The 288,358-nt window shown below is 33.9% G+C and overlaps 3 protein-coding genes and 1 long non-coding RNA gene across 9 annotated transcripts; 1 reads left to right on the top strand and 3 right to left on the bottom strand.

The window, feature by feature from the left end:
- Positions 1–31,510: 31,510 nt before the first annotated feature.
- GXIVsPLA2 (phospholipase A2 group XII) lies at positions 31,511–45,422 on the bottom strand. The gene is made up of 2 exons (XM_075303394.1): positions 45,031–45,422; positions 31,511–32,120 (listed from the first exon to the last, which is right to left on the bottom strand). The coding sequence occupies exons 1-2, from the start codon at positions 45,275–45,277 to the stop codon at positions 31,696–31,698; spliced, it is 672 nt and encodes a 223-aa protein (XP_075159509.1). The 5' UTR covers positions 45,278–45,422; the 3' UTR covers positions 31,511–31,695.
- Positions 40,775–41,286, bottom strand: LOC142232743 (uncharacterized). Its single transcript, XR_012721189.1, has 2 exons — positions 41,182–41,286; positions 40,775–41,120 (listed from the first exon to the last, which is right to left on the bottom strand). It is a non-coding gene; the product is annotated as an uncharacterized LOC142232743 (long non-coding RNA).
- Positions 45,423–64,752: 19,330 nt separating the features above from the next.
- Positions 64,753–236,929, top strand: Pka-C3 (Protein kinase, cAMP-dependent, catalytic subunit 3). 6 transcript variants are annotated; one of them, XM_075303388.1, is made up of 10 exons: positions 64,754–65,091; positions 70,338–70,434; positions 102,971–103,375; positions 103,607–103,870; positions 185,480–185,648; positions 188,133–188,242; positions 188,340–188,585; positions 188,918–189,099; positions 212,515–212,592; positions 236,626–236,929. In XM_075303388.1, exons 3-10 carry the CDS (start codon positions 103,030–103,032, stop codon positions 236,749–236,751), a joined length of 1,521 nt encoding a protein of 506 aa, XP_075159503.1. In that variant the 5' UTR covers positions 64,754–65,091; positions 70,338–70,434; positions 102,971–103,029; the 3' UTR covers positions 236,752–236,929. The 6 variants fall into 6 exon arrangements, with proteins under 6 accessions (XP_075159508.1, XP_075159507.1, XP_075159503.1 ...); XM_075303389.1 differs by having other exon boundaries at positions 64,754–65,142; XM_075303393.1 differs by lacking the exon at positions 70,338–70,434 and having other exon boundaries at positions 64,753–64,967; positions 102,982–103,375.
- LOC142235409 (uncharacterized) lies at positions 83,477–90,053 on the bottom strand. Its single transcript, XM_075306663.1, has 2 exons — positions 89,307–90,053; positions 83,477–83,539 (listed from the first exon to the last, which is right to left on the bottom strand). Exons 1-2 carry the CDS (start codon positions 90,051–90,053, stop codon positions 83,477–83,479), a joined length of 810 nt encoding a protein of 269 aa, XP_075162778.1.
- Positions 236,930–288,358: the final 51,429 nt, after the last annotated feature.

The raw sequence follows: 288,358 nt of genomic DNA, 5'->3' as shown, positions 1-288,358 counted from the left end.
GTATCACCCTTTATGGCTCCCATATCTTCCGTCCTATTTGCACTCATATGACCAGGGGGGCCAAAGTTATACTCCCATTTACGTAAAATTTCGCATAGATAGCAGAATTATTATTCTAACTATACATGTCAAATTTAGTCAAAATCGGTTCAGATTATATATAGCTCCCATATATATGTACACCAGAGTTGGGGAAATATGGTAGACTGTTACACATTTTAGACCCATTTTCAATGGAAGTTTCCTCCAATTAACTGGATAGCGTTAGCCGATTTTAATTCTAAAGATTTTGTAGAAGTAAAAAAATGTTCTCCTTTATACAGCTTCCAGCAAATGTGACGTAGTTGAGATGTAACACAAATTTTGGCCTACATAGGGGTGAAGGGTATAATATAGTCGGCCCAGCCCGACTTTAGACTTTACTTACTTGTTTTTTGTATGTATTGGTTTCTTTATTCTTCAATATTTCGCAATTACGTGGAATTACTTCATCAGGAGTAGATCTACAATAAAAATGGTTGATATTATTAATCATGGCATGTAAATTATTTATAAAAAAATTGTTTATCAAGAAATATCATATTTGCGAAAATATACGCCCCTAATTGAACAAGCACGATTTGGTTATATTTCATTGAAATATCTCTGGGATTTCTTTAGAAAACCAACGTATTTTGACATCTTGGAAGTGTTCAGAAACGAGCTGGAACATCGCAGAAAATACATTCAGGATGTTTTCTTATTTCAGTTCACATTTAAAATAATAAACCGAAACCCGGTTTTTATGATATTAAAAACACCGGTTCTACCTGTCCATCGAAAATGGGATTTTATACAAAACCGACAATCGGTGCAAAACGAAAAACCGGTCCACCGATTTTCACCGACCGGTTTTGATCACTCTAGTCAATGGTCAATAGCCCGAACTCCTGATATGACTTCTCGGGCTTCTAGAAACAGCGATTTTTATCCGATTTGTCTGAAATTAGAAATCTAGAGGTAGATTAGGAACACACATAAGTGTGCCGAAGATGGTGTATATTGGTCCATATTTAGGTACTTTCCTCATATAGACCGATCTCCCGATTTGACGTCTTGAGCGTCTAGCCGAATATGGACCTTTCGATCCACATTTTGATATACCCCCATATAGACCGATTTCTATATTTGACTTCTTGGGATACTACACAGACGAAAAGGACTGTTTTTCATATGTTTGGGTATAAAAATTATATGTTTGGAACTCACATTTTGTAACGCAGTATTTTTAAGTGCAAGCATATAATGTTCATAAACTAGCATAACATGTTTGGGACATATATGTTAATACGTTTCGTCATTCAACGGAACGGACGTGTTTTTTTTAATAGTGGACTAACTCATCGTAATAAGTACCTACTACGAATTTCAATTGTGGTGGGATATTAAGCCACCATGCAGCGAAATTCAAATTCATCCACTGGGTTGCTAATTTCAGGGCCCAGTAGACTGGTATCGACTGGAGTTATAAATTTGGGCAATGACCAAGAGTTAGGCTCAATTAGTCGACCTGTAGACGGGTCGACAGATGGCGACACTTTGACAAGTCGAACCTTTTCTAAGGTAACGACATCAAAAGGAGGTAATCCCTCACGAAAGAGATTCAAGGAACGCAGAAATGCTTTGTTTATCCTAAAGAAATTAGGATCAGTCGACCCAAGCACGTTGTCGGTTAAACAAAGCGATTCCTTAAAATGGGCTCAAGGAATTTTTGAAGCTGGAAAAAGGGCACGATCACCGGATGAGCTGCCATCCTCCAAAAGGGATCAAAGATCATTTGCCTCAGTTGCTAAAGACAGCATTGTGATGGCTATCGTTTATAAAGGAGCATTGGACGGTACGGTTCCAAAGCAAAGGGGGGAATTGAGAATGCTTTGTCTGGCGTCTACTCGCAGGTGCTGTAAAAGTTTCCCGGCCCAGATCCTCGACATCAGGAGGCTGGTCAGTAACAAGGACGATTTAAGCTAGTCGCATTTGAGGACCAGAGGTCTATAGAATGTTTTAAAGCTGCTTTGATACTAATTGGTGGAGTTTGGGAAGGAGCTGCTCTACAGTTAGTCGAGAAGAAAGACATACCGGCTACACATACCGTGGATACCTGCAAACCCTCCTGACACTGAATCTATTTTAAATAGACTGAAACAATGAAATCCAGATCTTCCAACAGGTGATTGGTAGGTTGGCCGTTTGGCTGAAGTGGATGGACCAAGACGGCATGCATTGTTTATATTGAACACTCAGTCTTTGCCACATCTAGCAAAGTCCCAGGGCCGTGTATGTTATGACTTTCATTATATCCAAATGAAGGTATATAAAAACGATCAGCTGAAGGATTCTAAAATGGACAAGCCTCTGTCTGAATCAGAAATAAGCGGATCCTCTTGCGAAGTCGAGGGAGATACCAAAGATGCAGACATGGATAGACACCGTATGCGAGAGGAGGTTTCTACAGCCTCAAAACTCACGAAAGTTGAACCTATGGTTATTGCGAGAGTCACCGAGATCTCTAAAGAGGACATTCTTGATGACTCGATTGAAACGGCTGATGTGTGGGTTGTTGAAAATCTCGAAGGTCCTACGGATCCTCCAGATAAATCTTCACCATTGTAAGGCTGCATGTGCTGCCTTAAAAATTCTCCTGATGAAAGGGGACATAGACATAGTTCTTATTCAAGAACCATATGTTTATAGAAACAAAATATGTGAATTAAGTACTCCGGAGTTCAAACTATTGCAGTATACTGGTAATGATGTAAATCGAGCCTGTTTAATTGCTAAAAACGAGTTCAACTTGTTTCTGCTTCCTGCAATACTGACACCTTAGTTGCCGTTAACACCTTAATTGACAGGAACAAATTCCCTTAACGTCATGCTGCATCTATCGCCTTTAGACATTTCGGCCAAACAGTCAGCTGCAACAACGGCTGTGCGGTTGCGCGCTGTGGTCGGAAAAAAGTTACGGTCACAGTTCGGTCCTCAAAATAATGTCAGATGTGCCTAACGTAGTAGATTATACTTTGGCGACACCACTTTTCGACAAAAAGTTTGAAACTCTAATTCCCAACAGTGAGATGTGGTGCACACAGGCCCCGGGGAATAAACGATATATGTATTTCTACACTGATGGCTTCAAATTGGATGGACAAGTGGGTTTCGGAATATATTCTAAAGATCTGGAACTTCGAATAGCGAAAAGATTACCTAATCACTGTAGTGTTTTTCAGGCTGAAATATTAGCAATAAGAGAGGTTAGCCTTGCCAACTCATATTCCAGAGGAACTAGAATCTGGTGGTATGCCCCTGGCTACCTGCAATCATACTGTGTGAGAGTGTTGTTATGATGGCAAACATTCGATGGGAGAATTGCAAGGGTTGTAACGACACAAAGCAAATATGGCCCCATTTAAACTTAAACCGCACATTAGATATGCTAGAGTTCTCGAGACGTCACACCCTCATAAAAATCGCTTCTGTAACATATACTCCCAAACATATTTTGCTTCAAGCATATACATTTTTGGGTATTGCCCAAACATTTATATGTTTGATCTCTTCCAATATATAATATGTTTGAAAGCATATTGGTCTAAACAATATATGTTTGGGTAGTTTAAGTTCCAAACATTTTGTATTTTTGCATCCAAATTCAATAATGTTGTCTTCCAAAAAACAATATGTTATTTTGTGAACATATAATATGTTTGGAAGCATTTTGCACCCAAAAATATTATATGCTTAAAAAAATTCTCCCAAACAATATTGTGCTCAAAATTTTATTTATTTATTTATATATTTACAATCATAATGAATTATGAAAATAAACAGGTAATATAGGTGCTAACAACATAGGTTTTCGACCTGAATGCCCAAAATTTTGTTTCTGCCTAATTGTATATTCCCCCACATCTTTCTCACTTCCAAGACATTTTTTAGTTCTTAGCACCTTTTTCTGTAATACAAACATTGTAGAAGAAATTATTCAATTTTTTTTATTTTAATTTTACCTTTTGCCGGACGGGGATTCGAACAGCGGACCACACAGTTTGTAAGGATCAAAGAAGTAGCTGATCAATTGCCCAAGGAAAAATAAAATGTAAATTTTGTAATAACAAGCAACAACCACCAACTTAATTCAATATCGCTCCCTGTTAAATAGCGCTCCAAGCTACTAAACACATATATGTTTATAGACTATTTCTAAATTAATATATGTTTGCATCCAAGCATATTATATACATTTTATGTCCCAAACATAATATGTTCTAACATATTAACATATATGTCCCAAACATGTTATGCTAGTTTATGAACATTATATGCTTCCACTCAAAAATATTGTGTTTAAAAATTTGTGTTCCAAACATATAATGTTTATAGCCAAACATATGAAAAACAGTCTTTTTCATCCGTGCAGATATCACTCCTGATATCTGCTATAATGGGTCGCTGCCTGATAGGCGATTTTGCAATAACTATTGGCGCGAAGTGTAATGACTATTGTATGAGCTGTCATTATGCGGAGGAAAAGGAATCAATTAAACACCTCTTGTGTGAGTGTCCTGCACGCTCACAAAAAATCGCTTCTGTAACATATACTCCCAAACATATTTTGCTTCAAGCATATACATTTTTGGGTATTGCCCAAACATTTATATGTTTGATCTCTTCCAATATATAATATGTTTGAAAGCATATTGGTCTAAACAATATATGTTTGGGTAGCCTAAGTTCCAAACATTTTGTATTTTTGCATCCAAATTCAATAATGTTGTCTTCCAAAACAACAATATGTTATTATATGAACATATAATATGTTTGGAAGCATTTTGCACCCAAAATTATTATATGCTTAAAAAATTCTCCCAAACAATATTGTGCTCAAAATTTTATTTATTTATATATTTACAATCATAATGAATTATGAAAATAAACAGGTAATATAGGTGCTAACAACATAGGTTTTCGACCTGAATGCTCAAAATTTTGTTTCTGCCTAATTGTATATTCCCCCACATCTTTCTCACTTCCAAGACATTTTTTAGTTCTTAGCACCTTTTTCTGTAATACAAACATTGTAGAAGAAATTATTCAATTTTTTTTTATTTTAATTTTACCTTTTGCCGGACGGGGATTCGAACAGCGGACCACACAGTTTGTAAGGATCAAAGAAGTAGCTGATCAATTGCCCAAGGAAAAATAAAATGTAAATTTTGTAATAACAAGCAACAACCACCAACTTAATTAAATAGCGCTCCAAGCTACTAAACACATATATGTTTATAGACTATTTCTAAATTAATATATGTTTGCATCCAAGCATATTATATTTACAAACATTTTATGTCCCAAACATATATGTCCCAAACATGTTATGCTAGTTTATGAACATTATATGCTTGCACTCAAAAATATTGTGTTTAAAAATTTGTGTTCCAAACATATAATGTTTATAGCCAAACATATGAAAAACAGTCTTTTTCATCCGTGCAGATATCACTCCTGATATCTGCTATAATGAGTCGCTGCCTGATAGGCGATTTTGCAATAACTATTGGCGCGAAGTGTAATGACTATTGTATGAGCTGTCATTATGCGGAGGAAAAGGAATCAATTAAACACCTCTTGTGTGAGTGTCCTGCATTTTGTGTAAGGCTATGGTCACACTAGGCAAATATTTGACCAAAATGAGTGTCAAACATTTTTCCAGGACCATTTTCCAAATACCTGGATACGGTTTTTTTTTTAAATAATCCTACAACGATATAATATATTCAATATGAGCAAAAAATGTTCGTTGGTTTGACTGTGGCGACGGATTCTTTTTTGATTTCTGTCAAATATTTGCCCAGTGTGACCATAGCATAAGGCGTAAGCAAATTTTAGGGGCATATAGCTTTAGATTACTGGTGGACCTGGAAAACGTTAACTTAAGCAGTCTGCTAATGTTTTTGGAACAATCTGGTTGGTTCAACAGAATAAATTAATTGAGAAGGTTCAGCGGTTAAAACTAGAAGCGCCCATATGTAATAGGTATTTTTAGTTAATGTGGTATCACAATGGACTGAATAGTCTAAGTTAGCCTGAATCTTAATCGGGCCGCCACTTTAACCTAACCTGATATGTTTGTGACATAAAATATTTGTAAATATAATATGCTCGGATGCAAACATATATTAATTTGGAAATAGCCTATAAACATATATGTGTTTAGAAAGAGAGACCTAGAGAGTATGTGCAAGTAAAATAATGGAAGTAACCAATTGGCGCCTTAAAAATATATCCACACAAAGAAAATTTCATTAAAATTTTTTACTAACAGTGTATGCCCTAAGATGAAATATAATATGTTTGAACTATACAAATAATATTTTGTTTGCACCAATCCTGAAAATATATATGTTTGAAGCAAAATGTGTTTGGGGTATATGTTACAGAAGCGATATTTTGAGGGTGTAGACACCGCAATTATATTTGAGTTTTTGGGCACCGCAATTAGAGGTAGTTTAGGTCCGTAAATAGTGTGGATCGGTCCATCTTTTGGTATAGCCCCCATGTTTTAAGGCTCCAGATTTCAATGTTTGTATATATGTTTTATCACAATGGACTGAATAGTCTAAGTGAGCCTGAATCTTAATCGGGCTGCCACTTTAACCTAACCTTGTATATATGTTTGCTTTACAGAGTTTCTCTCATAAAATCCACCTGAAATTCTATATATATTTGTAAGAAACCCGACGAAAAGTTTTCAAATGAAACAATTATTTGATTCATGTTAGTGGAAATTTAAGATTCGGCTCGGCCGAACTTAAGATCGTAGTTATTTCTTTTATTATATCCACAACCATAGAATGGCGATGGGGTATAATAAGTTCGTCATTCTGTATGTAACAGATCGCAATATCGATTTCTGACAATACAAAGTATATAAAGGGTGATACGGTCAAAATTTGGTCAATATAAACTTGACGTATTTCTTTCAATTTTGCATTTAAAAAACCTGAACACCCCTCACTTTGAAGGAGTGTGTGTGTAGAATGTTGCTTCTATTTTGATTTTGGAATTCACTCTTCAGTTGTCAAAATGCCGTCCAACAGCGTTGCCAGAATTGTTTCACCAAAAACCGCTAGATTTGCCCAAAAAAATAGCTAAAAAAGCTAAAAAAATGCTAAAAAATAGCTAGAAAAAAAGCTAAATTTTTTTGTATCAAAAGTCACATTTTTGATTGAAATTTAACAAACTTAAAGGCTTTATTTCACTTACAATGAATATTATTTTCATTTTAATTCCACTTCTGTGAGACTGTAACAATATCTAAGGCATATTAGCTCTGTTTGCGTATTCGATACATTTTGATTACTATCACAAATTTTTTACTGGAAGTCCTTCGTTTTGTGGGAGCTACCTTCCCAACACCTCTATTTTTTTTACTTGTTATTTTAAAATATTAAATGATCTAAGCATGCTTTGGATTTGTTAAAAAAATGATTTGTCATTTTTTTAAATAAAATTTTAGTTTGGATTTGAAATTGTGAAAAATTCGAAATACATTACTTTTATTGTAGATTGTAGAAAATACCTATAGTTTACATTTCCCAGTAAAAACATTTTCCTTTTCTTCATGAGCTATCAGAGTGCTTTAAAAACGTGCTAACGCCAACTTAAATTTCCAAATTCAGACTCCTATTCAAGTAGAAATTATTGTATATATACGTTTTTGAAATAAAGTGTTGAAAAACATCTTCTATTTTTGAACGCTATTTTGGTTTGTGGTTAAGATGCAAAAACTCCTCACATTTAAAGACTATTTCATTAATTCTTCCTTCTTTCATGAAAACATACCCATTTTTAAGTTGAATCACTTAATTATAAGGACAAAACGACTTTATCGTCTTTTGGACAAGGAAAACAGTTTATATAAAAGAAATTCACAAATGCTATTATAACCAAAATTCGCGTTCGTATTTTAAGGAGACGACAATATTTTTTCAGTGCACAAAGCTATTCACATCTACTATTTTAATTTAGTAATATCGTAATAACTTTAGAATATTATAATAACATAAAAAGGATAAACGAGTCAAATGATAATATTCCCAATAATTTACTGACAGTTTATCTAACAAATTTGTATGGTAATAGTAGATTTAAAGTTTACGATAACTTTTATGTATATAATGAAAAAACTTTACAACAAGGTGTATTTGCTACAAAAATGCCCGCATAATGGCTGGACTCATTATTAATGTTTCAACTGAGCTTTGAAATATGTGGAAACCCTTATACTTGCAGCAAGGCTTAGATAAAAACGCCGATTTATCCATTTTTCAATAGAAACATGTCGAAAATAAAAAAAGCCAAAAATAGCTAAAAGGGTCATGGAAAAAAGCCAGAAAAAAAGCTAAAAGCTAAATGCATTTTTTCCCGCTAAACGTCTTCAAAAAAAGCCAAATCTAGCGGGAAAAAAGCTAAATTGGCAACGCTGCCGTCCAAGCAAGAAGAACAGCGTATCAAAATTTTGCTCGCGCATCGCGAAAATCCGAGCTACTCGCACGCAAAGCTGGCAAAATCGCTAAAAGTTGCCAAATCAACCCTTACAAATGTAATTAAAGTGTTTGGGGAACGTTTGTCGACAGCCAGGAAGTCTGGATCGGGGGGAAATCGAAAACCGGAAGCCGCTGAGACGACAAAGAGAGTTGCCGGTAGTTTCAAGCGAAACCCTAACCTCTCTCTCCGAGATGCCGCAAATAAGCTGGGTGTATCGTCTACAACCGTGCATCGAGCCAAAAAACGAGCCGGACTATCGACTTACAAGAATGTAGTGACTCCAAATCGCGATGATAAACAAAATACGACGGCCAAAGCGCGATCCCGGAGGCTGTACATGACGATGCTGACGAAGTTTGACTGCGTGGTAATGGACGACGAAACCTACGTCAAAGCCGACTACAAGCAGCTTCCGGGACAGGAGTTTTATACGGCAAAAGGAAGGGGACAGGTAGCAGATATTTTCAAGCACATAAAACTGTCAAAGTTCGCAAAGAAATATCTGGTTTGACAAGCCATCTGTACCTGTGGCTTGAAAAGCAGCATTTTCATAGCTTCCGGGACTGTCAACCAAGAAATTTACGTGAAAGAGTGTTTGAATAAACGTCTGCTGCCTTTCCTGAAGAAACACGGTTGTTCCGTACTGTTTTGGCCGGATTTGGCATCTTGCCATTACGGTAAAAAGGCCATGGAGTGGTACGCCGCCAACAACGTGCAGGTGGTTCCCAAGGACAAGAACCCTCCCAAAACGCCAGAGCTCCGCCCAATTGAGAAATACTGGGCTATTGTCAAGCGGAACCTAAAGAAGACCACAAAAAAAACTGCTAAGGACGAGCAGCAGTTCAAGGCAAACTGGCTTTCTGCGGCGAAGAAGGTGGACAAGGTGGCTGTACAAAATCTGATGGCAGGTGTCAAGCGTGAGGCCCAGCAATTCGGATTTGGAAAAGCGAAAGCCTAACTGAATATTTTTCCTGAATTTTATACTAATTGAACTTGAAAAAGAAATTTAATTTGATTTTTTAAATAAACGATTTCACCGATTTACACGCGTTTTGCCTTGACCAAATTTTGACCGTATCACCCTTTATTCTTGATCAGGGAGAAATTCTAAGACGATATAACGATGTCTGTTTGTCTGTCTCCTTATCTGTCTATTTGCTGTAATCACACTGCAGCCTTCAGTAATGAACCTATCATGCAGAAATTTTGTACGGACTCGGATCTGTTTGCAGGCAGATCAAGTTAGAAGATGGGCTATATCGGTCCAGGTTTTGATATAGCACTCATAAAAACTAACCCTCCGATTTAGATCTTGAGCATCTTGACATAGCAAGTTTTATCCGATTTGCATGAAATTCGAAATCTAGCGTTATTATAGGTCCAGAAATAGGTTGTGTCAAATCGGTTTGACTAGCCTCCACATAGACCGATCTCCCAAATTGACTTCTTTTGCTTCTGGAAATCGCAAGTTTTATGTTATCCGATTTCCATGTAATTCAAAATCTAAAAGTATTTCAGGTTCAAAAGTAGGCATGTCAAATATGAAGTGCCCGTGTCCATAGTTTGGCATAGTACCTATATGTACCGATCTCACAATTTGACCTCTTGGGCTTCTATACATCAAGTTTTATCCGATTTCCATAAAATTCAAAATCTAAAGGTACAGATTTTCTTGTGCGCTGTTTAAGATCTCTAAAACTCAAATAAAAATGGAGGGCCCTTTTCATTGAGTTAAACTTGAAATCGGGCAGCACTCAGTGATAAGAGAGAAGTTCACCACTGTGGTATCGCAATGGAATGAATAGTCTGAGGCTGAAATATCGGGCTGCCACACCCATCCTAATCCTATACCCAACCCATTCTAATATTCGGTTCGCCCGTGCAAGAGGCGTAAGTAGTCAATTCTAGGGATCGCTTTATATGGAAGCTATACTCGTATAAATATATTTACACGATTATTAAGGAGCTTATACTGACATCAGGTACTAAATTTCCACCGGGGCGGATGAAATTCGAGGCTCCAGAATTCAAAAGAATTAAAATATCGCCGACGGACAGATTGCAAACAATACCATCCGACGCATAGATTGACTGTTTTCTTAATTAAAAAAAAATTATACTAAACAAGTATATACGGCCGCAAGTTCGGCCAGGCCGAATCTTATGTACCCACCACCATGGATTGCGTAGAAACTTCTACGAAAGACTATCATCCACAATCGAATTACTTGGGTTGTGGTATCTTAAAACTTCTTAACATCGTTTTCTAAATATTGATTTAGTCCATACATGGTATATGTTAGAAAAAAAATTATGGGCTTTTTGTACGTAGAGAGCCAAAATTGAAATATGGGGGTCGCTTATATCGGGGCTATATACAATTATGAACTTGATATGGACCATTTTTTGTGTGATTGGGGATCGATTTATCTGAGGGCCATATATAACTATAGACCGATGTGGACCTAGTTAGGCATGGTTGTTAACGACCACATACTAGCACAATGTGCCAAATTTCAACTCACTCGGATGAAATTTGCTCCTCCAAGAGGTTCCAAAACCAAATCTCGGGATCGGTTTATATGGGGCTATGTACGATTATGGACTGCTATGGACCACTTTTGGCATGGTTGTTAAATATCATATACTACCACCACGTACCAAATTTCAACCAGATCGGATGAATTTTGCTTCTCCAAAAGGCACCGGAGGTCAAATCTGGGGATCGGTTTATATGGGGCCTATATATAATTATGGACCGATATCGACCAATTTTTGCATGGGAGTTTGAGGCCATATATTAACACCACGTACCAAATTTCAACTGAATCAGATGAATGTTGGTCTTCCAAGAGGTTCCGGAGGTCAAATCTGGAGATCGGTTTATATGGGGGCTATATATAATTATGAACCGATGTGGACCAATTTTTGCATGGTTGTTAGAGACCATATACTAACATCATGTACCAAATTTCAGCCGGATCGGATGAAATTTGCTTCTCTTAGAGGCCTCGCAAGCCAAATCGGGGTATCGGTTTATATGGGGGCTATATATAATTATGGACCGATGTGGACCAATTATTGCATGGTTGTTAGAGACCATATACTAACATCATGTACCAAATTTCAGCCGGATCGGATGAAATTTGCTTCTCTTAGAGGCCTCGCAAGCCAAATCGGGGGATCGGTTTATGTGGGGGCTATATATAATTATGAACCGATATCGACCAATTTTTGCATGGTTGTTAAAGACCATATACTAACACCATGTACCAAATATCAGCCGGATCGGATGAAATTTGCTTCTCTTAGAGGCCTCGCAAGCCAAATCGGGGGATCGGTTTATATGGGGGCTATATATAATTATGGACCGATGTGGACCAATTTTTGCATGGTTGTTAGAGACCATATACCAACACCGTGTACCAAATTTCAGCCGGATCGGATGAAATTTGCTTCTCTTAGAGGCCTCGCAAGCCAAATTTTGGGGTCCGTTTATATGGGGGCTATACGTAAAAGTGGACCGATATGGCCCATTTGCAATACCATCCGACCTACATCAATAACAACTACTTGTGCCAAGTTTCAAGTCGATAGCTTGTTTCGTTCGGAAGTTAGCGTGATTTCAACAGACGGACGGACGGACGGACGGACGGACGGACGGACGGACGGACGGACGGACGGACATGCTCAGATCGACTCAGAATTTCACCACGACCCAGAATATATATACTTTATGGGGTCTTAGAGCAATATTTCGATGTGTTACAAACGGAATGACAAAGTTAATATACCCCCCATCCTATGGTGGTGGGTATAAAAAGAAAACAAGTAAGTAAAGTAGAAAGTCGGGCGGGGCCGACTATATAATCCCTAAACCACCCTTACTGAATTAGTAATCATAAGCATTTGTGGGGTAACATTGATATAGGTCTGGGAGATGAACCGCAGTTGCATATTTAAGAAAATTAAGGGGTACATGTTTATGGGTGCTTTGTCTCAATCTGACTATAGCTCATAGTCAATGTTGCCAGGGAAAATGTTCGGTTTACCCTACAAGAGCAAAACAAGTTCCCTACTTTCCCATACAATTTTCCCTACAATATTTTTCGTTAAATTCAAAAAAAAAAAAAAAATACAAAACAAAAATGGTTCTAAGTACTTTATTATCTTAAAACACGAAAATAAATTTGTATTACCACCATGGTTGAATTCTACCCAAAATAGTAATCTTTTTTGTTAAATCTCTATAAAAATAAAATTTTGAAAAAAGTTTCTATAAACAAATATTTGTGAGAAATATTTCTATAGAAACAAAATTATGACAATAAATTCTATAGAAATAAAATTTTGAGAAAAATTCCATAGAAATAAAATTTTGAGAAAAATTTTTGTAGAAATAATATTTTGAAAAAAATTGCTATAGAAATACAATTTAGACAAAATTTTCTATAGAAATAAAATGTTGACAAAATTTTCTACAGGAATAAAGTTTTGACAAAAATTTCTATAGAAATATTTGTTTGGTAGATTTGTGGTAATCTTCAAATTTTGTTAAATTTATTTGGCACGAGTGGTAAATGTTAAAGATCAAGCCTTGCCGACTTCTAATTTCCTCCTCTAGAGCCAACAAAATGTAAAAATTATTACAAATTGTGTTGCGTGAAAATGTCCCTACATTGTGGTCCAACGTGCCTACAAGACGCTAAATATTAGAAAAACCCTATATATAGGGAATTTCCCCTACTTCTAGCAATACTGGCTGTAGTTGATATTGCACCTACGGAGTTAGTATGCCACTAATATTGAGCCATTATTAAAAAAAAAATCGTTCAATTAGTGTGGGTAATAAATCCAAATTTGTAAAAATCGAGCAATATTTTTATGTAAGAGCTACAAGTACGTATAAAGACGATCGGCTAGTACATCAATAAATAAGAGTACTATGGCCAAATTTGGGAAAATCGAGCGACGCATATATATGGAATATGTAAATCTGAACCAATTTGCATAATATTTTGCGGCTTTGATTAATACCACAAAAGGTTACCTTGTGCAAAATTTGAGTAAGATGAGTTAAGAAATGAGGCCTTTATGGTAAAAAATAAGGTTATTAGGGGCGAATTTTTCAAAATCGGACGATACATATATGGGAGCTACATCTACATCTGAACCGATTTCGATGATTTTTTGCACATAAAATTAGTGCTATAGAAGATTACATTTAGCCAATTTTGAGTAAGATCGGTTGATAAATAAGGGTTTTATGGCCGAATTTAGAAAAATCGGGCGCTACTTATATATGGGAGCTATATCTAAATCTGAACCCATTTCGATGATTTTTTGCACATATAGTTAGTGCTATGGAAGATTACCTTTAGCCAACTTTGAGTAAGATCGGTTGCTAAATTAGGGTTTTGTGGCCAAATTTGGCAAAATCGGGCAATACATATATATGAGAGCTATATCTAAATCTCAACCTATATCTAAATCTGCAGACTTGAAGGGCGGTGAAAAAGATTACCTTTTGCCAAATTTGGTGACGATCCGTTTGAAAAAAAGCGCAACGTGACCCCATTTGTCGCAATCGGGCGATACATATATATGGGCGCTATATCTAAATTTGATCCGATTTCTTCCAAATTCAATAGCGTTCGTCCTTGTGCCCAAAAAACTCACTGTACCAAATTTCATCAAAATCGGTTAATAATTGCGACCGGAATCCTGTGAACAACAAATACATGGACAGACGGACGGACGGACACCAAGCGCTAGATCGATTCAGGAGGTGATTCTGAGTCGATCGGTATATATATTTTATGGGGTCTAAAATCAATATTTCTGGTAGGCACATTTTTTTGACAGTTCAAACTTATTATACCCTGACCACTATGTGGTTTAGGGTATAAATACCCAAAAATTGTAATACCCTATATGTTAAGCTTTTTATACCCTCCACCATAGGATGGGGGTATATTAACCTTGTCATTCCGTTTGTAACACATCGAAATATTGCTCCAAGACCCCATAAAGTATATATATTCTGTGTCGTGGTGAAATTCTGAGTCGATCTGAGCATGTCCGTCCGTCCGCCTGTTGAAATCACGCTAACTTCCGAACGAAACAAGCTATCGACTTGAAACTTGGCACAAGTAGTTGTTTTTGATGTAGGTCAGATGGTATTGCAAATGGGCCATATCGGTCCACTTTTACGTATAGCCCCCATATAAACGGACCCCCAAATTTGGCATGCGATTGCTCTAAGAGAACCAAATTCATCCGATCCGGCTGAAATTTGGTACATGGTGTTAGTATATGGTCTCTAACAACCATGCACAAATTGGTCCATGTCGGTCCATAATTACATATAGCCCCCATATAAACCGATCCCCCGATTTGGCTTGCGGAGCCTCTAAGAGAACCAAATTTCATCCGATCCGGCAGAAATTTGGTACATGGTGTTAGTATATGGTCTCTAACAACCATGCAAAAATTGGTCCACATCGGTCCATAATTATATATAGCCCCCATATAAACCGATCACCCGATTTGTGTTGTGGAGCCTCTAAGAGAAGCAAATTTCATCCGATTCGGCTGAAATTTGGTACATGGTATTGGTATATGTTCTCCAATGACCATGCAAAAAGTGGTCCACATCGGTCCATAATTATATGTAGCCCCCATATAAACCGATCGCACGATTTGGCTTGCGGAGCCTCTAAGAAACGAAAATTTCATCCGATCCGGCTGAAATTTGGTACATGGTGTTAGAATGTGGTCTCTAACAAACACGCAAAAATTGGTCAATATCGGTCCATAATTATATATAGCCCCCATATAAACCGTTCCCCAGATTTGATCTCCGGAGCCTCTTGGAGGAGCAAAATTCATCCGATTGAAATTTGCAACGTGGTGTTAGTATAAAGCCGCTAATGTCCATGCCAAAATTGGTCCATAACGGTCTATAGTTATATATAGCCGATCCCAAATCACACAAAAATTGGTCCATATCGGTTCATATTCATGGTTAGGTTAGGTTAAAGTGGCAGTCCGATTAAGATTCAGGCTCACTTAGACTATTCAGTCCATTGTGATACCACACTAACTAAAAGTACCTATTACATATGGGCACTTCTAGTTTTAACCGTTGAACCTTCTCGATTATTTTCTTCTGTTGAACCAACCAGATTGTTCCAAAAACAGTAGCAGACTGCTTAAGTTAACGTTTTCCAGGTACGCCAGTAATCTGAAGCTAAATTTGCTTACGCCTTACACAAAATGCAGGACACTCACACAAGAGGTGTTTTATTGATTCCTTTTCCTCCGCATCATGACAGCTCATACAATAGTCATTATACTTCGCACCAATAGTTTTTGCAAAATCGCCTATCAGGCAGCAATCCATTATAGCAGATATCAGGAGTGATATCTGACGTCTCGAGAACTCTAGCATATCTAGTGTGCGGTTTAAGTTTAAATGGGGCCATATTTGCTTGGTGTCGTTACAACCCTTACAATTCTCCCATCGAACATTTGCCATCATGACAGCCTTCTCACGCAGTAAGAGCTTGCAGGTAGCCAGAGGCATACCAACAGATTCTAGTTCCCCTGGAATATGTAAAGTAGTTCCTAGCCTTGACAACTCATCCGCTTCGCAGTTCCCCGGTATGTTCTTATGGCCAGGCACCCATATTAGGTGAATATTGTGCTGCTCAGCCATCTCATTGAGAGATTTGCGGCGGTCGATGGCCGTTTTCGAGTTGAGGAACACAGATTCCAAGGATTTTATTGCAGGTTGACTGTCTGAGTATATATTAATGCCAATATTGCTTGGAGCATTACTTCTCAGCCAATTCACCACTTCTCTTATTGCTAATATTTCAGCCTGAAAAACACTACAGTGATCAGGTAATCTTTTCGCTATTCGAAGTTCCAGATCTTTAGAATATACTCCGAAACCCACTTGGCCATCCAATTTGGAGCCATCAGTGTAGAAATCTATATATCCTTTATTCCCCGGGGTCCGTGTACACCACGCCTCACTGTTGGGAATTAGAGTCTCAAACTTTTTGTCGAAAAGTGGACTCGCTAAAGTGTAATCCACTACGTTAGGCACATCTGGCATTATTTTCAGGACCGAACTGTGACCGTAACTTTTTTCCGACCACAGCGATAGCTCACGCAACCGCACTGCCGTTGTTGCAGCTGACTGTTTGGCCAAAATGTCTAAAGGCAATAGATGCAGTATGACATTAAGGGAGTTTGTTCCTGTCTTGCTGAATGCACCTGAGATACACAAGCACGCCATACGCTGAACTTTGTCCAAACTTGTCGGCTGGTGAAGTGCCGGCCACCAGACTACAACACCATATAGCATTATAGGTCTAACCACTGCCGTGTATAGCCAATGTACAATTTTTGGTTTTAGTCCCCACTTTTTCCCTATTGCCTTTTTGCACGAGTATAAAGCTACCGTTGCATTCCTCGCCCTTTCTTCAATATTAAGCTTAACGTTCAGCTTCCTGTCCAAAATAACGCCAAGGTATTTTGCACACTCCCTAAAAGAAATTTCAATACCCCTAAGGAAATGGGTCTAACCGTGGGAGTTTTGCGATCTTTGCAGTACATGACTAGTTCTGTCTTTGCAGGATTTACCCCAAGACCATTATCTTTCGCCCATTTCTCAGTCATCCGGAAGGCTCTCTGTATAATATCTCTAACTGTTAATGGGAATTTTCCCCTGACTGCTAGCGCCACATCATCTGCGTATGCCACCACTTGTATCCTTTCTTTTTCTAGGGAAACCAGAAGGTCGTTTATAGCAACATTCCAAAGAAGAGGTGATAGAACTCCTCCTTGAGGAGTGCCTCTGTTCACATACCTTTGTATGTTTGCTTGTCCTAGTGTGGCTGAAATGCGTCTCTTCCTTAGAAGTTCGTCTAACAGCCTAAGTATACCTGGATCAACATTCAGAGTTGTCAGTCCATTTAATATCGAGCTCGGATGGACGTTGTTGAACGCCCCTTCGATGTCTAGAAACGCCACGATTGTGTATTCTTTGACAGATAGTGAGCTGTCAATAAAGCTGACTAGTTCATGTAATGCGGTCTCAGTAGACCTGCCCTTCGAGTATGCATGTTGTCGTTTCGAGAGCAAACTTGAATCGACGCTAGTTCTAAGATAAATATCTATCATCCTCCACTTTCGTGGAATATATTCTAAGTTGATACATCCTATATATATCGCCGACAACCAGGGGATAATTCTGTCAGCCACCGCTTGTAACTCCGCCGGAGTAATTCCATCAGGTCCGGGGGATTTGAATGATCCAAAGCTATTTAACGCCCATTTTATTCTAGCTTCTGATACAATTTCCTCGATAGGAAACGACCGCTGAGCCACTGTGGCACCGCCAGTGCATGGTTCAACCGTCTGATTTCCGGGAAAATGTGTGTCCAATAGTACCTCCAGCGTCTCCTCACTGGACGTTGTCCAATTGCCCTCCGATGTTTTAATGAAACCTGGAGCGGAGCTCGTGGATGCTAGCACCTTCCGTAGTCTGGAAGCCTCAGACGTATTCTCAATGCTGCTGCAGTAATCATTCCAAGAGTTATGCTGAGCCTTTCTCAGTTCTCGCTTGTATTCTCTCAGATTCTTCTTGTAAGCGTCCCAATCCACAGGAGCTCTGGTGGACTTTGCTTTGTTAAAGAGCTTCCTGCACGATTTCCTCATATTACCTAACTCCGTAGACCATCATGGTCGATTTTTCCCCCTTGGCTTCCCTTTAGGGCATGCAGCTTTCAGTGAAATGTTGAAGGCCTTAGTAATCCTCTCCACTGCGTGTTCGATAACTTGCACAGTGCTCATATTTGGCTCTGGTATTTCCGGTATCATCATATTGAACGATTCCCTATACCTATTCCAGTCAGCTTTCCTAACATTTGGCGGAAATATGGTCTTGGTGGTATGAACATCAAATTTGAAACTGATGTAGCGATGATCTGAGAAGCTGTGTTCACTTAAAACCTGCCACTCAGACATTTCATTCAGTTCTTGCGAGGCCAAGGTGATGTCCAAAACCTCTTGTCTGTATTTAGTGACAAAGGTTGGGGCATCTCCCTTGTTGCAAACTACCAGATTAGTACGCAAAATAAACTCTATTAGCGACTCTCCCCTTGCATTAGTATCACTACTTCCCCATATAATATGATGCGCATTCGCATCGCATCCCATAATGAGTTTCGTCTTTGTTTTCAGTGACTCCTCAACTAAGGTCTTAACGGCACATGGAGGCATCTCCCTGTCATGTCCCATATAGACCGAAGATACTCAATATTTGCATTTGGCCAATTCTAAAATGGCAACGACAGTGTCTGCATTGCACATTGAAGGAAGCAGAAACAAGTTAAGCTCGTTTTTAGCAATTATACAGGCTCGAATTACATCATTACCAGTATACTGCAATAGTTTGAACCCCGGAGTACTTAATTCACATATTTTGTTTCTATAAACATATGGTTCTTGAATAAGAACTATGTCTATGTCCCCCTTTCATCAGGAGAACTTCATGGTTGCCACTCGAGCGAAAAATAATCTACCAAAATTTTAGTTTAATGGAAAACATTGTCAAAATGTTATTTCTATAGAAAATTTTGTCAAAATTTTATTTCTATAGAAAATTTTGTAAAAATTTTATTTCTATAGAAAATTTCGTCAAAATTTTATTTCTATAGAAATTTTTTTCCAAATTTTATTTCTATAGAAATTTTTTTCCAAATTTTACTTCTATAGAAAATGTTGTCAAAATTTTATTTCTATAGAAAATTTTTTTCAAATTTTACTTCTATAGAAAATGTTGTCAAAATTTTATTTCTATAGAAACTTTAAACTTAATTATATACGTATTTAATCGACCTTTTTTAGTTTAATATATACTTCGTATGGACTACCTTGTAACTTAGAAGACGGTGTTAAGATACCTTACCATAGGTAAGTGTTACCGCAACCCAAGTAATTCGATTGTGGATGACAGTCTTCAGTAGAAGTTTCTAAGCAATCCATGGTGGAGGGTACATAAGCTTCGGCCTGGCAGAACTTACGGCCGTATATACTTGTTATCTTTAATCCATAGATTCGACATCTCAGTTAATTAAGAGTTTCATTGTTGAATAAAGTATGTTCTTTGCTGTAAGGAAATTTTTCAGTGCTTTAAAGACATACGGACTTAGCAAAGGAACGAACATTTTAAAGTTTAGTGGCATACATCTACTGAAAACAAATTTTGAACCGAAGATTGAAAACTTTATTAGAACCTCCATCATATTATGGGGATATATTTACTTTGTCATTCCGTTTGAAACATATCGAAATATTGGTGTCAGACCCCATTTAATATACACAAAAAAAATTTCACGAAAATTTTTCCAATTAAAATCTTAATTGAGTTTTAAAAAATGTTCAATTAAAAATTTAATTGATTCCACAAATTTTTTAATTGAAACAAAAATCAATCACACATCTTAATAGTATCAATTAATTGTTTAATTGGATCAGTTAATTTTTTAATTGACTGTCAATTAAATTTTTAATTGATACTATCATTTCTGTGATTGAAGACGTTTCAATTAAAAAATTAATTGGATCAATTAATTTCGTGATTGAATCGGATATTTTTTTGTGTATATATATTGTGCGTCGTGGTGAAGTTCTGAGTCGATTTAGCGATGCCTGTTTGTGGAATTTTGCGTTTTTTTAATAATTAATTTCAACCCTTACACCGCATGCTGAACACTCCGTTCAATCAATGCCTTTAGCCCATTTATAAACTCAAAAATCGGAATTGAATTGTTAATGTTGGGTTCCATAATCTTTGTTATTAAACCTATATCGTGTAAGTATATATTTAGCCTATTTTCACCAATAAATTTTTATATTTTCCATATCTTAGCCTGCACTGGCCATCGGGGAAAACATGATATTCTGTACTATTTTCTTTGCCTAACTTCCTGCCAAAGAAAAGTTTTAATTGCCTTCACTAGCGTCTAATCCAAATAATTTTTCGTCAGAAAAACTATTTAAAAAGAATTAAAAAGGTTTTACATACTTTTACAAAATAATCGAAAGTGATGACGGTTTATTTTTAAAACTTCCGTTTCATGAGTAGGTCAATACACTCCAAAAGGCCAGTACATGGCTATATCTTTTATTCGATCTATAATAGTTTCCCATGAACTTGCATTGGAGTTAATGTCACCACCACAATATACCATGAATGTGGCAATACAATGAGAATCAAAAGTTAAAATATGAAATTTACATTTGACGAAACAAAAATCTGTTTGGGTTTTATTAAATTTTTGTCACATTTTGATAGCGATTAGGGGTTTGAATTTTTAAAATTTGATCAAAATTGACGTGAGTTTTAAGAATACATACTCTACGGGAAATGGATCAACCCCAGGACCGGTACAGGGTTAGTTCCTGGTGTGTATGGACCAGTCACAGTTCTGGTCCAAGCGTATGGAATGGACCGGTCACTTTAACATGGGTCTGTCATTTACACTTTAGGACAACACTAGGACTCATCCCAAAGGACACGGAACAACTTAGTAGGACTACCCCTTAGACAACTGCTCGTGAAACAGTCTGGGACAAACTTTTAGGACCCTGTTTCCAACTGTATCGCACCAGGAAGGAATATGTTGAACAATAAATAATTCTGATAGTTTTATTGTAGTAAAAGTGTAGATTAAAAACCAATAAATTATATGACAAATAAAAATGTTGATAAACTGGTGCACTAGTACCAGTCCTGTAATGGGTCCATTAGTGGCAATTTGCACTAAATTCCCGTAGGGTATTTAAACCTTACTAGGGATACAAAATCGAACTTTCATCTAATGGAGATAGACACATGGTGTCTTTGGCAATAATGCTCAGGGTGGGTCCCTGAGTCGATATAACCATGTCCGTCTGTCCGTACGTCCGTCCGTCTGTCTGTGAACACATTTTTGTGATCAAAGTCTAGGTCGCAATTTGAGTCCAATCGCCTTCACATTTTCACATGTTCCTAATTTGGGTCAGAATAGAACCCTATTGATTTTGGAAGAAATCGGTTCAGATTTAGATATAACTCCCATATATATCTTTCGCCCGATATGGACCCAGCATCCAGAGTTTTATAAAGATTTGCTTGAAATTTTGTACAAACATAACACTTAGTCGTATAGTCAAGTGTGCAAAATTTGATTGAAATCGGTGCAGATTTAGATATAGCTCCCATATATATCTTTCGCCCTATATGGACTAATATGGTCCTAAAAGCCGGAGTTTTGGCCGAATTTGGTTGAAATTTTGCAAATTTGGTTGAAATCGATACAGATTTAGATATAGCGAAATATATATATGGGAGCTATATCTAAATCTGACCCGATTTCTTCCAAAATCAATAGGGATCTATTCTGAGCCAAAACACAAATTTGAAGTAGATTGGACTAAAACTGCGACCTAGACTTCGATTACAAAAATGTGTTCACGGGCAGACGGACATCGCTATATCGACTCAAGAGCCCACCCTGAGCATTTTTGCCAAAGACACCATGTGTCTATCTCGTCTCCTACTGGGTGTTGTAAACATATGCACTAATTTATAATACCCTGTTCCACAGTGTGGCGCAGGGTATAAAAAGTGGGTCCTAAAACCAAAACTTGTGCATTGGCTATACACGGCTGTGGTTAGACCTATAATGCTATATGGTGTTGAAGTCTGGTGGCCGGCACTTCACCAGCCGACAAATTTAGACAAGGTTCGGCGTATGGCGTGCTTGTGTATCTCAGGCGCATTCAGCAAGACGGGAACAAATTCCCTTAATGTCATGCTGCATCTATTGCCTGTAGACATTTTGGCCAAACAGTCAGCTGCAACAACGGCTGTGTGGTTGCGCGAGCTATCACTGTGGTCGGAAAAAAGTTAGTGTCACAGTTCGGTCCTCAAAATAATGCCAGATGTGCCTAACGTAGTGGATTATACATTGGCGACACCACTTTTCGACAAAAAGTTTGAAACTCTAATTCCCAACAGTGAGGCGTGGTGCACACAGGCCCCGGGGAATAAAAGATATATAGATTTCGGACTCTGCCCCAAGGAAATCAACAATAATTGATTGGTATGCAAAATTCAAGCGTGGTGAAATGAGCACGGTGGACGGTGAACGCAGTGGACGCCCGAAAGAGGTGGTTACCGACGAAAACATCAAAAAAATCCACAAAATGATTTTGAATGACCGAGATAGCAGAGGCCTTAAAGATACCAAAGGAACTTGTTGGTCATATCATTCATCAATATTTGGATATGCGGAAGCTCTGTGCAAAATGGGTGCCGCGCGAGCTCACATTTGACCAAAAACAACAACGTGTTGATGATTCTGAGCGGTGTTTGCAGCTGTTATTTCGTAAGTTTTTCCGTCGATATGTGACAATGGATGAAACATGGCTCCATCACTACACTCCTGAGTCCAATCGACAGTCGGCTGAGTGGACAGCGACCGGTGAACCGTCTCCGAAGCGTGGAAAGACTCAAAAGTCCGCTGGCAAAGTAATGGCGTCTGTTTTTTTGGGATGCGCATGGAATAATTTTTATCGATTATCTTGAGAAGGGAAAAACCACCAACAGTGACTATTATATGGCGTTATTGGAGCGTTTGAAGGTCGAAATAGGCAAAACGGCCCCATATGACGAAGAAAAAAGTGTTGTTCCACCAAGACAACGCACCGTGCCATAAGTCAGTGAGAACGATGGCAAAACTTCATGAATTGGGCTTCGAATTGCTTCCCCACCCACCGTATTCTCCAGATCTGGCCCCCAGCGACTTTTTCTTGTTCTCAGACCTCAAAAGGATGCTCGCAGGGAAAAAATTTGGCTGCAATGAAAAGGTGATCGCCGAAACTGAGGCCTATATTGAGGCAAAAACGAAGGAGTACTACCAAAATGGTATCAAAAAATTGGAAGGTCGTTATAATCGTTGTATCGCTCTTGAAGGGAACTATGTTGAATAATAAAAACGAATTTTGAAAAAAAATGTGTTTTTCTTTGTTAGACCGGGGACTTATAAGCCAACCTGTTATACTCAGACAGTCAACCGGCAATAAAATCCTTGGACTCTGTGTTCCTTAACTCGAAAACAGCCATCGACTGCCGCAAATCTCTCAATGAGATGGCTGAGCAGCACAATATTCACCTAATATGGGTGCCTGACCATAGGAACATACCGGGGAACTGCGAAGCGGATGAGTTGGCAAGGCTAGGGACTACCTTACATATTCCAGGGGAACTAGAATCTGTTGGTATGTCTCTGGCTACCTGCAAGCTCATACTGCATGAGAAGGCTGTTATGATGGCAAATGTTCGATGGGAGAATTGCAAGGATTGTAACGACACCAAGCAAATATGTCCCATTTAAACTTAAACCGCACACTGGATATGCAAGTGTTCTCGATACGTCGGATATCGCTCCTGATATCTGCTATAACGGGTCGCTGCCTGATAGGCGATTTTGCAAAAACTATTGACGCGAAGTATAATGACTATTGTATGAGCTGTCATGATGCGGAGGAAAAGGAATCAATTAAACACCCCCTGTGTGAGTGTCCTGCATTTTGTGTAAGGCGTAAGCAAATTTAAGGGGCATAGTGATTTAGATTACTGGCGGACCTGGAAAGCAGTCTGCTAATGTTTTTGGAATAATCTAGATGGTTCAACAGAAGAAAATAATCGAGAAGGTTCAGCTGTTAAAACTAGAAGTGCCCATATGTAATAGGTACTTTCAGTTAATGTGGTATCAGAATAGGCTGAATAGTCTAAGTGAGCCTGAATCTTAATCGGGCCGCCACTTTAACCTAACCTAATCTACTTTGTGGGCTATCCATGGTGGAGATGATTCGGCCGTATATACTTTTTACTTATATAAGAGGGTGTAATTTCGTAAATGGCAGATAAAAAGTATACTAGGAACGGTAGCCACTCGTGCCAAAAATAATCTACCAAAATTAAAAAAAAAAAAAATTACCAAAAATTAGTAGATTAGATTTAGATTTGTGGTTATATATAAAATTGTTGTTTTATTCGAAAGAAATGTTTTATATTGAATTTATGACATTTTTGTTAAAATTTTATTTCTATAGAAAATTTTGTCAAAATTTTATTTCTAAAGAAAATTTTGTCAAATTTTATTTCTATAGAAAATTTTGTCAGACTTTTATTTCTATAAAAAATTGTGTCAACATTTTTGTCAAAATTTTATATCTATAGAAAATGAAGTCAATTTCAATGGGAAATTTTGTAAAAAAATATTTCTATAGAAAATTTTGCCCAAGTTCTATTTCTACAGGAAATTCTGTCAAAATGTTATTTCTATAGAACATTTTTATCAATTTTTTTTTCTATGGAATACTTGGCTAAAATTTTATTTCTATAGAAATAAAATTTTGACAAAGTTTTCTATAGAAATAAAAGGTTGACAAATTTGTATACAAATAAAATGTTGATAAAATTTTTAATAGAAATAATATTATAACAATATTTTTAACAGAAGTAATATTTTAACAATATTTTCTATATAAAATCATTTTGACAAAATTTTGATAAAATTTCCTCCATAGAAATAAAATTTTGACAACATTTTGTATAGAATCAAATTTTGACAAAAATGTTGATATATATAAAATTTTAATAAAATTTCCTCCATAGAAATAAAATTTTGACAACATTTTCTATAGAAATTTAACAAAAATGTTTATATATATATAAACATTTTTGTCAAAATGTGATTTCTATAGAAAATGTTGTCAAAATTTTATTTCTATGGAGGAAATTTTATCAAAATTTTATTTCTATAGGAAATTTTGTTAAAATGTTATTACTATAGAAAATATTGTTAAAATATTATTACTATTAAAAATATTGTTATAATATTATTAAAAGTTTTATCAAAATTTTATTTGTATAAAAATTTTTCAACCTTTTATTTCTGTAGAAAACTTTGTGTAGAAACACACAAAAAAAATTTTTTCTGATTCAATCACCAAATTAATTGATCCAATTAATTTTTTAATTGAAATGTCATCAATCACGAAAATGATAGTATCAATCACAGTTTTAATTGGGCATAGAAAAAATTCTTGATTAAAAAATTAATTGATTTTTTCAGCAAATTTCAATTAATTTTTTAATTGATTCAATTAAAAATTTAATTGATGTTGATTGCAAAACTCAAATAATTTATCAATTAAAAAAGGTAACTATTTTTAATTACTTTCTGAATTGGCTTAAAGTTTTTATTTGGATTAACAAATGATTGGTTGAAATACATTTTTCATTAAAAATTAAAAAAAAAAATCAGCACTTTTTTTAACTGAATTGGTCTTCCGAATTTGATTAAAAAGTTAATTGTATCAATTAATTTTTTAATTAAAAATTTTAAAATGTTCAATCATTGACTTAATTAACTTAATTTTCTATCATGATTAAAAAGTTAATTGTATCAATTAATTTATTAATTGACAAAATTTTCAACTTCAATTAACTTTTTAATTGGAAATATTTTGGTGATATTTTTTTCTGTGAAATTATGTCAATTTCAATAGAAAATGTTATTCTAGGGGATATTTGATCAAAATCGTATTTCTATATTAACGTTTCTGTCAAAATTTTATTTCTATAGAACATTTTATTCCTATAGAAAATTGTACCTCTTTATTGGAGAGGAAATTTTGCAAAATCTACCAAAACATCAAGAATTCTACCAATTTACCACACATTAAAAAATCTACCATTTTTGTAGAATTCTACCAATTGTGGCAACTGTGATACCAGGTCACTACATTTCCCTTGTTTTAACCACGCATTATGAAAATCTCATGTTCAGTTAATTTTTCACATGGAAAAATGTAACCTTTCTCTGTATAGGTTTCGCTAAAAATTGGAATAATTTACGTTTCAAAATCTACTCAATATTCCATCAACAATTTTGTTTGTCACTGTTTTGTTTTTGGAAAAATTGTTATTTAAAAATTTCTAAGTTGAGATTTTTATCGATTCCTAATACACCAATCATCAGCAAAGAATTCATTGACCGTTGACATTGAACGGGGTTAAATGATCGTGACATCACCGTGGTAGAATATCAATCACACTGACATTTTGTATGGGTCCAATTTTTATATAAAAGCGAGCATGCGGTATCAGAAAATCAGTTCAGCTAAAGTTTGCCTTTTGCATCTAATAGAAAAGCACAGAAAATAAGCAACGCATCATGACAACTTCGAAATTAAATGTGTACGCAGTATGTGGTCTTTTAGTTTTACTTAACCGTCCTATAGCGGGTCAATATGGTGGTATTGGCATGGGTTATTATCCGTATCCCTATTATGGCGGTGGGGGAGGAGGTGGGGGATGTGGTGGCTACCAAATGCCTTGCTATTATCAACCCTATCCGGTATATGGCGGTGGTGGTTATCCTTGCTACACAAGTGTTTGCGGATGTGGAGGTTGTGGGGGCATGGGCGGCGGCATGGGTGGCGGTATGGGTGGTTATCCTATTTACGGAGGCGGATATCCTTACTACGGAAATACAATGAGTAAGTTCTATTGGGTAGCCATTTGCGATGTACGCTTTTTATGTTTTTTCTATCTAATTTAGTGTTTTGGACATGTTACTTTTTGTAGGTACTTCATATGGATACTCTATGTCTTCCGCATCCTCGGCCACTGGTGGCTACTTTGGCTAATGTTTTCTGCAAATTACTTGCCATAGTTTTCACATCATATTTAAATTTATTATGATTGTTCATTTGTTATTGTTTTCGAGTTAAAATCATGTTATTTATACAGCACAACACTTGGCTAATGTTTGCCCAACGCAAAACACATCCCATATACCGTATTAGTTATTCAACATCCAATCATCGATATTATTAGGATTATTTAGATTTAAGCTAAAAAATAATTTATTATTAATAAACTATCGACATATAGCATATAAAACAAAATTGATTTTTTTTTTCTTATTCCGTCCATCATATGATAGGGGTATATTAGTATTGTCATTCGGTTGGTTACACTGTTGTATTATAATGGATCTTATTGGATCAAATTTAGATATAGCCATTTAGATATAGCCTTTCACGACCAGATTCAATTAGGTCCATAATTATACATGGCCCCCATATAGACCGATCCACAGATTTGACTTCTGGAGCCTTTTGGAGGAGAAAATTTCATCCGATCTGGTTAAAATGTGATGCATGATGTCATTGCATATGTTCCTTCTAATAGTCGTCAATGAATTGGTCCATATCGGTTCATTACTATATATAGCCCCTATATAAACCGGTCCCCAGATTTTGATTCTCTTACGTCTTTATGCGGTTACTTAATCAAATTCATATGCATTATTAAATGTGACGTTAGTTATACTTGCTCTAAGACTGAATTGTGTTCCTTTATATATTCCTGGTTTAGCTCGGAAACTATTTCATTGCAATTTTTGGGAAACGTAGAGGATGATCATATGATAAAAATAGGGTACCTCATTTTTTATATCTGATCAGGGAGGGAGATCTTTCCCTTACCCGATTTAAGTTTTTCGACTTGAGAATTTTAATGAAAAAGATCCGCTACTTTATTTTTAGATATTTGCTCGACTTTCCAATTTAATTGAAATTTACAGAGGACTCGGTGGAAGATTATGAAATTAATATGGGGTACATGATTTTTCGACATCTGATGGGGGAGAGACACCTCCGCTTTGCCTGCTTTTTTGAAAATTGAAGGAAAGTTCTCCGATTTGCTTGGAATGCTGCAGATGGTGATTAAAAAACTAAACTTCACAGAGTTACTTTAAATTTACAGAGGATGGGGGAGGTTATGAAATTAATAATAGTGAGTATCTTCCTCGTGTCCCACATGTTTTTGAAGTACACAGAAAAAATAATTTTTCGATTCAATCACTATAAAAATCAATAAAAAATCCAATTAAAAAATTATTGATACTACTAATTTCTGCAATTGATTTTTGTTTGGCTTAAATTTTTTTTAAAACAATTAATTTTTAGTTGAATAGTTTTCTTTACTCCAAATACATAGTTTTTATATTCACTGTCCAAAGTTTTTTTTTTAAACGATTTTTGCATCTTTTTCGATGTATTTTTTTTTTTCGTTAAGTTTTTTTCTGTTTTGTCATTTCTTTGCAGTGAAGGTTGATAATAAATTCAGTAGTTCAGTTTATAATATATTATTTTTAATTAAAAGACATTCACATGGAACATAGGAGCTTGTCATACAGTTGAAATAAGTGATGGGATGGGGAAGAAAATATTTTATTTGTCCCAAAAAATTTTGAACTTATTTTATTGTGCCATGATCGGTATTTATTTCATGTGTTTAAAATCAATATATATGGTAGGCACATTTTCCTGAAAATCAATGTTATTATACCCTGACAACATGGTGGTGGTGTGCAATTAACATGGAAAACTTACTTAAAAATAAAGAAGTTTTAATTGACAGGTTGGCTGATAAGTCCCCGGCCTGACACATAGATGGCGTCGCTAGTATTAAATGCATATTATTTTTATATAGTACCAACCTTCAAATGATTCGTGTCAAAATTTGACGTCTGTAAGTCAATTAGTTTGGGAGATAGAGCGTCTTTTGTGAAGCAAATTTTGTTATTGTGAAAAAAATGGAAAAAAGGAATTTCGTGTTTTGATAAAATACTGTTTTCTGAAGGGGAAAAATACGGTGGAAGCAAAAACTTGGCTTGATAATGAGTTTCCGGACTCTGCCCCAGGGAAATCAACAATAATTGATTGGTATGAAAATTCAAGCGTGGTGAAATGAGCACGGTGGACGGTGAACGCAGTGGACGCCCGAAAGATCAAAAAATCCACAAAATGATTTTGAATGACCGTAAAATGAAGTTGATCGAGAGAGCGGAGGCCTTAAAGATATCAAAGGAACGTGTTGTCATATCATTCATCAATATTTGGATATGCGGAAGCTCTGTGCAAAATGGGTGCCGCGCGAGCTCACATTTGACCAAAAACAACAACGTGTTGATGATTCTGAGCGGTGTTTGCAGCTGTTAATTCGTAAGTTTTTCCGTCGATATGCACACAGAGAAAATTTCATTAAAATTGAGCCAACGAAAATTTTTCATTGATACAACGAAACATTTTCGTTAAGACAATGAAAATGTTCGTTACTACTACGAAAAGTTTCGTTGACTAACAGAAAATTCATTATAATAACGAAAAATTTCGTTGTATTAATGAATTTGTTTCATTGGCTCAATTTTAATGACACATTCATTAATATAACGAAACTTTTTCTACCAGTGTGTGACAATGGATGAAACATGGCTCCATCACTACACTCCTGAGTCCAATCGACAGTCGGCTGAGTGGACAGCGACCGGTGAACCGTCTCCGAAGCGTGGAAAGACTCAAAAGTCCGCTGGCTAAGTAATGGCCTTTGTTTTTTGGGATGCGCATGGAATAATTTTTATCGATTATCTTGAGAAGGGAAAAACCACCAACAGTGACTATTTTATGGCGTTATTGGAGCGTATGAAGGTCGAAATCGCGGCAAAACGGCCCCATATGAAGAAGAAAAAAGTGTTGTTCCACCAAGACAACGCACTGTGTCACAAGTCATTGAGAACGATGGCAAAAATTCATGAATTGGGCTTCGAATTGCTTCCCCACCCACCGTATTCTCCAGATCTGGCCCCCAGCGACTTTTCTTGTTCTCAGACCTCAAAAGGATGCTCACAGGGAAAAAATTTGGCTGCAATAAAGAGGTGATCGCCGAAACTGAGGCCTATTTTGAGGCAAAACCGAAGGAGTACAACCAAAATGGTATCCAAAAATTGGAAGGTCGTTATAATCGTTGTATCGCTCATGAAGGGAACTATGTTGAATAATAAAAACGAATTTTTACAAAAAAATTGTTTTTCTTTGTTAGACCGGGGGCTTATCAGCCAACCTGTTATATAAATGTTTATAATCTTCTTTTTTACTCACACAGAAAAAATATCACCACAATATGTTCAATTAGAAAGTTGATTGAAGCTGAAAACTTAAATTAATTGATACAATTAAGCTTTTAAACAAACCGGAAACATTATTGAAATTTTTAACTAAAAAAGTTTATTAAGAAAGTGGTTGAAAATAGTTACGGTTTTATAATTAAAAATTAGTTGAGTTTTGCAATAAATGAACATCAATGAAATTTTTAATCGAATAAATTAAAATAAGTATATATGGTAGTAAGTTTAGCCAATGCAAATCTTATCTACCATCCACCATGGATAGAGTAGAAAGTTCTACTAAAGGCTGTCACCCACAATCGTATTACTTTGACTCAAAATTTCACCACGACCCAGAATATGAGATCAATATTTCGATGTGTTACATACGGAATGACAAAGTTAATATACCCCCATCCTATAGTGGAGGGTATAAAAATATAAATGAAATTTGCTAATGAAATCAATTAATTGGGTCAATTAAAAATTAAATTCTCCTGATCGTCGCTGGGCACAAATATCAGATCATCAGCGCAACGGAAGGATATATTGCAGGTTTCGACAAAATGTATTTTTTTGTGGGCTGAAAAAAAGTTGATGTGTGCTGTTAAAAGGCAACTCTGCTGAAAAATAAATCGCCACTTCAATTTTTGTTTTTTTACAGACTTAGTATTTATCGTACCGCCGTCGTACTATATCCACCTAAATATACGGCTTACCTCATTATATATAGTTAGATTTATTAGACCTGATGAGAACTATGCTTGGCGATATCTAATAACATCAACTTTAACATACTGACCTCAATAGAAGCATATATTTTATAATTAAGATATTACATATCATATTAATAAACAAATATTTTTATTGGCGTACAACTATTGGCTGTATAATAATATCTAGGTTAAGATGCGTCATTTTGGATGTCGTAAACTAATAGTTATTATAAATTTATTTATATAAAAAAAAAAACAAGCAATAAATACTACAATACACAAAAATGAATTTTTCTCAGTTTTTGAGGTCACTAAATATCGTTGGGATCTTTCCAACCATACTTCTTGCCTTTGTTGTTATTGTCACCTCTGCTATTTTTGTAAAACGGTTTAGGTGGCGGGCAGTAACAACTTCGTTTTTGTGAATCCAAGTACGATTTACAGCCCAGCGTAATAGTTCCGGTAAAAAGCATCTTCGCTGCAGCTTTACAACCCTTTATCATTAGATCACCAGCTAAGGATTTGTCATAAGTATCACAATGTTTGTAAAGACAACGCTTGAAGTCAAGGTCACAGAGCTCTTTATCACTATTGCATGTATCGTAACATATATCATGGGCATTGCAACATGTTTCCATTTCTACCGCTGGCAGATACTCGGTACTTATGCGAAGGCCCAATGAACCGCAACCGTCAGAAGTGGGTGTATAAAACTTGTTTTGAACAGGACGAATTTCTGAAAATAAATAAAAAGTATTAGAATGATAATAATCGAAAGTGATATTAATTCAAATAATACTAATTCTAAACCATTAGAGTTTTTGTTTTTAATATTATCAAGTGCAAAGCATCAGACACTAATCTTAGAGCATGTATAATTCTACACTCATAGAAAAAGGTCTGCTCAAAACAGCAGTCGATGTCTTCTTTTGTACTTCAGGGTCTAACGAACAACAAATTATACAATTGTTAGATTATAAATTTTTCCCCAAAGCATATTTCAAAACCAAAAATAATTTTTTGCACTGTAATATACTTACAAGCTTCTGAATGCCATCAGATAACATTTTGTTCGAGGACATATAAAACCTTAATTTTTAGCGAACAACTAATTTTAAAAGGTGTAGTGTTACCAAAAGTATATTTAAGAACCAAAAACACTGGTTTTTGTATATTGCTGCACTCCAATATACCTTACGGCTTTGTTATGCTTTAAGTTTATCAATACTTTTTGGGCAAATACTCAATATATTGTTTTTTAGTAGTTTAACATTTTAATTTATTTCACCTAAAACATGTTTTAATGTAAAGGTGGGTACTAAGTTAGAGTTTAGACGCTAAAATTAAAATTAAATTAGTAAAAACTACTATAAAATTAAATTAAATTAGTAAAAACTACTATAAATTTTTACCTTTTTGATGGAAATTTTATTACCACACTGAAAAAAAATATTGTCGTGATGTCAAAGATTTCATGTCTTTAAAATACGAGTGCAAATTTTGCTTAGCATAGAAGACGCATTTCTCTAGTATAAAGTTTTTTTCCTTGACCAAAGGTCGATAAACTTTTCAATGAAGTGGTATTGTCCTTATAATTATGTGATTTGATTTAAAAATGGATATCATAACATGAAAGAAAAAATGTTTGGGCTAAGGTCAACTTGACTTTAATAATTTAGAAAAAATCTTTAAATTTAATGAAATTGTCTTTAAATTTGTTGTCTTTTTGCATTTTGACTACAAAGCAAAAAATCGTTCAAATACAGGACATGTTTTTCAACACTTTATTTTAAAGACGTTTTTTACTTGAAACACAGCATAATTTCTACTAGAAGTCGAGTCTTAATTTGGAAAATAAAGTCGTCGTTAACTTGTTTTTAAAGGACTTGGATAGCATATGAAGAAAAAAAGCTGAAGAAACGAAAAAATAAAATTTGCTTCCTAGAAGCAAGTACACAAAACCCAAATTTAAAAGAGAATCGTGTCTTAAAAATTTCCTTACTTGTATTCTCCGCTTCTTTGGCTCGGAATCAATACCAAATTTTTTAAAGTAAAGACAAAATCTTTGGAACCGGGTATGCTTTTTTTTTCAGTGCACTTGATGGGGAAAAGCCCAAAGACACTTTTTGCAAAGTTTATATCAATCAAAATCGATGAACAAATGTAAACGTGAAAAAAATGTAGCTGCTAAACTCGAACTTAATACCCACCTTAATCAAGCTTAAAAGATAGCAGACTATTTGTGCTATTTTAGCAAACTGTGACTGCTTTCCCTTTTTGTTCGCTTCCAGCAAAAAAATTCGAAGTTCTTCTTAAGGCACAACTTTAAAAGCACTTCCAAAAATGTCCTCCCAAAGATGTTATTTATTTTAAATGCACAGGAAGTTCATTTGTGTCAATTTTTATACCCACCACCATAGAATGGTGACGGGGGTATAATAAGTTTGTCGTTCCGTGTGTAACACATCGAAATATCAATTTCCGACTATATAAAGTATATATATTCTTGATCAGGGAGGAATTCTAAGACGATATAACGATGTCCGTCTGTCTGTCTGTCTGTTGCAATCACGCTACAGTCTTCAATAATGAAGCAATCGTGCTGGAATTTTGCACAAACTCGTCTTTTGTCTGCAAGCAGGTCAAGTTCGAAGATGGGCTATATTGGTCCAGGTTTTGATATAGTCCCCATATAAACCGACCTCCCGATTTGGGGTCTTGGGCTTATAGAAATCGTAGTTTTTATCCAATTTGCCTGAAATCTAGAGGTATTTTATGGCCATAAAGAGGTGTGCCAAAAATGGTTAGTATCGGTCCATATTTTGGTATAGTCCCCATATAGACCGATCTCCCGATTTTACTTCTTGGGCTTATATAAACCGCAGTTTTTATTCAATTTACCTGAAATTGGAAATCTAGAGGTATTGTAGGACCACAAATACGTGTACCAAAAATTGTGAGTATAGGTCAATTTTTTGGTATGGTCCCCATATAAAACGGCCTACCGATTTGTGGTCTTGGGCTTATAGAAACCGTAGTTTTTATCCAATGTGTCTGAAATTGGAAATCTAGAGGTATTTTAGGACCATAAAGAGGTGTGCCGAAAATGGTGAGTATCGGTCCATATTTTGGTATAGCCCCCATATAGACCGATTTCCCGATTTTACTTCTTGGGCTTCCAGAATCCGAAGTTTTTATCCTATTTGCCTGAAATCGGAAATCTAGAGGTATTTTCGGGTCATAAAGAGGTGTGCCGAAAACGGTGAGTATCGGTCCATATTTTAGTATAGCCCCCATAAGAACGATCTCTCGATTTAACTCCTTGGGTTTGTAGAAACCGTAGTTTTTATCTGATTTGCCTGAAATTGTAAATATTCTGGTATTTTAGGCTCACAAAAACGTGTATCGGATTAAGTTTTTATTGGTCTTGAGGGTGTAGAAGGCGCACTGATCATGAAAATGGCTTGAACTCAATGTAAAATTTCCAGATTTTACTTCTACAGATTTAAGATTTCAAATCAAGACGTTATTTTATAATTTTCTTGCACACTTACAAGAAATGTTAATGATTCCTCTAAAACTCAAACAAAAATGGTTCTTATAAATCCAGAATCTGATATAGTCCTCATAGGTGAAATCTTTAAATTTATCTTCGGGAAGTGTCCTCAAGCCCTCCTGAAATTTCAAAGGAAACCCTAATATCTGGTTCATGGTGGTGGGTATTTAAGATTCGGCCCGGCCGAACTTACTGCTGTATATACTTGTTTATAACTTGCTTTTTCATATTTTTAATGGGAAATTTAAAATTTTCAAATGGGTTAAAAACAGACTACAAATTAATAAAATAGTGCAAGTTATTTAAATTTTTACGAAAAAATGCTAAATCCTTTGAAGAAAAATTGCTATTTTTTTTTTGAACCAACGCTTTTTTTGCTGCGTTGCAATAACTGCAATATAATTCATTTCTAATAATGCAAAGATGCAGTTGAAATTGATATTTAATAATCCTTCGACATATAAAGATGTAATTTACAAGACAATGAAAAATAAGATAATAATAAGTTATGTTATTATTCGTAAATTGTTTTTTGCTAAAAAACTATGATCTTTTTAAATATATTTTGAGTTTGGTTTACTTTATTTTTATTGTAAGATAAATGAAATTAATTAATTTTATTTTAACAGAAATATTTTAAAACTATGCAGATATGAAACTTTTGTTCTTAAGGTGGTTATTAAGTTCGAGTTTAAGCCTAGTACTAAGATCACGTTTTCGCACGAAAAACTGTTATACTCCATATAAAAAACGTTAACGCGGAATAAATGCGAAATCTTTGTTTTGAGCATTTTCAGACGCATATTTATACAACCCTGGAATTTTCGCACGAAAAAATAGGCAGGCATATTATTTCGCATAAATAAGTTAACATCCCTGGGAGATTTTTACGGAGATTTTTGAAGATTTTCGTTTTTCGCAGCAACGAACTTAGTACTAAGCATTAGCCGCTAAAACCGAAATTGAATCGGTAAAAACAGTATAAAATTGTACCTCTTTGAAGCAAATTTTATTAAAACTTGATGGGGAAGATCCCGAAGCAACTTTACACAAAGTTTATATTATATTGTCGTGAGGTCAAAGATGTCATGTCTTTAAAATACGAATGCAAATGTTGCTTAGCATAGAAGACGCATTTCTCTAGTATAAAGTTTTTTTCCTTGACCAAATTAAGTGATTTGATTTAAAAATGGATATCATAACATGAAAGAAAAAATGTTTTGGCTAAGGTCAAGTTGACTTTAATAATGTGGAAAAAATCTTTAAATTCAATGAAATTGTCTTTAAATTTGTTGTCTTCTTGCATCTTGACTACAAAGCAAAAAATCGTTCAAATATAGGACTTGTTTTTCAACACTTTATTTTAAAGACGTTTTTTACTTGCAACACAGCATAATTTCTACTGGAAGTCGAGTCTCAATTTGGAAAATAAAGTCGTCGTTAACTTGTTTTTTAAGTACTTTGATAGCATATGAAGAAAAAAGCTGAAAAAGCGAAAAATTAAAATTTGGTTCCTAGAAGCAAGTACACAAAACCCGATTTCAAAAGAGAATTGTGTCTTAAAAGTATCCTTACTTTTATTCTCCTTCTCGCTTCTTTGGCTCGGAATCAATACCAAATTTTTTAAAGTAAAGACAAAATCTTTGGAACCGAGTATGCTTTTTTTCAGTGTGCTGAGAGGTGACTTTTCTTATGTAGTTTGATCTGCTGAATTCGAAAAAAAATGTATGGAACAGTTTTTGATATATCCCGTTATTTTTATTTTTCGCTCTTCGTTTAGTAAATACATTATATCTCGAGTTAGAAATCATGCAAATATGAGCCACTCACCCACACAAAAATGCATTTTTGTGTGACCGAGTGGAATTTTTGTGTGGTTGAGTTGCTAATATTTGCATGATTTGCCATCGGATTTGTTCACTCAATTGCTTATAACTTTGTCATTGTTCGGTCGTTTTTCTTCTAGTTGGTCTTATTACTTGCGTTAGAGTATCATCTATACTATCACAATGGACCGAATAGTCTAAGTGACCCTTATACATCGGGCTGTCACCTAACCTAACCTAACCATCATCTATACGACCATGAAGAGAAAAAATATGTTTTTTCAAAGGTTTGTACTCTTCCTGCGGAAAAGGGTCAATGTAAAACATGATTTTTTTTTTTTAAATTTATGCATCCTTTTATGCATCGATATTTTTTGAACCTCTTAACTTATTACAGGATTAAACACGATTGTTCGTCATCTTAATACCTTTCATTTAAATATAAACAACGATATAATCGGACATTTCTAACTCGAGATATAATTTGTTTAGTGAAAAAAAAGCGAAAAACCAGGATATCTCCAAAACTATTCCATAAAAAATTTGTTAAAAATTTTCAGCAGATCAAAATACATAAGAAAAGTTACATCTCATTAAATGTACATGAAAAAATTTTATTTTGTAAACTAGTGTAATTGGCTATAAGAAAAAATTGTGGTTTATTCAGACTTTGTTATATCCGTTATCTACTGTATTATTTTCCGACGGTTTTCTCGATCGATATTCACTAACAAAACATAATGAATCAATAATAAATTAATGATTTTTCAAGCTCGAGGTCTTTTTTGAATATTTTATTTATTTTTTCCAATCTATCGCTATTGCCATATTGAATCGCTTCTTCAGGGGGTACGCATGATTAAATAATTTTTCTAGCAAGAACACACATTTAGTCATAGATTGATTCATTATTTATTATTTTCTTCGATTTTCTTCGACCTTTTTATGTTATAATAATAAATTAATGATTCTTCAAGATCCAAGTCTTTTTGGAATATTTTATTTATTTTCCCAATATTTCGCGATTGCCATATTGAATCGCTTCTTCAGGGGGTAAGCATATTATAGACAACACAAAATACTTAAAGCGATTCAATATGTCGTCGGATGTATGTATTGCAATACATACATCCGACGACGAGTGTAGTGTAGTGAATCTACAGTAGCTTTAACTGCCTGTTCATGGAATTTTCGTTCGCCTCGAGACGAACGATTCGCCAAAAATCACATATTGATATCTCGAAAACCAGGGACTGTGGAATCCCAATTGTTTCGGTGTTCGATAGTAAATCATAAATAATGAGTTTAGAACTAAACTCAGAATTTTCTAGAAAATATATCTAAAGTTATTTTAGTTTCAATCTAGACGAACGATTCGTCTCGAGTCGATTTTGTGTTTCATGAACTGGCAGTAAGTATTTTGTGTTGTCTATATTATGCGTACCACCTGAAGAAGCGATTCAATATGGCAATCGCGAAATATTGGGAAAATAAATAAAATAATTGGGAAAATAAATTGACGAAGAAATATTAGTATCGTTTGACGTGGTTTCTTTATTCCCAAGTATTACTGTTAATTTTGCACTAAATATTATAAATCAAAAATGGACGATTATTGAAGAAGTAACACAAATACCAAAAGACTTATTCATGGATATTTTAACTTTCTGCATAAAGTAATCAAGATACTTTAAATTTGAAGACAAAATTTATGAACAACGCCAAGGAATGCCAATGGGATCTCCAATCTCGCCAATCGTCGATGACATAATAATGGAAGAATTGTTAAGTACAACAATACAACAAATGCCTTCGAAACCTAAAATTCTGACAAAATATGTGGATGACATCTATGCAATCGTCAAAACAAGGGAAGTTGATACCACAGTAAAAATCCTCAATGAGTATAACCCAAAAATACAATTCACAATGGAAAAAGAAAACAACAAAAAACTTCCCTATTTGGACTCCATAGTACACGCAAAGAAGAAACATGATTGTCACAATCATATTCGAAGAGCAAAATAATATGATAGGAGCTATTTTTGCGGCGACCATGTAACATTTTAACCTGCAACCATGTTGGCTCAGTGAACATGGTTCTAAGAAAAATGTAATTGTCCTCATCTAAAATGTTATTATATTGATAAAAAGAATTTTGTTTGAATGAAAAGACAATGGTCACGATTTAAAATGTTATGGTATTCATTAAAAATGTTTTTCTCCTAGTTAAAAGAACATGGTCACAACCTAAAATGTTTTGATCTTTATGAAAAAACTTTTATCATCGTCGAAAAAAGGACGCCACTTGAGAAAAGAAAACACAAAATCAACTTTATTTGTTTGTTTTTATTTATTTATAAACTAATTCATTGTTTTTTTGCATTTATAATGCCGTTCAAGCAAACATCATATATTTTTACACACTCTATTTTATTTCAATTTCAACAATAATTAATTATTCCATATTTACATCGTGCCCATCAAATGTACAAACGCAGACATCATGTAACTGCAAATAAAAATAAATACCATATAGCAAAATGCAGAACAAAAAAGCAGGTACATTTTTTCAATTACACTTTCCTTTTTTGTGTTCACATAAAACCACGTGCCACTCCTGAATATGTAAATAAATTAACACAAAACACAGTAAATCCGTATTCTCCGTCCATTCCAAGAAACAATCAACACACGACTGACGCGCAAAATGAAAATCGTGTGTACCTGCTCAATGTTTTTATAAAATTCTTTTCGCTGCAAACAAGTTAAAAAATTAAATGGTCACGAAAAAATGTAAATGGTCTTTATGGCCATGTAATGGTTCTAGACATGTCTATACTTAACCTATAAAAATACTTTTTTCCCTGTAAAAAAGTAAACAAAATTGAATGGTCAGGTACATGATTTTCCCGACCATTTAATGGTCTCAAATTCTATCGTTTAAATGATAGAACATGTTTGCGGTATTTGAGAACCATTCAAATGCTTATTGCCACCATAAATTTTTCTCCGCTCGAAAACTATTTTTACAAAGACAAAATACATGGTTTTCGCGGCAATTACATGCTCTAGATAAGCATTAAATGGATGCGGCAACCATGTCCAAACATGGTTTTTCTGTGCGTGTACATCGGATAGGAAATGTACTAAAACTTGACTGGTATCAAAAACCCACAGCATCGGGTATATTGATAAATTTCTATTCAAAACACCCAAGAAAACAATAATTAATACAGCGACGAATTACATTCGAAGAGTTTTAAATGTAAGTGATGAGGATTTCTATTTCTAATGAGTTTCTAACTCGCACTATAATTAGTTAAATATGTAGAGGAGGACAAACTAACTCGATTGGAGGACCCGAAAAAGTATATTTCAGTCACATACACCAGGCTTCACGGAAAGGCTGAACAATTCAAATATATTTGACAAAGAAAAATACCAGTTACCCTGCCAACATTTTTTGAATTTGGGGGCGCTTCTGAGAATCCCCACTACGTCGAAAACAGTCGTATACGATATCCAAAACTCCTCGGAAAAGCGCCGTCACTATTGAGAAGTTGTACCACGCCAAGTTACTACAAAAAAGTATCGCATGAGTGCAATTATTAGGAGCCCTTCTGGATACATTTAGAAGGACGCCAATAAGAGCCCCTTCAAACAATCAGACCAAGTGCATTTTAAGATAGTTGTAAAAGAATCATTGTGGTCAAGTAAAACACGATTGTTTAGATGTTTATTAATTTTATGAAACATTTATAAATTCTCATAAATATAACATTTATACGACTATCACATCATATTTAACACATTTTTATGCATTAATAAGAGATTGATGTTGAGTTACAAGTTGTAAGTTAAATGTTGTAGCGTCTATCAGCCAATACTATTATTCCCAATGGAGGCAGCGTGTCCGGAAAAATATTTGAAAAACTATCACTTTATTCCATTTGGAAAGTCAAAAATTGTTCACCATATACCTTTCACAATTTTAAGCGTAATATCTATGTTTTCAGAACTTTATTTTCGTTTTTATTTAAATAAAATATAACAAGCTGGTTGCGCTTGGCGTTTCACAAAAAATAAAATGGCTCTTCTAACAGTAGTGATGGCAAAATACTTTCATGTACATTTTGTACTTTTTGATATACTTCCCCCATCACAGTTCGCGATGGTTGTGGTGACATTTACGAGTCTGTGGTAGCGATGAGGATGAAATGGAACTTTGAAATGCTGGCAGGGTAGCTGAGAAGACACATCGCAGAGTCAACGAACTTTATAGTAGGACGAAATCTAAGTTAAAAACGGAAGTGGTTTATAAGATTAAATGCAGCGGCGACGAGTTGAACACCTGTAATAAAATATATGGTGGCACAACAAAAACGAAACATAAAACTAGACTATTAGCTCACAAATCTGACGTAAAGGCTATTGACCGCTGCAAAAAACTGCACTCGCTGCCCACTGCGCAATGACTGGACATAAACCAAATTTGACCCATGTTGACATTTTAGCTGAAGAGAGACACCATAATAAGAGATTCCCTTTAGAAAGGCTACATATTAATGACGTTCCATCGGAGAAGATACATAACAGGGATGGAAAATACAATTTTTAAGAAAGTACAAAAAAGGTATTTTTTGAGCGGAAAGGTACTTTTTTACTAAATTTCAACAAAAATTTCACTGGAAAATTATTGTCAAGAGACTAAATTTTAAAGAAAATACAATTTTGACAAAATTTTCTATATAAATAAAATTTTGCAAAAATTTTCTATAGAAATAAAATTTTGCAAAAAAAAATCTGTAGAAAAAAAATGTTGCAAAATTTTTTCTATAGAAATAAAATTTTGCAAAAATTTCCTATAGAAATAAAATTTGTACAAAATTTTCAATTGAAATAAATTTTTGACAAAATTTTCTATAAAAATAAAATTTTGCAAAAATTCTATATAGAAATAAAATTTTGACAACATTTTCTAACGAAATAAAAAATCGACTAAAACATTCTTGAAGTTCAATAAAATCCGGTTTTTGACTATATCTTTTACAAAATCAAGATTTTCTTCCCACATGAACATGTTTGTTTTGCCATATTTGTAAAAGACTATTAGCAAATAAGGTTGATAAAGACTTTCTCAAAATATTAAAATATTTTGTCAAAGCTATTGTACCATAAATCTGATATCGACTCAAAAATGTCTACACAAAAGGTACTAAATCATTCGCGGGGGTACTACGGTACTGACCGGGGTGAAAAAGTATTGAAAAAAGTACTATAGTACTGCATTTTCCATCCCTGATACATAATTACAAAACTGATACAGATGGATGCTCACACATATACAGGGATATCGTACTAAAAAGCAGAGATCGACAACGAAAGCTAGTCAATAAGGTGTCATAAAACAGTAAAGTGCAATTCATTCTGATTTTATTTAATGTAATTATTACACACTTAAATGTTTGTAATGTTAAAATAAAAAATGTGATATGTTTGTTATATATTTGTTTAGTACCTGGCCCTGATGAAGATTGAGTTAATTTATCTGCTTTATATTGGAATGTTTTAATAAAGTAACCACGAAAATTTCAACGCGAAAAAGCAAACATAGTACTTACCTTAACATATAAAGGTCGAAGAAAATCAAAGAAAATAATAAATAATGAATCAATCTATGAATAAATGTGTGTTCTTGCTACAAAAATTATTTAATCAATCATGATTAGGGTATTTTCCAAAAACGATATCCAGATATTTTGAAAGCACTCTTAACAAAAAGTTTGGCACTCATTTTGGGAAAATACTTGCCTTGTGTGACCATACCCTAAGCAAAAATTTATTGTTGCAACTAGGGCTGCCAATAAAATTTCAAGAATAATCGTCACTTTTTTCCGAAAAAATCGTCATAATCGTCACTTCCATTTTAAAAATCGTCAAAAAATCTGCAATGTTAATAATATTAAAACCAAAATAATTTTTTGATTAAAAACAAAAACATTTATTTCATATAAAGAAAAGAAAAATTAACACAACTATGCATTTCAACAACAAAATCATAATGAATTCAGTCTTGTATAAAAATAAAATAAAAAAAAAAAAAAAACATTTTTATACAATGCTATGAAATTCAAAACATAGTATAACAAATATTTTTTTAATATATAGTTTCACTTCAGTAAGTTTTTTATTTAAAAATAAAAATAAAGAACTTTAATATTTACATATATGTTGCCCGATTTTCCAAAATTTGACAATTTGCACAAATTTTATTAAAAATAAAATTTAGCAAAATTTTCTATAGAAATAAAATTTTGACAAAATTTTCTACCGATATAAAGGCTTGACAAAGTTTTCTATAGAAATAAAATTTTGACAAAATTTTGAAATAAAATGTTGACAAATTTTTTAATTTTGAAAAAAAATCTATGGAAATAAAATTTTGCCGAAATTTTCTATAGAAATAAAATTTTTACACCTTTTTCTGTAGGAATAACATTTTAAGAAAGTTTTCTATAGAAATAAAATTTTGACAAAATTCTCTATAGAAATAAAATGTTTACAAATGTTTTGTAGAAATACAATTTTGACAAAATATTCTAAAGAAATACAATTTTGACAAAATTTTTATAGAAATAAAATTTTGACAAAATATTCTATAGAAAAAAAATTTTGACAAAATTTTCTATAGAAATAAAATTTCGACAAATTTTTCTATAGAACTAAAATGTTGACCAAATTTTCTATAAAAATAAAATTTTGACAAAATTTTCTATAGAAATAAAATTTTGAAAAAAATCTATAGAAATAAAATCTTGCCAAATTTTTCTATAGAAATAAAATTTTGCCGAAATTTTCTATAGAAATAAAATTTTAACAAAATTTTCTATAAAAAAATTTTGACAAAATTTTCTATAAAAAAATTTTTGACAAATTTTCTATAAAAATAACATTTGACAAAATTTTCTATAGAAGTACAATTTTGAAAAAAAACCAATTCTATAGAAATAAAAATGTACCGACATTTTCTATAGAACTTAAATTTTGACAACTTTTTCTGTAGAAATAAAATTTTAACAAAATTTTCTATAGAAATAAAATTTTGACAAAATTATCTATAGAAATAAAATTTTGGTAAAGTGAGGTATAAAATCTCTAGCAAAAACTTGCAATTGCTCTATCTGACTATTGTCAAATGTATTCTCTCTTTTGGTGGCTCTTAATGTGTAAACGAACTGCTTCTAGTCCAAATTTTTGAACCGAGCTAATATCGTCATTTTTGGTGCAAAAATCGGAAAATCGGCATATGCTATTTTTGAGTAAAAAATCGTCAAAATGCCGATAAATCGGCAAAATTGGCAGCCCTGGTTGTAACTCTAATTTCAAGTAAAGGGCACCTTATACGGTCAGATAAACTCTGCGACACAACACGTTGCGGCGACAAGTCCGCTAGTATAAGGCCATTTCTGCAATGAAATTAATGACGGATCGTTAATTCAGCTTGGAATTTTTATTGTTTATTCCATTTTTACTAAAAAATGGCTTTACACCTAACTTTTCGTCCATCTTCATTGTTTGTGTTTATGCTTCTTCTTATTTCTTCATGTTGTTATCATAATTGTTCGTGCAGTGTGAGGGTAAAACTTGAACGAACACACAACAAATAGGCGAACCTCTGTCGTAGTGTTTATCCGACCGTCTAAGGTCCTCTTAAGTAAATAATCGATTTTAGCGCGACCGGTAGCAAACAAAGAGCGATTTGGCGCCATCTATTGCGTTTGAAGGGCAATACAGTAGAATTTCTTCACAATCAAAGAGATTGGTACACGTATCTTCTCGTACATCCAAACAAACAACCCTCCACCAATTCGCCAGTGTAGAAATGAACCATACAAAATTTTGGACAAAAGCAAAAAACAAAAGTTGTTGGGAAGAAAGCTTTTGCTGGAAATCTTACATGCTACTAAATGGAATTGATTTTAACAGCTGATTTTGGAATCAATGAAGATGATTGAACGCAGGTAAGATTTTGTGATTAACCAGCAACAACACAACGAAAGGCTAATATAAACAAATGACGTATTTTGTGGACGGGTGGATTATGATGAGGGCGAAATGTATCAAAGAATCACATTTAAGATGATTTGATGTGAAATTAAATTTGAAATTTACGTAATTAAGACATGATAGCGTCACCGGAGGCATGTACTGACGACTGACGTGTGTGTGTAGTATTTGCCCACATATTTTTGTGTACATACCTGGTGCTCCCTCCTCTGAGGGACACTTGAAAATACACGTTTCCTCAACGGCTGCATCAAATACCTCATGAACGGTTCGAAACTTCTTGCTAAGTGTAATGAGATTTGAGAAGACATCTCCGAATATGGCTTCTGCTGCTATGATAGCATCTCGTAAATGGGCAATAGTACTGGAGCCGTAGCCGGAATAGGCGTAAGTTATAAATGTCAGCACATAAATCGCTATTTTCATATACGAGAAATTCATGCCGATAGAATTGTGTTAGTCTCTTTTTCGTTGTTTTTTCGTTTTTTTTTTTATTATCACGTTTTCTTTTATTTCTGCTGTTATTTTTACTTTCGTTGCAAGGGACTGACTGACAATGTTTGACTGATTATTGTGGGGTTTGTTTTTAGATGGGCCGAATCAGCTGTGCACAATTACAACACACCTCTGTGAAAGCTTTTGTTGAATTTGAAAGAATGAATGAATTTTTTATTCACCACTTTGTGTTGTAGAGCTTGACCGTTGGTTTTGAAACGATAACTTTCGTATTAATATAGTATTTTAAAAGCATTTAGTTGTGCAAGATTAGTTTAGTTTTGATTGTCAGTCAATTTGATGCATATTCAACAAGTGGGGAATGTAAAAAAAAATTTGGAAATTTACCCCTGTTTGCTTCGATATACAGTCAGCAGCAAAAAAAAAAAAGTTGTACACCTACCAATTTGAAGTAAATTGTGAAACGACATGAAAGATATGAACTAAATATCTATGTATTATACCTTAAATTAAAGCTCCGGGCTACAATATAGAAGGAAAATTAATTCAGATTTAATTCTGTTTAGGGAAATAAATAACAAAAACAAAAAAGAGTTAATTTTTCTTGGCAAAAAAAAAATGTACACTAAAAATAAATAAAAATTATTGGTTTAAACACTAAATATTACAAACTTTTAACATTTTGTATGGTAGCCTTTAGTGTTTTCTTCTGCCTGGAGTCTATTTGGCATTCAGTGGGTTAATGTTTTCGTCAAATCTACGAGAATTGCGCTCCATATATTTATAAGGACGTTTTTGAGAGTTTCTTTGCTAAAAATGTTAAAGTTATTCATCATCCCAATAAACACAGGATGAGCGTTTTTCAAATGCAACAACTTTTCAGTTTGAGGGTAAATATCATTTTCAACATAAATTCAACTTGACTTGAAATAGCTCATCTTCAATACATCTTCAAATTGTTTGCGAATTACTTCCAATTTGCCAAAATGTTGACGAAATCTTTGAAAAGGTGTTGAAGATAATATGAGAAAACTTTGACAAAACACTACCCTAAAATGCAACGAAAAAACCATGTGGTTTTCAATACTTATTTGTGCAACGAAGTTCGTGGTCAATTGCAAGAAATAAAAAAATGGAAAATTTTAGACAAATAACCAAATAGTTTATAAAAATAGGTAAGTGAAAATAAAAAATGAAATAAAACTTTAAGGAAGTCACTAAATGTATATCTCTTTGCAGAAAACTAAAATTATGGATTCTACGTTCTTGAAAACATTAAAAAGCTGACCAATGAAAAAATGGTGAACAATTAACTGGAACGACTTCAAATAGTTTATAATAATTGGTACGTCAGTATGAAAAAATAAATCAACACTTTAAAGATGTCATTAAATTTAAATCTCTTTGCAGAAAACTAAAATCTTTGGATGCTACATTCTTGCAAACAATAAGAAGCTGACCAATGAAAAATGAGTGGCTTATCGACAAGAAAAAGTTTCCAGAAACATTACAAGTGCAACCAATTAAAATTGTTAAAAACAACAAATTGTTGAAATCAACAACTTCTGGATGAAAATGTGCATCACATCGACAGTTTAATTCATATGCTATTATCAGTTTAAAATGGATATTTTGTGAATTCCTTCTGCTGGCAATCAATTCTAACACGCGGTCCAGTACGTTCCTAATTTCAAATTGCCCGCATGTTAATAAAAGGAAGGAACCAAAAGGAAGGAAATCGAATTATCAATGCAAAAGTGTTTACTAATAATGTTTAATATATTTAAAGTTTTGTTGTTTGTTTTATTTTCCTATCTGTTGATATGTTTATTAAGATTATTATTTATCAATTGGTATTGTAGTGTATTATGTAGTGTAGTGTATTATTATATATTTTATTTTGAATAAATTATACAAACTTCATAGAATTTTGGCTTTAACATTCAATTTGAAATGGGGATATCATTCATACAAATTTAGGTTGAAAAGTATTTGCAACGATGTTAATTTTGAATTTGACTCGCATCGAAAATTGTTTGAAAATTATTGAGTAGCGATGCATTTCAATTTGAGGATAACACTTGAGATATTATTGCTAATGTGTTGAATTTCACTGTTGAGGGTAATGTCTGTTTTTTGTTGAGAACGCGATTTTCTCAATAATTTCTCAACTTGAATATTACCCTAATCCTTTGAAAATATGTTTGAAAAATTGTTGAAATTTAGCATTTTTCAAACGTTTGTGTTTATTGGGATTGTTTTCATATATGTCCACAGGTGTTCAATTAGACCCATGTCCGGGCTCTGCGAAGGGTGAGGTAATACTTTTTTTGTGTTGTATAAGAAGTATTTCTTAACAATATGGGACGTCTGCTTGGGGTCATTATGTTGGACAAACACAAATCCATCTTCCAGACTCATTTTCTGGGCAGATTCGGCCAAATTATTCTTCAGAATATGTAAATTATCTATTTTGTGTATATTTCCTTCAAGAAACCTAATATCCAACGCCATTTGCATGCCGTCACATTTTATTTATTTTGTTTTATCTTTACGATTATTCATTCTAATCATACACTGAAAAAAAGTATGCCCTGTTCCAAAGATTTTGTCTTTACTTTAACAATTTTGGTATTGATTCCGAGCCAAAGAAGCGGAGAATACAAGTAAGGATACTTTTAAGACACAATTCTCTTTTAAATTTGAGTTTTGTGTACTTTCTTCTAGGAAGCAAATTTTAATTTTACGTTTTTTCAGCTTTTTTTCTTCATATGATATTAAAGTCCTTGAAAAACAAGTTAACGAAAACTTTATTTTCTAAATTCAGACACGACTTTCAGGAGAAATTATGCTATGTTTCAAGTAAAAAACGTCTTTAAATTAAAGTGTTGAAAAACATGTCATATTTTTTAACGTTTTTTTGCTTTGTAGTCAAGATGCAAAAAACAACAAATTTAAAGACAATTTCCTTAATTTTAAAGAATTTTTCTGAAGTCAAGTTTACTTTAGCCTAAAATTTTTTTCTTTCATGTTATGATACCCATTTTTTAGCCAAATCACTTAATTATAAGGACAATAAGACTTCATTGAACATTTTATCGACTTTTGCACAAGGAAAGAAACTTTATATTAGAGAAATGCGTCTTCTACGCTAAGCAAAATTTACATTCGTATTAAGGACATGAAATCTTTGGCCTCACGACAATATTTTTTTCAGTGTATGTAGAGAAGGGAGGTGTTGTATATATTACTACTGTTATGTTACTATTGTATTACTACTTTACCAATAATTTATATATTCAATTGTCATATTATTATTATACACACAAAGAAATTTGTTAGTAGGGACAGCTGAAAAGTCTCCTAAAAGAGCAAAAAGTCTGTTGAAAAAGGGACAGCAGACACTGAAATAGCAAACATTTCCTGCTATTTTTTAAGTTCGATTACACTAAAACATGTTTTATTTTGGCTAAAACAAATAAAAATGTCAACTTAGGAGCTATCCTAACATAATTAAAACAATATTTTGTGAATATCTATAGTATTTGACCAAAAATCTGAATATTTATCGAATTGAGGCATAACAGCAAACAAAATGTTGGCTGGTCGTATTTAAGAGCTTGTAAGTATATTACAAGGCAAAAATATACCAAAAACTACATTTGGTTCTTAAATATGCTTTGGGGAAAAATTTATAACCTAAAAATTTTATAAATTGTTGTTCATTAGACCCTGAAGTACAAAAATATAACAGCAGACATCGACTGCTGCTTTTAGCAGACTTTTTTCTATGAGTGTAATAAAACTTCTAAAGAACATACTTAACAATGGCAATGCTTTAAACCACATCTACCCATCCCAATCGAAGTTTTGCCAGCAATGAAGAAGTTGTAATCATTTAATGCCCCAAAGTCCCCTTAGGAGGACGTTGCTAGCTACGCCTATTTTTAACCCTATCTCTGGCACCATTTTTTCTACATTATCTGCCAATATTTGACGGTGAACCCGGACAATCATTGGGTACTTCTTTTATGCCTGATGAAGATGGCAGAGGATATTCATAAGTAAAAACCGCTTGCTATATGCGCTACCATGGTGAGACGAGAAGGAGGCGTTGTACAAGACAAATATGTGCACAATGTAAAAAAGCAGTATGTGTGGAGCACCAATTGCTATAGTTGCCAAAAAGATAAATGTTTTGAGTTTTAATTTACTCTTCTCTTATTTGTATTAATTTTATATGAAATAAAAAAACGAAGTTCAAGACAGGTACAATGTTAGTAAAATTTACTCATGTGAGAGACTTATGAACTCAATTTAAGCAAACTTTTCCCAAAAATATTAACTATTTTAGTTTTTAGTAAAATTACGCATATACGAATATATTTAATACAACTTATTTTTAGTTCACGTCATTAAAGTAAGCAAAACATTATTCAAATAAAGAACATTTGCTCACATTGGGCACAATTTAACTAAAATCTAATCTAATCTAATCTTCATGAACAAAAATAAATTTCGGACGGCATTAAGGCCCCCTGTTTTGAGTGTAGTATGCAAATCTCAAATTAAAAAAAGAATTGTGTCATAAAGTTACCATTACTTAGGCTGTCCATTACATCTCTTTTAAAGAGAACATGTTCTCTTTTTGTGTTTGTATCTTTTTGTTCACTCTCTTTTTTTGGTGCGTATTTTTATGTCCAACAGTGCTCTTTATGTACACTGAACACAAAAGCATACCCGGTTCCAAAGATTTTGTCTTTACTTTAAAAAATTTGGTATTGATTCCGAGCCAAAGAAGCGGAGAATACAAGTAAGGATACTTTTAAGACACAATTCTCTTTTAAAATCGGGTTTTGTGTACTTGCTTCTAGGAAGCACATTTTAATTTTTCGCTTTTTCAGCTTTTTTTTCTTCATATGCTATCAAAGTCCTTTAAAAACAAGTTAACGACGACTTTATTTTCCAAATTAAGACTCGACTTCTAGTAGAAATTATGCTGTGTTTCAAGTACAAAACGTCTTTAAAATAATGTGTTGAAAAACATGTCCTATATTTGAACGATTTTTTGCTTTGTAGTCAAGATGCAAAAAGACAACAAATTTAAAGACAATTTCATTAAATTTAAAGATTTTTTCTAAATTATTAAAGTCAAGTTGACCTTAGCCCAAACATTTTTTCTTTCATGTTATGATATCCATTTTTAAATCAAATCACTTAATTATAAGGACAATACAACTTCATTGAAAAGTTTATCGACCTTTGGTCAAGGAAAAAAACTTTATACTAGAGAAATGCATCTTCTATGCTAAGCAAAATTTGCATTCGTATTTTAAAGACATGAAATCTTTGACCTCACGACAATATTTTCTTCAGTGTACTCTATTTCAAAAAAATCCTAGATTGATGGAATTTTATTTATTTAGTAGGAATTCGCCACAATTATTCGCCACTAATTGTTTACTGGGTTAAATCTGTTGACAAATTAAAGGCCGGAACACAATTGCGACGTTTCGACGTACGGCGTTAAAATTAGAAATATATGTAATTGAACGTACGACGTAAATACGCCAATACGTTGTCGTCGTCAATTGTGGGCGAGATCATAGGAACATGTGTGTTTTATTTTTGACAGCGTATTTTTGAATTTATTTTGTTTATTTTTTAAGAAAATGTGATTTTTTTTTATTGCTTTATTATATATTAATTTCGTTGTTTCTATCATTAGAAACTATTATTATTTTAATTTTAACATCAATAAAATTATTCATTATTTAATAAAGAACTTTTTATTGTAAACTCTTTTTTAGTTAAAATGTTCTCTTTTTTTAAAGCGAAAGTTCTCTTTTGAAAATTATCCATATGGAAACCCTACCATTACTTCAATTCTCCGCTTCATTGGCTCGGAAACAATGCCAAAATCATTAGTGTAAAGACAAAATCTTTGGAACCCGGTATACTTTTTTTCAGTGTTGATCGTAATCCTGCACACTTGAAGATGAGTTTTTATTCGATAGAATTTGGGTACAATATTCGGTCATCACGGGAAACGGGCTTATTTGGGATGTTTCTGTTTAAATCAAATAATTTAGATTCCAAATAAAACGCAATCAAATCCCTGGTCAATTCCCTTCTATGGAAGTTATTTTAAGAAGGGTTTGCAAAGTAATATAATTAAGGCGTTCTGTTATGGTGCTAACCTAGCTAGGTTCGACCGCCGCACATTAGGCCAAATGACCGAAATCTCACGCATAAAATCAATTTTTGAACTTTTGAAAATTAAATATTTGGTGGTACGAAAAAGTTTACAACACATTACCAAAAACAAATCCAAAATGGTAAAACAATATGTGATTTTATGTAATAGACGAACTCCCCTGAAGAAGACAACAAAAATTGTCGAAACGTTGGGAACAATGCAATAAAAAAAGACTTTTTATTTGCGGAAAACAACCTTAGGTCTGATAGCTTAATTAGATGGGAAAATTTTGAAATATGGCAACCCGTTTGGCGGTTTCAGGCCGACGAAGTGGCAACTCTTTGTTATTGATTTTTTCTTGAATTCATAGTTTAGCAAGGTGCTTTAGAGATTTTGTTGGTAAAAAAAAGTTTTTAAAGTTATAAACTTAATTTAAAATGTAAAATTTAACAAGGTATGTACTTTTAGTAAAAATTAACAGCGATTGTAAATATTGTTTGGTTATTTAAGAAAAATTTGTGAAAAAAGCATATTTTTTCTTTGCTAAATGTAAATATATAAAACATACATTATCCCATGTTGTCTGGAGTAGAACTTACTATATTGGAACGTATTGGTACAGTTTTGTACTGCGTCTTTCTTGCAAACATAAATTTGTCTGCTTATAAGTGATAATGAAGGTACCCCATTATAATTATGGTGTTACAATCAAAACGCAGAAATTATTAAATACTGGATAGAAAACAACTCCCAGTGCTGTAATAATAATGCAAAAACATTAAAAAGAGAGAAATGACAACTTGAAGAAAAAAGTAAAATAATTGGGGAGGGAAATAGAATGAAATAGCTTTACTTTGTTTAGCAGAAACATCTGGGCAAAACAATGGTAACGAATGAGAAATTTGGGTAAATCTCCAATATCTACCATATCATTAATAATAGGTATATAAAACAAGTATATATGGCCGTAAGTTAGGCCAGGCCGAATCTTATGTACTCTCCACCATGGATTGCATAGAAACATCTACGAAAGACTGTCATCCACAATCGAATTAAAACTTCTTAACATCGTTTTCTAAATTGTGAGTTAGTCCATACGTGGTATATATTAGACAAAAAAGTTATGTATAGGTAAGTCTACAAATAATTACGAATCGATATGGACTTTTGCACGGTACGTAGAGAGCCAGAATTGAAATATGGGGGTCGCTTCTATGGGGGCTATATAGAATTATGAACTTGATATGGACCAATTTTTGTGTGATTGGGGATCGATTTATCTGAGGGCTATATATAACTATAGACCGATATGGACCTAGTTAGGCGTGGTTGTTAACGGCCATATACTAGCACAATGTACCAAATTTCAACTGACTCGGATGAAATTTGCTCCTCCAAGAGCCAAATCTCGGGATCGGTTTATATGGGGTCTATATATGATTATGGACTGATATGGACCACTATTGGCATGGTTGTTAAATATCATATACTACCACCACGTACCAAATTTCAATCAGATGGGATGAACTTTGCTTCTCCAAAATGCACCGGAGGTCAAATCTGGGAATCGGTTTATATGGGAGCTATATATAATTATGGACTGAGATGAACCAATTCCTGCATGGTTGTTGGATACCATATACTAACATCACGTACCAAATTTCGATTCGGCTCTTCCAAAGGGCTCCGGAGGTCAAATCTGGGGATCGGTCTATATGGGGGCTATATATAATTATGGACCGATTTCGACCAATTTGTGCATGAGTGTTTGAGGCCATATATTAACACCACATACCAAATTTCTACTGAATCAGATGAATTTTGGCCTTCCAAGAGGCTCCGGAGGTCAAAACTGGTGATCGGTTTGGGGGCTATATATAATTATGGACCGATACCAATTTTTGCATAGTCATTAGAGACCATATACTCACACCATGTACCAAATTTCAGCCGGATTGGGCTGAGGCTTCGCAAGCGAAATCTGGGGATCGATTTATATGGGGGCTATATATTAAATTATTGACCGATGTGGACCACTTTTTGCATAGTTGTTAGAGACCATATAGTAATACCATGTACCAACTTTCAGCCGGATTGGATGAAATTTGTTTCTCTTAGAGGCTCCGAAAGCCAAATCCGGGGATCGGTTTATATGGGGGCTATATATAATTATGGACCGAAATGGACCGAGTTTTGCATGGTTGTTAGAGACCATATACTAACACCATGTACCAAATTTCAGCCGGATCGGATGCAATTTGCTTCTCTTAGAGGGTCTGCAAGCCAAATTTGGGGGTCCGTTTATATGGGGGCTATACGTAAAAGTGTCGGTCCACTTTTGCAATACCATCCGACCTACATAAATAACAACTACTTGTGCCAAGTTTCAAGTCGATAGCTTGTTTCGTTCGGAAGTTAGCGTGATTTCAACAGACAGACGGACGGACGGACATGCTCAGATCGACTCAGAATTTCACCACGACCCAGAATATATTTACTTTATGGGGTCTTAGAGCAATATTTCGATGTGTTACAAACGGAATGACAAAGTTAATATACCCCCATCCTATGGTGGAGGGTATAATAAAATGTCGTCCTGGATGTCTTACTGTAACTGATTCGTGGACACAGGTTCCGTTACAAAAATTGCTAAATCATAAAGCTAATATTTAAACATAGACTTACATATAGCAGAATGTTAAGGTGGTGACACGTACAGAAGTAATATGATCACTTCAAATATGTTTCAAGAACAAAATGTTATTTTTGGGCTGGGAACACTAAAATGTTTTTTTTTTTACAAACACATACAGGGTTGGCAAAATCGGGACATTTTGTAATGAATATGTTCGCATTTCTACACCATCAAAAAAAATCGCTTCTCTAACATATGTTCCAAACATATTTTGCAGGAAGCACATATATTATTGGATACTGCCGAAACATTAATATGTTTGTTTTATGTGAAGCATTTTGAGCCCAAACATATTATATGCTTGGAAGAATTTTCCCCAAAGAAGATTGTACTCATTCCCTCACATAATTTTCACTTCAACGAAATTTTTTATTTCTTGGCACCTTTTTCTGTAATACAAATAATTAATTATTCAATTTTATAAATTTTTTAAATTTTACCTTTCGCCTGGACGGAGAATCGAACTGAGGACCATACAGTTTGTAAGTCAACACACTATCCACTGGGCTACGTAGCTGTTATAGTCACCAGTAGACAATTATCGTTATAAGTTACATTTATATAGCATACATTGCAGCGCCCACGAGCCCATGCAAACATTACATTATTTAACAGAAACATAAGTTTGTTGGCCACGTGGAGCAGTGGTTAGCATGTCTGCCTTGCATGCAAAGGGTCGTGGGTTCAATCCCTGCTCCGACCAAACACCAATTTTGTTTTTTTTTTTTTTAATTTTCACATTTATATTTATACTATATTATTATACTATATTAAATTTTTATAATGAAACTTCGAAATGTGGGTTATTAAAGATTTACAGTCAGAAAAAACAGTGCTTGATATAAACGAAATGGACTGAGCTTTTGGATAAAATATAATTTTTTATTGCAAACATAACAATTTTGCAACAAAAAACTGGTTTTGGTATAAAAGTTTGAAATTTTGGAAGGAATTCAAAAACTCTAACAAAAGAAGAACGTGTAGTCGAGTATAATCATACATAAATAATTTTATAATATACACATAAATTTATTTAGGCGTGAACAGTTTTTTACTAGCATTTAACACCATTTTAAATGCATTTAAAACTTATTGTGTTTTGTACTTAATTTCATTTTTACCTTTAAGGCCGGTATTAAGTTGTCATTATCGCTCTAAAATGCCTTTTTACTTTTCTTTAATAATTCATTTTAAAGAAAATAAACTTTCTCAATTGTTTTAGCTGCAAAACTCGAACTTAATGCCCGCTTTTATATTTCAAGGTGTCCGACAAGTACTCTTGGACTGATTTCTTTTAACGAACCAAGAAAAAAATTGTGCCCATAAATGATAAACAAAACACATGTCCACACATACATAAAATGCTGCTCTCAAGACGAAAACGCATGCTGTTTTTATACCCTCCACTATAGGATGGGGGTATATTAACTTTGTCATTCCGTTTGTAACACATCGAAATATTGCTCTAAGACCCCATAAAGTATATATATTCTGGGTCGTGGTGAAATTCTGAGTCGATCTGAGCATGTCAGTCCGTCCGTCCGTCTGATGAAATCACGCTAACTTCTGAACGAAACAAGCTATCGACTTGAAACTTGGCACAAGTAGTTTTTATTGATGTAGGTCGGATGGTATTGGAAATGGGCCATATCGATCCACGGACCCCAAAATTTGGCTTGCCGATCCTCTAAGAGAAGCAAATTTCATCCGATCCAGCTGAAATTTTGTACTTGGTGTTAGTATATGGTCTCTAACAATCATGCAAGAATTGGTCCACATCGGTCCATAATTATATATAGCCCCCATATAAACCGATCCCCCGATTTGACTTGCAGAGCCTCTAAGAGAAGCAAATTTCATCCGATCCGGTTGAAATAAGGTACATGGTGTCAGCATATGATCTCTAAGAACCATGTAAAAATTGGTCCACATCGGTCTATAATTATATATAGCCCCCATACAACCCGATCACCAGATTTGACCTCCGGAGCCTCTTGGAAGACCAAAATTCATCTGATTCAGTTGAAATTTGGTACGTGGTGTTAATATATGGCCTCAAACACCAATGCAAAAATTGGTCGAAATCGGTCCATAATTATATATAGCCCCCATATAAACCGATCCCCCGATTTGACCACCGAGCCCCTTGGAAGAGAAAAACTCATCCGATCTGGTTGAAATTTGGCACGTGGTGGTAGTATATGATATTTAACAACCATACCAAAAGTGGTCCATATCAGTCCATAATCATATATAGCCCCCATATAAACCGATCCCGAGATTTGGTTTTGGAGCCACTTGGAGGAGCAAATTTCATCCGAGTCAGTTTAAATTTGGTACATTGTGGTAGTATATGGCCGTTAACAACCATGCCTAACTAGGTCCATATCGGTCTATAGTTATATATAGCTCTCAGATAAATCGATATCCAATCACACAAAAATTGGTCCGTATCATGTTCATAATTGAATATAGCCCACATATAAGCGACCCCCATATTTCAATTCTGGCTGTCTACGTACCGTGCAAAAGTCCATATCGATTCGTAATTATCTAGACTTACTTGTCTAATATATAACTTTTTTGTCTAATATATACCACGTATGGATTAACTAACAATTTAGAAAACGATGTTAAGAAGTTTTAAGATACCACAACCCAATTAATTCGATTGTTGATGACAGTCTTTCGTAGAAGTTTCTACGCAATCCATGGTGGAGGGTACATAAGATTACGGCCGTATATACTTGTTTTTTTTTTTTTTTTCTTTCAAATGTCTATTGTTTTGGTTCCGAATGCCTATTCTCTTTACTCCGAATACTCATTCTAATATTCAAATTAAATAATATTTAGACTTAAGCATATCAAATTTTTGGCCTTATCATAAAACAGTTTTCCGAAACAACATACAAGCGGTTTCGCAGAAATTGGTCTCTTTTAATTCTCTCGCTGTGTGATGTTGATATCTTTCGGTTTCCATCTCTATTTCTTTCTCTATACTCTCTCTCGCTCACTGTCCCTCTCGGAATAAAATATCACAACATATATACCCAGCAAAAAAATTTGGAAGGTCTTCCAAAGGCACAACTCATAAAGCACTTCCAGAAGATGCACTCCCAATGATGTTATTTATTTTAACTACGCAGGAAGTTCTTTTAATTCAATTTTTTATAACTTGGTTTTTTATACTTTTAATGGGTAATTTGAACTTTGTTTTGTTTCAAATAGGTTAAAAACAGAGTAAGAATTCATAAAATGGTACAAATCATTTAAATTTTGTCGAAAAAAATGCTAAATCCAATCTGAAAAAATTGTGAGTTTTTGATAATATTTGAGGTCAAACGTTTCCGACAAGCGTTAGAATCCATTAAAAATTATAAAAAATTACAAAAATTATTTATTTGATAAAATATCACAGAATTTTTTTAATTTACATCCAACACATTGAATTCGGATTACACCTAAAGAAGTGATGCAAATTCAGTGCAACGACTGTTGAAATGGAGGACTTCCGTCCTATGACAAGCCCATGTTAAATTCATCGCTTCTGAGTCAATTTTGCACCACTTCCGGATCCAAAAAGAACATTTTCATTACTTTTTTGGCGACGCTTTTTTGGCTGGGTATGTTTACTCGAAATTTGTAAATTTATATATGTTTGCATTCACACATATTATTTTTATGGAACATTCATGCCCCAAACACAATATATTCTAACATATTAACGTATGTGTCCCAAGCATTTAGTGTTAGTTTAGAAACATTACATGTTTGTACTTAAATATATTGTGTTTAAAAATTGTGCCCGAAACACATTTTGTTTATATCGGAACATATGAAAAACATATTTTTCTAACCGTGTAGGGTTAAAAACAAATTGAATAAGAATATAAACTCAATTTTTGCTCACTATGCAAATTATAGCCGTAGTCAAAATGACGTTAGTGTACAAAAAAAAAAAGGTTGACATTCCAGGGTTAATATATGTTTTCATCTATCGGCATTATATTTAGGAAAATGTAATGTCCCAAACATAATATGTTCTAACATATTAACATACATGTCCCAAACATGTTATACTAGTTTATGAACAACGAATTTGTATACTGCACTTGTGCGTCCAATCCTTGCATGGATCTGTAATATGGGATCCACAGTATCAAATTCATTTCAACCGTATTGAATCTGTACAAAAGCAATTTCTACGGTTTTGTTTACGTCGGAACGTCTTACAAGGAAAGACTTTTACTTGTCAAATTACCTACACTGAAAAGTAGACGTACCATGCTGAATATCTGTTTGATGGTTAATGTTATTAATGGTAGATTTAAATCTGAGTTCCTTCTACCAGTATCTAGTTCAATATACCGTCAAGACCTACTCATAATTTTGAACTGCTTCGCATTCAGTACTTTCGCACAGTTTGAAAATCACGATCCTGTTCGCCGATTATGTGACGAATTTAATAAATACTATAAATATTTTGATCTTTCTGAAGATAAATATAATACAAAAAGAAATATAACATTATTATTAAATACTTAGGCATAAGATACCGTTTGTATATATTGTAGTATAGCATTGTTAGTCTGTAAGGATTACTCCCAGGGCTGCCAATAAAATTTCAAGAAAAATCGTCACTTTTTTCCGAAAAAATCGTCATAATCGTCACTTCCATTTTAACAATCGTCAAATCTGCAGTGTAAATAATATTCAATCCAAACTAATTTTTTGGTTAAAAACAAAAGTATTTATTCCGTATAAAGAACAGAAAATTAATATATCCACTATGCATTTCAACAACAAAATCACAATGAATTCGGCTTTGTCTAAAAATAACTTAAGAAATGTATGAAATGCTATGCTATGCAATTAAAAAAAATAATATAAAAATTATTTTTTTAATATATAGTTAATAATTCAATAAGATTTTTATTTAAAAATTTTCCACAATTTGAACATAAATCTCCAATTAAGAGGTACAATATTCTATTGAAATAAAATTTTAACAAAATCTTCTATGGAAATAAAATTTTGACGAGATTTTCTTAGAAATAAAATTTTGCAAGAATTTACTATAGACCAAAAATTGCAAAAATGTTCTATAGAAATAAATTTTTCAAGAACGTCCTTTAAAAATATGCAAAAATTCTCTACAGATATAAAGTACTCAGAAAGTTTTCTACAGAAATAAAATTTTTGACAAAATTTTCTACATAAATATAATTTCTACATAAATAAAATTTTGACAAAATCTTCTATAGAACTAAAATTTTGGCAAAATTCTATATAAAAATAAAATTTGACAATATTTTCTACACCCTCAAAAAAAAATCGCTTCTCTAACATATGTTCCAAACATATTTTGCAGGAAGCACATATATTATTGGATACTGCCGAAACATTAATATGTTTGTTTTATGTGAGCATATTATATGTTTGGAAGCAGTTTGAGTCCATAAATAGTATTTGCTTGGAAGAATTCCTCAAAGAAGATTCCCTCACATAATTTTCACTTCCACGAAATTTTTGAGTTCTTCGCATCTTTTTCTGTAATACAAATATGCTGTTTTTATACCCACCACCATAGAATGGTGACGGGGGTATAATAAGTTTGTCATTCCGTTTGTAACACATCGAAATATCGATTTCCGACTATATAAAGTATATATATTCTTGATCAGGGAGAAATTCTAAGACGATATAACGATGTCCGTCTGTCCGTCTGTCTGTCTGTCTGTCTGTTGTAATCACGCTACAGTCTTCAATAATGAAGCAATCGTGCTGAAATTTTGCACAAACTCGTCTTTTGTCTGCAGGCAGGTCAAGTTCGAAGATGGGCTATATCGGTCCAGGTTTTGATATAGTCACCATATAAACCGACCTCCCGATTTGGGGTCTTGGGCTTATAGAAATCGTAGTTTTTATCCAATTTGCCTGAAATTTGAAATCTAGAGGTATTTTATGACCGTAAAGAGGTGTGCCAAAAATGGTGAGTATCGGTCCATATTTTGGCATAGCCCCCATATAGACCGATCTCCCGATTTTACTTCTTGGACTTATAGAAACCGCAGTTTTTATTCAATTTACCTAAAATTGAAAATCGAGAGGTATTGTAGGACCACAAATACGTGTGCCAAAAATGGTGAGTATCGGTCCATGTTTTGGTATAGCCCACATACACCGAAAGAATTTTCTTCGTAAAAAGAACGAAAAATTTCGTTAAAAGTACGAAATTTGTCATTGCTTTACAACCAAAGAAACTTTTCATTAAAAGTACGAAATATTTCGTACTTTTTACGAAGAAAAGTTCTTCCAAAATTTTCGTAGTTTGTAAGAAAAAAATCGTACTTTTTATGAAGAATCTTCGTACTTTTTATGAAAAATCTTCGTACTTTTTATGAAACAATTTCGTTCTTTTTATGAAAATGTTTCGTACTTTTTATGAAAAATTTTCGTAGTTTTTATGAAAAATGTTCGTACTTTTTATGAAAAGCTTTCGTACTTTTTCCTGAAAAATGTTCGAACTTTTAGAAAAAAAAATTATAGTCGAAAGTGCATTTGGTTGTAGTTGCAAGTGTGAAAAATGACATCACTACTTTACATCTTAAGTTTTTGAATAATTTTTAGCTTTATTGCTTCACTTTTATTCATAGCGCGCTATCACCCAAATGAGAAGTAGCATAGACTTGCATAAAAAATAGAATAAAGGAATACACTCAAGCACATTATAAAAGACAATTTAATGCCGCGAACGGAAATTTTACAACTTCAATGAAACTTCTTCGTTATTTCAAAGAAAATGTTTCGTACTTTTTATGAAGAAATTTTAACGCAGAATGTTTCGTAAAATATTCGTAAAAACTTCTTCACAAAATTCATGAAATATGAAGAAAGTTTCGTTAAAAGTACGAACTTTTTACGAAGAAAAGTTAATGTAGAATGTTTCGTAGAAGTTTCGTACATTCGTAAAATGTTCTTCGTAAAATTTATGAAAATGAATGAAAATTTCGTTATTTTAATGAAGAATTCAGGAAGAATAGTTAATGAAGAATTCTTCGTAAAATTAACGAAGAGAATTCTTTCGGTGTATAGACCAATCTCCCGATTTTACTTCTTGGGCTTATAGAAACCGCAGTTTTTATTCAATTTACCTAAAATTGGAAATCGAAAGGTATTGTAGGACCACAAATACGTGTGCCAAAAATTGTGGGTATCGGTTCATATTTTGGTATAGCCCCCATATAAACCGATCTCCCGATTTTGCTTCTTGGGCTTATAGAAACCGCAGTTTTTATTCAATTTACCTAAAATTGGAAATCAAAAGGTATTGTAGGACCACAAATACGTGTGCCAAAAATGGTGAGTATCGGTCCATGCTTTGGTATAGCCCCCATATTGACCGATCTCCCGATTTTACTTCTTGGGCTTATAGAAACCGCAGTTTTTATTCAATTTACCTAAAATTGGAAATCGAGAGGTATTGTAGGACCACAAATACGTGTGCCAAAAATTGTGAGTATCGGTCCATGTTTTGGTATGGTCCCCATATAAAACGACCTCCCGATTTGGGGTCTTGGGCTTATAGAAACCGTAGTTTTTATCCAATTTGTCTGAAATTGGAAATCTAGAGGTATTTTAGGACCATAAAGAGGTGTGCCGAAAATGGTGAGTATCGGTCCATATTTTGGTATAGCCCCCATATAGACCGATTTCCCGATTTACTTCGTGGGCTTCTAGAATCCGAAGTTTTTATCCTATTTGCCAGAAATTGGAAATCTAGAGGTATTTTCGGGTCATAAAGAGGTGTGCCAAAAACGGTGAGTATCGGTCCATATTTTAGTATAGCCCCCATAAGAACGATCTCCCGATTTAACTCCTTGGGTTTCTAGAAACCGTAGTTTTTATCTGATTTGCCTGAAATTGTAAATATTCTGGTATTTTAGGCTCACAAAAACGTGTATCGGATTAAGTTTTTATCGGTCCATTTGGTAATGCCTCCATATAGACCGACTTCACTTCTTGAGGGTGTAGAAGGCGCACTGATCATGAAAATTGCTTGAAACTCAATGTAAAATTTCCAGATTTTACTTCTACAGATTTAAGATTTCAAGTCAAGACGTTATTTTATAATTTTCTTGCACACTTACAAGAGATGTTAATGATTCCTCTAAAACTCAAACAAAAATGGTTCTTATAAATCCTGAATTGATATAGTCCTCATAGGTGAAATCTTTAAATTTATCTTCGGGAAGTGTCCTGAAGTCCTCAAGCCCTCCTGAAATTTCAAAGGAAACCCTAATATTTGGTTCATGGTGGTGGGTATTTAAGATTCGGCCCGGCCGAACTTACTGCTGTATATACTTGTTCAAATGTATATTCTCTTGGTTCCGAATGTCTATTCTCTTTATTCCGAATACTCATTCTAATATTCAAATTAAATAATATTTAGACTTAAGCATATTACATTTTTGGCCTTATCATGAAACAGTTTTCCGAAACTACATACAAGCGGTTTCACAGAAATTTCTCTCATTTCATTCTCGCTGTGTTATGTTGATATCTTTTTATTCAACCCTCCAGGTTTCCATCTCTATTTCTTTCTCTATACTAACTCTCTCTATCGCTCTCTGAATAAAGTATCACAACATATATATGTTTACTCGAAATTTGTAAATTTATATATGTATACATTCACACATATTATTTTTATGAAACATTCATGCCCCAAGCATAATATATTCTAACATATTTACATATGTGTCCCAAACATTATGTGTTGGTTTAGGAACATTACATTTTTGCACTTAAATATATTGTGTTTAAAAATTGTGCCCGAAACACATTTTGTTTATATCGGAACATATGAAAAACATATTTTTCTAACAGTGTATAGAAATAAAATTTTAACAAAATTTTCTATAGAAATAAAATTTTGACAAAATTGGCAGCCCATAAATGAATAATAATAAAAATCCATAAATGAATAATAATAAAAAACAAGTAAGGAAAGTCTAAAGTCGGGCGGGCCGACTATATTATACCCTGCACCACTTTGTAGATCTAAATTTTCGATACCATATCACATCCGTCAAATGTGTTGGGGCTATATATAAAGGTTTGTCCCAAATACATACATTTAAATATCACTCGATCTGGACAGAATTTGATAGACTTCTACAAATCTATAGAGTCAAAATTTAAGTCGGCTAATGCACTAGGGTGGAACACAATATTAGTAAAAAAAATATGTGAAACATTTAAATCTGAAGCAATTTTAAGGAAACTTCGCAAAAGTTTATTTATGATTTATCGCTCTATATATATGTATTAGAAGTTTAGGAAAATTAGAGTCATTTTTACAACTTTTGGACTAAGCAGTGGCGATTTTACACGGAAGCTGTTGGTATTTTGAACATTTTTGTCGAAATCAGAAAAACATATATATGGGAGCTATGTCTAAATCTGATCCGATTTCAACCAAATTTGCATAGTTACAATGCAAATTCTACTCCCTGTGCAAATTTTCAACTAAATCGGAGTTAAAAATTGGCCTATGTGGTCATATGAGTGTAAATCGGGCGAAAGCTATATATGGGAGATATATCTAAATCTGAACCGATTTGGCTAATATTTTGCAAGTTTTTCGAGACCCATAAAATATTCGGATGTACGGAATTTGAGGAAGATCGGTTGATATACACACCAATTATGACCAGATCGGTGAAAAATATATATGGCAGCTATATCTAAATCTGAACCGTTTTTTCCAAAATCAATAGGGATGGTCTATGAGCCGAAACAGGACCCTATACCAAATTTTAGGACAATCGGACTAAAACTGCGAGCTGTACTTTGCACACAAAAATACATCAACAGACAGACATCGCTAAATCGACTCAGAATTTAATTCTAAGCCGATCCGAATACTAAAAGGTTGGTCTATGATACTCCTTCTTGGCGTTACATACAAATGAACAAACTTATTATACCCTAGTAGTGGTGAAGGGTATAAACAGTTTTTTTCGTCGTGTGGGTTCACCAGAGATCACAATTGATCTTCTTTTTTATTGACAATGGATGGTTTTGGAAATTTTGTTATATGTAGCTTTTCCTGGTGATCTGAAATTCTAAATTTTCATATTTAACATTTGAAACACTGTGCCTCTCCATTTAAGTTTTTTGTTTTTTTTTTTTTTGCATGGAACTTTATTTTGCCTTCGCATGCTAACGTTTATGCCGTTCAGCACACAAAAGTGTATTTTTCAAAGAGTCCATGTTTGACGTTTCTCACACGACTCTCAAACAATTTTCCATTTCCCACAGACCATAGTGGGGAACTAATGGAGACCCCACACCAACAGCAACAATGCATGCTGCTGCCACTTAGTTTAGAGCCATAAACAACAGAGGCTAATGTGGCAGAAACGCCAATTGTGTGGCAGCTGCTATAGGTACTCGTAACAAACAACTGCCCAACCGGCCCCACAAAATAGAAAAATCAACAACCGGAGAGCATCAGCAGCATCCATTCGCCAAACACATTTACCCAACAAACGTTCAGCGGCGTTGGCGACATTCGTTGTGGTCGAACTTTTTCATATTTTTACGTTTCAGTTTCATTTAGAACGTGGAATCGCACGGTCGTAGAGGACGGAAAAATCATATTCGAGAAAATCAAAAATAAACCGCAATAGAAAAAAATCAAAAAAAAAATTAAATTGAACAAATTTCCAAATTGCAGAAACAAAAACAAAAAAGGAAAAAAGTTAACAGGAAAAGTGTGTGGGCTAAAAACAAGAAATCAAAAAAGATCTTTTTTTTAATTAAAAGCAAAATTATAACAACCAAAATATATATATATCAGTGAACTCTTCTACGTGAGTTGAAGGCGAAGAAGAAAGTGTGAGTGAATGATAAAATCGTGAAGTGCAGTGGATGACAGTGAATATAGTGGTAGAGTTTGTTTTGAATTTTTATACCAGAGTTGCATAAAATCACAATGCACTCCTCTTAGCCACTTGAAATGAAAGTTAAACGCCAAAGAGTAAATACGGCATAATAGAGAGACCGACCGACAGACAAACGTCTGTCTGGACGACTTGTTAAATGTATTAGAAGAACGTTTGGTAATGAAGAATTGAATCTGATCTTAGAGTTAAGTATGGTGGTTGGTAGCTTGGATCATGCTGTGTGTTTTTCTATTCTTGTTTCGAGTTTTCATCCAAAGTTGGTTCTTGCAAAGTGAATGTTTTGCAACAAACCGGAAATTTGAGATCAGTTGATCGATACCGTTGCCACTACACCAACAGAACAGAATAGTGACTAGGTATAGGAGTCCCTCTAAAAAGTGACTAAAACAAATGAACTTTGAATAGATAGAATCAGAAAATGTCTAAAGTGAGAAGAAATGAAAATTTCGTATTCCAATAAACAAACCCAAGTCACAACGGTTTAAATGTTGATGACATACTAAAGATTGGTTTAACCAATTTCTAATTGAAAACAAATCGGTTTAAGAGCAAAAGTTCAACTTGAAATCATCAACACCACAAATTGGGAGATTGATATATGGCTTGGTAGAAACACCTTTGTAATTTTAAGGAAAAAGTTTCTTTGGCTCAATCTAATGAAATTTTCTTGGTGTATAGTACTTTCACCTAAAATAAACTTTTTTCAATTCAAATGGCACCATTTGCAAATAAAATGAAACCCCTTTCATTTCAACATTCAATTGCATTACCACGAGTAAAGCTGTCATTACACATTGCATTACATTGCGGTGTGTTATAATGAATAACTTGTAATAAAAATAATAAAAACTTCTCGGCAATTTCCGAATTGATATTCTCAATTCTACAATGTTCGTTTATATTCAAGTAGTGTTCACATTACAGCATTATTCGCCATATTTTGATCGATTGTAAACGTCTAGAGAAGTCTAGATTTTCGAGATTTGATTGCCTGAGACAATAAGTGGTTATTTTGCAAACTTTGGAATATCTACAAATAAGTGGACATATGTATGTAAATGTAATCCAGAGCGATGCCAATTAATAAATGGTTATTAATTTTTAAATAGGCTTATCTACAAGATTACAGGGTAATGAGAGTTTCTGCTGGGTAGATTTCGAACCTAATGTGAATGGGCTATTAGGTATATTATAACGTAAACACATATTAGGTAATGAGAGTTTTTTGCTGGGAAGTTGATATTGATGTAGGTCGGATGGTATTACAAATCGGAATAACTCCCATATAAACCAATCCCAAGATTTGGCTTGAGGAGGCTCTTGGAGGAGAAACATTTCATCCGATTGAAATTCGGGTATGTGGTATTAGTCTACATGGACGAAAAAGACTGTTTTTCATATGTTTGGGTGTAAAAATTATATGTTTGGAACTAACATTTTTTTAATACAATATTTTCAAGTGCAAGCATATAATGTTCATAAACTAGCTAACATGTTTGGGACATATATGTTAATATGTTAGAACATATTATGTATGGGACATAAAATCTTTGTAAATATAATATGCTTAGATGCAAACATATATTCATTTAGAAATAGCCTATAAACATATACGTGTTTAGAAAGAGAGACCTAGAGAGTATGCTGCAAGTAAAATAATGGAAGTAATCAATTGACGCCTTAAAAATATATCCACACAAAGAAAATTTCATTAAATTTTGTTTTTTTTTCTTGGACCAGTGCTGAAAAAATATATGCTTGAAGCAAAATGTGTTTGGGGTATATGTTACAGAAGCGATTTTTTTGAGGGTGTATGCATGGTATCAGCCTATATGTACAAATTCGTCCGATCCCCAGATTTGATTTGCAGAGCTTACTGGATTTGCAAATTTCATCCGATCCGGTTTAAATTTGATATGTTGTGTTTGTATTTGGCCTCTAGCAATCATGCAAAAATTGGTCCATATCGGTCTATAATTATATATAGCCCCCATATAAACCGATAAGCAGATTTTTCTTTGGTACTAAACCCGCAAACATTGGTCCATATCGGTTCATAATTATATATAGCCCCCATATGAACCGACCCCCTTATTTCACTTCTAGCTCTCTAATTAACGCGCAAAGGTCAAGAACTGAATTGGCTTATATAGGTTGTTAATCTCCCTTTTTTTAAATAGACTCCATATGGACTACTTTACAATTTTGAAGACAATGTTAAGAAGAAAGAATACCTTGCCATTGGCAAGTGTTACCACAACCCAAGTAATTCGATTATAGATGACAGCCTTTGGTAGAAGTTTCTACACTGAAACTTCTGAAAGTTTTTAAAATACGAATGCGAATTTTACTCAGCATAGAAGACGCATATCTCTGATCTGTGTTGCCACACTGAAAAAAAGCGTACTCGGTTCCAAAGATTTTGTCTTTACTTTAAAAAATTTGGTATTGATTCCGAGCCAAAGAAGTGGAGAATACAAGTAAGGATACTTTTAAGACACAATTCTCTTTTAAATTTAGGTTTTGTGTACTTGCTTCTAGGAAGCAAATTTTAAGTTTTCGCTTTCTCAGCTTTTTTCTTCATATGCTATCAAAGTCCTTTAAAAACGAGTTAACGGCAACTTTATTTTCCAAATTAGGACTCGACTTCCAGTAGAAATTATGCTATGTTTGTCCTATATTTGAACAATTTTTTGCTTTGTAGTCAAGATGCAAAAAGACAACAAATTTAAAGACAATTTCATTAAATTTAAAGAATTTTTTTTTGAATTATTAAAGTTAAGTGGACCTTAGCCTATAAATTTTTTCTTTCATGTTAAGATACCCATTTTTAAGTCAAATCACTTAATTATAAGGACAATACAGTCGTATTGAATTGAAAAAGTTTATCGACTTTTGGACAAGGAAAATAACTTTATTTTAGAGAAATGCGTCTTCTATGCTAAGCAAAATTTATATTCGTATTTTAAAGACATGAAATCTTTGACCTCACGACAATATTTTTTTCAGTGCAGTATTGGGAAATTTTCCTTACATTGGGGATATTTTTTCGTGAATGGGGACGAAATTTCTAAATAGGGGACTTTGGGATTTGGTGGGGAATTTCCATAAAGTTTTGTGGGGATTTTTTAGAACCCCGTTTAGCACAATAAATTAACATCAAATTTCTACATTTTTACAAAAGAAGTCCAGTGGTTCGTCAACATTTACAAAAGAAAACTATGCTGCTCTTTATTCCACGGCATACGAAAGGGTGCAAATGGAGCATTTGAACTAAAAACTAACACAGAATTTTTTGATCTTATTGCGGCTTACAAGCTGGTTCGACAAAATTTTTAATTTTTAAATTATTACTGATTTTCTACAGAAAATTTTTCTTTTTCTTTATTTAAAAAAATAAAAATCAAAAATATAATGGGGATTTTTATGAGCTATTTAAATTTCAAATGGGAATTCTTGGGCACGAAACCATCATAATTTGGGGACAAGAGCCAAAAAAATACTGGCAACACTGTCTCTGATATAAAGTTTTTTTTTTCCATGCCAAAAGGTCGATACACTTTTTAATGGAGTCGTTTTGTCCTTATACTGATTTGACTTAAAACTGAAAGAATATTTTGGTTTTTTTTTACGATCAATTTGGCTTTAATAATTCTGAAAAATTCTTCAATATTAATTAAATCGTCTTTAAGTTTGTTGACTTTTTGTATCTTCAGTAAAAAGTAAAAAACCGTCAAAAATTAGAGATTTGTGTATCCTTACTTTCAATATCCTTACTTCAATTTTCCGCTTCTTTGGCTCGGAATCAATACATGTAAAGACAAAATCTTTGGAGTGCGCGTAATCAAACTCCTTTTGCGAGGTAGTTTCGAATGGACGAATCACACTCAAAAAAAGTTAACTCTCTATTTCACTAAAGCCAATTTAACTTTATTTCAGTTCATACAATTATTATGCTTGGAGAAAGATTCGTATTTCTCAAATTTTACTAAAAATAAATTTGTAAATTTTACTAAAAATGCGACCATCGTGAACTTCGCATGTCACTAAAGATATTCTTGCAATGTTTAACTCCAATATTTTTCCTTCAAACTACAAATTTTTCTTCAATAAGTGAAAAAATTATAAATATATTATAATTTTTCTTGAATTTGTCGAAAAATATTTACTTATTCTTGTCATATCGGCATGATGTCAGCGTTTGTAATACTGTTTAGTTAATTTTTTTTTAATATTCAAAATTTTCTAAAATTAGCCCAAAATTTTCTTCCTGGTGGTTTCACTGTTTTTTCATTGTACTACATCAAAATCGTCTTTATTCATTTGAAACTAGTTTCATACACAGGAATATGGTAATACTTTGGGTATATCGATTAAGTTCCGATTTAATTCAACTCCCCATATATATTGCCAGATTGTTACAAATATTTTCATATTCTCGATTTCGCTATGAAATCGTTCTCAATTTCTCAAGTATTACCTAAGAACGATTAAAAATTATAATCTATATATTTTTTGTTTTTAAATAATTATACTCTCTTAGATAAATTAATTTTTTTTTAAATCGCATTATAAGACAGCAACCTGTAGTCTATGCAGTATCAAATCCCCTATGCAGTGTTTATTTGCATTTCTTTGGCGTATACATCTGCACTCAGTTAATAGTTCTCCACTTATTCTGGTCCAGTGTTCTCTGTTTAAAGTACACGATTTGTTTTTGTGTTGTTTTCTGGTCAACTGATCTGATCTTATCAAAGTGCAGGTCTCCATCATTGATACTCGTTTGTTGTGCTTGCTTGCTTTTGCCTTTGTTGTGGTTAACAGCATCGCTTCCGATCTGTTTAGTTTTCTTTTAGACAAAATATTATTCGTTTGGATGCCAATTCAAATATTGTAGTATTTCTGATACGGTCAGACCATAGCCAGCATAACCTCCTCTACTCCACTACCACTGATCATTTAGCTCTGGCAATGGAAATCCAAAATTCGTGTTTTTGGTATTCTTTTGCTGATGTATGTTTCGTTTTTCCTGAAGCCCCATCCAATATAGATTTGATTCCCTTCAATCGTACTGATCTTTTTGGCGTATGACTAACAATTTTGCAATTGTTTGAACAGAAACATTTTGCAAAACAAAAAGAACAAGTGAGATTAATTTGTTATTGCACAATCTTACAGGTATAGACGTAATATTCCAGTGCAGACAATAACCAATAATTAAGTTTTAGTGAATGCAACAAGTTGCTGCTCACACAAAGAGTTTCATAATTTACAGGTAAGTCATTTGGAAATTATGGAACTAATAAATATTAGATGTATGTCTTTAAACTTTAAAAGGCTATACGTTAAAAATATTAACAATATTCTATATTTATAGAATATTGTTAATATTTTTTATTAACAATATTATATATTGACTCTGCCAAAGAAGTGTAGTAAAAAAACAAGTATATACGGCCGTAAGTTCGGCCAGGCCGAAGCTTATGTACCCTCCACACGGATTGCGTAGAAACTTCTACTGAAGACTGTCATCCACAATCGAATTACTTGGGTTGCGGTAACACTTGCCGATAGCAAGGTATCTTAAAACTTCCTAACACCGTCTTCCAAATTACAAGGTAGTCCATACGTAGTATATATTAAACTAAAAAAGGCCGATTAAATACGTATATCATTAAGTTTAAAGTTTCTATAGAAATACAATTTTGACAACATTTTCTATAGAAGTAAAATTTGGAAAAAAATTTCTATAGAAATAAAATTTGGAAAAAATGTTCTATAGAAATACAATTTTGACAAAATTTTCTATAGAAATATAATTTTTACAAAATTGTCTATAGAAATAAAATTTTGACAAAATTTTCTATAGAAATAAAATTTTCACAAAATTTTCTATAGAAATAACATTTTGACAATGTTTTCCATAAAAAAAATTTTTGGTACACACAAAAAAATAACTGCAAATAAATATTAACAACTTTATTTGTATGTAAAATCTGCTGATGCTCAACAAATTTGTCTATTAAATATGAGACATTTGTTGTTGAAATGTGTTTGTAGATGCTTGACAGAGGAAATAATAAAAATATTCTGAATTTTCAACAAATTGTTTTGTTGCGAAATTAGTTGACTGCTATCGATATGAAAACAAAAACAAAAATACAAGAGTGGTTACGCGCACATCGTTGAAAACATGTACGAAAGCTAAAAGAAGTATGCGAAGAATACCGTTAGAACAAAATGAGTATGAGCACATGCACGTGTATGATAGCAAGCAAAGAGCTCATTCATCAGAAAATACAGAAAAGCATTTATAAATGCCTGTAAAAAATTTATATTTTTAAAATTTGGTAGTTAAATGTGTTTGTTGTATGAGATAATTAATAATTAATATCGGGATTAGAGTTATTACAATTCTAATTAACTAGAATATATATCACTGGGCAAAAAGTTGTCAAAATGCTTGTTAGACCCTGGACTACTCAAATTTAAAATCGTCATACATTTACAAAACTGAGTATAGGATTTTCGACACAAAAATGTTACATGTTCCCCGTCCAAAAATAGCATTTTGTCATATTCATTCTCTGTGTGTACTTAACAAAATATCTCTAAAATTGTTCCGGCAATTTTGCAATTTTGGTGCAATAATTCTGTCAATTTCAATTTAATTTTTTGTCAATACACCAATAAATTTGTTACAGGTCATTGATAGACTGCAACAAACCACATACAATTTTTTTCTTTCAAATTCAAAAATATTTGTTGAGGATTAAAAGTAACGTTCAACAACAAATATTTTGAACTGTTGGATGCTCAACAAATTACTTACAAATTATGTTATTGAGAACACAAATTATTTGTTGCCTTCTGATGGTAACGATTGCTAACAACTTTTTTGTAATAATGGTTATTAAAAGTACAAATTAGCTTGTTGCAGGAAAATTAACAAATTTTGTTATTGGTTTTCCAACAAAAGTTATTGGTTCTCAAACTTATTTTTATCTGTGTAGATTATTTTTGGCTCGAGTGGCAACCATGAATATGAACCGATATGGACCAATTTTTGTGTGATTGGGGATCGGCTATATATTACTATAGACCGATATGGACCAATTTTGGCATGGATATTAGCGGCCTTATACTAACACCACGTTGCAAATTTCAACCGGATCGGATGAATTTTGCTCCTCCAAGAGGCTCCTGAGATCAAATCTGGGGAACGGTTTATATGGGGCTATATATAATTATGGACCGATATGGACCAATTCTTGCGTGTTTGTTAGAGACCACATTCTAACACCATGTTCCAAATTTCAACCGGATCGGATGAATTTTGCTCCTCCAAGAGGCTCCGGAGGACAAATCTGGGAATCGATTTATATGGGGGCTATATATAATTATGGACCGATTTGGACCAAATTTTGCATGGTCATTAGAGAACGTATACCAACACCATGTACCAAATTTCAGCCGGATCGCATGAAATTTTCGTTTCTTAGAGGCTCCGCAAGCCAAATCGGGGGATCGGTTTATATGGGGGCTATATATAATTATGGACCGATGTGGACCAATTTTTGCATGGTCATTAGAGAACATATACCAATACCATGTACCAAATTTCAGCCGGATCGGATGAAATTTGCTTCCCTTAGAAGCTCCGCAAGCCAAATCGGGGGATCGGTTTATATGGGGGCTATATGTAATTATGGACCGATGTGGACCAATTTTTGCATGGTTGTTAGAGACCATATATTAACACCATGTACCAAATTTCAGCCGGATGTGATGAAATTTGCTTCTCTTAGAGCGATCGCAAGCCAAATTTGGGGGTCCGTTTATATGGGGGCTATACGTAAAAGTGGACCGATGTGGACTAATTTTTGCATGGTCATTAGAGAACATATACCAATACCATGTACCAAATTTGAGCCGGATCGGATAGCGTGATTTCAACAGACGGACGGACGGACGGACATGCTCAGATCGACTCAGAATTTCACCACGACCCAGAATATATATACTTTATGGGGTTTTAGAGCAATATTTCGATGTGTTACGAACGGAATGACAAAGTTAGTATACCCCCATCCTATGGTGGAGGGTATAAAAAACAATAAAAATGTTCTTTTTGTATCCGAAGGTGGTGAAAATTTGATCTAAAGCTATACATTTTACAGGGACTGGTGGAAGTCTTTTTTAAGCGTCCGCTACATTGATTCCGCATAAATTATTCAGATGTGATACCATTGTTTCGGACTTCATTTGAAAAAATATAGAAAAAACTTAAAAAATAGTTTTTCTTTTCTTTTTCTTTTTCGGTTTCTACTTCTATGTAAAGACATTCTCAACAATACTAGCACAAAGTTTTTTGGAAAACTCCACGTCGGGCGAGATATGGATAGATAGACTTTTCACATATATTTTTGGGAGACTTCCACTATTTCATTTGTCCTTACTGTGTTTTTCCGGAAAAACGGAAAATTTAAATTTATTGAGAAAACTGAATAAAAATCCATTTAATGCTTATCTAGAGTATGTAATTGTCGCGAAAACCATGTATTTTGTCTTTGTAAAAATAATTTTCGAGCGGAGAAAAATATATGCTGGCAATAAGCATTTAAATGGTTCTTAAATGCCGCAAACAGGTTGTATTATTTAAATGATAGAACTTGAAACCATTACATGGATGGGAAAATCATGTACCTGACCATTCAATTTGTTTACTTTTTTGCAGGGAAAAAAGTATTTTTATAGGTTACGTATAGACATGTCTAGCACCATTACATGGGTATAAAGACCATGTACATTGTTTTCGTGACCATTCCATTTTTTAATTTTTTTGCAGCGAAAAGAATTTTATAAAAACATTGAGCAGGTATACACGATTTTCATTTTGCCCGTCAGTCGTGTGTTTATTATTTCTTGGAATTGACGGAGAATACGGAATTACTGTGTTTTGTGTTAATTTATTTATTCAGAAGTTGCTCGTGGTTTTATGTGAACACAAAAAAGGAAAGTAATTGAAAAAAATGTACCTGTGTGGAGTTCTGCATTTTGATATATGGTATAATTTATTTTTATTTGCAGTTACATGATGTCTGCATTGGTACATTTGATGGTCGCTATTCTGTTAATTGTGATACCACAGTGGTGAACTTCTCTTTTATCATTGAGTGCTGCCCGATTCTATGTTAAGCTCAATGACAAGGGACTTCATTTTTATAGCCGAGTCCGAACGGCGTTCCACATTTCATTGAAACCACTTAGAGAAGCTGAGAAACATTCAGAAATGTCACCATCTTTACTGAGGTGGGATAATCCACCACTGAAAAACTTGTTGGTGTTTGGTCGAAACTGAGATGAACCCACCCTGTGTACACAAGGCGGGCATGCAAACTATTGCACCACGATGGCTGCCTATCCTAGATTTAATGACACATAGCCCCCAAAAAAACATTTCTTTATTTTAAAGAAGACGCATCTTTGGCTCGGAATTAAATTCAAGTAAACTTTTATTTGAGTGTATCTAACATAGTTTCGGGAGCCACTGAACCTACGACCGCCCGCCCGCCCGAGAGATATATAAGTTTACCACTTATGGTATTACAATAGAGTAGCAGTATTGCCAGAAGTAGGGGAAATTCTCTACATGTAGGTTTTTTTACTAATATTTAGCGTCTTGTAGGGACGTATGGTCATACGACGGCAGTTCGGAAACTTCTTAGCCTAGCACAAAACGCGCGGTATAAACAGAAAAAAGTTAAGTGTTTTGGAAACTCCCATCTCTGTTATGAACACATGTTAAATTTTGTTTCGTTCTGGCAACTCCTCCATATAGAAACAGGTGTTCAAAAAAGACACATCCGCAATTTTTTTACACTGAAAAAAAAGCATGCCCGGTTCCAAAGATTTTGTCTTTACTTTAAAAAATTTGGTATTGATTCCGAGCCAAAGAAACTGAGAATACAAGTAAGGATACTTTTAAGACACAATTCTCTTTTAAATTTGGGTTTTGTGTACTTGCTTCTAGGAAGCAAATTTTAATTTTTCGCTTTCTCATCTTTTTTTCTCCATATGCTATCAAAGTCCTTTAAAAACGAGTTAACGACAACTTTATTTTTCAAATTAAGACTCGACTTCCAGTAGAAATTATGCTATGTTTCAAGTAAAAAACTTCTTTAAAATAAAGTTTTGAAAAACATGTCCTATATTTGAACGATTTTTTGCTTTGTAGTCAAGATGCAAAAAGACAACAAATTTAAAGACAATTTCATTAAATTTAAAGAATTTTTCTGAATTATTAAAGTCAAGTTGACCTTAGCCCAAACATTTTTTCTTTCATTTTATGATACCCATTTTTAATTCAAATCACTTAATTATAAAGACAATACGACTTCATTGAAAAGTTTATCGACTTTTTGACAAGGAAAAAAACTTTATATTAGAGAAATGCGTCTTCTATGCTAAGCAAAATTTGCATTCGTATTTTAAAGACACGAAATCTTTGACCTCACGACAAAATTTTTTTCAGTGTACAATGGCAAAATTAGAAATGCGTGCTGTCATTAAATATTTACATAAAAAAAGGTTTATCGGGAAAAGAAATGATATGGTGAATGTGTTAGGTGAAAGTGCTCCTTCATATGCAACAGTAAACAAGTAAGGAAAGTCTAAAGTCGGGCGGGGCCGTCAAATGTGTTGGGGGCTATATAAAGGTTTGTCCCAAATACATACATTTAAATATCACTCGATATGGACAGAATTTGATAGACTTCTACAAAATCTATAGACTCAAAATTTAAGTCGTCTAATGCACTAGGGTGGAACACAATGTTAGTAAAACATCATATGGGAAACATTTAAATCTGAAGCAATTTTAAGGAAACTTCGCAAAAGTTTATTTATGATTTATCGCTCGATATATATGTATTAGAAGTTTAGGAAAAGTAGAGTCATTTTTACAACTTTTCGACTACGCAGTGGCGATTTTACAAGGAAAATGTTGGTCGAAATCAGAAAAACATTTTTGCCATTTTTGTCGAAATCAGAAAAACATATATATGGGAGCTATATCTAAATCTGAACCGATTTCAACCAAATTTGGCACGCATAGATACAATGCTAATTCTACCCCCGGTGCAAAATTTCAATTAAATCGGAGTAAAAGATTGGCCACTGTGGTTATATGAGTGTAAATCGGGCGAACGATATATATGGGAGCTATATCCAAATCTGAACCAATTTCAATAAAATTTGGCACACTTGACTGCAATACTAATTGTACTCCAACTGCAAAATTTCAACCAAATTGGGGTAAAACTCTGGCTTCTGGGACCGTATTAGTCCATATCGGGCGAAAGATATATATGGGAGTTATATCTAAATCTGAACCGATTTCAATAAAATTTGGCACACTTTACTATAGTACTAATTGTTCTTCTTGTGCAAAATTTTAAGCAAGTTAGGGTATAACTCTGGCTTCTGGGGCCATATAAGTCCATCTCGGGCGAAATATATATATATGGGAGCTATATCTAAATCTGAACCGATTTCTTCCGAAATCAATAGGGTTCTATTCTGAGCCAAAACACATACTTGTGCCAAATTTGAAGTCGATTGGATTAAAACTGCGACCTAGGCTTTGATTACAAAAATGTGTTCACGGACAGACGGACATGGCTATATCGACTCAGGAGCCCACCCTGAGCATTTTTGCCAAAGACAACATGTGTCTATCTCGTCTCCTTCTGGGTGTTGCAAACATATGCACTAACTTATAATACCCTGTTCCACAGTGTGGCGCAGGGTATAAAAATTGGGTTGCTGAATTTAAACGTGGTACAAGCATTGAAGATGAACCACGTAGTGGACGTCCAAAAACAGCAACAATAACAGAAATTGTAGCCAAAGTGCATGATATGGTATTAAATGATCGACGAATAAAAATGCGTGAAATTGCTAATATCATGGGCATCTCAAATGATCGAGTCCATTTAATTTTGCATGAAGAACTACAGATGAAAAAGCTTTCAGGAGATTATATTGAAAAATAAAAATATTTTTGAAAAACTAACTATTCTCTTTCATTGATAGGCTAAGAAGTTTCCGAACCGCCCTCGTAATATAGGGACTTTTTCACTCAACACAATTTTAATAAGTTTTACATTTTGGAAGATCTAGAGGAGGAAGTTAGAAGCCGGCCAGGCTTGATGTTTAACAATGTATGGTAACAACGGATTTGAAGAAAATCTTGCCACAAATCTACCAAACAAATATTTCTATAGAAAATTTTTTCAACATTTTATTCCTGTCGAAAATTTTGTCAAAATTTTAATTTTATAGAAAATTTTATCAAAATTTTATTTCTATAGAAAATTTTGTCAAAATTTTAATTTTATAGAAAATTTTATCAAAATTTTATTTCTATATAAAATTTTCTCAAAACTTTATTTCTATCGAAAATTTTCTCAAAATTTTGTTTCTATAGAAATTTTTTTCAAAATTTTATTTCTATAGAAAATTTTCTTAAAAGTTTATTTCTATGGAAAATTTTCTCAAAATTTTATTTTTACAGATTTTTTCTCAAATTTTTTTATAGAAACTTTTAACAAAATTTTATTTTTACATAAACCTTTTTAACAAATTTTATTTCAATAGAGATTTGATTTACCAAAACATCAAGATATCTACCAAACAGAAAAAACTACTATTTTTAGCAGAATTCTATCAACTGTGGCTACCGTTGTGGCAATACAAATTTATTTTTACGTAATATACGTCATTTTCATATGTTTTAAGATAATAACGCAGATAGAACCATTTTTGTTTTGTAAATTTTGTTTAAATTTAACGAAAAATATTGTAGGGGAAATTGTAGGGAAAATTTTTTGGGAATGTAGGGGAAAGTAGGGAACTTTTTTTGTCTTTGTAGGGTAAACCGAATATTTTCCCTGGCAACACTGTAGAGTAGTCTAAGTGAGCCGAAAATAACGTTCTGACCCAACTAACATAGGCTCAATATGAACTGACTTTCAACAAAAAATCGATTGTGGAAAAGCGATTTTAGTAATCCATGGAGGGGATAGATAAGATTCAGCCTGGACGAACTCTCGGCTCGTATATACTTATAGACTGACTACGACATTTTTATCAAATGGTGCACTTCATCGAATACAAATACGAAAAAAACTGTTGACATTTTCAGGAAACACTCATTTTTTTATTTTTTATGTAAGCCAATATGATATTTTTGTACCCTGCGCCACACTGTGGAACGGGCTAATATAAGTTAGATCTACACCCTCAAAAATAATCGCTTCTGTAACATATACTCCCAAACACATTTCGCTTCAAGCATATAAATTTTTGGGTATTGCCCAAACATTTATATGCTTGATTTCTTCCAATATATAATATGTTAGAAAGTATATTGGTCTAAAAAAATTAATATGTTTGGGTAGTCCAAGTTCCAAACATTATGTATTTTTCCATCCAAATTCAATAATGTTTTCTTCCAAAAAACTATATGTTATTATGTGAACATATAATATGTTTGGAAACATTTTGAATCCAAAAATATTATATGCTTAGAAGAATTTTCTACCAAAGAAGATTCTGCCTAATTGTATATTCCCTCACATATTCTCACTTCCACGAATTTTTTTAGTTCTTAGCACCTTTTTCTGTAATACAAACATTGTAGAAGAAATTATTGAATTTTATAATTTTTTTAAATTTTACTTTTTGCCGGACGGGGATTCGAACAGCGGACCACACAGTTTGTAAGCCAGCACACTATCCACTAGGCTACGTAGCTGTTATGGTCATCAAGAGATAATTATCGTTATAAGTTATATTTATATAGCATAGCTTGCGGCGCCCACGAGCCGTTGCAAACATAACATTGTTTAACAACATAACATTAAATTTTTACTACGAAAGTGCTATATATATATATATATATATATATATATATATATATATATATATATATATATATATATATATATATATATATATATATATATATATATATATATATATATATATATATATATATATATATATATATATATATATATATATATATATATATATATATATATATATATATATATATATAAAGTTGGCATTATCGCATTAAAATGGCCATGTTTACCCTTTCACTTTTCTTCAATAATTTATTTCAAAGAAAATAAACTTATTCAATTTTTGCTTTGGATCCCCACCATGTTATAAAACAATTTACCGAAAAAAGTTATAATGTTATTTTGGTTTTACCGATTCGAGTTTTGCCACTAAAATGAGAAATAATTTTAGCTGTAAAACTCGAACTCAATGCCCGCTTTTATTTTCGAAAAAATCCATCAACTCCTCTTAGACTACTCATTAATAAAGAGGAACTAATCTTTGTTTTTATAGATCTTACTGTTTCATTTTTCACATTTTCCCCCTGTTTTTATTTTACTGTCCTAACTCTAAATTTGGTGGCTCTAGAGGAGGAAAAAGAGTACACTGAAAAAATATTGTCGTGAGGCCAAAGAGTTCATGTCCTTAAAATAAGAATACAAATTTTGCTTAGCTTAGAAGACGCATTTCTCTAATATAAAGTTTTTTCCATGTTCAAAAGTCGATAAACTTTTCAATGAAGTCGTGTTTTCCTTATAATTAATTGATTTGACTTGAAAATGGGTAAGGTCAACTTGACTTTAATAATTCAGACAAATTCTTTAAAATTAATAAAATTGTCTTTAAATTTGTTGCAATTTTGCATCTTGACTACAAAGCAAAAATCGTTAAAAACTAGGATATGTTTTCCAACACTAAAATAAAGTGTAGACGATTTTTACTTGAAACATAATTTCTACTGGAAATCTTGTTTTTAACGGACTTTTTACAGCATATGAAAAAAGCTGAAAAAGCGAAAAATTAAAATTTGCTTCATACTCTATGAAATACACAAAACCCACATTTAAAAGAGAATTGTGTCTTAAAAGTATCCTTATTTTGTAAATTTATACTTCTTTATATTCACACATAGTATTTTTCCAATCTTTAATGAAATTTTCTTTGTGTATATATACGAGTATTTTTAAGGCGCCAATTGGTTACTTTCATTATTTTACTTTATGTCTCACTCTCTAAACACATATATGTTTATAGTCTATTTCTAAATTAATATATGTTTGCATCCAAGCATATTATATTTACAAACATTTTATGTCCCAAACATAATATGTTCTAACATATTAACATATATGTCCCAAACATGTTATGCTAGTTTATGAACATTATATGCTTGCACTTAAAAATATTGTGTTTAAAAATTTGAGTTCCAAACATATAATTTTTACACCCAAACATATGAAAAACAGTCTTTTTCGTCCGTGTAGTTAGAGCTTGCAACTTTGGAAATATTGCTCAGGGTGGACCCCGAGTCGATCTAGCCATGTTCATCTGTCTATGAGCACATTTCTGTAATGAGGTCGTGGTTTCAGTCCAATCAACAATCGACAAATTTGACACAAGTATTTACTTTGGGTCAGAATAAAACCAACACTTGATTCTGAAAGAAATTGGTAAAGATTTAGATATAGCTCCCATATATCTTTCTCCGATATCATTAGCGTAGAAAGACCTTTGGGGGATGTGAGGTCTTAGTCCCCTCCAGAAAAAATTAGCCCCCCTTCCAAAAATTTGAAAACTTATGTACGATTTTCCATTGTAAAGGGTGATACGGTCAAAATTTGGTCAAGCGAAAACGCGTGTAAATCGGCGAAATCGTTTATTTAAAAAATCAAATTAAATTTCTTTTTCAAGTCCAATTAGTATAAAATTCAGGAAAAATATTCAGTTAGGCTTTCGCTTTTCCAAATCCGAATTGCCGGGCCTCACGCTTGACACCTGCCATCAGATTTTGTACAGCCACCTTGTCCACCTTCTTCGCCGCAGAAAGCCAGTTTGTCTTGAACTGCTGCTCGTCCTAAGCAGTTTTTTTGGCCTTCTTTAGGTTCCGCTTGACAATAGCCCAGTATTTCTCAATTGGCGTGTTGGGAGGGTTCTTGTCCTTGGGAACCACCTACAAGTTGTTGGCGGCGTACCACTCCATGGCCTTTTTACCGTAATGGTAAGATGCCAAATCCGGCCAAAACAGTACGGAACAACCGTGTTTCTTCAGGAAAGGCAGCAGACGTTTATTCAAACACTCTTTCACGTAAATTTATTGGTTGACAGTCCCGGAAGCTATGAAAATGCTGCTTTTCAAGCCACAGGTACAGATGGCTTGCCAAACCAGATATTTCTTTGCGAACTTTGACAGTTTTATGTGCTTGAAAATATTTGCTACCTTTCCCCTTCCTTTTGCCGTATACAACTCCTGTCCCGGAAGCTGCTTGTAGTCGACTTTGACGTAGGTTTCGTCGTCCATTACCACGCAGTCAAACTTCGTCAGCATCGTCGTGTACAGCCTCCGGGATCGCGCTTTGGCCGTCGTATTTTGTTTATCATCGCGATTTGGAGTCACTACCTTCTTGTAAGTCGATAGTCCGGCTCGTTTTTGGCTCGATGCACTGTTGTAGACGATACACCCAGCATATTTGCGGCATCTCGGAGAGGTTTGGGTTTCGCTTGAAACTACCGGCAACTCTCTTTGTCGTCTCAGCGGCTTCCGGTTTTCGATTTCCCCCCGATCCAGACTTCCTGGCTGTCGATAAACGTTCCCCAAACACTTTAATTACATTTGTAACGGTTGATTTGGCAACTTTTAGCGATTTTGCCAGCTTTGCGTGCGAGTAGCTCGGATTTTGGCGATGCGCGAGTAAAATTTTGATACGCTGCTCTTCTTGCTTGGACGGCAAGAACTGAAAGTGAAACTGAAAAGTGAATTCCAAAATCAAAATAGGAGCAACATTTTAGACACACACACACCTTCAAAATGAGGGGTGTTCAGGTTTTTTAAATGCAAAATTGAAAGAAATACGTCAAGTTTATATTGACCAAATTTTGACCGTATCACCCTTTATATTGTTAGCGTAGAATAGATAGAAGAGCTGTAGCCCCCCTCCTGGCTAAAGTTGTCTTGGTACAGCAATGCCCGATATGCACTTAATTGTTCTCAGAGGCCAGAGTTTCACATTGATTTGATTAAAATTTCGGACAAGGAGTAAAATATCATTGTCAAGTGTGTGATTGAAATTGGTTCAGATTTAGATAGAGCTTCCATATATATCTTTCGCCTGATTTATACGTTTATGGCCACAGAGTTATACTCAAATTTACATGCAATTTTCCGCAGAAAGTTGAATGAACATTGCAGTTATTCATGCACCATACATCAGATAAAATTTAGATATAGCTCACATATACATATTTCGCCAGATTTAGACACATATGACCATCGGAGGACAAAGTATCACTCTGATTTATCTAGAGAGTAGAGTTAACATTGTAGCTTGTAGTCACAATTTCATTCCGATTTATTTGATAGTAGAATTGATATTGTTACTAGGTATTTGTACAGATTTAGATGTATGGCTAGAATATGAACATTTTACCCTCAACGAGATTTACGTCCAATTGACTTGATTTAAATATGTGTATATTGGAATATAAACTATTATGTATAGGACCCAATAAATTTGAGATGGTATCAAAAATGTAGATCTACAAAGTGGTACAGGTTATAATATAGCCCGCACCGCCCGATTTTGCTTACATGTTTATCGCTGTTAAATTGACAAATGTTCTTTTATATCTACTGTTCGAATTTTGGTCGTAAATTTCCCGACCTTATTGTTGACCTCTCAGCCATTGCGATGACCCAGTCGTGAACAGTAAGTGCTACATCGACTCAGGCGATGATTCTGAGTTGATCAGTTCGGATGGACAAATTGCAAAGTTAATATAATAATTCAATATATCATTTCGATGAAATACCATTTGTTTGTATTTAAATTAATTGGCTTTAACAGGTATATGTATGCTAAGGTCATAATTTTATTCTTCAATTGATTCTGGATCGAAATATTGTATTATGCTCCTATTTTTCTTTTCTCATCACAAGCGTATATTCAGTTTCTGTTGTTTCCATTTTATCGTTTATGTTTGAATCATCCGGCAAAAAATAGATTCAATATTTTTGAAATTTATTGGAACGGACTACTCGTATTTTGTAAAAATCTTGCTATAAAAGTTCCATGCTGAAGACAAGCACACTATGCTCCACCTTCGTCACCTTAGAATTTTTATCATTTAGAAACTCTGACGAAAGTTGCTATTAATACACATGTTATTCTTACATATCTTATATGGAGGTGTTATCCAACGAATAAAGAAGAATGATGAGTTGTTCCATAGTTTATTTTCTTTTCATGTTGTGGCTGTTTAAAACACAGATATACATTATTATTATTTTTTTTAATTATCATTACAGTGTGACCAGATGATTTTAATCGGCTTATTTAATTTGGCAAAATGTCCTGGTGGAGGCTTTCCCTACACGGACGAAAAAAACTGTTTTTCATAGCCAAATTTTATTTTTAAGTTCAAGTATATACTCCCAGCAAAAAAATTGGAAGTTTTTAATCATTTCAGTCCCGGAATCCACCATCAATTTTGTCATTTCCGATGCAGTCCTTTTGGACAAGTTAAAGCGCATCCCGTGATTCCCTATCGAATTTTGTCCACTTCCGATGCAGTCCTTTTGGACAAGTAATAGAAAGTATGCAGTTAGGCTATTTTAAGTGAAACTTTTAGTTTTGGACAATTAAATTTCACAAAAAATTAGAAAATCAATAAAAAAGTAAAAAAAAAAATAAAAATAAAAAAATTTAATTTCATTCCCGCTGGGATTTGAACCCGTGCCGTTTGACTTTTTCAATTCCATCGAAGTTCTTTTGAGAAGGTTTTGCAAATTCCCAGCAAAAAAACTTTACCAAAAAAGTAGTGAACATGTTCGTTTTGGATCCGGAAGTGGTGCAAAATTTACGTGGAAGCGATGCATTTAATATAGGCTTGTCATAGGACGAATGTCCACCATTTGAACAGTCGTTGCATTGAATTTGCATCACTTCTTAAGGTGTGATGCGAATTCAATGTTTTGGATGTGAATTACAAAATTTATGATATTTTTCCTAATAAATAATTTTTATAATCTTTTTAAGATATTTAATGCATTCTTTCGCTTGTCTGAAACGACTTCAAACATTTTAAAAAATTCGCCATTTTTCTAGAAGGGATTTAGCATTTTGCTTTGACAAAAGAGTTAATGCGATGCTTAGAAACTTATGGGCTGTCAAAGAATCCACACCCCACAATATTCGTAAACTTTTAGCGAAAACTTATATCGTCCCAGTTCTGTTATATGGCTGTGAAATATATGCAAACTGTAGTGCTGCTGACTTCCACAAACTTAAAGTTGCCTTCAATAACATCGCAAGGTACATATTCCTGAAAAAGCCAAGCGAACGAATATCTGAATTTGCGTATACAATTTTCAACATGAGCTTTGAAAATCTATTGAAGTTTAAATCAATGATATTTTTACATAAACTCATCTATACCCGAGAACCAAATTATCTCTTCGAGAGACTTCAATTTGCCAAATCAAATCGTGGCAATCGAATAATCCAGTTCCGATATAAAAGCCTAATATCTGAAAGGCAATTTTACATATCCACCATTCGTCTTTGGAACAACCTCCCAAATAATATACAAACAATTGGTAACATGTCTAAATTCAAAAAAGAAATATCTCAAATATTAGCATAATTACCTCAATATATTGCAATATAAAAACATATTATTCACATTAATTTAACTTTTTTATAACCTCATATTCCAATGTAATTAAATCTTTGTTCCTAACACCATCACTTATAAGGAGAAATCCTTGTCGTGTTAGTAGAAATTTAAACAAATAAAAAATAAATATAATAAATAAATAATGGAAAAAAAATAATTTGTACCAATTTATTAATTCTTACTCTGTTTTTAACCTATCTTAAATAAGAAACAAGTAAGGAAAATCTAAAGTCGAGCGGGGCCGACTATATTATGCCCTGCACCACTTTGTAGATCTAAATTTTCGATACCATGTCACATCCGTCAAATGTGTTGGGGCTATATATAAAGGTTTGTCCCAAATACATACATTTAAATATCACTCGATCTGGACAGAATTTGATAGACTTCTACAAATCTATAGAGTCAAAATTTAAGTCGGCTAATGCACTAGGGTGGAACACAATATTAGTAAACAAATAAGTGAAACATTTAAATCTGAAGCAATTTTAAGGAAACTTCGCAAAAGTTTATTTACGATTTATCGCTCGATATATATGTATTAGAAGTTTAGGAAAAATAGAGTCATTTTTACAACTTTTGGACTAAGCAGTGGCGACAATACACGGAAACTGTTGGTATTTTGAACATTTTTGTCGAAATCAGAAAAACATATATATGGGAGCTATGTCTAAATCTGATCCGATTTCATCCAAATTTGACACGCATAGCAACAATGCTAATTCTACTCTCTGTGCAAAATTTCAACTAAATCGGAGTTAAAAATTGGCCTCTGTGGTCATATGAGTGTAAATCAGGCGAAAGCTATATATGGGAGATATATCTAAATCTGAACCGATTTCAACCAAATTTGGCACGCATAGCTACAATGCTAATTCTACTCCCTGTGTAAAATTTCAACTAAATCGGAGTTAAAAATTGGGCTATGTGGTCATATGAGTGTAAATCGGGCGAAAGCTATATATGGGAGATATATCTAAATCTGAACCGATTTCAACCAAATTTGGCACGCATGGCTACAATGCTAATTCTACTCCCTGTGCAAAATTTCAACTAAATCGGAGTAAAAGATTGGCCTCTGTGGGCAAATGAGTGTAAATCAGGCGAAAGCTATATATGGGAGATATATCTAAATCTGAACCGATTTCAACCAAATTTGGCACGCATGGCTACAATGCTAATTCTACTCCCTGTGCAAAATTTCAACTAAATCGGAGTAAAAGATTGGCCTCTGTGGGCAAATGTTTTTCGAGACCCATAAAAATCAATATGGATCGTTTTCCAAAATCAATAGGGATCGTCTTTGAGCCGAAACAGGACCCTATACCAAATTTTAGGACAATCGGACTAAAACTGCAAGCTGTACTTTGCACACAAAAATACATCAACAGACAGGCAGACAGACGGACATCGCTAAATCGACTCAGAATTTAATTCTAAGCCGATCCGTATACTAAAAGTTTGGACTATGATTACTCCTTCTTGGCGTTACATACAAATGCACAAACTTATTATACACTGTACCACAGTAGTGGTGAAGGGTATAAAAATTACACATTAAAAATATGAGTCATAAAAAAATTATTATAAGAACGGCCTGTGAAGTTGAAATAAAGAACATCTGTGGGAGGGCATTTAGGGAAGTGCTTTTAAAGTCGTGCCTTTAGAAAAACTTCCAATATTTCTGAATAGTCTAAGTGAGCTTGAAATAAAAGACTGCCACTATACGTATCCTAGACAGGACCTCGGACGTTGTTTTAATGAACATTTGAATCTGAGCACAAACAAGTAATGCCTATGTAAATTATTATTTAAGCGAATTTCTTGTATATTATCCATCTTTGAGTTTACAGGAAGACTGGATTTTCAACCGTATTCTACATCGGACGAAAAATACTGTTTTTCATATGTTTGGGTGTAAAAATTATATGTTTGGAACTCAAATTTTTTAACACAATATTTTTAAGTGCAAGCATATAATGTTCATAAACTAGCATAACATGTTTGGGACATATATGTTAATATGTTAGAACTTATTATGTTTGGGATATAAAATGTTTGTAAATATAATATGCTTAGATACAAACATATATTAATTTAGAAAGAGGGACCTAGAGTATGCTGCAAGTAAAATAACGGAAGTAACCAATTGGCGCCTTAAACATATATCCACACAAAGAAAATTTCATTAACAATTTTTTCTACCAGTGTATGCCCTAAGGTGAAACATAATGTGTTCGGACAATACAAACAATATTTTGTTTGGACCAATCCTGAAAATACATATGCTTGAAGCAAAATGTGTTTGGGGTATATGTTACATAAGCGATGTTTTTGAGGGTGTAATGAATGAGCATATTCGAATATCAATCATGGCCAATTTTGAGGATTGTAATTATTTCCCACTTGAGTGAGTAGCCCTATAACTAGGCATATGTTTGAAAAAGTTCTCCATCCGTGGATGATTTTGGAATGGAACTTTTAATTGAATCTGCTATGAGATTTAAATCCAAATGTAAACCTCCCACCAAAGTGGTGTCCACTTGACCTAAACCATTAGGCTAGTTGTATCACTAGTGTGTTGATTTGTTTGTTTTTTTGCAAGTACAAGTAAATGTTGAAAAATGGCCGCCTCTTTTGCCTTGTACGCACATACAAATTGAAATCGATGAGTTCTCCTTCGTTATCTTGAAATTGAACCTAAAGAATATCGAGCAATTTAACCATTTCAATATGTGCTTAATTATACATTTCACTATGGACACTTGAGGCAGAACAATGGTGGCAGTTAGAGGTGTGCGCGTGACACGAAATTCTCGTGACACGCATGAATCGCATGAGTCGTGAACAAAATCCAAAGCAACTCTCGTGAATGTGCGTGAATGGGACTAACATAAATATATCGTGCGTGAGAAATAAAATCGGTTCGTGAATAAAATTTCTGCAAAATCGCGCTCACGAAAAAATCAAGATTTAAATTAATTACCCGTATGTTAACGGAAATTAATTTATTAGTTTTTGTTTGATTTTTGGTCGACCTTTTTGTTAGAATTATAAATTAATGGTTCTTCAAGCTCGAGGTCTTTTTAAAATATGTTATTTATTATTCCCAATATTTCGCGATTACGATATTGAATCGCTTCCTCAGGGGTCTACAATAGATTTATAGAAATTACATTTCATAAATATCACAGTATTAAACATTTAATAATTTAAATAAGTGTAAATCTTAATTACTTTTAGTTAATAATCTCAAATGGTATTATAGGATAATATAATTATACAAAAATCGGACAGACATATCTTAATCTCATTTTTCAAGTATCAGGCGAACAGAAAAATTAAAACAGCAACACAACCAATGACTTACATGTATAGTATCCACAACACAAAATACTTAAAGCTACTGTAGATTCACTACCCTCGTCAGCTGTCTGTATTGCACTGAGTTGTTTTTACTATTGCACGATGATCACTACCATGTATTTGTTGTTTCCTTTTCCGAAGCAAATGCCTGTAACAGTGAGCGATGTTTTCTGTATCAACTTTGAAGTTCATTCGCTTGCTTGCAGGTACATTGTTTATGTGAAGTGTTTCTAGTGTAAACCTTTTGTTGTAATTATTCTCTCTTTCTAATATTCTTACGTCGTCAAAGTTTGGGGTATGATTGTTTCTCGCACAGTGGTCTGCTAGTGCCGTTTTTGTGGTATTCGAGTTGGTGCGTAATTTAATATCCGATTTATGTCCTGAAATTCTTGTTTTTAATTTGTTTTTGGATGTTCCTACATAAACTTTTTCACATTTTTCTTTATTATTTCCACCGCACGGTATTTCATAAATCGTATTATGTTTTTCCATAGTGGGGATCTTGGTTTTCATGTTGGAAAATAATTTTTTGAGAGTATTGTTTGACTTGTGTGCTAAAGTGTATTGTCCTTTATCAAAGATTTCAGAGTTTGTAATTCGTTCTGATAATTTGTTGACATATACTAGTGACTTGTATATAGTTTCCTCGTTTTTATTTTCGTTTTGGTTTTTCCCCTCCGGTTTAAATTGTGATATTAAGTCATTAATTAAATATTTTGGAAAATTATTGTTGTGTAGAATATCTCTAATAATGGATTTGTTTTTAGAATGATATTCTTTGTCACTTATGTTTAACACCCTGTTTATAAGATTTTTTGTTGTGTTAATCACTATCCTTTTTGGGTGTTGTGAAAAATAATTCATTATTCTCCCCGATGCTGTTGGTTTTTGGTACCAATCTAAACCAAGTTTATAATTTTCCTTCCTGATAACCAGCGTGTCTAAGTATGGAATTCTGCCGTTTTTCTCTATTTCTACCGTGAATTTTATGCTATTATGGAAGCCATTTAATGTTGTCAAGATCTCATGTATTGCACCTTCCCGAACCACAGCAAATATATCGTCCACATATTTCGTCAAGATTTTTGGTTTTGTTGTCAAGTTTTCCATGCAGTTGTCCAGTAAATGTTCCATAACTATATCAGCTACAATAGGTGAAGCAGATGATCCCATCGGCACTCCTCTCTTTTGTTTATATGTTTTGTCTTCATACGTAAAGTATCTATTCTCCACTATGCAGAATTTTAAAATTTTCTTAAATATATTCTTTGTAAGTCTAGTATGGCCCTCCAATTCTTGCCATCTACTTTCGATGATTTTTAAAGCTAAGTCAACCGGTACACTTGGGAATAGGGACACAACGTCAAAAGATACTAATTTTTCATCCTCCTTGATAGTCAGGTTCTTGATCTTATTTTTAAATTGTAGGGAGTCTTTTATATTGTACTTCGAGTCCTGTGTTAAAATTTTTAAAAGGTTTCCAATGTACTTGCAGAGATTGCTCGAAGGTGAATCTATAGATGAGCAAATTGGCCGTAATGGATAACCATCTTTATGTGTTTTTGGCAAGCCATAAATCCTTGGTGCTGTAGCTACGTCCATTTTTAGTCGCTTTTTCTCTGCAGGCGAAATCATGTTGTTTCTGTCCAGTTCCTCCACTAATTCGTTATTTTTTCTTTGCAACGATGTCGTTGGATCCTTGTTGATTCTTTGATACATCATCATGCTCTCGAACTATATTCTATTTTTGAATTTTGTTACATTTGCTGATTTCCGTTTGGAAAATGCCGTGAGTCTCTTGAATTAGTCGTGAATCGTGCGTAAGTCTTTGAAAGTAGTTCGTGCGTGAGTACTGGTTTTCATTTCGTGAATGTGCGTGAGTGGAATTGGCTACCACACGTATCGTGCGTGAGCGTGCGTGAACAAACATTTTGCTTCGTGAATGTGCGTAAGTGTGAGTGAAATTTCAGTCACGCGCACACCTCTAGTCGCAGTACAGTAGTACAAAGAAAAGAGTTTTTGGTTTCAATCACGAAAGTAAATTTTAATTTTAATTGCTTAAATCATTGAAATGACAATATCAATCACCATATTGTGTTAAATTAAATTTAAATTATTATTAATTATTTAAATTATTTAAATTTAAATTGAACCAAATTTAAAAAAAATGTTAGTAACGCGTACAATTTCAAAAATATTACTGTTTTCTAAGTGGTTCCGCATATGTGGACGTAAAACCATCCTACATTGCCTAAAATAAAACTATTTTTTCTTCTGGACTATAAATTTTTTTAGGAATGATTCATAAATCAAAAAGGGTTATACGAGGTCAATATACATGCGTCTACATTGTACACTTAAAAAAATTTGACATAAGCATAAAGTAGTTGCGTAGTAGAGAAGACGGGTTTCCTTGATGCACAAATATTTTACTTGACCTAAAGTTGAGAAACTCTTCGATGAATGCGTCGTTAGAGTTAGGTGATTCGACTTTAAAATGTGTATCTTGATATAAAAGAAAATTCCATTGAACTGACAACTTGCTTTTAATGGATCTCAAAAATGATTCAATATTAGTTAAATCATCTTTAAATGAATACTGTCCTTAAAATTAAATATATTCCAAATAGCTGGAATTTTGCAGATGTTCTCATGATAGAAAGACCGGAGAAAACGCCACACAATTCATACAGGCCAATATTGCTGCTTCCAGTAATTGGCAAGCTATCCGAAAAACTCTTTTGCAGAAGACTGGAATTTATTGTCTCAAGAAATATAGTATTGGCCCATCAATTTGGATTCTGGAAAAAGCACTCGACTATCGATTATACCAATAATATTGAAAAGGCCTTCGAGAAAAAACAAATCTGCTCGGCTGTATTCTTGGACATTTCCAAAGCCTTTGATAGAGTATGACATGATAGTCTCCTCCTAAAGCTCAATAGCTTACTTCCAAAGAATTATTGTGAGATTCTTAGCTCATACCTGAGTAGTCGATTTTATAGAGTATGTCATGATAACATAGTGAATTCACTAAACTATATCCAATGTCTGCAGGAGTTCCGCACTTGGATATATACAGTTTCTAATATACCCTCACGATAATGTACATAACCTCCAGGCGTCTTCAAATATTTAAGGTACATCCATGGACAAAAACCAGGGTTTAAAGCTCAACAGCAGCAAATCTGTTGATATTGACTTTGCGAAAATTGCTTCAAGTTACAAACCCCTAAAAATAGGCAACGAACATCTGGCTTTTTTAAGCTCAGCAAAATATCTTGATTGACTGGATTCAAAATTAAATAGGAAAATTCACATTGATAAAAAGTGTGAAGAACTAAATATTAAATACCGCAAGTTAATTTGGTTAATCGGAAAAAATTCAGTTTTTCTACTATGCCTATATTCATAATAATTTACTGTAGGTTTATCAAAGAAATTAGTATGGTAATAGTAGGTTTAAAATTTACGTTACGTTATGGATACATGGCATTCAACTATGGGGATGTGCGACAACCAGTTCTACCGAAGTGTGACTTCCACCGAAACTTAAAAATGAACACAATCAAAGAAGAAATTTCTAGATTTGCAGAAAACCATCTTATCTGCATCCAGAACCATAGTAATAGCGAATCCCGTTATTTACTCCAAACTTCCAATCAGCCTAGGAGATTGCGCAGTTTCAAACCACACGATTTATTAACTCGCTTTAATTTATGAAGTTGTGGTTTATTAGCATTGTCATTCCGTTTGTAACACACTCCGCAAAGTGTACATATTCTGAGTTGTGTTGAAATTCTGAGTCGATTTAGCGATGTGAAATGACGCTAACTTCAGAACGGAACAAGCTCTCAACTTGAGACTTGTCAAAACTAATTATTATTAGTGTAGATCGGATGGTATTGCAAATGGGCCATATCGAGTCATTTTTAGGTATGGCCCCAAATAAAAACCGACCCCCAGAATTGGCTTGCGGCCCCCAGAATTGGCTTGAAAGAGCACTTTATGAATCTGTTTACTTACAAAATTGCATAATTTTTACTTGATGCCGAATTTTTAGTTGCCTTTAACTTGTTTATGATGGACTTTACTGCTAACTAATAATGACGTTGACTGAAAATCTGTTTTTAACAAAAGTGCCAACCCAAGAAAAACTATAACTATGTACTTCGAAGCCCGTGAAGCTTAAATTTAAAAATGCATCTTACTTTTATCCATAGTAGTATGTTTTAAATTTTTAGAAAAATATGTCGCAAGAATTTTGTACCATTTTATGAATATTAGATGCCTATACTTATAAATATTTTTTACACGGGAACATATGAAAAAAGATAGATAGAACACAAATTTGTACCTTATATGACATACTTCCCATGATCATCTCAAAATGTAATCATCTTTTATATCGATGATTGCAATCCAATTCTATTTTTAATTCATTGTTAATAATTAGTGTGGTCGAATACGTTTTGCATTTAAGAACATTGTTTAGGTGTAATAGCATTGTTCGTTCTCGATGCCATAAGAATATGTCTGTATTCAACTCAGACCACTGTATTCAACGGTGATTTGTGTTACACTTTAAGACATAAGATAAGTAGGTAATAATGCATCGCCATTTCAAGTGTAGTATCAAAGGGAAGGCAACAGTCTACTTTGGAAAGTAACGAGTACGAGTGGGCCCTTGAAAGTTCAATGGAATAATTAAACTTTTATATGTAAATCAATGTAGATGTGTAGTACACAAGTAAAAGTAGTATAACGGGGTTTGTCCTTCAGTAGAAGTGTCGAGCTGTGACACATGGTTTCAAAGGAATCAAGCACATATTAAAGAATTCCTAAATGGCATGGTAACTCTCAATGCAACTTACGTAAAATTGTTTTTAAAATCTGTGACAGAGAGTCCTACAAATGAACACATTTAGTAAAATAAGGTATATGTACAGCGTTTAAGAAAATAATAAGTTCAACTTTACTGTATTTGTTCACATGCTGATAATATGGTTTAATATTTGAGGTGTCTCCGTGGATGGTTTGTTTCATCCTACACGCAAAGAAAAAACGTTTGGAAAACGTGTACCGAAAACGTTTTTCTTTTCTTAGAGTTTTTAGAATTGCTTCGAAAATTTTAAACTTTTATCACCAAAAAAATTCGTTTGTTACAAATTTTTTATTTTTTCAATAAAAAAGTTATTTTTAAAAAAAGAACACAGCCCATTTCGTTTATATCAAAAACTGGTCTTTTCTGACTTTAGGTCTTTAATGAGACACATTTTACAGTTCAAAATTTAATATACTACAATGTAATGTTGAACATTTTTTCGAAATCTTCCGAACATATCTGGAATATATGTAAAAAAAAAACAAAAAAAATGCTTTGGTCGAAGCAGGGATCGAACCCACGACCCTTGGCATGCAAGTCGGACGTAGCAACCACTGCTCCACGGTGCCAAACTAAATGTTTGTTTCTTTTAAAGAAACTTTGTTTATTCGGTTCGTGGGCGCCGCAAGCTATGCTATATAAATATAACTTATATGGATATTTATCTATTGATGACCATAACAGGTACATAGCTCAGTGGTTAGGGTGTTGGCTTACAAAGTGCATGGTCCGCGGTTCGATTCTCCGTCCAGGCGAAAGGTAAAAAAAATTTTAAAAATTTATAAAATCGTATAATTTATTCTACATTGTTGGTATTACAGAAAAAGGTGTTAAGAACTAAAAATCCTCGTGGATGTGAGAAAGATGTGAGGGAGTTTGTCTTTATGAAATTGTTTTTACATCCTGGAAAAGAATAAACGTTTATCACAAAAAGTATATACTTTTCTTCCAAATACATTTCCTTACAGCGAAAATGAGAAACGAACTTTGTTTGTCTAAAATTTCGTTTGGGAGGAAAGAATTATTTTTTTGCGTGTATATTTTTCTATGGTATATGGCATTGTTAGTTTGAGAAGGCCATATTGATATATTTATGCTAAACGAAAATATAGCAAAGATAAAAGCTATTGACTTTGGATTTTATTTTATTGATTTATTTGAATTTATTCTGTTTATAACATATACATATATTCTTGATCAGGGAGAAATTTTAAGACGATGTAACCATGCCCGTCTGTCTGATGTAATCACACAGACTGGACCTAAATCTCTCTTATAAACGGAACCCTCGATTTAGGGTATGGGGCTTCTAGAACCCGTAGTTGTTATCCAACTTTCCTGAAATTGGAAATCTGGACATATTTGAGGACCATAAATGGGTGTGCCTAATATGGTGTGTATCGGTCCATGTTCCGGTATAGCCATCATACAGACTGATCTCCCGATTAGATATCTTAGCATTATAGAAACCGCAATTTTTATTAGATTCTCCTGAAAACTGATATCAAGATTTTAGGCATACAAACAGCGAATATGGCGTGTCATTGTCCATAATTTGGTATAGCCCTCCTACATACCGATCATTCGATTTGACTTCTTGAGCTTCTATAAACTGCAGTTTTTATCCGATTTTCATAAAATTAAAAATCTTGAAGTATTTTAGGACCACAAGTAGGTGTGCCGAGTGTAAACACAAATGTCCATGATTTGGTTTAGTCCCCATATAGAGCGGAATCCAGAATCTGATTTAGTCTCCATATATAGGTTAGGTTAAAGTGGCAGCCCGATTAAGTTTCAGGCTCACTTAGACTATTCAGTCCATTGTGATACCACATTTAATTACAAGTACCTATTACATACCATAGTTCCCCTAGAATATGTAAGGTAGTTCCTAGCCTTGCTAGCTCATCTGCTTCGCTGTTCCCCGGTATGTTCCTATGGACACGCACCCATATTAGGTGAATATTGTACTGCTCAGCCATCTCGTTGAGAGATTTGCGGCAGTCGATGGCCGTTTTCGAGTTAAAGAACTCCGTGTGTCCAAGGATTTTATTGCAGGTTGACTGGCCGAAATACGTCTCCTCATTAGCAGTTAGCCTAAGTATACCTGGATCAACATTCAGAGTTGCCAGTCCATTTAATATCGAGCTCGGATGGTCGTTATTGAATGCCCCCTCGATATCTAGAAACGCCACGATTGTGTATTCTTTGACAGATAGTGAGCTTTCAATAAAGCTGACTAGGTCATGCAAAGCGGTCTCAGTAGACCTGCCCTTCGAGTATGAATGCTGTCGTATCTAGAGCAAACTTAAATTGACGCTAGTTCTAAGATAAATGTCTATCATCCTCTCCAGAGTCTTAAGTAGGAATGAGGATAAGCTGATTGGTTGAAAATCCTTCGCACTCGAGTGAGAGACTTTTCCCGCTTTCGGTATGAAAACGACTTTTGTGTCCCTCCACTTTTCTGGAATAAAGGGTGATTCTTTTGAGGTTAGGATTTTCATGCATTAGTATTTGACAGATCACGTGGGATTTCAGACATGGTGTCAAAGAGAAAGATGCTCAGTATGCTTTGACATTTCATCATGAATAGACTTACGATCTGCCACAACGTCGAATTTTCAGTGAATGGGCCCTAGAAAAGTTGGCAGAAAATCCGCTTTTTTATCGACAAATTTTGTTCAGCGATGAGGCTCATTTCTGGTTGAATGGCTACGTAAATAAGCAAAATTGCCGCATTTGGAGTGAAGAGCAACCAGAAGCCGTTCAAGAACTGCCCATGCATCCCGAAAAATGCACTGTTTGGTGTGGTTTGTACGCTGGTGGAATCATTGGACCGTATTTTTTCAAAGATGCTGTTGGACGCAACGTTACGGTGAATGGCGATCGCTATCGTTCGATGCTAACAAACTTTTTGTTGCCAAAAATGGAAGAACTGAACTTGGTTGACATGTGGTTTCAACAAGATGGCGCTACATGCCACACAGCTCGCGATTCTATGGCCATTTTGAGGGAAAACTTCGGAGAACAATTCATCTCAAGAAATGGACCGGTAAGTTGGCCACCAAGATCATGCGATTTGACGCCTTTAGACTATTTTTTGTGGGGCTACGTCAAGTCTAAAGTCTACAGAAATAAGCCAGCAACTATTCCAGCTTTGGAAGACAACATTTCCGAAGAAATTCGGGCTATTCCGGCCGAAATGCTCGAAAAAGTTGCCCAAAATTGGACTTTCCGAATGGACCACCTAAGACGCAGCCGCGGTCAACATTTAAATGAAATTATCTTCAAAAAGTAAATGTCATGGACCAATCTAACGTTTCAAATAAAGAACCGATGAGATTTTGCAAATTTTATGCGTTTTTTTTAAAAAAAAGTTATCAAGCTCTTAACAAATCACCCTTTATATGCTAAGTTTATACATCCTTTATATATCACCGTCAACCAGGGGATAATTCTTTCAGTCACTGCTTGTAACTCCGCCGGAGTAATTACATCAGGTCCGGAGGATTTGAAAGCCCAAAGCTATTTAACGCCCATTTTATTCTAGATTCCGATACAATTTCCTCGGTAGGAAATGACCGCTGAGCCACTGTGGCACCGCCGTCTGATTTCCAGGAAAATGTGCGTCCAATAGTACCTCCAGCGTCTTCCTATTGGACGTTGTCCAATTGCCCTCCGATGTTTTAATGAAACCTGGAGCGGAGTTTGTGGATGCTAGTACCTTCCGTAGTCTGGAAGCCTCGGACGTATCCTCAATACTGCTGCAGTAATCATTCCAAGAGTTATGCTGCGCCTTTCTCAGTTCTCGCGTCTATCCTCTCAGATCTGGGTTACATTTCTTTGGTCTGTTTAGTATTGATTCAGGATCAGGAGGATTTGTAGGTATCCATGCATGTGCTCTAGGTTTAGCCGGTATGTCTTTTCTATCGACTAACTCCAAAGCGGCTCCTTCCCAAACTTCACACATTAGCATCAAAGCAGCTTTAAAGCAATCCACACTGAAAAAACAGTGAACCCTTTTCCATTGCAAAATGAACTAAACTGTAGTAATATTGACCATGATTTAGCCTTTAAGATTTTTTTCAACTTGTCTAGTTTATAATTCTCTCCAATTTTAGTTAATCTATAACATTGTATTTTAGTTCATTTTTACAACACCATAAGATGGTATATAAATCTACCAAGTTAAAAAGTCAGTATTATTTTGGTTTACCTGCTTATTTTTTGGGAACCCGATAATAAAAAGTGGTTAACAGTCTCCTTAAAATGTCGACGACTAAACTATTTTTAAATCAATCATTCCACAGTACAGAGAAATTAAATAATTAAAGGAACAACAACCCGTTTTACTATTATGAAAATTTTCATACATTAAAATTCAACTTTCTTTAAGCAAAAGTACTTTATTATACAAATTTATGATGAGAGTTCTTAATACAATGTTTTTGTGAATAACAATTATGACCACGTGGAACAGAAAGTAGTTTATTTTAACTCGCTATTTGGACATTTTGACTTTTCCTTAGTTTTTTATTCATCGTTATCTTGCTGAAAAAAATGGAAGGAATAATGAAAATTGTTAAAAATTAACATGTAATAAAATATAATTTTTAATCTTTTTAAATTAGCTTGTAACTTACCATATTTGGGGGCATTTTATTAAATGGTGTAAGGAATTCAACTTTTCTTAGATAAACGTACCTCATAAAGTTTGTACCTGAAACAATTAGAGAAATAATGAATTAAGTAATATATTATCTCATAAAACTGTGTTGTTATCGATGTGAAGGACATAATACAATAAATATTCTTGTCAAAAGAAAGTCAAAGTTTTAATATAAAACTTACCAATTCTCTATTAAATTGTACGCTGAGGTTAAAAATTTGGGGATACTCTGAAATTAAATATTTATTTTTTACATTAAATAGAAAACATTAAATTGGTTTCCAAAAAATCTAATTAAAGAAATAATATGCATAAAAAAACTAAATATTCTTGTTAAAAGAATGTTAAAGAAAGCTTACCAATTCATAAAAATGTTTCCAAATTGTTATTCTGAAATTAAATATTTGTTTTTTGCAATAAAAATATTAAATTTGTTTCCAAAAATATTTGATTATTGTAATACTAAAATAAGGTATTAAAAACATGTAATTTTGATAATAAAAAGGTCATAAAAATTTAAATATTCTAGTGAAAAGAAAGCCAAATTTTAAAAGAAAATTTACCACTTCTGTATTAAATTATACGCTGAGGAGGAATATAAAAATATGCCCGAATCCATCTTGGGGTTGCTCTGAAATTAAATATTTTTTTTACAACAAAGAAAAACATTAAACTAGTTTCAAAAAAAAAAAAAAAATAATAATAATTAGCAAATAATGATATAAATAAAAAATATCCTTTTTAAAAGAAAACTACACGCTCACAAAAAATCGCTTCTGTAACATATACTCCCAAACATATTTTGCTTCAAGCATATACATTTTTGGGTATTGCCCAAACATTTATATGTTTGATCTCTTCCAATATATAATATGTTTGAAAGCATATTGGTCTAAACAATATATGTTTGGGTAGTCTAAGTTCCAAACATTTTGTATTTTTGCATCCAAATTCAATAATGTTGTCTTCCAAAAAACAATATGTTATTATGTGAACATATAATATGTTTGGAAGCATTTTGCACCCAAAAATATTATATGCTTAAAAAAAATTCTACCAAACAATATTGTGCTCAAAATTTTATTTATTTATTTACAATCATAATGAATTATGAAAATAAACAGGTAATATAGGTGCTAACAACATAGGTTTTCGACCTGAATGCTCAAAATTTTGTTTCTGCCTAATTGTATATTCCCCCACATCTTTCTCACTTCCACGAGATTTTTTAGTTCTTAGCACTTTTTTCTGTGATACAAACATTGTAGAAGAAATTATTCAATTTTATGATTTTTTTATTTTAATTTTACCTTTTGCCGGACGGGGATTCGAACAGCGGACCACACAGTTTGTAAGGATCAAAGAAGTAGCAGATCAATTGCCCAAGGAAAAATAAAATGTTAATTTTGTAATAACAAGCAACAACCACAAACTTAATTCAATATCGCTCCCTGTTAAATAGCGCTCCAAGCTACTAAACACATATATGTTTATAGGCTATTTCTAAATTAATATATGTTTGCATCCAAGCATATTATATTTACAAACATTTTATGTCCCAAACATAATATGTTCTAACATATTAACATATATGTCCCAAACATGTTATGCTAGTTTATGAACATTATATGCTTGCACTCAAAAATATTGTGTTTAAAAATTTGTATTCCAAACATATAATGTTTATAGCCAAACATATGAAAAACAGTCTTTTTCATCCGTGTACATTTTAAAAAGAATACTTACCAATTTATGATTAAACTATATGCTGAGGTGTAACAAAAATTTTCCAAAAATATTTGATTAAAGTAATACTAAAATAAGGTCTTAAAACCTGTAATTTTTGACAATAAAAATGTCATTAAAACGTAAATATTCTAGTGAGAAGAAAGCCAATTTTTAAAAGAAAACTTACCACTTCTCTATTAAATTATACGCTGAGGAGAAATATAAAAATTTGCCCGAATCCATCTGGGGTTGCTCTTAACTTAGATATTTTTTTACAACAAAAAAAAAACATGAGACTTGTTAAAAAAAAAAAATAATAATAATTAGCAAATAATAATATACATAAAGAATATTATTCTTTAAAAGAAAACCACATTGAAAAAGAACTCTTATCTATTTATCATTAAACTATATGCTGAGGTGTAACAAACAATTTTCCAAATTCATCTGGAGTTACTCTGAAATTGAATATTTATTTTTTACATTGAATAATAAAAATTAAATTAGATAAAACAATTTCAATATACTTTCCATTTCAGCATTTTTTCCTAAATATTGAACATTCTTAATAACTTTTTTCTAAGCTACCGATCATTACTTCGCCATCGTACATCTCATCGCTAAAATATTAATAACTTTCATTTCAAAGTTTTAATAAACAAACACCAATATATGTCTAAAAAAACCAAAATATTCCATACCTTTATATTCCCTTGTTACATACTTGCTAAAAAGATGCAACAGCCCACGCCAACGCCAACTATATAACTGAAGCATGCCAAACAAAATCAAGCAAAACCAAAACATTCCTACAACAACAAAAACACATGCGCCTTCATTGAAAATAACACCTCATCCAGAAAAATAAACCATTCGCCAATAATAAACACACACACAAACCACAGATATACACAACATCCCCATCACTCGCTACCATTTCTCATTATTGCATTGCATGCTCTCACTCTCAAAAAAATTCAAGTAACATCATCTTTACATTAAACATATTCCACTTTGACGAGAAAGATCTCTGTACTATGCATTAGTTCATCGCATATGTCCACAATTTACTCTAAAAACAATACTCTTAAATGCATATCAGTATAAGAACGATGAAACGTTTAACTTAAAATTAGCAAAAACTTCATGAAATGATATCTACCCATTTTTGACGAAAATGTCTATAAATTTAATTACATGTGAACTAAAAATATTTCATTGGGAAATTTTTTACCAACAATTATTAACCATAGGAATTGTCAGTAAGAAATTGCCATCCACTTTCAAGTTCATTTTTCGTAAAAAAATATTTTCTCATACAAAAAAATCTTATGGTAAATTGCACTTATTATTTAGAAAATACTTTACATTTCACAAGTAGTTTTATAGCATGACAAACGAATTTTTAACTACCAGTTAAGAAATTTTTTAAGGAAATTTCCATCGTATTTTGTAGGCCGTGAACTAAACGATTGCTACTTAGAATTTGTAAAATTTCCTTTCGAGTAGTTAATTTTCGTTGAAGATACGAAAAATGAACTAAAATTCTGGAAAATTCTTGTAATAAATTATTTTAAAAATCTTCTTAAATTTACGAGACACTTTTTTTCTGTGCATAGACCTCAAAATCCGCAAATGCTATTAACTTATATCGTCCTTGATACCATCCAGCATCTTGCCGTCGAGGACTTGGTCCGAGGAACTTTTTTCGCACCTCTGAGTAGACACCAGACATCGCGTTCTCAATTTCCCCACATTTTTGCTCTGGAACCATACCAATGCTCCTTTATTAATGATAGCCATCACAAGGCTGTCTTTCGCAACTGAGGCAAACGATCTTTGATCCCGTTTAGAGGATGGCAGTTCATCCGGTGATCGCTCCCTTTTGCCAGCTTCAAAAATTCCTTGAGCCCATTTTAAGGAATCGCTTTGCTTAACCGACAACGTGCTTGGGTCGACAGATCCTAATTTCTTTAGGATAAACTTTTTCTGCGTTCTTTGAATCTCTTTCGTAAGGGATTACCTCCTTTTGATGTCGTTACCTTAGAAAAGGTTCGACTTTTCTAAGGTAACCTGTCGAACCGTCTTCTTTCCAAAGTGTCGCCACCTGTCGACCCGTCTACAGGTCGACTAATTGGGCCTGACTCTTGGTCACTGCCCAAATTCACAACTTCAGTCAATACCCGTCCACTGGGCCCTGAAGTTAGCAACCCAGTGGATGACTTTGAATTTCGCTACATAGTGGTTTAATTTTCCACCACACGTGAAATTCGTAATATGTACATATTACTATTAAAAAATAAACACGTCCGTTCAGTTCGACGGTTGAGAAATGTTTCCATTTATAGAATCTTTAAATTTAACTTCAGGAAGCGTGTCATCAGAACCCATCTTCTTGTGGTTTCTGATGTTTCTTAAAATTCACGTGAAATTCTATATATTAAGTAACCCGCTACAAGGGGGAGGGTGCTTTCAGAGGAAGCTATTATATTTGATTCCTTGTAGTGGCCGAAGTTTCGGCTTGGTCTGACTATTATTATCATGATTGAAGGAATTTTAATTTAAACAAGTATATACGGTCGTAAGTTCGGCCAGGCCGAATCTTATGTACCCTCCACCATAGATTGCGTAGAAACTTCTACGAAAGACTATCATCGACAATCGAATTACTTGGGTTGTGGTATCTTAAAACTTCTTAACATCGTGTTCTAAATTGTGAGTTAGTCCATACGTGGTATGTATTAGACAATACGTAGAGAGCCAGAATTTAAATATGGGGGTCGCTTATATGGGGGCTATATACAATTATGAACTTGATATGGACCAATTTTTGTGTGATTGGGGATCGATTTATCTGATGGCTATATATAACTATAGACCGATATGGACCTAGTTAGACATGGTTTGTTAACGGCAATATACTAGCACAATGTACCAAATTTCAACTGACTCAGAATTTCACCACGACCCAGAATATATATACTTTATGGGGTCTTAGAGCAATAGTTCGATGTGTTACAAACGGAATGACAAAGTTAATATACCCCCTATCCTATGGTGGAGGATATAAAAATTGTTTCAATTACAGAATTAATTAATTCTATTAATTTTAAATAGAAATAAACAAAATCTACCGCCATGAATTAAAAAGTTAATTGATACAATTAAAAAGTTAATCAGTTTAAATATTTTTTTAGGCTGACTTTATTTTTGATTGAGAAATTGCAGCAATTAATTTTTAATCGAATATTTTTTAATTCAACTAGCGATTTGATTGAAAAACATTGTGATATATTTCCTGTCTGAAGATAACATTTCCTGTTCCATCAGTTTTCTAAGACAGATTATTCTATTCTCTAGTTTAATTTCAGAAAAGTTGAATATTCTGATTGCCGGCCAATAGAAGACGTCAACTATAGATGTTAGCAGCCACTTGTTCCCGCGTATCGACAAAAATGGGACCCAGCACAAATTCTAAAATAAACGCTGGTACTGGAGATTCCGTACCATCGAAACTGGGCCGACAATGTAATGGGGTGGTCAGTGGTTATGTTAATGGTCGGAGTACAACAGCGGCCAGCAGTGAATCATCAGATCCCTTGGAGTCCGATTATAGTGAGGAAGCCGATGAAGAGGCCACTTATGAAGACATAGATGATAATGAAGAAGAAGATGATGACGATGATGAAGAAGATGACGATGGTGAAGAGGAGGAAGAAGAAGATGATGGGGAAACCGATGATGAAGAAGACGACGATGATGATGGTGATTATTATGGGATCAAATGAAGCGATCAATGAAATGCTCCAAGTTTTGAATAAAAGCGTTTTATTTATCGCCTCATAAATTGTTATAAGAATAATAAAGAAAATGGGAAGTTTGCAATGCAAGCAAGCGTCACATTTATGAAATATTACTCGTCATCGATTTCACGGAATGCTTTATTGGAGAGCATATTGATTATTCAATTTTCAATTTTTATCTCCTTCTCATCAGATAACAGTGTGGTGGACACTAAACAAAAAGACCATAAGACAATTGAAGTGAAAAATGAAAAGAAGAATATTGGCCAGGATAAATCTATAAACCTCAAATCAAATAAAATTGCAAGTGGTATTAAAGAAAGCACAAATGGAGAACTAAAACACCATAAGGCTCATCATAACTCCCACGAATATTATGCAGATTATAGAAGCGTTGCAACCTCAAAAGGTGTTAGAAAATATAGTCTGGATGATTATCAAATTATTAAAACAGTGGGTAAGTGCATTTTAGAATTTTTGTTATCCATATGAGAGAAATTAAAAATATCGTCAGGAAGATAATAAGCAGATGAAATTAATACTAAAATAAAATAGCAAATAGCTACATTAATTTTTGTGTACATTTTGTTGGTAAATTATTACTTGGATAATTGTTTTCCGAGTAAATAATAAATATTTCTGTATGAAAAGGTCAGTAAAATTTCTAAAAAGATGAGCAAATGGGTAAAATCCACGCCTACCCAAGTGTCCTGAAACTTAACGTAGCGCTAATTAGTAAACTGCAAACAGCGAAAGAGGCGGCACATTTGTTGATTTATAGTATCTCAACAACATGTTTACGAAAAATAAATGGGTCAATGATATTTACACGCGAATCGACCCAATTTTTGACTTCCTCAGAAGAAAGAATCATCAAAGCTCCTGTGATCCTTTCACTTGGTTGCAACCGAGCTTCATGTTGAGACATGACCAAGGTACACAGAAAAAAATATCACCAAAATATTTCCAATTAAAAAGTTAATTGAAGTTGAAATTTTTTTCAATTAATAAATTAATTGGTACAATTAACTATTTAATCAAGATAGAAACATTAAGTTAATTAAGTCAATGATTGAAAATTTTAAAATTTTGAATTAAAAAGTTAATTGATACAATAAACTTTTAATCAAATTCGGGAGACTAAGTCAACTAAAAAAGTGATTAACATTTTTTAAAATTTTTAATTAAATTTTTTTTCAAACAATCAATTGTTAATCCAAATAAAAATTCTAAGCCAATTCAAAAGGTAATTGAAAATATTTACCTTTTTTAATTAATAAATTAATTGAGTTTTGCAATCAACAGCGTTGCCAGAATTGTTTCACCAAAAACCGCTAGATTTGTCCAAAAAACTAGCCAAAAAAAGCTAAAAAATTGAAAAAAATAGCTAGAAAAAAAGCTAAATTTTTTTGTATCAAAAGTCACATTTTTAATTGAAATTTAACAAACTTAAATGCTTTATTTCACTTAAAATGCATATTATTTTAATTGTATTCAATTTAATTCCATTTCTGTGAGACTGTAAGAAAGTCTAAATCATATTAGCTCTGTTGGTGTACTCGATACATTTTTACTATCACAAATTTTTACTGGAAGTCCTTCGTTTATATTTCCTTGTAAAATCATTTTTCCCAGTGAACTTGCAATTGTCAGCTGGTTAATCATGCATTAGCAAATATCTATATATTTTGTTTTAACTGAATTAATGATAAATTCGTGAACGTGTACACTTCTATTAATTTTACCCAAGAGAATAAAACCAATTCTAACTGTCTTGCAAGTTTATAATGAATAACTTTTATTCGAAAATTTCCCAAACCTATTGTTGTCCAATTTTCGTAAATGTAAATCCATCCCATTAATAAATAGCAGATTTGTTTTGATCCTATCACTACGAATTTTTTATTGCATTTTTTGGTGTTAAAAAAAATAATACCACATTCAAAACTTTATTTCCTTAATTATTTCTATGTTCGGTTCCAAAGATTTTGTACACTAATGATTATTGTATTGATTCCGAGTCAAATTTGAATTTATTCGTTTTCTCAGCTTTTTCTTCATGAGCTATCACAGTGCTTTAAAAACGTGCTAACGAAAACTTAAATTTTCAAATTCAGACTCGACTTTAAGTAGAAATTATTTTATGTATACGTTTTTAAAATAAAATGTTTAAAAACCTCTTCAATTTTTTAACGTTATTTTGGTTTGTGGTGAAGATACAAAAACTCCACAAATTTAAAGACTATTAATTTAAAGAATTTTTTAGAATTGACCCTAGCCTTCTTTCATGAAAATATACCAATTTTTAAGTTGAATCACTTAACTATAAGGACAAAACGACTTTATCGGCTTTTGGACAAGGAAAACAGTTTATATAAGAGAAATTCACAAATGCTATATAACCATCTTTGGCCTCACGACAATATTTTTTCAGTGTACAAAGCAATTCACATCTACTATTTTAATTGAGTAATATCATAATAACTTTAGAATATTAAAATAACATAAAAAGGATAAACGAGTCAAATGCTAATATTCCTAATAATTTACTGACAGTTTATATAAGGAATTTGCATGGTAATAGTAGATTTAAGGTTTACGATAACTTTTATGAATACGAGGCAAGAACTTTACCACAAGGTGTATTTGCTGCAAAAATGCCCGCATAATGGCTGGAATAATTATTAATGTTTCAATTGAGATTTGAAACATGTGAAAAACCTTATTCTGGCAGCAAGGCTTAGATAAAAACGAAGTTTTATCCATATTTCAATAGGAACATGTCGAAAATAAAAAAAGCCAAAAATAGCTAAAAGGGTCATGAAAAAAAGCCAGAAAAAAAGCTAAAAGCTAAATGCATTTTTTTTCCCGCTAAACGTCTTCAAAAAAAGCCAAATCTAGCGGGAAAAAAGCTAAATTGGCAACGCTGGCAATCAACATCAATTAAATTTTTAATTGAATCAATTAAAAAATTAATTGAAATTTGGTAATGAAATCAATTAATTTTTTAATCAAGATTTTTTTCTATGCCCAATTAAAACTGTGATTGATACTATCATTTGCGTGATTGAAGACATTTCAATTAAAAAATTAATTGGACCAATTAATTTCGTGATTGAATCAGAAAAAAAATTTTTTGTGTGTAGCCGTGATGTAATGAGAGACAAAATGACAAATACTGAAAATGAAAGCCATGGAATAATGTTCTCAAAGACAATATACTTTAGAAGATGGGAAATTGGCTTGCGTCAGACCAATTGTTGCATTGACGGCGCTAGCTAGGTCCATACAAGTTTGTAATTTTTATACCCTGCGCCACAATGTGGAACAGGGTATTATAAGTTAGTGCATATGTTTGCAACGCCCAGAAGGAGATGAGATAGACACATGTTGTCTTTGGCAAAAATGCTCAGGGTGGGCTCCTGAGTCGATATAGCCATGTCCGTCTGTCCGTGAACACATTTTTGTAACCAAAGTCTAGGTCGCAGTTTTAGTCCAATCGACTTCAAATTTGGCACAAGAATGCGTTTTGGTTCAGAATAGAACCCTATTGATTTTGGAAGAAATCGGTTCAGATTTAGATATAGCTCCCATATATATATTTCGCCCGATATGGACTTATATTGCCCCAGAAGCCAGAGTTTTACCCTAATTTGCTTAAAATATTGCACAAGAAGAACAATTAGTACTATAGTCAAGTGTGCCAAATTTTATTGAAATCGGTTCAGATTTAGATATAGCTCCCATATATATCTTTCGCCCGATATGGACTAATACGGTCCCAGAAGTCAAAGCTTTACCCCAATTTGGTTGAAAGGAGTACAATTAATAGTGTAGTCAAGTGTGCCAAATTTTATTGAAATCGGTTCAGATTTAGATATAGCTCCCATATATATCGTTCGCCCGATATGGAGTTATATGGTCACAGAAGCCAGAGTTTTACCCTAATTTGCTTAAAATTTTGCACAAGAAGAACAATTAGTACTATAGTCAAGTGTGCCAAATTTTATTGAAATCGGTTCAGATTTAGATATTGCTTCCATATATAGCTTTCGCCCGATTTACACTCATATGACCACAGAGGCCAATTTTTAACTCCGATTTAGTTGAAATTTTGCACAGGGAGGAGAATTAGCATTGTAGCTATGCGTTCCAAATTTGGTTGAAATCGGTGCAGATTTAGATATAGCTCCCATATATATGTTTTTCTGAAAAATGGTCAAAATACCAACATTTTCCTTGTAAAATCGCCACTGCTTAGTCGAAAAGTTGTAAAAATGACTCTAATTTTCCTAAACTTCTAATACATATATATCGAGCGATAAATCATAAATAAACTTTTGCGAAGATTCCTTAAAATTGTTTCAGATTTAAATGTTTCCCATATTTTTATACCCACCACCATAGAATGGTGACGGGGGTATAATAAGTATGTCATTCCGTTTGTAACACATCGAAATATCGATTTCCGACTATATAAAGTATATATATTCTTGATCAGGGAGAAATTCTTCTATAGTCCCCATATAAACCGACCTCCCGATTTGGGGTCTTGGGCTTATAGAAATCGTAGTTTTTATCCAATTTTCCTGAAATTTGAAATCTAGAGGTATTTTATGATCGTAAAGAGGTGTTCCAAAAATGGTGAGTATCGGTCCATGTTTTGGTATAGCCCCCATATAGACCGATCTCCCGATTTTACTTCTTGGGCTTATAGAAACCGTAGTTTTTATCCAATTTGCCTGAAATTGGAAATCTAGAGGTATTTTAGGACCATAAAGAGGTGTGCCAAAAATTGTGAGTATCGGTCCATGTTTTGGTATGGTCCCCATATAAAACGACCTCCCGATTTGGGGTCTTGGGCTACTAGAAACCGTAGTTTTTATCCAATTTGCCTGAAATTTGAAATCTAGAGGTATTTTAGGACCACAAATACGTGTGCCAAAAATTGTGAGTATCGGTCCATGTTTTGGTATGGTCCCCATATAAAACGACCTCCCGATTTGTGGTCTTGGGCTTATAGAAACCGTAGTTTTTATCCAATTTGCCTGAAATTTGAAATCTAGAGGTATTTTATGACCATAAAGAGGTGTGCCAAAAATGGTGAGTATCGGTCCATAGTTTGGTATAGCCCCCATATAGACCGATTTCCCGATTTTACTTCTTGGGCGTCTAGAATCCGAAGTTTTTATCCTATGTGCCTGAAATTGGAAATCTAGAGGTATTTTCGGGTCATAAAGAGGTGTGCCGAAAACGGTGAGTATCGGTCCAAATTTTAGTATAGCCCCCATAAGAACGATCTCCCGATTTAACTCCTTGGGTTTCTAGAAACCGTAGTTTTTATCTGATTTGCCTGAAATTATAAATATTCTGGTATTTTAGGCTCACAAAAACGTGTATCGGATTAAGTTTTTTCGGTCCATTTGGTAATGCCTTCATATAGACCGACTTCACTTCTTGAGGGTGTAGAAGGCGCACTGATCATGAAAATTGCTTGAAACTCAATGTAAAATTTCCAGATTTTACTTCTACAGATTTAAAATTTCAAATCAAGACGTTATTTTATAATTTTCTTGCACACTTACAAGTGACGTTAATGATTCCTCTAAAACTCAAACAAAAATGGTTCTTATAAATCCAGAATATAGTCCTCATAGGTGAAATCTTTAAATTTACCTTGGGGAAGTGTCCTCAAGCCCTCCTGAAATTTCAAAGGAAACCTTAATATTTGGTTCATGGTGGTGGGTATTTAAGATTCGTCCCAGCCGAACTTAGTGCTGTATATACTTGTTTTTTACTAACATTGTGTTCCACCTTAGTGCATTAGCCGACTTAAATTTTGAGTCTATAGATTTTGTAGAAGTCTATCAAATTCTGTCCAGATCGAGTGATATTTAAATGTATTTATTTTGGGACAAACCTTTATATATAGCCCCCAACACATTTGACGGATGTATATGGTATCGAAAATTTAGATCTACAAAGTGGTGCAGGGTATCATATAGTCGGCCCCGCCCAACTTTAGACTTTCCTTAATTGTTTTTATAAATTTAGGCCACAAATTTTGGAAATTTGGGTCCTTCCGTTAAAATCGTATGTCTTTGAACTAATTTTCCTTAAAGTAAAGAAAAACATTTTTGAATTAAAGAAATCGTCCTTAAATTAACTGAAATATTGAATCTTTAGACTTAAGATAAAAACTGTTCAATTAGGTTAAGACTTATTTTAAGGATTTTGTATCGTTATAATTTTTTTGGGAATTAAGAAAACATTTTGTACTTTGAAGTATACGTTATAATTTGGATTTTTAAACTTACATGTGTTTGTACACTGAAACAAAGGTTTACGTGATATTAAAGATTATGCAACCTTAATTTTAGGATGCGCAATTTACACACTATTAAGGACAAATTGCTTTAAAATAATGATATTTTAATTAAAAGAAAGTTTATAATCTTTGATTCATAAATTTTTTTCATTAAATTTAGAACACACATTTTGAAAATTTGCGTCCTTTCGTTAATGTTGAATGTCTTTAAACTAAGCAAATTTTCTTTAAAGTAAAGAAATACATTTTTGATTTAAAGAAATCATCCTTCAATTACTGAAATATTGAATCTTTAGATTTAAGATAAAAACGCTTCAATTATAGACTTATTTTGAGAATTTAGCATCTTAGCTTTAAAGTTTTTTTTTTTTTGGAATTAAGAAAATAGCTTTTACTTCAAAGTATCCGGCATAATTAGGATTTTTAAACTGGCATTTGTTTGTACGTGAATGGCTTTATTAATGTACCGGAAAAATATATTGAAAATTCAATAAATGAGATCTGTATCCTAATTTTAATTTTATAGATCCTAGATTTAAAGCCAGATAGGTCGGAAAAAAATTTCCTTATTTTAAAGAACCCGCATCTTTGGCTTGGAATCAATACCAAAATCCTTAAAGGAAGGTCAAAATCTGTGGATCCAAATAAACTTTCTTTTGAGTGTACGTACGTGAATAGCTTTATTATCTTATCCCAAAAAAAGATAATGAAAATTCCATAAATGAGATCTGTATACTAATTTTATTGATCCTAGATTTAAAGCAACATAGATCCATAAAAAATGTCTTTATTTTAAGGAAGCCGCATCATTGGCTCGGAATCAAGCCAAAAATCCTTAAGGGAAGGTCAAATCTTTGGAAACAAGTAAATTTTTTTGAGTGTAGAAACACAAAAGTCATTTGAAGAAAGTGAAACGACACTTTGTTTATAATTCTCATAGATTCATTTTTTCTATTTTTCTCTTTAAAATATCTTGACTTGAAAAAATACTAAAAAAATGTAATTGAACAGTCAAATGCATTACTATTCATCTCTAAAAAAATTACCCATTCGATATTTTTTTTTGTATAAATATCCTTTTGGAAATTTTAGATATTTTTCACTGTTTTCATTTTTTAATATCCTTGTCAGACTTTTTTGTTTTGACGTCACAAGAAGAAAAAACAAGTATATACAGCACTAAGTTCGGCCGGGCCGAATCTTAAATACCCACCACCATGAGCCAAATATTAGGGTTTCCTTTGAAATTTCAGGAGGGCTTGAGGATTTGAGGACACTTCCCGAAGATAAATTTAAAGATTTCACCTATGAGGACTATATCAGATTCTGGATTTATAAGAACCATTTTTGTTCGAGTTTTAGAGGAATCATTAACATCTCTTGCAAGTGTGCAAGAAAATTATAAAATAACGTCTTGATTTGAAATCTTACATCTGTAGAAGTAAAATCTGGAAATTTTACATTGAGTTTCAAGCAATTTTCATGATCAGTGCGCCTTCTACACCCTCAAGAAGTGAAGTCGGTCTATATGGAGGCATTACCAAATGGACCGATAAAAACTTAATCCGATACACGTTTTTGTGAGCCTAAAATACCAGAATATTTACAATTTCAGGCAAATCAGATAAAAACTACGGTTTCTAGAAACCCAAGGAGTTAAATCGGGAGATCGTTCTTATGGGGGCTATACTAAAATATGGACCGATACTCACCGTTTTCGGCACACCTCTTTATGACCCGAAAATACCTCTAGATTTCCAATTTCAGGCAAATAGGATGAAAACTTCGGATTCTAGAAGCCCAAGAAGTAAAATCGGGAAATCGGTCTATATGGGGGCTATACCAAAATATGGACCGATACTCACCATTTTCGGCACACCTCTTTATGGTCCTAAAATACCTCTAGATTTCCAATTTCAGACAAATTAGATAAAAACTACGGTTTCTATAAGCCCAAGACCCCAAATCGGGAGGTCGGTTTATATGGGGACTATATCAAAACCTGGACCGATATAGCCCATCTTCGAACTTGACCTGCCTGCAGACAAAAGACGAGTTTGTGCAAAATTTCAGCACGATTGCTTTATTATTGAAGACTGTAGCGTGATTACAACAGACAGACCGACAGACAGACAGACAGACAGACGGACAGACGGACGTCGTTATATCGTCTTAGAAGTTCTCCCTGATCAAGAATATATATACTTTATATAGTCGGAAATCGATATTTCGATGTGTTACAAACGGAATGACAAACTTATTATACCCCCGTCACCATTCTATGGTGGTGGGTATAATGATGCCGATATTAAAAAATGCTGCTCCCAAATAATAAAAAAAAACAATTCTCATTTTTCCAAATGTTGATAGTCTTTGTCGCTCTCATTTCTCCAAATACATAGTTTAATATTCAAATTAAATAATATTTAGACTTAAGCATATTAAATTTTCAGGGAGACCTTATTAACAAGCCAATTGCATAGTTGTCCACAACACAAGCAGTTTCACATCAACCACCATTTGTTGTCATTTAATTCTCTCGCAGTGTTGTGTTGATATCCTTCGCATTAACATAGTTATGTATCCCAAATATATATGTTAATGTGTAATTTAGGAACATTATATTTTAGTTTCTTCTGTTGAACCAACCAGATTGTTCCAAAAACATTAGCAGAGTGCTTAAGTTAACATTTTCCAGGTCCGCAAGTAATCTAAAGTTGTATGCTCCCAATATCCGCTGACGCTTTACACAAAATTCATAACATGCACACAAGAGGTGCTTAATCGAATCCTTTTCCTCCGCATCATGACAACTCATGCAGTAGTAATTGTGATTCGCGTCAATAGTTTTTGCGAACTCGCCTAACAGGCAGCGACCCGTTATAGCAGATATCAGGAATGATATCTGATGTCTTGAAAACACTAATATATCTAGTTTAAGTTTAGATGGAGCCATATTTGCTTAGTGTCGTTACATCCCTTACAATCCTCCCATCCGAGATTCGCCATCATAATAGCCTTCTCACGCAGTATGAGCTTGCATGTAGTCAGAGACATATTAACAGATTCTAATTCCCCTGGAATATGTAAGGTAGTTCCTAGCCTTGCCAACTCATCTGCTGCCCGGTTCTAGCTCAATGACAGAGAACCTCCTTTTTATAGCCGAGTTCGAATGGCGTTTCACTGTCAAACACTCAAAAATTTCATCAGATTTACTGAGAGGGGACACTCCATCGCCGAAAATTGAATCCATTAAATTTTCTCTTGGATCATTTAAGGCTACAGAAAATTCCAATTCGTGAAGATGAATCATTGAATTTTCTATGACTATACACGCAAAAAAATAATTCTTTCCTCCCAAACGAAATTTTAGACAAACAAAGTTCGTTTCTCATTTGCTTTTCGCTGTAAGGAAGTGTATTTGGAAGAAAAGTATATACTTTTTGTGATAAACGTTTATTCTTTTCCAGGACGTAAAAACAATTTCATAAAGACTAGCTCAAAAAAAAAAAACATTATTTTCTTGCTAATTGCATTGTCCCTCACATCTTTCTCACATCCACGAGGATTTTTAGTTCTTAACACCTTTTTCTGTAATACCAACAATGTAGAAGAAATTATACGATTTTATAAATTTTTAAAATTTTTTTTACCTTTCGCCTGGACGGAGAATCGAACCGCGGACCATGCACATTGTAAGCCAACACACTAACCACTGAGCTATGTACCTGTTATGGTCATCAATAGATAAATATCCATATAAGTTATATTTATATAGCATAGCTTGCGGCGCCCACGAACCGAATAAACAAAGTTTATTTAACAGAAACAAACATTTAGTTTGGAACGTGGAGCAGTGGTAGCTACGTCTGACTCTCATGCCAAGGGTCGTGGGTTCGATCCCTGCTTCGGCCAAAGTTTTTTTGCTTTTGTTTTTTTTACATATATTCCAGATATATTCGGAAGATTCCGAAAAAATGTTCAACATTACATTGTACTATATTAAATTTTGAACTGTAAAATGTGTCTTATTAAGGACCTAAAGTCAGAAAAGAACAGTGTTTGATATAAACGAAATGGACTGTGTTGTTATTTCAAAAATAACTTTTTTTATTGAAAAAATAAAAATTTTGTAACAAACGAATTTTTTTGGTGATAAAAGTTTAAAATTTTCGAAGCAATTCAAAAAACTCTAACAAAAGAAAAACGTTTTCGGTACACGTTTTCCAAACGTTTTTTTTCTTTGCGTGTAGTCAAAAGCGTATATCTCGGAGCGAAATTAGAATGGGACAGGATTCGATTTGTAGAAGAAACGATTTTGGCCATTGTCACAGAACTAAGACATTTGAGTGCCACGGGGAAGTTTTCAACCATATCTGTTTACTTTGAGGATTGATTCACTTATTTGCCGTTAAATGATTTCCCATCTTAATCTGCTACGATTTCCACGAAAATGAAAATTAAATACAAATCTTTAAGTTCAAATTGGGAAAACAAAATTGGAGGCAAACAGATAAACATGTTTTGATATTTCGACATTTGTTTTCGCAATTTTTGGCTGTGAATTTGAATTTCCCCCAGACAGATGAGTCAGATACAGAGATTGTTTGTTCTGTGTTTTCTGCTTGTTTGTTTTCGTTTTTTTTTTAAGGAATAAATGCATGATCATTTCCAGACAATAGGTCGCGAGGTGTGAAGACATGCTGCGAACAAGCGATATAAACATTTCCATGTAAAAATACCCCAGAGTAGCCTCATCTGCATATCAGAGATTATTTACTATTGTACATATACTTTTGAACAAGACTGTAACTGGAACGAGGTTATTGTGGATTGTATTGAAATGTATGCATAGATCAATAAATTGATACAAGGGATTGTGAATATTGAATCACCTGCGTTTTCTTTAGATTGTGACAGTCATACTGTTTTCGATACGTCGCAAATTTATTGTGATTCGTGGGCAGATGTCTCTTTTTTTCACATGGCAGCATTAAAAAATCATTGCAGTATTCTAGTCCCGCATTTGAATGTGTCATATGTGAGAAAAAAAGAAAACTTGCAAATACCTTTAACAATAATCATCATAATCGTCTGCAACACGACCTAGTCAATAATTTAGCAACCAGTTGATAAATTTTTAACATCTGCTAAAGCAAATGGTTTGATTTAAGGGAACATGTCTTTCTGTCTTTGCAAATGTCTGTGTTAAAAACACAATAAAACTATCATTCCAAATTAATTTAATGCAAATATTGCTTGGAAATAATTCGGGAACATTTGAATGGATAAATAAATAATTTTTTTTTCATTACGTAAAAGTTGAGGTGTTTTCCTCTAAGTGGATTCCCAGTTGAACCACGGGCTGGCCTATAGGCTTTGAAATTTGTTTGGTCTGTAAAATTCGCAAGTTTTTTAGATGGATTTAGCAAATTTAGATGGATCGACCAAATTTAAATAATTGGTACCATTTTATTAGTTCTCAATCTGTTTTTAACAGTTAAAACTACTCATTAAAAATATGGAAAAAGCGAGTTGTAAAAAATTTAATTAAAAGAACTTCCTGTGTAGTTAAAATAAAGAACATCATGGGGAGGATATTTTTGGAAGTGCTTTTAAAGTTGTGTCTTTAGAACACTTCCAATTTTGTTTTGCTGGGGAGTTCTACTAAAGACTGTCATCTCGAGTTACTTTGGTTGTGGTAACAGTTGTCGGTGGCCTCCATAAAATTCCAAAAGCCAATTTTGTCAGTCAGTTTATATGTGTTCTATATATAATATGGAATCTATATGGACCAACAAAACAAAAGTTTACTTAGATCCAAAGATTTAGACCTTTCTTTTATGATTTTGGTATTGATTCCGAGCTAAAGATTCGGGTTCTTAATTTTTTTTGCGATAGGTCCCTGGCTTTAAATCTAGGATCTATAAAATTAAGATACAGATCTCATTTATTGAATTTTCAATCTACACGGATGAAAAAGACTGTTTTTCATATGTTTGGCTATAAACATTATATGTTTGGAACACAAATTTTTAAACACAATATTTTTGAGTGCAAGCATATAATGTTCATAAACTAGCATAACATGTTTGGGACATATATGTTAATATGTTAGAACATATTATGTTTGGGACATAAAATGTTTGTAAATATAATATGCTTGGATGCAAACATATATTAATTTAGAAATAGCCTATAAACATATATGTGTTTAGTAGCTTGGAGGGCTATTTAACAGGGAGCGATATTGAATTAAGTTTTATTTTTATTTTATTTTTCCTTGGGCAATTTATCAGCTACTTCTTTGATCCTTACAAACTGTGTGGTCCGCTGTTCGAATCCCCGTCCGGCAAAAGGTAAAATTAAAATAAAAAAATCATACAATTGAATAATTTCTTCTACAATGTTTGTATTACAGAAAAAGGTGCTAAGAACTAAAAAATCTCGTGGACGTGAGAAAGATGTGGGGGAATATACAATTGGGCAGAAACAAAATTTTGAGCATTCAGGTCGAAAACCTATGTTGTTAGCACCTATATTACCTGTTTATTTTCATAATTCATTATGATTGTAAATATATAAATAGATAAATAAATAAATAAAATTTTGAACACAATATTGTTTGGGAGAATTTTTTTAAGCATATAATATTTTTGGGTGCAAAATGCTTCCAAACATATTATATGTTCACATAATAACATATTGTTTTTTGGAAGACAACATTATTGAATTTGGATGCAAAAATACAAAATGTTTGGAACTTAAACTACCCAAACATATATTGTTTAGACTAGTATGCTTTCAAACATATTATATATTGGAAGAGATCAAACATATAAATGTTTGGGCAATACCCAAAAATGTATATGCTTGAAGCAAAATATGTTTGGGAGTATATGTTACAGAAGCGATTTTTTGTGAGCGGGTATTTTTCCGGTATATTAATAAAGCTATTCACGTACAAACAAATGTCGGATATTTCGAAGTAAAAAATATTTTTTTTATTCCAAAAAACTTTAAACCAAAGATACTAAATGCTCAAAATAAGTCTTAGCCTATAATTGAAGCGTTTTTATCTTAAATCTAAAGATTCATTTAAGGACAATTTCTTTAAATCAAAAATGTATTTCTTTATTTTTAGGAAAATTTTCCTTAGTTTAAAAACATGCAACTTTAACGAATAGACGCAAATTTTCAAAATGTGTGTCCTAAATTTAATGAAAAAAACTTGTTGAAGCAAAGATTATAAACTTTCTTTTAATTCAATTTTCATTATTTTAAAGAAATTTGTCTTTAATAGAGTGTAAATTGCGCATCCTCAATTTAAGTTTGCGTAATATTTAATATCACGTAAATATTTTTTTCAGTGTAGACTAACACCATGTACCAAATTATAAAATTTGCTTTTTCAAAAGCCTTCGCTAGTCAAATCTGGGGTGTGGTTTTATATGGAGGGGTATACCTATTTATGGGGGGGGGGTATACCTATTTTCAATACCATGTGACCTATATCAATTACAACTACACTCAAAAAAGCTTACCCGGTTCCAAAGATTTTGTCTTTGCTCTAATAATGTTGGTATTGATTCCGAGCTAAAGAAGCGTAGAATTCAAGTAAGGATACTTTTAAGATACAACTCTTTTAAAGTTTTTTGCGTACACAGAAAAAATTATCCGTAGTTAAATTAACACTAAATGTAACTTACTTTTATTGCAAAAAAAATTATTTGTTTGTAGTTAAATTTTGTTAATTTTCCACAGTCCAATGAAATTTTCGTTTTTTAAGTATGTCTCAAACAAGTTATGAATTAAACGTGGGTATAAAGTTCAAAGACCGTGCACATAAGTTCAATATGAACTAAAGCAAATAAAATTTTTCGTACGATTCCTAAAAATAGTAAAAATGAACTATTGTATGATTTTCTTCTTTACTTTTAGTTAATTTTTTCTTCTATGAGAGGGTGTAATTTCCTGATCTGCAGTTAAGTACAAAGTACAACAGGGCATTACATTTTTCTGATTTTAACAACGCTTTGTGGAAATCTCAAAATATGGAGTACAATTGAGTTAAATTTTCGTACGAGTTAGTTTATACTTCCTATAAAACAGTTTAGTTTTTTTCGGTGTATTTTATTCCAGGAAGCAAATTTAATTTTTCATATTTTCAGCTTTTTTCCTTCATATACTATCAAAGTCCTTTAAACACGCGTTAACGGCAATTTCCAGTAGAAATTGTGCTACGCTTCAAGTAAAAAAACGTGTTTAAAATAAAGTGTTGAAAAACATGACCTTTTTTTGAACACTTTTTTGCTTTGCAGCCAAGATGCAAAAAACAAAAAATTTTAAGACAATTTAATTAATTTTAAAGATTTTTTTTTAATTATTAAAGTCAAGATGGCTTTAGTCTAAAAAAAAATTTTCTTTCGTGTTATGATACCCATTTTTAAGTCCAATCACTTATCCAATCAATTATAGGACAAAACGACTTCATTGAAAAGTTTATCGACTTTTGGACAAGAAATCACTTTATGTCAGAAAAGTGCGTCTTCTATGCTAAGCAAAATTCGCATTCATATTTTCAGGACATGGAATCTTTGGCCTCACGACAATTTTGTTTTCAGTGTACTTGTGTAAAGTTTTAACTCGATAGCTTATTTTGTTCGGAAGTTAGTGTAATTTCAACAGACGAATGGACGGACGGACATCGCTAGATTGACTCAATCACTTTCAGTATCACTCCAACCCTGTCTATCCGTTCGTCTATCCATGTTTGTTCGCCACAAAATGAATTCCATGAAATTTCGTTTTGAGTATTTTTTCAAAGAAGGCTAACGAATTTGCGTTGCCTTGTATTTAAAATTACAACGCATATGGTGACAGGATTGATGTCTTCATACTAACCAACTTTCAAAGCGTTAGCATTTGTGATGAGGACCACAAGAGAAATTTACCATCACGTAGTACATTCGCGCAAACGGCTATTGTCTAAATTACAACCACAAAATCCCATACAGAGGCGTAAGCTGAAGTTAAATGTTCATCTGAAGAGACTTCCAAGTTTTTATTACTACAAAATTTTATTCAAAAAAAGTATTAAGCCACAAAAAAAATATAAAAAAATGTATTAGTTACTTAATTGAATATATGGACATAAATACACAGAAACAAATATATGTATGTGCTATTTGTTAGTAAACATTTGCGTATATATAATTTAATAATTTACCACTAATGTGTTGTGCAATAGCCACCCAGACAGACATTAAAAACGAGTGTAGAGGAGGCTTGCATGATTGTTTATGTGAGGTTTGTGAGATCGAATTGGGTTTCTTGCTAGGTTTATGCATGGACAATGAATGTTTATTGTGTCAGTGATGATAGTTTTATTTTCAATTAAAGAAAATTGAATTTGTGGTTTTTCTTTTCCATCGACAACATTAACATAGATCACAGTGTTTTGTTTTAGGGGCATATTTTACATTATTAGACTGGGTCTTTTACAAAACAAAAAAAAAATTATTATGTTATCTGGTGTATTCGGCTACACTCTAAAACCAGGAAAAATATGTTTGTTAATTTTGTAAAATTTAGAAATGTAGAAAATTTTACCTAAACTTTATTGCAAATGCTGTAGTTTAACTGAACTACATCACAAATGCTGATATCACAAAAATAAGTAAATATTTTTCGATATATTCAGGAAAAAGTATTAAACATAATTTTAGAAAATCTTTGGCATCTTTGGCAAGCCTTTTTTCAGTTCAGTCCAGTTTTTTGAATTTCTTCGAAAATTTTAAACTTTTATCACCAAAAAAATTCGTTTGTTGAAAAATTGTTATTTTTTCAATAAAAAAAATATTTTTGAACCAACACTACAGTCCATTTCATTTATATCAAGTAATGTTCTTTTCTGACTTGAAGTCTTCAATAAGACACAGTTTACAGTTTCATAGTAAAAAGTTAATATAGTAGTATGTAATGTTGAACACCTTTTCGGTATCTTCCGAACATATCTGGTGTTGAGCCTATAAGCTTTTTTATAGGCTTTTTTAAAATCCAAAAAATGAAACCAATTTTTTTTACAATACTTGATCACAATCGATCACTTTATTGCGACGACAAAAATCAATATAAAAGCTAGCAATCTCTCTACGCAAAAAAAGAAGTTACAAAAAACATCATTATTATTTCTCATTATCTCTTTAGGCTGAACCGCTAGAATTCTGGCATGCAAATTTTATGACCCTTTGCGTGTTGTTGTTGTTAAGAAAAAATGCAAGTGCATTGCAAGGGTAAACATTCGTGTGCTACATACATATTTTTGCAAGAGAGACGTTTGTATGTTTCGCAATGCTATGCTGCTGAGAATGCTGCTACTGAGTTTCGTCTGCTTGCACAATGGGTTGGCCTGAACATCCTCCCCCCGTTGGAATGCTGTGCATTGCAACAAAGTTGTCATCAATGGGTAACAGTGCCAATTTCGTTACAGATCTTCGAATTATGCCATTAAGAGTTTTTATTAGCGCTACACGAACTACACCATCTCCTCCAGATACCACATCCACCACTCGACCTAAAAGCCATTTTAGTGGCGGTAAGTTGTCCTCTTTTATAAGAACCATGTTTCCAATAGAAATATTTTTTTGATTTGATATCCACTTTGTCCGTTCTTGCAGTAATGCTAGATATGAGGAACTCCATTTCTTCCAAAATATCTGTTGCATATAACAGACTCTTTGCCACCTGGTCAATCGACAGACATTCAAGTCAGTTACATCAGGTTCCGAAAATGTGATAAGTGGGGCTCCTACTAAAAAGTGTCCAGGTGTCAGCACTTCCAAATCGTTAGGGTCCTCAGAAATTTGGCACAATGGCCTGGAATTTAATACGGCGCATATCTCGCATGCTAGAGTTCGCAATTCATCAAATGTAAGCACAGATTGGCCCACTGTGCGGTAAAAGTGATATTTGGCTGATTTTACGGCAGCCTCCCAAAGGCCGCCGAAATGCGGCGATCTTGGTGGAATAAACTTCCAATTAATTTCATCAGCTAGACATTGTTTTTCGATTTCCTTAATGTTGTTTTGCTCGAAGAATAGTTGTCGAAGTTCTTTCAATTCATTTTTGGCCCCCACAAAATTAGTGGCATTATCTGACCATATAGTTTTTGGTTTGCCTCTAATTGATATAAACCGCCTTAACGAAGCTAAGAATGATGAGGTGGATAAATCGGCTACCACCTCCATATGTGTCGCCTTTGTTGAAAAACATATAAATATGCAGATGTAGCATTTCAAAGGTGACCGATTTCTTATCCCGGACTTGTAATAAAAAGGCCCACAAAAATCAATGCCTGTCACGAAGAAAGCTCTTGATGGCTGGACTCTGTCATGGGGCAAACTGCCCATTACATGCTCTGTAGTTTTGGGCTTAAGGCGAAAACATTTGATGCATTTACTAGCGATAATACTAATGGTTTTTCTGCCTCCTAAAGGCCAATATTGTTGGCGTATATTTGCTAAAAGACATTGCGGTCCTGCGTGCAATAATTTTTCATGGTAGTACATTACCATAGAAGTTGTTAGTGGGTGCTGTTTGGGAACAATTATAGGGTGTTGAGCATCGAAGTTAAGATACGAATTTTGCAAACGTCCGCCAACTCTAATTAAACCGTCAGAATCCATAAACGGCGCAAGTGAATACAATTTACTAGATGGGGGAACATTTTTATTAGATTTTAATGCTTTATATTCAGCTGCAAAGTTGACTAATTGAATATTTCGAAATAAAATTTTAGTTCCCATTTTTAATTCATAATCAGTTAAATTTGTAGAAGATTTGAGTTTTACGATATTTATAAAACGAAATACGTATGCAAAAATTCGTTGAATTTTATGGAATGAGTTATGAAATTTACAAGTCATAGCAAAATCTCTCATTGTCGAAGAAATTAGGGCGGCACGACGACGCTCAGGCAAATCTGAAATAAAATTTGTTATCTTTGGCCAGTGTTCCACACTTTTGTTCAAGAAAGCAGGCCCGTTTTTCCATAACTCACAATTCACAAGCTCTTCTGGGCTAGATCCTCTTGATAAAATATCCGCTGGATTTTGAGCGGTTGGTACATGATGCCACGACATTGTTTGTGTTAGGGTTTGAATTCGACTTACTCTGTTGCTTACAAACACGTTATAGTTTGACGACTCATCTCGCAGCCACGACAAAACCACCATAGAATCGGACCAGCAGTGACATTCGTATTTGTTGCCGATTACACCCGAAACCTCATCCAAAATTTCTGCTAGAAGTAATGCTGCTGATAGTTCCAACTTTGGTACTGTTAAAACCTTTAACGGAGCCACTCTAGATTTGGAGCAGAGCAAACTCACTCGAACTTCCCCTTTATACTCTGATCTAATGTAAATACAAACTCCATAAGCAGAGAGACTAGCGTCACAAAAAGCATGTATTTGTACCGTCGAATCTGGAAGTAGTGGAAATCGTGGAAATTCAAATAAATGGACAAGCGAAAATTTTGAAATATATTTCAACCATGCACAATGTAAATCTTGGGTTAAACTTTCGTCCCAATCCAGCGTACGCTTCCATAAACTTTGCATGAAAATTTTTGCCTTTGTAGTTACAGGCCCAATAAGGCCTAGAGGATCATACAAGCGGGCTATTGATGACAAGACAGTACGTTTGGAGATATTCTTTGATTCCATAACATGCGAAAGGGAAAAAAGGAATTTGTCTAATTTTGGATCCCATACGAGACCAAGCGTCTTAGTTACATCTGTGCCATCGTGAAATTGCAAAAATGTTTCTCGATCACTTTGGCAAACGTCTTGCAAAACCGTTTCATCATTGGAAATCCACTTACGTATTTGTAAGTTTCCACGTTTCAAGATAGCAGTGACTTCTCTTCTAATTTTGACCACTTCATCAATAGAATCACCTCCAGAAATTAAATCATCGACATAGAAATCCCTAGTAACCACAGTGGCACCAATAGGATACGATTCTCTTTCGTCATACGATAATTGGTGCATTGCCCGAATGGCTAGAAAAGCGGCTGGTTTGGTGCCATAAGTCACTGTATTTAGTTTATAAATTTTGATTTCTTCATCAGAACTATTCCTCCATAATATACACTGAAGATAGTCGTCAGGCGAGTTAATGCGAATACAACGATACATTTTGCAAATGTCACCACATAATGCAATTTTAAAAAATCGAAATCGTAATAATGTATCAAATAATTTGGCTTGAATGGTAGGCCCCGAATGTAACGTGTCGTTTAGAGAGAGGCCTGTTGTGGTTTTTGCAGACCCGTCAAATACCACTCTGAGTTTAGTGCTAGTACTCTCTTCTTTGTGGACACAGTGATGAGGGAGAAAACAGGTTTTGATATGCTTTGGGATATCTGTAACGAGAGTCATATGTTTAAGTTCGGCATACTCACTCATAAAGTCAACGTATTTCTTCTTTACAGCTGGCAACTTGTTTAGCTTTCTCTCAAGATTTAAAAAACGACGGAGAGCACAAGAGTATGAATCACCTAGCTCATTGAAGTTTAATTTTCTCGGCAACGAAACAGAGTATTCTCCAGAGGGCAATCGAATTGTATTTTTAATAAAATGTTGTTCACAATATGCATCGTCCGAATTGGGATGTGAATTGTTTCCATAATTTTGCTCAACTTCCCAGAAACTTTTCATAATATGAGCCAATGATTGGGTTTCGCCTTTCGAAAGGCCCTTTGACGATGCGGCCAGTGAACATCCGTTTGATTTAGATACGCATCCACCAGATACAACCCATCCTAGACGAGTTTTTTGAAAGATTGTCGAGTTATTTTTGCAACGAATTTGACCCACACTCATGAGGTCAAAAAATAGACCAGCACCAATAAGAAGGTCTATTCGGCCCCTTTCATAAAAATTTGCGTCCGCTAACTTGATATTATTAGGGATCTCAAAGGTACTTACATCGATATCTCGATTCGGTTGATACTCTGTTATAGAAGGTATGATGACAGCAACAAAAGAGACACAGTAATCACTGTGACAAGATTTTATCAAAACTTCTGTGGTCTTGTCGGCTGTGATATTGCCTTCACCAATACCTGATATTGCGATGTTTGCATTTTTCATATTTAGCTGTGCTTGATTCACAAAGCGTGTTGTCATAAAATTGAGTTGTGAAGCTGAATCTAAAATAGCACGGCAAGGTACAAAATTGTCATATTTGTTTTTCACCAAAACGATAGCTGTGGCCAATAGAATATTTGAACCATCATTAAATTCTATATTTGAAGGTGATGGATTCAACGAAACGAGAGAAGATTGAGACGTCACTTGATTTGGCTGCGAGAGAGGTGGTGATAATTGTGAGGTTGTTGGCTGTTGGGGTGGCATGTTGTCTATTTGGCTGGTGGTAGTTTGGGAGCCCAAATTATTTTCGATATGGAGTAATGAGTGATGTTTCATGTGGCATGTACGACATGGTCCGAATTTGCATTTCTGTAGCCTGTGGCCTTTTCTCAAACAATTAAGGCACAAGTTCAACCTTTTGACTTCTTTGAAGCGTAATGTTGGGTGTAGATTTGTAAATCTTGAACAACTTGAAATATAATGATCATCAGTTTCACAATAAGTACAAAAAACCGATTTAGAGCCAGAAGCTATTAAAACATTTCGACCATGCATGGGAGGTTTCTTATTCGAATGCTGATTTGATGCTGTAGATTTCATGGAACTTTCGAGATTCTCAAGCATTCGAGATCTTCGCTCTAGAAAAGAAGCCATAGAGTTCCAAGTCGGTAATTTGTCGTTTTGTAACCCTTCCTCCCATTTAGTCTGCGTTTGATGATCAAGTTTTGATACGACAATATTTATAAGCAAGCCATCAGCCAATTGCTCCTTAGTGCATACGGTTTCAAGAGCTCGAACATGAGCATTAAGTTTATCGCTCAGCTGGCGAAGACTTACTGCAGACCCTTTATCAGCTATCTTGAGACCAAAAATATCCTTAATATGACTCTGAAAAAGAAGCAACTTATTATCAAAGCGATTTTTGAGTAATTCAAGGGCCTTATTGTAATTAGAATCAATCGGCTCTAGAGACGATATGGTATCCAACGCAGCTCCTACTAATAGCGAACGTAAATGTTGAAACTTCTCTATATTGGTCAGGTCCAGATCGTTATCAATGACAGTGGTAAACATGGAGAAAAAATTTGGCCAATCCGTATACGAACCATTAAAATCGGGAATTTTCAATTCTGGTAATCTAGTTTTACGTATGGTTCTGGGCTCTTCCATAGAAAACTGACGAAACGTCGATGATTGGGGAGAAATTCGAGCATGGTTACTGCCATCAATTTTTCGCTTTAACTTAGCCTTTACCTCAAAATATGACGCCATAAAATTTGATCGGATACTTTCATCTAAATTGTCACCATGAGCTTCTTCCAAGGTTGATATGGATCCTTCGAAACTGGCATTTAAACTTTCGATGTAGTCAAGGCGAACGGAGAGATCGGCTTCATCCAAAGATTGTAGTTCCTCGTTGGTTAAACGCTTGTTAATTTTATCCAGTTGCTTACCAATCAAGTCAACCTTTTTGAAACATTGCGAAAAATCGGAGCCCTCATGGTTGGAATTATTCACTGCTGATGATGATGATGATGTGTTGTTATCAGGCATTTTGTTTTTTTTTCAAATTTATTTGGCGAAACTTCCAAAATTCTTTTGTAATTACGCAACAGATTATGCGGTAATTTTTTTTGTTGAACAAGTTTATATTTTTTGGCTTTAAATCCAACAAAATAAATTTATTTTAACACCCGAATTGGTATTAAAAATAACGAAAATACGTGATTTCTAGTGATCACGTCGGGGTCACCAAATGTTGAGCCTATAAGCTTTTTTATAGGCTTTTTTAAAATCCAAAAAATGAAACCAATTTTTTTTACAATACTTGATCACAATCGATCACTTTATTGCGACGACAAAAATCAATATAAAAGCTAGCAATCTCTCTACGCAAAAAAAGAAGTTACAAAAAACATCATTATTATTTCTCATTATCTCTTTAGGCTGAACCGCTAGAATTCTGGCATGCAAATTTTATGACCCTTTGCGTGTTGTTGTTGTTAAGAAAAAATGCAAGTGCATTGCAAGGGTAAACATTCGTGTGCTACATACATATTTTTGCAAGAGAGACGTTTGTATGTTTCGCAATGCTATGCTGCTGAGAATGCTGCTACTGAGTTTCGTCTGCTTGCACAATGGGTTGGCCTAAAAAAAAAAACAAAAAAAAAATTGTTTAATCGGCTCGTGGGCGTCAAAAGCTATGCTATATAAATATAACTTATAACGATAATTTTCTATTGATGACTATAACATTTACGTAGCCCAGTGGATAGTGTGTTGGATTACAAACTGTATAATCCTCGGTTCGATTCTCCGTTCAGGCGAAAGGTAAAATTTTAAAAATTTATAAAATAGAATAATTTTCTCCTACATTGTTTGTATTACAGAAAAAGGTGATAAGAACTAAAAACCTCGTGGAAGTGAAAAAGATGTGAGGGAAAATGCAATTAGCCAAAATAGATTGTTTTTTTTTTTTTTGAGTTAGTCTTTATGAAATTGTTTTTACATCCTGGAAAAGAATAAACGTTTATCTCAAAAAGTATACACTTTTCGTCCAAATAGACTTCTTTACAGCGAAAAGCACATAAAAAACGATCTTTGTTTGTCTAAAATTTCGTTTGGGAGGAAAGAATTATTTTTTGCGTGTAGAGGCACTTCTAGTTTTTTTTATACCCTCCACCATAGAATGGGGGGTATATAAACTTTGTCATTCCGTTTGTAACACATCGAAATATTGCTTTAAGACCCCATAAAGTATATATATATATATATATATATATATATATATATATATATATATATATATATATATATATATATATATATATATATATATATATATATATATATATATATATATATATATATATATATATATATATATATATATATATATATATATATATATATATATATATATATATATATATATATATATATATATATATATATATATATATATATATATATATATATAAACTTCCGAACGAAACAAGCTATCGACTTCAAACTTGGCACAAGTAGTTGTTATTGACTTGTGCCAAGTTTGAAGTCGATAGCTTGTTTCGTTCGGAAGTTATATATATATATATATATATATATATATATATATATATATATATATATATATATATATATATATATATATATATATATATATATATATATATATATATATATATATATATATATATATATATATATATATATATATATATATATATATATATATAGGTGTAAGGTAAGGTTAGGTGGCAGCCCGATGTATCAGGCACACTTAGACTATTCAGTCCATTGTGATACCACATTGGTGAACTTCTCCTCTTATCACTGAGTGCTGCCCGATTCCATGTTAAGCTCAATGACAAGGGACCTCCTTTTTATAGCCGAGTCCGAACGGCGTTCCACATTGCTGTGAAACCACTTAGAGAAGCTTTGAAACCCTCAGAAATGTCACCAGCATTACTGAGGTGGGATAATCCCACCGTTGAAAACTTTTTGGTGTTCGGTCGAAGCAGGAATCGAACCCACGACCTTGTGTATGCAAGGCGGGCATGCTAACCATTGCACCACGGTGGCTCCCATATATATATATATAATATATATATATATATATATATATATATATATATATATATATATATATATATATATATATATATATATATATATATATATATATATATATATATATATATATATATATATATATATATATATATATATATATATATATATATATATATATATATATATATATATATATATAACTTCCGAACGAAACAAGCTATCGACTTCAAACTTGGCACAAGTAGTTGTTATTGATGTAGGTCGAATGGTATTGCAAATGGGCCATATCGGTCCACTTAATCGGGCTGCCACTTTAACCTAACCTACGTAGAGCCCCCATATAAACGGACCCCAAATTTGGCTTGCCGATCCTCTAAGAGAAGCAAATTTCATCCGATCCGTCTGAAATTTGGTACATGATGTTAGTATGTGGTCTCTAACAACCATGCAAGAATTGGTCCACATCGGTCCATAATTATATATAGCCCCCATATAAACCGATCCCCTGATTTGGCTTGCGGTGCCTCTAAGAGAGCAAATTTCATCCGATCCGGCTGAAATTTTGTACATGGTATAAGTATATGGTCTTTAACAACCATGCACAATTGGTCCATATCGGTCCATAATTATATATAGCACCCATAAAAACCGTCCCCCAGATTTTATCTCCGGAGCCTCTTGGAGGAGCAAAATTCATCCGATCCGGTTGAATTTTGCAACGTGGTGTTAGTATATGGCCGCTAAAAACCATGCCAAAATTTGTCCATATCGGTCTATAGTTATATATCGCCGATTCCCAATCACACAAAAATTAGTCCATATCGATTCATAACTGGTTGCCACTCGAGCCAAAAATACTCTACCAAACTTTTATTTTTATAGAAAATGTTGTCTATAGAAAATTTTCTATAGAAAATTTTGTTAAAATTTATTTCTATAGAAAATTTTGTTAAAATTTTATTTCTATAGAAATTTTTTACAAAATTTTACTTCTATAGAAAATGTTGTCAAAATTTTTATTTTGTCAAAACTTTATTTCTATAGAAACTTTAAACTTAATTATATACGTATTTAATCGGCCTTTTTTTAGTTTAATATATACCACGTATGGTTAGGTTAGGTGTTAGGAAATGTTAAGATACCTTGCCATTGACAAGTGTTACCGCAACCCACACGCAAAGAAAAAAAACGTTTGGAAACGTGTAACCGAAAACGTTTTTCTTTTGTTAGAGTTTTTGAATTGCTTCGAAAATTTAAACTTTTATCACCAAAAAAATTTGTTTGTTACAAAGTTTTTATTTTTTCAATAAAAAAAGTTATTTTTGAAACAACAACAGAGTCCATTTCGTTTATATCAAACACTCTTCTTTTCTGACTTTTGGTCTTTAATAAAACACATTTTACAGTTCAAAAATTAATATAGTACAATGTAATGTTGACCATTTTTTTCGGAATCTTCCGAACATATGTAGAATGTATGTAAAAAAAAAAAAAAAAACTTTGGTCGAAGCAGGGATCGAACCCACGACCCTTGGCATGAGAGTCAGACGTAGCAACCACTGCTCCACGTGCCAAACTAAATGTTTGTTTCTGTTAAATAAACTTTGTTTATTCGGTTCGTGGGCGCCGCAAGCTATGCTATATAAATATAACTTATATGGATATTTATCTATTGATGACCATAACAGGTACATAGCTCAGTGGTTAGTGTGTTGGCTTACAAAGTGCATGGTCCGCGGTTCGATTCTCCGTCCAGGCGAAAGGTAAAAAATTTTAAAAATTTATAAAATCGTATAATTTCCTTCTACATTGTTTGTATTACAGAAAAAGGTGCTAAGAACTAAAAATCTTCGTGGAAGTGAGAAAGATGTGAGGGAAAATGCAATTAGCCAGAAAAATTTTTTTTTGAGTCTAGTCTTTATGAAATTGTTTTTACATCCTGGAAAAGAATAAACGTTTATCACAAAAAGTATATACTTTTCTTCCAAATACACTTCCTTACAACGAAAAGCAAATGAGAAACGAACTTTGTTTGTCTAAAATGTCGTTTGGGAGGAAAGAATTATTTTTTTGCGTGCAAGTAATTCGATTGTGGATGACAGTCTTCAGTAGAAGTTTCTACGCAATCCATGGTGGAGGGTACATAAGCTTCGGCCTGGCCGAACTTACTGCCGTATATACTTGTTTACCGTTGAAGCCCTTCGATAATCTTCTTCTGTTGAACCAACCAGATTGTTCCAAAAACATTAGTATATTGCTTAAGTTAATGTTTTCCAGGTCAGTAATCCGAAGATCTATTCCCCTAAGATTCGATTACGCCTTACACAAAATACAGGACACTCACAAAAGAGGTGTTTAATTGATTCATTTTTCTCCGCATCATGACGTTATATTTCACGCCAATAGTTTTTGCAAACTCGCCCATCAGGCAGCGACCCGTTATAGCAGATATAAGGATATTCGCCCTCATAACATGCTTTTAATGCAGTATGAGCTTACAGGTAGCCGGGGGCACACCCACCAATTCTAGATTGTCCTGGAATATGAGCTAGCCTTGCTAACTTATCCGCTTCGCAGTTCCCTGCTATGTTCCTGTGACCAGGCATCCATTTTAGGTGAACATTATATGGTTCAGCCATCTTGTTAAGAGATTCGCGGAAGTCTATCACCGTTTTTGAGTTAGGAACACCGAGTCCAGAGATTTTATTGCAGGTTGACTGTTAGGGTATATGTTTTGTGTTTCAAATTTATTGCCGAAAAGAGGTTTCGCTAGAGTGTAATCCACTACGTTTGGCACATCTGACATTATTTTGAGGACCGAACTGTGGTAGTGACTTGTTTCCGACAACAGCGATAGCTCTCGCAATCGTACAGCCGTTGTTGCAGCTGACTGTTTGCCCAATATGTCTAACGGTAATAGATGCAACATGACAGTAAGGGAATCTGTTTCTTACTGAATGCGCCTGAGATACACAAGCACGCCATTAGCTGAATTTTATTTAAAATTTGCGGCTGCTGAGGTGTTGGGCATTAGACCACAACACCATATAATATGTCTAACCACTGCCGTGTAAAATTTTCGGTTTTAGTCCCCACTTCTTCCCCTATTGCCATTGACCATTGCCTTCTCTCTCTCTCACTTTTTCCCCTATTGCCATTGACCATTGCCTTCTCTCTCTCTCAACGGAGAAGCCAATACTAAAAACTAAGTCATTCTAAGTTCTTATGCTTAGAATCAAACCAAAATCCTTGAATGTAAATCAAATCTTTGGATCTCAGTTACATAAATCAGATATTCTGATATTTATAATCAACTTGGAAAAATTCAAATTAAATCAGTTTAATGTTACTCGTAAATTTCAAAATTGAATGTCATCATCCTAAACCGAAAGTAATTGATTCATGTTTAAATCAGAGTTGATGTAAATAAATCAGTACTATGGGAAGTTCTTTGCAGATCAAATGTTTCGTGACTATTTGTGTAAAACTTCAGCGTTTTTAATGTGTCTCTTGTACTGTTCATTACGATAATTGTTGGCACACTTGTTTTTATTGAAAATGAAAAACCTTTTTGGAGTACAAAAGATCCATTTTGTTAGATACCAACGGGCCGTTGTAATGTAAAGAGCAATTAACTGTATGTCACATTAGTTGGCCATCATAATTGAACATCAGTTTTCCATTGTTGCCTCTCTGGGGGTTTCGAGTCTATTTAGAGTAAAAAATATTTTTAACTATATTGTATGGTTTTATTTGTGGCTGTTGTTAATTATTTACAACATTTAACATTGCACACTAGATTTCCTTTCCAGGGAATTGCGTGCTTAATGTATGGTATTCAATGTTTAAGCTTTAGCAAATTTTTGTAAGAGAAAGCATGGAAAATGTTAAAAATATATATAAACATAAGCGAGTACATAAACAGAGAGAAAACCTATTATGGGATAAGATATTGTAAATTTAGAAGCACCAAAATTATAGTGGTAATGTTGTAAGTACTTTGTTGCAAAATAATTTAGTACAAAATTTAGCGCTATTTCTTCTACACTTATAAGAAAAGAATTTCTCCTTTGTAAAAGTATGTAATTTTGTTGTTAACGGGCTATGTTTACAGGTTCTTTTAATATTTCTCCCTAAATATTAAAAGAAAACTCCAAGATTTTTTCAAACACCCCCAGAATTTTTGTAAAAATAGATATTCAGGTATTTCAATCTAAAATTCAGGCAAAACAAACTATTTCAAGGTATAAATATTTTAGGTCAAATTAATTTAAAATTTTACATATAAGGAAAAATTAAAGTCAACAAATTGTAGACAGAAACTTTTGGCACCCAAAAGTATGTGTAATTAACGCTAACGTTATATTTAAGTCATTGCAAAGTGTATTTATGATTTAACGGGCGATACATATGTATTAGAGGTATAGGTAAATTTTAGACATTTTTATTAATATTGTGTACCTCGAAAATAATCTCGTCTGTAACATACATATTCCAAATATATCTCTTCTGTGTGCGTAGACAATACAAAAAAAAAAAACAAATTCATTGATACCTATGCTCTTTTTCTGGCTACAGCTGTAGTTCTTATTTCGTTATTTCCCAAAAGATACAAGCGCAATAAATGTAATAGCAAACAATAAGAAACGTTAATAATTAAATTATTTAATTGACTGCGGTTATTGTTTTGTTTTTGTTTATTTACAAGAACACTTCAAGTTTTGAGAAATCTGCTGGTCTTTCTCATTTTAATTAAAAAACATAAATTTTACCATTGAGAAATGTAACACGAAATTATAAAAGAAAATTTTGAAAATACATATAAAAATATCTTTACAATGTATACAAGATTTTCCAAAGTGACGAGCGTGTATGAAAACCTGGAAATAAATTGAAGGTCGTCGCGCGATTAACACGATCCACAATTAAATGAACAGAAATGAGCATTGAGATGTGAAACATTTAAAACAACATTCAGGTCAAGTACTCCTACCCGTATGAAAGAACTTTATGCCATTTGGGGCCGTTGGTGTATTTGACCACCAAATTAAAATGTTTTTGTTAGTCGAAAATAATTTGGTTTTCGTGGTCGGAGTTAATCAGACATATCGTAAAATTTATGATGGCAGTTGGCATTAAACGTCAGGAGTCGTTTATTACAAAGTGTCTTCACACCACCATCTATGATTTTATGGCATGTATTTCAGAGAAAATATCAATGTTTCTTCTTTTTCACGGTGTGTTTATCAATATTTGTTGAAATTTATGGAAAATGTCGTATAAACAAGAAACTAGTGAATGGAACAAAAAAAAAATATATACAGACAGTATACATGGAGTGAATCATTGGGTAAATGACAACCGCACTCGTTCAATTGCACGTATTCCATAAACAGTACGGATGAGACTATAATATAATATAAAGGGTGATTTGTTAAGAGCTTGATAACTTTTTTAAAAAAAAAAACGCATAAAATTTGCAAAATCTCATCGGTTCTTTATTTGAAACGTTAGATTGGTCCATGACATTTACTTTTTGAAGATAATTTCATTTAAATGTTGACCGCGGCTGCGTCTTAAGTGGTCCATTCGGAAAGTCCAATTTTGGGCAACTTTTTCGAGCATTTCGGCCGGAATAGCCCGAATTTCTTCGGAAATGTTGTCTTCCAAAGCTGGAATAGTTGCTGGCTTATTTCTGTAGACTTTAGACTTGACGTAGCCCCACAAAAAATAGTCTAAAGGCGTCAAATCGCATGATCTTGGTGGCCAACTTACCGGTCCATTTCTTGAGATGAATTGTTCTCCGAAGTTTTCCCTCAAATTGGCCATAGAATCGCGAGCTGTGTGGCATGTAGCGCCATCTTGTTGAAACCACATGTCAACCAAGTTCAGTTCTTCCATTTTTGGCAACAAAAAGTTTGTTAGCATCGAACGATAGCGATCGCCATTCACCGTAACGTTGCGTCCAACAGCATCTTTGAATAAATACGGTCCAATGATTCCACCAGCGTACAAACCACACCAAACAGTGCATTTTTCGGGATGCATGGGCAGTTCTTGAACGGCTTCTGGTTGCTCTTCACTCCAAATGCGGCAATTTTGCTTATTTACGTAGCCATTCAACCAGAAATGAGCCTCATCGCTGAACAAAATTTGTCGATAAAAAAGCGGATTTTCTGCCAACTTTTCTAGGGCCCATTCACTGAAAATTCGACGTTGTGGCTCGTTAGTAAGTCTATTCATGATGAAATGTCAAAGCATACTGAGCATCTTTCTCTTTGACACCATGTCTGAAATCCCACGTGATCTGTCAAATACTAATGCATGAAAATCCTAACCTCAAAAGAATCACCCTTTATTACAAATTATCTTCTATCTCTTAAAATTTAATTAAAAATTAATTAAATCAATAAAATTTTTTGAGTTTCATTAAATTGATAGTTCTTCTTCTTCTTTTTTAAAGGAATTGTCACTAATATTTTGTATCTTTAAAAATACAATGGTGCAGGTTAAGATTTTAAATTAAATTGTAGCTTTCTATCGTCATCTAGCGGAACCCGAACGGACTTATATAAACGAGGCACAGATAAATAGCGCCATCTATTGGCCAATGATTTTAACTAAACTTAATATCTGTTATCGTAGAAATGTCAGTTACACAGAAAACATTTTTCATTCAATAACGAAATTAATTGATCCAATTAATTTGTTAATTGAAATTGCTTCAATCACGAAAATGATAGTATCAGACATACAATTAAGTAGAAATTTAAAATTGTATTCATAAAAAAAATTGATTTCCTCCGTCACTTCCAATTAAAAATTTAACTGATTTTGGTCGAAAAACTCAACGAAAAGCATTTGTGTCTGAATTTGTTTGGAACCATAGACACGCAAGCATTTCGGTCTTAGACCTTGGTTTATATATAGCACTTGTAAACTACGAATGGAAATAACATAAATGTCCGTCCTTCATTTAGATGGGGATGTCAAATTCGCTAGATGCCAATGCGATGGACTTTTAAATTTGACTCACGTGTTAGGCACATTTTTTTTAATTTACATTATAAACTAATTTCGTGACCCGAACCTATTTTTCTGCTACATTTGCATAGACAGTCACCTTAGCACATTTCACCACCGCACAGGTACTAAATGGCCAATCTCATTCAAATAAATTTTTACCTAATATGAAAGATAACGCAACCTTAATTTTAGGGTACGCAATTTAAAGAATATTAAGGACAAAATTTCTTTAAAATTGTTAAATTTTAATTGAATTAAAGTTTATCATGTTTGCTTAAAAATTAAAAAGAAAAAAAGAAAATATTTTTTTCTTATAATTTGGATTTATGAACTGCCATTTGTTTGTACGTGAATAACTTTATTAACATCTCGTCAAAATAGAATGGGAATTCGATAAACACATCCTAGATTTAAAGTTCTTGGCACTTTTTTCTGTAATACAAATAATGTTGAAGAAACTATTCAATTTTATAAATTTTTTGAATTTTACCTTTCGCCTGGATGGAGAATCGAACCGAGGACCATACATTTTGTAAGCCAACACACCCTCCACTGGGCTACGTAGTTGTTATGGTCATCAATTGACAATTATATAGCGTAGTCTGCGGCGCCCACAAGCCGACGACAAAACATTATTTAACAGAAACATTCAATTGTTTGCCACGTGGAGCAGTGGTTAGCACGTCCGCCTTGCATGCAAAGGGTCGTGGGTTCAATCCCTGATCCGACCGAACCAATTTTTTTAATTTATATTTATACTATATTCAATTTTTATAATGAAACTTCGAAATGTGGGTTATTAAAGATTTACAGACAGAAAAAAAACAGTACTTGATATAAACGAAACGGACTGAGCTTTGGATAAAATATTATTTTTTTTATTGCAAAAATAACAATTTTGTAACAAAAAACTGTTTTTGGTATAAAAGTTTGAATGTTTGGAAGGAATTAAAAAACGCTTATTTTTTTATTTTTATTTATTTATTGAGTTTGGTTCCTGCACAACAAGACTCGAGGTCCTATAATTTACAGTACAGGCATTAGATTGTATACGAACATATTTATATCAAGACAAAATTAATAACATTAGTTGAGCTAGAACAGAAAGGACAAGTTATGATTTAAATGAGATAAAGGAATGACACATGAAATAAAAAGTAATGTTTTTTTTTTTTTGATGCGAAACAAAAAAGCTTATATAAAAGACTGAAATTGAATTGTAACTTAACAAAGATTATGTGTGTAAGTATTATAATTAATTATGATGACTACAATGAAAAGAATTGAAAAATAGTGTAATTTACTTATAGCTGAAGATATCAATATTAACGAAAATAGATAAAAAGTTTGCTTTTGAATTGTGCTCTGCTTGTAATTGTTTTTATATTTAGTGGTAACATGTTCCAGAGACGAATCGCATGGATGAAGAATTGCCACTCTGATACAACATGTCTGTGGCGTAATTGGATCAAATTACCAGTTCTACTCGATGCACTAAAGCGTAATCTATTAAATAGATGATTAGGCTCCCTTTCCGTAATAATCCTATGTAGAAATAATAAAACATGAATTTTCAGGTAGTTATCAAAATTGACCCCCAATATCTTTGTCGAGGACGGAGTCAGATGGGCATACCTGTTAAGGCCAAACACGTACCTTACAATTGCATTAAAGGAGACATTCAATTTCCGTATGCTCCTGGCATCACAGCTAGAGAAGATTTCACACCCATATGTCAATACCGGGATTAAGTATGTCTTCGCCAAGAGTAGTTTGATTCTCAGTGGTAGATATCTCTGTGTCTTCCAAAGAGATCTGAGAGTCGTAAATGTCCTACCACAAATCATGGTTATATGGTCAGACCACGTTAAAGAATCATTAAACATAACACCAAGATTCTTATACCTTCTGACAATCTCAATAGGTTCGTCATTTATATGAATATAGGGAGTCAGTGACAGACGATTGACACGCTTCTGTATTACCAGACACTTTGACTTCGACGCATTGAGAGACAAGCCATTCCTCTGCGCCCATGAGTTCACTCTTCGCAAATCCTCATTAAATCTCTTACAAAAGAAGAACGTGGAGCTTGACGAACATAAGCTGAAATGTCTATTCTCTTGGTTCCGAATGTCTACTCTCTTTACTACGAATACGAATATTGGAAATTTGACGGAATGAAAATATCGGTTGCTAGTACATTCGATGGGAGCCACCGTGGTGCAATGGTTAGCATGCCCGCCTTGCATACAGGTCGTGGGTTCGATTCCTGCTTCGACCGAATACCAAAAAGTTTTTCAGCGGTGGATTATCCCACCTCAGTAATGCTGGTGACATTTCTGAGGGTTTCAAAGCTTCTCTAAGTGGTTTCACTGCAATGTGGAACGCCGTTCGGACTTGGCTATAAAAAGGAGGTCCCTTATCATTGAGCTTAACATGGAATCGGGCAGCACTCAGTGATAAGAGAGAAGTTCACCACTGTGGTATCACAATGGACTGAATAGTCTAAGTGAGCCTGATACATCGGGCTGCCACCTAACCTAACCTAGTGCATTCGATAATTGTAAAGTTTTTTTTTTTTTGTAGAAGTTGTTTCGAAAAAAGCATACAGTCACCAAAAAAGTTGTACACCAATTTGAATTTTATTTATTATCCCTTAAATAAAAACTTTAATTTAAATTACAATAAATATATATTTACTTCATATTTTTTATATCGTTTCACAATTTATTTCAAATAGGTCTACAACTTTTTGTTTGCTCACTGTATATATCTCGCATGTGTCCTTTCCAGGGCACTTTGCATGTTTCTACTTAAATGAGATTAGAGTGACATTTTCAATTCCTGACAAATAATGATCATTAGATGTCGCTTTTGTAAATGCTTTTAAGCCAGACTGGAAAAAAAGCAAGCTCTGTTCCAACCCTGTAGGAAATTGAGCCGACTTTAAGTAAATAAATTATTAGTCATAACTGAGTCACAGGTGACTCAAAACCTAACTTATTTCCCATGTAAAATCCTATTCAGTTTTAACACGTGTTGTCATTAGGTTAGGTTAGGTTAAAGTGCAGCCCGATTAAGATGCATGCTCACTTAGACTATTCAGTCCATTGTGATACCACATTTAACTAAAAGTACCTATTACATATGGGCACTTCTAGTTTTAACCACTGAACCTTCACTATTATTTTCTTTTGTTGAACCAACCAGATTGTTCCAAAAACATTAGCAGACTGCTTAAGTTAACGTTTTCCAGGTCCGCCAGTAATCTGAAGCTATATACTTCGCGCCAATAGTTTTTGCAAAATCGCCTATCAGGCAGCGACCCGTTATAGCAGACATCAGGAGTGATGTCTGGCATCTCGAGAACACTAGCATATCTAGTAGAGGTCTGCATCGAATAACTTTTCACTACATGTATGCAATTCGCTGTCGAATATAGTACATACACTGTCTTTCTCTCAGAGCGCAAGTAGTGAAGTGTAGAGAACACTTGCTTGTCAAATACCACCAAGTACTTATCCGAAACAATATGTGTTCCGAAAAAAAGGAACAATAAAAATGTAAGTACTTGAGAAAAAGTACAACATGGATTCTCTTCACTTCACGTGGTACCACAAGTATTGCTCAGTTATGTGCGAAGCAAAACTTTCCATTTCTATTAATCATAGATATGTATGTATGTCACATATTTCATATATTTATGTATGTCACACACTTACCTTAACGTTTGCCGTTCTTTATATCAATCCGAAAACATATATTATGGAGAGTAACTGTTTTCTTGTATTTCTGAAACTGCACGTGGTACATGGAGTACTCTATGAAGTTTTGTCCTCGCAACATACTCGACGTAATCACTCTGAGTACACTTCAATAAGAGAGAAAGAGGAATATGTGTTTGTTGGTAGTAAAGACATCAGAGTAGCAACAAGAAGTTACTCGTGGCTTTTGGTGTTCATTAAAATGTGTACCAATTGTTTTGCGACTCTCTCAAATAGATGTACTCAAGTAGCAAGTACACGTGTACTCTGTATTTACAAATGGAATTGTGCAGACCTCTACTATAAACATATATGTGTTTAGTAGCTTGGAGCGCTATTTAACAGGGAGCGATATTGAAATAAGTTGGTGTTTGTTGCTTGTTATTACAAAATTAACATTTTATTTTTCCTTGGGCAATTGATCAGCTACTTATTTGATCCTTACAAACTGTGTGGTCCGCTGTTCGAATCTCCGTCCGGCAAAAGGTAAAATTAAAATAAAAAAAAAATCATACAATTGAATAATTTCTTCTACAATGTTTGTATTACAGAAAAAGGTGCTAAGAACTAAAAAATCTCGTGGAAGTGAGAAAGTTGTGGGGGAATATACAATTGGGCAGAAACAAAATTTTGAGCATTCAGGTCGAAAACCTATGTTGTTAGCACCTATATTACCTGTTTATTTTCATAATTCATTATGATTGTAAATATATAAATAAATAAATAAAATTTTGAGAACAATATTGTTTGGGAGAATTTTTTTAAGCATATAATATTTTTGGGTGCAAAATGCTTCCAAACATATTATATGTTCACATAATAACATATTGTTTTTTGGAAGACAACATTATTGAATTTGGATGCAAAAATCCAAAATGTTTGGAAATTGACTACCCAAACATATATTGTTTAGACCAATATGCTTTCAAACATATTATATATGGAAGAGATCAAACATATAAATGTTTGGGCAATAGCCAAAAATGTATATGCTTGAAGCAAAATATGTTTGGGAGTATATGTTACAGAAGCGATTTTTTGTGAGCGTGTACTCTCTTTACTACGAATACGAATATTGGAAATTTGACGGAATGAAAATATCGGTTGCTAGTACATTCGATGGGAGCCACCTTGGTGCAATGGTTAGCATGCCCGCCTTGCATACACAAGGTCGTGGGTTCGATTCCTGCTTCGACCGAATACCAAAAAGTTTTTCAGCGGTGGATTATCCCACCTCAGTAATGGTGGTGACATTTCTGAGGGTTTCAAAGCTTCTCTAAGTGGTTTCACTGCAATGTGGAACGCCGTTCGGACTCGGCTATAAAAAGGAGGTCCCTTGTCATTGAGCTTAACATGGAATCGGGCAGCACTCAGTGATAAGAGAGAAGTTCACCACTGTGGTATCACAATGGACTGAATAGTCTAAGTGAGCCTGATACATCGGGCTGCCACCTAACCTAACCTAGTGCATTCGATAATTGTAAAGTTTTTTTTGTAGAAGTTGTTTCGAAAAAAGCATACAGTCACCAAAAAAGTTGTACACCAATTTGAATTTTATTTATTATCCCTTAAATAAAAACTTTAATTTAAATTACAATAAATATATATTTACTTCATATTTTTTATATCGTTTCACAATTTATTTCAAATTGGTCTACAACTTTTTGTTTGCTCACTGTATATATCTCGCATGTGTCCTTTCTAGGGCACTTTGCATGTTTCTACTTAAATGAGATTAGAGTGACATTTTCAAATAATGATCATTAGATGTCGCTTTTGTAAATGCTTTTAAGCCACACTGGAAAAAAAGCAAGCTCTGTTCCAACCCTGTAGGAAATTGAGCCGACTTTAAGTAAATAAATTATTAGTCATAACTGAGTCACAGGTGACTCAAAACCTAACTTATTTTCCATGCAAAATACTATTCAGTTTTAACACGTGTTGTCATTAGGTTAGGTTAGGTTAAAGTGGCAGCCCGATTAAGATGCAGGCTCACTTAGACTATTCAGTCCATTGTGATACCACATTTAACTAAAAGTACCTATTACATATGGGCACTTCTAGTTTTAACCACTGAACCTTCACTATTATTTTCTTTTGTTGAACCAACCAGATTGTTCCAAAAACATTAGCAGACTGCTTAAGTTAACGTTTTCCAGGTCCGCCAGTAATCTAAAGCTATATGTTCCTAAAATTCGCTTACGCCTTACAGAAAAAGCAGGACACTCACACAAGAGGTGTTTAATTGATTCCTTTTCCTCCGCATCATGACAGCTCATACAATAGTCATTATACTTCGCGCCAATAGTTTTTGCAAAATCGCCTATCAGGCAGCGACCCGTTATAGCAGATATCAGGAGTGATGTCTGACGCCTTGAGAACACTAGCATATCTAGTGTGCGGTTTAAGTTTAAATGGGACCATATTTGCTTGGTGTCGTTACAACCCTTACAATTCTCCCACCGAACATTTGCCATCATGACAGCCTTCTCACGCAGTAAAAGCTTGCAGGTAGCCAGAGGCATACCAACAGATTTTAGATCCCCTGGAATATGTAAGGTAGTTCCTAGCCTTGCTAACACTTCTGCTTCGCAGTTCCCCGGTATGTTCCTATGGCCAGGCACCCATATTAGGTGAATATTGTGCTGCTCAGCCATCTCATTGAGAGATTTGCGGCAGTCGATGGCCGTTTTCGAGTTGAGGAACACAGAGTCCAAGGATTTTATTGCAGGTTGACTGTCTGAGTATATATTAATGCCAATATTGCTTGGAGCATTACTTCTCAGCCAATTCACCACTTCTCTTATTGCTAATATTTCAGCCTGAAAAACACTACAGTGATCAGGTAATCTTTTCGTTATTCGAAGTTCCAGCGTGTTGTCATTGGAACGAGTCAGTCCTACCTCATCCCTGCATAAGCTTCAGCTAGCCAAAAGTTAGCTCAAAGTGAGTTAGCTTTAGGCTGACAATATATGAGCATACTATGAGTAAGCTTCTAACTGATTAGTTTATGGTGAGCTCTTTGTGGATAATAAAATATTTTGTTTTTGTTTTATTATTTTTCATTCATTTTATTTTGAATTAATTAAAAATAATAACAATTCTGTTTTTTTTTAAATTATTTTACAAGAAATAAAATATAACGTAAATACAAATTCTGGTAATATTAGTTGAGTTCATATTGTTTTGAGTTTGAGTGTTGACTGAATTTTCTGGTTTAACTGAGATGGAGTTGTATTTGCTTTTCTAATGACGCACACTGAATGGAAGTGGTATTCGTCAGGGACGTCCAAAAGGCTTAAATATATTTTCCAATATCTTCATCCTCAAAGAACCATTTGACACTTTTATTAAAAGTTTCCATTTATTCCGTCACTGATATATGATGGATTCCAGTCGAAAAAAGCAAATTTTAATTATTAAATAGCATTTTAATTATATATCTATATGTTACTTACCGCTATGCGGGGCATGCTAACCATTGCACAACGGTGGCTCCCTTCCCTCGACTTCAAGTAGAAATTTTGTTATGCTTCAAGTAAAAACGTCGTTAAATTTATTTTAACGACATCTAATTTTGAACGTTTTCATAAATTAAAAAAAAAAAATAAAAATTATTAAGTAGGCCTCAGTCAAACCACATTTCATTCATGTAAAGATACCAAGGTTTAAGTCGAATCATTTAACCATAAGGACAAAATAAAACAAGTATATACGGCCGTAAGTTCGGCCAGGGCGAATCTTATGTACCCTCCACCATGGATTGCATAGAAACTGGTACTAAAGACCGTCATCCACAATCGAATTACTTGGGTTGCGGTAACACTTGCCGATGGCAAGGTATATTAAAACTTCTTAACACCGTCTTCTCAATTGTAAGTTAGTCCATACGGGTTATATATTAAACAAAAAAGGCCGACTAAATACGTATATAACTCAGCTTAATAAAATTTTCTATAGAAATACAAATTTTGACAAAATTTTCTATAGCAATAAAATTTTGACAAAATTCTCTATAGAAATAAAATTTTGACAAAATTTTCTATAGTTATAACATTTTGACAACATTTTCTATTGTAATAAAATGTTGGCACAATTTTCTATAGACCGATATGGACCAATTTTGGCATGGTTGTTAGTGGCCATATACTAGCGCAATGTACCAAATTTCACCACATACCTAATTTCAACCGGATCGAATGAATTTTGCTCCTCCAAGAGCTCCGGAGGTCAAATCTGGGGATCGGTTTAAATGGGGGTTACATATAATTAAGACCTTTATGGACCAAGTTTCGCATGGTTGTGAGAGACATTTGCTTTTTTTAGAGAAATTTGCTTCTTTTAGAGGCTCCGCAAATCAAATCGGGGATCGGTTTATATGGGGGCTATATATAATTATGGACCGATGTGGACCAAGTTTTGCATGGTTGTTAGATACCATATAACATACTAACACCATTTACCAAATTTCAGCCGGATCGGATGAAATTTGTTTCTTTTAGAGGCTCCGCAAATCAAATCGGGGGATCGGTTTATATGGGGGCTATATATAATTATGGACCGATGTAAACCAATTTTTGCATGGTTATTAGAGAGCATATACTAACATCATGTACCAAATTTCAACCGGATCGGATGAATTTTGCTCCTCCAAGAGGCTCCGCAAACCAAATCTGAGCATCGGTTTATATGGGGGCTATACGTAAAAGTGGTTCGATATGGCCCATTTGCAATACCGACCTATGTTACATCAATAACAACTACTTGTACCAAGTTTCAAGTCGATAGCTTGTTTCGTTCGGAAGTTAATAGACGGACGGACATGCTTAGATCGACTAAGAATTTCACCACGACCCAGAATATATATACTTTATGGGGTCTTAGAGCAATATTTCGATGTGTTACAAACGGAATGACACCCATCCTATTGTGGAGCGTATAAAAAGTTTTGGACAATGAGGAGAATATTTTGACATTTTATATTCAGAAACGAGGTATATGGAGTGTTTGCTATAATTTGAAAAACCATAATCATAAAAGTTAAAAAGAAAAAATATTTTCGTTGTGTCAGATTGGTTGTATAGCACACTGTGCACCGTCGAGATCTAACGATTATTTCAGGACTTTTGTGGAATGCTATTTTTTTGTTAGCGTTTGTGAACTTTATTCTGTGTAAATTATGTGGTCGAAAATGGATATTTCGGCGTGCTACAAACGGAATCGCAAAACAACCAATTTCTTTCAGAGGTAGCCCTCTTATTCTTATTTTTAAAATGCTAATGAATTCTCTATTGAAAACATCGTACCTTAGGGTCCTTAGACTTAAAACTACCAAGCGTGTATCACACATTTTACCCAATGTTTGATTTTTTCCCATTAACAAAACAAATAAAGGAAGAACAACAACAACAAGTAATGGTGCAGCTTCTCTTCGGGGCTTCCGCTGGAATAGTACGTCCATACATCATAAATGTGGGATCACTACACGTTAAAAGAGATAGTGAATGGTGACGTCTATTCATTGAAGACCTTTCTAAAAATTGTTTGCCAAGCAGCAGCAGCAAACGCTTTCAGCATAAATGGCCCACATCGGCCTTGTGCATACGCCAATAATTATTTCAATTTTGAGATATATTGAAAGATGTGTGTCACTCAAAAAAAAAAGGGGGAGAAAATGAAAAATTAAACGAACTGACATTTGCGGTCGACAAGGTCCTTGCGAAACTAGGGAGTTTTTGTTTGATTCAAAGGCAGATTTCAAACATTTACATGATTTGAATGAATGAATAACTATTGTGACGGAAATGAAACGACATAGAAGTCGACATTTTACAGGATGTGTGTGTGTGTGTGGGTGTGGGTGTTTTCATCTGTTTAGAAAACAAAGTTTTATTGGATGTAAAAATCATTGTCCAAGATATATTCTTAATTTAGGGCATGATATGCTAGTTTATGTTACTCTATGACATTTACGACAATGAATCAGAATTTGAATATGAATCCATTGATATTTCTTTATATTCCAAGCCATCAAAATTGATATTGCGTAATGACGTACATATTTTGTAAAAACAGGAATACAGAGTGGCCAACATGTAGTATTATCAAGTCATACTGGAACATCTGCCAGACTGTATATGGCACCTACATGCTATTTCTTTCATTGACAGCTTGTTATGTTGTTTACTAAATGAGCTGTCAAAGAAAAGAAAATGTCTTTGTATTATACCATAAATAGTTATAATGATAGTTGCTATTAGGGTGGCAATAAAACAAGAATTACAACAACCCAGCAAAAAAAATTTGGAAGTTCTTCCAAAGGCACAACTTTAAAAGCACTTCCAGAAGATGCACTTCCAATGATGTTCGTTATTTTAACTATCCAGGAAGTTCTTTTAATTCAATTTTTTATAACATGTTTTTTTTTTCATACTTTTAATGGGTAATTTTAACTTTTTTTGTTTCAAATAGGTTAAAAACAGAGTAAGAATTCATAAAATGGTACAAATCATTTAAATTTTGTCAAAAAAATTCTAAATCCAATCTGAAAAAAATTGTGAATTTTTGAAAATATTTGAGGTCAAACTTTTCCGACAAGCCTTAGAATCCATTAAAAATTATAAAAATTTTATGAAAATTATTTATTTGACAAAATATCACAGAATTTTTTAATTTACATCCAAAACATTGAATTCGGATCATACCTAAAGAAGTGATTCAAATGCAGTGCAACGGGTATTGAAATGAAGAGGACTTCCGTCCTATGACAAACGCATGTTAAATTCATCGCTTCTGCTTCAATTTTGCACCTTTTCCGGATCCAAAAAGAACATTTTCATTACTTTTTTGGCGACGCTTTTTGTTTGCTGGGAACACGTGAAATGGCGATGTTTTGAATTCCACTCATGGTTACCACTCGAGCCAAACGTAATCTACTAAAATTTGGAGACAATTTTACCAAAAAAATACCAAATAAAAAAAAATTTATTTTGCAGTTTTAGATCAAATTTTTGTGGTTAAATATTAAGGAAACAATTGTTTCTTCGAAATACATGTTTTATTATCTTATTTTAGAAGTTTATTTTAAATTTTATGATCCCTCCTAATAACGACAAAACTGTAAATGTGTCGAATTTTCCAATATTTGTAGTTTGCACCAAATTTACTACTTCTACAAGAGGAATCTAAAACGAAACTTAAAAATTTTAGATATTGGCTCAATATTGACTATTGGCTTAATATTGAAATCTTGTCATAATTTTATTTCTATAGAAAATTTTGTCAAAATTTTTACTTCAATAGAAAAATTTGTTAAAATTTTATTTCTATTGAAAATCTTGTCAAAATTGTATTTCTATAGAAAATTTTGTCAAAATTTTATTTCTATAGAATTTTTTTTTTTAAATTTTATTGCTATGGACTTCAATGAAGTCGTAATGTCCTTATAATTAAGTGATTTGACTTAAAAATGGGTATCATAACATGAAAGAAAAAATGTTTGGGCTAAGGTGAACTTGACTTTAATAATTCAGAACAATTCTTTAAATTTAATGAAATTGTCTTTAAATTTGTTGCCTTTTTACATCTTGACTATAAAGCAAAAAATCGTTAAAATATAGGACATGTCTTTCAAAACTTTATTTTTAAGAAGTTTTTTAACTTGAAACATAGCATAATTTCTACTGGAAGTCGAGTCTTAATTTGGAAAATAAAGTTGTCGTTAACTCATATTTAAAGGACTTTGATAGCATATGAAGAAAAAGAAGATGAGAAAGCGAAAAATTAAAATTTGCTTCCTAGAAGCAAGTACACAAAACCCAAATTTAAAAGAGAATTGTGTCTTAAAAGTATCCTTACTTGTATTCTGACTCGGAATCAATACCAAATTTTTTAAAGGAAAGACGAAATCTTTGGAACCGGGCATGCTTTTTTTTCATTGTAGAAAATGTTATCAAAATTTTATTTCTGTAGAAAATTTTGTCAAAAATATGTTGGAGAGTAATAATTTGCAAAGTCTACCAAACAGTAAGAAATCTACTAATTTTGGTGGAATTGTACCAGCTGTGGCATCTGTGATTCCACCACGCCCATGCCGAAGTGGTAATCAAAGATTTAATAATAGTCTGTGATCAGCTTATCCTCATTCCTTCCTAAGAATCTGGAGAGGCTGATAGATATTTATCATAGAACTAGCATCGACTCAAGATTATTCTCAAATATGCTTACTCGAAGGGCTGGTCTACTCAGCTTGTTTGAAAGCTCATAATCTGTCAATGAATACACAATTGTGGCTTTTCTAGACATCGAAGGGGCACTAGTCCATCCGAGTTCGATAGAAAATGCATTTTCAGCTCTAAATGTTGATCAAGGGATATTGAGACCGATAGACGAACGAAGAGACGTATTTCCATACAAGGTCATTGCCCAAGGAGAAGGTGCTAGAATACCTCTACTTACCTTCTGGTTTCCTCAGCAAAAGATGAGACAAAAATTGCGACATAAACAGATGTTGGGGCGTTAGTCTACAATTAGAGATATTATGTATTTCACAGAGAACCCTCCGGAAGATTTAGAAACGGAAGAAAGAGAATGGTCTAGGGTAATGATCCATGAGTAATGGTCTACACAGACATAACTATTTACACTGTTAGAAAAATATGTTTTTCATATGTTCCGATATAAACAAAATGTGTTTCGGGCACGATTTTAAACCACAATATATTTAAGTGCGAACATGTAATGTTCCTAAACTAACACTAAATGTTTGGGACATCTATGTTAATATGTTAGAAAATATTATGTTTGGGGCATGAATGTTTCATAAAAATCATATGTGTGAATACAAACATATATAAATTTACAAATTTCGACTAAACATACATATGTTGTGATATTTTATTCAAAGCGACAGAGAGAGTATAGAGAGAAATAGAGATGGAAACCGGGAGAGTTGACGAAAGATATCAATATAACACAGCAAAAGAGTCAAAAAAGAACAATTTCTGTGAAACCGCTTGTATGTTGTTTCGGAAAACTGTTTTATGATAAGGCCAAAAATTTGATATGTTTAAGTCTAAATATTATTTAATTTGAATAAAGAGAATATACATTCTGAACCAAGAGAATAGACATTTGAAAAACAAACAGCTTATGTTTTCGCCTTGAGAGCAGCATTTTATGTATGTGTGGACATGTGTTTTGTTTATCATTTTGGCATTATGGACACAATTTTTTTCTTGGTTCTTTAAAATAAATCAGGGGTCTTCATAAAAATAACGAAAGGGCACTATACTCTTTTTAGAGTTGGGACAGTAAAATGAAATAAGGAGGAAATAGTGAAAAATTACACAGTAAAATGTAAAAAAAACAAACTTTAGTTCCTCTTTATTAAAAAGTAGTCCACGAGGAGTTGACGGACACCATCAAATATAAAAGCGGGCATTAAGTTCGAGTTTTACAGTTAAAACAATTTAAAAAGTTTATTTTCTTTAAAATGAATTATTAAAGAAAAAAAAAGGAATTTTAGAGCGATGGTGTTAAATGCTAGAAAAACTGTTCACTCCTAAATAAATTTATGTTTATATTATAAAATTATGTATGTATGTTTATACTCGACTCCACGTTCTTCTTTTGTTAGTTTTTGAATTCCTTCCAAATTTTAAAGTTTTGTACAAAAACAGTTTTTTTTTACAAGATTGTTATTTTTGCAAAAAAAATAATATTTTATCCAAAAATAAGTCAATTTCGTTTATATCAAGCACTGTTACTGACTATAAATCTTTAATAACGCACATTTCGAAGTTTCATTAAAAAAAAAAAAATAATATAGTATAAATATAAATGTTAAATTAAAAAAAAAAACAAAAAAAATGTTCGGTCGGAGCAGGGATTGAACCCACGACCCTTTGCATGCAAGGCAGACATGCTAACCACTGCTCCACGTGGCAAACAAATGTATGTTTCTGTTAAATAATGTTATGTTTGCATGGGCTCGTGGGCGCTGCAAACTATGCTATATAAATGTAACTTAAAATGATAATTATCTACTGGTGACTATAACAGCTACGTAGCCCAGTGGATAGTGTGTTGGCTTACAAACTGTATGGCCCTCGGTTCGATTCTCCGTGCAGGCGAAAGGTAGAATTTAAAAAATTTATAAAAGTGAATAATTTCTTCAACATTATTTGTATTACAGAGAAAGGTGCCAATAACTAAAAAATTTCGTGGAAGTGAAAATTACGAGTATGTTAGGGAATGAGCACAATCGTGTTTGGGAAAAAGTCTTCCAAGCATATAATATTTTTGGCTCAAAATGCTTCCAAACATATAATATGTTCACATAAAACAAACATATTAATGTTTCGGCAGTATGCAATAATATATGTGCTTCCTGCAAAATATGTTTGGAACATATGTTAAAGAAGCGATTTTTTTTGAGGGTGTATGTACTGCAAAGAACGGAAACTTCTCACGGTTAAACCCATCTACTTAGTTGGTATTGAAATTCCCTTTGGTGAATGTACAGGAGGCGGAATTTTAAGCTTAATATTGAAGAATGAGTGAGAAGAAGAAGCAATAGGTAAAAAGTTGGGTCTAAAACCGAAAATGGGGTATTGGCTGTATACGGTGTTGTGGTCCTGTGCCAGGAGAGATCCCCAAAATTTGGAAAGCATACCCCCAACTGAAATATGAAAATGTCCCAAAGAAAAATTCATATAATTATAATATGTATTTAAATTTCATTCTATAAAAACCATCTCATATTATAGAATTCTTTAAGAGGAGGGGACTTCAGCAAATTTGTCAGGTGGTCAACAGTTGAAATCAATGTGTGTTTTGCAATTAACTTCATGTCAACAATATTTGAAATTTTAAAAATTTTAAATATGGTTAAAGAGATTGTGTAAGAGACAACAAGACAAATATACATATAACCCCAAGCAAAAATGGAAGTTGTGGTTTTTTCAAATCTGTTACATAAAAATGAAGCAGTTAGTGTAAACAGGAATGCGATTTAGTCTCACTTTAATGAATCTGTAAAGACAGACTACATGATTGAAGGTGGAAATGTCTAATTTCCAAAAGTGAGGCGTAGTGCACACAGACCCCGGGGAATAAAAGTTATATTGATTTCTACACCGATGCATCGCGAAAAGATCTCTGTAGTGTTTTTCAGGCTGGAATATTAGCAATAAAAGAAGTGGCAAATTGAATGAGAAGTAAATCTCTTAACGAGATGGCTGAGCAGTTTCAATATGGCAGGAAACTACAAAGTGGATTAGGAACTACCAGGGGAACTAGAATATGTTGGCATGCCCCCGGCTACTTGTATGGTCATACATAATATGTTCTAACATATTAACATATAAGTTCCAAACTTGTTATGCTAGTTTATGAACATTATATGCTTGCACTTGAAACAAATGAGCTAATAATTTGAGTTCCAAACATATATTTTTTTTTACACCGAAAAATATGAAAGATAGTGTGTAGTGTTGGATAATGAATTTATAGTTGAAATGTATTTGAATATGAATTGATCTCATCGTTAGTTTTACGTTAAGTTTAAATACTCATCATTGCAACAACCCTGTAATTGAATTGTACGTATGTATTAGTGCAAACAATGTAAACTTAGATTATGCCAAATTTGGCGCAGTTTTGCTTCTATCACTCAATAAATGAACTCCGTTTTATCAACATATACAACAGGTTATGGGCCTATAATCGCGTTAACTTTGTGATCGTTTTTTGAGTAAATTATAGGAAAAGTAAAAAGATGACAATGAATTACACACAATTTCCTAAGCTATCAAATAGCAATTATCATATTTGGAAATTTAATATGGAATTGCTGCTGCTGGAAAGAGAGCTGTGGGATGTGGTTGTTAGAGGTGCAAATCCTGCGTTGACTGGTGATGATGCTGCTAAGTGGTTGGTGCGTGATGGTAAAGCGAGGGCTGCTATTGGTTTGGCTGTGGAGGAGTCACAGAAAGTAATCATAAAGCAACTGAAAACTGCAAAGGAGTTTTGGGACGCTTTAAAGAAACATCACGAAAAAGCAAACATAACCAACAAAGTTAGTTTACTTAGGCAAATGTCATCTATGCGTTTTGATGGTGGTAAAACTATGGAGGATCACATCTGCGAATTTTTATCGATTGTGGATAAATTGCGAGATTTAGGAGAAACTGTTGAGGATCATAAGGCTGTTGCATTTTTGTTGGGTACGCTATCAGAGGACTATAGTCACGTTATTTCATCACTGGAAATGAGACCTGAAGCTGATCTCTCGCTGGATTTAGTGAAAGAAAAACTTTTGATGGAATACAAGAGGAAGACTAGTTCCGATCAACAAGTTGAATCTGCATTCAAGATACAGAAGAAGAAATTTGTGCCGAAATGTTATTTATGTGGGAGACCAGGTCACATAAAAAGAAATTGCCCCAACAGGAATTCACAAAAACAACGATCAAATGATAACAGGGCGAATGTCGTACAATGTGGTAAGGATAGAAATGCTTGTTTTAGTGTGGAAAATAAAAGGCTTAACAGAGAATGGTATATTGATTCGGCTGCAACTTGCCATATGTGTTGCGAGGAAAATTATTTTGTTACACTGAATAAAAACCATTATGATGTTGTATATTTGGCTAATGGGACAGAGCTAAAAACAAGCGGCATTGGAGACTGTGAGCTGTTTTGTGAAGGCAACAAAATCCGTGTAAGAAATGTTTTGTTTGTTCCGGAATTGGACGGAAATTTAATCTCAGTTCGGAAATTAGATGTGGAGAATTATGAAATTTTGTTCAAGGCTGGTGGTTGCACAATAGTTAAAGGTGGAAATGTATTTGCAAAGGCAGTTCTTGAAAACAATATGTATGTGCTGAAGCAGTGTCATAGCGCAATGAAGATATCGCAAAATTCGGAATGTATACATATATGGCACAGACGATTTGGTCATCGAAATATACAATCTATAAACACTACAATAAACAAGGATCTTGTTGAAGGTATCAAAATAAAGAAATGTTCCTGTATTAGTGACTGTGAAGTATGTTTAAGGGCAAAATTGGCCAGATCATCTTTTCCAAAAGCATCGGAGTCTAAGTCGAGTGGAATTTTGGATTTAGTACATTGCGATTTATGCGGACCAATGCAAAACACAACACCTTCTGGAAATCGCTATTTTATGACACTGATTGATGACTACAGCAGATATTGTAAAATTTATTTTCTTCCATCGAAAGATAAGGCGTTTGAGAAAATAAAAGAATTTGTGAATGAATGCGAGAATCAATTTGGGAAACGCATGAAAATTTTAAGAACGGATCGAGGTGGAGAATTTGTAAACAAAAGAATGGAGCGTTTCTTCAAATCAAAAGGGATAATACATCAGCTGACTGCACCTTACACCCCTGAACAAAACGGGGTTGCCGAAAGGCGAAATCGTAGTTTGACGGAAATGGCAAGATGCATGCTTTTTGATGCAAATCTTGAAATAAAATATTGGGCTGAAGCTGTAAATAATGCCAACTATATTCAAAACCGTTTGTTGTCTGCTGCTGTTGATGTTACCCCATACGAACTTTGGTTTGGTAAGTGCCCAAATTTAAATCATATCCGTGTTTTTGGTTGTGTGGCATATGCTCAAGTAAATAAACAGAAACGTCAAAAGCTTGATGATGTTGCTGTGAAATACAACCTGGTGGGATATTGCGATAATACAAAGGCGTATCGTTTGCTGGATACAAAGACGAATAAAATAGTAATTAGCCGAGATGTAAAATTTTTGGAATCGAAAATTATTTCCAATGAAGAGGATCTTGTTGATAATTGCGAAGAGAATGGAGAGTTTGTGTGCGTCTCTTTTGAAAATGAAGAAGAAGAAATAGAATCAGAAATTTCGGATGATGACGATTTTCATGGGTTTGATTCGGAATCGAATTTACCTTCAGATGAAGAGAACAACGAACAACCATCCGTTAATATCGCGGAACGAAGATCTTCAAGAATCAACAAAGGTATACCTGCAAAGAAGTACGGTTATAAAGTCTATTATGAGGATGACCCACATACTTATGAAGAGGCTATGGCTAGATCAGATAGCAAAAATTGGTTGGATGCTATGAGGCAAGAAATGGATGCATTGCACAGAAATAATACGTGGACTCTTGTGGAACTACCGAAGGACAAGAAAATAGTCGGAAACAAATGGGTTTATAAATTGAAGGAAACTGCTGATGGTGAGATGAGGTATAGGGCGAGATTGGTCGCAAAGGGGTATTCCCAAAAGTATGGTGAAAATTACGACGAAATTTTTGCGCCAGTCGTTAAACAGTCTACCATTCGAAGTTTATTGGCCATCGCAAGTTTCAATAGAATGAATGTTAAACATGTTGATATAAAGACGGCATTTCTGTACGGTGAGTTGGACTCAGAAATTTATATAGAACAACCTAAAGGCTTTGTAGAACCTGGTAGCGAAAATCTTGTTTGTAAATTGAATCATAGCCTATACGGATTAAAACAATCAGCTCGTTGTTGGAATCAGCGTATCAATAAAATTTTGATTGATTCTGGATTCAGAAGGGGAAAGGCTGAACCTTGTTTATATGTTAAAGGCGAAGGCGATTCAATTGTTTACATTTTGATTTATGTCGATGACATTATTGTCGCTACGAAGAATGATGTTGAAATGAATAATATACTATCTATATTGAGGTCGAATTTTGAAATAACGGAGCTTGGTGATTTGAAACGTTATTTGGGAATTGAAGTAAGTTGCAAAAATGGAATGTATTATTTGTCGCAAGAAATTTATATTGACAAACTACTGAGAGAATTTGGTCTCGAAAATTCTAAAACTTCTTCAATACCAATGGATCCTGGATATTTCAAATCCGAACTTGGAGATATCTTACCTGATAACAATTTATATAGAAAGGCGATTGGTTCCTTGTTATATATATCGAATAATACCCGACCCGATATATCAGTCGCCGTATCGATTCTATCGAGAAAAGTCAGTTGCCCGAATAACTCAGATTGGACTGAGGTCAAACGCATAATGAAATACCTGAAGGGAACAAAGACTTTGAAACTGTGTGTCGGTTCTAAATCTGATTTACAACTAAAAGGATTTGCTGATGCCGATTGGGCAGGAGACACGAATGGGCGCAAATCTACAAGTGGCTACATTTTTAAACTTGGTGATGCTGTTATAAGCTATGCTAGCCGCAAACAATCTAATGTAACTTTGTCGTCGACTGAGGCTGAATTTGTTGCACTTGCCGAAGCGACACAGGAACTTCTTTGGCTGATGCAATTATTTAAAGAATTTAATATCAATGTTTCGTCACCAACTATTTTGGAAGATAATCAAAGCTGTTTGAAAATACTGCAAGCTGAAAAGATAAACCCGAGAACTAAGCATATTGATGTGAAATACTATTTCGTTCGAGACTTATATGAATCTGGAGATGTTTTGTATGAGTATTGCCCAACTGAAATAATGCTGGCAGATATTCTCACAAAACCTTTACAGCGAGTGAAGATGACTAGATTGAGAGAATTAATTGGTTTATATAATTGAAGTAAATTTGTATTTATTATTCATGTTTATATAAATTAATTACAAAGCAATATTAATAATATTGAGAAGGGGTGTTGGATAATGAATTTATAGTTGAAATGTATTTGAATATGAATTGATCTCATCGTTAGTTTTACGTTAAGTTTAAATACTCATCATTGCAACAACCCTGTAATTGAATTGTACGTATGTATTAGTGCAAACAATGTAAACTTAGATTATGCCAAATTTGGCGCAGTTTTGCTTCTATCACTCAATAAATGAACTCCGTTTTATCAACATATACAACATGTAGAACATTTTAAGAATATTAAAAGATTGGAATATGCAAAAAAGTATTTTTGTTCTTGAAAATATCAAACCCTAATCACCTCCTAAATACGTACTGTCCGAGAAAATTACATTGTTTCGACAAAAATCTTACATGTTCACCATCCAAAAATAACATTTTGCTCTAGGCGGTGATCATACACCTTCTCTGCGTGTAAACTTTTTACATTTGGTTTTCGCTAGACCAAGAATTACATAAAGCAAACACCGACAGCGGTTTTCCTCTGAGTGTACTAAATATCATCCTTTCTATAGCCTAGTCTAACCTAACATCTGTCTCATATATAAAAATCGGAAATTTCGACTCAAGTCCATAGCTGAGTTTCGTTGTGACCATACTCAGCCATGTTTTTACTCGTTAGCCCTACCTTGTTGTTAATTAGGTGTTCTTGATATTCACTTTGTGAATATTCTAAATAAAACTATTTAATTTATTATTGTTTACACAATGTAGCAATGTAATTTTCGGTTGGTATTTTTTCATACAAAATGGGCTCTGCCTGCCGTTGTAAACTCGTGACAATACTGCATAAACATTCACATTTGTTTGATCTTTGGAGGTGGACAACAGACGATGATGGTTCGTGTCCACCACCAGAGGACGACGTCAGCATGCGGTTGTCATATTTAGCTGCTTGTATGTCTTCATTTAAATTCGTTTTATTATTGATGGTGATGTTCTGAAATGCGTTTTTAGGTCATTTTTATTTTAATATGAATTTCCATTTGGACGGGTGGAGCAACAGCATACATTGTGCGAATGAGTCGAGCCGTGTTCGTTGGACTTACATCCGTCAGAGTGTGGACCAAAAATTGCCCCCAAAGATCAGCAGTACCACCTACAAACAGCATCATCATCATCTTAGGCCATCAGCCAGCCAGCCAACACATTGGGCATTATGCCAGTTTTCATCTGTTAGTTAATATTTCGAGAGGCACTGTTCTTGGTATTGTTGTTGGTAGCGGCAGCGTGTTTTTTTTGTTTTTATTATTGCTGCTGGTGAATTTTAATTTAATATATTTTAATATTTGGCATATGGCTTCTAAGAAAAATGCTCGAAGTTCGTAAATTAAAAAAAAACCCTATTGCCAATGTAGAGGGTTGCCAGATTTTTTAGAGTAACGCCCACCACCGATATGTAAACTCCACATACAGACTCCTAAGAAGAGAAAGTCGAGGATTTTGCATATCGGCACATATGACAGGTATTTTAGGGTCTTGTACCAAAGCATTACTTTGTGATAAATTTGTATTACATGTTTTACGGTAGACCTTCCCAATAATGGATCTCGACGGTTCCAGGTTACTTCATTAGTCATAAACGTGCAACAGACGGATGACCACAATTTCAACAGCCGTTGCACTGCCTTTGCACCACTTCCTAAGTTTTGGATGTGAATTAAACCATTTTGTGATATTTTGCCACATAAATAATTTTTACGATTTTTAAAGCATTCCAATGCTTGTCTGTTTGAATATCTTCAAAAATTCGCTAGAATGAATTTAGCATTTGTTTTCGACAAAATTTGAATAACTTGTATCATTTTATCTGTTTTTAACCTATTTTAAAACAAAAAAAGTTAAAATTACCTATAAAAAATAAAATAATTTCCTGTGTAGTTAAAATAATAAACATTTTAGGAAGGGCTTTTAAAGTTGAACCTTTAGAACAATTCCCAATTTTGTTTTGCTGGGTTAATTATTATATAATTAATTATAGTATGCGAGTTTTTGGGGATTTTATATAAAACAACGCTGATATGAATCCTAATGATTTCTATTGATTTAAACCAAATATTTGGAAACGTGAATACGCTAGATTCAAGAAAATAATATCGATGTCTTACTTTTAACACCTTATTTGAATACTTAAATTTTGACAAATGCTTGTGAATTTCTTCTCATATTGTAAAAGGCTACAAAATGCCAAAAGAAGTTTACGTTTAAATTTCCGGCGATTGAATGACTTTCGTAAAACCGAGCTTTAAATGTATATCTTTTATATTTAATATAATAAGCATATAGTTTTAGGTTACATTTTTACAAAACTTTAATACAAAATAACAAAATTATTACATGTGAATTATATATCTTCCTTTTTTACTTAAGATATTTGGTATTTGAGTTTGATTTTTTTACCACGTGTAGCAGTGGTAAATATTTTCAAAATGGCTGGTTCGAGCCTATTCCTTTTAGTGGCCTATTGCTCGTCTTCTACATCCTAGAAAAAATTTCTTTCTAAGAGCAACTTGTGATCTTCCATCAAAGAACTTTCGAATAAGTTTGGCTGTTCACACTGAAAAAAAAGCATGTCCGGTTCCAAAGATTTTGTCTTTACTTTAAAAAATTTGGTATTGATTCCGAGCCAAAGAAGCGGAGAATACAAGTAAGGATACTTTTAAGACACAATTCTCTTTTAAATTTCGGTTTTGTGTACTTGCTTCTAGGAAGTTAATTTTAATTTTTCGCTTTTTCAGCTTTTTTCCTTCATATGCTATCAAAGTCCTTTAAAAACGAGTTAACGACAACTTTATTTTCCAAATTAAGAATCGACTTCCAGAAATTATGCTATGTTTCAAGTAAAAAACCTCTTTAAAATAAAGTGTTGAAAAACATGTCCTATATTTGAACGAATATTTTCTTTGTAGTCAAGATGCAAAAAGACAACAAATTTAAAGACAATTTCACTATATTTAAAGAATTTTTCTGAATTATTAAAGTCAAGTTGAGCTTAGGCCAAACATTTTTTCTTTCATGTTATGATACCCATTTTTAAGTGAAATCGCTTAATTATAAGGATAATATGACTTCAGTGAAAAGTTTATCGACTTTTGGGCAAGGAAAAAAACTTTATATTAGAGAAATGCTTCTTCTATGCTAAGCAAAATTTGCATTCGTACACCCTCAAAAAAAATCGCCTCTCTAACATATGTTCCAAACATATTTTGCAGGAAGCACATATATTATTGGATACTGCCGAAACATTAATATGTTTGTTTTATGTGAACATATAATATGTTTGGAAGCATTTTGAGCCAAAAATATTATATGCTTGGAAGAATTTTCCCCAAAGAAGATTGTGCTCATTCCCTAACATAATTTTCACTTCCACGAAATTTTTTAGTTCTTGGCACCTTTTTCTGTAATACAAATAATGTTGAAGAAATTATTCAATTTTATAATTTTTTTTTTAAATTTTACCTTTCGCCTGGACGGAGAATCGAACCGAGGACCACAGTTTGTAAGCCAACACACTACCACTGAGCTACGTAGCTGTTATAGTCACCAGTAGACAATTATCGTTATAAGTTACATTTATATAGCATAGTTTGCAGCGCCCACGAGCCCATGCAAACGTAACATTATTTAACAGAAGCATACATGTGTTGGCAACGTGGAGCAGTGGTTAGCATGTCTGCCGTGCATGCAAAGGGTCGTGGGTTCAATCCCTGCTCCGACCAAACACCAATTTTTTTTTAATGTACACATTTATATATATTAAATTTTTATAATTAAATTTTTATAATGAAACTTCGAAATGTGGGTTATTAAAGATTTACAGTCAGAAACAGTGCTTGATATAAACGAAATGGACTGAGCTTTTGGCTAAGATATTATTTTTTTATTGCAAAAATAACAATTTTGTAATAAAAAACTGGTTTTGGTATAAAAGTTTGAAATTTTGGAAGGAATTCTAAAATTCTAATAAAGGAAGAACGTGGGGTCGAGTATAAACATGCATAAATAATTTTATAATATAGACAAATTAAATAATAATTAGTCTTAAATTAAATAATATTTAGACTTAAGCATATACAATTTTTGGCCTTATCATAAAGCAGTTTCCGAAACAACATATAAGCGGTTTCACAGAAATTGCTCTCTTTTGATTCTCTAGCTGTGTTAATTTGATATCTTTCGTCGACCCTCCCGGTTTTTATCTCTATTTCTTTCTCTATACTCTCTCTCTCTCTGTCGCTCTCTGAATAAAATATCACAACATATATATGTTTACTCGAAATTTGTAAATTTATATATGTTTACATTCACACATATAATTTTTATGAAACATGCATGCCCCAAACATAATATATTCTAACATATTAACATATGTGTTCCAAACATTTAGTGTTAGTTTGAGAACATTACATGTTCGCACTTAAATATATTGTGTTTAAAAATTGTGCCCGAAACACATTTTGTTTATATCGAAACATATGAAAAACATATTTTTCTAACAGTGTAGTTTAAAAACATGAAATCTTTGACCTCACGACAATATTTTTTTCAGTGCAAAGTAAAATCCTAAATTTTGGACTATTCTATATCGCAAAAAATAATTTGATCCAGAAAACAGATCAAACAGTATATACACTGTAAAAAAGCATGCCCCGTTCCAAGGTATTGACTTTACACTTGTAATGATTTTGGTATTGATTCCGAGCCAAAGAAGCGCAGAATTCAAGCAAGGGTAAATTTAAAATACAATTCTCTTTTAAGTTTGAGTTTTGCGTACTTGATTCTAAGATACAATTTTTAATTTATTCAACAGTTTTTTTTTTATACACCAGTTTTTCAAATTTTGAGTGAAAAATTGGAGTTAAAATTGTTAAAATGTCCAGGAGATTGTTACGAAATTCCAGAACCATTTTGTGGGCATTTCGAATTTACAATAGTAAAATACTTCATTTGTATAAAACGTTTTTTTCTCTCATTTTTAGTTCATGTCATTAAAGTAAGCAAAATATAATTAAACTAAAGAACATTTTCTTATAACATAGTTGGCATTAAATATTTTTAAATTTAAAATTTAATATTAAATCGGTTACAGAAATTTTCGTTAATTTTTTTCTGAGGGAAGGTTATGTAAATTATCGTATTTATAGAATTGTCCATGCTTGGTGTATTTAAAAAAAATCAGAATCCTAAAATTACAACATTCGGCTCTAAGGACACTTTAACGTCAAGTATATTCTTCTAAATATGAAATTTTCTTAAACCACAGAATAATACTATTTAATTAAAAATTTAATGAAATTTTTCTTCAACTTGACTAAAATTACACGCAGAGAAGGTATATGATCACTCCAAACCTTTTTCAAGGGCACAATGTTGTTTTTTGTTGGTGAACATGGAACATTTTTGTCGCAAACATGTTCTTTTCTCAGCAAACATATACATGGTTGCCGAAATCAGATACATAATTTTCGGCCATTCAGAAACAACATTTTGCTCTTGAAACATGTTTGAGGTAATCATATTCCTTCTCTGGGTGTATTAACTCATTTGTACCAAGCTAAACTTATCTACAATATAAATACAAATATTTTTGTTAAATTACTTTTTTGTATATAAAGCAAGAACGCAGAATCTTCCAAATAAATCACATGCTAGATTTGCAGTGAATTTATCCTAAATTATAGTATTCAAAATATTGGCACTTTTGAAATTGGCACAACATAATGAAAATAATTAAAAACAAGTATATACGGCCGTAACTTCGGCCAGGCCGAATCTTATGTACCCTCCACCATGGATTGCGTAGAAACTTCTATGAAAGACTAACATGCACAATCGAATTACTTGGGTTGTGGTATCTTAGAACTTCTTAACATCGTCTTCTAAATTGTGAGTTAGTCCATACGTGGTATATATTAGACAAAAAAGTTATGTATAGTTAAGTCTACAAATAATTAGGAATCGATATGGACTTTTTGCACGGTACGTAGAGAGCCAGAATTGAAATATGGGGGTCGGTTATATGGGGGCTATATACAATTATGAACTTGATATGGACCAATTTTTGTGTGATTGGGGATCGATTTATCTGAGGGCCATATATAACTATAGACCGATATGGACCTAGTTAGGCATGGTTGTTAACGACCATATACTAGCACAATGTACCAAATTTCAACTCACTCGGATGAAATTTGCTCCTCCAAGAGGCTCCAAAACCAAATCTCGGGATCGGTTTATATGAGGCTATGTATGATTATGGACTGATATGGACCACTTTTGGCATGGTTGTTAAATATCATATACTTCCACCACGTACCAAATTTCAAGCAGATCGGATGAATTTTGCTTCTCCAAAAAGGCACCGGAGGTCAAATCTGGGGATCGGTTTATATGGGAGCTATATATAATTATGGACTGATAGGAACCAATTCCTGCATGGTTGTTGGATACCATATACTAACATCACGTACCAAATTTCAACCGAATGGGAAGAATTTTACTCTTCCAAGGGGGTAATTTGCTTCTCTTAGCGGCCTCGCAATCCAAATCGGGGGATCAGTTTATATGGGGGCTATATATAATTATGGACCGATGTGGACCAGTTTTTGCATGGTTGTTACAGACCATATACTAACACCATGTACCAAATTTCAGCCGGATCGGATGAAATTTGCTTCTCTTAGAGGCCTCGCAAGCCAAATCGGGGGATCGGTTTATATGGGGGCTATATATAATTTTGGACCGATGTGGACCAATTTTTGCATGGTTGTTAGAGACCATATACTAACACCATGTACCAAATTTCAACCGGATCGGATGAAATTTGCTTCTCTTAGAGTCCTCGCAAGCCAAATCGGGGGATCTGTTTATATGGGGGCTATATATAATTATGGACCGATGTGAACCAATTTTTGCATGGTTATTAGAGACCATATACTCACATCATGTACCAAATTTCAGCCGGATCGGATGAAATTTGCTTCTCTTATAGGCCTCGCAAGCCAAATTTGCGGGTACGTTTGTATGGGGGCTATACGTAAAAGTGGACCGATATGGCCCATTTGCAATACCATCCGACCTACATCAATAATAACTACTTGTGCCAAGTTTCAAGTCGATAGCTTGTTTCGTTAGGAAGTTAGCGTGATTTCAATAGACGGACGGACGGACGGACGGACATGCTCAGATCGACTCAGAATTTCACCACGACCCAGAATATATATACTTTATGGGGTCTTAGAGCAATATTTCGAAGTGTTACAAACGGAATGACAAAGTTAATATACCCCCCATCCTATGGTGGAGGGTATAAAACTTCATTATAGAAATTATTAAGCCAATAGCATTTCAAGAAATATTTCTAGGTATTTTTAATATCCTACTTTTTCAAAAGTTCGACTCTTATTTAATTACAAATTTTCCCAATGCAACGGTACCATATGAAAAACAATTCTTGTAAATACAATTAAACTCTGAGCACATGGCAACCATAGATGGTTGATCAAACCGACGCTGATCTATTTGACAATAAAGCGTCGTCTTCGTCACTCAATGTTGAAAGATACAAACAAAAAAGATCCGAAGCAAAATATTAATTGCGAAACTGAGCAAGGAAAATACGTAGCCACTCAAATATTAGTCCATATGGTAGTTCGTACAATAAATGTCGCGTTGGTTATCGACCATTGCTGAGATGCATCCCATTTATTTTTCGACATCAGAAGAGCGTTAATTTTTGTCTTCAAATTTTACTCAATGCCCATATGGAAGACATTTCAATGTAGACGATCTGACGGCATTTAATAAGTTTTGTTTTTTTTTTTTTATAAGACAGCAGAATACGATTATTTATTGGTACTCCTCAAAAACAGAATTTAAATGAATTCCATCTAGTTAATAGACACGAGATTGTCATGAAAATAGAGCTAATACTCTTCGAACATCCCTGTCTGATGATTGACAAGTACATATTCAGTACTGTTCCGATTTTTGCTTTAATTTTTCGCATTCAATCACAAATGTGATTGTACGATTTACTTTTTCTAGACAGAACAAGAAAAAGTTGGCAAAAAATAATGGTGACATTGAATCGCAGGTTCATACAGCAATCAGTTGGAAATAGGGCAGATGCTCGATAAACTGGATTGAAGTCTGAAATTATTTTTCGTGTAGAAAAAGTAAAACTCTATTTTCATTATTCAAACGCAAAAATGTCGGAAATAACATAAAATTTTAGAATCAGTTTAGATTTGTTCGAATTGGCACGAATTATGGCCTTCAAATGGCCGAAAATGTTATCACACGCTGCAAGAAAGTGGCTCTACGGTATTTTGGTCCATTCTCGTTGAAGCAAGACGCCGAAGCCCAAAAGTCCAATGGATTTAAATGGAAATAAAGTGAGGAACATCTGGTATTGTTTAAGCCATTCGTGCTGAGGTCTATGGTCTGCGGTTCATGGTCTGCGGCCGAAATGTTTGTCTGCCCAGGTCTTCAATGCTGTCTTTAGGACATTTCCCTGATAATATTATGAACCCACGGTCGATGAATATGAAGCGACCATCGGTGGAGTTCTGGTGGCCAATGGAAGTCGTACATTTCCAGCTTATCTCTACACTGAAACAAAACTAGTTACCTGATATTAAAGATTACGCAACATCAATTTTAGGATGCGCAATTTACAAAATATTAAGGACAAATTTCTTTAAAATAATGAAATTTTAAGTAAAATAAAGTTTATAATCTTTGCTTCAAAAAATTTTGTTAATAGTCGCATGTCTTTGACCTAAGGCATATTTTCCTTAAAGTAAAGAAATACATCGTCGTTAAATTAATTGAAACATTGAATCTTTAGATTAAAGATAAAAGCGCTAAGAAAAAGGCTAAGAATTATTTTGAAGATTTAGCATCTTTGGTTTAAAGATTTTTTGGACTTAAGAAACATTTTTTACTTTTAAATACTCCTTATACTTTGGATACTGGGATTTATGTGTACGTGAACAGATTTATTAATATACCGTGAAAAGAGAATGAATTTAAAATAATTTTAATTTTATTGATTCTAGATTTAAAGCCAGATAGTTCTCTAAAAAAAAAGAATTTATAGAAGCAGCATCTTTGGCTCGGTATTAATACCAAAATCCTTAAGAACATCTTTGGATCCAAGTAAACTTGAGTGTAGTTGCCCTACACTAAACCCGATTATACAGTCGAGTAGGTGGTCCACCCCTTGGAGAAAGTCTCAAAGGGAAATTTTTTTTATTTGATACAGAGGACGTGGGAGAGGTGACTAAATTTATACAGCGTACATGATTTTTCGACATATTGTCTGGGAAGGGGAACTCTCCTTCGGAATAATGAAAAATCTAAACTTCTTCGATTTAATTGGAACTTGTAGGGAAAGTGTTGAAGATTATGAAATTAATATAGGGTACGTAATTTCTCGATAACTGGTCGGAGAAGAGCACCTCCTGGCTGCCCGATGTTTTGAAAATTGAGAGGGGCCTACAGGTGCCCCGATGTTTTTTAGAGTAAATTGAAAAATCCCTACTGCATCGATATACTTGAAATTTACAGAAATTTACGTTAAAATATATTTTATATTTGGGTGGAAAGGGGGACCTACTTTTTGCTCGATTTTTCCAAAATTGAGCTTAATTCTCCAATTATTTAGCATGAAAATTTCAGGGAGGGATGGTGGTTGGCAATTAGACAAGAAACGGCCGACTGTTTTTAAGTATAGTGAAAAAACTAATCTTCTCCGAGTTACTTGAAATTTGTAAAAGGCTTGGTGATAGAATATGAAACTACCCAGCAAAAACTGGGTAAGCACTAGTGATTCTTTCAGTAGGTTAGGTTAGGTTAGGTGGCAGCCCGATGTATCAGGCTCACTTAGACTATTCAGTCCATTGTGATACCACAGTGGTGAACTTCTCTCTTATCACTGAGTGCTGCCCGATTCCATGTTAAGCTCAATGATAAGGAACCTCCTTTTTATAGCCGAGTCCGAACGGCGTTCCACATAGCAGTGAAACCACTTCGAGAAGCTTTGAAACCCTCAGAAATGTCACCAGCATTACTGAGGTGGGATAATCTACTGCTGAAAACCTTTTTGGTGTTCGGTCGAAGCAGGAATCGAACCCACGACCTTGTGTATGCAAGGCGGGCATGCTAACCATTGCACCACGGTGGCTCCCATTCTTTCAGTAATACCGGTAATTAAAAAGTTACTACTTGTAGTATTACCTGGGATTTAAAAATAATAACTTACCTGTGTAGGCAAAAAGTGATTCTTTCTATTAATACCAGAAAAAATATTAATTGATAATGCCAATAAAATATACCCTTGTTTCCTAAAGTTGTATATTACATAATTTATATTACAAAATAACATCATTGAATAGATCCATGCCGTGGAGCGTGGTATAGTGTGTTGGATTACAAAACAACAGGGATGAGTTCGCACTTTATGAGATCTTTATGGTAAAGCTATCATTTTTGATGAGCTGGTATGCTTGCGAAGAAGTACTTATTTTTCGACTGCTGGTATGCTTGCACCGAAGTACTTTCCTCCAATGACATGCACGTGTAAAAGTATTACTGCTGATATATGTACGAGGAAGTTGTTACCAATTTGGTGCAGGCCTACTTGTGCTCATACCTGGTAATAGGAGTTTTTGCTAGGTAATAAGAGGTACCTGATTGTTTGGGATGATAGGACCTCCCCCTTGTCCGACATTTTTAAAATTAATGAAAAGTTATCCGATTTTCTTGGAATCTGCTGGGAAGGTGTAAGGTGGTCCCTATACGGGAATTCGAAACATAATTTTTTGATACATGCGCGGAAGGTAAGCTCCTTCTTGCCAGACTTTTTTTATACCCTCCACCATAGGATGGGGGTATATTAACTTTGTCATTCCGTTTGTAACACATCGAAATATTGCACTAAGACCGCATAAAGTATATATATTCTGGGCCGTGGTGAAATTCTGAGTCGATCTGTGCATGTCCGTCCGTCTGTTGAAATCACGCTAACTTTCGAACGAAACAAGCTATCGACTTGAAACTTGGCACAAGTAGTTGCTATTGATGTAGGTCGGATGGTATTGCAAACGGGCCATATCGGTCCACTTTTACGTATAGCCCCCATATAAACGGACCCCCAAATTTGGCTTGCAGACGCTCTAAGAGAAGCAACTTTCATCCGATCCGTCTGAAGTTTGGTACATGGTGTTAGTATATGGTCTCTAACAACCATACAAACATTGGTCCACATCGGTCCATAATTATATATAGCCCCATGTAAACCGATCCCCCGATTCGGCTTTCGGAGCCTCTAAGAGAAGCAAATTTCATCCGATCAGGCTGAAATTTGGTACATGGTGTTAGTATATAGTCTTTAACAACCATGCAAAAATTGGTCCACATCGGTCCATAATTATATATAGCCCCCATATAAACCGATCCCCAGATTTTACCTCCGGTGCCTTTTGGAGAAGCAAAATTCATCCGATCTGGTTGAAATTGGGTACGTGGTGGTAGTATATGATATTTAACAAACATGCCAAAAGTGGTCCATATTAGTTTTGGAGCCTCTTGGAGGAACAAATTTCATCCGAGTCAGTTGAAATTTGGTACATTGTGCTAGTATATGGCCGTTAACAACTATGCCTAACTAGATCCATATCGGTATATATTTATATATAGCCCTCAGATAAATCGATTCCCAATCACACAAAAATTGGTCCATATCAACTTCATAATTATATATAGCCCCCATATAAGCGACCCCCATATTTCAATTCTGGCTCCCTACGTACTGTGCAAAAGTCCATATCGATTCGTAACTATTTGTAGACTTACCTACACATACCTTTTTTGTCTAAAATATACCACGTATGGACTAACTCACAATTTAGAAAACGATTTAAGATACCACAATCGAAGTAATTCGAATGTGGATGACATTCTTTCGTAGAAGTTTCTACGCAATCCATGGTGGAGGGTAGACAAGATTCGGCCTGGCCAAACTTACGGCCATATATACTTGTTTTTTTATACCCTCCATCATAGGATGGGGGTATATTAACTTTGTCATTCTGTTTGTAACACATTGAAATATTGCTCTAAGACCCCATAAAGTATATATATTCTGGGTCGTGGTGAAATTCTGAGTCGATCTAAGCATGTCCGTCCGTCCGTCTGTTGAAATCACGCTAACTTCCGAACGAAACAAGCTATCGACTTGAAACTTGGCACAAGTAGTTGTTATCGATGTAGGTCGAATGGTATTGAAAATGGGCCATATCGGTCCACTTTTACGTATAGCCCCCATATAAAGAGACCCTCAGATTTGGCTTGTGGAGCCTCTAACAGAAGCATCTTTCATCCGATCCGGCTGAAATTAGGTACATGGTGTTGGTATATGGTCTCTAACAACCATGCAAAAATTGGTCCACATCGGTCCATAATTATATATAGCCCCCATATAAACCGATCCCCAGATTTGGCTTGTGGAGCCTAAAAGAGAAGCAAATTTCATCCGATCCGGCTGAAATTTGGTACATGGTGTTGGTATATGGTCTCTAACAACCATGCAAAAATTGGTCCACATCGGTTCATAATTATATATAGCCCCCATATAAACCGATCCCCATATTTGGCGTGCGGAGCCTCAAAGAGAAGAAAATTTCATCCGATTCGGCTAAAATTTGGTACATGATGTTGGTATATGGTCTCTAACAACCATGCAAAAATTGGTCCATATCGGTTCTTAATTATATATAGCCCCCATATAAACCGATCACCAGATTTGGCTTGTGGAGCCTCTAAGAGAAGCATATTTCATCCGATCCGGCTGAAATTTGGTACATGGTGTTGGTATATGGTCTCTAACTATCATGCAAAAATTGGTCCACATCGGTCCATAATTATATATAACCCCCATATAAACCGATCCCCAGATTTGGGTTACGGAGCCTCAAAGAGAAGCAAATTTCATCCGATCCGGCTGAAATTTGGTACATGATGTTGGTATATGGTCTCTAACAACCATGCAAAAATTGGTCCACGTCGGTTCATAATTATATATAGCCCCCATATAAACCGATCCCCAGATTTGGCTTGCGAAGTCTCCAAGAGAAGCAAATTTCATCCAAGCCGGTTGTAATTTGGAACATGGTGTTAGTATATGATATTTAACAACCGTGCCCGAATTGGTCCATATCGGTCCATAATTATATATAGCCCCCATATAAAACGTTCTCCAGATTTGACCTCCGGAGCCTCTTGGAGGAGCAAAATTCATCCAATCCGGTTCAAATTAGGAACGTGGTGTTAGTATATGGTCGCTAACAACCATACCAAAATTGGTCCAATCACACAAAAATTGGTCCATATCGGTTCATAATCATGGTTGCCACTACACGGATGAAAAAGACTGTTTTTCATATGTTTGGCTATAAACATTATATGTTTGGAACACAAATTTTTAAACACAATACTTTTGAGAGCAAGCATATAATGTTCATAAACTAGCATAACATGTTTGGGACATATATGTTAATATGTTAGAACATATTATGTTTGGGACATAAAATGTTTTTAAATATAATATGCTTGGATGCAAACATATATTAATTTAGAAATAGCCTATAAACATATATGTGTTTAGTAGCTTGGAGCGCTATTTAACAGGGAGCGATATTGAATTAAGTTGGTGGTTGTTGCTTGTTATTACAAAATTAACATTTTATTTTTCCTTGGGCAATTGATCAGCTACTTCTTTAATCCTTACAAACTGTGTGGTCCGCTGTTCGAATCCCCGTCCGGCAAAAGGTAAAATTAAATTAAAAAAAAAATTATACAATTGAATAATTTCTTCTACAATGTTTGTATTACAGAAAAAGGTGCTAAGAACTAAAAAATCTCGTGGAAGTGAGAAAGATGTGGGGGAATATACAATTGGGCAGAAACAACATTCAGGTCGAAAACCTATGTTGTTAGCACCTATATTACCTGTTTATTTTCATAATTCATTATGATTGTAAATATATAAATAAATAAACAAAATTTTGAGCACAATATTGTTTGGGAGAATTTTTTTAAGCATATAATATTTTTGGGTGCAAAATGCTTCCAAACATATTATATGTTCACATAATAACATATTGTTTTTTGGAAGACAACATTATTGAATTTGGATTCAAAAATACAAAATGTTTGGAAATTGACTACCCAAACATATATTGTTTAGACCAATATGCTTTCAAACATATTATATATTGGAAGAGATCAAACATATAAATGTTTGGGCAATAGCCAAAAATGTATATGCTTGAAGCAAAATATGTTTGGGAGTATATGTTACAGAAGCGATTTTTTGTGAGCGTGTAGAGCCAAAAATAATCTACCAAAATTTTATTTCTGTAGAAAATTTTGTCAAAATTTTATTTCTATAGAAAATTTTGTCAAAATTTTATTTCTAGAGAAAACTTTGTTAAAATTTTATTCGGTTCATAATAAAATTTTCATCATTTTCAAAATTTTATTTCTATAGAAAATTTTGTTCAAATTTTATTCGGTTCATAATCATGGTTGCCACTCGAGCCACAAATAATCTACCAAGATTTTATTTCTATAGAAAATTTTGTCAAAAGTTTATTTCTATAGAAAATTTTATTAAAATTTTATTTTTGTAGAAATTTTTTGTCAAAATTTTCTTTCTATAGAATATTTTGTCAAAATTTTTATTTCTATAGAAAATTTTGTTAAAATTTTATTTCTGTAGAAAATTTTGTCAAAATTTTATGTCTACTTTGTCAAACTGAATTATATACGTATTGGATCGATCTTTTTTGATTTAATATATACCACGTATGGACTTACATACAATTTAGAAGATGGTGTTAGGAGGTTTTAATATACCTTGCCATCGGCAAGCGTTACCGCAACTTATTTATTTCGATTGTGGATGGCAGTGTTTAGAAGAAGTTTCTACGCAATCCATGATGGAGGGTACATAAGCTTCGGCCTGGCCGAACTTACGGCCGTATATACTTGTTATTTAATGAAAAATAAAGGACATCTACGTGACAACCATGTGGTGAAACAGAAGTATTGCAGTTATTGTTCCAGTAAGGGGACTTTTCCCAGAAATTTGCAGTACAGAGTTCACCGTCAGACGGTCATGTAAATTGTTCCCCATTAGAGGTCATGTTAAACCAAGAACATATCCGAAATTCTCAAATATAGAAATAGCAAACGATGTTCGGCCTATGCAGTACATGTTTAGTTCAATAAAGTTAATTATAAATATAAAAAAATGAGTGATACGATAAGATTTTTCAGCTGCCCACGCATGAATGGATTTTTCAAATTAAACAAGTATAAATATAAGGCCGTAAGAACCTTCTACTAAAGGCTGTTATCCACAATCGTATTACTGGGGTTGCGGTAACACTTGCCGATTGCAAGGTATCTTAAAACTCCCTAACTCCCTATAGAAATAAAATTTTGGTCGAGTGGTAACCATGATTACGAACCGATATGGACGAAGCAACACGTACACTGATGTGGCAGCCGCTGGCCTGTGAATAGTATCCATCGGGTCAATCCGGTACACAGAACCCGCCGCCGTGGGATTGCACTATTCACTACATGGACGGCAGAGTGCGCCGTCCATGTAGTGAATAGTCGATGGCGAAATAATTCAGACCACAAATTACCCCAAGATTCTTGGGGTCACATTCGACAGCCTTTTCAGGTCGTATGCCCATGCCACTGCAATTTGTAATAAGCTCCGTGGTAGAAACATAGTCCTCAAGTCACTTGCCGGCAGTACTTGGGGTGCGGACAAAAAACCTTGTTAACTATGCAGCTCCAGTGTGGACACCGCAGACTAGTGGAACAACATACAGACCTGGCCGAACGCTGCCCTTAGAACTGCGACTGGATGTCTCCGCAGCAAACCCCTGGATCACCTTTATGTGGAGACAAAGATCATCCCTGTGCGAAGACACAATTACATGTTGTCAAAGCAGTATATCCTGGGTTGTTATCGCAATAATCATCCAAACCACCATCTCATGGTGGTTTGGATGATTAAGATCAGGTAAGTGCAGCCGCCTCAATTCCTACTTATCAGTGATTGATAGCAGCGTAGCTGACGTCGTCCTTTCTCTTGCTCAGCTAAACCAACCCGACTTACCACCAGATCACTCTGGACACACCCCACCTTAGTCGCAGAGTTTCTCAATTTGGCCACAAGCTGAAGTACCAAAGCGTATAACATAAAATGGATGAAATCACAATAAACTGTTACAACAACAACAACGAACCGATATGGACCAATTTTGGCATGGTTGTTAGCTGTCACATACTAACACCACGTTCCAAATTTCAACCGGATCTGATGAGTTTTGCTCCTCCAAGAGGCTCCGGAGGTCAAATCTGGGAAACGGCTTATATGGGGGCTATATATCATTATGGACCGATATGGACCAATTTTTGCATGGTTGTTAGAGACCATTTACGAACACCTCGTACCATATTTCAACCGAATCGGATGAGGCTCCGGAGGTCAAATCTGGGGATCGTTTTATATGGGAGCTAAAGGGTGATACGGTCAAAATTTGGTCAAGGGAAAACGCGTGTAAATCGGTGAAATCGTTTATTTAAAAAATCAAATTAAATTTCTTTTTTATTAGTACAAAATTTAGGAAAAATATTCAGTTAGGCTTTCGCTTTTCCAAATCCGAATTGCCGGGGCTCACGCTTGACACCTGCCATCAGATTTTGTACAGCCACCTTGTCTACCTTCTTAGCCGCAGAAAGCCAGTTTGCCTTGAACTGCTGCTCGTCCTTAGCAGTTTTTTTGGTCTTCTTTAGGTTCCGCTTGACAATAGCCCAGTACTTCTCAATTGGGCGGAGCTCTGGCGTGTTGGGAAGGTTCTTGTCCTTGGGAACCACCTGCACGTTGTTGGCGGCGTACCACTCCATGGCCTTTTTACTGTAACGGCAAGATGCCAAATCCGGCCAAAACAGTACTGAACAACCGTGTTTCTTCAGGAAAGGCAGCAGACGTTTATTCAAACACTCTTTCACGTAAATTTCTTGATTGACAGTCCCGGAAGCTATGAAAATACTGCTTTTCAAGCCACAGGTACAGATGGCTTGTCAAACCAGATATTTCTTTGCGAACTTTGACAGTTTTATGTGCTTGAAAATATCTGCTACCTTTCCCCTTCCTTTTGCCGTATAAAACTCCTGTCCCGGAAGTTGCTTGTAGTCGGCTTTGACGTAGGTTTCGTCGTCCATTACCACGCAGTCAAACTTCGTCCGCATCGTCGTATACAGCCTCCGGGATCGCGCTTTGGCCGTCGTATTTTGTTTACCATCGCGATTTGGAGTCACTACCTTCTTGCAAGTCGATAGTCCGGCTCGTTTTTTGGCTCGATGCACGGTTGTAGACGATACACCCAGCTTATTTGCGGCATCTCGGAGAGACAGGTTAGGGTTTCGCTTGAAACTACCGGCAACTTTCTTTGTCGTCTCAGCGGCTTCCGGTTTTCGATTTCCCCCCGATCCAGACTTCCTGGCTGTCGACAAACGTTCCCCAAACACTTTAATTACATTTGTAACGGTTGATTTGGCAACTTTTAGCGATTTTGCCAGCTTTGCGTGCGAGTAGCTCGGATTTTCGCGATGCGCGAGCAAAATTTTGATACGCTGCTCTTCTTGCTTGGACGGCATTTTGACAACTGAAGAGTGAATTCCAAAATCAAAATAGGAGCAACATTCTACACACACACACCTTCAAAATGAGGGGTGTTCAGGTTTTTTAAATGCAAAATTGAAAGAAATACGTCAAGTTTATATTGACCAAATTTAGACCGTATCACCCTTTATATATAATTATGGACCGATATGGACCAGTTTTTGCATGGTTCTTAGATACCATATACTAATCTGGGTGTCGGTTTATGTGGAGGCTATACGTAAAAGTGGTCCAATATGGCCCATTTGCAATACCATCCGATAGCTTGCTTCGTGCGAAAGTTAGCGTCATTTCAACAGAGGGACATGCTTAGATCTCTTCAGAATTTCACCACGACCCAGAATTTGTATACTTTATGGGGTCTTAGAACAATATTTCGATTTGTTACAAACGGAATGACAAAGTTAATATACCCCCATGGAGGGTATAAAAATATCCCGTTCACGCATATCATATAAGAAAATTTAATTCCACCAGTCTTGTCTATTATCACATATGAACAAGGACTATCAAAGCATGCCTAATCTTCATACTTCAATTTCTTAATCAGATCAAGAAGTTTTGAGTGATAGTTTTTATTTCTTTTACTATTCTATAACGAAATAATGCATTTAACATGCCACATGCCTTAAGTTTAAATATAAACGAAACATTGTGTTAAATATTTATATAAATATAATCATTAATATTGAAACTTTTATTGCAATAAACAATGATTGAATGTATATGGTATTGATTTTATCGATTTCTTAGGATAAGTAATTAAAAATAATTAAGAGGCTTTATTATGTGATATAACAATGGGTGGAGGGATTTACAAAATCGCCAAAAATAGAAAGAGATTGTTATAATTTTTTAAATGAGTAATAAGTCAATATCCCGCAAAGTAAATATATTCAATTACAAGTCTTTTAACTTTCGCCTCAGGTAATCTTATGTCGTTCCGCAGCAAAATAGTTCCAACGAACGACCTGTACTAAAGGGTGATACGGTCAAAATTTGGTCAAGGGAAAACGCGTGTGAATCGGTGAAATCGTTTATTTAAAAAATCAAATTAAATTTCTTTTTCAAGTTCAATTAGTATAAAATTCAGGAAAGATATTCAGTTAGGCTTTCGCTTTTCCAAATCCGAATTGCCGGGCCTCACGCTTGACACCTGCCATCAGATTTTGTACAGCCACCTTGTCCACCTTCTTCGCCGCAGAAAGCCAGTTTGCCTTGAACTGCTGCTCGTCCTTAGCAGTTTTTTTGATCTTCTTTAGGTTCCGCTTGACAATAGCCCAGTATTTCTCAATTGGGCGGAGCTCTGGCGTGTTGGGAGGGTTCTTGTCCTTGGGAACCACCTGCACGTTGTTGGCGGCGTACCACTCCATGGCCTTTTTAACGTAATGGCAAGATGCCAAATCCGGCCAAAACAGTACGGAACAACCGTGTTTCTTCAGGAAAGGCAGCAGACGTTTATTCAAACACTCTTTCACGTAAATTTCATGGTTGACAGTCCCGGAAGCTTTGAAAATGCTGCTTTTCAAGCCACAGGTACAGATGGCTTGCCAAACCAGATATTTCTTTGCGAACTTTGACAGTTTTGTGTGCTTGAAAATATCTGCTACCTTTTCCCTTCATTTTGCCGTATAAAACTCCTGTCCAGGAAGCTGCTTGTAGTCGGCTTTGACGTAGGTTTCGTCGTCCATTACCACGCAGTCAAATTTCGTCAGCATCGTCGTGTACAGCCTCCGGGATCGCGCTTTGGCCGTCGTATTTTGTTAATCATCGCGATTTGGAGTCACTACCTTCTTGTAAGTCGATAGTCCGGCTCGTTTTTTGGCTCGATGCACGGTTGTAGACGATACACCCAGCTTATTTGCGGCATCTCGGAGAGAGAGGTTAGGGTTTCGCTTGAAACTACCGGCAACTCTCTGTGTCGTCTCAGCGACTTCCGGTTTTCGATTTCCCCCCGATCCAGACTTCCTGGCTATCGACAAACGTTCCCCAAACACTTTAATTACATTTGTAACGGTTGATTTGGCAACTTTTAGCGATTTTGCCAGCTTTGCGTGCGAGTAGCTCGGATTTTCGCGATGAGCGAGCAAAATTTTGATACGCTGCTCTTCTTGCTTGGACGGCATTTTGACAACTGAAGAGTGAATTCCAAAATCAAAATAGAAGCAACATTCTACACACACACACCTTCAAAATGAGGGGTGTTCAGGTTTTTTAAATGCAAAATTGAAAGAAATACGTCAAGTTTATATTGACCAAATTTTGTCCGTATCACCCTTTAGTTCCATTGCTTTCGCGTCACAGTTCCTTTCTTATTTAATATCTCACTTCACTTTTGTTTCCTGGATGTGGAACGATTTGATATATGATAAATCCTAATCACTACAGTGAACGATTTTACCCAAGACTAGCCTCAGGTGACAACAACATGCCCGTTGTGACAATTTTTTTGCTCAAATTCTAAATTTGCGCGTAAATTTGTCTACAATGTTTCAGGCTAATCAAACGCGGCTAAAACTAACATAAACAAAAAATATAAACGAAAATACCTTGTATATACTACGGAAATGACAGAAGAGGATTTCCAACCGTACATTATTATGTAGATTTTGAAGCGAAACAAAATTCAAACCCCTCACCCCTTATTGTTCTCATACAAGTCATTGTAGCAGAACATAACACAAACAAAATCGACTATCAAAATCTTTCACTCATTCCGGCATAATAGGAAAAGCGCTGTCCAAAGAAGCATATATACAAGATCTAATAATTTTTAATGGATTTTCCTATGAAATTTATTGTCATACAAATTCTAGAGTCAAATTGATCTACAAAAACCGAAAAAAATAATAATAAATACAAAAACAAAAAAAGAGCAAAAATCGGTCGTAACCGATCCTAAATCCTACTGAATTAGTATACCACAACATTTGAGCATGAGTGAATTTCCTGAAATGTCTTCGTAAATTAGAAGTTTATTACTACTGGACCCATAAAAACCACACGGAAAATACACTCAAAAAAGTGAACCCCCAAAGCCAATTTAACTTTATTTTAGTTTTAGAGAAAGTTTCCTTTACTCTAATAATTTTTTGCGTACATTAGCATTTTCTTTTAATAAATGTCAATAGTTTTGTTAAGCTATTGAATAATACACCAAAGATCGAGTAATACACCAAAAAACAAAAAAAAAAAATGAATGCTAAAAATTTTTAAAAGATTGGAAACAATCGTGGAATCGTTTGTCATTTCACCACGACCCAGAATATATATACTTTATGGGGTCTTAGAGCAATATTTCGATGTGTTACAAACGGAATGACAAAGTTAATAATTTAATATACCCCCATCCTATGGTGGAGGGTATAAAAAAGTTCATAATCTCTGACATAAGTTGTGTTCATTACACCCACAGTAAAAAAAACCCTTTTTTATTTCAAGAAATAACTTATAATTTAATTGACGTATTCCTTACATTACTAAAATATTGTAAAAGATTTAATCTCATATAGTTGAATTTAACTAATCCTATTCTCCTCCTGTTGTTAGCACCTAATTTTTTATGATTGTTATTATGATTGTAAATCTTGTAATAAATAAATAAATTAATAATTGACTTATTGAATCTGTGGATTAATGACAAGAAAGCTTCCAATAAAGGCTAAGAATTAGCTTGAAGATTTTGTGTCTTTTTGGTTTGACTTTCTTTTTTTCTTTTGAAAGTAAAGAAAAATTTTTTAGTTTGAAGTGTATGTTATATTTTGCTTCCTAAGAAATGTCTATATTTCTGAGAAGTTGCATCTTTGGAAACAAGTAAACTTTGTTTGTGTATTTATATTGTCCACTTTATCCGTTGTTACTATTTCTACGAATTTTTTTTACAAATGTATGCCTTGAGAATTTCTTCATTACATTCACTCTATTTTTGAACAATTGTAACATTTTTGTAGCATCTCCGAAACTTAAAATCTTAACATTCCACCACCGTATGATTTGATGTAATGCGATAGGCAGCAATGAAGAAAGACGGCTGCAACGACATCTATCGACAAGATATGTAAAACTTTTTCGATTACCCAATATAAACAAGTAAGGAAAGTCTAAAGTCGGGCGGGGCCGACTATATTATACGCTGCACCACTTTGTAAATCCACATTTTCGATACTATATCAAATCCGTCAAATGTGTTGGATGCTATATATAAAGGTTTTTGTCCCAAATACATCCATTTAAATCTGACTCCATCTGAAGAAAATTTATAATCTATAGACTTAAAATTTAAGTCGGCTAATGCCTTGGGATAGTACACTATGTTAGTAAAAAACAAGTAAGTAAAGTCTAAAGTCGGTCAGGGCCGACTATATTATACCCTTCATCACTATGTAGACCAAAAATTTGTGTTACCATTTCAAATCGTTCAAATTTGTTGGGAGTTATTATGAAGGCTTTTATTAGAAATATTTATATAATTTATATACAATATGGAGACAATTTTTGTACTTCTATAAAATCTCTAGAATTAAAATTTAAATCGGCTGACACCCTGGGATGAAACACAATGTTGTTACAAAATATGGGAAATATAAAGCCAGAGCAATTTTAATGCAATTGTACGAAATAATATTTACGAATTATCGAGCGAGAAATACGTATTCGAGATAAAGGAAAATTTAAGTAATATTTAAAATTTTTGCTACAGTGGCGCTTTTACAAGGATATTGGTTAAATCTCGGCATTATATGTGGTCAATTGTGGTGGGTGTGGGTTTTGTGGAAAGTGTGGTATTACAGTGTGAAATATGACTACGAAATCTGAACCAATTAGATCAAAAAGCATATTAAATATATTCTCTGTGGAAACTATCGAGTCAACTGAAGGAAACTCCCATTGAAAATGGGTCTAAAATATGAAATATTCTACTCAACTCTGGCGCATATATACAAAATTTGAAGCAAATCAGGATTCAACTCTGGCTTTTGTGCAAATCGGACGAAATATATATATGGGAGCTATATCTAAATCTGAACCGAGTTCAAACAAATTTGACACAGTTAACCATACTATTAAACGCACTCCTTTTGGAAAATTTGAAGCAAATCAGGGTAAAATTCTGTCTTTAGAGGGCATATAAGCGCAAATCGGACCAAAGGTATATATGGGAGCTACATCTAAATCTGAACCGATTTCAACCAAATTTGGCACAGTTAACCATATTATTAAACGTACACTTTGTGCCAATTTTGAATTAAATCAGGGCAAAATTCTGGTTTTTGAAGCCATATAAAGCAAATCCGACGAAAGATATATATGGGAGCTATATCTAAATCTGAACCGATTTTAACCAAATTTGGCACAGTTAACAATATTATTAAACGTACTCATTGTGCAAAATTTGAAGCAAATCAGGGTAAAATTCTGCCTTTTGAGGCCATATAAGTCCAAATCGGACGAAAGATATATATGGGAGCTATATCTAAATCTGAACCGATTTCAACCAAATTTGGCAGAGTTAACCATATTATAAAACGTACACTTTGTGCAAATTTTGAATCAAATCAGGGCAAAATTCTGGTTTTTGAAGCCATATAAGTGCAAATTGGACGAAAGATATATATGGGAGCTATATCTAAATCTGAACCGATTTTAACCGAATTTGGCACAGTTAACAATATTATTAAACGTACCCCTTGTGCTAAATTTGAAGCAAATCAGGGTAAAATTCTGGCTTTTGAAGCCATATAAGTGCAAATCGGACGAAAGATATATATGGGAGCTATATCTAAATCTGAACCGATTTAGCTGATGTTTTGCAGGTTTTACGTGACCGACAAAACATTCAGATGTACAAAATTTGAAGAAGATCGGTCCATAAACACGTGAATTATGCTCAAGTCGGTGATAAATATATATGGCAGCTATATCTAAATCTGAACCGATCTTTTCCAAAATCAATAGCGATTGTCTTTGACCCGAAGAAAGACCCCATGCCATGAGGACGATCGGACTTAAATTGCGAGCTGTACTTTGTGCACAAAATTACATATACAGACAGACGGACGGACAGACGGACATCGGTAAATCGACTCAGAATTTAATTCTAAGCCGATCGGTATACTAAAAGATGGGTCTATGACTATTATTTCTTGGCGTTACATACAAATGCACAAACTTATTATACCCTGTACCACAGTAGTGGTGAAGGGTATAAATATGGGAAATATTTTAATCTGAACCAATTTTGAGGTAACTTCGCAAAAGTGTATTTATGATTTATCGGTCGATAGATATGTATTAGAAATAAAGGAAAATTGAGTCACTTTTGCAAGTTTTCGACTTAGCAGTGGCGATTTTATAAGGAAAATGTAGGTATTTTGGTCATTTTTGCCCATATCGGAAAAGCATATATATGGAAGCTATATAGAAATCTGAACCAATTTCAACCAAATTTGACATGCATACTTAGTAGTTTAATTCTACTACCTGTGCAAAATTTGACGTAAATCGGACTACAACTTTGAACTCTGGGCGAAAAATTTCAAGCACATCAGGGTAAAACTCTGGCTTCTGGGTCCATATAAGTGTATATCGGGCGAAAGATATATATGGGAGCTATATCTAAATCTGAACCGATTTCTTCCAAACGCAATAGGGTTCTACTCTGACCCAAACGAGGAACTTGTGCCAAATTTGACGGCGATTGGACTTAAACTGCGACCTAGACTTTGATCACAAAAATGTGTTCACAGACAGACGGACGGACGGACATTATTGCCAAAGACACCATGTGTGTATCTCGTCTCTTTCTGGGTGTTGCAAACATATGCACTAATTTATAATACCCTGTTCCACAGTGTGGCGCAGGGTATAAAAAGTACATTAGTTTGACTCCACTGGTTGAAAATTTCACTTATTTGTATACATTGAACAAATATTTGAAATCTTCATCCAATTCTTGTCAAAATTTAATTTCTGCTGTAAAATTCTTGCAGCTTGCTTTGGTAAATTGAAGGTGTTAAATGCCCAATTTTGTTGACGGTTGGTACTCATCAGTATTGAAATTCTTAAGTGAAAGAATGGGAAATTGAAAATAATTGAATTTTATTGTTTATTCAGAAATATATTTCATATGATCTATTGACAGCTTTCCATGCAATATACCATTATTGTTGAAGGCTTTCATATTTATTCGATATATAATGAAATAAATTGAATATTTTTATAATGAACAAAAATGAAGAAAAAAACAACACCTGTTAACTTTGTTCGAGTAAATGAACAATACCGCCCCCCATAGATAGACTGGCGAAATTTGGAATGACTGCAATATTTTAATGGATAACATTCCGTCGTCAATGTACAAATTGGATCTCGAAAAATACCCGTATAGACAGCCCTTCGGATAACTGGGAAATGAACGAGGGAGAACGACATAGGAGTTAATCCTACAAAACATCACTACCCAGCAAATAACACACATACCCATTTTTCACTTCTTTTGGTCAAGTCTCTTCTAAGAAAAAAAAATTGGACAATTAAATATCGCAAAAAGAATAAAAAGTAAAAACCAAACAATGAAAATAACATTAAACCTTACACTACTCACGAAAATTTTTGAGACTCACGCGTGACTCGCGCTCATGGCAACGGCGTGAGTGTGCGTGATTAACAAACCAAAATGTCGCGCGTGAGCGTGAGTCACGAAAATATTATCTTCGTGAGTGTACTTGAGTAAAGATTTACGCTTACGAAAATAATCACGCTCACCAACATAAAAAGCTTAAGAGTTAAATTCATTTACAATTTTAGTGACATCTTGGGTTGTTAAAAGTATAATAACGCTCTCGATTTCAATAATGCTCATGTTTTCAGACACGCCGCTAAGGTAAATTACTCAAAAAATTGTTCGTGAGTCACGACATATTTCGTGACAACAGGTAAAGAGCAAAGATAAAACTATTAATTAATAGGATGTAGTTCGACAGCTAAATAAAATTCATTTAACATATCAGAAAGAATTAAATCTTGATTTTTTTTTTCGTGAGCGTGATTTTGCAGAAATTTTATTCATATAAATATTAGTCCCATTCACGAACATTCATGAAAGGTGCTTCAAATTTTGTTCACAACTTACGTGATTGTTTAAAAATTAAATTGAAATTTTAAATTCGTAAATAACTTAAATACAACTGAAAAATACGCCAAAATCTTGCACCCAGTTGAATATTTCTTACTTGATGTATTTCCATACGATTAATAACCATTTGTCATGAATGACACAAAATCCCAACACATATTTTTCTATTTCTTAATTTACTTTTAGTGACATTGTTCGGATAATTGTATATGTAGACTATAAACAAAGACTGCAAAAACCTATTTGGTGAACAAATAAGAAAAATGAAAGAGATTCGGGCGAAGCTCCAAGCCAGTGTATCCTTTTTGGGCGAGATATATGCATATAAGCACGGTTAAAAGCCGTCATGTAAAATAATAAATCTACACTGAAAAAAATATTGTCGTGAAGTCTAAAATTTCATGCCTCTAAAATAAGAATGCAAATTTTGCTTAGCATAGAAGATGCATTTCTTTAATATAATGTTTTTTTCCTTGTCCTTGTCGACTTTTCAATGAAGTCGTATTGTCCTTATAATTAAGTGATTTGACTTAAAAGTGGGTATCATAATATGAAAGCAAAAAATTTTGGGGTAAGGTCAACTTGACTTTAATAATTCAGAAATATTCTTTAAATTTAATGAAATTGTCTTTAAATTTCTTGTCTTTTTGCATCTGACTACAAAGCAAAAAATCGTTAAAATATAGGACATGTTTTTCAAAACTTTATTTTAAAGAAGTTTTTTACTTGAAAGATAGTATAATTTCTACTGGAAGTCGAGTCTTAATTTGGAAAATAAAGTTGTCGTTAACTCGTTTTTAAAGGACTTTGATAGCATATGAAGTAAAAAAGCTGAGAAAGCAAAAACTAAAATTTGCTTCCTAGAAGCAAGTGCACAAAACCCAAATTTAAAAGAGAATTGTGTCGTAAAAGTATACTTACTTGTATTCTCCGCTTCTTTGGCTCGGAATCAACACCAAATTTTTTGAAGTAAAGACAAAATCTTTGGATATGCTTTTTTTTCAGTGTAGGAATAAATGGGAACATTCGGATGATATATATCATACCTAAATCTGCAAAAAAAAAATAGCTACCTTTTTTTCAAGTGCAGTATATGAAATAAGATATTAGAGCATTACATAAATATATATGAGACCAAAATCTAAATCTGTACCGATTTCACTAAACATTTCCAGGAAATAAATTAATAAAATATTATTATATACAAAACGGAATTAGATAGATCGTTTAATAAATATGCTAATTAGATCGAAGTAGGAATCTTTGCTAAATTGGAGGAGGGACTTGTGTTACGACCAATTCCTTTTTTGGTGTTGTTTTTTTATTGTTTCATAAAGCTCTAACCTTTATCAAAAAAATTATAAATTTTTTATTTTAGCAAAAAAAAAAAAAAAAACTTTTTATTCTAAAATCAAAATATCCAAAATCAATTTCGTTTATATCAAGCACTGTTCTCTTTTGCCTTTATGTATAAGATATAAGAAACATTTTGAGGTTTCTTGTTAAAAAAATTTTAATATAATAAAATATAGTAATGCGGAACATCCTTTCGAAATGTTTCAAAATTTTTTGGAATAAATGTAAAATTACATTATTTTTGTTTCTAAAAGTTTTATTTGGTGCATCGTTTGTACGAAAGCGTCCAAGAAAATCGTATGTTTCGTTTAAATAAAGTTTCTTTACGTCAACTTATGGACACCCAAAAGTATGCTCTATAAATATAACTCAATTTCTTCTGTATTGATGGTTAGTTGATAGATAATTGTCTGTTGATGACAATAACAGCTATATAGCGTAGATAGTGTATGGGCTTACAAACTGTATGGTCCACGGTACAATTCTCCGTCTGGGAAAAGGTACAATTAAAAAATATATAAAATCGTACATGTGTACATTGTATTTTTTAGCATTTAAAAATGTTGTTTAAAAATTCAGCCCGTAATATATTTTTTCACAACTGAAAATATGAAAAACCTACTTTTCTATCCGTGTATAAATCATAAATCCTTAAAAAAGATTTATGATTTTTTTTAAACCTACGTTATTTAATTTTGTATTCATAATGATAAAGAAAAACTCGAGAAGCAGTTATGCCTTGGTGTCAATTTTTTTTCATATCACAAGCATGTGAGTAGATAAGATGACTTAATATTGAAGAAAGGACTAAAATATTTCATCCATCAGAAAAAGTTCAGCGAATGGTACACTTAAGTATCTTAGGTGTATTAGTTTTTATATTTGGCAATTTCTAACTTAAGTAGCCAAGTTTGACTTTGAACTTTCCTTCCAAAAAAGCCATTCCCAAACTTAATAGGAAACATTGCCTAAAACTAGGTTTGAGCAACATGCAACGTGCATTTCTTTCCATAAATCAAAAGCTGTGCCACAAAACGCTTTTGGTTTTGCTCCTGCGGGCCTGCTTGCCCGCACAAAGAAAAAAAATCAAGCAATTACTATGACACTAATATTAACTACCATTCGCTTAGCAAATAATTGCACTAGCATTTAAATAATCACTGTTTTTGAGAAAGTTATGCAAAAAGAAAAGCGTTTATGATCGTCCAAGCATTCATCATTGAAGCAAAAAAGTTGAAGAAAAACCATCAGATAAATAACCAGTTTTCCAGACACTTGCCTGCACGCATGAGCATAAGAAAAACCATTTGACAGTGACAAGCCGATCGATGGGGATAAATAGTCTCGCAGTCATGGGGTAATTGACGCTCGCTGCTGCCTTGTCTTCTATTGCAAAAGAGAGAAATTGCAAGCGAAAACATCAAACCGGTTAGATAGAAAACTTAAAAAAAGAGGAAAATTGATGAACGACTAGACTATTTCACATAAAAAAGCATGTCTCTTTACTACAGATTGAAATGGTAGAGATAAACATTAGCAATATCTATGATTATTAAAACACTTTAAATTATTTCAAGTGAATGACCGTTTATTATAAATTGATAGTGGGAAAATTGTTTCTCGTCACTTTTAAAGCAAGCTTTTCGTACAATACGGTATAAGATGGTTACTAACGACGAATAGACCATTCCTTCAAATATAAAATAATATTAATAGCCATTAAATCACTACTAAAATTATGTTTATACCCAAAGAAAAATTACTTTTTTCCCGAACGAAATTTAAGACAAACGAAATTTCCCTTTTTATACCCTCCATCATAGGATGGGGGTATATTAACTTTGTCATTCCGTTTGTAACATCGAAATATTGCTCTAAGACCCCATAAAGTATATATATTCTGAGTCGTGGTGAAATTCTGAGTCGATCTAAGCATGTCCGTCCGTCCGTCCGTCTGTTGAAATCACGCTAACTTCCGAAAGAAACAAGCTATCGACTTGAAACTTGGCACAAGTAGTTGTTATCGATGTAGGTCGGATGGTATTGAAAATGGGCCATATCGGTCCACTTTTACGTATAGCCCCCATATAAAGGGACCCTCAGATATGGCTTGTGGAGCCTCTAACAGAAGCATATTTCATCCGATCCGGCTGAAATTTGGTACATGGTGTTGGTATATGGTCTCTAACAACCATGCAAAAATTGGTCCACATCGGTCCATAATTATATATAGCCCCCATATAAACCGATCCCCAGATTTGGCTTGTGGAGCCTCTAAGAGAAGCATATTTCATCCGATCCGGCTGAAATTTGGTACATGGCGTTGGTATATGGTTTCTAACAACCGTGCAAAAATTGGTCCATATAGGTCCATAATTATATATAGCCCCCATATAAACCGATCCCCAGATTTGGCTTGCGGAGGCTCAAAGAGAAGCAAATTTCATCCGATCCGGCTGAAATTTGGTACATGATGTTGGTATATGGTCTCTAACAATCATGCAAAAATTGGTCCAAATCGGTCCATAATTATATATAGCCCCATATAAACCGATCCCCAAATTTGGGTTGCGGAGCCTCAAAGAGAAGAAAATTTCATCCGATCCGCCTGAAATTTGGTATATGATATTGGTATATGGTCTCTAACAACCATGCAAAAATTGGTCCACATCGGTTCATAATTATATATAGCCCCCATATAAACCGATCCCCAGATTTGGCTTGCGAAGTCTCCAAGAGAAGCAAATTTCATGCAATCCGGTTGCAATTTGGAACATGGTGTTAGTATATGATCTTTAACAACCGTGCTAGAATTGGTCCATATCGGTCCATAATTATATATAGCCCCCATATAAAACGTTCTCCAGATTTGACCTCCGGAGCCTCTTGGAGGAGCAAAATTCATCCGATGCGGTTCAAATTAGGAACGTGGTGTTAGTATATGGTCGCTAACAACCATACCAAAATTGGTCCAATCACACAAAAATTGGTCCATATCGGTTCATAATCATGGTTGCTACTAGAGCCAAAAATAATCTACCAAAATTTTATTTCTATAGAAAATTTTGTCAAAATTTTATTTCAAGAGAAAATTGTGTTAAAATTTTATTTCTGTAGAAATTTTTGTCAAAATTTTCTTTCTATAGAAAATTTTGTCAAAAATTTTATTTCTATAGAAAATTTTGTTAAAATTTTATTTCTGTAGAAAATTTTGTCAAAATTTTGTGTCTACTTTGTCAAACTGAATTATATATGTATTGGATCGATCTTTTTTGATTTAATATATACCACGTATGGACTTACATACAATTTAGAAGATGGTGTTAGGAGGTTTTAAGATACCTTTCCATCGGCAAGCGCTACCGCAACTTAAGTAATTCGATTCTGGATGGCAGTGTTTAGAAGAAGTTTCTACGCAATCCATGATGGAGGGTACATAAGCTTCGGCCTGGCCGAACTTTCGGCCGTATATACTTGTTATACCCTCCATCATAGGATGGGGGTATATTAACTTTGTCATTCCGTTTGTAACACATCGAAATATTGCTCTAAGACCCCATAAAGTATATTTATTTCTATAGAAAATTTTGTTCAAATTTTATTCTGTTCATAATCATGGTTGCCACTCGAACCAAAAATAATCTACCAAGTTTTTATTTCTATAGAATATTTTGTCAAAAGTCTGTTTCTATAGAAAATTTTGTTAAAATTTTATTTCTGTAGAAATTTTTGTCAAAATTTTCTTTCTATAGAAAATTTTTTCAAAATTTTTATTTCTATAGAAAATTTTGTTAAAATTTTATTTCTGTAGAAAATTTTGTCAAAATTTTGTGTCTACTTTGTCAAACTGAATTATATACGTATTGGATCGATCTTTTTTGATTTAATATATACCACGTATGGACTTACATACAATTTAGAAGATGGTGTTAGGAGGTTTTAAGATACCTTGCACGCGTTACCGCAACTTAAGTAATTCGATTCTGGATGGCAGTGTTTAGAAGAAGTTTCTACGCAATCCATGATGGAGGGTACATAAGCTTCGGCCTGGCCGAACTTACGGCCGTATATACTTGTTTATACTCAAAACAATACTATGGTGATTGGGGTATGTTATAATAAGTTTGCCACTCCGTTCATAACACATCGAAATATATATTTCTGACTATATAAGTATATAGTCTTGATCAGGGAGAAATTCTAAAATGATATAACCATGTCCGTCTGTCTATTGTAATCTCGCTACAGTTTTTGTTTTTTATTTTTATTTATTTATTTTTAGGTACTGGAACATTTGGTCGTGTGTGCCTTTGTCGTGATCGAATATCGGGAAAATACTGTGCCATGAAACTGTTGGCCATGTCCGATGTTATTCGTTTGAAACAAGTGGAGCATGTGAAAAATGAGCGTAACATATTGCGTGAAATCAAACATCCCTTTGTCATAAGTCTGTAAGTATTTCACTTTGCATATACACAAATAATGGGATTTATTCGAAAAAAAAGAAAATTATTATTATTCGAAAAAACAAAAAAAAAAAAAATAATTATTTAAGAATTATGATATTGAATGTTGTGAATTTATGTACATACTCGTATGTATGGCACGCGATGTTAATTTAGGTCACTTGTTTAAATGAGTAATTGATATTCCATTAAATGTGAGAATTTAAGACTAATCGTATACGTTTATAACGAATTGCAAAGAACCGGGAATTTTAGTTCGTTATAACCGTAGCAAAGAACCGTAGAAAGATCAATGATGATAAATTTAGTTACACTCAAAAAAGGTGAACCTATATTTCACTATTACGTTTCCATGCCTTTAATAATTTTTTGCGTACGTTCGTTAAATTAACTTAAACAAAGGAAAAAATTATACACAAAAAAGGTATAAAGATAAACTAAATTCGTGACTCCAACAAAATAGTTCAGAATTTCTTAAAATTTTTAAATTTTACCAATAATCCGCTCATCATGAACTTCGTATGGCACTAAAGAAATTTTTGCAATTTTGAATTCCAATTTGTTCCTTCAAACTACGAAACTTTTTTTTAATGAATGAAGAATGATAATTTCGTCTTATAAATTCTCTTGATTTTGTCGAAAATCATTTACTTATTTTTGTGAAATCGGCGTGTGACTGCATTTCTAATACAGTTTAGTTAAAATTTCCTAAATTTAACTAAAACTTTTAGTATGTTCACAAATTTGATTTTAGCTTTTACTTACATGTTTCATGCTTATATTGATTTTTACACAGCAAGCAAATGGAAAAAAATACTCGTATCTAAGACATTCGTTGAATCGCTTATCATAAATTCGGGTTTATTTGCTTTAAAAGAAAATATATCATAAAAATAGGGAATTTCGTTTATCTAAAATTTCATTCCGGAGGAAAGTTTTTTTTCTTTTTCTATTATCCAAAAAGGCCTTTGCCAAATATAGTTTATATCGATCAATGTTTCGGTATAACTTATTTATAGACCAATCTCCCGATTCGATTTCTTGGACCAATAGAATTAGTAATTTCTACCCGACATGACCTAACTTTTTTTGGAATGACTGGTTTAAATTATCTATTTCAAGCAATAACCATCAGTGCTGCCGCTACTACTTCAATCGAAGTATTTTGCTTCATTTTCACAAAATTTACTTCGTCACTCCTTCTTCCAAAAATCTGCTTCACTTTTTGTTCTGCTTCAAATTTTTAATTTTTCTCCTAATTGTTTTTCCTATTCCTTTAATTACGATGAACATAGTTGTTAGAGATGCAATTTGCTTCTCTTAGAGTCCCCGCAAGCCAAATTTGGGGGTCCGTTTATATGTGAGCTATACGTAAAAGTGGACCGATATGGCCCATTTGCAATACCATCCGACCTACATCAATAACAACTACTTGTGCCAAGTTTCAAGTCGATAGCTTGTTTCGTTCGGAAGTTAGCGTGATTTCAACAGACGGACGGACTGACATGCTCAGATCGACTTAGAATTTCACCACGACCCAGAGTATATATACTTTATGGGGTCTTAGAGCAATATTTCGATGTGTTACAAACGGAATGACAAAGTTAATATACCCCCATCCTATGGTGGAGGTGGAGGGTATAATAAAATGAATTCTATTGTTTTGTTTTCAAAAATGTATGCTACTTCAATTTTATTCAATCTACTCCACTGCTTTCCAAAATCTACTTCACTCCATTTCTCACTAGCGGCAGCACTGATAACCATTCACTGTATAAATCTACAGAAGTTAGATCTGAAATCGTATGAAAAGTGATATTTTCATTGTATTTTCTTGATTTAAATTTCTAAAATCCACTTTAACTAGATTTTAACTGTTATTTGCTTTATAAAAAATGAATTTGAAATCCACTTTTAGTAGATTTCGAGCCAAATATGAATTTTCCTTGGAAAGCGTACCATTTTATATTAAAATTATGGCTTCAAATTTCCTTAACCTACACAGAAAGAAGAGTTTTCTTTTCTGAGGAACGAACTTTTAGACAATTGAAGTTTTCTTTTGACTCTGAAAAATTCTCTTTAAAAGCAAATAAAAAAGGCTGGAGGCAATCGTTGCAACACTTTCATTTATTTGCTCTTAAAGAAAATACCTTTTAACAAAGGGAATTTTCGTTTGTCTAAAATTTCGTTCCAGAGGAAAGTATTTTTTCTTGGCTCACTTAGACTATTCAGTCCATTGAGATACTACAGTGGTGAAATTCCCGATACTAACCGAATTTGCAACATTTTTTTTTATCTGTAGCCAAAGCCGGGATCTTATATAAAATTAAAAAGATAACGTTATATGCCTTCGACATATACGACAAAAAGTCCAAGAAAGTCGGCTTGAGCTATAGCCTTTTGATTTATGTCGTCAGTGTACTTAAGATTCTTTTTGTATTATATTCTTTATGTTTTTGTTATTTACAGGGAATGGTCCACCAAAGATGACTGTTGCCTCTATATGATTTTCGAATACGTTTGTGGTGGTGAACTCTTCACATATTTAAGAAATGCCGGTAGATTTAATAGAGCCACATGTAAGTTCACTATTGTGGCGTGGTTGAAAGAATTTCTCTATTCTTATGGATTTTCCATGTTCTCTAATGTTTATTTCATATTTTCCCAACATTTTAGCTAATTTTTATGCAGCTGAAATAGTATTGGCCTTAGAATATTTGCACTCACTGCAAATTGTCTACAGAGATTTGAAACCCGAAAATTTGCTGATTAATCGTGATGGCCATTTAAAGATAACAGATTTTGGTTTTGCCAAAAAATTAAGAGATCGCACCTGGACACTATGCGGAACACCGGAATATTTGGCACCTGAAATTATACAATCTAAGGGACACAATAAAGCAGTAGATTGGTGGGCTCTTGGTAAGTCTTACGCTAATTGGAAGCTCCATTTTTATTGTGGTTGGTCAGGAGACAGCAATCAGACCGGTTTTATATTTTGTTTTCGCATTGATATTTTTGGCGATTAAAATAATTAATTTTAATACAATTTTATACTGTATTAATAATTTCACTCAATTAATACAATCGTCTTTTTCATACAGACCATTTGGTGATCGTTTAAATGAAATATATTTGGTTTTATTTATATTTTTAAATATTTTAAAACCGGGAAAAATCAAATGATTTTCAAGTGATTGTTGTAATGCAGTTTCTAATTTCGATTTCTTTGTTTTGTTTATTTTCTATTTCAGGCATTCTAATTTATGAGATGCTGGTGGGATATCCCCCTTTCTACGATGAAAATCCATTTGGTATCTATGAAAAGATTCTAAGTGGTAAAATAGAATGGCCTCGTCACATAGATCCCTCAGCAAAAGACTTAGTTAAGAAATTGTTAACAAATGATCGGACAAAACGTTTGGGCAACATGAAGGTCAGTACAAAAATCAAATCCATTAATCCACCTTCTTCTTTTTCACAATTCATTAAATATAGTTGGTAATTAAATTTTATTGGTGATGATGTATAAAAATCTGTGTGCCGTTTATTTTTAGGTGTACACAACGTATTGACAATGATTTATATTCCTAAATACTGAGGTCCATTAGAATAATTAATCAATATTGAAATAAATAAATGGTGAATTTAATTTCAATTAAGAAGTAATACTGCATCTGATTTCACTAAAGAGTTAATTGGCTGATTATAGTGGCAGCCAGTTGCTTTAGATTGGTGAACTTCTCTTCAGAGAGAATAAAAACACAAGAGAATGAAACTGTGAAGCGAAACTGCAGTCATGAGGAAAATTTCTCTAATATCATGCAGTTTTTGTCGGCACTTATCTCCAATACGAGGGCGGTTCGGAAACTTCTTAGCCTATCAATGAAAGAGAATAGTTAGTTTTTCAAAAATATTTTTATTTTTCAATATAATCTCCTGAAACTTCAATACACTTAGTCCAACGCTTTCTTAGCAATTCTATCCCTTGATTAAAATAGTTTTCCTCAAGGTCTTCAAAATAGTGGTTTACAACTGTAATTGCATCTTCATTTGAGGTAAAATGCTTGCCAGCAAGGAATTTTTTTTAGATTTGGGAACAAGTAGAAGTCACTGGGAGCTAAATCAGGAGAATAAGGTGGGTACTCAAGCAACTCGTACTTTAATTCGTTGATTTTAGCCATTGTTAAAGCACTCTTGTGCGCTGGTGTGTTGTCTTGATGAAAAATTATTTTTTTGTGTTGTATGTTAAGCCAGGACTTTTTTCTCGAATTGATCCAAAAGGTTGCAATAGTACTTTGAATTTATTGTTTTACCCTTTTGCAGATAGTCAATCAATAAAATACCTTTGAAGTCCCAAAAAACCGTTGCCATAACCGATTAAATTGTTTTTGCCTTCTTTGGAGCACTTGCTCCAGCTTCAGTCCATTGTTTGGATTGTTCTTTCGTCTCTGGAGTGTAGTGGAGGATCCATGTCTCATCAACAGTTATGAAACGACTTTTAAAAACCATTTTGTTTCGCTTAAAACGATCCAAACAAGCTTGAGAAATGTCCATTCTTATGCGTTTTTGATCGACTGTTAACAAATGCGGCACCCATTTTGCAGAAAGCTTTTTCATCTGTAGTTCTTCATGCAAAATTAAATGGACTGGATCATTTGAGATGCCCATGATATTAGCAATTTCACGCACTTTTATTCGTCTATCATTTAACCCTCTAATGCCCCAATTTTTTTGCCAGCTGATTAAATTTTCAATGTTAACGACACAAAAGCAAGAGAACTAAGCAAGAAAAATTTATACCGTAAAATTATATATATGCAGCAAAGCTTCTTGAATAGTTTCAAATAAGTTTTCTTTTTATTTTGCCCAGTTTTGTTGTCTTAAGGTGTGTTTTACTAAAAGCTTTCTTATTAAAGGAAGCCCGCCTAAAAGCGGGCTTGGGCATTAGAGGGTTAATACCATATCATGCACCTTGGCTACAATTTCTGTTGTTGTTGCTGTTTTTGGACGTCCACTACGTGGTTCATCTTCAATGCTTGTACGACCACGTTTAAATTCAGCAACCCATTTTTTTACTGTTGCATATGAAGGAGCACTTTCACCCTATCATTATGAATTTCTTGTCCCGATAAACCTTTTTTATGTAAATATTTAATGACAGCACGCATTTCTAAATTTTCCATTGTAAAAAATTGAGGAACACCTGTTTCTATAGGAAGGAGTTGCCAGATCGAAACAAAATTTAACATGTGTTCATAACAGAGATGGAAGTTTCCAAAACACTTAACCTTTTTCTGTTTATACCGCCCTTTTTGTGTTAGGCTAAGAAGTTTGCGTCGGCGTCACCCAGTTCAGTTCTCTGCCGACTTTACGAAACGTAAAGAAAAATCACAAAGCTGCCTCTTAATCCCTAAATACTCTTTTATGCAAATGGAAAATGTCGGAGGACAAAACCGTATAGTGTTCTACCATTTGTTGTAGCATTCTTTGATTACAGTCTAGCAAGAAACTTTGAAACAGGAAAATTATAAGATTTAGAAGTTCGAATAAATTATTGCAAAGAAAAGGTGTCCAATTCCAATATAGCATTAAAATGATTCACTTTTTGCCATTTGATCCCCCTATACATTAGCCAAGCCATAATTTAATGAGGAGCTAATTTTGCGTTAATCAAATTGTAAATTATAGCAACCCATCTTTCTGCTAGGTCCGATTTCGCACACATCAATGGTATTATACACTGACCGTATAGTGTTGTTAGTGTATAAGAAATGGAATTTAATGAAACCGAAGCACATGTCACAACAGCGTCAATCTGTCTGTTTATCCACAGCCTTATATAAACGATTTTTTTTTTTATTCGACCATATTTTGGATGAAATCATTTTATTTAACAACCAAACATTCTCAACCAATAATACTTAATAACAATAAAAACGAATTTATTTTCACACATCAAGAGCAAAAACACAAAACACACTTCGAAATGTTTGCTTGTGTCGAGGATGCTTTTGTGTAAGAATTTAAAAATATTTCATTTATCGATTTAGCAAATCATTTCTATAATTAATGACTTTGTTTATTGCAAATGACTAAAAATAGATGATCAAATATAGCGAAAGATCTTCTATGACAGAGGAAGAAATGTTCCCATACATTGTTTGTAACATTTTATTTAAAATGAGTTTTTTTTCATTCTTCTGAATTTTCAAAGTCTAGAGAAGACAAGATAAATATCCGATTATTATCGTATAGGCAATTCGGATATTCAAATTATCAAACTATGAAGACAGAGAAGAGAGTTTTCTATGAGAACAGATTTTTATCAAACTTACGAATCGATCCGGAAGATTTTCGGAAGACTGTAGATGTAATATTTCATTAAGGACATCTATGCGTGTTTCATCAAATCTGCAAACACATAGATACTTTCGTTCAAATTCTTCTTGAGTTGCTGGATTTAGTACACCCTCAAAAAAAATCGCCTCTCTAACATATGTTCCAAACATATTTTGCAGGAAGCACATATATTATATATTATTGGATACTGCCGAAACATTAATATGTTTGTTTTATGTGAACATATTCTATTTTTGGAATCATTTTGAGCCCAAAAATATTATATGCTTGGAAGAATTTTCCCCAAAGAAGATTGTGCTCATTCCCTCACATAATTTTCACTTCCACGAAATTTTTTAGTTCTTAGCACCTTTTTCTGTAATACAAATAATGTTGAAGAAATTATTCAATTTTATAATTTTTTTAAATTTTACCTTTCGCCTGGACGGAGAATCGAACCGAGGACCATACAGTTTGTAAGCCAACACACTACCACTGAGCTACGTAGCTGTTATAGTCACCAGAAGACAATTATCGTTATAAGTTACATTTATATAGCATAGTTTGCAGCGACCACGAGCCCATGCAAACATAACATTATTTAACAGAAACATACATGTGTTGGCAACGTGGAGCAGTGGTTAGCATGTCTGCCGTACATGCAAAGGGTCGTGGGTTCAATCCCTGCTCCGACCAAACACCAATTGTTTTTTTTTTTAATTTACGCATTTATATTTATACTATATTAAATTTTTATAATGAAACTTCGAAATGTGGGTTATTAAAGATTTACAGTCAGAAACAGTGCTTGATATAAACGAAATGGACTGAGCTTTTGGATAAAATATTATTTTTTTATTGCAAAAATAACAATTTTGTAATAAAAAACTGGTTTTGGTATAAAAGTTTGATATTTTGGAAGGAATTCAAAAACTCTAACAAAGGAAGAACGTGGGGTCGAGTATAAACATACATAAGTAATTTTATAATATACACAAATTAAATAATATTTAGACTTAAATTAAATAATATTTAGACTTAAGCGTATAAAATTTTTGGCCTTATCATAAAGCAGTTTCCGAAACAACATATAAGCGGTTTCACAGAAATTGCTCTCTTTCGATTCTCTCGCTGTGTTAATTTGATATCTTTCGTCAAACCTCCCGGTTTTTATCTCTATTTCTTTCTCTATACTCTCTCTCTTTCGCTCTCTGAATAAAATATCACAACATATATATGTTTAATCGAAATTTGTAAATTTATATATGTTTACATTCACACATATAATTTTTATGAAACATGCATGCCCCAAACATAATATATTCTAACATATTAACATATGTGTTCCAAACATTTAGTGTTAGTTTGAGAACATTACATGTTTGCACTTAAATATATTGTGTTTAAAAATTGTGCCCGAAACACATTTTGTTTATATCGAAACATATGAAAAACATATTTTTCTAACAGTGTATTAGACAATTTTCTCTTTGTTAACTATTTTTTATGAATTCTTCATTAAAACGACGAAATTGTAATAAAATATTTTATACCTCATTCACATTACACTTCCAAAATCCGCTTTAACTACACGCTCACAAAAAATCGCTTCTGTAACATATACTCCCAAACATATTTTGCTTCAAGCATATACATTTTTGGGTATTGCCCAAACATTTATATGTTTGATCTCTTCCAATATATAATATGTTTGAAAGCATATTGGTCTAAACAATATATGTTTGGGTAGTCTAAGTTCCAAACATTTTGTATTTTTGCATCCAAATTCAATAATGTCTTCCAAAAAACAATATGTTATTATGTGAACATATAATATGTTTGGAAGCATTTTGCACCCAAAAATATTATATGCTTAAAAAAAATTCTCCCAAACAATATTGTGCTCAAAATTTTATTTATTTATTTATATATTTACAATCATAATGAATTATGAAAATAAACAGGTAATATAGGTGCTAACAACATAGGTTTTCGACCTGAATGCTCAAAATTTTGTTTCTGCCCAATTGTATATTCCCCCACATCTTTCTCACTTCCACGAGATTTTTTAGTTCTTAGCACCTTTTTCTGTAATACAAACATTGTAGAAGAAATTATTCAATTGTATGATTTTTTTTATTTTAATTTTACCTTTTGCCGGACGGGGATTCGAACAACGGACCACACAGTTTGTAAGGATCAAAGAAGTAGCTGATCAATTGCCCAAGGAAAAATAAAATGTTAATTTTGTAATAACAAGCAACAACCACCAACTTAATTCAATATCGCTCCCTGTTAAATAGCGCTCCAAGCTACTAAACACATATATGTTTATAGGCTATTTCTAAATTAATATATGTTTGCATCCAAGCATATTATATTTACTAACATTTTATGTCCCAAACATAATATGTTCTAACATATTAACATATATGTCCCAAACATGTTATGCTAGTTTATGAACATTATATGCTTGCACTCAAAAATATTGTGTTTAAAAATTTGTGTTCCAAACATATAATGTTTATAGCCAAACATATGAAAGACAGTATTTTTCAACCGTGTAGATTTCAACTGTCGTTTGCCTTATAAATAAGGGATTTCAAATCCACTATTCACAGATTTCGAGCCTAATGTGTATGAGGTATTACGGAAATTTATACGAAATGCATACGATCACATAACCTTTTCTTAGTAAAAAGTTCGTCAGTAGTTCCGTTGAAGTGGAAAAATTGCCGTTTGAAACATAAACATGTACGACGCACAATTTACTGCATTAATAACATAACAGGTTGGCTGATAAGTCCTCGGTCTGACACATAGATGGCGTCGCTAGTATTAAATGCATATTATTTTTATACCCAGCAAAAAAATTTTGAAGTTCTTCCAAAGGCACAACTTTAAAAGCACTTCCAGAAGATGCACTTTCAATGATGTTCTTTATTTTAACTACCCAGGAAGTTCTTTTAATTCAATTTTTTATAACTTGGTTTGTTCATACTTTTAATGGGTAATTTTAACTTTTTTTGTTTCAAAGAAGTTAAAGAAATCATTTAAATTTTGTCGAAAAAAATGCTAAATCCAATCTAAAAAAATTGTGTTTTTTTGAAAATATTTGAGGTCAAACGGTTCCACCAAGCGTTAAAATCCATTAAAAATTATAAAAAATTATAAAAATTATTTATTTGCCAAAATATCACAGAATTTTTTAATTTACATCCAAAACATAGAATTTGGATCCCATCTAAAGAAGTGATGCAAATTCAGTGCAACGGCTGTTGAAATGGAGGACTTCCGTCCTATGACAAGCCCATGTTAAATTCATCGCTTCTGCGTCAATTTTGCACCACTTCCGGATCCAAAAAGAACATTTTCATTGCTTTTTTGGCGACGCTTTTTTTGCTGGGTATAGTACCGAACTTCAAATGATTCGTGTCAAAATTTGACGTCTGTAAGTCAATTAGTTTGTGAGTTAGAGCGTCTTTTGTGAAGCAACTTTTGCTATTGTGAAAAAAATTTAAAAAAAGGAATTTCGTGTTTTGATAAAATGCTGTTTTCTGAAGGGAAAAAATACGGTGGAAGCAAAAACTTGGCTTGATAATGAGTTTCCGGACTCTGCCCCAAGGAAATCAACAATAATTGATTGGTATGCAAAATTCAAGCGTGGTGAAATGAGCACGGAGGACGGTGAACGCAGTGGACGCAAAATGGGTGCCGCGCGAGCTCACATTCGACCAAAAACAACAACGTGTTGATGATTCTGAGCGGTGTTTGAAGCTGTTAACTCGTAATACACCCGAGTTTTTCCGTCGAAATGTGACAATGAATGAAATATGGCTCCATCACTACATTCCTGAGTCCAATCGACAGTCATCTAAGTGGACAGTGACCGGTGAACCGTCTCCAAAGCGTGGAAAGACTCAAAAGTCCACTGGCAAAGTAATGGCTTCTGTTTTTTTGGGATGAGAAGCGAAAAACCATCAACAGTGACTATTATATGGCGTTATTGGAGCGTTTGAAGGTCGAAATCGCAGCAAAACGGCCCCATATAAAGAAGAATAGAGTGTTGTTCCACCAAGACAACGCACCATGCCACAAGTCATTGAGAACAATGGCAAAAATTCATGAATTGGGCTTCGAATTGCTTCCCCACCCACCGTATTCTCCAGATCTGGCCCCCAGCGACTTTTTCTTGTTCTCAGACTTCAAAAGGATGCTCGCAGGGAAAAATTAGGCTGCAATGAAGAGGTGATCGCCGAAACTGAGACCTATTTTGAGGCAAAACCGAAGGAGTACTACCAAAATGGTATCAAAAAATTGGAAGGTCGTTGTATCGCTCTTGAAGGGAACTACATATGTTGAATAATAAAAACGAGTTTTGACAAAAAAAAAGTGCTTTTCTTTGTTAGACCGGGGACTTATCAGCCAACCTGTTATATCGTGGGACACGAATCTTTAAATTTTGCGTCTCTTCATTAATGGCGTTTGTCTTTGAAATAAGTCAATTTTTCCTTTTTCTTCTTTATTTTGCTATTCGATTTTCGAATTTCGATTGGCGAACAAAATGCAAATTCAAAGTTATTATTATAGTTTTATAAGTACGTATATAATTTAATAAAATCTCCTTAAACTAAAGAAATACATTTTTGATTAAAAGTTTACAAATTTTGCTGCAATAATTTCTTTCATTAAATTTAGAACACAAATTTTGGAAAGTTGTGTCCCCCTGTTAGAGTCGCAGGTCTTTGAAGTAAGGCAAAACTTTAAGGAATTAGAGGAAAGAAATTTTGTTTTTAGTTTTAAGAAATCTGATATATTAAATCGTTAGATTTAAGGTAAAAACGCTTCAAATATAGGCTAGGACTTGTTTTAAGGATTTGCATCTTTGATTTAAAGTTTTTTTATACCCTGCGCCACACTGTGGAACAGGATATTATAAGGTGTTTGCAACACCCAGAAGGAGACGAGATAGACACATGGTGTCTTTGGCAAAAATGCTCAGGGTGGGCTCCTGAGTCGATATAACCATGTCCGTCTGTCCGTGAACACATTTTTGTAATAAAAGTCTAGGTCGCAGTTTTAGTCCAATCGACTTCAAATTTGGCACATGTATGTGTTTTGGCTCAGAATAGAACCCTAATGATTTTGGAAGAAATCGGTTCAGATTTAGATATAACTCCCATATATTTCGCCCGAAATGGACTTATACGGCCCCTGAAGCCAGAGTTTTACCCCAATTTTGTTGAAATTTCGCACTAGAAGTACAATTAGTACTATAGTCAAGTGTGCCAAATTTGATTTAAATCGGTTCAGATTTAGATATAGCTCCCATATATATCGTTCGCCCGATTTACACTCATATGACCACAGTGGCCAATCTTTTAGTCCAATTTAATTGAAATTTTGCACAGGCAGTAGAATTAGCATTGTAGCTATGCGTGCCAAATTTGGTTGAAACCGGTTCAGATTTAGATATATCTTTCGCCCGATTTACACTCATATGACCACAGAGGCCAATTTTTAACTCCGATTTAGTTGAAATTTTGCACAGGGATTATAATTAGTATTGTAGCTATGCGTGCCAAATTTGATTGAAATCGGTTCTGATTTAGATATAGCTCCCATATACATGTTTTTTGATTTCGTCAAAAATGGTCAAAATACCAAAATTGTTCTTGTAAAATCGCCACTGCTTAGTCGAAAAGTTGTAAAAATGACTCCAATTTTCCTAAACTTCTAACACATATATATCGAGCGATAAATCATAAATAAACTTTTGCGAAGTTTCCTTAAAATTGCTTCAGATTTAAATGTTTCCCACATGTTTTACTAACATTGTGTTCCGCCCTAGTGCATTAGCCGACTTAAATTTTGAGTCTATAGATTTTGTAGAAGTCTATCAATTTCTGTCCAGATCGAGTGATATTTAAATGTATGTATGTATTTGGGACAAACCTTTATATATAGCACCCAACACATTTGACGGATGTGATATGGTATCGAAAATTTAGATCTACAAAGTGTTGCAGGGTATAATATAGTCGGCCCGCCCGACTTTAGACTTTCCTTACTTGTTTGGAACTAAGAAAATGTTTTTACTTTGACGTATCTGTGATAATTTGGATATTTAATGGCATTTGTTTATACATAAATAGCTTTATTAATATATTGCAAAAATAGATTGAAAATTCAATGTATCCTAGTTTTAAATTTATTAATTCTAGATTTAAAGCTATAGAGGTCCTTGAAAAATGTCTTTATTTTAAAGAAGTCACATCTTTGGCTCGGAATCAATACCAAAATCCTTAAGGCAAGGCCAAACTATTTGGATCCAAGCAAATTGCTTTCTGGATATATCTAGCTTTAAATCTAATAAAACTAAAATTATGATACAGATCTCAAAGATACAGATCCCAAAGATACAAAATACCCAAACTAAATCATAGCCTATATTTGAAGCGTTTTTATCTTAAATCTATAAATTCAATATATCATTAAATTTAAAGACAATTTCTTTAAATCAAAAACATTTTTCTTTAGTCAGGAAAATTTCCCTAATTCAAAAACACGTGTCTTTAACAACCCAGCAAAAAAAGCGTCGCCAAAAAAGTAATGAAAATGTTCTTTTTGGATCCGGAAGTGGTGCAAAATTGACGCAGAAGCGATGAATTTAACATGGGCTTGTCATAGGACGGAAGTACTCCATTTCAACAGCCGTTGCACTGAATTTGCATCACTTCTTTAAGTGTGATCCGAATTCAATGTTTTGGATGTAAATTAAAAAATTCTGTGATATTTTCTCAAATAAATAATTTTTATACTTTTTTATAATTTTTAATGGATTCTAACGCTTGTCGGAAACGTTTGACCTCAAATATTTTCAAAAATTCTCAATTTTTTTCAGAATGGATTTAGCATTTTTTCCGGCAAAAGTTAAATGATTTGTACCATTTTATGAATTCTTACTCTGTTTTTAACCTATTTGAAACAAAAAAAGTTAAAATTACCCATTAAAAGTATGAAAAAACCACGTTATAAAAATTGAATTAAAAGAACTTCCTGGGTAGTTAAAATAAAGACCATCATCTTCTGGAAGTGCTTTTAAAGTTGTGCCTTTGGAAGAACTTCCAAATTTTTTTGCTGGGAAAGGAAAGTACATTTCCAGGTTTTTAATCCCAAATGTATTGAAAAGGATTTTTGGAGCAAATATTATAAACTTTTTTTAATTATAATTTCAATATGGTAAAGGAATTTTCCTTAATTTTGTGTAAATTAGGTGTCCTTAACTTTAGGTTGTATAATATTTCATATTATTTTTTTCATTGTATGATTTTTCAGGCTTGAATGAAAAATTTTAAGGTTAATTGATTTTTAATTTTATTCCATATTATACCATGTTTCAATAAAAAAAAAGATTTTTATTTTTCAATGTTTTCACTTACAAGGCGAAAAATGAAACAAAAATCCATTTTAAAGAAAATTTCCATAACATTTACTTTTCTTTAATGATAGGTTTACAAAATGTTTGCCAAGTAAAAATTATTTATCGACTCGGAAACTCTGACTTATATGTTATGAAAAACACCGCATATAGTACAAAATAGAAAACAAAAAAATCTTTTTTTTTTTAATGTATTAATAAACAAGTATATACGGCCGCAAGTTCGGCCAGGCCGAAGCTTATGTACCCTGACAAAATTTTCTATAGAAATAAAGTTTTGGCAAAATTTTCTATAGAAATGAAATTTTAACAAAAGTTTCTATAGAAATAAAATTTTATCAAAATGTTCTATACACTGAAAAAAAGCATACTCGGTTCCAAAGATTTTGTCTTTACTTTAAAAAATTTGGTATTGATTCCGAGCCAAAGAAGCGGAGAATACATGTAAGGATACTTTTAAGACACAATTCTCTTTTAAATTTAGGGTTTGTGTACTTGCTTCTAGGAAGCAAATTTTAATTTTTTTTTTTTTTTTTTTTAGCGTGATTTCAACAGATCGACGGACATGCTTAGATCGACTCAGAATTTCACCACGACCCAGAATATATACTTTATGGTGTCTTAGAACAATATTTCGATGTGTTACAAATGGAATGGCAAAGTTAATATACCCCCATCCTATGCTGGAGGGTATAAAAAACTGTTCGGAATATAGTGTTTGACACTTTGTTCATTCAATAACAACTCTTTTTTCGAAATTAAATCATTTTTGTTTATTAATCATTGCGAATCTACAACATTATCCATTTATGGCCGCCCAATTAAGCTTTTTCAGAATTCAATTTTAACTTGCTATTGATAGATGCAATTTTATTAAATCACTGGCAATTAAGATTAGCCGTATAAATTCAATGACATGTTGCCAATTAAAATCAAAACTGTCATTTTACATCCAAATAACACGATCAAAACACGCGATGTCAACCACACTGAAAAAAAATTTGGTATTGATTCCGAGCCAAAGAAGCGGAGAATATATTTGGGTTTTGTGTACTTGCTTCGAGGCAGCAAATTTTTAATTTTTTCGCTTTTTCAGCTTTTTTTCTTCATATGTTATGCTATCAAAGTCCTTTAAAAACGAGTTAACGACAACTTTATTTTCCAAATTCTCGACTTCCAGTAGAAATTATGCTATGTTTCAAGTGAAAAACTTCTTTAAAATAAAGTGTTGAAAAAAATGTCCAATATTTGAACGATCTTTTGCTTTGTAGTCAAGATGCAAAAAGACAACAAATTTAAAGACAATTTCACGACAATACGACTTCATTGAAAAGTTTATCGACTTTGGACAAGAAGAAAATCTTTATATTAGAGAAATTCGTCTTCTATGCTAAGCAAAATTTCCATTCGTATTTCAAAGACATGAGATCTTTGACCTCACGACAATATTTTTTTCAGTGCATAAAACATTAAAACAAAACACTTGGTTCTGTGAGAAAATTTACTGAGATTCTCATTCAAATAAGGAAGGAAGTATGTAACTAGGTGCGGCAGATTGTCATTATAGTATAATTCTACAAATATACTTGCATTAGGGTAGTTTTCACATAATATCTTCTTGATTTTTATATGCAATGAGATTCTACATCAAATATTAAATTATTGAAATATTTTCAGCCAATTTTCTTAATGGATATGAAATCAAATGAGGGAAAGAGACTAATTTTATTTATTTTAAACTAGCCAAATCCGGCGGTTCTATACAACTTGCTGATGGTTTTACAGCTTGCGATATAGTACTTGCTGTTTGCACAATTATCAGCTAAACATAAAAACGGAAAATTTTTTACTATTAAGTAGATTGGTAGAATTCTTGTTATTTTGGTAGTTTTTGCAAAGAGATACTTCATAAATTTTCTATTTAAATAAAATTTTGCAAAATTTTCTATAGAAATGTAATTTCGATAAAAGTTTCTATAGAAATAAAATTTGGAAACAATTTTTATAGAGATAAAATTTTGAAAAAATTTTACATAGAAATAAAATTTTGACAAAATTTTCTATGGAAATAAAATTTTGCAAAATTTTTTGTTTGGTAAAATGTTCTCCCAATTTTGGAAGATTATTTTTGCCTTGCGTGGCAACCGTGATAACTATCCTCTACAATCAGAGAAGGCATATGATCACCGCCTAGAACAAAATGTCATTTTTGAATGGGGAAAACAAAAATTTTGTCGCAAAAACATAAAATTGTGGTGGATATCAGATACATAATGACCGAGAAAATAACATGGGTGCGACAAACATTTTACATGCCACCGTTAAAAAATAACGCTTTGCTCTAGGAGGTGATCACATTCCTTATCTTGGTGTACGCTCCATACTAAAAGAGTTAAGTATGGGAGAAGTCCCGCACTCCACCAAAATATTAAGAACTCAAGTACTGAATTTATGTTTAATATCATTCACTACGTTGCTTGCGTATTTCAATGAAATGGAGAAATAATACAAGAATTAACTAAACTTGTTATAAAATCGGGCATGGCATAGATGCTCTTTCCGGCTTTATATGTTATATCGTAAAATGAAGTATATGCAGAGAAGAAATAGGATCACCTCAAGCATGTTTCAAGAGCAAAATGTTATTTTTGGATAGGCGAGACGGAACTTTTCTGTCGTCAAAAATTTTTTTTCTCGACAGACATAAAATGATTGCCGAAATCAGATACAGAATTTCCGAGAAAATAACATGGTTGACACAAAATCTTACTCGTGAAACATGTTTGACGTGATTCCTTCTCTGGATGTACAAAGTTCCTCATTAGGGAACACTCTCTACCTTCACACAAAAAAAGTTTACTTCTAAAGATTTTGACCTTACCTTAAGGATGATGGTATTGATTACGAGACAAAGATGCGGCTTCTTTAAAATAAAGAAAAAAAAGCTAGGAAAGTATTCCTCCCCGAAACAGTACAGGAATATATCCCAGGAATATTTATGCTTATGATAGCATTTTTTTAGTATACAAACAAAATTTGATACAGTGTGCGCTAAAAATATAATTTGCATGAGATTATGGATTTGACATATGTGCTCTGTACGGAACATCCCAGTATACGTCTATATTTAAATAAGCCCATTTCTTTCACGAATTATAAATTACAAACGCCAAATTGGCACCAGACTGAAAACAACGAAATTGAGTGAAAAATACTACATATCAGCAAACATCACGGTTATTGCGTTTGCTGTCATTGGCAAGACAAAGTGTAAAAAAGCAGACCATTTCAAAAAAAGCTAATTGCTATAAAATTCGGAAATAAATTTTGATTATACGATATTATATCTTAAATGCATATTGCCATACAAAATATCCCATAAGCCAGAATAGTTCAAATCAAACTATTACTGTGGGCAAAATGTATGGTGAAGTTGACACTTAAATTTTGTAGACTTTTCGTCTCCATATAGATCTTATTTCCTTCTTGATTAGGCCGGACTCTTAATGGCATTTGGTCTTAATTTAATGCCATTGTAATTATCAATAAAATGTTTAAATATTATTCGAAATATTGATCTCAAACCCCGTAGTTATGTCCTTGATGTCAGTTTATCCTCTCTAACAACCATGCATGCATGTCTATAGTCATATGTGGCCGTCATATAAACCGATCAAGAAGAAAATTGGGTTATATACAAAGATATTCAAATGGACTTTTTATCTAATATAGACTCCATATGTTAGTAAGTTTTTAGATACCTTGACATCGACAACTGGATAACAGTCCTAAGAAGCTTTTAAGTTTAAAGTCTTTGGGCAATATGAACATATTGGAAGGCTTTATCTAAAAATACTGCCGCGAGGCCAAATATCTCATGTCGTTAAAATACGAATGCAAATTTTGCTAAGCATAGAAGACCCATTTGTCTGATATATAGCATTTGTGACTCGATTTAAAAATGGGAATATTATTTACATGAAGGAAAATTTTCTTTGACCAAAGTCAACTTGACTTTAATGATTCAGAAAACTTCTTCAAAGTTAATGAAATCTTAATAAAATTTATTGACTTTTTGTGTCTTGACTATAGAGTAAAAAATCGTTCACAACTAGGAGATGATTTTCAAAACTTTTTTCAAAGACGTTAATAGCATAGTTTCTACTTGAAGTCAGGTCTGAATTTGAAAATTTAAGTTGACACATTTTTAAAGGACTATGATACCTTATGATACCAAGATGTGAAATAAAATACGTCGGTTTTCTAAAGAAATCCCAGAGATATTTCAATGAAATATAAGCAAATCAGGAGCCATCGTGGTGCAATGGTTAGCATGCCCGCCTTGCATACACAAGGTCGTGGGTTCGATTCCTGCTTCGACCGAACACTAAAAAGTTTTTCAGCGGTGGATTATCCCACCTCAGTAATGCTGGTGACATTTCTGAGGGTCTCATAATTTCTCTAAGTGGTTTCACTGCAATGTGGAACGCCGTTCGGACTCGGCTATAAAAAGGAGGTCCCTTGTCATTGAGCTTAACATGGAATCGGGCAGCACTCAGTCATAAGAGAGAAATTCACCAATGTGATATCACAATAGACTGAATAGTCTAAGTGAGCCTGATACATCGGGCTGCCACCTAACCTAAGCATATCGTGTTTGTTCAATTAGCCTAGACGCTCCGCAATCCAAATCTGCGGATCGGTTTATATATACAAAAAGCAAATGGAACCAACAAAAAATCCAACATTTTAATTTTTATCTACGGTATTATTACCGCAATTACAGCCAAGGAATTTAATTTTTACATTAAAACATTGAAGTGATTTTCCTCCATTTATATTAAATTATGCGTTTTTAGCTACTTTTGGGAAAAACCCGGTTGGACCGGTTATGCCGCTTATTTAATTTTTAAAACACCGGCCACCGGTTTTAACAAATGGGCCGGTTTTTTAGAACCGAGAAAACCCGACTTTCAAAAAACCGGTTTTTTGATCACTCTACGCAGAACTCAAATTTAAAGGAGGAATGTGTCCTAAGTGTGTTCTCACTTCAACTATCCGCTTCCGTTTTAGCTACTTTTGGGAAAAACCCGGTTATGCCGCTTATTTAATTTTTAAAACACCGCCCACCGGTTTTAAAAAATGGGCCGGATTTTTAGAACCGAGAAAATCCGACTTTCAAAAAACCGGTTTTTTTATCACTCTACGCAGAACTCAAATTTAAAGGAGAAATGTGTCCTAAGTGTGTTCTCACTTCAACTATCCGCTTCCTTGGCTCGGAATCAATACCAAAATCATTAATGTAAAGACAAAATCTTTGGAACCGGGCGGCCGTTTTTCAATGTAAAGATGTGAATAGATATACTCTGAGAAGGAATATTATAACCATAAAAACATGTTTCAAGAGCATAATATTACTTTTTCACGGGGAGCATGTAATATGTTTGTTACCATGTTATTGCTTCGGAAATTATGTATCTGTTCTCTGCAAGTATGTATAAGTTTGGTGAGAAAGCAAAATTTTCCAGACTAAATGATCCACACATAAAGCAGAGTTTTCTTTTCTGAGGAACGAAATTTTAGACAAGCAAATAAATTCGGATCGGATGAATTTCGTTTGTCTAAAATTTCGTTTCGGAGGAAAGTATTTTTTTACTTGTAAGATTATTAACGTAACGATGTAAACCCTTTTCGTCCTGAAAGTCTAAATAAATAATCTGAATTTAAATTGTATTGGATCCACTGTTCCATTTTGTTTATAAGTACGAACGGCGCAAATTAAGTTCCGATTCGTTGCACTCATACATTATATACATCAAATACAATAATGGCCATTTCGAATACTTACAAAACATAAATTTTCACCTGTTATATCTGTCAAAAATTAGCCAGGTCTTTTTGCAAGATTGTGACAGGCATTTATATATCCCTAAATTGTTTCAAATGCTACACTGAAAAAAACAAATATAAGAAAGCATGCACAGAAAAACATGATTGGACATGGTTGCTGCATCCATTTAATGCTTATCTGGAGCAGGTAATTTTTCGCGAATATCATGTATTTTGTCTTTGTGAAAAGAATTTTTTAACCGAGAAAAATGTTTGCTGGCATAAGCATTTAAGTGGTTCTCAAACGCCGCAAACATGTTATATTATTTAAATGATAGAATTTGAGACCATTACATGGTCGGGAAAACCATGTACCTGACCATTCAATTTTTTTACTTTTTGCAGGGAAAGACATATTTTTATAGGTTACGTATAGACATGTCTAGAACCTTTACATGGCCATAAAGACCATGTACATTTTTTTCGTGGCCATTTAATAAAAATAATTTTATAAAAACATTGAGCAGGTATACACGATTTTCATTTTGCGCGTGAAGAGTCGATGCGCTTGGACGGAGGATTATCGAGGTGTAAAGACTAAAAGTTGACGGCCCATTTGTCACAGATATTACTGTCAATCATACCAATGTAGAAATCATTTTAGGACGAATGAATTTCCTTGCAAAACTTAAATTAAATGGTCTTAGCGTATTATCGAATATAAAGAAAAAGAAAAATAGTTTGGATTTTATGGATGGTGAATCTCCTCCTACGATACTATCAGAATTTTTAAAGGGTTTTCATAAGCCACGTTTAGGTGCCATGAAGACCGCAAATTGAGTAAACGACTTTTTGTCAATAAACGTCTCGAACTTTTGTAATCTTCATACTCACTAAATTGACTTTTGCTTTTGTTGCAAATCGATTTTAGATCTAAGGTACCCAGTAAAAAAATAATTGTAAATTTGGAAGCAGTAAAATTATAGCGTCCACACTGTAGGCACTACTTTTCCTCACAACATTTGCAGTGCAGAATAAATATTTAAGTACAAATAACGTACTTAAAATATATAAATAATGGTGGTGCTGAAATTAGCGCAGCTGAGTTGCACTAGGGTAAGCGGGTGCTTCATCTCTCGCTTACAACTTTGCACTTCTATAAAGTAGAGTTGTTTGTGTATTTTATCACGAATTCTTACGAACTACTCACAAAAAAATAAAATATGAATTTGTACATAAATATGTACATTTTTAAAAATGTATGGCTCTTCCATAGAATAGATGTACGTTTACGTAATATATTTTTTTGTAAATACATATTATTAAATTACGATATTTTTAATAATGTGCATGGATACCTTCATAAAATTAATGAAACTTTACATAACATGTCCGAAAATACTGGTTTTCTCTTAGCATGAGAGAGCCACAATATATATATATAGATTTATCACTGAGTGATGTTCGATTCAATTTTTAGCTCAATAAGAAGATCTGAGATAATGAATGATTTTCTTTTAAATCCTGACAATTAATTAAGAAGTCGAATATCCCTTTTCAACTATCGCAAAAATCGAAATTCGACAATGTTAATAAAAAGGGGAAACTTCGTCGATTAAAAATTTTTCGTTTCTGAGGAAAAAATTATTTTTGTATGCAGATTTAACAGTGATCACAACTTGGAACCATTGGTACGTAGCTGAGTCTATATTAAGTCGTTGAATGTTTTTTGAAGAAGGAAACGAAAAACCAGAAAGCTAATTGCCCCGTTTTATGCGATTCACAAGATGTGATCTGTTCCATCGTTGTGCCTCCATAGTGACAAATGTGCCACCGATTTCAATTGATGACATCTTGTTACCTCTTTTTTGCATTATTGTGCCAACTTTTGAAATGTTGTGTCACTTTAGAAATTATCAATAGTTCGTTCCCACTGGACGAAGAAAAAATTCTCTGTTGAGTCGACAGACTTCGTCGACGAGAATAATGTGGTAGTCGTTTTTAGATATAGAGACAACCTAGAGTAATTTACCTGTTGGGCCCAGTGATGCCAACAACTCGTCCCAAAAAAAAACATCAAAACATCATCACCCATAAAATAGCTAAAAACAAAGATTTAGGAGCAAAATAAAAGTTTTATTCAAACAAAAACATAAAAAAAGGCTTTAATTAATTTTAGTTACATGAACAATACTTTTTAAATCTCTAGTCATCTAGTTTCCAGTTTCAACGTAGATTAATTTTTAAGATATAACAAGAAACAATATTTTTGTTCGTGACTACATTTTAAGCTCTAGACGTTCCGATTAAATTTGCTAACAAATTTTTCTTGACAGAAAATTTTCCTATTCTCCAAGCGAATTTAAATCCTTATTACTTGCTCATGTATAATTTTTATAATTACTACTAGTTGTACACACAAAGAAAATTTCATTGAAATCCAGCCGACGAAAAATTTTCATTGATATAACGAAACAATTTCATTAATAGAATGAAAATATTCGTTAATAGTACGAAACGTTACGTTGATTTACAGAAAATTCGTTATAATAACGAAAAATTTCGTTGTATTAACGAATTTGTTTCATTGGCTGACTTTTAAAGACACATTTCGTTAATATAACGAAACTTTTTATACTAGTGTAGACATTACTTATCGGTAATGAATAAAGTGAATTTAACTAAACATAAAGGGTGATACGGTCAATATTTGGTCAAGGCAAATCGCGTGTAAATCGGTGAAATCGTTTATTTAAAAAATCTAATTAAATTTCATTTTCAAGTTCAATTAGTATAAAATTCAGGAAAAATATTCAGTTAGGCTTTCGCTTTTCCAAATCCGAATTGCCGGGCCTCACGCTTGACACCTGCCATCAGATTTTGTACAGCCACCTTGTCCACCTTCTTCGCAGAAAGCCAGTTTGCCTTGAACTGCTGCTCGTCCTTAGCAGTTTTTTGGGTCTTCTTTAGGTTCCGCTTGACAATAGCCCAGTATTTCTCAATTGGGCGGAGCTCTGGCGTGTTGGGAGGGTTCTTGTCCTTGGGAACCACCTGCACGTTGTTGGCGGCGTACCACTCCATGGCCTTTTTACCGTAATGGCAAGATGCCAAATCCGTCCAAAACAGTACGGAACAACCGTGTTTCTTCAGGAAAGGCAGCAGACGTTTATTCAAACACTCTTTCACGTAAATTTCTTGGTTGACAGTCCCGGAAGCTATGAAAATGCTGCTTTTCAAGCCACAGGTACAGATGGCTTGCCAAACCAGATATTTCTTTGCGAACTTTGACAGTTTTATGTGCTTGAAAATATCTGCTACCTTTCCCCTTCCTTTTGCCGTATAAAACTCCTGTCCCGGAAGCTGCTTGTAGTCGGCTTTGACGTAGGTTTCGTCGTCCATTACCACACAGTCAAACTTCGTCAGCATCGTCGTGTACAGCCTCCGGGATCGCGCTTTGGCCGTCGTATTTTGTTTATCATCGCGATTTGGAGTCACTACCTTCTTGTAAGTCGATAGTCCGGCTCGTTTTTTGGCTTGATGCACGGTTGTACACGATACACCCAGCTTATTTGCGGCATCTCGGAGAGAGAGGTTAGGGTTTCGCTTGAAACTACCGGCAACTCTCTTTGTCGTCTCAGCGGCTTCCAGTTTTCGATTTCCCTCCGATCCAGACTTCGTGGCTGTCGACAAACGTTCCCCAAACACTTTAATTACATTTGTAACGGTTGATTTGGCAACTTTTAGCGATTTTGCCAGCTTTGCGTGCGAGTAGCTCGGATATTCGCGATGCGCGAGCAAAATTTCGATACGCTGCTCTTCTTGCTTGGACGGCATTTTGACAACTGAAGAGTGAATTCCAAAATCAAAATAGGAGCAACATTCTACACACACACACACCTTCAAAATGAGGGGTGTTCAGGGTTTTTAAATGCAAAATTGAAAGAAATACGTCAAGTTTATAGTGACCAAATTTTGACCGTATCACCCTTTAATAAGATCACCCCCAAAAATAACATTTTGCTCTTAAAACCTGTTTGAGGTGATCATATTCCTTCTCTGGGTGATAGTAGTGAGATTAGGAAATGCTTGTTTACATTACAACTTATGAAAATCGTCAACTCATAACTACGTCACTTTGAAAAATCGTTAAATCGTCATAAAAATGTTAAACGGAAAAACTTGAGTCAAACATTTTCAAAAAATCGTCAACTCATAACTACGTTGCTTATAATCATCGTCAAATCGTCACAGGCCAAGTTTACCATCAAAAATCATCAAAATTTCGAAAAATCATCAGAGTTGGCACCGCTGGTTGAGCCTAAATGAAAACGTGAGAAAAATTAACATCGAGAGCGTTAATAAACTCTTAACATCATAGGTGTATCACAATGGACTGAATAGTCTAAGTGAGCCTGAATCTTAATCAGGCTACCACTTTAACCTAACCTAACCTAACATCATAGGTGTCACTAAAATTGAAAGTAGAGGTGTGCACGTGAGTAATAGTATACTCGAAAAATATCGTGACTCACGAAAAATATCGTGATTCACGAAAAATATTGTGACTCACGAATAGTTTAATGAGTAATTTACCTTAGCGACGCCTCTGAAATCATGAGCATTATTCAAATCGAGAGCGTTACTACACTCTTAACATCCCAGGTATAACTAAAATTGTAAATGAGTTTAACTCTTAAACGTTTTATGTTGGTGAGCAGGATTATTTTCGTGAGCGTAATTCTTTACTCACGCACACTCACGAAGATATTAGTTTCGTGACTCACGTACGAAATTTGTTTTATTAATCACGCTCACGCAAACTCACGCCGTTGCCATGAGTCTCGACAATTTCGTGTCACGTGCACACCTCTAATTGAAAGCGAATTCGACTCGTAAGCGTTATTATGTTCGTGAGCGGTATTATTTTCGTGAGCATATTTTTAACCAATTTCTAAGGTTACTCGAGCCCACTCACGAAGAGATTATTTTCGTGACTCATGCTCACACATGACATTTGGTTGGTTAATCAAGCTCACACACACACTCATAACGTTAGCATCAGCTCGACTCAAGACTGACGCTTGAAAATGTTTGTAAGTCCAGACAATTTCGTGCCAGGTTAACACCTCTAATCCAAATCTGAATCAAGTTATTATTAAACGTTAAGTTATTTTTATACCCACCACTAGAGGTGTGCGCGTGACTGAAATTTAACTCACACTCACGCACATTCACGAAGCAAAATGTTTATTCACGCGCGCTCACGCACGGTTCGTGTGGTAGCCAATCCCACTCACGCACAATCACGAAATGAAAGTCAGTATTCACGCACGCTCACACACGGTTCATGACAATTCACGTGATTCACGAGACTCACGACATTTTCCAAGCGGAAATCAGCAGAGGTAACAAAATTCAAAAATAAAATATAGTTCAAGAGATAAATTAATTTCAGTTAACATACGAGTATGGATTAAATCTTGAGTTTTTTTCGTGAGCATGATTTTGCAGAAATTTTATTCACGAACCGACTTTATTTCTCACGCACGCTCACGCACGACATATTTATTTTAGTCCCATTCACGCACATTCACGAGAGTTGCTTTGGATTTTGTTCACGACTCACGTGATTCACGCGTGAATAACGCGTGTCACGAGAATATCGTGTCACGCGCACACCTCTACCCACCACCATAGAATGGTGACGGGGGTATAATAAGTTTGTCATTCTGTTTGTAACACATCGAAATATCGAAAGTATATATATTCTTGATCAGGGAGAAATTCTAAGACGATATAACCATAACCCCTATATAGACCGATCTCCCGATTTTACTTCTTGGGTTTATAGAAACCGTAGTTTTTATCCAATTTGCCTGAAATTGGAAATCTGGAGATATTTTCGAACCATAAATAGGTGTGCCAAAAATTGTGAGTATCGGGTCATGTTTTGGTATAGCCCCCATATAGACCGATCTCCCGATTTTACTTCTTGGGCTTCTAGAATCCGCAGTTTTTATTCAATTTACCTGAAATTCGAAATCTAGAGGTATTTTAGAACCATAAAGAGATGTGCCAAAAATGGTGAGCATCGGTCCATGTTTTGGTATGGTCCCCATATAAACCAACCTCCCGATTTGGGGTCTTGGTCTTATAGAAACCGTAGTTTTTATCCAATTTGCCTGAAATTGGAAATCTAGAGATATTTTCGGGCCATAAAGAGGTGTGCTGAAAACAGTGAGTATCAGTCCATATTTTAGTGTAGCCCCCATAAGAACGATCTCCCGATTTAACACCTTGGGTTTGTAGAAGCCGTAGTTTTTATCCGATTTGCCTGAAATTGTAAATATTCTGGTATTTTAGGCTCACAAAAACGTGTATCGGATTAAGTTTTTATCGGTCAATTTGATAATGCCTCCATATATACCGATTTCACTTCTTGAGGGTATAGAAGGCGCACTGATCATGAAAATTGCTTGTAATTGCTTCAATGTAAAATTTCCACATTTTACTTTTCGGGTGAAAATCTACAGATTTAAGATTTCAAATCAAGACGTTATTTAATAATTTTCTTGCACACTTACAAGAGATGTTAATGATTCCTCTAAAACTCAAACAAAAATGGTTCTTATAAATCGAGAATCTGATATAGTCTTCAAATCTTTAAATTTATCTGCAGGAAGTGTACTGGTTGAACTGCTCTGCTTGATCTGTCCTCAAACCCACCTGAAATTTCAAAGGAAACCCTAATATTTGATTCATGGGGGTGGGTATTTAAGATTCGGCCCGGCCGCACTTACTGCTGTATATACTTGTTTTAATTTCACTTCTATGGTGAAAATTTTAATGTATGAGACCTATATCTAAAACGCCAAACCGGCTCCTCGGGTAAATAAATCAGAAAGGCTGCTTGGTAATCACGGAATCAATCTTAAAATAATTCAAAATCTTTCCCCCAAGATTCGACTTTTTCCAGTGTAAAACAAATAAATTTAATAATTATTCATTGTTAATTCATCAATCAACTTGTTCATATGGATCTTATTAAGTTTGATCGTTGGTAAAATCTTTCACATGTCAGGTTGAAAAATTAATGATGGTTGCGGCAACCGAAAATAGAATAATATTTTCTTTTCCATTCCCGTCCTTAATTTCTTTTCTCACTTCTGCACACATACGTACACACACATACAACCACAATGAAATTAATTTTATTTCTGTTTCATTTTATCTTTTTAGAATGGGGCTGATGACGTGAAGAGGCATCGATGGTTTAAGGAACTGAATTGGGATGACGTCTACAATAAAAAGCTAAAGGTATGAAATTTAAAGCAAAACCAAAAAATCATCAATATTTATAAAAATGAAATACTTGTAGATTCTTTGTTTTTTATTTTCTTATTGGAATACTGTTTTGCAGTAAAAGCACACCCACTAAATGGAAAGCTAAACTTTATGTATAAATTTAAGACAATTAGCGTCAGTTATATTATTGTGCATAAAAACTTCCAGTATATTCATTTAATTGGTTTCTAGTTAATTTTTCCATCATTGCTTTTACATTGCGATGAAGAAACGTTACCAATTTAAACGACCATATTTTTATACGAAAATATGAAACGAAAAACGTCCTTTGTATGCTATTCTTAGCTGACATGTGCTGAGTTCGATCGTGTCATGTTGGAATATCCATGGCTTTAATAGTGTATTTGTAGGGACGTTTTCCGGATAAGATTCAACATGTATTTCGTTTCGAGCGGGGAGCGACAATCGGCCGTTACGGCGCACAGTGGTTCCAAACCTCTTTTTTTTTTTTGAAGTAATTGTGCAACTTTTGAACGGATAAAGATATCAAGATAATTTTTTCTGTGTGTGAAAGCTGCGGTGTTTTCCCTCTAAGTTTGCTAATTTGTCCCTGTCTGCCCGTGGACCCAGCTGACCTGTAGGCATTGAAAGTTGGTCACCTCGGGGGGTATGAAATTTTGATTTAGCTCTCAACTCCGCAATTTTGAACCGATTTCCATGATTTTTTCTTTGCTGGGTAGAACTTGACAAATCGGGGGCCATATAAAATATTGGAAAAATCCGGTGTTGCTGCAGAAGCCAGAGTTTTGCCTAAATGTTCTCGAAATTTTGCACGAGGAGTCTAATTAGTAGTACAGTCAAGTGTTCAAAATTTGGTGGAAATCGGTTCAGATTTAGATAGCTCCCACATATACATATATATTGTCCAATATACACTTACATGGCCACAGGAAACTAAATTTTCACTCTGAGACCACAGTTTTACTCCGATTTACTTGAAATTTTGCACAGGTAGAATAATTAACATTCTAGCTACGCAAGCCGAGTTTGGTTGAAATCGGTTCAAATCAAATTTTGCACAAGGAGTATATTTGATAATATCGTCAAGTGTGCTGAGTTTGATTTAAATTGGTTCAGATTTAGTTATAGCCCCCATACAAAAGTACATTTGCAGACATGCCTTATTTTACCCGAGTTAGTGACGTTTAGTACAAGCTTTTGGCGTATTTGGCTAAGCACGGGTCTAAATACAATACATCATTGGAAAGGTATTTGAGAGATCTTTATTCCCATGCAATTGAAAAGAACAAAAAAAAAATGCGAAAATTTGAAGTTTTTGGGGCACGGGCAATTTTTTAAAAAATTTCGATTTTTTTGGGAAGTAAAAATATGAATTGAAACCTTAATAACTTTTGAACTAATTGTGATATCATTACAATTTTTATTGATTTTTGCACGGAAAATTGTTTTAAGAAATACTGCTGAATATACCATTCCCGAAATTGGTATAAAAAATCCCCAAAGTGGGGACATATATAGAAAAAATTTTTTTTTTTGTAATTTGCATATTTCTCAGCTGCACCGAAAAAAAAATAAACTGTTTTATAGGAAGAATAAACTAACTCGTACGAAAATTGAACTAAATTTTGCTACACATTTTGAGATTTCCCCAAAGCGTTGTTAAAACCTGGAAAATTTAATGTCCTGTTGTACTTTTTAACTACAGTTCACGAAATTACAACTTCTTATAGAAGAAAATATTAACTAAAAGTTAAGAAGAAAATTATTAGCTCCAAATCATGCACATTTTAACCATACAGTAGTTCATTCTTACTATTTTTGGGAATCGTACGAAAATTTTCATTTGCTTTAGTTCATATTGAACTTATGTGTACGGTCATCGAACTTTATACTCACGTTTAGTTCATAAAATATTTGAGACATACTTAATTTTTTTAATTTCATTGGGCTGTGGAAAATTTCGCAAAAAGTAATAAAATTTAACTACTAACAAATAATTTTTCTACAATAAAAATAAGTTAAATTTAGCGTTAGTTTAACTACGGAAATTTTTTTCTGTGTGTTTACTGGCCAGGCAGAATCTTATGTACCCTCCACCATGGATTGCGTAGAAACTTCTACGAAAGAATGTCATCCACAATCGTATTACTTGGGTTGTGGTATCTTAAAACTTCTTAACATCGTTTTCTAAATTGTGAGTTAGTCCATATGTGGTATATATTAGACAATAAAGTTATGTCTAGGTAAGTCTACAAATAATTACGAATCGATATCGACTTTTTGCACGATATGTAGAGAGCCAGAATTGAAATATGTGGGGAATATATACAATTATGAACTTGGTATGGACCAATTTTTGTGTGATTGGGGATCGATTTATCTGAGGGCTATATATAACTATAGACGGATATGGACCTAGTTAGACATGGTTGTTAACGGCCATATACTACCACAATGTACCAAATTTCAACTGACTCGGATGAAATTTGCTCCTCCAAGAGGTTCCAAAACCAAATATCTGAATCGGTTTATATGGGGACTATATATGATTATGGATTGATATGGACCATCTTTGGCATGGTTGTTAAATATACTACCACCACGTACCAAATTTCAACCAGATCGATGAATTTTGCTTCTCCATAAGGCACCGGAGGCAGCGGTGCCAACTTTGACGATTTTTCGTCATTTTGACGATTTTTGATGGCGAATTTGACCTGTGACGATTTGACGACGATTTTAACCAACGTAGTTATGAGTTGACGATTTTTGAAAATGTTCAACTCAAGTGTTTCATTTTAAAAATTGTTATGACAATTTGACGATGTAATAAACTCAATTTAGTTAAATTAACTTTATTCATAATCGTTAAGCCAAGTTATGCTAAATAAATTGTAATAATAATAAAAATTATACATGATCAACTAAAAATGATTTAAATTCGTTTGAAGAATATAATAAAAGTGAATTAAAATGGCTTTTGCAATGCTTTTATTTTGAATAAAACGTTTATTTTCCTCCCAAATCGTTGTTTTCGACTATTTCATGGGTGACGATTTTTCGACGAATTTTATGTGGCGAGTTGACGAAAAATATTTTAAAAATTGACGATTTTAAACCCAAAACAGTTGGCACCACTGACCGGAGGTCAAATCTGGAGATCGGTTTATATGGGAGCTATATATATTTATGGACTGGTATGAACCAATTCCTGCATGATTGTTGGATACAATATACTTACATCACGTACCAAATTTCAACCGAATCAGATAAATTTTGCTCTTCCAAGGGGCTCCGGAGGTCAAATCTGGGGATCGGTTTATATGAGGCCTATATATAATTATGGACCTATTTCGACCAATTCTTGCATGGGTGTTTGAGGCCATATATTAACACCACGTATCAAATTTGAACTGAATCAGATGAATTTTGGTCTTCCAAGAGGCCCCGGAGGTCAAATCTGGTGATCGGTTTATATGGGGGCTATATATAATTATGGACCGATGTGGACCAATTTTTGCATGGTCATTACACCATGTACCAAATTTCAGCCCGTTTACTGTACTTACACCAAGTACCAAATTTCAGCCGGTTCGGATGAAATTTGCTTCTCTTATAGGCTTCGCAAGCCAAATCTGGGGATCGGTTTATATGGGGGCTATATATAATTATGGACCGATGTAGACCAATTTTTGCATGGTTGATAGTGACCATATACTAACACCATATACCAAATTTCAGCAGGATCGGATGAAATTTGCTTCTCTTAGAGGATTCGCAAGCCAAATCTGAAGGTCCGTTTATATGGGGGCTATACGTGAAAGGGGACCGTTCGGAAGTTAGCGTGATTTCAACAGACGGACGGACGGACATGCTCAGATCAACTCAGAATTTCACCACGACCCAGAATATATATTCTTTATGGGGTCTTAGAGCAATATTTCGATGTGTCACAAACGGAATGACAAAATTAAGGATTGGGGGTATCCTATGGTGGAGGGTATAAAAATGATTGGGAGATATCTATAAAAAAAATTTTACGACAGAAAGAATGTATGTGCCTTTTTTCAAAAAAAAATTGTCAAAATGCGATATTTTTTTTTTGAAAATTTAATTTGTGGACTTTACAACTTTTAATCTAAAGCACATAGGTACATATTTTTTATAGGGAATGCAGTTAAGAAGAAAAATTACGAATCCATTCAAAAACGAAACTTCTAGGTTCAAAATACTGACCCACTTTGTAAAACTTTTGCAAAAAAATAAATTGTTGGGCCCATATCTTGCGAACGGTGAAAGATAATTGCACACGCAATTACAAGTTCTACCCTGCAAAATCATCGAAATCGGTTCAAAATTGCGGAGTTGACAGGTAAAACAAAATTTCATACCCCCAGAGGTGACCGACTTTCAACGCTTACAGGTCAGCCCGTGATCCCCTAGGAAGCCACAAATTTGCGAACTTAGAGGAAAACACCGCAGCTTTTACACACAAATTATGCTGATATCTTTATCCGTTCAGAAGTTGCAGAATTATTTCCAAAAAAGCGATTTGGAACCACTGCGCGGCGGCCTATTACTATTGGCAGCGCTTCAGTTCTGGATTCTCATCGGAGAAAACCAAATTCTCAAAGCGACCACTTTTGTGCAAATAAATGTACTGCTTGGTTCTTTAGCGCCTAACTTTTGTTTTCATCGGTGATCTCTCTCCAATATCTGTTCATTTTGGAAAAATCGATTCAGTTTCAGGTATAAAGGGTGATACGGTCAAAATTTGGTCAATATAAACTTGACGTATTTCTTTAAATTTTGCATTTGAAAAAACCTGAACACCCCTCATTTTGAAGGTGTGTGTGTAGAATATTGCTCCTATTTTGATTTTGGAATTCACTCTTCAGTTGTCAAAATGCCGTCCAAGCAAGAAGAGCAGCGTATACAAATTTTGCTCGCGCATCGCGAAAATCCGAGCTACTCGCACGCAAAGCTGGCAAAATCGCTAAAAGTTGCCAAATCAACCGTTACAAATGTAATTAAAGTGTTTGGGGAACATTTGTCGACAGCCAGGAAGTCTGGATCGGGGGGAAATCGAAAACCGGAAGCCGCTGAGACGACAAAGAGAGTTGCCGGTAGTTTCAAGCGAAACCCTAACCTCTCTCTCCGAGATGCCGCAAATAAGCTGGGTGTATCGTCTACAACCGTGCATCGAGCCAAAAAACGAGCAGGACTATCGACTTACAAGAAGGTAGTGACTCCAAATCGCGATGATAAACAAATTACGACGGCCAAAGCGCGATCCCGGAGGCTGTACACAACGATGCTGACGAAGTTTGACTGCGTGGTAATGGACGACGAAACCTACGTCAAAGCCGACTACAAGCAGCTTCCTGGACAGGAGTTTTATACGGCAAAATGAAGGGGAAAGGTAGCAGATATTTTCAAGCACATAAAACTGTCAAAGTTCGCAAAGAAATATCTGGTTTGGCAAGCCATCTGTACCTGAGGCTTGAAAAGCAGCATTTTCATAGCTTCCGGGGCTGTCAACCAAGAAATTTACGTGAAAGAGTGTTTGAATAAACGTCTGTTGCCTTTCCTGAAGAAACACGGTTGTTCCGTACTGTTTTGGCCGGATTTGGCATCTTGCCATTACGGTAAAAAGGCCATGGAGTGGTACGCCGCCAACAACGTGCAGGTGTTTCCCAAGGACAAGAACCCTCCCAACACGCCAGAGCTCCGCCCAATTGAGAAATACTGGGCTATTGTCAAGCGGAACCTAAAGAAGATCAAAAAACTGCTAAGGACGAGCAGCAGTTCAAGGCAAACTGGCTTTCTGCGGCGAAGAAGGTGGACAAGGTGGCTGTACAAAATCTGATGGCAGGTGTCAAGCGTGAGGCCCGGCAATTCGGATTTGGAAAAGCGAAAGCCTAACTGAATATCTTTCCTGAATTTTATACTAATTGAACTTGAAAATAAAATTTAATTTGATTTTTTAAATAAACGATTTCAACGATTTACACGCGTTTTCCCTTGACCAAATTTTGACCGTATCACCCTTTAGCTGTCATATATATTTATGTCGGATTTGGTCGTAATTGAATTGAAAATATTGTGATCACAAAATTCTGCCCGCGACACATTATGTTTACATTGGAACCTATTAAAACATATTTTTCTATCTGTGCATATATCCCTACACACATTTCGAAATTTATTTTTTGATATTTCGCTAGAATGTCACTGCTTCCGATCACCAGGATGTTATCGCGTGGTGTGTTTCCCTTTCGAAACCAAATCGAATCACACGGTGTAGTACCCACCGTTTCCATCAAATACTAAATTAGAATTGCAAAAATATATATGAAGATAATTATATTTTATCCAATCCTGTCAAATCATGGAAGGAAAAGATTTAAAGCATTGGCTACGTAACATTTTGTCTTAATTGTTTCAAAAACGAAACCGCGGAAAGAAGCTAGTTTTTGACGCGGAAATCGAACATAGTAACCACTAGAGGTGTGCGCATGACACGAAGTTTTCGTGACACGCGTGAATAACGTGAGTAGTGAACAAAATTTGAAGGAACTCTCGAGGAATGTGCGTGAATGGGACTAAAATGAATATGTCGTGCGTGAGCGCACGCTGAGAAATAAAATCGGTTCGTGAGTGTGCGTGAATAAAATTTCTGCAAAATCACGCTCACGAAAACAATCAAAAAAATCGAAAAAATCTCGAACTATATTCTATTTTTGAATTTTGTTACCTTTGCTGATTTCCGTTTGGAAAATATCGTGAGTCTCGTGAATTTGTCGTAAATCACGTGAATTGTCGTGAATCGTGCGTGAGTGTGAGTCTTCAAATGTAGTTCGTGCGTACTGAGTACTGGTGAATACTGGTTTTCATTTCGTGAATGTGCGTGAATGGGATTGGCTACCACACGTATCGTGCGTGAGCGTGCGTGAATAAACATTTTGGTTCGTGAATGTGCGTGAATGAAATTTCAGTCACGCACACACCTCTAGTACCGACATTAATAGGCAAATATAAACTCTTTACATAATTGATTTTACAATATCATCACATACTGTGCATAAAATATCGCTGTAAACCAACAAGAGCGAGTGGTACAAAAAGCTTCCGATTTCCAAGCTCGAGTGGCGCGATCATCCCTCCTTACCACTGTTTTGTCTGCCTAAGAAGTACATGGTATACTGGTACATTTGTTCCCGAACGGGGACATTAACCGCGGTTGCAACTCGTGCCAAAAATAATCTAGCAAAATTTAAAGAAAATGTTACCCCAATCTACATATTTTAAGTTTTTGATGAAAATTTTGTGGATAGTATGAAAAAATTTTTTTCTTCGAATGAGTGAATGATCCCTCCAATAGCAACAATTTTTTATTTCTATAGAAAATTTTGTCAAAATTTTATTTCTATAGAAAATTTGGTTAAAATTTTATTTCTGTAGAAAATTTTGTCACAAATTTATTTTTATACAAAATGTTCTCAAAATTTTATTTCTATACAAAATTTGGTCAAAATTTTCCCAACAAAACAAGCGTCACCAAAAAAGTAGTGAAAATGTTCTCTTGGGATTCGGAAGTGGTGCAAAATTGTCGCAGAAGCGGTGAATTTAAGATGGGCTTGTAATAGGTCTGATGTCCACCATTTCAGCAGCAGAATTAAAATTTTGGATGAGAATCAAAAAAAACGAATTATAAAAAATTGAATTAAAAGATCTTGCTGTGTAGTTAATATAAAGAAAATATTTCTATAAAAACTTTTCTCAAAAATTTATTTCTGCAGAAAATTTTCTCAAATATTTATTTCTATAGAAATCTTTCTCAAAGAATTATTTTTATAGAAAAATTTGAAGTACCTCTTAGTTGTAGGAGAATGTTTTGTAAAATTTACAAAAATACCAAGAATTCTGCCAATCTACCAAACAGTAAAAGATCTACCATTTTTGGTAGAATTCTACCAACCAACTGTAACACTAACTCGATAACACATGATATCGCCGGCGATCGCTTTTTCATCCATGATAATACTACAGATAATACTACCCAGTAAAAAAATTTGGAAGTTCTTCCAAAGGCACAACTTTAAAAGCACTTCCAGAAGATGCACTCCCAATGATGTTCTTTATTTTAACAACCCAGGAAGTTCTTTTAATTCAATGTTTTATAACTTGGTTTTTTCTTACTTTTAATAGGTAATTTTAACTTTTTTGTTTTAAATAGGTTATAAACAGAGAAAGAATTTATAAAATGGTACAAATCATTTAAATTTTGTTGAAAAAAATGCTAAATCCAATCCGAAAAAATTATGATTTTTTGAAAATATTTGAGGTCAAACCTTTCCGACAAGCGTTAGAATCCATTCAAAATTATAAAAAGATATAAAAATTATTTATTTTCCAAATTATCACAGAATTTTTTAATTTACATCCAAAACATTGAATTCGGATCACACATAAAAAAGTGATGCAAATTCAGTGCAACGGCTGTTGAAATGGAGAACTTCCGTCCTATGACAAGCCCATGTTAAATTCATCGCTTCTACGTCAATTTTGCACCACTTCCGGATCCAAAAAGAACATTTTCATTACTTTTTTGGCGACGCTTTTTTTGATGGGTAATTTATGGACATTATATGTTTACACTTATGGCCAATGTGTCAAAAAAACTTAGTCCGAAACAAATATTTTTTATACCGGAACATATGAAAAAAGACACTAATTCGACCGTATATCCTCTACCCTAAAGTACAAGAGTATAAAAGCTTTAAAATAATTCTACGATTTGTTCACAATAAGTGCAAAAAATTTAATAGACCAAGGAAGTACTTGGAGTGCAATACTCGTGGAAGACCTTCCAATTTGTTTGATGGGTAATAAATTCGTTCAAACATATATCCTTAAACAAATCCTATAGACCAATATAGCTATTTCATATTAGTGTTTATTATTGAAATGACGGTAATAAATTAAAAATGAATATTTTCCATTTTCATATCTTCTAATTGGGAAATATTAGCGCACTCCGCTCTATTTATGTGTATATTTATATTCTTGTATTTTTTTGTTTTGAAAGGTGTTTTCCTCATTATATGCTGTTTTATTGCTTTTTTTGTATTTCGTTTATTCGCATACGTGAATCCACCGACCCACGTAAGTACACGCCCCACACCCACTGCCCTCTTTCTCCCCCCACACACAGATGCTAATATAAAATTAGGCATCTCATAAAATGTTGTGGCAAAACTGATTATGAGAAGGGGTGTGGGATCTCTGTACGCTTTAAATGGACGAGTGATGAGAAATATAGCCAAATTATAAAAAGTTTAAAAATATTTTCAAATTATTGAATATTGAATAGAATATGATTTAACTGAAATAAACAAAGGAGAAATTTCCGAGAAAAAAATAAATAAGAAAATCATTCTTATTGGCGACTGGATACACCTTATTGCTTGGAATTTTGGCAGCAGACAAACTATTTAATGAACGATGCAATTTGCTCGTTATGGTCTAATACGATATTCGCCATTCAATGGAAAATTAATCATTTCAATTTTACAAAGCATTTATTCATTACACAAATTCAATTTTTATGATTCAACGATAATCGAATGTTTATATATTTCGGGCGAACGAGCGAAGGCATTTATATTTGTTTAAAATTCTTAAATTATTTTATTACACAAACATAGGTCAAATTTATTTCGTAAGAGAAAATCAATCCCAAATCTGTCTAATAAAAGACAATGCACACTTACCTTATAAAAAACAAGAGGACTATGCCGGTCACAATTCGGCATAAAGGATTATGACATAACATTTGAGCCTACGATGACGATTTGTACTATTATGGTAATGTAAAATTGTGGAAAATTGGCCAATATGAAGTCTATGAATTTTGTAAAATTATACTGATACACCCTCAAAAAAAATCGCCTCTTTAACATATGTTCCAAACATATTTTGCAGGAAGCACATATATTATTGGATACTGCCGAAACATTAACATATTTGTTTTATGTGAACATATTATATGTTTGGAAGCATTTTGAGCCCAAAAATATTATATGCTTGGAAGAATTTTTCCCAAAGACGATTGTGCTCATTCCCTAACATACTCGTTATTTTCACTTCCACGAAATATTTTAATTCTTGGCACCTTTTTCTGTAATACAAATAATGTTGAAGAAATTATTCACTTTTTTATTTTTTTTTAATTTTACCTTTCGCCTGCACGGAGAATCGAACCGAGTACCATACAGTTTGTAAGCCAACACACTATCCACTGGGCTACGTAGCTGTTATGGTCACCAGCAGATAATTATCGTTATAAGTTACATTTATATAGCATAGTTTGCAGCGCCCACGAGCCCATGCAAACATAACATTATTTAACAGAAACATACATTTGTTTGCCACGTGGAGCAGTGGCTAGCATGTCTGCCTTGCATGCAAAGGGTCGTGGGTTCAATCCCTGCTCCGACCGAACACTTTTTTGTTGTTTTTTTTTTTTTGTTTAATTTACACATTTATATTTATACTAGAGGTGTGCGCGTGACACGAAATTTTCGTGACACGCGTGATTCACGCGTGAGTCACGTGATTCGTGAATGAAATTTTGACCAAATCACGTGAATGTGCGTGAATGGGACTGAACAAAAATGTGTCGTGCGTGATCGTGCGTGAACATCAAATTCTGTTCGTGAATGTGCGTGAGTAATTTTTTTTCAAAATCACGCTCACGACAAAATTCACGTTCACGAAAAAATTCACATTCACGAACAATTCACGCTCACGACAAAATTCACGCTCACGAAGAAATTCACGTTCACGAAGAAATTCACATTCACGAAAACTTCACACTCACGATGACTTTCACATTCACGAAAAAATTCACGTTCACGAAAAATTCACGCTCACGAGAAAATTCACGCTCACGAAGAAACTCACATTCACGAAAAATTCACACTCACGATGAAATTCACGTTCTTCTTGTGCAAAATGTTAAGCAAAGTGGGGTAAAACTCTGGCTTCTGGGGCCATATAAGTTCATATCGGGCGAAAGCTATATATGGGAGCTATATCTAAATCTGAACCGATTTCAACCAAATTTGGCACGCATAGTTACAATGCTAATTCTACTCCCTATGCAAAATTTCAACTAAATCGGAGCAAAAAATTGGCCTCTGTGGGAAAATAAGTGTAATTCGGGTGAAAGCTATATATGGGAGCTATATCTAAATCTGAACCGATTTGGCTGATATTTGGCAAGTTTTTCGAGACTCATAAAATATTCGGATGTACGGAATTTGAGGAAGATCGGTTGATATACACGCCAATTATGACCAGATCGGTGAAAAATATATATGGCAGCTATATCTAAATCTGAACCACGCCAATTATGACCAGATCGGTGAAAAATATATATGGCAGCTATATCTAAATCTGAACAACAGACAGACAGACGGACAGACAGACATCGCTAAATCGACTTAGAATTTAATTCTAAGACGATCGGTATACTAAACGATGGGTCTCAGACTTTTCCTTCTTGGCGTTACATACAAATGCACAAACTTATTATACCCTGTACCACAGTAGTGGTGAAGGGTATAATAATGATTGAACATTTTTAAATTGAAAACATACTTCCAAATAAAAAATTAATAATTTTCGGAAATAATTGGTTTCATTGGTTCATTAAATTTTGGCTTAGATGTAAAAAAAATAATTCTATATAGTATAATTATAATATATGTAATTATAATATAATAAAAAATAAAATAAGTAAACAATAACACTATAAATCATTGATTGACTCAATTAAAAATTAATTCAGTTTTTCGGCCAAAATCAATCCAAATTTTAATTGAATTTATATTTTGATTTGATTAAAATGTTAATTGTATCTGTTAATTTTTTAATTGAGTACGTTTTCAACTTCAGATTTTTAATTAGAAATATTTTGGCGAATTTGTGTGGGTATATCATTTGTATCACGAGCGAGAGTGAGTAAGTTTTTAAGTTCGTACTCATTCGTGAATTACATTTTTTCGTTTGTTTTGTAAGTATAATAGTCGTGAACGTGCGTGAGTTGCATTTTACATCGTGCGTGAATAGCGTGAATAGTTTTTTTATGTTTTTTTTTTCGTGAGTGTGTGGAAGTACGTTTCATTGTTCGTGAACGTGCGTGAGTAGTTTTTTTTCGAAGCGTGAGTGTGCGTGAATAAGTTTGTTGTTCGTGAACGTGCGTGAGTTGATATATCCCGTCGTGAGCGTGCGGTAGTCACTATTCTGCAATCGTGAGTGTTTATCTTTGCAGGATTTTGGTTCGTGAACGTGAGTGAGCGTGAATCAATAAAAACCTTCGTGCGTGAATGTTACGAATTCATTCGTGAGCGTGCGTGAGTGTGAGCAATTCCAAACCGGGCGTGAGTGATCGTGCGTGAATGTTACGAATTCATTCGTGAGCGTGCGTGAGTGTGAGCAATTCAAAAACGGGCGTGCGTGATCGTGCGTGAATGTTACGAATTCATTCGTGAGCGTGCGTGAGTGTGAGCAATTCTAAAACAGGCGTGCGTGATTGTGCGTGAATGACATTTTGAATTTGTGAGCGTGCGTGAGCGTGCGTGAAAACTCCCTCACGCGCACACCTCTAATTTATACTATATTAAATTTTTATAATAAAACTTCGAAATGTGGGTTATTAAAGATTTATAGTCATTAACAGTGCTTGATATAAACGAATTTGACTGATTTTTGGATAAAATATTATTTTTTATTGCAAAAATAACAATTTTGTAACAAAAAAACTGTTTTTGGTACAAAACTTTAAAATTTGGAAGGAATTCAAAAACTTACAAAAGAAGACCGTGGAGTCGAGTATAAACATACATAAATAATTTTATAATATAAATATAAATTTATTTAGGCGTGAGCAGTTTTTTACTAGCATTTAACACCATCGGTCTAAAATGCCTTTTATTTTTTTTAATAATTCATTTTAAAGAAAATAAAATTTTTAAATTGTTTTAGCTGCAAAACTCGAACTTAATGCCCGCTTTTATATTTGAAGGTGGTCGTCAACTCCTCTTGGACTACTTATTAATAAAGAGGAACTAAACTTTGTTTTTATACATTTTACTGTGTAATTTTTCACTATTTCCTCCTTATTTCATTTTACTGTCCCAACTCTAAAAAGAGTATAGTGCCCTTTCGTTATTTTTATGAAGACCCCTCATTTCTTTTAACGAACCAAGAAAAAAATTGTGCCCATAATGCCAAAATGATAAACAAAACACATGTCCACACATACAGAAAATGCTGCTCTCAAGGCGAAAACACAGGCTTTTTTTCAAATGTCTATTCTCTTGGTTCCGAATGTCCATTCTCTTTATTCAAATTAAATAATATTTAAACTTAAGCATATCAAATTTTTTGCCTTATCATAAAACAGTTTTCTGAAACAACATACAAGCGGTTTCACAGAAATTGTTCTCTTTTGATTCTTTCGCTGTGTTATGTTGATATCTTTTGTCAACTCTCCCGGTTTCCATCTCTATTTCTTTCTCTATACTCTCTCTGTTGCGTTGAATAAAATATCACAACATATGTATGTTTAGTCGAAATTTGTAAATTTATACATGTTTGCATTCACACATATGATTTTTATGAAACATTCATGCCCCAAACATAATATATTCTAACATATTAACATAGATGTCCCAAACATTTAGTGTTAGTTTAGGAACATTGCATGTTTGCACTTAAATATATTGTGTTTTAAAATTGTGCCCGAAACACATTTTGTTTATATCGGAACATATGAAAAACATATATTTCTAAGAGTGTAGGAATGATATTTTAAACAAACAAAGACTTCTTTTGCCCATACAAGAAAATAAAACACATTAGTTGCAATCGCTAAATCACTTGTCATAAAGTTTATACTTTTCTTTTCTAGATAAGTTAATACAGATCTCATTTATGGAATTTTCATTCTCTTTTTGCGGTATGTTAATAATGTTATTCACGTACAAGCATTTTATCGTCCTTTAAACAAAATATATAAAATCATTAAAATAAGTATTAGCCTATTTTTGTAACGTTTTTATCTTAAATCGAAAGATTAATATTTCAGTTAATTAAAGGATTTCCTTAAATCAAAAATGTATTTCTTTACTTTAAGAAAAATTTGTTTTAGTTCAAAGACATACGGCTTTAACGAACACAGAAAAAACATTCACGAAAAGTTTTCCAATTGAAATCTTGAGTTTTATTTTTTTAAAAATTAAAAATTTAATTGAATCAACAAATTGTTTAACTGAAATAAAAATCAATCATACAAAGTAATAGAATCAACTAATTTTTAATTAATTAAATTGAAATTGTTTAATTGACTGCCAATTAATCTGTGATCCAGAAGTAGTGCAAACTTGGATCATCTTCAATGAATTTTATATGTGATTGTCCAAGGACGGGAGTACTCCCTATTTGGATCCTTTGCATTGCTTTAGAAGTTGTGCCCTGGAAGTTAATTTGAATGAAGAAATTAAAAAAAAAAAAAAACGAAAAAAAATCTTTTTTTCAACTAATTTCACTTTTTTTTTTCATCCATATGTTTTATTACACAATTATTTTCCTATTATCTAATTTTTACAATTTGAAAATTTTTTCGCTCCGACCAGTGGCCTTAGCACACTCAGCCACAAACGCCATTGAACATAAAGCGTCGAAAGTTCAATTCAAATTTTTGTGATATTATCGTAATACGACACCAAGGAATAACATTCTAATTGCTTCTCGAGATGTTCTTTATTAGTATGAAAGAAAAAATAAGAAACGCAGGTTCAAAAAAATTACCTTTCAAAGCTAACTAAAATTTGATTTGAGAAAATCATTCTATCGGTTGTGATAAATTCGGGTTTCGTTTCTTTAAAATTTCGTTTTGGAGCAAAGTATTTTGTATGGAGTATTACAAGTTTATACAAAAAAAACTTTTTTGTAAAGTAGTGTAATTATTGTATTTTTTGTCAACATGAACCTTTTACCCACAATCAATCTTTATAAAGTGGCTATAATAATTTTGCAAAAATTTAGCTCAGAAAATTTGAATGAAATATAAATATGATTTTAAGATCGGTTGTACAACTAATCCCATTACAATTCGGATAACTTAAAATTAATTTTATAATCGACAATTGTCTGCCGTCGAATATACAAATTTATATCGGAAAACAAAACAAATATTTAGTGTTAGCCGCCGCCGACAAAAAATGGCCAGCTTCATTCTCTGGCTATGTAACGGTACGATATTTGAATATTGGAAGAGTTCTCTTTTTCAATATTTAAGAACAGCGTCAATAAATTATTTAAGAGCTCTACCGACATGTGTGTCTAGAGAACAAATGTTCAGTGCAGCCGACCATGGAGTGGAGAAAATGTACAAAAAAGCGTTTATAACAGGTTGGCTGATAAGTCCCCGGTCTGACAAATAGATGGCGTCGCTAGTATTAAATGCATATTATTTGTATATAGTACCAACCTTCAAATGATTCGTGTCAAAATTTGACGTCTGTAAGTCAATCAGTTTGTGAGTTAGAGCGTCTTTTGTGAAGCAACTTTTGCTATTGTGAAAAAAATGGAAAAAAAAGCAATTTCGTGTTTTGATAAAATACTGTTTTCTGAAGGGGAAAAATACGGTGGAAGCAAAAACTTGGCTTGATAATGAGTTTCCGGACTCTGCCCCAGGGAAATCAACAATAATTGATTGGTATGCAAAATTCAAGCGTGGTGAAATGAGCACGGAGGACGGTGAATGCAGTGGACGACCGAAAGAGGTGGTTAACGAAAACATCAAAAAAAATCCACAAAATGATTTTGAATGACTCTAAAATGAAGTTGATCGAGATAGCAGAGGCCTTAAAGATATCAAAGGAACGTGTTGGTCATATCATTCATCAATATTTGGATATGCGGAAGCTCTGTGCAAAATGGGTGCCGCGCGAGCTCACACTTGACCAAAAACAACAACGTGTTGATGATTCTGAGCGGTGTTTGCAGCTGTTAACTCGTAATACACCCGAGTTTTTCCGTCGATATGTGACAATGGATGAAACTTGGCTCCATCACTACACTCCTGAGTCCAATCGACAGTCGGCTGAGTGGACAGCGACCGGTGAACCGTCTCCGAAGCGTGGAAAGACTCAAAAGTCCACTGGCAAAGTAATGTCTTCTGTTTTTTGGGATGAGAAGGGAAAAACCATCAACAGTGACTATTATATGGCGTTATTGGAGCGTTTGAAGGTCGAAATCGCGGCAAAACGGCCCCATATGAAGAAGAAAAAAGTGTTGTTCCACCAAGACAACGCACCGTGCCACAAGTCATTGAGAACGATGGAAAAAATTCATGAATTGGGCTTTGAATTGCTTCCCCACCCACCGTATTCTTCAGATCTGGCCACCAGCGACTTTTTCTTGTTCCTGCTCGCAAGAAAAAAATTTGGCTGCAATGAAGACGTGATCGCCGAAACTGAGGCCTTTTTTGAGGCAAAACGAAGGAGTACTACCAAAATGGTATAAAAAAATTGGAAGGTCGTTATAATCGTTGTATCGCTCTTGAAGGGAACTATATTGAATAATAAAAACGAATTTTGACAAAAAATGTGTTTTTCTTTGTTAGACCGGGGACTTATCAACCAACCTGTTATATCAATGGATTACTAAAGTACTGAATTTTGAATGCTAAACAGACTATAAAAGATATAACATATATAGTTGTACAAAAACGTTACCAGACATTGTTTATTATGCAAAAAAAAAAATATTTTCAATAAAATATGCAAATATTGAACTCAAATACTCCAAACTTCTTTAATTAGAAAGTTTAGAAAAATATTCGGCTTCGGCCGAATACTATTGCTTTCTTTCTTTATTCGGTCGAGGTCTTTAGTGTGATACATATAGATGAAGTAGATCTCTTTATAAAAATAATAATACCATGCAGAACGGTGAAGTATTGCGAACGCTGAACAGACAGACGGAGACCAAAGGTTAAATCGACTCGGCAGGTGTTTACATTATGAGGCATAAAATCAATATTTCTGGTAAGCACATTTTCAACCAGATCAAAGTATTTTGTAATCCACACCACATTGCGATTAAAGATCTAAAAACCACAATGATAGTTTATAAACTCAAATATGGTTTTAATTAAATCAAACACGAGGAATCCACTAAATATAAATATAGTATACTTAATATTTAAAACCAAAGACAAGCAAAACCAAACGCCGAAAATAACATTTGTGAAATCCCACAAACAAAATAATACAAGTACTCTGCCAATATTTGTCGTGCGACAGTGCCAAGTTCATAATCGCTCTGACATTGCGTATAGAATCTGAATAATAAATGTCTATCTTTCCACATCTGTTGTGTATGAGTACTTTAGTTGTCTATGTTGTCTTTTTTAGGAATTCCTTATCAGTTTCAAAAATATATTGCATCTGTCTCATTATCGTTAATGGACAAAGCCTGCTGGTGGTTTCAGACGCTCTAGTCTTCACTGAGTCTCAACTATTTTAGATTTACCAGACGATAAATGATTCATCACATTAATTGAATAAACAATTATAATAATTTATTGACATAAAAAAAAGAATTTTATTCATCTATGGAGTAATCCTTACAGACTAACAAAGCTATACCACAATATCTACAAATGGTATCTTATGCCTAAGTATTTAATAATAGTGTTATATTTCTTTTTATATTATAGTTATCTTCTGAAAGATCAAAATATTTATAGTAAACTCTTCACATAATCGCCGAACAGGAACGTGATTTTCAAAGTTTGTGCGAATGTACTGAATGCAAAGCAGGTCAAAATTTCGAGTAGGTCTTGACGGTATATTGAATGAGATACTGTTAAGAAGGAACTCAGATTTAAATCTACCATTAATAACATTTTCAGTGTAGGCACTTTACAGGTGAAAGTCTTTCCTTGTAAGTTAGGTTAGGTTAAAGTGGCAGCCCGATTAAGTAGCAGGCTCACTTAGACTATTCAGTCCATTGTGATACCACATTTAGCTAAAAGTACCTATTACATATGGGCACTTCTAGTTTTAACCACTGAATCTTCACTATTATTTTCTTTTGTTGAACCAACCAGATTGTTCCAAAAACATTAGCAGACTGCTTAAGTTAACGTTTTCCAGGTCCGCCAGTAATCTGAAGCTATATGCCCCTAAAATTTGCTTACGTGTTACACAAAATGCAGGACACTCACACAAGAGGTGTTTAATTGATTCCTTTTCCTCCGCATCATGACAGCTCATACAATAGTCATTACACTTCGCACCAATAGTTTTTGCAAATTCGCCTATCAGGCAGCGACCCGTTACAGCAGATATCAGAAGTAATATCTGACGTCTTAAGAACACTAGCATATCTAGTGTGCGGTTCAAGTTTTAACGGGACCATATTTGCTTGGTGTCGTTACAACCCTTGCAATTCTCCCATCGAACATTTGCCATCATGACAGACTTCTCACGCAGTAAGAGCTTCCAGGTAGCCAAAGACATACCAACAGAATCTAGTTCCCCTGGAATATGTAAGGTAGTTCCTAGCCTTGATAACTCATCTGCTTCGCTGTTCCCCGGTATGTTCCTATGGCCAGGCACCCATATTAGGTGAATATTGTACTGCTCAGCCATCTCGTTGAGAGATTTGCGGCAGTCGATGGCCGTTTTCGAGTTAAGGAACACAGAGTCCAAGGATTTTATTGCAGGTTGACTGGGACATTACTTCTCAACCAATTCGCCACCTCTTTTTATACCCTCCATGATAGGATGGGGGTATATTAACTTTGTCATTCCGTTTGTAACACATCGAAATATTGCTCTAAGACCCCATAAAGTATATATATTCTGGGTCGTGGTGAAATTCTGAGTCGATCTAAGCATGTCCGTCCGTCCGTCCGTCCGCTATCGACTTGAAACTTGGCACAAGTAGTTGTTATCGATGTAGGTCGGATGGTATTGAAAATGGGCCATATCGGTCCACTTTTACGTATATCCCCCATATAAAGGGACCCTCAGATTTGGCTTGTGGAGCCCCTAACAGAAGCATATTTCATCCGATCCGGCTGAAATTTGGTATATGGTGTTGGTATATGGTCTCTAACAACCATGCAAAAATTGGTCCACATCGGTCCATAATTATATATAGCCCCCATATAAACCGATCCCCAGATTTGGCTTGCGGAGCCTAAAAGAGAAGCAAATTTCATCCGATCCGGCTGAAATTTGGTACATGGTATTGGTATATGGTCTCTAACAACCGTACAAAAATTGGTCCACATCGGTCCATAATTATATATAGCGCCCATATAAACCGATCCCCAGATTTGGGTTGCGGAGCCTCAAAGAGAAGCAAATTTCATCCGATCCGCCTGAAATTTGGTACATGATATTGGTATATGGTCTCTAACAACCATGCAAAAATTGGTCCACATCGGTTCATAATTATATATAGCCCCCATATAAACCGATCCCCAGATTTGGCTTGCGAAGTCTCCAAGAGAAGCAAATTTCATTCAATCCGGTTGTAATTTGGAACATGGTGTTAGTATATGATCTTTAACAACCGTGGCAGAATTGGTCCATATCGGTCAAATTGGTCCATAGCCCCCATATAAAACGTTCTCCAGATTTGACCTCCGGAGCCTCTTGGAGGAGCAAAATTCATCCGATCCGGTTCAAATTAAAATTTTATTTCTGTAGAAAATTTTGTAAAAATTTTATGTCTACTTTGTCAAACTGAATTATATACGTATTGGATCGATCTTTTTTGATTTAACATATACCACGTTTGGACTTATATACAATTTAGAAGATGGTGTTAGGAGGTTTTAAGATACCTTGCCATCGGCAAGCGTTACCGCAACTTAAGTAATTCGATTCTGGATGGCAGTGTTTCGAAGAAGTTTCTACGCAATCCATGATGGAGGGTACATAAGCTTCGGCCTGGCCGAACTTACGGCCGTATATACTTGTTTTTGCTAATATTTTAGCCTGAAAAACACTACAGTGATCAGACAATCTTTTCGCTATTCGAAGTTCCAGATCTTTAGAATATACCCCGAAACCCACTTGTCCATCCAATTTGGAGCCATCAGTATAGAAATCTATATATCTTTTATTCCCCGGGGTCTGTGTACATCACGCCTCACTGTTGGGAATTAGAATTTCAAACTTTTTGTCGAAAAGTGGTTTTGCCAGAGTGTAATCCACTACGTTAGGCACATCTGGCAGTATTTTGAGGACCGAACTGTGACCGTACATTGTTTCCGACCACAGCGATAGCTCGCGCAACCGCACAGCCGTTGTTGCAGCTGACTGCTGAAAATATCTTACTGCATGCGCCGTAGATACACAAGCACGCCATACGCTGAACTTTATCTAAACATGTCGGTTGCTGAAGTGCCGGCCACCAGACTACAACATCATATAACATTATAGGTCTAACTACAGCCGTGTATAGCCAATACACAATTTTCGGTTTTAGTCCCCACTTTTTTCCTATTGCCTTTTTGCACGAGTATGTTAGGTTAGGTTAGGTGGCAGCCCGATGTATCAGGCTCACTTAGACTATTCAGTCCATTGTGATACCACATTGGTGAACTTCTCTCTTATCACTGAGTGCTGCCCGATTCCATGTTAAGCTCAATGACAAGGGACCTCCTTTTTATAGCCGAGTCCGAACGGCGTTCCACATTGTAGTGAAACCACTTAGAAACCACTTAGAGCTTTGTAACCCTCAGATATGTCACCAGCATTACTGAGGTAGGATAATCCACCGCTGAAAAACTTTTGGTGTTCGGTCGAAGCAGGAATCGAGCCCACGACCTTGTGTATGCAAGGCGGGCATGCTAACCATTGCACCACGGTGGTGCGGCTTTTCTCGATCTTTCTTCAATATTAAGCTTAAAGTTCAGCTTCCTGTCCAGAATAACGCCAAGGTATTTTGCACACTCACCAAAGGGAATTTCAATAACCCCTAAGGATTTTGGCTTAACCGCGGGAGTTTTGCGATCTTTGCAGTACATGACTAATTCTGTCTTTGCAGGATTTACTCCAAGACCATTCTCTTTCACCCATTTCTCAGTCATCCGGAGGGCTCTCTGTATAACATCTCTGATTGTGGATGGGAATTTTCCCCTAACTGCTAAAGCCACATCGTCTTTTATCCACTTTTATCCTTTCTTTTTTTAGGGAAACCAGAAGGTTGTTTATAGCAACATTCCAAAGAATGCTCCTCCTTGGGGAGTGCCTCTGTTCACATACCTTTGTATGTTTGCTTGTCCTAGTGTGGCCGAAATACGTCTCCTCATTAGTAGTTCGTCTAGCAGCCTAAGTATACCTGGATCAACATTCAGAGTTGCCAGTCCATTTAGTATAGAGCTCGGATGGACGTTATTGAATGCCCCCTCGATGTCTAGAAACGCCACGATTGTGTATTCATTGACAGATAATGAGCTTTCAATAAAGCTGACTACACAGAAAAAAATTTCCGTAGTTAAACTAACGCTAAATTTAACTCATTTTTATTGGAAAAAATTTATTTTCTTGTAGTTAAATTTTATTATTTTTATCGAAATTTTCCACAGCTTAATGAAATCTTACTTTTTTTAAGTATGTCTCAAAAATTTTATTAACTAAACGTGAGTATAAAGTTCAATGACCGTACACAAAAGTTCAATATGAACTAAAGCAAAAGTAAATTTTCGTACGATTCCCAAAAATAGTAAGAATGAACTACTGTATGCTTAAAATGGTCATGACTTGGCGCCAATGATTTTCCTCATAACTTTTAGTTTATTTTTTCTTCTATGAGAGGCTGTAATTTCTTGAACTGCAGTTAAAAAGTACAACAGGGAATTTAAATTTTCTGGTTTTAACACACCTTTGGGTAAATCTCAAAATGTGGAGTAAAATTTAGTTCAATTTTCGTGCGACGTAGTTCATTTTTCCTATAAAAGAGTTCATTTTATCGGTGCTGGACGGAGAATCGAACCGAGGACCATACAGTTTGTAAGCCAACGCACTATACACTGGGCTACGTAGCTGTTATAATCACCAGTAGACAATTATCGTTATAAGTTACATTTATATAGCATAGTTTGCAGCGCCCACGAGCCCATGCAAAATTACATTATTATAATTTACACATTTATATTTATACTATATTACATTTGTATAAAGAAACTTCGAAATGTGGGTTATTAAAGATTTACAGTCAGAAACAGTGCTTGATATAAACGAAATGGACTGAACTTTTGGTTAAAATATTAGTTTTTTTTATTGCAAAAATAACAATTTTGTAACAAAAAACTGTTTTTGGTATAAAATTTTGGAAGGAATTCAAAACTCTAACAAAAGAAGAACGTGGAGTCAAGTATAAACATACATAAATAATTTTATAATATACATATAAATTTATTTAAGCGTGAACATTTTTTACTAGCATTTAACACCATTTGTATTGTCGTTTTGTACTTAATTTCCTGTTTTGCCTTTTACTTTTCTTTAATAATTCATTGTAAAGAAAATAAACTTTTTCAATTGTTTTAGCTGCAAAACTCGAACTTTTATATTTGAAGGTGTCCGTCAACTCATCTTGGACTACCTATTAATAAAGAGCAACTAAACTTTGTTTTTTATAGATTTTACTGTTTAATTTTTCACTATTTCCTCCTTTTTTCATTTTACTGTCCCAACTCTAAAAAGAGTATAGTGTCCTTTCGTTATTTTTATGAAGATCTCTTTGAAATTTTTGTATATATTCCACCTTTTTTAAATTCCTTTGCCTGAATATTTTGACTTACTCGTCGTACGTTCCGATTTCTTTCATCGAACCAAGAAAAAAATTGTGCTCATAATGCCAAAATGATAAACAAAACACATGTCCACACATACATAAAATGCTGCTTTCAAGGCGAAAACACATGCTGTTTGTTTTTCAAATGTCGATTCTCTTGGTTCCGAATGTTTATTCTCTTTACTCCGAATACTCATTCTAATATTCAAATTAAATAATATTTAGACTTAAGCATATCAAATTTTTGGCCCTATCATAAAACAGATTTCCGAAACAACATACAAGCGGTTTCACAGAAATTGCTCTCCTTTGATTCTCTCGCTGTGTTACGTTGATATCTTTCATCATCCCTCCCGGTTTCCATCTCTATTTCTTTCTCTCTGTCGCTCTCTGAATAAAATATCACAACAAATATATGTTTACTCGAAATTTGTAAATTTATATGTGTTTACATTCACTCATATTATTTTTATGAAACATTCATGCCCCCAAAAAAAATAATTTCCAACATATTAACATATGTGTCCCAAACATTTAGTGTTAGTTTAGGAACATTACATGTTTGCACTTAAACATATTGTGTTTAAAAATTCTGCCCGAAACACATTTTGTTTATATCGGAACATATGAAAAACATATTTCTCTAACAGTATATAAAAAGAATCGAATTCGATGGATTTCAATGCAAAACTATTTCCTTTGCCCATTATTTTTGGCTTATGTTTCACGAAATTCGTTCATAACATCGAATATGTTTTCAAATTTTATATAGCGATTAATGACCATAAAAATAAACAAATTAAATATGTTTTATTTAATTACAAATACATTTTGTGGTCTATTCAGCCAACCTGGGAATGATGATCATGATGCAAGTTGTCTTTTTGCATATTCCCCTGATATGTCTTAACCCATTGCGGATTATTTTTAGTATCTGAAATTGTTAATTTCTTTAATATGAATTCCTAAAAAAAACACACAAATACCAATCTGTTTATATCTTCCGTATGCTTATTATTATTTTATGATTATGAGCAAAACCAAACAAAAAAAACTATTATGAACATTTAATTATATTTTTTATAGCATTCATGTGATTATGTTTCAATTGTTTTGTATTTTTAGGCGCCTATTATACCTGAGGTTCAATTCGATGGCGATACAAGCAATTTCGATGATTATCCCGAGAGTGATTGGAAACCCGCACAGGCAGTAGACCAAAGTGATTATCAACTATTTAAAGATTTTTAATTTTTAAATAATTTAGTCTGAATAGAGATCGCTCTATTTAATTAATTTATTACTATTTATTAATTTAGTACTTTAAGAATCTATGTATATGACAAAAACAAAATGTAATGCATATAACAAACAAAGTATAACAAATACCACAAATGTTGATATTAAAATATATATATTACCAAAAATATTTATATATATTTTATTTGTTAAAAATTAATAAATGTTGATAATAAACCATGGTAAGTTATATTTCTCTTTTATAAAAGATTGGAATTCAGGATGCAAGGCGACATAAATTTCATATTTAAACAAGTAAGGAAAGTCTAAAGTCGGGCGGGGCCGACTATATTATACCCTGCACCACTTAGTAGATCTAAATTTTCGATACCATATCACATCCGTCAAATGTGTTGGGTGCTGTATACAAAGGTTTGTCCCAAATACGTACGTTTAAATATCACTCGATCTGGACAGAATTTAATAGACTTCTACAAAATCTATAGACTCAAAATTTAAGTCTGCACTAGGGTGGAACACAATTTTAGTAAAAAAATATGGGAAACATTTAAATCTGAAGCAATTTTAAGGAAACTTCGCAAAAGTTTATTTATGATTTATCGCTCGATGTATATGTATTAGAAGTTTAGGAAAATTAGAGTCATTTTTACAACTTTTCGACTAAGCAGTGGCGATTTTACAAGGAAAATGTTGGTATTTTGACCATTTTTGTCGAAATCAGAAAAACATATATATGGGAGCTATATCTAAATCTGAACCGATTTCAACCAAATTTGGCACGCATAGCAACAATGCTAATTCTATTCCCAGTGCAAAATTTAAACTAAATCGGAGTTAAAAATTGGCCTCTGTGGTCATATGAGTGTAAATCGGGCGAAAGCTATATATGGCAGATATATCCAAATCTGAACCGATTTCAACCAAATTTGGCACGCATAGTTACAATGCTAATTCTACTCCCTGTGAAAAATTTCAACTAAATCGGAGCAAAAAATTGGCCTCTGTGGGCAAATGAGTGTAAATCGGGCGAAAGCTATATATGGGAGATATATTCAAATCTGAACCGATTTCAACCAAATTTGGCACGCATAGTAACAATGCTAATTCTACTCCCTGTGTAAAATTTCAACTAAATCGGAGTTAAAAATTGGCCTCTGCGGTCATATGAGTGTAAATCGGGCGAAAGGTATATATGGGAGATATATCTAAATCTGAACCGATTTCAACCAAATTTGGCACGCATGGCTACAATTCTAATTCTACTCCCTGTGCAAAATTTCAACTAAATCGGAGTTAAAAATTGGCCTCTGTGGTCATATGAGTGTAAATCGGGCGAAAGCTATATATGGGCGAAATATCTAAATCTGAACCGATTTCAACCAAATTTGGCACGCATGGCTACAATGCTAATTCTACTCCCTGTGCAAAATTTCAACTAAATCGGAGTTAAAAATTGGCCTCTGTGGTCATATGAGTGTAAATCTGGCGAAAGCTATATATGGGAGCTATATCTAAATCTGAACCGATTTTTCTGATATTTTGCAAGTTTTTCGAGACTCATAAAATATTCGGATGTACGGAATTTGAGGAAGATCGGTTGATATACACGCCAATTATGACCAGATCGGTGAAAAATATATATGGCAGCTATATCTAAATCTGAACCGATATTTTCCAAAATCAATAGGGATCGTCTTTGAGCCGAAACAGGACCCCATACCAAATTTTAGGAGAATCGGACTCAGAATTTAATTCTAAGACGATCGGTATACTAAACGATGGGTCTCAGACTTTTCCTTCTTGGCGTTACATACAAATGCACAAACTTATTATACCCTGTACCACAGTAGTGGTGAAGGGTATAAAAATGCTTCATCAATTGAAAATATTTCAGCAGAAATTTTTGTCAACAACCAGCCAGTAATAATCACATCTGCTTATCCTTCAAGGTACACACAAAATTTTTATACCCTCCATCATAGGATGGAGGTATATTAACTTTGTCATTCCGTTTGTAACACATCGAAATATTGCTCTAAGACCCCATAAAGTATATATATTCTGGGTCGTGGTGAAATTCTGAAATTTCATCCGATCCGGCTGAAATTTGGTATATGGTGTTGGTATATGGTCTCTAACAACCGTGCAAAAATTGGTCCACATCGGTCCATAATTATATATAGCCCCCATATAAACCGATCCCCAGATTTGGCTTTCGAAGCCTCAAAGAGAAGCAAATTTCATCCGATCCGGCTGAAATTTGGTACATGATATTGGTATATGGTCTCTAACAACCATGCAAAAATTGGTCCACATCGGTTCATAATTATATATAGCCCCCATATAAACCGATCCCCAGATTTGGCTTGCGAAGTCTCCAAGAGAAGCAAATTTCATCCAATCCGGTTGTAATTTGGAACATGGTGTTAGTATATGATCTTTAACAACCGTGGCAGAATTGGTCCATATCGGTCAAATTGGTCCATAGCCCCCATATAAAACGTTTTCCAGATTTGACCTCCGGAGCCTCTTGGAGGAGCAAAATTCATCCGATCCGGTTCAAATTAAAATTTTATTTCTGTAGAAAATTTTGTAAAAATTTTATGTCTACTTTGTCAAACTGAATTATATACGTATTGGATCGATCTTTTTTGATTTAACATATACCACGTTTGGACTTATATACAATTTAGAAGATGGTGTTAGGAGGTTTTAAGATACCTTGCCATCGGCAAGCGTTACCGCAACTTAAGTAATTCGATTCTGGATGGCAGTGTTTAGAAGAAGTTTCTACGCAATCCATGATGGAGGGTACATAAGCTTCGGCCTGGCCGAACTTACGGCCGTATATACTTGTTTTTTTGTATTTTCATCTATGGAATAAACCTTACAGACTAACACTAATATATTGCAATATATGCATATGGTTTGTTAATATCTTAAGTATTTAATAACAATGTTTCTCTTCTGACAAATCGAGATATTTATAGAATTTATTGAATTCAGTAGAAAGTCGGCGAAGCGGATCGTTGTTTTTAAAGTTCGTTCGCAAGTATTCTATGTGAAGCAGTTCAAAGTTGCGGGTACCTCTTTTTGATACATTGAACGATATACTGTTAAGAAGGAAATCAGGTGTAAATCTTCCGTTAATTACATCAACCGTAAAACAGATATTCAGCATGGTACGTCTACTTTCAGAAATGATATAATTTTGCTCACGTCACGTGAGAAGGATTTCTTAATTTTAGCCGATCTAAATGCTAAACATCCACACGCAGAGAAGAAACATGATTGCCACAATCATATTCGAAGAGCAAAATAATATGATAGCAGCTATTTTTGCGGCGACCATGTAACATTTTAACCTGCAACCATGTTGGCTCAGTGAACATGGTTCTAAGAAAAATACAATTGTCCTCATCTAAAATGTTATTATATTGATAAAAAGAATTTTGTTTCCATTAAAAGACAATGGTCACGATCTAAAATGTTATGTTATTCGTCAAAAATGTTTTTCTTCTAGTTAAAAGAACATGGTCACAACCTACAATGTTTTGATTTTTATGAAAAAACTTTTTTCGTCGTCGAAAAAAGGACGCCACTTGAGAAAAGAAAACACAAAATCAACTTTATTTATTTGTTTTTATTTATTTATAAACTAATTCATTGTTTATTTGTATTTATAATGTCGTGCAAGCAAACTTCACATATTTTTACACACTCTAGTTTGGTTCAATTTCAACAATAAGTAATCATTCCATATTTCCTTCGTGCCCATCAAATGTACAAACGCAGACATCATGTAACTGCAAATAAAAATAAATTATACCATATATCAAAATGCAGAACAAAAGCCAGGTATATTTTTTTCAATTACACTTTCCTTTTTTGTATTCACATAAAACCACGTGCCATTTCTGAATAAATAAATTAACACAAAACACAATAATTCCGTATTCTCCGTCCATTCCAAGAAACAATCAACACACGACTGACGCGCAAAATGAAAATCATGTGTACCTGCTCAATGTTTTTATAAAATTCTTGTCGCTGCAAAAAAATTAAAAAATTAAATGGTCACGAAAACAATGTACATGGTCTTTATGGCCATGTAATGGTTGTAGACATGTCTATACGTAAACTATAAAAATATTTTTTTCTCTGCAAAAAAGTAAAAAAATTGAATGGTCAGATACATGATTTTCCTGACCATATAATGGTCTCAAATTCTATCATTTAAATAATAGAACATGTTTGCGGCATTTGAGAACCATTTAAATGCTTATTGCCAACATATATTTTTCTCCGCCCGAAAATTATTTTTACAAAGACAAAATACATGGTTTTCGCAACAATTACATACTCTAAATAAGCATTAAATGGATGCGGCAACCATGTCCAAACATGTTTTTTCTGTGCGTGCATCGTGGAATTGTTGTAGTACTAAAATGATGTTCCTTCTGACCATAGACCGTTAGTTCCACCGAGTTACCTGCAATAATAGGGCTGTTTTCTTTTAGCACTGCATCGAAAAAAAGTTTACCATTTTTTATGAAAAATTAACTAACCCATAGTAAGAATGACCATGATTTGGCGCCAAAGATTTTTTTCATCTAGATAAGTTTACGATTTTCTTATAAATTAGTTCATGTATTGTATCGTATTTTAGTTTATTATTACTATGCTGTGGGAAGAATATACTTAAACTCATTCAAAATATTCCTGCTATCCGGAAAAATGATTTTTTTTGGGAACCTGTATTAAGAAATTGGTTTGAAATAAACTGTTTGTCAGTATAATTTTCAAAAAAGTAGAGAAATTGAGGAATCAAAGGTACAACAAGTCTGTAAGAACTAAGAAAATTTTCGTACAAAACAAGTCAACTTTCTATAACCACCAGTATTTTATTTCAAAAAATTATTATTATATTACACAAAACTATGGCTTATGATATACAATAAAGATAATATTTTTATTCCTAAGTTGGATGCAGTTACTTGTCGGTAGTTAGTAATTGTTTCTTCAAAAGAGTAATATTCTATGTTATTAGGACTAAACTAATTAATTTAAATTTCCATATTTTCTATCCATATGAAAGATACATGTGGCATAACTTGATATATTCATTGAATTTTTTATCAAATTTCATCAATTTTGGCTAAATTTTGTTGGGCGGATTTGTCTTATAAGCATCTGAAATTGCAAAGTTATAAAAAATATAAGAAAAATAGTATCAAATTCTATCGTACTGATACTGATTTTTAACTTACGGTTTTCAAGCGTATTTCCTAGAGCCAATAAGGATTTCAGCTTAGTTAGCATTAAACAGTAAGAATATTCCAAAAAATTACCAATACAAGGCCTGTCTACCAGCAAGTGAAAATAATTATTATACCCTTCACCACTACTGTGGTACAGGGTAAAATAAGTTTGTGCATTTGTATGTAACGCCAAGAAGAAAAAGTCTGAGACCCATCGTTTAGTATACCGATCGTTATAGAATTAAATTCTGAGTCGATTTAGCGATGTCCATCTGTCTGTCTGTTGATGTATTTTTGTGTGCAAAGTACAGCTCGCAGTTTTAGTCCGATTGTCCTAAAATTTGGTATAGGGTCCTGTTTCGGCTCAAAGACGATCCCTATTGATCCCATATATATTTTTCACCGATCTGGTCATAATTGGCGTGTATATCAACCAATCTTCCTCAAATTCCGTACATCCGAACATTTTATGAGTCTCGAAAAACTTGCAAAATATCATCCAAATCGGTTCAGATTTAGATATAGCTCCCATATATATAGCTTTCGCCCGATTGACACTCCTTTGTCAACAGAGGCCAATTTTTTGCTCCGATTTAGTTGAAATTTTGCACAGGGAGTAGAATTAGCATTATAGCTATGCGTGTCAAATTTGGTGGAAATTGGTTCAGATTTAGATATAGCTTCCATATATAGCTTTCGCCCGATTTACACTCCTATGACCACAGAGGCCAATCTTTTACTCCGATTTAATTGAAATTTTGCATAGGGAGTAGAATAAGCATTGTAGCTATGCGTGCCAAATTTGGTTGAAATCGGTTCAGATTTAGATATAGCTCCCATATATAGCTTTCGCCCGATTTACACTCATATGACCACAGAGGCTAATTTTTTGCTCCGATTTAGTTGAAATTTTGCACAGGGAGTAGAATTAGCATTGTTGCTATGCGTGCCAAATTAGGTTGAAATCGGTTCAGATTTAGATATAGCTCCCATATATATGTTTTTCTGATTTCGACAAAAATGGTCAAAATACCAACATTTTCCTTGTAAAATCGCCACTGCTTAGTCGAAAAGTTGAAAAAATTACTCTAATTTTCTTAAACTTCTAATACATATATATCGAGCGATAAATCATAAATAAACTTTTGCGAATTTTCCTTAAAATTGCTTCAGATTTAAATGTTTCCCATATTTTTTTTTACTAACATTGTGTTCCACCCTAGTCCATCTTAAATTTTGAGTCTATAGATTTTGTAAAAGTCTATCAAATTCTGTCCAAATCGAGTGATATTTAAATGTATGTACACCCAGAAAAAAGTGCCTTCGAAACTAAAGGAAAAATTTTTCATCAACATATTTTATCCATTTTATTTCCATTAAGGTAAATTTTTGTGAGAAATAATAAAATTTACTCGTTTCAGTAAAAAAATCCTAAACTGTAAGCAGTTAGGAATAGTTCATTAACTAGAATAAGGCATGGAAATTTACTCATACTGTTTTCTTCGCTGGGTATAAGAATTTCCTACTGAACAAGAAAATTTTATTGACCGATAACAAAGCATTCGTAAAAATAAACAAAAAACGAACTAAAACCAAGTTTCCTCAAAATTAGTAAAATTTCTTATAAAATGATAATTGCGACTTCCTTTATAATAGAAACTTTTTCATATATACGAACAACACTTGGCTTATAAAAATATTTTAGTTCATTCGTACTAAGAAGTATGCAATCCTTTCAAAACTTAAGGAAACAAACTTATTAGAATATAGGAAATTTTCCTTTATTTCTATTGTCTACCTGTAATCGATACCTGTCATCGTAATCGATGTGTTTGCGCGTGGGTGTAATCGATATGTTTGCGCGTGGTTTGTTTTTTTAGTTGGAATCGCGTTGTTGTGGTATACGGAGAGATTGTTAAAAAATAATATGGTAAAATAATATAATAAATAGCAAATAAAATATATACAATATTTGTTATTTTAAATTAGTGAGAAAAATTTTTCGTTTTTTGAAAATAAATCTATCAATGTCGTGATGTTGTATAAAGCAAGAAAACACCAGCAGAATAACAACCCTTTCATTTGTCTTCATTTTGGAATCTTCAAATATCAGGTAATATTCAGTGACGCTAACCTTTTGTAACAAAAATGTTTTATCATTTTTTATATTTGTAGATATTGAAATTGTAAAAGGAGGACAAAATCGTTAGGAAGCAACTTATTAAAAGTGAAAAGTACAAGAAGAAGATGAAAAAGTGCGTTTTACAGTTGATAATATCACATGGAAATTGGAAATAGTGGAATAATAAACTAATATTTCAAGGACAGTCGATGCTGTTGATTCTTAATATATTAATAAATATATTAATAAAAAATGTCTTTTATTGAAGATAAAATTGCTTATATAAATAAATAAAATTGTATTTAAAAACGAAGGCAAGCAGTTCTAATTATGAAGTAAAAGTTTTACCACAAATATGTAAGATTTGTCCAAATGAATGAAAAAATGTCAATAAAATCATTCCATATATGAATTCAAATAAGTTAAATTTATTCATTCTGTAGTATAGTGGTACATAAATATAGGAAAATGTTAACTAATATATGGAATGCATTCTACCTAATTTCTACGAAAATCACATCGTTCAAACAAATAAAAATGTCTTTGGCGCTATACGAAGTTCAACTTTCTTCACAATGAGTTCATTTTAACTTAAAGAAGAGGTCACTTTTTTCTGGGTGTATTTGGGACAAACCTTTATATATAGCACCCAACACATTTGACAGATGTGATATGGTATTGAACATTTAGATCTACAAAGTGGTGCAGGGTATAATATAGTCGGCCCCGCCCGACTTTAGACTTTCCTTACTTGTTTTTAATATATTGAAATTTTGGTTTTATTAAAAACGGACAAAATGCCGATTATAGAAAACCTTACTACATTGAAAAATCCATCCAGTAGGTACATTATTGGAATCATATCCATGGACTAATGGGACGGTATTGAAATTATTCTCAGAATATATTTGAAATAAAAAATATTATAAAATTAGACATAATTTCCACTTGTCAGTAAAGCATTTAGCATAACTTAATGTTCGAGTTTAGCGGCTAAAATCGCAATTTTCATGATAAGTTTTCTTTAATAATCCATTATAAAAAAATATCTTTATTAAAAACTTTGTTTGGGCTATTCTCCATCAAGTTATATTTAAATTTGTATCGAAGACGTATAATTTTATACTTTTCTTAGTGATTTATTTCTAATTTTAGCGGATAAATATAGATCATCCTATTACCACTCATGTTGTATATTTTTATGTAAATCAATTAAAAATCCGCACTAATTTTAAACTATTAACAGAAATATAAATATATATCCTTAATCTGTTATTTGTTTTTTTTTTTTATCAATAAAAAGCGTTTTTGATTTCTCTAACATCCCATCATTCACTTCTCAGTTTCTAAAATGTTTCGAAATAAATGTATTTCCATTAATAAACACCAATACCGCACGTACAATTTTGCAAAATTAAAACCACGTGTGCACTTCATAAATTCATCAACAGAACTGAATGCAGCAATAAAACTCAAAGACACAAATAGTCAAAGGATACATACCTGCCGTAAAGAAAAACAACTCCACACACACACACACGATCCCTTTCTGATCTCGCTATTGCAAGAAAACAACTCTCACCACAAAAGATACCAAAAACACACAAGAAACATTCCATTGTCTCTAGAACAGCGTTGCCGTTTTGGTCCGATCGGACCAAAATTGGTCCAAAAGATTTCTATTTTTTAAATTTGGACCGATGGTCGGACCAAACGAAATTTGGCCCATTGTGGTCCATTTTCATAAATTTGGTCAAATTTATAAATTGTTTCTAGTATTTAAAACTTCTATCACATATTCAATAGTATATGTGTACTGTCGTGAAGCCAAAGATTTCATGTGCTTAAAATACGAATGCGAATTTTGATTAGCATAGGACGTATTTCTCTGAAATAAAGTTGTTTCCTTGTCCAAAAGTCTATAAACTTTTCAATGAAGTCCTTATAGTTAATTATCCTAACATGAAAGAAATTTTCGTTTTACTAAAGTCAAAATGGCTTTAATATTTCTGAAAAAATCTTCAAAATGAATGAAATCGTCTTTAATATTGTTGACGTTTTGCAGTTTGACTGTAAAACTAAAAGCGTTTAAAAATAGGAGATGTTTTTAACACATTATTTTAAATTCGTTTTTTACTTGAAACATGAAATAATTTTCACTTGTAGTAAAAGAGAAATGTGACGTAAATGTGTCCTCACTTCAATTCTCTGCTTCTGAAAACAGTGAACAGTGAAAAATTTTTAGAAAATTTTAACTAAACAGTATTACAAACGCTGGCATCACGCCAATATCACAAAAATAAGTAAATATTTTTCGACAAATTCAAGAAAATTTATTAGACATAATTATTTTTTTCATTTGTTAAAGAAAATTTTGTAGCTTGAAGGAAAAAATTGGAGTTCAAAATTGGAAGAATGTCTTAAGTGACATAGGAAGTTCATGATGGACGCATTTGTAGTAAAATTTACAAATTTAAAGAAATAAAAATAAATAAATAAATAACAACTAAGTTGTTAGAAACACGAATTTAGTAAATCTTAATGCTTAACTTGTGTATAATTTTGTCCTGTTTTTAGTTAATTTAACTAATGTTAAATTGGCTTTAGTGAAATATAGAGTTCACTTTTTTTTAGTGTAGCTCGGAATCAATACCAAAATCATTAGCGTAAAGACAAAATCTTTGCAGCCGTGAAAGCTTTTTTTCAGTGTGGGATTAGATACCATTGCAATCACAAAAAATCGAATAAAAATTCGCGTTGATGTCAATTAAAATTGATTTTAAACTTCAACCATTTGAAGTTGAAAAGTGGGTGTTTTGATGTCAACCACTAAATCATATCAGTCCTTTCTGATTTACTATACTATTTTAATAAAAGCACTATGTACAATAAAATATTTTTAAAAGCCTGTTTCTTCAAAATTAGAAATTTGGTCCGTTAGAGGGAATTTTGGTCCGATTTTGGAAAAATTTTGGTCCAATATAAAATTTCGTAATTGCAACGCTGCTCTAGAATCAAAACAATCAACAACAGCATAAATCACGCAATAACAAACACAAACAGTCATACGAGATATACACAAAATGTCTCTAAAAACTCCCTCACATGATGCAATGATTTCATTACTCTCTTCTCACTTCATTTTCCAGTAGCACGTTTATTGATTAGTTGGAATTCTATCTATAAGTTACGGTAAATATATACCAAATTTATGAGGAATATATATAAAAAATGATATAAACCCGTCAAGGATTATATTAACTACTTTTTTTTCTACTTTAAGGTGAGTACTAAGTTCGAGTTTATCCGCTAATTTTCACTAAAGTGAAAACTAAATCAGTAAAAACAAGTATAAACGGCCGTAAGTTCGGCCAGGCCGAATCTTATGTACCCTCCACCATGGATTGCGTAGAAACTTCTACGAAAGACTGTCATCCACAATCGAATTACTTGGGTTGTGGTATCCTAAATCGTTTTCTAAATTGTGAGTTAGTCGATACGTGATATACATTAGACAAAAACAAGTATGTGTAGGTAAGTCTACAAATAATTACGAATCGATATGGACTTTTGCACGGTACGTAGGGAGCCAGAATTGAAATATGGGGGTCGCTTATATGGGGGGCTATATACAATTATTGATATGGACCAATTTTTGTGTGATTGGGGATCGATTTATCTGAGGGATATATATAACTATAGACCGATATGGACCTAGTTAGGCATGGTTGTTAACTAGCACATTGTACCAAATTAAAACTCACTCGGATGAAATTTGCTCCTCCAAGGGGCTCCAAAACCAAATCTCGGGATCGGTTTACATGGGGCTATATATGATTATGGACTGATATGGACCACTTTTGGCATGGTTGTTAAATATCATATACGATCACTACGTACCAAATTTCAAGCAGATCTACATATAATTATGGACCGATGTGGACCAAGTTTTGCATGGTTGTTAGATACCATATACTAACACCATGTACCAAATTTCAGGCGGATCGGATGAAATTTGCTTCTCTTAGAGGCCTCGCAAGCCAAATCGGGGGATCGGTTTATATGGGGGCTATATATAATTATGGACCGATATGGACCAATTTTTGCATGGTTGTTAGAGACCATATACTAACACCATATACCAAATTTCAACCGGATCGGATGAAATTTGCTTCTCTTAGAGGCCTCGCAAGCCAAATCGGGGGATCGGTTTATATGGGGGCTATATATAATTATGGACCGATGTGGACCAATTTTTGCATGGTTGTTAGAGACCATATACTAACACCATGTACCAAATTTCAGCCGGATCGGATGAAATTTGCTTCTCTTAGAGCAATCGCAAGCCAAATTTGGGGGCCCGTTTATATGGGGGCTATACGTAAAAGTGGACCGATATGGCCCATTGGCAATACCGTCCGACCTACATCAATAACAACTACTTGTGCCAAGTTTCAAGTCGATAGCTTGTTTCGTTCGGAAGTTAGCGTGATTTCAACAGACGGACGAACGGACGGACGGACGGACACACTCAGATCGACTCAGAATTTCACCACGACCCAGAATATATATACTTTATGGGGTCTTAAAGCAATATTTCGGTGTGTTACAAACGGAATGACAAAGTTAATATACCCCCATCCTATGGTGGAGGGTATAAAAAGTCATAAAATTATACATATTCGTCGCAGATTTCATTATAACTTGGTGGGGTATATCCCAAAGCAAATTTTCACAAAGATTGTATTCCTTAAAATGGATTATTAAAGAAAAATAATCGTGAAAAAATACGATTTTAGCGGCTAAACTCGAACTTAATACCCACCTTTATCTGAAATTTTCAATGTGAGGAAAAACACTCCAACTTATAATAAAAAGGGAAATAATCTGTAGGTAGCCATCAAACGAATCGGTAAGTTACTTTTTACTACAATTTTTTATACCCTTCACCACTACTGTGGTACAGGGTATAATAAGTTTGTGCATTTGTATGTAACGCCAAGAAGTAGTAATCATAGACCAACCTTTTAGTATACGGATCGGCTTAGAATTAAATTCTGAGTCGATTTAGCGATGTCCGTGTGTCTGTCTGTCTGTTGATGTATTTTTGTGTGCAAAGTACAGCTCGCAGTTTTAGTCCGATTGTCCTAAAATTTGGTATAGGGTCCTGTTTCGGCCCTATTGATTTTGGAAAAAATCGGTTCAGATTTAGATATGGCTGCCATATATATTTTTCACCGATCTGGTCATAGTTGGCGTGTATATCAACCGATCTTCCTCAAATTCCGTACATCCGAATATTTTATGAGTCTCGAAAAACTTGCAAAATATCAGCCAAATCGGTTCCCATATATAGCTTTAGCCCGATTTACACTCATTTGCCCACAGAGGCAAATTTTTTGCTCCGATTTAGTTGAAATTTTGCATAGGTAGTAGAATTAGCATTGTAACTATGCGTGCCAAATTTGGTTGAAATCGGTTCAGATTTAGATATAGCTCCCATATATATGTTTTTCTGATTTCGACAAAAATTGTCAAAATACCAACATTTGCCTTGTTAAATCGGCACTGCTTAGTCGAAAAGTTGTAAAAATGACTCTAATTTTCCTAAACTTCTAGCGATAAATCATAAATAAACTTTTGCGAAATTTCCTTAAAATTGCTTCAGATTTAAATGTTTCCCATATTTTTATACCCACCACCATAGAATGGTGACGGGGGTATAATAAGTTTGTCATTCCGTTTGTAACACATCGAAACATCGATTTCCGACTATATAAAGTATATATATTCTTGATCAGGGAGAAATTCTAAGACGATATAACGATGTCCGCCTGTCCGTCTGTCTGTCTGTCTGTTGTAATCACGCTACAGTCTTCAATAATGAAGCAATCGTGCTGAAATTTTGCACAAACTGGTCTTTTGTCTGCAGGCAGGTCAAGTTCGAAGATGGGCTATATCGGTCCTGGTTTTGATATAGCCCCCATATAAACCGACCTCCCGATTTGGGGTCTTGGGCTTATAGAAATCGTAGTTTTTATTCAATTTGCCTGAAATTTGAAATCTAGAGGTATTTTATAACTATAAAGAGGTGTGCCAAAAATGGTGAGTATCGGTCCATGTTTTGGTATAGCCCCCATATAGACCGATCTCCCGATTTTACTTCTTGCGCTTGTAGAAACCGCAGTTTTTATTCAATTTACCTGAAATTGGAAATCTAGAGGTATTGTGTGACCACAAATACGTGTGCCAAAAATTGTGGGTATCGGTCCATGTTTTGGTATGGTCCCCATATAAAACGACCTCCCGATTTGGGGTCTTGGGCTTATAGAAAACGTAGTTTTTATCCAATTTGTCTGAAATTGGAAATCTAGAGGTATTTTAGGGCCATAAAGAGGTGTGCCGAAAATGGTGAGTATCGGTACATATTTTGGTATAGCCCCCATATAGACCGATTTTCCGATTTTACTTCTTGGGCTTTTAGAATCCGAAGTTTTTATCCTATTTGCCTGAAATTGGAAATCTAGAGGTATTTTCGGGTCATAAAGAGGTGTGCCGGAAACGGTGAGTATCGGTCCATATTTTAGTATAGCCCCTATAAGAACGGTCTCCCGATTTAACTCCTTGGGTCCCGTAGTTTTTATCTGATTTGCCTGAAATTGTAAATATTCTGGTATTTTAGGCTCACAAAAACGTGTATCGGATTAAGTTTTTATCGGTCCATTTGGTAATGCCTCCATATAGACCGACTTCACTTCTTGAGGGTGTAGAAGGCGCACTGATCATGAAAATTGCTTGAAACTCAATGTAAAAGTTCCAGATTTTACTTCTACAGATTTAAGATTTCAAATCAAGACTTTATTTTATAATTTTCTTGCACACTTACAAGAGATGTTAATGATTCCTCTAAAACTCAAACAAAACTGGTTCTTATAAATCCAGAATCTGATATAGTCGTCATAGGTGAAATCTTTAAATTTATCTTCGGGAAGTGTCCTCAAGCCCTCCAGAAATCCTGAAATCCTTAAAAGGAAACCCTAATATTTGGTTCATGGTGGTGGGTATTTAAGATTCGGCCCGGCCGAACTTACTGCTGTATATACTTGTTTTTTACTAAAATTGTGTTCCACCCTAGTGCATTAGCCAACTTAAATTTTGAGTCTATAGATTTTGTAAAAGTCTTTCAAATTCTGTCCAAATCGAGTGATATTTAAATGTATGTATTTGGGACAAACCTTTATATATAGCACCCAACACATTTGACGGATGTGATATGGTATCGAAAATTTAGATCTACAAAGTGGTGCGGGGTATAATATTGTCGGCCCAGCCCGACTTAAGACTTTCCTTACTTGTTTTTCCATACAAAATTTTTTCTTAGTAAATTGTCCACATTTCGTAGTAAGATTTTTATGTTGCCCATGTATTTATACCCTTCATCACTACTGTGGTACAGGTTATAATAAGTTTGTGCATTTGTATGTAACACTAAGAAGGAGTAATCATAGACCAACCTTTTAGTATACGGATCGGCTTAGAATTAAATTCTGAGTCGATTTAGCGATGTCCGTCTGTCCGTCTGTCTGTTGATGTATTTTTGTGTGCAAAGTACAGCTCGCAGTTTTAGTCCGATTGTCCTAAAATTTGGTATAGAGTCCTGTTTCGGCTCAAAGACGATCCCTATTGATTTTGGAAAAAATCGGTTCAGATTTAGATATGGCTGCCATATATATTTTTCACCGATCTGGTCATAGTTGGCGTGTATATCAACCGATCTTCCTCAAATTCCGTACATCCGAATATTTTATGAGCCTCGAAAAACTTGCAAAATATCAGCCAAATCGGTTCAGATTTAGATATAGCTCCCATATATAGCTTTCGCCCGATTTACACTCATTTGCCTAAAGAGGCCAATTTTTTGCTCCGATTTAGTTGAAATTTTGCATACAGAGTACAATTAGCATTGTAACTATGCGTGTCAAATTTGGTTGAAATCGGTTCAGATTTAGATATATCTCCCATATATAGTTTTCGCCCGATTTACACTCATATGACCACAAAGGCCAATTTTTAACTCCGATTTAGTTGAAATTTTGCACAGGGAGTAGAATTAGCATTGGTGCTATGCGTGCCAAATTTGGTTAAAATCGGTTTAGATTTTGATATAGCTCCCATATATATGTTTTTCTGATTTCGACAAAAATGGTCAAAACACCAACATTTTCCTCGTTAAATCGCCACTGCTTAGTCGAAAAGTTATAAAAATGACTCTAATTTTCCTAAACTTCTAATACATATATATCGAGCGATAAATCATGAATAAACTTTTTCGAAGTTTCCTTAAAATTACTTCAGATTTAAATGTTTCCCATTTTTTTTACTAAAATTGTGTTCCACCCTTAGTCAACTTAAATTAGTCAACTTAAAATTTTGAGTCTATAGATTTTGTAAAAGTCTATCAAATTATGTCCAAATCGAGTGATATTTAAATATATGTATTTGGGACAAACCTTTATATATAGCACCCAACACATTTGACGGATGTGATATGGTATCGAAAATATAGATCTACAAAGTGGTGCAGGGTATAATATAGTCGGTCCCGCCCGACTTTAGACTTTCCTTACTTGTTTTTACTAAAATTGTGTTCCACCCTAGTGCATTAGTCAACTTAAATTTTGTGTCTATAGATTTTGTAAAAGTCTATCAAATTATGTCCAAATCGAGTGATATTTTAATATATGTATTTGGGACAAACCTTTATATATAGCACCCAACACATTTGACGAATGTGATATGGTATCGAAAATATAGATCTACAAAGTGGTGCAGGGTATAATATAGTCGGCCCCGCCCGACTTTAGACTTTCCTTACTTGTTTTTTATATTTGTAGGTATTGAAATTGTAAAAGGCAGCGACTTATTAAAAGTGAAAGATACAATAAGAAGAAAAACATTACATTTTACAGTTGATAACATTACATGGAAATTGGAAATAGTGGAATAATAAACTAATATTTCGATGCGGTTGATTCTTAATAAGTATATTTTCTATATTAATACAACATGTATTTTATTGAAGAAAAAATTGCCTATATAAATAAATAAATTGTATTTAAAAATGAAGTTAAGCAGTTCTATTTTTGAACTAAAAGGTTTACTATATTTCATGTTAGCCTGATACCGAAACAGGCAATTGACGTCCAAATGCATTATATCCAATTATATAATTATTTTTCGAGCTTTATGGACAGATATAGATTAAGGAACATGGTTAATGGAGCCATTGAAAAGAAAACGCCAGATACAAATCTATACACGCCTGGACTGTACATGTTTCGGTTCGGGCGAATGAACCTTTCCACAGCCTTTTAGTATAGATCTGGCTGGGAGAGATAAATCAATTTTGGGCCCTTTTATGCTAACCCCTTATGGAAAAACATTTGGGAAATTTCCTCTTACAAATTGAATCATCTTTTCTTCCACTGTACATCATCTTTTCATATAACTTACAAGTCCCTTAATCTTATTTTTTATACCCTCGATCATAGGATGGGGGTATATTAACTTTGTCATTCCGTTTGTAACACATCGAAATATTGCTCTAAGACCCGATAAAGTATATATATTCTGGGTCGTGGTGAAATTCTGAGTCGATCTGAGCATGTCCGTCCGTCCGTCCGTCTGTTGAAATCACGCTAACTTGCGAACGAAACAAGCTATCGACTTGAAACTTGGCACAAGTAGTTGCTATCGATGTAGGTCGGATGGTATTGAAAATGGGCCATATCGGTCCACTTTTACGTATAGCCCCCATATAAAGGGACCCTCAGATTTGGCTTGTGGAGCCTCTAACAGAAGCATATTTCATCCGATCCGGCTGAAATTTGGTACATGGTGTTGGTATATGGTCTCTAACACCCATGCAAAAATTGGTGCACATCGGTCCATAATTATATATAGCCCCCATATAAACCGATCCCCAGATTTGGCTTGCGGAGCCTAAAAGAGAAGCAAATTTCATCCGATCCGGCTGAAATTTGGTACATGGTGTTGGTATATGGTCTCTAACAACCATGCAAAATTGGTCCACATCGGTCCATAATTATATATAGCCCCCATATAAACCGATCCCCAGATTTGGCTTGCGGAGCCACAAAGGGAAGAAAATTTCATCCGATCCGTCTGAAATTTGGTACATGATGTTAGTATATGGTCTCTAACAACCATGCAAAAATTGGTCCATATCGGTCCTTAATTATATATAGCCCCCATATAAACCGATCCCCAGATTTGGCTTGTGGAGCCTCTAAGAGAAGCATATTTCATCCGATCAGGCTGAAATTTGGTACATGGTGTTGGTATATGGTCTCTAACAATCATGCAGAAATTGGTCCACATCGGTCCATAATTATATATAGCCTCCCATATAAACCGATCCCCAGATTTGGCTTGCGAAGTCTCCAAGAGAAGCAAATTTCATCCAATCCGGTTGTAATTTGGAACATGTTGTTAGTATATGATCTTTAACAACCGTGCCAGAATTGGTCCATAACTGTCCATAATTATTTATAGGCCCCATATAAAACGTTCTCCAGATTTGACCTCCGGAGCCTCTTGGAGGAGCAAAATTCATCCGATCCGGTTCAAATTAGGAACGTAGTGTTAGTATATGGTCGCTAAGGACCATACCAAAATTGGTGCAATCACACAAAAATTGGTCCATATCGGTTTATAATCATGGTTGCCACTAGAGCCAAAAATAATCTACCAAAATTTTATTTCTATAGAAAATTTTGTCAAAATTCTATTTCTAGAGAAAATTTTGTTAAAATTTTATTCCGTTCATAATAAAATTTTCATCATTGCTAAAATTTTATTTCTATAGAAAATGTTGTCAAAATTTTATTTCTATAGAAAATTTTTTTCAAATTTTATTCGGTTCATAATCAGGTTGCCACTCGAGCCAAAAAATAATCTACCAAGATTTTATTTCTATAGAAAATTTTGTCAAAATTTATTTCTATAGAAAATTTTGTTAAAATTTTATTGCTGTAGAAATTCTTGTCAAAATTTTCTTTCTATAGAAAATTTTGTGAAAATTTTTATTTCTATAGAAAATTTTGCGAAAATTTTATTTCTATAGAAAATTTTGATATAATTTTATTTCTGTAGAAAATTTTGTCAAAATTTTATGTCTACTTTGTCAAACTGAATTATATACGTATTGGATCGATCTTTTTTGATTTAATATATACCACGTATGGAATTACATACAATTTAGAAGATGGTGTTAGGAGGTGTTAAGATACCTTGCCATCGGCAAGCGTTACCGCAACTTAAGTAATTCGATTGTGGAATGCAGTGTTTAGAAGTTTCTACGCAATCCATGATGGAGGGTACATAAGCTTCGGCCTGGCCGAACTTACGGCCGTATATACTTGTTTTTGTTTTTTTATTTCGTTTTGTTACATAGAAATGCAACAACACGAAATTTATTTTTAGAAAGCTAATTTGTTAGAATTCACCTAAGTGGCGAACAGTCGAACAATGCTTATTGTTTCTACAGTCAACTACAACAACATGTGACAACTTACAGAAACTGTAAAATAGGAAAAACACGACTAATGTCCGCGTTAGAATTGTTGTTGTATCCTGGAAACCAGTTTCTGTAAGTTGTCACATGTTGTTGTAGTTGACTGTAGAAACAATAAGCATTGTTCGACTGTTCGCCACTTAGTTGAATTCTAGCAAATTAGCTTTCTAAAAATTTATTTCGTGTTGTTGCATTACTATGTAACAAAACGAAATAAAAAAATAAGATTAAGGGACTTGTAAGTTATATGAAAAGATGATGTACAGTGGGAGAAAAGATGATTCAATTTGTAAGAGGAAATTTCCCAAATGTTTTCTCCATAAGGAGTTAGCATAAAAGGGCCCAAAATTGAGTTATCTATCCCAACCAGATCTTTACTAAAAGGCTGTGGAAAGGTTCATTCGCCCGAACCGAAACATGTAAAGTCCAGGCGTGTATAGATTTGTATCTGGCGTTTTCTTTTCAATGGCTCTATTAACCATGTTCCTTAATCTATACACTGAAAAAACAGTGAACCCACCAGGAAGAAAACTTTCGGTTAATTTTAGAAAATTTTGAATATTTGTAGAAAATTTTAACTAAACAGTATTACAAACGTTGGCATCACGCCGATGTCATAAAAATAAGTACATATTTTTCGACAAATTCAATAAAATTTATTAGACATAACTAAGTTTTTTCATTTGTTAAAGAAAATTTTGTAGTTTGAAGGAAAAACTTGGAGTTCAAAATTGCAAGAATGTCTTTAGTGACATACGAAGTTCATGGTGAACACATTTTTGGTAAAATTTACAAATTTAAAGAAATTCTGAACTATTTTGTGGAAGACACGAATTTAGTTAATCTTTATGCTTCATTGGAGTACATTTTTTTCCTCGGGTTTAGTTAATTTAACTAACGTACACAAAAAATTATTAGAGTAAAGAAAACTTTCTCTAAACATAATAATTCCATGAACTAAAATAAAGTTAAATTGGCTTTAGTGAAATAGAGAGTTCACTTTTTTTTGAGTGTATCTGTCCATAAAGCTCGAAAAATAATTGTATAATTAGTAAAAGGTTTACCACAAATATGTAAGATTTGTCCAAATGAAAGAAAAAAGTTCAATACAACCATTCCATATATGAATTTAATTCAGTTATTTTTTTTTTTCATTCTGTAGTATAGTGGTACACAAATATAGGAAAATGTTAACTGATATATGGAATCTATTCTACCTTATTTCTACGAAAATCACATCGTTCAAACAAATAGAAATGTCTTTGACGCTATACGAAGCTCAACTTTAAAATGAACTCATGGTGAAGGTCATTTTAACTTAACCCTTTCGACCCTAAAGTCGCCTGTGGCCAACTTTTTTTGTTTTGAGACTCACTGTCAGCGTTGTTTTTGTTCATAAAACTGTAACGGTATCGAAAACTACAAGTGTTTTCTTCAAGTTGAATGAAAAATCAGCTAATTTGGTTGTCAATTAGCAAAAATTTTTTCATTAATACCAGCGTTGCCAGAATTGTTTCACCAAAAACCGCTAGATTTGCCCAAAAAAATAGCTAAAAAAAGCTAAAAAATGCTAGAAAATAGCTAGAAAAAAAAGCTAAATTTTTTTGTATCAAAAGTCACATTTTTGATTGAAATTTAACAAACTTAAAGGCTTTATTTCACTTACAATGCATATTATTTTCATTTTAATTTCACTTCTGTGAGACTGTAACAATATCTAAAGCATTTAGCTCTGTTTGCGTATTCGATACATTTTGATTACTATCACAAATTTTTTACTGGAAGTCCTTCGTTTTGTGGGAGCTACCTTCCCAACACCTCTATTTTATTTACTTGTTATTTTAAAATATTAAATGATCTAAGCATGCTTTGGATTTGGTAAAAAAATGATTTGTCATTTTTTTAAATAAAATTTTAGTTTGGTTTTGAAATTGTGAAAAATTCGAAATACATTACTTTTATTTAAATTGTAGAAAATACCTATAGTTTACATTTCCCAGTAAAAACATTTTCCTTTTCTTCATGAGCTATCAAAGTGCTTTAAAAACGTTCTAACGCCAACTTAAATTTCCAAATTCAGACTCGACTTCAAGTAGAAATTATTGTATATATACGTTTTTAAAATAAAGTGTTGAAAAACATCTTCTCTTTTTGAACGCTATTTTGGTTTGTGGTTAAGATGCAAAAACTCCTCACATTTAAAGACTATTTCATTTATTCTTCCTTCTTTCATGAAAACATACCCATTTTTAAGTTGAATCACTTAATTATAAGGACAAAACGACTTTATCGTCTTTTGGACAAGGAAAACAGTTTATATAAAAGAAATTCACAAATGCTATTATAACCAAAATTCGCGTTCGTATTTTTTCAGTGCACAAAGCTATTCACATCTACTATTTTAATTTAGTAATATCGTAATAACTTTAGAATATTATAATAACATAAAAAGGATAAACGAGTCAAATGATAATATTCCCAATAATTTACTGACAGTTTATCTAACAAATTTGTATGGTAATAGTAGATTTAAAGTTTACGATAACTTTTATGTATATAATGAAAAAACTTTACAAGGTGTATTTGCTACAAGAATGCCCGCATAATGGCTGGACTCATTATTAATGTTTCAACTGAGCTTTGAAATATGTGGAAACCCTTATACTTGCAGCAAGGCTTAGATAAAAACGCCGATTTATCCATATTTCAATAGAAACATGTCGAAAATAAAAAAAAGCCAAAAATAGCTAAAAGGGTCATGAAAAAAAGCCAGAAAAAAAGCTAAAATCTAAATGCATTTTTTTCCCGCTAAACGTCTTCAAAAAAAGCCAAATCTAGCGGGAAAAAAGCTAAATTGGCAACGCTGATTAATACGCACGTGCCTCAAGAAAAAATATTTGCGAATTTAAAACGAAGTTTTTATACATGTGACTTTTGTCAAAAATTACAAGTAAAATGTTGAACGTTTTTATTAAATCCGTTGTAGTATATGTCAAATAAAATATTTCTGGAAGTCAAATCTTAGAATTGCAAAAAAAAACAATAGATGAGAAATTTTTAAAATTGAAAAGTTGCCTGTGGGCAATTGTGGTAGTAAAATTACATATTTTTTGTCATATGACCTGGAGAAAAAAGGTTTGAAAAACAATGATTTTGAAAAAGTTTTGAATTTCGATTGTGATGTCCCAGTGACGAGAAATGCGTCAATGATGTGGAAAACATATCTGCAGTGCAGTGGGGAAGCCACTTCTTGGCAACATACTAGTGGATTAGCACGAATATTGGCGCTTTATAATACTTTGGATTTTTTACACCACCAGTTAAATTGACATGGGTTAAAAACAAAAAAAAAAATTTCGTGCGTCACGCATGATTCACGCGAAGCCGTGAATGAGATTTAAACGAAATCTCGTGAATGTGCGTGAACGGGCCTAAAGAAAAATGTGTGGCGCGTGAACGTGAATACACGCAAAAAAATAATTCTTTCCTCCCAAACGAAATTTTAGACAAACAAAGTTCGTTTCTCATTTGCTTTTCGCTGTAAGGAAGTGTATTTGGAAGAAAAGTATATACTTTTTGTGATAAACGTTTATTCTTTTCCAGGATGTAAAAACAATTTCATAAAGACTAGCTAAAAAAAACATTATTTTCTTGCTAATTGCATTGTCCCTCACATCTTTCTCACATCCACGAGGATTTTTAGTTCTTAACACCTTTTCCTGTAATACCAACAATGTAGAAGAAATTATACGATTTTATAAATGTTTAAATTTTTTTTACCTTTCGCCTGGACGGAGAATCGAACCGCGGACCATGCACATTGTAAGCCAACACACTAACCACTGAGCTATGTACCTGTTATGGTCATCAATAGATAAATATCCATATAAGTTATATTTATATAGCATAGCTTGCGGCGCCCACGAACCGAATAAACAAAGTTTATTTACCGGAAAAAACATTTAGTTTGCCACCGTGGAGCAGTGGTAGCTACGTCCGACTCTCATGCCAAGGGTCGTGGGTTCGATCCCTGCTTCGGCCAAAGTTTTTTTTTTTTTGCTTTTGTTTTTTTTTTACATATATTCCAGATATATTCGGAAGATTCCGAAAAAATGTTCAACATTACATTGTACTATATTAAATTTTGAACTGTAAAATGTGTCTTATTAAAGACCTAAAGTCAGAAAAGAACAGTGTTTGATATAAACGAAATGGACTGTGTTGTTATTTCAAAAATAACTTTTTTTATTGAAAAAATAAAAATTTTGTAACAAACGAATTTTTTTGGTGATAAAAGTTTAAAATTTTCGAAGCAATTCAAAAAACTCTAACAAAAGAAAAACGTTTTCGGTACACGTTTTCCAAACGTTTTTTTTCTTTGCGTGTAAATATCAAGTTGTGTTCGTGATTGTGAGTGAGTAAAATTTCTACGAAATCACGCTCCCGATAAAAATTTACTTTCACGATCCAACTCACGCTCAAGTTAAAATTCACGTTAACGATAAAATTAAAGCTTACCGATTTTAATCACCTATACTTATTTAATCACGCTTAAGATTTCAATAGCGTGAGTCATGAGAAATTTCGTCAATTACCAGAATTTTATTGAGCCACGAAAATTGTCGTGTTTCGAAAATATTCGTGACTCACAAGATTTGTCGTGAATTACGAAAATTGTCGTGAATCGTGCGAAAGCGTGAGGCATAAACGTTGTTCATCTGTGAGCGTGCGCGAGTATGACTTTTCATTTCGTGACCGTGAATTCCTACCCACATGGCGTGTGTGAGTACAAATATTTCTTCATGAATGTGTTTGAGCGTGATCGAAATTCCACTCACGCCCGCATCTAAGTATATGTTATATTTACTGTAAAATAACAAAAAACTTAAAAAAATCCAATAAAACGTAATACGTCTATCATTACAAAACAAACTATTTTGTAGTCACAATTGCCCAAAGTTGCCGACAGGCAACATTCTCTACGACTTAAACGACCCCAAATTTTGGCTAGACGCTTCTTAAATGACATCAACATGATGAAAAGTAAAAAAAAAATTTAGCTATAAGGTGGGTACTAAGTTCGAGATTAGCCGCTAAAATCGCGAAAGTGAAAACTAAATCAGTAAGAAAAAGGCATAAAATTATACATATTGTTGCAAATTTTTTTATATCTTGATGGGGAAAAGCCCAAAGCAAATTTTTGCAAAGTTTGTATTCCTTAAAATGGATTATTAAAGAAAAGTAATCATGAAAAAATGACGATTTTAGCCCACCTATACCTATAAAAATTCGGGGTCGAAAGGGATAAAGAAGGGGTCACTTTTTTCTGGGTGTACAAATTCAATAAACAAGTATTCAATTTTGTGCGAAAGCTTTCCTATGCATCAGGAAAACTATTTAGGGTGACCATCTTACTAAGCAGCAATTCAACTTTATCTTAAGATGAGTATTAAATTCGAGTTTACCCGCTAAAATCGATCGTCATTTTTTTACGATTAATTCTCTTTACTAAACCATTTTAATAAAAACTTTATAAAAAGTTACTTTGAGCTATTCACCTATCAAGTTATATTAAAATTGGCATCAAAGACTATTCATTTTATACTTATTTTACTGATTTTAACTAGTAATCTTAATACAATTCACTGTAACGTTTGTCAATTTATTTGTTGAAGTTCTGAAAATAATCCAACCTAAAACTGTGCTTTGTGTAATAGGCATGTAATGAGATGTCTGAGTGAGTCCTGAAAGAAGTAGTTGGTCGTTTCCAAAAAGGTCTCAATACTTTAATATCATATTTTGTTGAATTTGAAAATTTTCATTTTTCATTTAGGCCTCTCCTTCGCTGCCTATAAATACATTAACACTATTTAAGAATTGGTCTCTATTATTCACCTCGATTTTTTTTAACGAAGGTGTATTTGATACAAATTCCCTGGTCATACAATTATAGGCAACAACCCAGCAACAAAAGAGCTTCCAAAAACTAGTTTGGATCCCCAATTTGTGATCCGGAAGTAGTGCAAACTTGGATCATCTCCAATGAATTTTACATGGACTTGTCATAGGAGGGAATTACTCCATTTTTGGATCCTTGGCATTACTTAGAAGTTGTGCCTTGGAAGATTAAAAAAATAAAAAACTAATAAAAAAAATCAAAACTCACTTTTCATTTTTATCAGTATATTTTATTGCACTTTTATTTTCCTATTATCTAATTTTTACAAATTGAAAAACTTCTTGGCACCACAACGCCTTAGCACACTTAGCCCCAAACGCCATTGAATATGACGATCAAAACGTCTAATCCAATGTTTATGAAATTGACCTAATATGACACCACGACATGACATTCTAACTAATTCCTGAGATCTTATTTAATATTATGTCGTTTTTATTTTATTTATTTTTTTTAGCATATATTTTTTCTATTAAAAACCAACAAAAAATTAGAAATTATCGTAGTTTGCCAAACTTTCTCAAAAGAACATCCATGGAAGTGAAAAAGTCAAATGACTTTCTATGTTTTTGCGAAATTTAATTGTCTAAAACTTAAATTTTCACTTAAATGTGGGTATTAAGTTCGAGTTTAGCCTAGGGTTGCCAAAACCGACTCCGGTTAACCGATTAACCGGATTCAGTTACACAAACCGAAACCGGATAATGAAAAAATTGGCATTTTCGGTTAACCGCGAAACCCGGGTTTCGACCATCAGTTAACTGGTTTTCTGTATTTCAACGAAATTTATTTCTATTTTTCATATATTTCTTCCAACAGTTGAACTTTTTGCAGAGATATACGGAAGGTGAGAACCAAATGACTACCCTACTGGAAATTAGTGCAAATTGCCACTAATGGACCCATTACAGGACTGGTACTAGTGCACCAGTTTATCGACATTCCACTTAGTTGTAAAGTCCTTTCTTTGAGCGTAATTAAACCCGCATTTGTTAGAAGCGTTATGACATTGTCTCAAATCTTTTTTTATTTGCTTTAAAGACAATGTTGTTTGTCTAAAATGTCGGTCCTCAGAAAAGAAAAAAAAAAATCTTTTAGAAAACTTATAGTCGGATATCTACAATCAATCAACGAGTATTTACAGCGCAAAAGGAGTACATTAACCCTTTCAGTACCGATGTCCACTTAGAAGGACATTTGAAAAAGACACCAAATTCTTTTTTACCACTTAGTTTCGATTTATTTCTCGATATTATTTTACAGTAGAGTCTTTAATCTAAATAAGGTATAAATATTGTCCATATAAAAATAAATTTTTATAAATTTCTTTAACAATAAACGTAAAACACGAAAATTTGAGGCAATTTTTGTACTGTATGCTTCTAGTAAATGGACATTTATACAAAAACTATAGCCGATACTTTTACGGTTTTTTTTTGTATTTTTTCTAACACTTTGAAAGATATTATAGGCCAAATAGCTCTTATTTTCGTAAGGCCAATTGGTCACAATTCAAGAATCAAGTTTTCAGAACAAGCTCATATAGCTCTTGAAGTAGGTTTTCAAAATGACAATTTTTGTTCTACATGCTGTTAGTACAAGTAAAAACAGAAGAAAAATAAAAGTTTGTATCATTAGGTTTATTTCGGTAGTGAAAGGTTTAACATTCAATTTACTGTCAATGTTATGTAAATTGTTAATTTTATTATGATGAATTTTTATTTATTTATTTTATTTTTTTTTTTTTGTTAACAAAATGAGTATTTAAAACTCAATTTCACTTATTTCGGCTTTTTTTATAATTTCGGCTTTAACCGATTAACCGGTTTTGAGGAAAATAAAAAAAAACTGTTTTTAAAAAAATTGGGATTTTCGGATAAACCAAAAACCGTCTTTTCATGTTAAGCTCAATGACAAGGGACGTCCTTTTTATAGCCGAGTCCGAACGGCGTTCCACATTGCAGCGAAACCACTTAGAGAAGTTTTGAAAACCTCAGAAATGTCACCAGCATTGCGGAGGTGGGATAATCCACCGCTGAAAAACTTTTTGGTGTTCGGTCGAAGCAGGAATCGAACCCACGACCTTGTGTATGCAAGGCGGGCATGCTAACCATTACACCACGGTGGCTCCCAAACTAAATCAGTAAAAAGGCATAAAATTATACATATTTGTTGCAAATTTTATTAAAACTTGATGGGGAATAGCCCAAAGCAAATTTTCACAAAGTTTGTATTCCTTAAAGTGGATTAATTAAGAAAATTAATCGTGAAAAAATGGCAATTTTAACGACTAAACTCGAACTTAATACCCACCTTAAAACGGCCTAATAAAAAAATAATAATGGAAAAAATTCGAGGGGATCCCGAGATGCGGTTTAAAAGAAATGTTTGTGAACTTATCCGAAGGGACTGCATCGGAAGTGGAAAAAAAATTGATGGTGGATTCCGGGATGCGCTTTAAAAGAAAAGTTTCCAATTTTTTTTTCTGAGAAGCTTAACATTTACATCAAGTTGTTTATATAAATAGAGTAGTCTCACTTTCTCTGATTGGAACTCTTTGTTAAGATTATTAATAATATTAAGAATATATGACAGAAACATCATAAACACCAGCAGCACGACGAGAAAAATAATGTTAACGGTTCCCATTGTTCAATTATTCTTCAAATAATATTTGTGGAGATATAGAATGCTCCTACTTGATAACAAACCGTCAATGGATACTCCATATAGAGTCCGTGAGTATCGGGTAACGGAATCCCGGCGATTCAACCCAAAAATGTAGCCCGTTATTTTATTAAAAAAGACATTCACTCTTCTTCGACTTGCAGAATCACAGATAGCGAATAATTCAAAACAATATAATATATTTTGGTATAAGTAAGTCGTAGCTAATAAACATCTAATTCCCATGGGAGTAGAAGTTCTCGTAGCTTCGCATAGCTTTGTCCTATAGCACAGCAAATATGATTTGGCAATGTTAGTGTATCATCGGACATCATATCGGAGATAAAGCAGAGCCTGTTAGCACTCGCCCAAGTATGAATTCTCGTCAGATCCTGATTCAATCTGTCAACACAGTCATCGAGCTCGGATAAGGGACTTGAAATATACACCTGTACATCATCGACATATAAATGCACTTTAGTATACGATAGATGCCAGGGAAGGTCGTTAGAATAGATCGAGAAGAGCACACTGAAAAAAAAAACATGCGCGGTTCCAAAGATTTTGTCTTTACTTTAACAATTTTGGTATTGATTCCGAGCCAAAGAAGCGGAGAATGCGAGTAAGGATACTTTTAAGACACAATTCTCTTGTAAATTTGGGGTTTGTGTACTTGCTACCAGGAAACAAATTTTGATTTTTCGATTTTTCAAATTTTTTCTTCATATGCTATCAAAGTCCTTTAAAAACGAGTTAACGACAACTTTATTTTCCAAATTCAGGCTCGACTTCCAGTAGAAATTATGCTATGTTTCAAGTAAAAAACATCTTTAAAATAAAGTGTTGAAAAACATGTCCTATTTTTTAACGATTTTTTGCTTTGTAGTCAAGTTGTAAAAAGACAACAAAAAATTAAGGACAATTTCATCAATTTTAAAGAATTTTACTGAATTATTAAAGTCAAGTTGACCTTACCCTAACAAATGTTTCTTTCATGTTATGATACCCATTTTTAAGTAAAATCACTTAATTATAAAGACAATACGACTTCATTGAAAAGTTTATCGGCTTTTGGATAAGGAAAAAACTTTATATTAGAGAAATGCGTCGTCTATGCTAAGCAAAATTTGCATTCGTATTTTAAGGACATGAATTCTTTGGCCTCACGACCAGGGCTGTGGAGTCGGAGCCGGAGTCTGAAGATTTTGCTGGAGTCTGAGCCGGAATCGTATAAATTTTGCTTTGTAACTAAAGAAATATTTCGACAAAATAGATTCGATTGGGGTTTTTAATCGAACAACGAAAAACGAAGTACTGGATGTCAGGCCATTCAAAGTGTATTTATATGGGTGAAATTTCACGGTGATAAAAGTTTTACTAGAATATGGGATAAATTGATCAATTGTATAGTCCATTTTTAACATATTAAACTATCGGTTTTTAACTCTATATCAATGATTTCATGCCCTTTAATTACGAACGCGTTTTTTGCTTAACATAAAAGACGCATTTTTCTGATACAAAGTTTTTTCCTTGTCCGAAAGACCATGAACTTTTCTATAAAGTCGTTTTTTCCTAGTCCGAAAAACCATGAACTTTTCTATAAAGTCGTTTTTATACCCTCCATCATAGGATGGGGGTATATTAACTTTGTCATTCCGTTTGTAACACATCGAAATATTGCTCTAAGACCCCATAAAGTATATATATTCTGGGTCGTGGTGAAATTCTGAGTCGATCTAAGCATGTCCGTCCGTCCGTCCGTCCGTCCGTCCGTCCGTCCGTCCGTCCGTCCGTCTGTTGAAATCACGATAACTTCCGAACGAAACAAGCTATCGACTTGAAACTTGGCACAAGTAGTTGTTATCGATGTAGGTCGGATGGTATTGAAAATGGGCCATATCGGTCCACTCTTACGTATAGCCCCCATATAAAGGGACCCTCAGATTTGGCTTGTGGAGCCTCTAAAAGAAGCATATTTCATCCGATCCGGCTGAAATTTGGTATATGGTGTTGGTATATGGTCTCTAACAACCATGCAAAAATTGGTTTACATCGGTCCATAATTATATATAGCCCCCATATAAACCGATCCCCAGATTTGGCTTGTGGAGCCTCTAACAGAAGCATATTTCATCCGATCCGGCTGAAATTTGGTATATGGTGTTGGTATATGGTCTCTAACAACCATGCAAAAATTGGTTCACATCGGTCCATAATTATATATAGCCCCCATATAAACCGATCCCCAGATTTGGCTTGCGGAGCTTAAAAGAGAAGCATATTTCATCCGATCCGGCTAAAATTTGGTATAAGGTGTTGGTATATGGTCTCTAACAACCATGCAAAAATTGGTCTACATCGGTCCATAATTATATATAGCCCCCATATAAACCGATCCCCAGATTTGGCTTGCGGAGCCTAAAAGAGAAGCATATTTCATCCGATCTGGCTGAAATTTGGTATATGGTGTTGGTATATGGTCTCTAACAACCATGCAAAAATTGGTCCACATCGGTCCATAATTATATATAGCCCCCATATAAACCGATCCCCAGATTTGGCTTGTGGAGCCTCAAACAGAAGCACATTTCATCCGATCCGGCTGAAATTTGGTATATGGTGTTGGTATATGGTCTCTAACAACCATGCAAAAATTGGTTTACATCGGTCCATAATTATATATAGCCCCCATATAAACCGATCCCCAGATTTGGCTTGCGGAGCCTAAAAGAGAAGCAAATTTTATCCGATCCGGCTGAAATTTGGTACATGGTGTCACTATATGGTCTCTAACAACCATGCAAAAATTGGTACCCATCGGTCCATAATTATATATAGCCCCCATATAAACCGATCCACAGATTTGGCTTGCGAAGCCTCAAAGAGAAGAAAATTTCATCCGATCCGGCTGAAATTTGGTACATGATGTTGGTATATGGTCTCTAACAACCATGCAAAAATTGGTCCATATCGGTACTTAATTATATATAGCCCCCATATAAACCGATTCCCAGATTTGGCTAGTGGAGCCTCTAAGAGAAGCATATTTCATCCGATCCGGCTGAAATTTGGTACATGGTGTTGGTATATGGTCTCTAGCAATCATGCAAAAATTGGTCCACATCGGTCCATAATTATATATAGCCCCCATATAAACCGATCCCCAGATTTGGCTTGCGAAGCCTCAAAGAGAAGCAAATTGCATCCGATCCGGCTGAAATTTGGTACATGGTATTGGTATATGGTCTCTAATAACCGTGCAAAAATTGGTCCACATCGGTTCATAATTATATATAGCCCCCATATAAACCGATCCCCAGATTTGGCTTGCGAAGTCTCCAAGAGAAGCAAATTTCATCCAATCCGGTTGTAATTTGGAACATGGTCCATATCGGTCCATAATTATATCTAGCCCCCATATAAAACGTTCTCCAGATTTGACCTCCGGAGCCTCTTGGAGGAGCAAAATTCATCCGATCCGGTTCAAAGTAGGAACGTGGTGTTAGTATATGGTCGCTAACAACTATACCAAAATTGGTCCAATCACACAAAAATTGGTCCATATCGGTTCATAATCATGGTTGCCACTACAGCCCAAAATAATCTACCAAAATTTTATTTCTATAGAAAATGTTGTCAAAATTTTATTTCTAGAGAAAATTTTGTTAAAATTTTATTCGGTTCATAATAAAATTTTCATCATTGTCTATAGAAAATTTTGTCAAAATTTTATTTCTATAGAGAATTTTGTTCAAATTTTATTCGGTTCATAATCATAGTTGCCACTCGAGCCAAAAATAATCGACCAAGATTTTATGTCTATAGAAAATTTTGTCAAAAGTTTATTTCTATAGAAAATTTTGTTAAAATGTTATTTCTGTAAAAATTTTTGTCAAAATTTTCTTTCTATAGAAAATTTTGTCAAAATTTTTATTTCTATAGAAAATTTTGTGAAAATTTTATTTCCATAGAAAATTTTTTAATATTTTCTTTCTATTGAATTATATACGTATTGGATCGATCTTTTTTGATTTAATATATACCACGTATGGACATACAATTTAGAAGATGGTATTAGGAGGTTTTAAGATACCTTGCCATCGGCAAGCGTTACCGCAACTTAAGTAATTCGATTGTGGATGGCAGTGTTTAGAAGAAGTTTCTACGCAATCCATGATGGAGGGTACATAAGCTTCGGCCTGGCCGAACTTCCTGCCGTATATACTTGTTTCCTTATAATTAAGTGATTAAAATTAAAAATGGGTATCTTAAAATGAAAGACAATTTTGTTTGACTATAGTGAACTTATCTTTAATAGTTGTGAAAAATTCTTCAAAATTAAATAAATTGTCTTTAAATTTGTTGTCTTTTTGCATCTTGACAACAAAGCAAGAAACCGTTTAAAAATAGGAGACGTGTTTCAACACTTTATTTTAAAGACGATTTTTACTTGATACATAGCATAAAGGTGAGTACTATGTTCGGTTTTTTTCACCAAAACACTAAATTAAAAGTACAAATATATTTATAAAGACGATTATATTTGGATCGAGTCTTGCCAAATAATGGATGGAAAAGATCCAAGCAATTGATTGCAAATAATTTTATATTTCTAAATTAGTTAATTAAAAAAAGTAACCGTGAAAACAAGCTGGTTTTCAGCTTGAAAACTGAACATAGTTCTCAGCTTAAGATGTTTTTACAGAACTATAATTGCACATGAAGAAAAAAAAAACAGAAACAAGTATATACGGCCGTAAGTTCGGCCAGGCCGAAGCTTATGTACCCTCCATCATGGATTGTGTAGAAACTTCTTCTAAACACTGCCATCCAGAATCGAATTACTTAAGTTGCGGTAACGCTTGCCGATGGCAAGGTATCTTAAAACGTCCTAACACCATCTTCTAAATTGTATGTAAGTCCATACGTGGTATATATTAAATCAAAAAAGATCGATACAATACGTATATAATTCAGTTTGACAAAGTAGACACAAAGTTTTGACAAAATTTTCTACAGAAATAAAATTTTAACAAAATTTTCTATAGAAATAAAATTTTCACAACATTTTCTATAGAAATAAAAATTTTGACAAAATTTTCTATAGAAAGAAAATTTTGACAAAAATTTCTACAGAAATAAAATTTTAACAAAATTTTCTCTAGAAATAAAATTTTCACAAAATTTTCTATAGAAATAAAATTTTGGTAGATTATTTTTGGCTCTAGTGGCAACCATGATTATGAACCGATATGGACCAATTTTTGTGCGATTGGACCAATTTTGGTATGGTTGTTAGCGACCATATACTAACACCACGTTCCTAATTTGAACCGGATCGGATGAATTTTGCTCCTCCAAGAGGCTCCGGAGGTCAAATCTGGAGAACGTTTTATATGGGGGCTATATATAATTATGGACCGATATGGACCAATTCTGGCACGGATGTTAAAGATCCTATACTACCACCATGTTCCAAATTACAACCGAATTGGATGAAATTTGCTTCTCTTGGAGACTTCGCAAGCCAAATCTGGGGATCGGTTTATATGGGGGCTATATATAATTATGAACCGATGTGGACCAATTTTTGCATGGTTATTAGAGACCATATACCAATATCATGTACCAAATTTCAGGCGGATCGGATGAAATTTTCTTCTCTTTGAGGCTCCGCAACCCAAATCTGGGGATCGGTTTATATGGGGGCTATATATAATTATGGACCGATGTGGACCAATTTTAGCATGATTGTTAGAGACCATATACCAACATCATGTACCAAATTTCAGCCGGATCGGATGAAATTTGCTTCTCTTTGAGGCTCCGCAAGCCAAATCTGGGGATCGGTTTATATGGGGGCTATATATAATTATGGACCGATGTGGACCAATTTTTGCATGGTTGTTAGAGACCATATACCAACACCATGTACCAAATTTCAGCCGGATCGGATGAAATATGCTTCTCTTAGAGGCTCCACAAGCCAAATCTGGGGATCGGTTTATACGGGGGCTATATATAATTATGGACCGATGTGAACCAATTTTTGCATGGTTGTTAGAGACCATATACCAACACCATATACCAAATTTCAGCCGGATCGGATGAAATATGCTTCTGTTAGAGGCTCCACAAGCCAAATCTGAGGGTCCCTTTATATGGGGGCTATACGTAAAAGTGGACCGATATGGGCCATTTTCAATACCATCCGACCTACATCGATAACAACTACTTGTGCCAAGTTTCAAGTCGATAGCTTGTTTCGTTCGGAAGTTAGCGTGATTTCAACAGACGGACGGACGGACGGACGGACGGACATGCTTAGATCGACTCAGAATTTCACCACGACCCAGAATATATATACTTTATGGGGTCTTAGAGCAATATTTCGATGTGTTACAAACGGAATGACAAAGTTAATATACCCCCATCCTATGCACGCTCACAAAAAATCGCTTCTGTAACATATACTCCCAAACATATTTTGCTTCAAGCATATACATTTTTGGGTATTGCCCAAACATTTATATGTTTGATCTCTTCCAATATATAATATGTTTGAAACCATATTGGTCTAAACAATATATGTTTGGGTAGTCAATTTCCAAACATTTTGTATTTTTGCATCCAAATTCAATAATGTTGTCTTCCAAAAAACAATATGTTATTATGTGAACATATAATATGTTTGGAAGCATTTTGCACCCAAAAATATTATATGCTTAAAAAAAAATTCTCCCAAACAATATTGTGCTCAAAATTTTATTTATTTATTTATATATTTACAATCATAATGAATTATGAAAATAAACAGGTAATATAGGTGCTAACAACATAGGTTTTCGACCTGAATGCTCAAAATTTTGTTTCTGCGCAATTGTATATTCCCCCACATCTTTCTCAATTCCACGAGATTTTTTAGTTCTTAGCACCTTTTTCTGTAATACAAACATTGTAGAAGAAATTATTCAATTGTATGATTTTTTTTATTTTAATTTTACCTTTTGCCGGACGGGGATTCGAACAGCGGACCACACAGTTTGTAAGGATCAAAGAAGTATCTGATCAATTGCCCAAGGAAAAATAAAATGTTAATTTTGTAATAACAAGCAACAACCACCAACTTAATTCAATATCGCTCCCTGTTAAATAGCGCTCCAAGCTACTAAACACGTATATGTTTATAGGCTATTTCTAAATTAATATATGTTTGCATCCAAGCATATTATATTTAAAAACATTTGATGTCCCAAACATAATATGTTCTAACATATTAACATATATGTCCCAAACATGTTATGCTAGTTTATGAACATTGTATGCTTGCACACAAAAATATTGTGTTTAAAAATTTGTGTTCCAAACATATAATGTTTATAGCCAAACATATGAAAAACAGTATTTTTCATCCGTGTGATGGAGGGTATAAAAATGAATAAATTAACATTTGCTGCGTAGAATAAAGTACGCAAAACCCGGCATGCTTTTTTTCAGGGTATGCTCTTGATAAAGGTACAATTTTAAGGCAATATAGCAGTAAAACCTAACGTTCTGAATTTTTGGCAGGCATGTCGAGATGGAAGATGGTTCATAAATACCGGACAAGTTTGTGATATAGCACCTACAAATAAACCTATCTCCGATTTATTTTAAGAAATTTTACCCAGTCTAAAATTTTCATAAGATTTGTCAGAAATTTTGAGTTATTTGAGATCCATAAATATATGCGGAATTTTCCCGTCGGCCCAGATTTTGTATATGGAGATAATTACATGAGAAATCTCCATATACACCCGATGTCCTTGAAAGTTGTAATTTTAAATTAAAATGCCATCTGAGGCGGTCTTTTGGGAGAAAGTTTGATTCCTTAAAGCCACTCGAAATTCTTTACTTGAAATTATGACCTCTAATGTCCATAACTGATTGACCATTTATAAATCGATGTTTCACCATGTTGCTTCTATAGAAACAATATTCGTAACTGTCCACACTGAAAAAAAATATTGTCGTGAGGTCAAAGATTGTCTTTAAAATACGAATGCAAATTTTGCTTAGCATAGACGACGCATTTCTCTAGTATAAAGTTTTTTTTCCTTGTCCAAAAGTCGATAAACTTTTCAATGAAGTCGTATTGTCCTTATAATTAAGTGATTTCACTTAAAAAAGGTATCATAACATGAATGAAAAAATGTTTGGACTAAGGTCAACTTGACTTTAATAATTAAATAAATAAATAATTCTTTAAATTTAATGAAATTGTCATTAAATTTGTTGTCTTTTTGCATCTCATTCAAATATAGGACATGTTTTCCAACACTTTATTTTTAAAGATTTTTTTACTTGAAACATAGCATAATTTTTAGTGGAAGTCGAGTCTTAATTTGGAAAATAAAGTTTTTGTTAACTCGTTTTTAAAGAACTTTGATAGCATATGAAGAAAAAAGCTGAAAATCGAGAAATTAAAGAGAATTGTGTCTTAAAAGTGTCCTTACTTGTATTCTCCGCTTCTTTGGCTCGGAATCAATACCAAACTTTTTAAAGTAAAGACAAAATCTTTGGAAACGGGCATGCTTTTTTCAGTGCAGCTATTCCTGTCATCTGTTGTATGGAAGTGGTTATTTAAAATTCCGCCCGTCCTAATTTATGGCAGTTTATGTTTGTTTTATATCCGACACATTACATTTTTTAACATCTAAACTTTCTATCTGATTAGCCCGACATTTTGATTTTTGTGTATTTTTCTTTTTTATATAGATTTATTTTTTATAAAATGCCTATACACCATCAAAAAAAAAATCGCTTCTCCAACATATGTTCCAAACATATTTTGCAGGAAGCACATATATTATTGGATACATTTTCAGCCCAAAAATATAATATGCTTGGAAGAATTTTCCCCAAAGAAGATCGTGCTCATTCCCTCACATAATTTTCACTTTCACGAAATTTTTACATAACATTATTTAACAAAAACATATATTTGTTGGCCACGTGGAGCAGTGGTTAGCATGTCTGCCTTGTATGCCAAGGGTCGTGCGTTCAATCCCTGCTCCGACCGAACACCATTTTTTATTTTTTTTATTTTACACATTTATATTAACACTATATTACATGTTTATAATGAAACTTCGAAATGTGGGTTATTAAAGATTTACAGTCAGAGAAGAACAGTGCTTGATATAAACGAAATGGACTGAGCTTTTGGATGAAATATTATTTTTTTATTGGAAAAATAACAAAAAACTGTTTTTGGTATAAAAGTTTGCAATTTTGGAAGGAATTCAAAAACTCTAACAAAAGAAGAACGTGGAGTATAAACATACATAAATAATTTTATAATATACACATAAACTTAGTTAGGCGTGAACAGTTTTTTACTAGCTTTTAACACCATTTTAAATGCATTTATAACTTATCGTGTTTTGTACTTAATTTCATTTTTACCTTTAAGGACGGTATTAAGTTGGTATTATCGCTCTAAAATGACCCTGTTTTGCCTTTTATTTTTCTTTAATAATTCATTTTAAAGAAAATAAACTTTTAAAATTGTTTTAGCTGCATAACTCGAACTTAATGCCCGCTTTTATATTTGAAGGTGTCCGTCAACTCCTCTTGGATTACTTATTAATAAAGAGGAACTAAACTTTGTCTTTATACATTTTACTGTTTAATTTTTCGCTATTTCCTCCTTTTTTCATTTTACTGTCCCAACTCTAAAAAGAATATAGTGCCCTTTCGTTATTTTTATGAAGATCTCTTTGTAATTTTTTTTATACCCTCGTTTTTTATACCCTCCACCATAGGATGGGGGGTATATTAACTTTGTCATTCCGTTTGTAACACATCGAAATATTGCTCTAAGACCCCATAAAGTATATATAAAGGGTGATACGGTCAAAATTTGGTCAATATAAACTTGACGTATTTCTTTCAATTTTGCATTTAAAAAACCTGAACAACCCTCATTTTGAAGGTGTGTGTGTAGAATGTTGCTCCTATTTTGATTTTGGAATTCACTCTTCAGTTGTCAAAATGCCGTCCAAGCAAGAAGAGCAGCGTATCAAAATTTTGCTCGCGCATCGCGAAAATCCGAGCTACTCGCACGCAAAGCTGGCAAAATCGCTAAAAGTTGCCAAATCAACCGTTACAAATGTAATTAAAGTGTTTGGGGAACGTTTGTCGACAGCCAGGAAGTCTGGATCGGAGGGAAATCGAAAACCGGAAGCCGCTGAGACGACAAAGAGAGTTGCCGGTAGTTTCAAGCGAAACCCTAACCTCTCTCTCCGAGATGCCGCAAATAAGCTGGGTGTATCGTCTACAACCGTGCATTGAGCCAAAAAACGAGCCGGACTATCGACTTACAAGAAGGTAGTGACTCCAAATCGCGATGATAAACAAAATACGACGGCCAAAGCGCGATCCCGGAGGCTGTACACGACGATGCTGACGAAGTTTGAATGCGTGGTAATGGACGACGAATCCTACGTCAAAGCCGACTACAAGCAGCTTCCGGGACAGGAGTTTTATACGGCAAAAGGAAGGGGAAAGGTAGCAGATATTTTCAAGCACACAAAACTATCAAAGTTCGCAAAGAAATATCTGGTTTGGCAAGCCATCTGTACCTGCGGCTTGAAAAGCAGCATTTTCATAGCTTCCGGGACTGTCAACCAAGAAATTTACGTGAAAGAGTGTTTGAATAAACGTCTGCTGCCTTTCCTGAAGAAACACGGTTGTTCCGTACTGTTTTGGCCGGATTTGGCATCTTGCCATTACGGTAAAAAGGCCATGGAGTGGTACGCCGCCAACAACGTGCAGGTGGTTCCCAAGGACAAGAACTCTCCCAACACGCCAGAGCTCCGCCCAATTGAGAAATACTGGGCTATTGTCAAGCGGAACCTAAAGAAGACCAAAAAAACTGCTAAGGACGAGCAGCAGTTCAAGGCAAACTGGCTTTCTGCGGCGAAGAAGTTGGACAAGGTGGCTGTACAAAATCTGATGGCAGGTGTCAAGCGTGAGGCCCGGCAATTCGGATTTGGAAAAGCGAAAGCCTAACTGAATATTTTTCCTGAATTTTATACTAATTGAACTTGAAAAAGAAATTTAATTTGATTTTTTAAATAAACGATTTCACCGATTTACACGCGTTTTCCCTTGACCAAATTTTGACCGTATCACCCTTTATTCTGGGTCGTGGTGAAATTCTGAGTCGATCTGAGCATGTCCGTCCGTCCGTCTGTTGAAATCACGCTAAACTTGGCACAAGTAGTTGTTATTGATGTAGGTCGGATGGTATTGCAAATGGGCCATATCGGTCCACTTTTACGTATATCCCCCATATAAACCGACCCCCAAATTTGGCTTGCGAGGCCTCTAAGAGAACCAAATTTCATCCGATCAGGCTGAAATTTGGCACATGGTGTTAGTATATGGTCTCTAACAACCATGCAAAAATTGGTCGACATCGGTCCATAATTATATATAGCCCCCATATAAACCGATCCCCCGATTTGGTTTGAAGATCCTCTAAAAGAAACAATTTTCATCCGATCCGGCTGAAATTTGGTACATGGTGTTAGTATATGGTCTCTAACAACCATGTAAAAATTGGTTCACATCGGTCCATAATTATATATAGCCCCCATATAAGCCGATCCCCCGATTTGGCTTGCGGAGCCTCTAAGAGAAGCAAGTTTCATCCGATCCGGCTGAAATTTGGTACATGGTGTTAGTATATGGTCTCTAACAACCATGCAAAAATTGGATCACATCGGTCCATAATTATATATAGCCCCCATATAAACCGATCCCCCGATTTGGCTTGCGGAGCCTCTAAGAGAAGCAAATTTTATCCGATCCGGCTGAAATTTGGTACATGGTGTTAGTATATGGTCTCTAACAACCATGCAAAAATTGGTCCATACCGGTCCATAATTATATATAGCCCCCATATAAACCGATCACCAGATTTGACCTCGGGCGCCTCTTGGAAGCCCACAATTCATCTGATTCAGTTGAAATTTGGTAAGTGATGTTAATATATGGCCTCAAACACCCATGCAAAAATTGGTCGATATCGGTCCATAATTATATATAGGCCCCCTATAAACCGATCCCCAGATTTGACCCCCGGAGCACCTTGGAAGAGCAAAATTCTTCACATTCGGTTGAAATTTGGTACGTGATGTTAGTATAGGGTATCGAACAACCATGCAGGAATTGGTTCCTATCAGTCCATAATTATATATAGCTCCCATATAAACCGATCCCCACACCTCCGGTGCCTTTTCGAGAAGCAAAATTCATCCGATCTGGTTGAAATTTGGTACGTGGTGGTAGTATATGGTATTTAACAACCATGTGAGTTGAAATTTGTGGATGACAGTCTTCAGTAGAAGTTTCTACGCAATCCATGGTGGAGGGTACATAAGCTTCGGCCTGGCCGAACTTACGGCCGTATATACTTGTTTTTTTTTTTTAATTTCCTTTGCCTGAATATTTTGACTTACTCCTTGTACGTTCCGATTTCTTTTAACGAACCAAGAAAAAAATTGTGCCCATAATGCCAAAATGATAAACAAAACACATGTCCACACATACATAAAATGCTACTCTCAAGGCGAAAACACATGCTGTTTTTTTTTCAAATGTCTATTCTCTTGGTTCTGATTGTCTATTCTCTTTATTCCGAATACTCATTCTAATATTCAAATTAAATAATATTTAGATTTAAGCATATCAAATTTTTGGCCTTATCATAAAACAGTTTTCCGAAACAACATACACAAATAGCTCTCTTTTGATTCTCTCGCCGTGTTATGTTGATATCTTTCGTCAACCCTTCCGGTTTCCATCTCTATTTCTTTATCTATACTCTCTCTCTCTCTTTCTGTCGCTGAATAAAATATCACAACATATATATGTTTATTTGAAATTTGTAAATTTATATATGTTACATTCACACATATTATTGTTATGAAACATTCATGCCCCAAACATAATATATTCTAACACATTAATATATGTGTCCCAAACATTTAGTGTTAGTTTAGGAACATTACATGTTTGCACTTAAATATATTGTGTTTAAAAATTGTGCCCGAACCACATTTTGTTTATATCTGAACATATGAAAAACATATTTTTCTAACTGTATATAGACCAATATCAGGATTTTACTTCTTATAATTCTGGAAGCCTAATTATTTTTTAAAATTTTGTGTTTTTATAAATTCATATTCTGGCGATTGTTGTAATCTACCCATATTTTTATGTGGTCTCTATATAGTCTTGTGTCGTATTTTAATTTATTGGCCTGAAATTAAAATGTAGAGTTCTTTACATCCCTAAAATGCTGAGATTTGTCGTCGAGTCGTATTAAAAATTAAAATTAGAGTTCTTTTGGACATATAAACACATATGGCAAAATAGAATACTTATATCGGTCTATTTTTGGAACTCTACACCTTAAAATTACAATTGGAATACTGTTAAAGTGAGATTTAGGTACACCACCTGGAGTTGACTCCGGAGTCGAAGTCCACTTTTACGTATAACCCCCATATAAACGGACCCCCAAATTTGGCTTGCGAATCCTCTAAGAGAAGCAAATTTTATCCGATCCGGTTGAAATTTGGTAAATGGTGTCAGTATATGATCTCTAACAACCATGCAAAAATTGGTCCACATCGGTTCATAATTATATATAGGCCCCATATAAACCGATCCCCCGATTTGGCTTGCGGAGCCTCTAAGAGAAGCAAATTTCATCCAATCCGACAGAAATTTGGAACATGGTGTTAGTATATGGTATCTAATGACCATGAAAAAATTGGTCCACATCGGTCTATAATTATATATAGCCCCCATATAAACTGATCCCCCGATTTGGCTTGCGGAGCCTCTAAGAGAACCAAATTTCATCCGATCCGCCTGAAATTTGGTATGTGGTTTTAGTATATGGTCTCTAACAACCATGCAAAAATTGTTCCACATCGGTCCATAATTACTATAGCCCCCATATAAATCGATCCCCAGATTTGTCCTCCGGAGCCCCTTGGAGGAGAAAATTCATCCGATCCGGTTGAAATTTGGTACATGGTGTCAGCATATGATCTCTAACAACCATGCAAAAATTGGTCCACAACGGTTCATAATTATATATAGGCCCCATAAACCGATCCCCCGATTTGGCTTGCGGAGCCTCTAAGAGAAGCAAATTTCATCCAATCCGGCTGAAATTTAAAACATGGTTTTAGTATATGGTATCTAGTGACCATGAAAAAATTGGTCCACATCGGTCCATAATTATATATAGCCCCCGTATAAACCGTTCACCAGATTTGACCTACGGAGCCCATTGGAAGAGCAAAATTTATCCGATTCGGTTGAAATTTGATACGTGATGTTAGTATATGGTATCCAACAACCATGCAGGAATTGGTTCATATCAGTCCATATTTATAATAGCTTCCATATAAACCGATCCCCAGATTTGACCTCCGGTGCCTTTTGGAGAAGCAAAATTCATCCGATCTGGTTGAAATTTGGTACTTGGTGGTAGTATATGATATTTAACAACCATGCCAAAAGTGGTCCATATCAGTCCATAATCATATATAGCCCCCATATAAACCGATCACGAGATTTGCTCTTGGAAGAGCAAATTTCATCCGAGTCAGTTGAAATTTTGTACATTGTGCTAGTATATGGCCGTTAACAACCATGCCTAGCTAGGTCCCTATCGGTCTATAGTTACCCAGCAAAAAAATTTGGAAGTTCTTCCAAAGACACAACTTTAAAAGCACTTCCAGAAGATGCACTCACAATGATGTTCTTTATTTTAACTACCCAAGATGTTCTTTTAATTCAATTTTTTATAACTTAGTTTTTTCATACCTTTAATGGGTAATTTTGTCGAAAAAAGAGCTAAATCCAGTCTGAAAAAATTGTGAATTTTTGAAAATATTTGAGGTCAAACGTTTCCGACAAGCGTCAAATCCATTAAAAATTATAAACAATTATAAAAATTATTTATTTGACAAAATATCACAGAATTGTTTAATTTACATCCAAAACATTGAATTCGGATCACACCTGAAGTGCAACGGATGTTGAAATGGAGGACTTCCGTCCTATGACAAGCCCATGTTAAATTCATCGCTTCTGCGTCAATTTTGCACCACTTCCGGATCCAAAAAGAACATTTTTATTACTTTTTTGGCGACGCTTTTGTTTGCTGGGTATATATAGCCCTCAGATAAATCGATCCCCAATCACACAAAAGTTGGTCCATATCAAGTTCGTAATTGTATATAGCCCCAATATAAGCGATCCCCATATTTCAATTCTGGCTCTTACGTACCGTGCAAAAGTCCATATCGATTCGTAATTATTTGTAGACTTACCTATACATACCTTTTTTGTCTAATATATACCACGTATGGACTAACTAACAATTTAGAAAACGATGTTAAGAGGTTTTAAGATACCACAACCCAAATAATTCGATTGTGGATGACAGTCTTTCGTAGAAGTTTCTACGCAATCCATGGTGGAGGGTACATGGCCTGGCCGAACTTACGGCCGTATATACTTGTTTTCAGTGCAGTGGGCCAAAAATTGTTATACAAAAGTGGGCCGGAACTAACAGATTGCGACGGATAACATAAATAGGACCAAACGAGACTTTTTTATAAGTTGTATAGTTTAGGCGCAGTGGGTTTTTGAAGTTTCACTATTTGTCTGTTTTTCTTTGTTTCGCCATAAAAGTAATTATAACGTGTCTTCTTTGTTGCTTTTCGTCTCAAAAACGAATCTTGTAAAAACTGCATATGGAACCTTCAACTTCAGGTATTTTCAGACTCTTTGAAAAACAACAAAAATTGCGTTTCTGGCGAAGTCGGTACATGCATGGTTTTAAGCTGATATCAAAACAAAAATAGTTATTTGAAACAAACTTTAATCCAAAGATTCAAAATCCTACAAATAAGTATAAGACAATTTTTTATCTTTAGTTCAAAGATTCATTGCCTCAGTTAAAGATTATTTCTTTAACACAAAATTTGTTTTTCTTTATAGTAAGGGAAATTGGCCTTACTTCAAGGATGTACAACATTCGTGAATGGACGAAAATTTCAGTTACCAGATTTTGTTCTCCGTCTTGCTTTTGAACAATAACATTTAAAAGAAAATGAGAAATATATTGTTGCAATACGTATCCGCCACCCTGTATATATATGGAAGTTATATATAACTCTGATCAGTTTTGAACCAAACATAGTAGATATGCTTGTAGCGCTTGTTCAAACTTTTAGAAACATTGGTTGTGTAATATGCAATATAAATTCGAATCGGGCGATTACATATACGGGCGCTATATATCCATTAACAAAAATAAACTTTTTACCAATTATCCTTTTTACAAAATTAAATTCGTTGAATTAATATACAGTTTGGGGGTCAAACACTCCAGTGTGCGGCATCGAGAATTGAACAACCCGTGTAAAAATTGAGAGATCTAGTCATGTCTAATAATATCAAATTATATATAATTATATCTGCTCAGATATGGTTGTAGATATAAATAGATCTACGGAGATATGTTATGTATAGTGCTATATATGATTAGATCTGATTCAAGATCTCATTATATATGTTGTTATATCTATTTATATCAGTCATATCTGGTAAGATCTAATTATATATCTTCATATATGACATCATATCTAATTATATATACTATATATAGCTCCATATCTAATTATATATATCGCGTTAAATCATGAACCAGCTGTGTAACACGGATAAAAAAATATTTGAATATGTTTGTGTGTAAAAATAATGTGTTTGTTACGAGAATACTAACGTGATATACTTGGTTACAAGCACGTATGTTTCGCACATCAAACAAGTGGTGAACATAATCAAACAATCTTTATATGTTGTGACAGTTTCAAGAAACCCTTTTAAATATCATTTTGAAGTGTCTTCATAAAATGCTTAACTTTCAGACACAACTGTCTTTTTGTTTTCAAAAATGTAACCCCATAACTATCACCATTAGCAACGCCTGTTGTTATTAAATTTGAAAAAAAAAATATATCAAATATTTGATAATGCGAGTTTCATATTTTTATTTCATATCAAAATCTCATTTTTCGAGGAAGATAAAGGAGTATGAGAAGGTAAGTTTATTGTTTTGTTCCTATTTTTATATATTGAATATTTTCTCTGTTTTAGGAGGATGAATTTGTGGTAGTCCAGGAAAAGATTAAAAGAAGACAGCGGAGCAATGTAAAGATTTGTGACCAGGCCATATCCGAAGTTGCGATAGAAGGAAGTATTATCCAATTTCAAAAAGAATACAAATTTGGAGATGATTTCGATTGTGAACCGGATACATTCCCGTGCAATTATTTATAGTATGGTATTTGGAGCTTCGCACAAACCATTCAATACAGCGCTGGTTTAAATTATTGGGTACGAGAAGCAAATTTTGGTAAGTATATGTATTATTTGCAAATATATCTTTAAATATGTTAGACTGATAATTCTTCTGTATATTTTATATTTTTCAGAGTTTTCATACCGAGTAGTCAAATAAAGGAATTGCGAGACTCATTTAAAGAAATGTTTGCAGAGAGCAATGTACTAACGCCTTGGGAAATTTAAATGCCAGAACCAAAGACAATAAACTTGAGGAAGATAGGAAATTGGCTTGCGTCATACCAAATGTTGCATTTACCATGTTAGTTCCATACATGTTCGTAATTTTTTTATTTGTTTTTCGTTTTTATTTTTTAAATGAAAAACTTAATTTTCCTAATGAAATAATGTTAAATTTTAGGCAACAACATAAAAACTATATTTTCCCGTTTAAGGAAATTTATTTCGTGCACTTAATTTCTTTTTATTTGCATTTTAATGCTATGACAATACTTGTCGTATACGCGTTTGGTTCGAGTATGAAACTAACACGGTAAATGGTTTGATCTCCTCAGTAGCCAATTTCCTATCTTCCTCAAGTTTATTGTTTTTGGCCAGAACCCTTGGTGGCTATGTATATATATTTTGTTTTTGCTGTTGTTTTTTTTTTTTTTAATTCGTAGACTTTTATACCTAGACTTACATATAATGTACATATGTTTGATCCAACTTATAATATTAAATACTCTTTCATTATAAAACCATTAAATAAATCTTTTTTATTAATTACTGTAATTTCACTAATTTTGGAAATTTGTAGATAAAATTATATATAATTAGATATATTAACATCTAATTATATCAAATTAGATATAATTAGATGTGGGCCAAATTTGAGATCTGGTCAGATCTAATTCCTTTAGAATTAGATCTGATCAGATATTACCATTTTTCGGATCTGTCCAGATCTGCCTACATATACTATCATTTCTAATCAGATATGGCAGAAGATCTAATAATATCTGGCCAGATCCACCAATTTTTACACGGGAAAATACCGCAAAGCTAATTTCGTGTAGCGTGTGATGGCTTTATCGGCCGTTTAAAGGCTTAACTCGTCTCAAAGGTGGCTAATTCGAACAAATCTAAACTGATTCTAAAATTTGTTGTTATTTCCAACATGTTTTGAACAATAAAAAAGGAAAAAATAGCGTTTTCCCAACCACACTGTATATTGATGAATTGCTAGTAGTTTTCAGACTCTTGTCCCCAAATTGTGATGTTTTCGTCACCAAAAATCCCCAATTTAAATTTAAATTCTTCACAAAAATCCCCAATACATTTTTGACAATCTCTTTTGAAAAAAATAAAGCAAAAGGCTCTGCTGTAGAAAATCAGATCGTCTTCCAAATGCTGGAGATATGAAAATGGGAGTTCCTTGTATTTATGAATGAATATTGAATAAAAATTTGTGAGAAAATTGTCTATATAAAAAAAAAATTGACAAAATGTTCTGTATAGAAATACAATTTTGACATAAATTTCTATATAGAAATAAAATTTTTGACAACATTTTCTATATAGAAATACAATTTGGACAAAATTTTCTATACACCCAGAAAAAAGTGCCTTCGAAACTAAAGGAAAAAATGTTCATCAATATAGTTTATCCATTTTATTTCCATTAAGGTAAATTTTGGGAAAAATAATAAAATTTACTCGTTTCAGTAAAAACAAGTATATACGGCCGTAAGTTCGGCCAGGCCGAAGCTTATGTACCCTCCATCATGGATTGCGTAGAAACTTCATCTAAACACTGCCATCCACAATCGAATTACTTAAGTTGCGGTAACGCTTGCCGATGGCAAGGTATCTTAAAACCTCCTAACACCATCTTCAAAATTGTATGTAAGTCCATACGTGGTATATATTAAATCAAAAAAGATCGATCCAATACGTATATAATTCAGTTTGACAAAGTAGATATAAAATTTTGACAAGGTTAGGTTAGGTTAGGTTAGGTGGCAGCCCGATGTATCAGGCTCACTTAGACTATTCAGTCCATTGTGATACCACATTGGTGAACTTCTCTCTTATCACTGAGTGCTGCCCGATTCCCTGTTAAGCTCAATGACAAGGGACCTCCTTTTTATAGCCGAGTCCGAACGGCGTTCCACATTGCAGTGAAACCACTTAAAGAAGTTTTGAAACCCTCAGAAATGTCACCAACATTACTGAGGTGGGATAATCCACCGCTGAAAAACTTTTTGGTGTTCGGTCGAAGCAGGAATCGAACCCACGACCTTGTGTATGCAAGGCGGGCATGCTAACCATTGCACCACGGTGGCTCCCATTTTGACAAAAGTTTCTATAGAAATAAAATTTTAACAAAATTTTCTATAGAAATAAAATTTTCACAAAATTTTCTATAGAAATAAAAATTTTGACAAATTTTTCTATAGAAAGAAAATTTTGACAAAATTTTCTACAGAAATAAAATTTTAACAAAATTTTCTATAGAAATCAACTTTTGACAAAATTTTCTATAGAAATAAAATCTTGGTAGATTCGATGTGGCAACCATGATTATGAACCGAATAAAATTTGAACAAAATTTTCTATAGAAATAAAATTTTGACAAAATTTTCTATAGAAATAAAATTTTGACAATGATGAAAATTTTATTATGAACCGAATAAAATTTTAACAAAATTTTCTCTAGAAATAAAATGTTGACAAAATTTTCTATAGAAATAAAATTTTGACAAAATTTTCTATAGAAATAAAATTTTGGTAGATTATTTTTGGCTCTAGTGGCAACCATGATTATGAACCGATATGGACCAATTTTTGTGTGATTGGACCAATTTTGGTATGGTTGTTAGCGACCATATACTAACACCACGTGTCTAATTTGAACCGGATCGGATGAATTTTGCTCCTCCAAGAGGCTCCGGAGGTCAAATCTGGAGAATGTTTTATATGGGGGCTATATATAATTATGGACCGATATGGACCAATTCTGGCACGGTTGTTAAATATCATATACTAACACCATGTTCCAAATTACAACCGGATTGGATGAAATTTGCTTCTCTTGGAGACTTCGCAAGCCAAATCTGGGGATCGGTTTATATGGGGGCTATATATAATTATGAACCGATGTGGACCAATTTTTGCATGGTTGTTAGAAAGCATATACCAATATCATGTACCAAATTTCAGGCGGATCGGATGAAATTTGCTTCTCTTTGAGGCTCCGCAACCCAAATCTGGGGATCGGTTTATATGGGCGCCATATATAATTATGGACCGATGTGGACCACTTTTTGCACGGTTGTTGGATACCATATACCAATACCATGTACCAAATTTCAGCCGGATCGGATGCAATTTGCCCCTCTTTGAGGCTTCGCAAGCCAAATCTGTGGATCGGTTTATATGGGGTCTATATATAATTATGGACCGATGTGGACCAATTTTTGCATGGTTGTTAGAGACCATATACCAACATCATGTACCAAATTTCAGGCGGATCGGATGAAATTTGCTCCTCTTTGAGGCTCCGCAAGCCAAATCTGAGGGTCCCTTTATATGGGGGCTATACGTAAGAGTAGACCGATATGGCCCATTTTCAATACCATCCGACCTACATCGATAACAACTACTTGTGCCAAGTTTCAAGTCGATAGCTTGTTTCGTTCGGAAGTTATCGTGATTTCAACAGACGGACGGACGGACGGACGGACGGACGGACGGACGGACATGCTTAGATCGACTCAGAATTTCACCACGACCCAGAATATATATACTTTATGGGGTCTTAGAGCAATATTTCGATGTGTTACAAACGGAATGACAAAGTTAATATACCCCCATCCTATGATGGAGGGTATAAAAATCCTAAACTGTAAGCAGTTAGGAATAGTTCATTAACTAGAATAAGGCATGGAATTTTACTCATACTATTTTCTTCGCTGGGTATAAGAATTTACTACCGAAAAAGAAAATTTTATTCACCGATAACAAAGCATTCGTAAAAATAAACAAAAACCGAACTAAAACCAAGTTTCCTCAAAATTAGTAAAATTTCTTATAAAATGATAATTGCGACTTCCTTTATAATAGAAAGTTTTTCATACATACGAACAACACTTGGCATAGAAAAATATTTTAGTTCATTCGTACTAAGAAGTATGCAATCCTTTCAAAACTTAAGGAAACACACTTGTTAGAATATAGGAAATATTCCTAAATTTCTATTGTCTACCTGTAATCGATACCTGTCATCGTAATCGATGTGTTTGCGCGTGGGTGTAATCGATATATTTGCGCGTCGGTTGTTTTTTTAGTTGGAATCGCGTTGTTTCGGAGAGATTGTTAAAAAATAATATGGTAAAATAATATAATAAATAACAAATAAAATATATAATATATTTGTTATTTTAAATTAGTGAGAAAAATTTTCGTTTTTATACCCTCCATCATAGGATGGGGGTATATTAACTTTGTCATTCCGTTTGTAACACATCGAAATATTGCTCTAAGACCCCATAAAGTATATATATTCTGGGTCGTGGTGAAATTCTGAGTCGATCTAAGCATGTCCGTCCGTCTGTCCGTCCGTCCGTCCGTCTGTTGAAATCACGCTAACTTCCGAACGAAACAAGCTATCGACTTGAGACTTGGCACAAGTAGTTGTTATCGATGTAGGTCGGATGGTATTGAAAATGGGCCATATCGGTCCACTTTTACGTATAGCCCCCATATAAAGGGACCTTCAGATTTGGCTTGTGGAGCCTCTAAAAGAAGCATATTTCATCCGATCCGGCTGAAATTTGGTATATGGTGTTGGTATATGGTCTGTAACAACCACGCAAAAATTAGTCCACATCGGTCCATAATTATATATAGCCCCCATATAAACCGATCCCCAGATTTGGCTTGCGGAGCCTAAAAGAGAAGCAAATTTCATCCGATCCGGCTGAAATTTGGTACATGATGTTGGTATATGGTCTCTACCAACCATGCAAAAATTGGTCCATATCGGTCCTTAATTATATATAGCCCCCATATAAACCGATCCCCAGATTTGGCTTGTGGAGCCTCTAAGAGGAGCAAATTGAATCCGATCCGGCTGAAATTTGGTACATGGTGTTGGCATATGGTATCTAACAACCACGCAAAAATTGGTCCACATCGGTCCATAATTATATATAGCCCCCATATAAACCGGTCTCCAGATTTGGCTTGCGGAGCCTCAAAGAGGAGCAAATTGAATCCGATCCGGCTGAAATTTGGTACATGATGTTGGTATATGGTCTCTAACAACCATGCAAAAATTGGTCCACATCGGTCCATAATTATATATAGACCCCATATAAACCGATCCACAGATTTGGCTTGCGAAGCCTCAAAGAGGGGCAAATTGCATCCGATCCGGCTGAAATTTGGTACATGGTATTGGTATATGGTATCCAACAACCGTGCAAAAAGTGGTCCACATCGGTCCATTATTATATATGGCGCCCATATAAACCGATCCCCAGATTTGGGTTGCGGAGCCTCAAAGAGAAGCAAATTTCATCCGATCCGCCTGAAATTTGGTACATGATATTGGTATATGCTTTCTAACAACCATGCAAAAATTGGTCCACATCGGTTCATAATTATATATAGCCCCCATATAAACCGATCCCCAGATTTGGCTTGCGAAGTCTCCAAGAGAAGCAAATTTCATCCAATCCGGTTGTAATTTGGAACATGGTGTTAGTATATGATATTTAACAACCGTGCCAGAATTGGTCCATATCGGTCCATAATTATATATAGCCCCCATATAAAACATTCTCCAGATTTGACCTCCGGAGCCTCTTGGAGGAGCAAAATTCATCCGATCCGGTTCAAATTAGACACGTGGTGTTAGTATAGGGTCGCTAACAACCATACCAAAATTGGTCCAATCACACAAAAATTGGTCCATATCGGTTCATAATCATGGTTGCCACTAGAGCCAAAAATAATCTACCAAAATTTTATTTCTATAGAAAATTTTGTCAAAATTTTATTTCTATAGAAAATTTTGTCAACATTTTATTTCTAGAGAAAATTTTGTTAAAATTTTATTCGGTTCATAATAAAATTTTCATCATTGTCAAAATTTTATTTCTATAGAAAATTTTGTCAAAATTTTATTTCTATAGAAAATCGAATCTACCAAGATTTTATTTCTATAGAAAATTTTGTCAAAAGTTGATTTCTATAGAAAATTTTGTTAAAATTTTATTTCTGTAGAAAATTTTGTCAAAATTTTCTTTCTATAGAAAAATTTGTCAAAATTTTTATTTCTATAGAAAATTTTGTGAAAATTTTATTTCTATAGAAAATTTTGTTAAAATTTTATTTCTATAGAAACTTTTGTCAAAATTTTATATCTACTTTGTCAAACTGAATTATATACGTATTGGATCGATCTTTTTTGATTTAATATATACCACGTATGGACTTACATACAATTTTGAAGATGGTGTTAGGAGGTTTTAAGATACCTTGCCATCGGCAAG

Source organism: Haematobia irritans, chromosome 4 (genome assembly GCF_050003625.1).
Source record: "Haematobia irritans isolate KBUSLIRL chromosome 4, ASM5000362v1, whole genome shotgun sequence".
Classification (NCBI taxonomy): Eukaryota; Metazoa; Arthropoda; class Insecta; order Diptera; family Muscidae; genus Haematobia; species Haematobia irritans.
Note: the sequence above shows the minus strand (reverse complement) of the source record. Positions and strands in the feature narration are given on the sequence as shown.

Coding starts and splice junctions, on each gene's coding strand:
- GXIVsPLA2 (XM_075303394.1), bottom strand. CDS start 45,277: ATGAATTTCTCGTATATGAAAATAGCGATTTATGTGCTGACATTTATA. Junction 32,121..45,030: donor CTCAGAGGAGGGAGCACCAG/GTATGTACACAA, acceptor ATTTATTTTCAG/AAATTCGTCCTGTTCAAAAC.
- LOC142235409 (XM_075306663.1), bottom strand. CDS start 90,053: ATGATGATGTATCAAAGAATCAACAAGGATCCAACGACATCGTTGCAA. Junction 83,540..89,306: donor ATAATAGCATAAAATTCACG/GTAGAAATAGAG, acceptor TGTTTTAAACAG/CCACAACATGAAAAGAAAAT.
- Pka-C3 (XM_075303393.1), top strand. CDS start 103,030: ATGTTAGCAGCCACTTGTTCCCGCGTATCGACAAAAATGGGACCCAGC. Junction 103,871..185,479: donor TCAAATTATTAAAACAGTGG/GTAAGTGCATTT, acceptor ATTTATTTTTAG/GTACTGGAACATTTGGTCGT. Junction 189,100..212,514: donor AACGTTTGGGCAACATGAAG/GTCAGTACAAAA, acceptor TTATCTTTTTAG/AATGGGGCTGATGACGTGAA.